Below are 262,532 nucleotides of genomic sequence, written 5' to 3'. Positions count from 1 at the left end.
AGCAGCGTTTTCACCCACTCCGTTAGGAGGAATGATTATGGAGATACTCGATTCTGACCAAGTGGGATTTATCGGAGTCAGCCTGCTGCTGTTCATGAGCAATGGAGAAAAATTATGTGCTGTGCTGGGAGAGGAATTTGCAAACCCCACTACAAAATGAGTAATAAGGGTAAATCAATTGGAGATGCACCGTGCTTTTTCTGGGAACAGCAGAGTGAGCAGCACAGCGTTTAGTTCAATTGGGAGTGTTAGATAAAATGCTGCATTTCATATGTAGGCATTTCCTGGTATTTCTTTATTTTTAGAAATACTCTTGGCTTTTGTAATCACACTTCACTTAGGTATTGCAGCAGTGTTATTGGGAAGAGAAATAGCAGTGTAGATGCTGGGTTTCTTCTGGAGTGCTGTCCCCATGTTTCTCCAGGTCTTGGGGGGACATGGGGCCAAAGACCTGCCCAGTTTACTGCAGCCTGGTTGGGTTACTCAGGGACGAGGTATCTGCATGCAGAGTTCCTTGCCACTGCTGCTCCCATGGCAGGAGCCTGCCCCATGTGCCTTTGAGCAGTCACTTTAGGGACATGCCCCTCTTACCACGTGAGGCCCCAGTCCTCTGCTTCCTGTGGGGAAGGCTCAGGTTTGTCTTTTTCCCAAACCTGGCTCTGCAGCTTCAGTGCGTAATTTCTCCCTGTGGCTCCTGCAACAAGCCCAGAAGTGTCAGAGCCCTCTCACAAACATGCCTCACTCGGAGCTGTGCAACCAGCAGGTGCTGGCAGGAACACGGGGAGCTTTCTCCAAGCAGGACAACCTCTCCAGTGCTATATTGTGACTGCAGGTTGGAAAAGTTGAGCCTTCCACTTCTCTTGGAGCCACTGGTGTCCTCTCTCCCACTGACCCTCGGCCTTGGTCACCACGGTACAGAAAGGAGACTTAACAGGGAAGATGGTCTTCTTTTCCCACGCTTTGTGGGAGATGAACTAAAATGATCCTTGCTTCTCCCCCACCTCCCCCCCCAACCTGTACAGAACTGTAATTAAATGTCTTTTTCCTTAATGTCTCCTGTGGTAATTTGAGACAACTTATTAAAGGCTCAAAGGCTGTTACTGCTGCAGAGCGCTGCCGCCTCCTGCCCAGCACCCCAAGCAAGGTCAGGGGTCTGTTGTGTGAGATGCTGCACTAATACACAGCGAGATGTGACTCCTGCTTTAATGACCTACTTCGCAGTAGGTAGCTGGGACCTGTGAACCCCCAAAGGAGGCCTTTATTTTATTTTTATTTTTAGAGATGTTCCCTGAAATATAGGAATGAGATGAATACCGTATTTCTCTGTGATTGCTTGTAAAGAGCAAGGGTAAACCACTGAAAATATTACTTATGCCTTTTCCAATCCATGCTCAGGCATGCAGATGGGATGGACCAAAAGAGAAGCAGCTTTGTTCAGTGAAACAGTGTTGCTCAGTAGGAAATTTCCTATAGGAAAATCTCCCCAAGTAAAGGCAGCAGCACAGAGATTGTGTCAACATGAAGCTTCAGCTGTGCAAAGGAAAATATATTACAGCTGTGAGGAGAAAATGAGAAGAAATTCAGCATGCTTTAACATGCATACTCTGCTAGTACTTCCACTACTCAATCAGACTTCCTATGCTTTGAAAAAATAAAAAACTGCAGTCAATTAAAAATCAAACTGTCCCATGTGTATGAGTTCAAGTGACTAAGGCTGTTTTTTAAAAATGTTTACTTCGTGTTCTTACACTAATTGAAATGCTAGTTATACTGAGTGAGTCTTTAAAAATGCCCTGGCCTCACTATATCCCAGCAAATGTCACAGGGAAAAGCATACATAATTATAGCCTGCTTCAGGAAAAAAAAAAATAAAATCAAGATTAAATTAATACTAATGTCTGTTTGAAAAATATAATAAATGTTAGGCTAGGTGAGGAAGCATGAACAATCGGCTGCAGCTTTGCAGGATACTGCTTTTGCAAATTCATGGAAAATTAAAACCCATCAGCATCCTGAGTCCTTTGCAGAGGAATTTTAGCAGAAGTTGTAGCTGTTCTCCTGCCCTGCTGGCAATGCCCTGGGTGGCTTGTGCATGCTGCACTCTCCAGTCAGTGCCTGCCCTGGGCTTGGTGAGCTGGAGCTTCCTCGCAAGGGAACTCCTGGCCAGGTGGAAGGAAGCTCAGCTGCAGTGCAGTTGTCCTCCACTGGGAAGCTACACGTGGAAGCTTGGTGGAGCTGTGGTGAAAAGGTGGGTGCTGGGCTGCGACTTGGGGCAGCATTACCAAGTGGGTGTGGGAGAGGGAATGCAGGGGGGTTTGAACCTCAGCGTGAGGTGAGGCTGCAGGTTATCTGTGGCTCTTGGCCATCAGGAACAGAAATTTGTTCCCTTCACAAGCACTGAAGCAATAAAACTCACGGAAAGAGCCATCCCAGAATGCCTGCCAGCCTTCCGATGAGTTTGTACAGGAGCTGATGTGTAGCCAAAGTGGGAGGACTTCTACTGCCATTAGCAGATGTTGGTGGCTGCCACTCTAAAAATGAGCTCTGCTGTAAATCAGCTTTTCTACCTCTGCAGGATTATTTTTTTTCTTTCTATAGTTTTCACTGTGCTCAGAGCAGCATTGAATTCTTCTCCATCACGCTCTCCCTCCTCCATCCTTCTTGTGCCTCTGCCAAGAACGTCAAAGCCTGCAGCAGACCCTGAAGTCACAGTGCCCTGGACACAGAGAAGCTGCTGGAGATCCAGAGGGGCTGCAGCTCCAGCAGCAGCTGCTCATCCCCTGGGCGTTGCTGGCCCCTGTGGGACCAACCTGCTCCCCACTCCAGGCAGCTCAGCCACCATGGAGGTACAGCCACACCTCGGGTGGAGGGCTCCAGCTGTTGGTTACAGTTTATTCACACAGGCAGTAGGTGTAGGTAGGTGGAGGGGAGGCAGTTGCCTGGTTGGAGTAATGACTTGGATGCATCTTAGTGTATGAGATAAATTAAAAAAAATCTTCCTGCCAGCTGAAGAAAAGGCATCATCTGCTTGTCCCTGGCTGCAGACTCTTACTGTTCCCAAAACTGCTCTGGCTGGGTTGTTCTGGGACACTGCAGTTCAGCCCCACTGTCTGGAAAGAAGAAAGGACAGACTTGCATAGCACTGAACAAGCAATTCAGTGGGGCTTGATTGTGCCTGGCATTGGACTTCTAACTCTTGTGCACCCCAAATGTCCCTATGCTGACCCCTAAGTCCCCTTCCAGGTCCAATGAGCCCGGCCAGCCTCCCTCTGCAACTTGGAGAACCAGAGCTGCCATCTCCCTTTCCCCTGGATGAACCTGATGAAGGGTTTCCTGTTTCTCTTATAGGTCTTGTCCCCTCTAGTAATCCCTCTGGAGGCACGAGGAGGGTGGAATTGCCTCCCAGCAAACAGAATAACACCTCATTACACATTTGTATGCCAGGCTGGGACAGTAGGCATTGCTTCCCAAGAGGTAGATAAGCTGGAGAACCCAGACTGAGCCAAATCACTTTGGGCTCAGTGGATTTTATTCACAATAATTCCCCCTCCCCCCCCCGGAACACTTTAACTCGTAATAGACAAGCTGTGGTCTGTTATCTGTTGTTTCCATAGTTGTTATGCTGTGACTGGCAGATAGACTTTTAGACACATTGTTACTGGTTTGTAATATTTAATTAGGCTATTTTGGGATTCTAAGAACAATGATCCAAAATCAATATATATATATTTTCCCAGCATAAGCAGGCCTGTGCCAGCCTTGGCCTGTGAATCTGGCTTCCTTCAGTATGTTCAGAAACACTAGCTTGGAGGTTTTTTTATTCTGTCTCTTTTTCATTTTACTTTAGAGGTGTCTCTCTCTGCATTGCCTTCACCTACTACTGGGAATTGGGCTTTTATTTTGCTTTTGTTCCCTTCTTTAATTCTGCTTCTCTTTATTTTTTTCCCTGCAAGCTCCTGTACTACAAATTTTCCTTCAGTTAGGTAAGATGAATCCCACCCTGGTTTCCGATGATGGTGACCAACCAGCTCATGTGTAGATACCTGTGTTGTAAAGCCCCTCTTTTTAGCTGATGGAGAAAAACACCCCTTTCTAGGATGCAGCTCATCTCCTTCTAAGCTGGTTCTCTAAACCAGCTGAGCTGAACTGCATCCCAGAGGTGTCTGTTTTCCCCTTAACCCATAAGGGACCCTGGACAGTCACTGCAGACTCAGGTTTCCATCCAAGCTGAGGAGTGTGAGTCCAAGTGCTGAAGCTTAAGATGCTTTCAGCTCTGGGATGGAAACGTGTTACTTGAAAGAAACTGTTCAATATTTTGTTTTCCTCAGACATGTAGCTTGCCTCTCTCCATGACAGAAATGATTTTCCCACTGTGCTAGCTGAGGTCAGCAATGAACCCGATTACATTTTCTTTCCAACCCTGTTATTGAACCTCTCTCTCCCCACTCACAGAAGTGCTCAGTTTGTAGGAGACCCTCACACTGACACTCATGTTTCACCTGCTGAGTGCCTTGACTTCTTGAGAGATCCCTGTGAAAGGTTCCCCTCCTCATCTCTGTACCGAGGCCCCATGGGGATGGACCTTTGGGGTTTCTCTCAAGGTGTGTTTCTGTGGGTCCTCACCGTGTTCTTGTCACTGCAGTGGAGCTGCAGAAGCCCACGAATTACTTCCACACTGGATGGGAAAGCTTTTCTGCAAAGGCACTGGGCTTTGCAAATCTTTTCCTGGGTCTTGCAATCCTGGCTCTGCATCAGCACTTCCTGGGGCTGGGATGTGCTCGCTCAGTCCACAATGGTTTTCTGGCCAGGATTTGCAGCTGTGATCTACAGTAATGGTGAATCCTCACCGGGCTTTTTTGGCAGGATCTTTTCAAGTTTTGCATGTCTGACAGCCCTTATAGCCCTTATAACCTAACCTTAAATAAGGCATTTCACCAAACTGAGTTTGATGTATATCTCCCATCTTAGACCTCAGAAGTTTCTGTCTTTATATGAAAGCAATTGCCCTCCAATGTTTTTGTAAGATTGCAGTGTTGTTCTCTTTCTTTTCTGGTGTCACCTAATTACTAGCTCTTCCTACTTAGCTGTAGACTATTGAGCAAGACTAATCTTTTTGACTGTGAAAAATTATATTTGTTTTAGAGCCATGCTTTGCTTGTCTTCCTTTTGAGCGTGTCTTCATAAAAATAAAACCTTGCATGAGCCTTTATTAATGGTATTTCTGGTGCTAGGCACATTTCTGTCTCTTATTTTCCAAATTCTCACAGGCAAGAGACAAGTGTTATAATCCATTATTTAATTTCATATCTCATTTCTCTTTTACTCCTGTCAGTTTTATCCAGTTGATGCTCTGTGCTCTCAAATCTCCATGAGTCCGTGGGAAACTTCCCTGTGGCAAAGGCAAGAAATTACTTTTTTTGAGGAAAAGCAGTGATTTTAGTAAATCCCATTGCCTTGATCTTGCCTAGAGCATTGAGCTTTGCAGCCATATTACATCAGAGATGCAAATCCTGCCTGCATGTCTAGTGTGGATTTCCCATGTCTGGACCCACCCTTGCAGCACAGGACTAACAAATTCATCACCACCTCTGGGAAAGGAGGTGAGGCTGTGGCATCCTGAGATATTTGGCTGCTGGAGAAGACCAGAAGATCGCTCTTGACTCAAGAGCCTCAGACCCAATTCTTCATTTCCAGGAAAACAGGCACGGTGCTGTTTTGAAACACCCATTCTTACCTGGCCTGCTGAAAACAATAAACCCCTTGGTGCTGGTATACACTCTTCCTCCTGCATGATTGCTGTGAGCTGCCTGGATGGGAATACAGTGATTCAAGCTTGCAGCTGGATCTTCTGGTACACACAATCCTGAAATGAAAAATGAAGCTTTCGGAAACAGGTACAGTGTAATTCCAGAGCTGCTACGGAGCATTTTGTGTACACGCTGTTCTCCTGCCTGATTGCCCATCGCGGGTTATGATGCTTTTTCTTCCCCTCCCCTACTACGTGCAGTGAAAAAATGGATTATTCTGAGCATTTGAACAGAGAGTTGCAGCCCTCCTAATCCATGGGAAAGGGAGGCTGTAATATTTATTAGTCTGTCAATAAGGATGCCTGGAGAGGAAAAAAAGGAGGTCTGAAATACAAACACAGAAAACAAACAAACATTTATATAGCTGATATATATTCCTCACAGACGAGCAAAGAGGAAGCAAACCGGTGTGTTCATGGTGTAGAAATGGGCTGCTTCAGTAAAAGCAAGAGGAACCTTATCACCTAAACCCTCACAAAAACAGCAAATCAACATTTTCTCAACTGAGCCGCTATAAAAGGGGCACCTCTGCATTCCATTTCTAAATTAATTTATATAAAAGCAAAAAACCCCAACCAAGCCCAACCCACACATGCCAAAATCCTGACAAATATCCAGCCAGCTCCTGTTCCTGTTGCAGTGGAGATCATTGCTGATTTTTCTGTAGGATGACTTGGTGCCAGACTGCTATCCTGATGATTTTTACTTGGGTTAAAAGTGTCTTGGAGCTCCTTTCTTCCCCTCTCTGGGAGTGAGAAAGAGCACTTCCCCCCAACTCCCACCCCCCTCCCCACCCCCATCATTGATTGTTTCACATCCTGGAAAATGGAAGAGAAGATGTCAGGTAAGGGGAAAACAGCAATTCCTTGTGATGCCAGAGACAAGGTCACAGATGCATCAGCAGCTGAGAGCATTTCTTCATGTTTATTAGCAACAAATTTGAGTGTTGGTGGCTGCGTGTCAGATTAATGCCAAGTCCTGTGTGTCATAGCAGCATGGATAAGGTGAGGGGGTTTCTAGTGAGCACTTAATGAAAGAAATTCTTGCACTAAACTAAATCTGAAGAGTATTTGCTCCCTGTGGCATGGTGAAACTCTGGGAATAAAGGGTATAGGTACCCCTAAGCCAATTGCTGTGAATGCCAGTTGAGCAAGCTTTGACTTTGAGCAAGTGCTGGAAGCAGAGGATGGAGTGACAACGTGAGCAGAGATGCTGGTTTGGGAGGGGAGAGCTGGGAGGTCCAAACACGGCTGGACAGAGGGACAGCCCGTGCCTTTATGCACCCACAAGGGACTTGTGGGTTTGGCATCAAAGCTCAGGCATCCACAGTCCTCTGCTCTCCTGATCCAGCCAAACACTGTCCTCTGCCACCATGGACATCTGCTTGTGGTTTCCAAACTCAACCTCACCCAGACAGCTCGGTGACTCTGGGGACTGCTGAGGAAAAAACTGTGTGGGGAGATGGAGGTGCAGAGATTAGGGAGCCGTCTTGGTGGTGAAACTGATAATTCTTGCCTGACAGAAAGCACAGCTTAGTTCGGAGTCAGGGGCTGCAAATGTCAGAGGTTGAACCCCCTGAGCTCTGGTGGGAACCAAAGGTGGGTTTATTATCAAGGAGAGAAGAGGAAGAAGACAGCAGGAAAAGGTAAAGGAGGAATGAAAGTGATAAAAGTAGAAAACACAGAATAGAGAGCAAAGCAGAAGGAAGATCCTCTCTGCTACCCCTGACACAGTCCCTCTGGTGCAGTTCTTCCCCTGGCTGTGTGGCCACACTCTCCAACCTGGCTTGTCAGAGTGGATGTGGCTGCTGAGCTGCCTTTGCTTGGTGGTGACAGCTGGGTGCAGTTGGTCACGTTGGTCACATGAGAAAACACAGAGTTTCTCAGTGGTAAAACAGAAAAAGAGAACGTTGCATGGGGTATTGTTTTTTTTGGAATGGAGTTTCAGCCCCAGCCTGGAGACCTTGGGGCTGGCAGGTGGCTGGCTCCTCATGACATGACAGTGTTGTGCTCAGAAGAGCATCTCAGGCTCCTGCAAGCACAGACCTCAGGGTCTACCTCAGTAAATTGACCCATTACTTGGAATTTGAACATCTGAAGTGGAGATCCCCTTAGGCAGAAAATTCCCTACTGCTACCTGGAACACCATTCAGGAGCCAGACAGCTGACCAGTGGCATTAGCCTCCACCCTGCCTGGTTGCCCTTTGCAAAGGCAGCCACAGAGGTTGTAGAAAACAACCCCAGCCAAGAGGCTTTTGGCTGTAACTTGTGTTGGTCACTTGTCAAAGAGAGCGACTTCATGACCTTGGCTAAGAGGTGCCTGCTTCATGAGGGAGAGTGGTGCACAGTGGCCCACAGGTCCTGAGCACATGAGGTTAGCCAGAAGCACTGAGGTCTCCCATCTTGAGCTCCTGGACAGCTTGGCAGCCTGCAGGTAAGTCTCATGTCACACAGTGATCTACAGGTTGTTGCAATGCACACAGTACAGAGAGCTATTGCCTGGATCTGGCCTTCACAGGCAATGAAAAATGGGTATTTTAAAGGAGCTTCTCCACAAATTTCCTCCAGCAGACTTTTGGGTGCAGGTAATGAGCGTAACCTGTTCTGCCAATAGAATAGATAGAGTTCTATAGGTAGAGCTATAGCAGGTGTACCTATTCTAGTGAAGAGGGGTGTGGAGCAGAGTCTCTGGCTTGTTTTACAAGGGCGTGATGTCAGTTTTAGACAATAAAGGCAATTGGGTGCAAATAGCAAGTGCCACCACTCCATCTGCAGTGGCACATTGTCAGGTGCTCTTTGCTTATTTGGTTTCTTCAAACACTCCCTGCAGCAGGAGAGGATGCAGAGAGTAGGTAGGAAAGGAAAATGAGATTCTTATTATCTGTGAGCCTGAAATGCATAGTAAGGATACTGGGTTCCCCTCCCTCCTCATACCTATACACAATTTCAGCTAAGCCACTGTTTATTTTTGTGCATCTGTAGAGTACCTGTGACTTCTGGAGTGCTCTTTCCCTCTGCATGTGGAACAGAAGTCGTAAGTGATTTTAAGCGAGGTGGCCCGTGAGTGAAATGCTAAAACATTGCTCGATCTGACTACATTTCATTTGGGTGTCTTTCGCTTCTCAGTTCTGGACCAGCAGCCAACTGTGACTCGGGTTCCAGATAAGCAGCTACAGACAACAAGCCATGGCAGGCAGCATCTCCTGCCTGCCTGCTGCAGCTCTCAGAGCAGATGGTCCCAACAAACACATTTAATAACTTTACATGTTTAGGGTGCAGTGATCCAAGGCACTCTCTCTTTGGGGCCAGGCAGGAATCCCTTGTCTTCTATTACTGTCTGAGAGCCTGGAGGTGACTGAAGACATTTTTAACCTGGATGGCTGTGTTGCTGCACTGTGTGTGATGCCACATAACTCACAAGCAGGAATCAACCTGAGCAACCTAACTCATTAGCTGAGGTCGTTAAAGTTTCCCCAGTTTTTAAACTACTGTGCTGAGAGCTTTTAGAGGGAAGTTTCAATTCTGCTCTAGCTAACCAGGCAAGGCTTCATTTTGTTCATCCTAAGGTTGGGGGATGATTTTTTTTTTTCTCACATAAGATTTATCTCCTCATTTTTAGGCACAGTAACAGGAAATTAAAAAAAAAAAAAAAGTCAGAAAAAGAGCATAGCAAAAGGTGGCAGACCTGTTTTCCACTGAGATTTAGGTAGTTCTGGAAAGTAATGAGGGATGGAGATACCAAAAAAGGCAGTGACAGGGGTGAGGGTGAGGAGGCCATGGAGTGGTGGGACAGAGCTAGGAAGTGGCCTGGGCAGGAGGAGGTGGCAGAAGAGGAATGTGACATGTTCTAAGGGCCAGTAGTCATGCAATATTTAGAAAGTAAAGGATGTATTGAAGCAGCTCCCAGGACAAAAAGGAGGAAGGTAAAGCTGCATGATGACAGAAAAACAGCTGGTAAAGCTGCCTGAGGAAAAAATAAACAGCCATTCCACTCCCCTACTTTTGAGAAAAGGGAACAATGCATGTGCTGAAGCCCTGCAGGCTGAAAAGGCAACATGTTGTATTTAAGACCAGAGGTAACTTCATTAGAGCTGTTATATTTAGTCTGTCCTATAAAGACTCTTATTTCTATGGAATATTACATAGAAACTGTTACTATGTACAACACAGTAGAAAAATGTGGTTTCTGTCCCACAGAGCTCAAAATTTGCCTCTGCAAATTAACTTTGGCAACAAAGGTTAAATGGCAAAAGGTAGAATATTTGACTCTGTGAATTATCAAATACGTGGATGGTGAGCTCAGAGGGGGGGAGTTGGTCTAGCTGAGAGACTGTCTCCTGTCCTAACGTGATGGTCCCTCTGAGGTGGCGCAGACTCCCAGGGAGCAGAGCTGGACAGAGGCCAGGCAGAGGGTGACAGTTTTACACAGAAAGGGAGGAGACTTGGGGTAAGGATGAGGGTGACCAGCTCTGCTCAGCTTCGATGACATTTTCAGATGTTGACTGAGATTAAATCCCAGCCTGCCTGGATGTTATAGATGTTACCAGTGGTCAAACACAGGAATAGGGCACCCAGGGAGGATTTAGCCTCTCTGCCCACGGAGATACACAAAGCCTGATCGAGCAATCTGCTCTGCCTAGCCCTGCCCTGGTCCAGGGCATGCAGGGAGGTCAGAGGGTTAATTGTGAGAAGCATGTGCCTTTGAAACTGGCACTGAAACTTGTCTCTCAGCTCTCTGCTCCCTAGGGAAGGTGTGCAGCTGCTGCTTCCCCTCACACCCCTGCCCTGCACCCCAGGGATGCCCCAGAGCCCCCTCCCACCTGCCCAGCCTCCACCCAAACATCAGGTCATCTCTTCCCAAAGATGGTCTGAAAGCATTGGAAGGATGAGCTCCAAGCCCAGACTGGGGTAGAGCCAGCCCTCAGTGAGCTGCCCTGCAGGAGCTGGGCATCCTTGAGGAGGTGGGGGCACTGAACCATCCATCCATCCATCCACCCACCCATCCATCCATCCACCAATCCATCCTTCTAAACAGGTGGGAAACAGAGGGAAGAGGCTGATGGAGGTAACTGCCCTCTCACACTCTCTCCACCCAGAGAAAGGACTCTGTACACCGTGTGCAGGAGCAGTGCTCTGGGGAGGGCCCATGTGCAGGGCTCAGGGAGCCACTTTCCACCCGCTGGTGCTTTGGGACCATGAAGTGCCTCTGGGCTTCATGCAGAAAACCAGTGCTGGGGAAACCACCTGTGGTGGGACTTGGCTGTGGGTGGCTTGCTTTTAGAAAGCAAGCAAGCATCACCTGGAGGAGTGCCAGGCAGCTGTGAGCTGAAGCAGCACTCTGGTCTGCTCAATGGAGGAAGACTGGGTGTGTTAGCAATCTTCCTCACATCCCCTGGGAGCTGCACCAGGGTCCCACCAGACCCAGTGCAGGGGGTGCTGTGGTGTTTCTTAAGGGGGGGCTTTTGGGAAGTCCTCAGCATTGATAGCATCGGGGAGAGAGATGTACAACTCTAAGACTGATTGCTGGGAACAAGGGGCCATGCCTTAGGTAGGCAAAAGTTGCTCCCATCACTCAGCTGAGACAGAGACATCACTGCTGCTTTGGCAGCACGTTGCTGCTCGGTCCAGGCAGTGGGTGGGCAGGAGCCATTCAAGGTGTCAGATGACGGCAAGGAAATAAGAAAAACTGCAGGGAAATTATTAGGCTTGGCTATAAATACTCTGTTAAATTGCTATAAAACTGCGTGCAGTGGTAGCTTAAGATGATGCAAACAAATGGTCACTCATTCAACTACTGAGCAGGGCTCCTAAACCACAATTAACATAAAAATGCTGTACTTCACAAAGCCAGAGTTCTGTCCTATCGTTTTCTGCTCAGAGCAATATTACAATGCTGGAATGTGTCTCAGCAGCTTTTTAGCCTTTGCCCATAAAAAAGAACAAGTGTTTTCAGCCTGTGATAGACAGAGTGGCTGCCTGGTTGTGTGTCCCCAGCAGAATCTGAATGTTGGGGAGGGAAGCTCCTCCACCAGCAGCATACCTATCCATGAGGGCGTTTCAGACTTGCTGAAAGGAAGAGGTTTGGAGAATTGGTTGCGCTTTGTTTTTCATCTGGGTCATCATGATACTGCAAACCTAATGAGAGATGAGCCAGAGGAGGAAAGCCAGTTAGGAGAGGCTCAGGGCTTTATTCCTTGTGGGAGTGGAGCCGCACATTAAGCTGCCACTAGTGGTATGTGTATCCAGCAGCAGGCAATGCCAGGGACTCCTTAGTTGGTAACCTCATGTCTGGATGGCTGGTTTTGCTACCCCTCTCAAAAATCTGTTGTTTTTTTGTTTTTCCAAGTCTCCCATAAAATCACCGATACCTGGAACATGCTACAGACCAGTACAATTCTCTACTTGCTTTAGCTTAATACTTCAAGTTTTCTATTTCCCTGCTGTAGACTGTGGTCACCTACACAGTAATTAGAAGGTGGATCTTCAAAGCATGGATGTCAAACAGAAGCCTCTTCAGACTCAGATTCCTACTGTGTATTTATCGTCTACAACTAGTTTTGCCCACAGTGAGTAGGGCACCTGCTTGGCATATTTTGTATCAAGAAGTACCTTTACTGAGAGGAGCCTTCTTCCATTGATTTCCAGCAAGTATCTGAGGGCACCCAGATTTGAGGAGGCTTTGATTTATGTGTGTCAATGCTTGGTTAGCTGGCAGCTTCAGGCTCTGTGTGGAGAAGCACCTCATCCTGAAAATGATTGTTTTAATTTCATTCTAAAGGTAGAGGATATTAGAACCCGAAGTCTTAATGGCTCACGATAAAATATGGAATAGCAACTACCCATTACATTTGTTATTGTCTCTTTCTTCTGTAAATCAATATAATTGAATTTCTCCTAACTTCCCCAGTATTGCATGCAGCCGTGTGTGATCACAGGGGACATTGCACGGAGATGAATAAGCACAACGCTGTTCTAAATGAGCAAAGCACCCAGTAGCCTCTCAGAGAGATTTGTTTTGCAGCACACTCACGTTCTTCTGAGCCGGCCTGGCGCTGTCCTGGGGGGAAAGACTCCTTTCCCTGCAGCAGCTGGGACTTTCTGCAATATTTAGAAGCAGCAGCACTGCCAGGAGTGTCCCAGTCTCAGGAGCGGATGAGACCCTCTGCTGAAGAGGCTTTTCAGTGTCAATGAACTGAGTCCCAACTGAAGCTTTTCTCTGCCTCAGTTTCCCCAGCTATGTGACTTTGCCAGCCACCCAGTTTCTCACCTGAATTTCTTAATTTCTTTTCCTTTAGCCAGGATTCCTTGGTTTTTTAAACAGAATGTCGTGGAAAAAAAAAACCAAAAAACCGAGGACTAAGGTCCTTTCTGCTGTTCCTGCTACATAGCTGACACATCTACCTGCCCCCAACCCCCTGCCTCTCCCCAGGGCAGCAGCCAGGCAGTGGCACTAGCAGTGCTTTCCCTCCCTACCGGTCAGAGGGCTCACCAGAAGGGTGGCTGCTAACCCACTTTACAGAGAGGCAAACTGAGGCATGGAGCCAGGCATCTTGTACAGGATCATCAAGAGGCAAAGAGAGCACCGGAAGTAGAGAGTGTGTTTCCTGAACTGTAGATCTGTGCTCTCAGCTCTGCTGCTTCTTGCTCGGGTGCCTTTTACCCTCATTAGTGCTGGGCTGGAGGCAGGGGAGGTGCAGGAGCTCAGAGTGAGCACGGCTCCTCCAGGCTGCTGGAAAACCTTGCTGCAGAGCCAGGCTTCCTCCTCTATCCCAGGGAGAAGCCAGGTTTTGTGCTTCACCACATGCATTTGTAATTGCCCTAAGGCTCCTGAGGGACCCCAAGAGAAAGGAAACAGCATCTTGAATGCTGGAAATTCCCCAAAGGGGTCCAAAGCTATGAGCTAAAATGCTGGGGTTTTGCTTTCCACACTGTCTTCACTGCAAGGCTGATGGTCCTTGCCTGTCCCTCCTGATCCTGCTCACAGTGGCTGCAAATAGCCAGCTCAGTTCTTCCTATCTGGACAACACATCTCCTTAAACAGCAGCAGTTTGAGACTGAACCAGCTTTCCATCCTGAGCTAGTCTGTACTGAGGTACAGGGCAAATCTGCTTGGAATTGGAGCATCTGCCTGTACTCAAGCACCGTAAACCCTTTAGACCAGCTCTGACATGCAGTCTGTCACTGAGCCTCATTTTTAATCGCAGCAGTGACAGAGGAGGGACCTCTGCACTTGGCAAATGTGGCTGGGGCCTGCAGGAACCCACCCCAGGCACCTGCCCCAGGCAGGGGCAGAGCGCTCCTGTGAGGTCCAGCTGTCCCTCTGGCAGCCGGGTCAGCCTCACGGGGAGTGAGGGATGCTGCGCTGCAGGAGAGGCGGCATTTCCAGCAGGACAAGGCAGTTAAACCTCAGCTTGGCAGAGCATTGGTGGAGAATCCAGCCCTGCATTTCGCTGGGCTGCAGTCACAGCAGCTTTTTGAGGGTGTTAACTACGCTCCCAGAGCGTGCGCCTGAGCCAGCCTCCTGCGTGCGTGGCCGGTGATCCCACTGCCTCCCGATATTGCTGCATATTGAAACGGGCATATCCTCCAGCTAGGATGGATTATAGCCAGTCCCTGCAAAGAGGGCTTCCTGGCAACCCGCTCCCCACCCCGTGCAGAAAGGCTTTACTCACTCACCAGCCCAGTTTGAGAGCACAGACTCTATTCTGGCTCGCTGCGAAGCAGCCTAGTACACTTATCAGTCATTAAGCTCCTCCCACATCTTCAAGAAACCCCCTAAAAATCCCAAACCACCATAAAAATGTGCTGGCAGAATAGGAGCGAGTCATGCAGTGCTATTTGGAAAACATGATCTTGTTTTCAAAATAGATTAATGATGGATTTGGTGCCGGGGAGTCTGCCCTCCCCAACCCCCCCTTAGAAAAGCATTGCAGACAGGTCTGCAGTCCAGCAGTAGAACTTCTTAAAAAATAAATACAAGAATAGCTAATAATAACAGTGCCACTACTAGTAGTGCTAATAGTGTGCTTCTGGCTGGCAAGGTCTCTGCCTCTACAGGCTGCTCTGAATGAAAGGAGCCAGGGATGGGGAGGTGGCAATTAATTGAGATCCACCCAGTGGATTGGCAGGGGCAATGGTGTAACCTGATGGAAGCTTAATGGTGATATTAAACGGCTGCCCCACAGATCCTAACACAGTCTGTGCTGCTCTGAGCAGGACCTAATTTGTCAGTTTTTGAGGCTTTTTCCTTGTGCCTTACTGGAGACCAGGCTCTGGTGACTCCCTCAGAGCCGCACCAGGTGGAAGTGTGATGGGATCCAGAGGGTGCTTGAGAGAATAGTGATGGAAAAAGCCCCTTGGATATGCCCTGAACAGTCTTTACCCTACTAGGACTGTTTTGGGGTAAGGGAAGCAGAGACATTTATCTGGCAGAAATTCACTTTTGCAGATGGCCAATGACTGCACTCAGACCACTTTGCCTGGGGATAGTCTGGTCTAGTTGTTCTGGCAAAACCCCACCTGTGCAGCTCTAGCCCATACCCAAGCCATAGAATCATAGAGCGGTTTGGGTTGGAAGTGACCTTAAAGATCATCTAGTTCCAACAACCCTGCATGGGCCAGGACAACTTCCACTAGACCAGGTTGCTCAGAGCCCTGTCCAGCTTGGCCTTGAACACCTCCAGGAATTGGGCATCCACAGTTTCTCTGGGCAATGTGTGCACAATCTGCCTGGTCCAAGCACAAGCGCTGCTCGGAAGGACTGATGCTGCGTCTTGCCACAGAGGATTTCAGTGGCGGCTCCTGGGGACGCAGGTCCGAGCAGGGCTGGCGGCAGTCCGGGGCCAGGGGATTGCAGTCACATGCTGCTACTGCAGGGCTGGAGGAGAATTAGTAAAATTTGCTGCAGGATTCCCACACCCTTGCAGCAGAGACTGGCGCTGCATCCCGAGGGCCTCTGATTCAGCTCTTTCTCCCCTTGGTGTCGATTGATAGCACCGTGTTTTTTATCAGATTCTATGGACTATAAAGTGATTTTCCTAAAAGCCACTTTTCAGAGCAATTTCCCCCCACCCAATGCTATTATTTAATGAAATCAATACACAGTGTTGTTACATGTTACGTTGTTTGTAGGCTATAAGCTTTCAAGCTAGGAATTGGAACAGCATTATTCAAAGCCTTTTCAATTTGCCGTGCCTGCCAACTTATATGTTGATTGTGGTATTTTGGCCAAATAGCATCAACTTGCTAAACCGTAGCAAGAAATTTAGGGACGTTAACAAGAAGGATTAGAGTCTGTCCTCTGGATTTACATGCATGCCAGCAGAAATGCAGCTTCACAGATTTTTGGTTTTCCTACCTGTTCCTCAGTTTGCTTGCATGCATGTGTAGCTATGGCACAGGCTCCTTCCCGGCACTGTCAGACTGCACCATGCGCTGATTGTTAAAATGAGAGCCAAGGTGCGAGCCTGCAGAGGCTCTGGAAGTTGCATCCAAGGCTGTGACGGGTCTCCCTGAGCTCTTCGCTCTGCCAAAGCATCGTGATCGAAGCTGTAACGCTGTCAGCTTGTCCTCGCCCAGGGGAACCCACCTGGGTCACTGCAGCAAGGCTGGACTACGGCTGCTGCTGAAACAGCCCCTCAGCTTCCCCTTTCTGAGCTTTTTTTAAGCTGTAATTTTACAGGTGCATTAGCGTGCAGCTCGGAATTGAACTTCGCTCCTTTTTCACAGGAGGGAGGTGGGAGGGCAAACGCTACTGACGGAACAGCCTCAACGCCCCCGCCAAGTTCGCCGCTCGTTTTTAAAGCCGCGGGGTTGCAGCCACGCCGCTCGGTGTTCGCTCCTTTCGGCAGTGCCCCACAGACCAAGCGACAGCACTGCAGCTCTCGCTGCCAACACGATGTATCTTTCCCAGCACAGGGATCATTCAAAGCTTTTCCCTTTGAAAGCAAGGCTTTGTGGTGAGCTGATATGAGGGAGTCAACGAGGTGATGAGTGACTGAGTGAATGAATGGATTTGCAGCATAGGGTTCACTTCTCCCAGGTCCTTTGGAGTTGTTTACACGAGGCATTTTGGCTTTATCCACATGGGAAGATAGCAGTACATCCCTCCCCTTTCCTGGGCACACCCCGAACAGTGTGTGTAAGTTACAGTGGAAGGAAAGTGGGGCCAGGGAAGGGGGACAGAGGAGATAGATGCTATCAGGGATGCAACAAGCCTGTGCTTCTCTTTTGCCAGCGTGGTTGTGTTGCTTGAAACAGTGGGTTTTCACCCTTCTCTTGCCAAAAAAATAGCTGTGCTGGCAAATGTCCTAGTGCTGATGCAGTCGTATCACTTGAAAAGGACTTTGCTGGCACTGTTTGCTATCTCTTAAGAGCCAGTCTGAGATACTCCAGCTGAAGGAAGTTGCAATATGCTGCGTTTCCTCAAGGGTGTTTGCTGGGGGATGTGACCTGTATCTTGAGAAGGTGGGAATAGTCAGGAAGTAAAAGATATCCTTATGAAAACATGAATCAACCAACCACTTGCAAATTCATATGCTTTTCTGTTACCGAAACAAAATGAAGAAACAAACCCTAGGTTTTTGGGGTACTCCTCTGCATGCTTTTTGAACCTCTGCAGTTACTCTAAGAGCCAGAAAACTGAAAGCAGTGAAGGGGGAGTAGTTTTATGTAATTCATGAAAAAACTAAGTCACAGAGACCAAGGGCTTTGTCAGAAGAGCTCCAGAAGATCCTGTGGTAGTGGTTTGAAGCCTGAATGTCTCTATCTGACTACCCCAGCCTTTGCTGGATGTTACTACTTTTGTAGCAGTGAATGGGAGTCCCTGTCAGGGTTGTGAATGGTCCCCCTGGTGTTATTGGGTCAGCAGGAAAAAAATAGAGATGGATACATGCCCACGTAGAGGTGTCCCATTTGAGGTCTGTGACACACACATATTTGCTGTGCTGTGCTCTTGTTCAGCACATGCAAAAATTTCCATTCTTCCCAGAAGAAGGTCTGGGTGGCACATGTCCTGCTGTCCTGCCCTCAGTTCCCACAGAGGACTGGGGAGCTGCAGGAAAGGGGTTTGTGAGTTAGGCTAAATTGCTATTATGCAAGTGACACTATGTGCTCATATTATCACTCTGTTCTCTTCAGATTTTTAACTTACTTTACCAAATAAGACATAATTTCAGGGACCTTCGAAGCATCAAGCTCCTTCAGTTCCATGAAGTTACCTCTCCTAGGATAGGAAAATAGCAACAACTCATCTTTCCCTGGTTATCTGGGAAGAATCCAGCCTCACCTTTAAGATGTTGTTTGTAGAAAACAAAACTGTATTTATTTTGCTGTACACAGTATTACTTGTTCCTTTGACTTATTGAACTTCTTTGTTTTACTGTATGAAGACCCCAAGCAGGGCTCCATGACACTGGGACTTTGGGATTATTTAAAGCCCAAGGCAGGATAGCCTTTCCATCTGTGCTGTAGCTTGTCATGGCACGGTATTGGGGAGGCAAGAGATGAATGTGGGAGCAGCTGCTCTTCATCTGTCCCCTATGGACAAGTCTTTCAGGAGAGCCTGTAGTGTAGCCTGGAGATGCTGAGCAGCACTGATGGCCTGCAACATGAACAATCAGGTGATACAGACCGAGAGAGCTCTGGCATTCAGCAGGGTTGTTTTTGCTGCCTGTGCCAAAACCCAGTGCAGTGACTTTCAGAGAGACCGGGGCCTGAACCTGACCTGGACCTGCCGGTTTGTTCGGTGGGTAAGTCTGCTCAGCAGAAAGGTAACAACAACCTGGTTATGCCTGGGGTAGACCCTCACAAAGACAAATTTGGATGATGATGGGTTGGTAGATGTGGCGGTTAGAAATGGGGGCGATGACGGACTGTAACTTCCTTCTCGAATTTCAGGAGGACGGTGGGTGAGGGAGCTTGAGGCACAACTCATGGCAAGATACCAGAATACCTCAGGATTGTGCTCAAAGCCTGAGTTTGTGCTGCTGGTGTAAACTAGTGTGGGGGTTGACACAGTTTTGCCGGTGCTGATGGTGCTTAGCAGGTATTTCAGGGCTGTGATGTGAAAGCGAGGCAGGGCAGCGTGGACCGAGTCTCTCACAGACACGTGTACTTCTGGCACGGAGTGGACGTGCCTCTGGGGCTTACAGGGCTGGCACGAGTGTGACAGGATCAGCTGGTTACTGAATCACAGGGACCAGGGCTGGGAATGGATTTTTGAAATCCATCTGCCTGAAATCAGTGACACCAACAGTGCTATAATACAGCACTAGCAGCAGTGCTGTAGGATAGTCCTTTCTTCATGACCAGATGATCACAGTGTCCCAAATCCCTCTGTCACTGGCATCATGACAAAAAGTCTGTGCCAAACTCTCTGCATTCTGAGGTCTCTACAGACGTTGGGTCCTATTTCTGATCCAGCTCAGCCATCAATATGTAGCACCTGGGAAGTGCTTCCATTCGGAGAAAAGTCTGAGCTCCATGAGCTGGAATGGTCCAGAGCATGATGAGTGGGCTGTAACTGTGTGTACCTGAGTGCTCTGATGCAGACTGTGAAGATATAACTCACTGCTCTCTTTGCTTCGTGATACAGAGAAAGGAGAGAGTGGCCAAGCTCATGATGTTGAGTCATATCATGGAGTCATAAAATGGTTTGGGTTGGAAGGGACCTTGAAGTCCTCGGGATCCTGAAGGAATTGCTTGGTAGATGAGCAATGGATGAGGTACTCAAATGGGAGCACAATCTCTGAGCTCCTGGCAACAGGAAGAAGGGGAGGGAGAAGTGTGGAGCTCTTCCCCCAGGGAACCAAAGGGAAGGGCTCACCCTGAGGATGAGCAGTCCCCTAGGCATAGGGGCATTACTGCACCACAGGGCTTCACCAGAGCAAAAGGGATTATTTCCTTTTCAGGTACTGAAATTAAGAAAAAATAAACATATAAAAAAAATTAAGGTTTTTTTCTACATAGGGACTTTAAGGTAAGAAAAAAACCCCACAATTCAAAAAACAAATCCAGGCACAAACCCCAAACTGTTTTGTGGGTTTTTTGCCTTTAGTAACATTCAGTGGCAGAATTCCCTTTACTGCAGCATAATGTCACAGCACACAGTGCATTGGAACAAATGACATAGTTCAGACAGAAATAAAACTTGTCATTTGAATGTTTTTTAAAGTCATTCATTGCTTTTGTGACAGGGATTTTCTAATTTTTTGTGTCGTCTCCTGTTTTCCATAAAAGAAGTGGAAAAAAAAAATCAGCTCGATGACAGGGCTGTATATAATTGCATTAAATGAGAAAACCCCTTTACACACAGATAACACTGACCCCCAGCACAGACTGGCAGCCTTTGCTAATGCTGAAAGGATGCTACCAATTTCAGCATCACAACAACTTTTACTCAAAATAATTAAAATGTCTCTATTTTTCTTGTGTGTTCAGTGGATAAACTTGAAGATATCCTCTGTATAATTGCTTTTGCTGCTACTTTCATGTAAAATAAGCTGTTTTGTTTCCCTTGTAGCTATGGGCTCTTTTCTAGAATAAAAAGGAAGCTCAAAAGGAAACTGCAATTATATGTCCAGAAAAGCATTCAGTAGAGAGAAAAGGGTCAGGTGTAGCACATGAAATTGTCTGTACTTTCTACCACTTTCCCAACACCAGCCAGAAAATATCCCATGAAATTCACAAGCATCTTAAAATATAAAAAACAAAACAAAACAAACAAACATACAAAAAACCCACACAACAAAACACCAAACCCACAATATGAAGATTTTCTTGCCTTTGTTCAGACTCCTGTCAGGTCAGAGAACAGCATATTCATGCTATTCATGCTAATTATTTCCCCTGAAACAAAACCCACACAAAACAATGTTGAAAATTATTTCTTTCTTTGGGATGGCTTTTGTGGTGAGCTTCGTGTTTGCCTTTACAGCACATTTTTCCATTTGTTTTCATGGACTTTCGTAACTCCTACAAAAAAACCCAAAAAAAACCAAATCCAAACTTTTGAAGAATAACTTAGCACAAAACCCTACTTACTTCAACAGTATTTTTCATGGTACAAGTAATATGCTCAGCTCATCACTGGTGCAGTCCTGTGGCTCAGAAGGTGTTTGCTGCATTATCTCACTTAGATAATTATGTAGGCACTGGTGAACATCACTTTGGAACAGTCAATAAAGTAAGGTGAAAACCTGAATTATCTTTGTTTTCACACATTTTGGAATGTTGACAGAAAACTCAAGTAGCAGCACCAAGAGAAGCATTGTACGTGCATTTTTAGCTTTGAGGAGTCGCCTCAGTTCAGCTCCATGGAGCCGCAGGAGTGGTTACGAGACCAGGTGTTTTTCTCATTAAACGGCACTGGCCAGGATGGAATTCCGTACAGGAAAATGCTGGGATTGATGTGTAGAAACGAGACCCCTTTGTGATATGAGCTCTTATTCCTGGTCCTGCTGTGTGCATGTGTTGCAGGGCTGCAGAGGCAGACCCGGGGGGGAAGGGATGGAGTGTGAGCTGGAAAGAAACCCCAAAGCCAAGAGGTACAACTGCACATACCTGTCAGCCCCCAGGAGAAGGGGCGAATTCCTGGCCCCACTGAAGTTGGTAGGAGTTTTCTCATCAACTCCAGTGTGTTTTACTCTGCCTGTCTGGCTCCAAAACACACACTTTTAACTCTTGAGCAAAAAGAGAGTTCCTGCAGCTGTTGGTAGTAATAAGTCTCTTCAAGTCAGTCACCGGGGAACAACTTCACTCATTTGTACACACAAAGTAACACAGGGATGTCAGAAAGCGACCACAGCCAGCACCTGCAGAGAGACTGAAAAAAGTCAATTCAGGCTGACTTTGGAGCAGCAGTTCTGTATTGACTTCCAAGGAGTTTTCCCTGCATGCAAATGGTGGGGTTTAGCCTGGAAAATGCTAGAGCCAGCTAAAGCAAAGTACAGTTACAGCTGCTGATTGTGGATCACGAGTGCCTTTCGGGATCCCCCTTCCTTCCCTCTCCACCCTAGAGGAGTTGCTTAGACTGGAAAGCAACCAGCATGTGGAGTAGGACATAACTTTGTGTCTTTAAAAGGTGGCCAGTTGTAACACTTCAGAGAGATGCCACAAAATCTGTTCTTTTATTTATTTTTTTTCTTCAAAAGTGAACTTTGTTTTCCTTGGAACAATTGAGAATAGTGGCTTTTTAGGGAAATTAAACCCAGATTTGTTTTCTCTGCATTTTTGAATGGTAACTAAACTAATGTTGCTGGCAGTGAGAGGGCTGCTACTGAGTCGAAGAATAGCAAAGATTCCTGTGCTTGCCAGCAAGCTCCCTCTGGGCTGAGTCTGGCTTGGCAAAGAGAGTTCCTTATGGTCCTATATATCTATACGTATGCATGTGTATATCAATAGATACATATGTGTGTGTATCTATATGTAGACAGGAGTTTTTAAAACCAGAAAGCTAAACTCAAGGAAATGAACCACTTATCAGATTCCCATGGGCTCCGCTCATTCAAAAATATTTTAATTTTTAAATGTTATCTGATTTTAAAAAAAAATATTTCCCATGAGGTCAAGATTCAGAAGGATTCTCTCAATAGACTGTATTTTTAGGAGTGTGAAGGGGATGGAAGGTGAGGTTAAGTTATCAAATACATCAACAACACTCTACGTGAGCATCACAGCAAGTATTTCAAGAGTGGATTGAATTTGATGCTGAGTTCATGGCTTGGTGAAAGGTTTTCACTGGGTGCTGTGATGAAAACCTGCCCCTCTGTCCATATTTTGAGTGTGAGACAGAAAGTGCTCTATGAGCATTTCTTGTCAATGAGGATGAATTCTGGTCTGTGAACAGGGAATTTTTCCTAACATGTGATGTACGAGGGAAGAGGTGATTAGTTTACTAGCTTTGTGCACTTTGGCCCTTTTACACACACTAATTAAAGTGGTTTGATGGTAGTTTGAGGATAGTATCAGGATCATCTGTTAGTCAGACTTCTAGTTAATTAACCAGCCAACCCGCTCACATTGGAAGGGGTTCGTGTATGAGTCACCCACTTGGGTAACTGATATTTGTTTATTTTTAGGCAGACTATGAGGCACCCAGACACTATGGCAATGGGTTCCAGATCAGTACTTTAAATATATGAAATATACTGGTGATTTGGACCTTGCAGATGAGAGGAGTGTCTGCTTGCTCACAACCTCTCCCTTTGTAGAAGATGAGGTCAGGCTCATCACATGAAGACAAATTCCGTATCCTAAGTATAGTTAAGGCTCATTCCTGAAATATACAGAAAGCATTATTTTGGGATGGATCTGTATGTACTCTTGCAGCCCTTGATAGGCCCTATATTTCTGAGTGAAAGAGTTGGTTTTATCCGTGTAAGAGTATAGATACATATGGCACTAAATTAATAGCATCCAAATTTGTTTTGTGCCTCAGTCCTTTATTCTTGAAACCTGGTGCTGAAAGCACGGGTCCATGAAAAGTGTGAGAGGTTGGCAAAAGCGAGGAGCAGAAAGCACAGTGGGATTTGGGAACAGTGGTGGGGGTCTCTGAGACTGCTGAAACAAGTTGCCTGTCTTGGCAGATGATTGCACTATATAATCCCTTTAATGAATGCATCAAGCTCCTTTTCATGCTTAATTAAGCTCTTGTCCTTTACCACCCCAGAACCACCCTTCTTGCTGCCACCTTAAACACGTTCGAGGCCAGCTCAGACCCATTTGTACTTGTGCCAGTGCTGACTTTCCTTCTGTTGCTTTTGTTGTAGGGCATGTCCCAATTTCTTTTGTCAAGATCAGGAGGAAAACTTTTCTTGTCCGCGTTTCTGTGTGATGAATTTGGAAACAGAAGGAAGACTTTGTCTAACTAGGAATTTTCCAGGGACCAGTGCCTCGTCCTCAAGAGCAGTAAGTACTTTTCTTCTTTTCCCTTTCCTTTCCTCAGTTTTTGCCTCCTCCATCCTTTTCTTTACCACATTTCTCCCACTGGCCTCCTGTGGCACCCGGTGTTTGCATTCCTCGTCTTTTCTGTCCCCATTTTACTCTCTTTACTCTCTGACATTTCTTTGGCATCTAGGTTTCCTAGAGACTGACCTCTTTGCCTGCAGTGTTTTGGGTTCTCTTTCCACTCAGATTGGGCTCCCTCACCTCCCAGCCAGGCACAGCTTTGCAGTGGTGGCTGAGGACTTCAAGTGCTGATAGCTCAGGCCAGAGTTCAACCCTCAATAGAGGCGAGGTGTCACCTGTCATGACTGCTCAACTTCTTTTCAGTAACCCCATGGTGCATGGAGTCCTCAGCTCACCACTGGTTTCTCTCTTCAGGGTCTCCCCTGATGCTGTCATGGTGCAAAGATACCAGTGCCCACATGGTTCTCCAGCTCAGATGTGGACCTTTGCTGTGGGTGGGAGAGGGGGCTCAGACACAAACCCTGCTGCCCATCTTCCCTGTGTGGAAGGGCAGCAGCAGAGAGAAAGCTGACACAGTTTTCATTGTATGTTATTTGCTTTTATTTTGGGGGAAAGCATGGTGTGTGGGGGACATAAGAGTCACCAATTCCCCTGCAGAAGTGGCTTTGGACCATGGAGAATGATAGAAAGAAAGATAGCTGCAGTGAAATGGAGACCTGGCAGCTTGTTCATACTTCTAGATGTCTTGAGTCCCACACATTTATCTGTGAATGTGAGATATGGAGCATTACTTAAACTGTGTAAACAATCATTTATTCATTCTCACTCTGTGGCCTGGTAGAGAGGTAAAAAAAATGCTGGGAATAAGGTATCTTTCTGGGAAAGTGTCATTTTTATAAGAATTGCGTTAAGCAAAGAGTTGACTTAATTTAGAATTTCCCTCTCGTGTATTTATGTCTTAATATTGTATTTTTAACGTTGCTTTTTTTTTTTTGGTGTATTTTGTGTAAGCACTCAATTTGTAATGACTTTATTTAACTGTAACAATTTTCATATTTTCTGGTATTTGTTTTAGCATTGTAACTACATAAGCACAGTCTTCCTTTCTTCAGTTTCCAGATGGAAACCCCTGCATTTTCATTTTCCTGAAATGGGAATTTTAAGATCTTTCCTTGAAATTGTGTTGCTATATACATTTCATGTTTGGTCACTTGTACAATGAAATTTAATGAGCTTTCCTTATAGTAGTTTCCAATATGATAGTACTGCAGCATGAGTCCTGTGATTCCGGTAAATGCAGTGAGGAGAGAAGATTTTTACATGAATTCTTTCTATATTGTGGTTGCAATAGGATTTGGAAGACAAATTTTGACAATTATGGTAAAATAAGGAGACATACTTTATGCATGAGTTCTGACCCGTAGACAACTTCTCGCAGTGGTTTCATCCCAGTTGGTGATGGTCATGGAATCACATCAAGGAGATTTAGTACGGGGTGATTGGAAAGGGATTTTCTGCGAGCCATGGAGGCCTGGGAACATCAGTGTGATGGGGAAGTTCTTCTGCCTGCCTTCTGGCTCTTGGCTCAAACCAATGGCACAGATCTCATGCTACTACAAACACTCAATTAAATCAGCACTGTATTTAATAAACAACTTAAAAATATCAGCCGCAGCAAAGCAAACACGGAGATGACAGACTCAGTTTTGTTTTTAGAGGTGGCGGAGAACAGAACGTCCTTTTCTTGGAAACACTACACGTCCAGGAGGAAAGCGGCTCCTTCGCAGTGCATGTCTCAGCTTCTCCAGACACTGCTTGCAGTCTCAGGCAGCACTGGCCCTTGGAAACACGAGTGCCAATGCTTGTAGAAGCATGGGCTCCCCAGCTGTCTCGGGGATGCGCATTCTGTCCGTCACCTAAATAAAATCCCTCTTTCTTGCATATAAGGGCTAAAATGATTTGGTAAGAACGCAGGAAATAAGTCATCTGGAGAGAGAAAAGTAAGTGCCTTTAGTGACCTAAAAACAGGTGTCCATTTTGAAAGGTGGGGGCAAAAATCATGCCTGGGCCTTGTCTCATAATCTGATATTTTAAGCTAACGACCAAGAAGTAGGTGGATGCTGTGCTTTCCACCCAGACAACTGCAGCTGTGGGCTGGATTTGGCTGCTGATTTGTGAGGAGGGACCAATTCAGGTCTCAGGTTGTGTTGATGCTTGAGTAGTTTGAAAACATACTAATGACATCTTATTTAATAAAGGAGCGGATCAACCCTCACCGCAAAATCTTGATAATTTGAAATACAGCACAATATTAAATCATATCTCCAAAGTAACCTTCTGAAGTTAAGATGCAGATGAGTGCTCCCTTGTGTCAGTGTTCTGCTATGCCTGAAGTTCTCAAAGAGTTGCCTGATTTCAGTTCTCTTTGGACTGACATTTCTGAGCAGGCTTGGAGCCTTTCATGAAGGTTGCCCTCTTGAACACATTTCATGATCAGCTACCAGGTCTTGAGGAGACACTGTGCCACTGTCTGTCCCCGTTTGTTGCTGTGCTGGTAGAAATGCTAGTGTAAGGTGAGAAGCTTGCAGCTGAGATCCAGAGGGTTCATTTAGCATGCAGCATGGATGCAGCCACTCTGAAAAGCTGGTTTAATTTGCATGGGGGCTGTATCCCCAGTGGGTGTTGCAAAGGCTATGCAAATTCGCTGTGTTTGCTTTTGCTCCTTATTCTTTCTATATGTGGCTTTAGCACTTTGGGGTACAGTTCTTCTCTGCTCCAGTCATCCTCCAGGGAAGCTTTCCAATCCTCTCACCCTGGATTAGCAACTAAATGTCTTGCAGTCCGGGAGAGTCCTGAGGTGTGTACATCTGTAAGGTAGAACTGATCCTCCTGAATGGACTAGATAACCAGGTAGATTAGATGACCTCTTAAGGGACCTTCACTTCCTTTCTTCTGTTATCACACTCCTCAAAGAATTCCTCCAAGTGCTGGGAATGGAATGACTGCCTGCCTGAGGGGTAAGAAGCAAAGAGACTTAAAGTGGGTATTTTCATGGAAAAGCAAGAAATGACCCTGAGGAGTAAAATGGGCTGGTGTCTTTCTGTGAGTGTTTGCCATTGAACTCCTATTATCACAGGTCATCTCTGAGGTCCTTGGGAGAATCTAGAGAGACCACTACATTTTAGCCTCCAGATAGTTCTCATTCAGTTCTTGGACTCTATACTTTGAAAAAAAAAAAAAAAGGCATTAAAAACTATTAAGATTAGGTTCCCTTCCAGTAATGGTTTAATTTTTCAAGGACTACTGGTTTCATTCTTGGGCTGGTGTGCTCTTTGCCTACCTGTGCTCCTCAGCTTTAACAGTCCTTCATCTCTGAGGTCTCTCTTGAAGCAATGATCAGGTTGTTCAGAAAAATGATGGTCCCAAAGCAAAAGCAAAGATCCAACCAACTTGCCTTATGAAAGTTTACAGGGAGTGAGGGCAAATATCTGTTTGGTTCTGGTAATTTGTTGGCACAAAGTTAAGATGTATCAAATATCCTGGGGGATGTCAGTCCTTCAGGTGAATTCACACAGGTGAGTCACTGAGTGACGCAGAAAGCCTGTCTGGCTTTCTTTGCTCCTGTCCCTTCTCCCCCATCAGACCCCGTAGCACCCTCAGTTGTCAGATCCCTGCCTGGACACTGGGACTGGGGCTGAACAGGACCTCCCTGCCCACTCCGGGTGGGGGTGTGTTTTAATCCTCCTTCCTTCCCAGAGAAGAGGCAAGAACAGAATAAAAATCAGATCTCTTCACTGGGGCCTGGGCAAATAATCGACTCTTCATTGTCTGCAAGTTATTTTTGTTTAATAAAATGCAGCATAGGAGGCTTTCTCAGGAGACTCTCTTTGCTTAACTCTGTACTGCAAGGCCAATATCTTAACAACTTATTTTTCCTCGCATTTGTGCTGGCAGGGCCGAGGTGGGACTGACCCCATTAAAATGAAGGGAGAGAGGAGTCAGCAGCTGTGACCTTCAGCCTGCAGTACAACACTACAAACAAAATGCTCCAAACACAGCTTCCAGCCATGGGCTGTGGGGGCTTCCTCAGGTGCTGCTGCACCCACTGTGCAGAGAGAGAACAGGGGCAGTGAAGGGCAGATCCATACCCAGGTAAGGGGAAGACCACAATCCCAGAAATCCCTCTGTAGCTAAACCCTAACTCAAAGAAGCACCTTGGGTTTTGGAATTAAAGTTTCCTGGATGCCTAAAGAGTGTATCTGTGTGTGTGTGTGTGTGTGTCTGTGTGTGTGTGTTTGTGTAGGCACTCCAGCCCTAAAGCCAAAAGGGTGATGCTAAACCCATGCCCACACATCTCCCCTCAGGGACAGCAAACTGCAGGACCCAACCCACCTCCAGTGTATCATCAGTAGCTGTGCTCCCTTGCAAATCATAGTGAGGGGAACTCCTCGTTCTGCCACATTTACCCTGTCTCCCTGGTGCTGGACCAAGGCTCTGCTCTGGCACTGCCACAACAGCCTTGCAAGCAGCCCCATGGCAGTAGGAGGCTTCCTGGGGCTGGGAGAGACAGGGCTGGATTCTCTCCTGTGTTAGTGCCTGGACCACTGTGCTGCAGGACACGCTGTGGCTCCCTGCCTGAGCCCCTCCAAGAGCACGGAAACAGGACACAGGCAGCACTTGATCCCCTCCCAGCACCATCCATGTGTGCTCGGCCACAGCCCAGCCTGGCACAAGGAGAGCTTGTCCTACAAGAGGTGACCACTCTCTGGGAAACCTGCACACTTTGCAGCAGATTAGAGTGTGATGGATGAATCAGCTTCCCAGCAGCAGTGTACCCACCCTCCCCAGCATCCCTACATCAGGGATGGGAGCTGAGGATGTGCAGGAGCTCCTGAACTCCGGCAGTTGTGACAGTCCACCACGTTAAATTATAGCAGGACTAACTGTGGTTTAATAGAGCGGGCTGAAAATGTGAAAATCAACATATTTAAGGTATTTGGGTTACCCAGGGTTGAACTCAGTCCCTCACACAAGATTTTTTTAAAAATAAAAGTGATGCAAGTATTAAAAAAACACATAACTGATTGCAGCAAAAGTCCTATTGTCATGGACTCAGGGTTCTATTAGATTCGCATGGCAAACTTAAAGGTCACTAGAAAAAGACTAAAATGATGAGTGAGTGGGGTTTCTGCCCATTTTGGGTCTGCAGTGGGCACTGGGTGAAACAAATAGATTTCTGAGGAAATCAGGTCTGCACTGCCCAGTAATTTCTCAAATCCCAGAATCCACTAACTTATACTAAGATGGGTATATTCTACCTGATCTCAGAAAAATTATGCAGTCAGGGAAATTGAAGGAAAGGGTTCAGCCCATATCTTAGTTTCCATATGGTTTGGCTTCAGTTTCTTATTTTCTTTCTTCACTTTCCCTCTTTTCTCTTCTCTGTCTGCTCATGCCCCTATTTCAAAGTCTGTATTAGGCAGCAGAGACTGCATTTCTGTTAGAATACTGTGAAGTTGCTCAGGAAGGCTGAGCAGTGCCCTGACCAGCCCAGTGCTGGTACAAATCATCTCAGAGGAAATGATAAGAGCTTGTGCTGTGCTCTTTCTTTCACAGTGAGATGGAGAGGAAGAATCAGCTCCACAACAGCCGCTGTCTTTTCTGTCTCTGCGGCTCTTCCCTCTTGCTCTCCATTTGTGTGCACTTGACTTTTTTATTTTCAAAAAAATAGGAACAAAAGAAAACAACAGCTGCTCTGTCCCATTTAAAATAACCTTTTCCCTTTTTGCCAAAATGGACAGTTGTTGTCACCTCTAGCACCTTACAAGAGCCAGACAGAGAGTGGCTTTCCCTGAGAGTAGGTCATTCTGTAAGCAGGAAAAATAATGAAGCCTGTTTCTCTGCAGATCTATGTTCCTATCACGTAAAGGGCAATATTGACTTCTAAGTTAATTATACTCAAATCTACTGTTATCTCTGCATAAAGCATAAAGCATATCGTGCCCTGTGACTTCCATGTTCTTCAGACACTCTGCCTCCCTCGCCTCCTCATGGCTGCTCTGCTGCTTTCAGCCTTTCCTCCTCCTTTCCATCTTCTCTGCACATTACAGCTTCCGTGTTTTTCTGCTGCTCCAGGCTTCTCTTGAGATTGTCTTGTCATTTCCTCCTCCTTTTTAACCCATCCCTTCCCTTGACGTGATCGTTCTTCTCTTTGCAAGGCTGTGTGAGCTGCTGTTTTCAGCATAAATAACAGGAGGGCTGTGGTCAAGCAGTAACAACTCCCAGTAGAGGGGAAGCTCCAGGGGAAATGAGGGGCTACCTCACACGCCCTCCCCTTGCTGGTGGTCTCTCAAGGTCTTTCTCATCCCCACTAACAACAACAGACTCCAGAACTAGCTGTGCTCCTGAGATGGGACCCATCAACCCTCTCCTCCACTGTTGACCACGGAACACAAGCCAGCTAGAGAATCTCCTTTTCCTGCTGCCTGCCATTGCACAGCTCTTTCACACAGCTCTAGACAGCACAGGGCTCACCCCAGCTCTTGGCATGGGGGTGGGACGGTAGCTTAACACCAGTACCAGGGCCTACACGACACAGCAATTTAAAGGTGAAAGAACTGAGCCACAGCTACTCCCTGGTATTCAATCAGCCCTTTGCACTGAGCAGTGCACTTCCTCAGTGGCTGCTATCTCTTATTATACATTTTTAATTGATTAATTTTTCATCCTTATCTTAAGGTCGCACGTTCATGGCAGTCATTGTCATCACCCCATGTTCATTTCATGTAAAGTTATATTTAGAAATTTCCTGGATGACATATCTCTAATGTACAATATCCTTTTACAGCTCATATTAAGTCAGACGTCAGACCTTTAGACTAGGACTGGGTTAGTCCTTGCCTGGACCATAAGGCATGCTTTCAGGAGAAGCTTGTCAGTCCCACTGGTGTGATTGCAGTTACAGGGCTACAACAGGTTTCATGGTTTTTCACACTTTTTGGCATTGCATTAGCTTGCCCTCTTCCCTTCTTTGCCTGGACCATTGCCCATTGCTCGAGGGTGGCTGTGAGGGCTCCTGTCTTTTGACCTTTCCCACAGTGGCACCGTAGTGGCTGTTTCAGACAACCATTCAGCGTTAGTTAATGCACCACATGTACTCACCACGGCACTTCACTTCCCCTTTCTTTTCCCTTACAACATTCCACACATAATCCACCTCAGCCACTCATCAAGTATTTTAAAGCCAAGTGATATTCTAGAAATTGGGTGACAGGAGCAAAATCATCAGAGGTCAATTTGCAAAAGTCCACACCACGCTCTCTGTTTCCTGGATACTGTTTTTATAAATCCCATAAGAATTTAATTAAGTCTGAAGGACTTTACTTTCTATTAAGTGCTGTTGGGATTGGCTAATGGGCGAAAGAAGATTGAGGGGGGAGAGATGTGCATTGCCCAGATGAAGTCATAAGCTTCATTTCTATAAGAAATTGGTATAAAATGGGAAAGGGAATAAGTCGCGTTAAAATAACAGCTGCACTCAAGCCTTCACATATCTGATGCTTTCAATATTTCTTCCTTCTTTCAATACATTAGGGGGGGATACACAGGGCTGAGATGCTCTGTCTGAAGCCTCGGACTTCATTTGCCAAGCTGAAGTTGAGTTAGCACTTCTGAGCCTCTGGGGCTGTGTCTTGCATCAGAAACAACACAGCTCGTTATCATCCCCGAACCCTGCCCCTATCAGTCGCTGCGCTACGTGATGGTAGGTGACACGTGGAGGAAAGCAGGATCTCTTCCAGAATACGTGAAAAGGTAGGTTTGACATAAGATTAAATCAATAACAGGAAGATGGATGAGCATTCATTACCTGTATTATCGAGGAGATTGTTTTAAGAGAAGGAAAAGTTTACCTTAGGACATTTGTTCCCCTCCCGTTTTGTTGTACAGCTGCTTGTCAGTCAGCTCGTTGGCTGCCACAGTTGGGAGCATGTGTTTCAAGGTGAACTGTTGCTTATTTCAGTTTGCCTTAAAATGTTGCTTGGCAAACCGAGGTAGTTCAGGAGATGATTGATGAGCAATGAGACAAGCACGCAGCAGGGACAGGCTGGACAGCTGGGATGACTTCAGCCACAGCCCAGAGCCGATTCTATCATTTAAAGGGCAGGATTGGGTCAAAAGGAAAAGGGATGCTAAAGGAGAACTGATAAACAAGAGAGAGAAAGACAGTTTCAAAGACTAGGAGACAGGCTGTGATACAGTAGTCACCATAGTGATGATGAGGGAGGCAGGGAGGCAGAGGACAGGGTAGAAACAAAGTCAGTCAATAGTAAAAACATTCGAGATTTAAAAGGCAGCCTGCTGGCTTTGTGCATGTCTGGGGATCCTAAAGACTGGGCAGGCACCATCTGGCATCTCCAAGCCTTTCTACTGCTATGGGGGTTTGTGTTGTTAAAGGTTCATTTCAAGTTATTATTTGGACCATTATGTAACAGTTACAATTAGTTTTAGCTAAAAATATTTTCTTTTGATATAAGTGACTTGGCTGAGCTTGACTAACTTTGTGGTGAGATCGGTATGGGGAAAAGTTCCTTGTGGCCTCCTTCCTGTCTTTTACTGGTGCCTTTGAGTTGTTAGCACATTTATTTGTTGTGAAGGGTGGATTTCCCTGCTGGTGGGGTAGTCAGAACACAGCTGCACACCAGCCACAAGAGGATCTGCAAATCTGTGGTAGACCCCTTGGCCCCCCAGTGCACAGACATGGCAAGGTAACAGCAGAAGAGGATCCCAAAAAATACTGTACTGAAATGCCAGTTATTGAAAATAGTCCAAAGGAGGAACCAAAAAGAGGAGACATCCTTGGATATACACTACCACTTTAGAAGAGGCTGCAGCAATTTAGGACAATTCTAAGCAATTTAAGCTGAAGTCCCTTCAGCTGTTTGAGCTGGCCATGCCTCTGCCTGAGGTTACCCTTATCACACCACAACAGTTCACCTGAGCACTCCTCACCTGCTCCAGGAAACATCTGACTGATTCAGAGGAGAGAAGTTATGTCACAAGCAACTCTGCCAGCCCTGCTACGGGAAAGCAACAGTTTTCAACCCAGTTGTAGCTGAAGGACAAGGGCAGTCCTTACACTGCCACAGCTATATTTGCAGCAGGCCATCTGACCAAAGCTTTAAATCCATCCCTTCCCATGGCACAGACATCTGACTGCATGCCACCAGGCAGTGCCTGCCTCCTTTCAGAGTTCAAACTGGGGCTTGATGCCTGAAACTTTGCCTTATTGTGTTAGTTGTTGTTGTTTTTGTTGTTTCAATGTCAGCTGCTGGAGATGACACAAGAGGCAGGGGTTAGAGCATTGACAAAGAGATCCATTCACCTCCTGTCGATCAGCAGAGCACTGAGGCAGAGCTGGAACTATGCTAGAAGACCCTGCAGACCGTTTGAAGCTTTTCTCTGTTTCATGAAATAATTTGAGACTCTTGAGGGAGGAGAAAAGCGAAGAATAACTGTTCCAGATATTACAGCACCTATCTCTGAGTCTCAGCATCCCTATTCATTTAGCTGGTCATGCCTACTCTTGTTCTGTCTTTGTTTCCTCAAAACTTCATTCCAGACAGCAGGGTTTCTCTGAACTGTGGGAAAAGAGACATGCAAGCTTAGAGACAAAAATCAGTCTTATTCCAGTTATTACTGAAATACTCCAAGGTCATAAAAATTTGACACTGGTTATTGAGTGTGTTATTGCTATCCCTTTGAATGGATATGTTGCATTTACTTTGACCCTTTTACTTGCACCTGTGTCTCCTCTTAACCCTTCATGGTAAAATCATCTGGTGCTTTTTTTCCTTTCTTTCTTCAGAAATCAGGTGAATTTTAGATTTTCAAACCTGTTTTCCTTGACATACTTCAATGAGAAATGGCCTTTGACTATGCCATGAGAAGTTTAGGGATTCTGTGACTTTTGCCTAATTTTAAAGGGTATAGAATGAACTGAGTGTGGATTTACTTCTTGTTCAATAAACATCCTCACCAGAATTTTCCCATTCCATTTGAGTCGTAAAACCTACTCTAGCCCCCCAGGAAAAAAGTGTGTCAAGCCCAGTTAGCACCCTTCCGTTGGTCTCTTAAGCAGACCAGAGCACGTTAATTTTCTTGATTCTTGAACCCTGCAGTTCTAGACACATTTCAGGCTTCCTGAGCCCTCCTATAACTATTTTAAAATTTGCAGGTTCTGTGAAGTGTACTGCGTGATGGACAATGAAACTGTGAACCTGAATTACAGACAAACTGTACTGCCCCTTACTCCTGCATGTATTTTTATGAAAGTATTTCAATACTTCGTGGTGTTCACACACCAACAAGAGTTCATATTGCAGCATGGCTGCCTTCAAAAACCTGCCTCTGGGTGTTTATTTTGGCAAAGGCATTACAACAGTAGCCTGGTGTGGGGCACAAGCCTAGAGGTGAGAGGGAGAGAAAGGGAAAGGGAAATTGCATAAGCAAAAGGGAGAAGAAATAGAAATTAACATGATTGAAAGATGGTTGGTCTTTGGTGTCAAGGCACTGACAGTGTAGAAAGAGAACAGCAGTTGGATGGAAAATCCAGAGTTGCCTGGATTGGAGTTGGGGAGTTGGAGGTTATAGTGATACCACCAGAGAGACTGCAGTGAGGGTGGGATCCCTGAGAAATGAAGTTAAAACAATGGGAGAAATGAACAGCATGACAGGAAGCAGAGATGTGACAAAGTCTGAAACACAGAAAGGTCCATTTTAGGGAATGCCCACCAAGGTGGGCGACATCCCTCCTCAGGGCATGGAAAGGCATTCAGGCTGCTGAAAAGCCTCACTGCTCTGCTGTGGTGAAAAGCAGTGATGCTGTGATGGCAGGAGAGCAGCTCTTCCTTCAGAGCACATGGCATTGCAGTATCATGAGAAGCTACCCTGTTAGGTCAGTCAGTAGAAGTCTGTGGAGTGGATGAGTCTCCTCTGTCTGAGCATGAGAATATGAATGATTCCAGATGACACATTTAAAGAAAAATAAGTCGTCACTCTCCTTACCCTCAACCCAAAATAGAAATCTACAAGTACAAGTGACAATGAGGTTGAAGTTCAGGTGATTCAGAAATTCAGATGACTCAGAAAAATGACAGAATAAAGACTGGGATACTATTCTTTCCAAAGGACTTGAATTTCTTTGGTACACAGGAGGGACAGAGAATCCCTTAGTCATTTTGTTTTATCTTCAGTATTTAATGTGTGGTGCCCTGTGTATTTCATGTGTGTTATCCAGGCTTGTTTAAAAAGTCATCTGTTTCCTCCTAAGTAAGGATGCCATATATTTGTTTTTCTCTGGTACATACTTCTTTTCTGCCCTTTGAATCCCATCTGGATGATCCTCTTAGGCAGTAAACAGAATTTTAAAAGAGAGTTTGAGGGATAAGTGCTCTTAGTTTTGGAGGATTTGACAGTTACCATTTAAGACCTCTACTCCTCTTACTTTTTGTCAGTGATATGCTAGCTCAAATCCTAAAATTTTCTCTCTACTACTCATCACTGCTGCTCTTGAGGGCTTCACAAACACTCAATTGATCTTCATATGGTTGGCAAGGGTTTAATTTTGTTCTGTTATTTTTGGGAAAATTTAGGTGGGATTTTAGAAATAAATTTCATTATCCATCTTTCAACTTCGATTATAGGGTGCATTTGTCCAAGCAAAGACCTTGCCAACAGTGTGCTGGTGGCATAATGGATAACACCTTCTAAATATGAATGAGATGACTCCTGGATAGTGTTTCTTTTGCAGGCCTTTTTCCTTCTCATTCAAGGTGTTTGAAGCATAGCATGTTAAACTCTTTGCAATCATCTTGGATTCCTCACCAGCTGACTGTGTAAATACCCCCTTTTCAACTATTTTCTAGGGGGCTTGGTTTGCACAGCTCCAAGATCTTCTTTAAGGTGAAGGTGAAATAGAGATCTGGAATGAGGAATCCCTCTTGCTGAGTGCTTCACATCTAAACCCCAACAGAACGATCTGTTACTCAGAGAGGCAGCAGATCCTGCGGAAAAAATGTGATCACATCATTAAAGGCTTCAGAACACACTTTCAGAAGCAGGGCAGAAGGGATATCAGACAAACTGAGGTTGCACACACAGGCTCAATATTAGTACTTCCTCAATCCCCAAGTCACATTGCTCTTACTAGATTTTGATATAAGTGCTGGAAATAGAAATGGAATGACAAATACTCTTAACAGAACTTATATCACTTCGCTGCAAACTGTATTAGTAGTGACCAATAAAGTCAGATTATTTCACTGGATTTACCCTAGTGTAACCCAGAACAGAGTGTGGTCCAATGGGTATGAAAAAACTTACACTTTAAAGAAATAAATCTCACCTATTTCAAGTTTTATTAGCTTCTATTTCTGTTGCGCCTTTCAATTTTTACATTTGTCATATACTGGAGCTTGGCTGGATAAAAGCTTTAGTCTTCATTGTGTTACAGAGCTTTTGTAAAGAGTAGATGATGTTTTTAAAAAGCCAAGAATAGACAATACATGTAATTGTTTATAGTGAACTTACTCTTGGCTCACTTTAGCCTTTAGCGTGACAAGGAATTTTATCCAAGAGCCTAGTGAATCTATATGGTATTGCCAAACTGAATCATTTAAAAATAATGAGTCAGATCTTTAAAAAAAATATTATGACAGGGACTTCTAATTCTAATGTTTAGGAGTGAATATATGTTCAATTCATTTTGCTTTGCCTTTTGATTCCTGAGCCTTTGCAGTGTGCTCAGCTTATATTTTTAAGCTATCTACAATCATCAGAGCAGGAAAATTACTACTTTTTGTTTAAATGAAAGAAAAATGAGAGTTTTTTACATAATCACATCATTCCAGGAGCTGGTACTTTGAGGAAAAAGCCTCAAATATCACAAAACTTATGATAGAGATTGTAAGAATTGGCAATTTGTAGCTCCTCAGATGTATCTGAGGTTTAGAAATGCCCTTCTTACAAATAAAGAACTTCCTGAGGTCTATAAAAGATGTAAAGCTATATGTTAGCAGCAGTACCATTAGAAATTACTTCTCCTCTGCAGGGAAAGATGCAGATTGCCACCTTCTCTCCACAGCTGCTGAAATGGGAGGCCCAGCTAATGAAAAAAAGGTTGATCTCAGCTGAGTCGACAGTCTGTTACCACAATATGGATTAGGAGTAACTCCAACAAAGTGAATACAAATACCACAGCTTTCCACTTTGGATCTAAGATCAGAATGTTTCCTGATACCTCAGGGAAACTGGAGGGGGAAGGGATACTGGCTTTTTGGTTTTATGACTGTCTATTACCTCAAACAACCCAGGAGAGCTTTGGAGTCTCTTTCTGCTCTGGATTATGTTGGTCTCATTTTGCAGCAATTGCACAAAGACAAATTAGCATTCCTCAGGTAAGACTGAAGCCAAAGAAGAATTTAGGTTTTTTTGACTTTTAGTTCAGTGCAAAGAGGACATAAGATTTTGTGCATTTTAACTCGCATCTGTTAACAGAAGAGCATTTAATTCAGGATGTGAAAGCACTTTTCTTAGCAGATACTGAGGACTGAATTCAGGAAAGTGGCACAGGGTCAGAAAAAGGCTCTTATCTCTCTGGGATATAAAGCAGAAAGGATGAAAAAGTAAAGGACCTAGGAACTGCTATGGCGTGACCTAGTGAGGGGTGAAGTCCCATTGTCTCAGCTCCCTAGGAATTCTGAGAGTTCAGCTATTCCATTTGAGGCCAAACACAGCAGCCCCTTGTCCTCAAACCCACTGACGACATTTGTCTGCCATTATTAAAGCGAGAGGGTTGTCCTCAGAATACTCTGGTGCTCCTTTGGCTACATCTGCTAAAATTACAGGAGTGCCTGGGCTTGCCTGCAGTTTGACAACAGGTTCTGTTTTATTATCATCTGTTCTTATGAACAAATAAATGCAAATTTCTTTTTGCTTTGCAAAGAATCCTTGTTTTCTACACTGGGAGCAGATTACTAAGTGTGTCCTATAAGCTGACCTCTCCTTACATCTTCTGTTGCCCCAAGGGTTCTTTACAGATTTGCAGCCTGAGCAGAGCATCTCTTCTGAGTTTCAAGGAGCTTTTTTTTTCGTGTGTGTGTATGTGTGTGTGTTGTTGTTTTTTTTTTTTCCCTGAGGGCATCTGCAGCAAAGTGTTACCACCCTCTGTCCATTTTTCTGCAGGGAGATAGCTGTGACTGATACAACATCCCATGTCCACAGCAGATGACCACTGCTGACAGAAATAGCTTATGCATTTACTGTAGAAAATCTTCAAGCCAGTTTTGTCAGGCACACTCCTTTCCTATTACTGGAAAGCTCCAAAGGAATTTTTCTAATACTTCTAGCTCAGACCTTTGCAGTACCTTAGCTAATATCTCACCACTTCCACAACAGGTCTTTCAGCATTCAGAAGAGCAGGAGGGGCTTCTTCTCTGGTAGACATGGCTCTTGGGTGGATTGCTGCCAAGAGAACTTGTCTGTTATCCCCCAACTATCAAAACAGCAGTCTCTACAGTGGAATCGTTGATATAATCCAATAATTGAAGACACAATGTCCCACAGGTCTATATGGCTTCCTTTTGCTGCCTGGGCTTTGGTGGGGTCTGTACCAGAGATCTGAATAGTCCTTCCTGATTAAGAAACTTTAAGTAGTTGCTGTAGCAAGGTAGCTCTCTTCCAAATGCCATACAAGAAAGACCCACAGGTGTCTGGCAGCTGACTGGCACTGGCCTTCCTCAGACCAGGAGGCCTTTTCCTTCCTCGTCCCTGCATTAGCAGTTCTGCCATCCTACATCTCCCAGGTTCACTGGAAGCTTTATGCTGGATAGCCAACTTGTCTTCTTCCTTCTCAGTTTGTGTGCTCTTGAGTCATTGCTGCCTTATGCTAATCACTGGAACTGGGTTCTTTCAAGCTCTCGTTAATTACTGTCTAGCTTATGTATAACCCCCTCCTACTGCAATCACAGAGATAGTAAAGATTATGCAAATGCTGATTAGGGTGTAATGTGGCTTGCAGAGCATTCATCATAACTGTTGAGAAGGGAAGCTTGATTCTTAGGGGCTAGACTGAAATTGTCCTGAGAGCATTTAGATTTTACATTTTTCACTTGAAAACCGAACATATTTGATACAGAGAATACTGAAACCCGACAAGGAAAATATTTGAATATAATCATGCTTCCCTGAAGATACATTTAAAAATAGATACCTGCTCTTGGGTTTTAACTATGCAATATGTTGGGGTTGCTAAGACAGCCAGTTGTTTGCATCCCAAGACAGCCACTCTCTTCCTGATACCACCTGGAGCCCTTTTAGTAGTTTTCTTCAAATGCACAGGGCAGAAACCTCCTCAACCCCCGTGATAAAAAATTATGGGTGAAAGTGAAATTATTCTAAATATCAGCCCATGAATATGCTGATGACTCCTAACTCTGAAGTCCCAGGTGGATAAGTTGAATCCAGCTAAGAGGTATCTTCAGACAAACAGCTGGGTAACTATTTTTTCTCTAGAGTTACCTCATTTTATGCATACCATCATGAGACAGAATGAATGGTACCTGGGAAACTGTAAATCTGAATTACCATTTTGCTATACAAGGTGAGAAAATTGCTAACAATAGCGGAAAAAATGTTGAGTCACAAGAGACAGACCAGCAAGGGACTACAAGCTTTATGGTAAAGGACAGACGGAAAAACTTTATGCTGTCATACAGATGCGCACGTCTTGGATCCAACATTTGTGGGTCCACTAGACAGCTGGATGTATGTTAAGACAAAGGCTGCTCTGGAGTTGCTAATGCCACGAAGGAAGTCCCAAAACTGCATCTGTAAGAACTAGATCCAGAATAAGACATCCTTTAGTAGCACAACAGTGTCTCTGACACATTTGCAGGGCAAGATCCATGTGACTTAACAGAGGGAATCCAGGTCAGCTCTATCAACTACAGCTCCCAAGCGAACAGTGTTGACAAGAGAAGTGTTTTTCTTTAGACTTCTAGAACAACTATTCTTCAGATGATGATTGCTACTGACTGGATTCTCTCCAGGAATCTGCTGGAGCAGCAAACACAGAGGTTTCATCCCGTGGTAATCCCTTCAGTACTGAAGCCTGGTTAGTCTGTCTGAGTCAGGGTGCATGTGAAGTCAGGACAGATTATTTCAGGGTTTGGAAATGCATTTTTATGGACAGTTTACTTGTAACAAAAGAACATCCAGAGGCTCAAACAACCTTCAAGAATACTCTGAAATCTCCCTCTAGAAGTAGCCAGATCAGTGTCAATAAGAGGGATGGGGGTGTGAAAAAACCTCTCAGATCTGTTCTGATGCTCTGATGGCACTGGGGATAAGGCAGAGAGCTAAACTGGAAGGCAGGGAAGTGATGAGGCTCAGAGACCACTTCCCAGTCACCTCAAATGCTCAAATTGTTCCTAAGCCTGATTCTCACAGGTTGGTTTGTGTTCCCATGACTACATGCAGAAAAGGTGAAAGTAAAAGTAGTTACATCACTCTGAAGAAACAGCTATTATTGATTTCTACAATAATGAACAACTGTCAGCATTGAAAGTATACACATCTGGCGTTTCTGACAATATTAGATAAGACTTTTTCTCCTACATTATTAGATTCTGAGATTCTTGATGGAGAAAAGATCCTAAGAATATCAGGATATCCTAAGGATGTGTCATCCAAAAAATGAGGGCATCTGGATAAATCAATACAGCTGTTATATTCATGTCAGCCTTTTACTTTGCCAGGTCTTCAACAGAATCCTTGCAGTTGCTAGTTACAAACTAGTGTAATAACTGATGGTTTATGTCTGGGGAAATCTTTTGGACCAAATCCTTGTTCCTGATAAAGCTTCTTTGTGCTGCTCTAAAGGCACAAAACAGCCTTTAAGATGCTTTTACCAGTTATATTCAGATTCAGCTGTCACAGGGAAATCTCCATATGGTGGAGAGCTGATCTTGCTGAGTCTGCATTCTTCCCATCACAGCTCTGATTTTGCAGCCATACCGAGAGGCAGACATATAGCTGAAGCATTGCTGTGCTCTAGTAATTCCCTGCTGTGGAGCTGTATCTTGTCTCTTTTTCCAGGCACAGCTTAGAATTCACACGAACCACTTTACAGGCCTCTTCGGGAATCCGCTGACATGCACTCAAAAATTTCATTTGACTCCAAAGTCAATTTGGCAGGGGCACAATGGCAGTCTTGATGATAGGGGAGCCTGGGGACCTCAATATATTTCTAATAGTCTCAACAAGAGAGTAAGAAGGCCCTAAGATTACTGAGACGCAGTTGTGTTATGCCATACTAATATTTCTTTTTAATTGTGAAGTAGATATATAAGTTGACTTGGGAATTAAAATTGACTTGAAAGAAAGGAAAAATGTTACATAGCATACACACAAAGGCATATATAACTTACTTCTGGAAGAGTTGGGGAATGTTTCACCTCAAATGCTTGTCATTTGGAAAACCATCACTTTTTAGGAAATTAAAGTAGAAAATCATAGCTTGGGCATGGGAATTGTTTTTTCCTTAAACAAGTGGGCTATCACATTAGACATTATTGCCTAGCAGTGGTTGAAATAAACCCCGAGGAATCTTTATCTCATGTATAGGATGCAATAAATGAATGTGTATTCCCACGAGACAGGTCCTCTTGGGCAGCGCTTCAGCAGTAAAAAGGAATATAAATGTAATGATTTTATTATTCTGTTAATAAGCATCTTCAATCTGAAGCATAGGATGAGGAAGCTGCAAGTCAAGAAATTGCTACAGTGCCAGAAATGTAGAAACTGGCTCCTGCTAAGTCTTGCTCAGATCCACAATAGGTATTGATTAGGAACAAAACATAACCACTTCTTGCAGAAGCTGTGGAGAGGCCATGTGAACCACACAAACCACAATGCTTAGAGTTAGCATTCCATACAGAAGCAGTGCCAAACTGCACCTGAAAACAGCAGGGCTAATAAGGATGTACTGTACCACTCCCAATTACAAATATTCAGCTGAAAGACTGCTAATTGCAATAAGCAAATTCACACAGGAGAAAATGGTTTGCTGCCCTCTCTCTCTCTCTCTCCCTCTCTCAGGTTTACTTCCAGTATTAAAAATAACCTGTTGATGCTGCTTTTGGGAAGATAGGATTGGAAATGATCCCCCTCTCCAACCACACAATGGTCATTTTGTTTAGAAGGCCTCAGAGCAATAACTTCTCTGGAGCCCCCACTGACCCAGGGTCACCAAACACTTTTTGGTATCAGGTAATAAACTTAAGGGCTGCAGTAAAAGGCCAAACCTCTCAAGCACAGTATCAGAGAAGACTATAACCAGTACCTATGCAACAAGATATTTACAAAATAAATCTCCCAGAAGATTCCGAGAAGGTGGCAGAGGGAATGCAAAACAGTGCTTTGCCAGGTGCACCTGAGGGAAAAGGTTCTGTGGTGACACAAATCTGACAATCAATTCAACTGTATGCCTGTGAGCAAGATGTACCACAAACCACCTGATGATTTAATGTCACCAGCCCTTTCTACATCCTGTCTCTGACTAATTTCCAGTGCCTCAGAGGCAGTTGACAAAAACCTCATCAGCCAAATGTAGATGGGGCAGGGGACCAGAAGCAGGCCTGGAGCTCAGGAATGATTAAAACCAATGTCAAAGCTCAGCAGCTCAATGTCCTTTAAATTCCCTTTGGACACACCAGAGTATCATACCCCAATTTAAAATCATACAGGTGCTTGTGCCTGGAGTACTGTTTGTTTGCTCCTGGAATAGTTAGAAAGCTTTTCAATCTAAGTATACTCATGACAAATTTGTGCCCATACATCCCTGTGCTAGCATAATTCTTTAACTTAAATAGTACTTCTTCCTTGATATTTACTGTTTGAATGTATTTATGGTGAATCACATTGTTTTGGCTTCATTTGGCTAGTGAAGGAAGCCAAGCTTGCTTACTTGCAGCTCCCGTTCAAGAATACGGATACTCTGCTCCCTCACCACCCCAGTGTTCCTCTTCTGCACCTGTGGCAACCTGAGTCAATCTTTTCTGACTGTAAGTCACCAGAACTGGACACAATTTCCCAAACAAGGGTCCTTAGCTATACTGTGTAAAGTCACATTAATACTTCCCTCTGTCTACTAAAAATACCCTGCTTTGTGCATCACGGACTCACGTAAGCCTTTTCCATAGCTATTCCACTGGCAGCTCACAGTCATTTTCTCATGGAGGAATGCACCCACATAGTAAGGTCAGAGCACTAGGCCCAAGGCTACCAACATCACCACCTTCCTCCTTTCACTACAGAGTGGTTTGGGTGCAGGGTACTGCTTCTAACCTTGAACAAATCCTTTCTTTGGCAATTGTTATCTGCTGTTTCTTCCAATATCTCTGAGTGAAAAACATTTTGATTCATCCGTCATGTCACTTTCTCCATTTCTCGAGGTTTGCTGTTCTGCAATCCCAAATCTTAGACAAATATCTGCATTTGTCCCTCTTGCAGTTTAACTTAAGCTGGATTAGTTCGCGATCACTCAGTTCAAGATTAGTTTCAACACTATGGCCTTCTACAAGGTCCTTGCTGCTTATTAATACCAGGCCTAAAATAGCATTCTCTCTCACGGACTGTTTGCTTGAGAAATCGAGTTTCTACGACACTCGAGAACATTTAAGCCCTACCATTTCCCAGTGGTACCTTCCAGTCTGTAGCTGAGAAATTAGTTTCCCATAATCACATGCTCTTCTGTATTTTCCCCATAGTTTTTGGAGATAACTATCCCTGTCCAAGCTTGCAAGGGATTACTACCCTTCTCTCAGGAGACCTTTTCTTTTTAAAAAAAAATTCGTTGCTCTCATGTGATTTTCCAATGTAATGCCCTATTATTTTACATTTTCAAACCATTTTACTAAAATATAGAGTTACTACATGGTCTTTACTATTATTTCTGTTCTTCTAAGGAGCAACGCCTCCAATGACTATATTCTAAACACTACTGCCAAGCAGAGGTGTGCGGCATGTCACAGCAGCCTTGAGGCACAGCATTGCTTATAACATGAAATTACAAACCAATTAAAAATGAAACACTGGTGACATATCTTGCTGTAATAATTGTATTAGAAATATTTAAAATTTTGCAGTCATGATATGGAAAAAGAAAAAAAAACAACAAAGCAATTGAAATGGTAGATATTTCATTAGATCCACACTTAATCCCTTTAGCTACAGACATTTTCTAATGTGGAAAGGCTTCTGACATCTTTAAATGGTATAAGAATTTGTTTTCTCTTTTTGGGGAAGACTGCATTATTATAGCTGCTGGAGCTACAGGCACTAGAATCCTACTATTTTTTTTTTTTTTTTTTTTTTAGTGCAAAACAAGAGGACACACATACAACAGCAAAAAGAGTGGCAAAGGAGGAAATTGCAGGTTTGTCTCTGATAGAAACTTATTTGCAGCCCTGCCGCTGGAGAAAACCAGGCTCGATGCACATTCCTTTCTGCTAGTCGAGAGCTAAGCAATCTTGAACAAGTGATGGGAACATTTAAAGGCATCTGTCTGAGATTGTCTTTCTGATCGCAGGTTCGTGGCATCGTTTCAAAAGCCGCAGTTGTCTTGACAGCTAAGCCAGCCTTTGACTGGGGACAGCAGCAAAGGCGGGAGAGAGGGGGGAAGAGAGAAAGCAGAGAAGTGGGATGAAGAGAAAAACAGCATACAGGAGGGAATTAGCAGTGCGGCCGAGCTTCGTGATTAAGGGGCTGGTGAGGACATAGCCGAGCTAGAGATGTTTGGGTTTGCAGGGCAGGTTGGCGTGGGCGTTACAGAAAGCCGGGGGATGAAGATCGAGGAGGGTCAGGATGGATTTCGGCACGCGTGGAGATGCTGTAAGCGGCAACTATGACGCAAAGCTTGTTCGTTCAGGATCACGCATCCAACTGTTCCTCCCTAGTGATCCCTCGATAAACAACGTCCAAAAAGGACGGTGACCTCATCCCACTGAAATTAGCCAAACACCACACATTTCTCCGTGTTCAGCTCCGCACATTCCTTACAGCTCCGGCTCTCCCGGCTGCCAACCACATCGCTGCACCCGGGGCTCCGAGGGCCCCTGTGCGGCAATTCCTCCAGTCCACCCCGGACCTCGGCTCCGGCTGAGCTCCCCACCCGCCTCGGCTCCGGCTGAGCCCCCATCCCCGACTCCGGCTGGGCATCTCCGGCTCCGGCTGAGCCCTCATCCCCGCCTCCGGCTGGGCACCCCCGGCTTCAGCTGAGCCCCCATCCCCGGCTCCGGCTGGGCACCTCCGGCTCCGACTGAACCCCCGCGCCGCTTCTGCGCCAGAGCCGGCTCTACCCCTCCCTCCTTCCCTCCCCGCATCCCGGTGAGGCGGCGGGGACATGACAAGCCACCCAGAGATGCCCCCGTGTCAATGCGGGACCGCCAGTACCGGCCGGGCATCTCCCCGTGTCCCCGGTCGGGACACGCCGCGATATGAGCGGAGCCCGACACGGGCGTTTATTTCACCTGCCCGCCCGGAGCCACACGTTCCTTTTGGCCGCCGGGGGGGACTCCTGCGGAGGGGTCGCGGGTGCTCTAGCACCTCCGGGGCGCCGGGCAGGGCACACAACCTCCGCTCGCCCGCCCGCCGGGACTCGGGGTTGGCACCTACGGCCGGCTGCTCCCAGGATCAGCCTCTCCGGCGGACAAGCAGCTCTGCCTCGCTGCTCTTTCCCGTTCTCTTCCAGACTCTTCTCCCCGCTCCCCACCGCTGTTTTCCCTCCCTCCCGTGTTTCCCAGTGGCACGTTCTTTGTTTAATGAAGGCTGTTGTGTTGGAAGCGCACCTTCGAGCGGGGGCTGCTGCACCTCCCCGGAGGCGAGCAGGGGCAGCGGGCGGCTCCGCGCCGCGCCGATCCCGCTCTCCCGGCTCCCCGCGTCCCGGCGCCATCCCCGGCGACCTTCCTTCCCCCAGTGCCCCAACACAGCGCCCGCCCTCCGGCCGAGCCCCCGCGGCTCCACCGGCACCTCCCCGCACCCGGGACGAGACGCTCTGTACCCCCCCCGCCCGCCCCGCTCCGCTCCGCTCCCCCTTCGTCGGGCGCGGCCGGCGGGGCCGCTTTCCCCGGGTCGTGCCCGCGGCGGGAGGGGGGGTGGTGAAAGGCATCAGGTGCAGCCGGGGCCAGCAGCCAGGGCAAGCCCGGCCCCCGGCTGCCGCCTGCGCGCTGAGCGGCTGTGCCGGGCCCGCCCCTCGGTGTGTGGGGAGGAGCCGGGAGAGCAGCGGGCTTTGCCGGGGATTTCCAGCCCGAGCGGGCGGGAGAGGAAGTGCGGGGCGGGGGGAGACGGCGTACAGCGGTCGGGACTTTCCGCTGGGCTGGCGGTCGCCTTCGCCCGGCTCCAGCTGCCGCCCGCCGCCCCGCTCCCCGCACACGCTCGCAGGTAGGGCGGCCGCGGGGCTCGGCTCGGCGGGGCTCGGCTCGGCTGTGTGGCGGAGGAGGGGAGGGCGGGAGCCGCTCTGCCGCCGTGGCGGCGGCTCCCGCGCGGGGCTCCGGCACCGGCCGCGCTCGCCTGCCCGCGCTCGGGCGCTGCGGGCAGGGGGACGGGGCCGGGCGGGCGGCGGGGGCCGGGGGCGCTCCGGCGGGGGCGCGGCGCTGACCGAGGCATCTGCTGCCAGGCAGGGGCCGAGCGCGCTGCACCCGCAGCCCGTGCCGGGACCTCGGCGGCGCCTGGTGCCCGGGGATAGATCAGATCAGCCTGCGGCGGGGCGGCGCGGACTCCTCTCCTGCCCGGACGCACTCGCACTCCAGGGCTGTTTGCAGGTGCCCCTTTTCACTTACTTATTCCTGCCTCCCCCTTTCCCTTCCCCGCGCCTCTCGCTGTTTGCCGCGCTCCCCGCGGTGCGTGTGCCTGAGCGGGGAGGGGAGGGCAGGGAGGCGAGGCCGGAGCGGGGAGCCGGGAGCCGCGGCGGCGCTTGCGGCGTTTGATGCGGCGTTTGATGTGTCGTTTGAATGCAGAAGGCTCGCTCGCTCCTGGCTCCCTCCATATGCAGTGCTGGGGGCGGGCCGACGGCCTTTAAAGGGGCACTGCCGGCAGCGCCGCGCCTGGCGCGGAGCGCGGTGCCGGCTGCGCCCCCCCGGCTGCCGCTGCGGCGGAGCCCCCGCCGCTGCCCGGCCATGGGGCCGCGCCCGCCCCGCCGCCGGAGCTGCCCCTCACCGCCGCGGGAGGAGTTGTGTTGTCACCGAGCCCGCCTGCCCGCACCGGCGCTGCGCTGTGCCCGCCCGCCTGCCTGCCTTGCCTGCCGTGAGCGGAAAGGGGAAAAAAAGTGTTTTGTTTTCACGCCATTCATTTCGTGCGCTGATTCGCGACGCCGCGTTTTAGCGCGTTGAATGAATCGCCGTGTTGTAGGTCAGGGAAAAATAACGAATGTTTAAAAGTTTATACTGAGTCATTCCTCTGCAGATGAACCTATGACTGACTCATAATCTGAGAACTGCAGTGGCTTGTAAAATAGGAAGGTAAGGCATTTACGTCTTGATTTATTTGTATCTTTGAGTGCCTGAGATCTGATTTGTCTGCAGAAAACAAGAGAAACTCTGTTAATATTAAGAGGCATAATCTCATGTTCTGCCGATCAGAGCTTGTGTGTGACGTGACAGACTGTATGTGCTCCTCTGCATGGATCTTTACCACTCATTAGGGCACCTTTCATCTCTTTCTGTTTCTATAGTAGTAAAATGTGGGAAGTTCCAATGATACAATTTGAAATATGCCATCTCCTTGGGTCCCAGAGTTGTCTGGCTTGTTGAGATCTAACCGAGCCTTGTATATTGTAATTTGTGCGATTTTTATTTCTTCAGTAGAACTGTGTGGTTTTCCTTTCAGGTTTGTCCCATAGGATGCATGTACCATCACTGAGCACTAATCTGAACTTGCACTCATAGACCAAAAAGGAGCTTATTGAACGATGTGAAGGTGTACTTCAGTGTTTAGCTTAGAGAAATGAAATAGTGTATTTTGAAATTGTAAAAATCTGTATTTGAAATAGCTGTTGACCTGCCTAGAAGCCTAGATTTAAAGGCTACATTGATGGTTGGTTAGAACTAAAGAATTTATAGCATGTACCACGTCTGGTCCTTTAAAATGAACCACTGGCTCATGCCATGTATGGATTAATGTAGATCTTAGTGTTATTTTTGGTGATTAGGGAGAGGGCTCTTAACATTTAAGATGAGAAACACTTGATCCTTTGGACAGAATCAGAATTTTTTATGTCTGAACTGGGAAACCCCTTGTAAAGCTTGATAACGGAAACACTGATGTATCATGAGCTTGGGCATTGCAAGCAGGCGGCACTACGAGGTTATAAAAGTTGTGTTGTTCCAACACGAGAATGGTAGGTGTTTTACTGAAGTATGACTTGATGAGAAGCTTCTAATAATAGCTGGACCTAGAAAATAGAATCGTAAAGTTCATTCAGTAGCAATGCAAATTAATTCTAATCAAAAGAGGGTGCTAAATGACTCAGTCTTTAGGCTTTCCTGAAGTCCTTCTGCGTTTTAAGTTTAATGATACCAATTTTGAAAAGCCATTCTTGTATGGATTCAGAGAATTTGATCATTGTGTAACCATATTTACTGTTGATACCTTGGAAAACTCTAACATGGCAATAGTTAGCATCAGTGACAAAAGATTCTTTAGGAAGTCTTACCAGTCCATGCTAATACGGTTTGTCTTTTAAATTATTTTAAGATCTTGTTGTGTTGTAGAACTTTACATTGCTCTTGTCCATAATGAAGACTTAGAAGATGGATGTGTTTTGGTTTTTTTTTTAGTACCAAAGTCCAACTGTTCTATTAATAGATATGGCATTGCTGAAAATACGAAAAGCCAAAAATCTTAATTTGTAACTTGTGTTGTTAAACAACAGATGATGTAGTAACTGGATTTCTTTAGGTTCTTTTATTGTAATAATGTTTCTTAGTTGAAGGTGCTGCATCTTATGATGTCTGAAGACTGCTCATTACACATTGGTTTCAGGTATCTGTTCACTTATGCACAGTTCCTTTAAAGAATTGCCAAGGCTTAAGTTTGGTTTGGTTTGGTTTTGTTTGTTTGTTGAGCTTTGGGCACTTTGAATGTGATGCTTGTATTTGAAACCTCGTGGCATTTTTGGTGTATGGCTCAGGAATATCAGAAGTGGTAGAAGAAATTGGAGATTTCAAGATGTGATATGGGGGAAAGAAGCCAAGGGAGGAAGAGTTGTGTGTTTTTGTGCAGCAGAATAAAGGTGTGATTGTAGCACAAGAGAGAGTGCTGCAGTTACACTAGGTTTTATCTTACACTTTTTAACCTATGGTGATGTAGAAACTTCAGTAGTGAGGGGCTAGCAGAGAGAATATAACTGGTCTCCCAGCTGTGCCTGCTGAAAGCTCATGCTCTCATAAACTGGTAGTTTAAAGTCAGTATATTTTGTTCTGACAAATCACAAACACTTCATTTTCTTCTATGCCTTTTTTCTTTCTATGGTAGAAAGAGAAAGGACTAGAGAATTGGGACGAAAAGGGAGTCAACTTGAATGAAAGATCTTTAGGTACCTGCAATGTAGGAAGAGGTGTTCTCTTGTAATGGGAAAGAAGAGAAAAGGAAATAAAGACAAAAAATCCATCAGGAAATCTGTAAGGAAAGTATACAGTGGAAACATCTTAGAACCTAGAGAGAAAATAAGGCAAGAGATTATTTGGTATTGAGAAGTGTGTGTGTGAGGGAGGGAGATTTATTTAGTCTTTGAGGGAGTGTTTTTCTTCCTGGAGATCTCTTCTTCTGGATCACTGACAGCAAAATATCGTTGCCACTGTGACTTCAGTTGCTACTGACTGTTGGCTTTGTAACTAGGTTAACAGGGCGAATGTCTCTAAAATTACATACAACAACTGTAGGTCACTAATCCTCTCCACCCCCCAAGAAATGTTAAGCCTTTGATTTCCGTGTCGTCGTTCTTCCCTGCTGCTTCACTGTGCATGTATAAAATGTGTTTTTAGTGGAATTTCAAGTTCTGCTGTTCATCTAGTCAAGGCAGCATGGGAAGCAAAGTTTCAACACGTTATTGTGTGCAGAAGTTCAGTTTTGGACATGTGTGATGGCTTCCATCCCTGCCTCACTCCTTGTACTGAAAACTGGGGTGTTGTGTACTTTGACATCAAGATTGAATTTTTGCAAATTGTAGGTGTTAGAACCTCAGTGGGCATAGCAGTTGGAATGCTGGAATGTGTTGTTGTTCCAGTATTATTACATAGAAATGTTGATTTATGAAATAGGTTTCTTTGATCTATAGAGGAAACATTATTTACAATGATAGAAGTTGCTAATAGTTCTGTAGTATAATTTAAATGCTCTGAAATGAATATATCCTTTCACATACAATATATAGAGCAAATGCTTCAGTCAAAAATATAAGTGAAAGAAGTCATGAATCTTCCATTTTACGTGTTTTAATGATGACTGATGGAAGATCCTAATTAGAAAAGTTTTAACATTCGGAGTAATGTTACTGAGTAATTCGGAGTTTTGTGGTTTCTGCATTAAATATGTAAAACATCTTTTTATAAATAAAGATATGCACACTTAAGCTCAAAATACCGTGAGTCTTTACAGCTTTCTTGGGTGTCTAGCAAAAAGAGTTATTTGGATTTGGTCTGTCTTGAAAAGCATGTTGCAGATGCTACTGCAAGATACGAAGTGCCTTCCTGGCTGCCACTTTGTTCCTACAAGCTTGGACATCTATCAAGAAAAGAAAGAGGAGATGGTTCATTGCAGATACCAGTGTAAAATCTAAGAGACATGGAGTTTGGGTTTTGGTTTTTTCCCATTCCTGTAGATGTGTGTACTATAAGTCATTCAGTTAGGGCAAAAATGACAGGGGTCTTCCATGTTGCACTGCTGAGAGATGTGACATCATGTCTGAGTCCCAGGAGCAGAAGGGGGATTCCAATCCAAGTTTCCTACTTCCCTGAGCAGGAGTCTCATCATCAAGCCACAGGACAGTCAAGAGCAGTGTCACTTCCTTCTCTTTAAACTTTTTGCCATGCAAAGGAAAAATCAAAATTCAGTGTGCCAAAGAAACGGAGCAAGAGGAAGCATGATGTCTCAGTCAAGTGATTAAAACTTTTTTTAGGATTACCAGGATGAGTAAAGACTAGGAATCTGCTGATGCTTTATCCACTGTTATGTTTATTGTTTTTTCGTGCATTGGAACTCAATGTTGAGGTGCTTCTTGAGGTGATTAGCCTTGCGAAGATGGTTTCTTAAGCGTGGAAGCTGTGCTGGGAAAGTAGAGGTGCTTGGGTGTCACTCAGGTTTGGTGGTAGCTGACCAGGAGTTCTGAAAATAACTTTCATGCAGCTAGTGGCTTATTTGTGTATGGCTTCCTGCTCCATATACAGACAATTTTCCTGGTCTGTAATAACATAGGAATAGTGGTACTTTCCTATGATCTGAGGACATAAAAATGATGAGGTGCTGAGACCCAGCAGGGCAGTACAAGCGTCATCTGTTGATAAATGGAGTGAATTACAAGTGTCAGTGTAGAGGCATCCAGTCCTGCCTCTTCTGCAGTGCTGTGCCATCCCAGCATTGTGGGACAGGAAGCAGCATTTGCTTCACCTTTCCACTGATACCCACAGCAAACATGCAGTGCTATATGAAGCTGAGTGTACATGACAGAATTTGTCAGTGGTTGCTGTTCTGGTGCTTGTAGTTGTTCTTGGCTTTTTCCTTTGGGTGTTCTAGAGAAGTAACTTTTTTTTTTTATTATTATTTTGTGGAACCAGCTTACATGATAATTGTGCTTAAAATAACTTTGTAAAGCCCAGCTCATAAACCAGATTTTGGCAATATGAATGGATTTAGTTTTGTAAGCTCATCCATGTACATGAGAGAGGGGGATAATTAGAACAATTATTAGAGGTTTTTATACTGAAGATCTTGTGTACTGTACCAGTTTGACTGTGCCCTCTCTCTGTCTTTCCAGAGAGAGGAACCTTCTGAGAGTAGGTTGCTTTGAGTGTTGTGCCTTGTAAATTAATGACTCGCAGATGTAAGTCTTGATTTTTTTCGTAGGAAGTACAACTTTATAATTTTCATTTAACTTGTTCTTGGTTTAATCTCCTTTAAACCATCCCAAGTGACTCCTCTTTCTGCATTTTATGCTCTTCAGTTACTAATGGAATGCTTTTGTCCATGCTGTGCTTCTCTTCCAAGTTGTTTGGCCGAACAGTATAAATGCTCTTAATTTCTCAAGCTGGTTCTTCTGATTCTTAGAAGTGGCTTATTTTGACCTGCTTTCAGTCAGATCTCTTGTAATTTTAGGGCTGTTAAGGGATGACTTTTATTCTAAGGTTTATTTATTCACCCTTGCACTTGGACAAAGTAACTGCATTTGCCCTTTTACTTCCATTTATATCACTTTTTTCCCCTCTTGAAATACCCATTTCCATGATTGTACTTACTTTCTGGGTAATAGTTTTTATCTGCAAATCTACTTTTCTTTGACCTCTCTGTAGCTACCTGCTTCTTTGATTCCTTCCCTGCCCCATCTCCCACTCCAGGTGAATTAATCAGGGTCTTCTCTTCCAGGTCACCAAGGATGCATTACAGTGTACCCTATTATCTGAAGTACATGTCTTTAAATCTACACTTGCTCTCACTCCATCTTTTCTACTGTCCTACTTTCTGTTCAGCACAACATCTTTGAGAGAAGCATTGTGCTTTTGCCTGGGAATGTTTCTGTTATGACTGCTGTGGTTGAACTTGATTAGGATACCAGTTCTACATTCAATAGGCACTAAAGTGCCTATTGTTGTAAAGTGACATGTCCTCAAAATGCTAACATTTGGCTGTCAATTTGAGCAGAAAGAAGTTGGATACCTAAATAAATGAAGACCTCTGAGTTGCATGTGTGCATCTCTAGCAGTTTTGGAACCCTTTGATGCAGTAGTATTTTCATTGCCTTCTAAAATTCAGCCTTTTAGGGGAGGGGGAATAAAGGGTTTGTGCTAACTGTGTTTGAAGCTAATAACATGCAGTATCACTTGCAGTCAGCAATATCCTCTCTGTTTTCTGTCAGGAGTTGAATCATGTTTCTATCTACAGAACCTGAGCATGCTGTATTTCATATTAGCAAATATGTCTCACTACTCACCAGTGGTGTCAATATGTGATGGGAATGCCAATGGATCCTGTGCTGTAGTTCAGCTAGTAGATGTTGCTGTTGTGTTGCTCATACTGTTTGGTGGGTGGTTTTTGTAGCTGTGTTATGGCAAGGTATTTTGACACTCTTTCTTGGGCATAGACAGAAGAATGCTATTGCAATCTCTAGGAAGATAAAACAAGTTTATTGTTATTTGTGTATTGAATTTCATCAGCTATTTTTTGGTAACTGGGACCATAAATTTCCCCTATTCCTCTTTCCTTTTTGCAAATTCCTGAGAACTTCACTTTCATTTTGAACAGATTGTTTAGGCATGCAAGTTTCAGTATATAATCCAGCAAGATTTTGAGGGAATTTTGGGGGATTTACTCTGCTGGTAGTTTGTGTGGCTTGGCTAGTGGTTTTGTTTGTTTTTTTGAGGTGAGGGGAGTTTGTTTTGGTTTGACTTTGTGTGTGCTTTTATTTGCTTTTTAAAGAAAGATTTTCGGACAAGCACATAAATATCTACCCCTTTCATTATGTATTTTTGTTCCGAGGAGACACTCTCAAAATAAATGAGAAAGAGGTTTGTAATTGCTCTGTTTGTGTAAAAACTCTCCATGTATTAGTTGACCATTCTGAGATGAGCTGGGGTAAATAGAATTTGAAAGTCCTCTCAGATATACATAAAAAGGCAGTTATTCTAGAACAAGTGTCCATATGCTGAACTAATTGGAAAAGTTCAAAATAGTTGAACCTTTGCTTACCATATTGTGAACAAACAAGGAGAACAAAAGGCAGTGAAGAAAAAAACCTCAACTCCTTATAGATCCAGTTTATACATAAGTTCTGTCATGTCTCTTTAAAGGAGATAAATGGTGGAAGTTGACAACAGTCATCATGCTACACACGTTATTGATGCCTGCAATAAATTTCTGCCTCTGCCCCATATTATATTTTGTAGCAGAATTGCAACCTGAAGATGTCTGAGGATGCTTAACTTCATTTTAAGCAGATGTAGGTAGTGACTTCTGTTGCTACAGTTAATGTCGAGGTTTGTCCATGTTCTGTGCACTTTCGAGGTACTGACATCTGTTTTGCTTTCAGAGGGCAAGTCGAGACGTGCCTAAAGTAGCTGTATTTTTAAGCTGACACTGCTGCTTCAGTGTTTTGGCTTTTTTTAAAATAAAATCTTCCTAAAATCTTATCTCCTGATTAAACAAATGTCCTGTTGTACTTAATAAATTTGTATAGGAGTGTAATGTGTGTGTGTGGGGAAAAGGACTGTAACTGTCTGTGGAGAAATGGTTTGGCTTCTCTTGTAGCTAATCAGGTTTTATAGAGTATTAAATAGGCCATGTGCTAAAGTATCAGTTGTTAACACCTCCAAACTAAAATGTTTATCATGTTAAAGAAGGGGAAAGATTGGTGAGCTCTCCATTAGGTGGTGCTACTGGGATTGAAATATTTATGTACCTAATGGAAGCAGGCTTCTGCCTAGAACCGTTTCCATGTCTTTTTTTTTTTTTTTTTTTTTTCAGGACTTATCTTTATTAAAATACTTTCCAAAGGCAGGGATACTTGCTAAGGTGTTGGCCTTTTTTTCAGTTTGAAATGAATAGATAAGGTACTAAAAAGACAGCCTGTCTTCATGGGAAGGAGGTATGGAAGAGATCAATCGTACGCTTTTTGTGTGGGTGATTTAGATTTTAGGAGCTGCCTCTGTTGTAACTCTCAGCTATTCAGGTATTGGCTCTGATATGTTCATGTCCTGCTGCCATGTAGTCAGGGATACTGTAGCATTAAAGAAATTCAGTGACAAGAAATACTTGATTTAAAAATCCAGAAATCAGTTAGACTGACCATTACAGCTGAAACACCCTGATGAATCTTTTATTTGAGTTCCTGTATGCTTTTTGACCCTGGCCACTAGCATTTCTTTTTAAAGACCCGTGTTGTCACTTAAACACATAATGATGGTATTTTTTTATCCGAGCCCTGACTAAGTAATGATTTTAGAAAAACTTAAGGGAACAAAGATGGTGCCTGCACACAGAGGCACTGAGTACCGTCTTAAATAGTGATGGTCTGAAGTTGATGCTTGAAAAGTGTGTGATCTTCCATATGGCCCAACTCTTTATCTACCAGTTCTACACGAGTGGGATATTTTAGGGCATCTAAAGTTGTGCTAAACCCCTGGAATTAGACACCTGGCTCTCTCTGCAGAAGTTAGAGTTGAGATGTATATTACATTTTTTAAAAGTGCAGTGGCAAGTGAATTTAAGTACTCTTTGCTGTTAGGATTCCTTCAAAAACAGAAGGGTGAGGTTGCTGAGATCTTTGAATTCTCCTGCACCACAGTGTATCAAAAAAAGTACCAAAAAACCCCCCAAACCCTAATTTTTTTAGAAATGGTGTTGACCAAGAACAATAGTCAGTCATGCTGGGTTCTCTTCTCATTACAGGTAGAAGTATTTTTATATGATTTACAGAATCAAGGTAATTGTGGCCAGCTAGCAAAAAAAGTTTAGTAGCATTAAATAGCACTGAGCAAGAAATGCAAGAGATGCATTTTTTTCTTAAGAAACTGAGACTAATTTTTTTTTCTTTTGAAGATGATGTAGCTTAGGAAGAATCCACTTCTTGGAGTTAGAAAGTTTAAATAATTTCAGATCCAGCAGTGGGAAGCCTAGCTTAACACATCTGACCTGAGTTTAACAGCTGTTGAAGTTGTATGGGATAGCCAGTGGATGTCACATGTAACTTTCTGTTTTCAAGGAAAGAAATTGAGAGGTTTTGCAAAAAATCTTTTGTGACTTTCTAACCTTGGCCAGGGTTAAAATGTGTGACTGTCAGATGCTGTTAGTTCCTCAAAATATAGCAGATTGAAGTAACAGGCAGGGTGATGATTCTCCTTGGTCTGTGGGAATAGCTCAAATGGGGAAACTTATCAGTTATGTGATAACTGGAGAAATGGACAAGCTGTTGTGTGAGAGAACTTGGCCATTAGTGTTTTATCAGTTTGCTAATAATAACTTGCAGCTTGCTAATAATAACCCTCAAAGGGGCAATTAAAAGATAGCGGCTGTGATGTCATCCAGCCATACGACTTCGTATCAAATGTGAACTTGTCATTCCTTGGTTACGTGATTGGCTTCTTGAGTGAGGCCAAAGCCAAAGGTGGGAATGAATCAGGCAGAGAGAAAGTTGTGCTTGGTCACCTTGAATAGAATGATTCTAACATTGCCTTAGGATGGTGTACAGACAGAAGGGTGATAGTATTCTACACTCCCTAAATAGATCTTTAAATACTAACAAAACCTAGCCTTGCTTCTTCCCTCCTACCTTGACTTTCTACTCGTTAAGAGACTACCTCTGTGTTTACAGGCTGAACTTGGCAATTAACAGAATTTGTTGTTGCATTTTGCTGTGCTTAGATTCCAGATCGAGGAATAACTGTTGTTCCTACAGCCAAAATGGCATCAACAGCATGTCCCAAAGGCATGTTGATCAGAGAGGGCATAGTAAGGATAGTCAGGGAAGAAGTGACAACATCTTGTAGTGTATTAAGATTGTGTCTTTATTTTCAGGTGAAGAAGGTAATGAGGGGAGGCCTAGGGAGCGATAAGAGCAGTACTGTGACACTCCCACCTGAAAGCGAGTGGAGTGGTGAAATATATTTCTGTTTTTAAAAAAAGTAGTAAATAAACAAATGATCAAACATGAGATTTGGCATAAATGATGGATTTTATTTGCAGAAGTATCATTTGTGAAAGATTTGTGGGACATGCACTTCTGTGTAAGAATTGATTGACATACAGGAAAGCTCTTGATAATAAATATGGATGCCTGTCTTGAGTTATTAAATGAAATGCTTGAACCTGATATTAAGACTAGATGTGATGTGTCAGTCTCAGTGCTGTTACCAGCAGTGAAATGGAATAGTGCATCTCCTTCACTCTTAGAGTAGACCCAGAGCTGCAGAGTGCTGGAACTCACTTTGTACCTTGAGTAGAGTTTAAGTCATCACTGAACACGAGTTTTATATTGTACGATGTTGTGAAGTGAACTGTAAAAACCAAGGAGTCATGATTTTGGATTTATTTTTTTTTGTTATTGCCACAAGCATAGTAAATTCCAAGGAAGAGATGGGGAGGCCAAATAAAGATGTACCAATATCTCAATGCTGCAGTTAGTCACCAGGGCTCAGGCATCAGAGCCTATTGCCAAGTATTACATACAATAAGTAAAATAGAAAGAAGAGCTTTTATTGTTTTAATAACATTTCTATCTGGCCTTATTCCCCGTTAGGACTCCCTGAGCCTGTATGATACACTCCGTAAACTGAAGTTGTTTCTCTCTGCTCTTCTGGTCTCCACTTACTTTCCCGTAAATAGAAACGTTTTTAAGAAAGCTTTAATATTTGCATACAAGTGACTTCTGAGATGCCATTTCCCTACCACAGCCTTACGTGTCCAGATTTTCACTGCAGGAATAAAGAGGCCAATGTATAAGGGCTGAATATTGGTACAGAAGAGTTCAACTCCCACTGTTCTAAGCTGGTGTAGAGTATTTACCTGTTTTCACTAATTAGAATGAGACTGGGGTCATTGTTTCTGCAGGTACTCAGTATGGTCATTAGGTCCTCTTTGACAGTATTTCAGCTTTGCTGTGACTGTGGCAGAACTAGTTAGACAGTCCAAACTAGCTAACTTTGTAAAAGCAGGAGGATGAGAATTGATATTACGCTGATGACTTTTCAGCATTGTGTTTACTGATAAAACAGATCCACTACCAGTATGGAACAAGGGAGAAATTCATAGGGGAAATAGATGTTGGGATGTGACACATTTTAAATCAGTAACCAACTGGCTGCAATTTGCCCAAATGTAATTGTTTCTGGTGGTTGTCTGAACATAGAAGGCTTCAGGGTTGTCTCCAGTCTGTGCTCTGACTCGTGGATAGTTAGACTGGAGGAGTAAAGTCTGGGAGCCAATATATGACACGGGGCTTTGTCTTCTTATGCCTGCAGGCAGAGCACTGTAGAAGGACACAAGTCTCCTTTACAGAAATAGGAGTCTTTCAGGTGTGTAGTGGTGTTCTGCCTGCTTTCATCCTCTCCTTTTCCTCATGCACCAAAGATCTAGGACTATAGGCTGGAACACAGCTGTTGGTTACTGCTGCTGGAAGGATTTATTTTTCTAATCCATCCTTTGCCCCTGGTCAGGTTTTTTTTAATTATTATTTTATTTCTTGTTTGATTTGTTTTTTGTTTTGTTTTTAATTTACATTGTGAGTTTGGTGTTTTGGATTACTGTACTGAGATTCTTCCCTGAACCACGTGGAGATAGTGTCAGGCAGGACCTGCTGAGGCCTCTTTGCCATTATGTTCTTATCTGAATTGAGGCAATGGGTTTTATGGTGTGACCTTAGCTCACAACAGTAGCTCCAAGGGTTCTGAGCTCTGTAGGGCTGTCTTGCAAAGCAGCAGATTAGGCTTGCTCCAGCATGATTTCCAGATGCCTGACACTCTAGGAAGAGCTGTGCTTCCTCTTGAGATTTGAAGTCCAGCAATTGCCTTAGGTGGAAAACCTGAGGCAGGCCACAAAGCCAGTATTCTTCTGGCTGTGGTTGTTTTGATAAAGCATACAGGGAGTGCAGCCTGCCAGCTCATGGAGGGTGAGAGCTGATACTCCGCGTGTGGATAAAGATGGTGAAGTCCACGTTAAGTACAGCATAGTCAAGACTGATCAGAAAAGTCTAGTGGCAGGTGAGTGGAAGTGTTTAGCTATCCCAGGGAACTTAGAGCTGTGCTACTGTTTGCTTTCCCTGTGAACTGGTGGACGCTTTGGGAACTACTGTCCTGAGGACCCAAGAGGTTGCTTTTCCCGTTACAGCTTTTTACTCGAGCAGTGCAGCCATATCGCTTGTCTCGGTCTGTGTGCTCCAGGGGGAGAATTTGGGCCTTCAGAAGAATGAGTGCATCAGCAGCTAAAAGAAAGAAACATGTTTTTTGTTTTCTGTTTTGTGTGCACTCTTTTCTTTCTCCATAATTACAGGTTGGTTCTGTTGTGCAGCGGAGGCAGCTGCCACTAGGTTTCAGTTTAAAAAGAAGCATATACATATTAGAGTCTGAAGACGATTCACATTTGTTCTTCTGTTGCCATCAACGTGACTTTTCCTGGCAAATACATAGAAAAAGTAATTTGTCTACGAGAAGGGAAGTGAGATGGGATGCCTTGATGTACTGTGGGGAGATGAGAATGTTTCAGTAGGACAGAATGCTTTATAAAGGATTTACATCACCAAAAGTAGAATAAAAAAAGTAAGGACCACAGAAACCGTTGGTCATATGTTGCGTTTTATGGAGCCTCAGCACCAGGGGTTGGCAAAAGATGCACTTAACTCTGTGAATTTGAGCTTCTAATGATACGTGACCCCCAAATACTTTGTGGCCTGCTAGGAAAGTTTTATTGCACTGTCATGGTGAGAGAATTATACTTCTTCAGTACTAAAACAAATGCGGTCTCTGCGCTTTTGAGACTTTACATAGTAGGCTTTAGTTTACGATCAGCTGTGTAATTTAAAGTCTCTTTTAAAACTCTAATTCTAATAATTGTGCATTTGTGATCCATGACATTCATTCAAAATATTTATTCAGCTTCCAACTTTCAGAAAGTTGTATAATGAAAATACTTACTCTTAAGTAGCACTGAAAGTATTTTAAAAGCAGCAACTAAAACATAATCTGCATTTTTAAATTTTAAATAATTTTTAGGAGAAAAAGAGGAAAAATATGATCTGTGAGATGTTCTGAATCTACTCTTTGATTTTGACATGTAACCCTTAGGCTGTTATCACCCCTCTGAAAACTGAGCAAAGATTCCTTCATTGAAGCTACTTTACTTTGTATGAGTGAACTGGATTTTATGCTGTAGTTGTATTGCAGCATATTTTCATTGCTAGAAAAAGCAAAGAACGCATTTCAGTTCATTACTGGCTGACTGCAGGGATTCTTGGCTCTCTTGTTAGCTTTTAAAGGTAAAGTGAAAATGGAAGAAATAAGATGGTATCGTGCTTTCTTGTAAATCCATTCTGACTGTTTCACTAGTACATTCACTAGCATATTTCACTACACATTCACTAGTAATTTTCAACAGGAATAAAACTGGTTGTTTAAACGTCTTCAGTTCTTAGTGCCACCGTTCAGAAATGGCAGTGATGGGCTGGCCAAAATTTTATGTTGGCTAATAGGTTTTAATACCATTTGATGGTAGTCTAAAAACCCCCTCTGCTTTCAGTGTTGGCATTTCCATTCTTTAATATCGGAATGTAAACTGTTTCTGTGCTGAAAAGGTTGAAGTACAGTAGCCAGTAAATTTAGACCCGTGTTGTGAAATGGAGCATGCATCTCAGATAGTTTCTTTTCTTGGTTTTGGTTTAGGTTAACAGAAGTATCTTTACATCTGCAGTTTCTGGAAATTTTAGAACACTCTGAACCTCTGGCCAATAAAAATTTTCCCATTATGTAAAACATTCTTGTAGATTAGCTTGACTCACTAAGTGGTGGTAATGGTGACTTCCTCCATGAGGTAAATAGGCTTCTGCAATTTTCTAGTGAACTAGTAAATCTCAGTGCAGCTTTTTGATTTGCTATAGTTTGTTATGGTTTGATGCAACCTTAACCTACTATTTCACTTTTCTGCCTTCAGGCTTTTGAGAATTGTTTTTGTATGTTAATAGGAGATGCTTGAAACCGACTTGACTTGTTTGTTTCCCAGCAGGAAAGCCTGAGTGCTTAGGCTTTAACTGAATCAAGACCAGCTCTCAGCAGTGGGAAACAATATATTAATCTATTGGAAGCACAGACTGCAGTCTTGTGTGTCACTGGGGTTTGTGTTGTGACTTTTTTTCATGTAAACAGGTAGGTAGGAACAATTCTTCTGCTGTATATATTTTTAATATGTACATTTAGAAACCTCATGATAGTTGTGTGAGTTGGGGTTTTTTGTTGGGGTTTTCTTTTTTTTTTTCTTTTTTGGAAGTATTTGTATCATTGCATGAAACTGTAAAGTACCTTGCTCTCCTTTGTGTTTTGATATCTTTAAGTTGATGGTATTAATTTTACAAATCGTCTTCAGTGCCTGGACTTGTTTTAGTTATGAATGGGGGTTATACCTCAAAAGTCAAAACAAGTTTCATTCTCATTTCTGTAAGTAAACCCTCTTTTAGCCTTGTTCTTTCTTGTTCTGTGTCTTCCACACAATCAGAATGGACTATTTAGCAAGTTCTTCATTCTCTGCCTGATGGACTTAAGTTGCATGATAGTATATGGAGGCTTGTTTTTTATAAATACTTTGTTTGTTTAATCAGTTGTATTTGCAAGGAAGGTAAGCAAATTATTATCTCCATTTCCTCCCCTGCCAAAAAAAAAAAAAATATTTCCTTCAGATTTTTGATTTCAAATAGACTAAAAATATGATTTGAACTCATAGGTGGTAGCCAGTTACCTCAGTCAGCCAAACCTAATTTGGAAAACTACATTATACCTTAGTTGCAAGAGGAGAAAACATCTCAAATCTTCTAACCAGTACATTAAATATGCTTGGGGTTGTGCTTTCCTTCCTTGTTCCACTCTGCTTTTTCTGGAGTTTGAAAGGAAATGATGCCTCTACAAAAAAAAAAAAAAAGTTAGTCCTGTTTGCCTTCAGTTTAAGCTTTAAATTAGGAATGGATAAAAGAAGTGAAACGTGCCCCTTTCAACTTCTTGACATGAACGAAATTCATCAATCCTTCAGGTGAGTGATGGGGGTTGTGTCTTTGGAGAGTAGCAGCAGGTGATTCTCTGGGTCTACTCCGTGGCCTGTTGCTCAGAACAGGTGCAACTTTATAAAGCTGGAAGGTAGAGAGGCTCTTTTGTGTGGAAATGGACAAAAATAAGCTTTTTAGTATGCTAATACTGGACAATGTGTTAAGCACTGTGACTAAGAACTTCTTGTCAGTAATAAATTATGTGAATTAGTGATGCTGTTCATATACAGAAGTTCATGTTTCTGTCACAATAAGTTCTTTTTGTAGATTCACATAACAGTATGACAAGTCCTTTCTAGGTTGTGATTTAGATGTAGCATCTGAAGAGTGCAGGAAGAGGAAACAGTCTGCTGGAATGACTGGATACTCTGTTGGCCTTTTCTCTTTCTCACCTTTCCACTCTGCACTGTGAACCATTTTTGAAGCAGACTTGATATCTTTGTGCAAGATTTTTTAGCTTGGCCATGTCTTCTAACCTACTGCTAGGTGTTTGGCATTTTTTTTTCCTGAGAAGTGCAGTGTGCACACCAGTTCCTGGTGTGTGAATGCCAGCCAGAAAGCAAATAGACTGTCTTCAAATAATTCTCACTGTCCTGAAGCAGGATAGGTTAAGAAGTGTTAAGATGCTAGTCTTAGACTAACTGCAGAAACCACAAAATAATTAGAGATCTTATTTTATCATTTAAGTTTGGTTTTTAGGGGAAAGGGATGTTTTTGGTCCTCCTTCTTCCCAGCTTTATCAAGCTACAATTATGTTTGTGTATTCCTTATTTTTAGTTATTTTTTTCACTTTTGGCAGTTCCCAGCTTAAGACTGGAGTCCTATTGTACAAGGTAATCCATGTACAAGTATGTGAAGAGATGGGAACTTGGTAGGCATCCAGGTAAGATCGGAGAAAGGGGATCTGCTCCTCACTGAGGGAGAACAGAAATATACAGAAGTGCTCTAAGTCATGCAGAAAGTCTGATAGCTTTGCTGATGGTTTTGGTTTTTTTCTTCTGTTTCAAAGCCAACAGGTCTTTTCCCTTTTTCAAATCCGTGATCATATTTTTAAAATGTGGTGCGTGATGTGGTCCGCAAACCAGGGAAGATACCTGAAGCTGCATATGACCTTTAGTGATAAATTATTTTCAACAGAGACAAGTTTAAAATAAAACTAATTAAAACTTTGTTTAGGAGCCTAAACTGAGTATATATTGTCAATTACAGGAATTTCAGTGTTAACTAAGCCATGTTAGAAGAAAAATTGTAAAACTACTGTTTTAGTGAATGGAAATTCGGGAACCCCTGTGAAGAATAAGCAAAGGACTTGTGCATAGCAGTGAGAAATTAATCTTCCTCCCATCTGTTAGTGGGGGAGTGGGTGGTAGTTATGTTCATTGTGTCTTTGAGTCTGCATCTATGTTGCCCATTATGTTGGCCTTTTAAAGAAAAGGTAAACCTTGTGAAAACACGGCACTAAAACCAGCCAGCCTTTGCAATGCTTTGGGTCAAATCCCCAAAGGAGGCATCTACCTCTAAATTCTCTCATTTCCTTTCTGCTTATCCCCATATACCATGCTCTGATTGCTGGCTACTGCCCCTCTCCTGGGGGCTGCAGCAGAAGGTGGGGAGGTGCCAAAGAGCTGCTGGAGGTTTCTGAGCTTTCCATGTCGTTGTCAGCGTGTTTTCAGCCCTGCCTAATGCTCCTGTGAGGCCCAACTAGAGAAGATTGGGCAAGATCCTCCCCAAAGAAGGACCTGGATCTCCAGGAATAATAGATTGCTAATGGTAGGCAGCTGGGCTGCGATGAGCTAAAAGATCTGGCCTTGAGCCTGGCTCTGCAGGATGCAGAGGGAAGGAGGGGTGGAAAGCAGTGATGAGCCTATTATTTCAAATGAGCCAACAACTGGCTGATTGACACTGAGGGCTCATTGTTGCTCCCTTTCCTCTTAAACACAGCTGTGGAGAATGAAGAAGTTGGGGCGCAGGGGGAGAGAGAAAAAAAAAAAAGGTTACTCAAATTATAAATTAGACTCTTAGTGTCCAGAGAGGCAATGGGCATTAATTAAAAAAAAAAAAAAATCTGTCTGAATACAAGAAAAACTTTTGCCTGGGGGTGTTCAAACACTGCAACAGGCTGCCCTGAGTGGTAGTAGAGTCATTCTCTGTGCAAGTACTCGAGACCCAACGGGTCACTGTGCTGAGCAGCTGCCTCTGTCTGACCCTGCTTGAGCAGAGGGGTTGGACTGGATGGTCTCCAGATGTCCCTTCCAACCACTGCCCTTCTGTGAAAGCTTCTTTAATATTTAGATGTAGTCTTTAGCTGCTGTTGTGGAACACTTGGGAAATAATTACAAATGCCCCTGCTGGGCACTTGTCCCACAAATGCTGCTGCCGTGTAATCACAGCAGTTTTAATTGTATAGGGAAAGCATCCAAGTGCTAAGTAGTTAATTGACTAAACTCCTTGATTTAGGCAGCAAAGGCAAAAAAAAATCCACCAGCATCACTCCCCCTCCCTGAACCTAGAAAATCCCCAAACACCCTAAACCTTAAAAGACTTTTTAAAAAATTCCTTAAAATGTTATGGTTATGAGAATAAAAGGTAGCTTTAATGTAACGTAAAGAAACAAAATTATTTATTATCTTCCACCAATTCCTTGCAGTTTTGCCTACTATCCCCAAATTATCCTATGAAAAATGAAGTAAAAAATAGTCAGGAGCGTGAGAGGAGGAACAGCAGAGAGAAGGCAAAGAGAACCCACCAAACTCTGCAGTTCCTTCCTTTCAACCCACAACTAGAAAGACATGAGATGATTTGAGTGAACTTTCCTGTAGCTGTATTTCTTTCCTGGGCTCTTTCAGCCCTCCCCCGTTTGCATTTTACACAGCCCTCAGAAAGACTGCAGTGCAGTGGTTGGCAAGAAAGGAATTACTAGGAGGGAAAATCAAGCTATGGTGGCTCCTCTTACAGTGTTGGTGTTGCTGAGATCTGCATTTTTGGAGGAGGTAATGAAAGGCTGCCTTTGGGTTTCCAGTTCGGAAATCTGAATGCTTGCAAAAAAGGATGTGGATAAGATTTCATTAAACGTCCCTAGAGTGTGCATGGCATGCTGGACAGCCACTAAGTTCACTGATGCAGTGGTTTGGGTTTTTTTCTTGACAAAACACCTGCAGTTTCTGCCTAATACTTTTGTTTTTAATCCTCTGTGCTCAGAGAGTGGAGAATAAGGTAAGGTGCTTTTTGTTGCCTAACATATAAAGGATAATGGAAGTAATTTCTGCATGTTGTAGCATGCAACAATAACTGTGTTTGTTGGATAGTAAAAGTTTTGATTACCTTTTTTATTGCTTGTAACTCATTGAAATTCTTTGTAATAAATTCCGTGAATTATCTAGTATATTAAAGCTAAGAAACAGTTATTTGTACTTCATATGTTTTAAAAGATTTTTTTTTAGTCAGTTTTCATTCTGGTTATCCAATATAATAAGGAATTATTTTCAAGAACAATGTTCTGGGAATGTTCCTCTTTTTATGTTAATCTTAAGAGCTAAAAACCTGATCCTTTCTCTGCCTTATCGATATCTTTGGGGTTTTTTTAATAACAGAATTTTAAGGGTATAGCGCTGTCATAATGCTGCTGTTCAGCTGTGGAGTGCACTTGTTCAGGAAGAGTGAAACTTTGGAGGCGCCTGAATTCTCTGTGATTTGGAAGGGGTTGGTTGGTGCATTGGGAGGAAAAGGAGAGGCTGAACGTGCAAAACTCCCTGTGCTAAATTCAGATTTATAGCTAAGAATTCAAATGAATTAGCCGACATAATTGGTGTCTGAACTCGGGATGGGAGCTTACAAGTTTTGGAACTTCGGTGTCTTGCTGATGTACTGTATAAATGTTTAGTACAGAAATTTTACTTCAGTTGTGACATCTATAGGAATTATGGGCTGATTTGTAATTTATATACTGTTCTGGTGGGGAAAGTGTTGTACAGTTGCAGATCTCCTTTTTGTATGAGTAAGCACTTATTCCTGTCGTTTTCGATAAATCTCACTGCTGGGCTATTTTTCCGTCTACTGTGTTTCTAGAATGAGCCAGATTGGGCTTTCCTTGGCCAGCGTTTCTTTTGCCAGAATCTGTAACCAGTCGTTAGCATGTTACTTAATATAATTACGGAAAATAGGATGTCTGCTACTTTTAGTAGCATTAGCCTTTCCTTTCTACCTCCTGAGGACCAAAGGTGAATTGTAGCATGTGACTAAGATTAAAAAAAAAGAAAAAAAATCAGAAACCCACACAAAATTACTCATTTATAGCTGTGGAAGTTCATGGCATTTCTCCTGACTAGATAAATGTTATCTTGGTCTCATGTTACAAAGTTCCCATGCTTTAGCTGTGGCAACGTGAATGAAAGCCCAGCGCGTTGAGTGGCAGGTAAGCCTTTCTGTGACTGACTGACCTTCCGTAACCAGCTCTGTGTAACTGCTGAGGCTGACCCATCTTCGCAGCATTCTGTGCAGGATGACAGCTGGGAGCATGCTGCCGAGCTGGGCCCTTGGTGCTGGTCTGCTTAGAGTCACCTGGGAACATCACCTCTGCCCTGGCACCACGGAATAGCTGCTCACATCTGTCAGAGTTCACTGACGCTGTGGCACTCTGTGGTAGGTGGATGCAAACTTTGTTGGCAAGAGCTGAGAAACTGAAATTCTTGTAAAACGTGGTTTGAGTGTATATTGTAAATGGCCAGGTGAGGTTACTGCTGCGTGGTTACAAAATATTGGCCTTGATGTGTAAATATGAGAGAGACTGCAGGGACTTCGATGGTGTGGGCACTGTCGTGGTATTTGTTGCATCTGAACTTTACTATCACATTTAGGAATGCACATTGATAGACACTGATAAAGATTTGTATTATGCTTTCAGACTATTTTCTTCTTTTTCTCTGTGCCTGTGAAAGTTCCAGGATCAAACAACCTTTCCCAAATCAAGTTGCTTCCTTCTAATGATCTCTTGGAATATTGTCATAGGGTGGGTTTTTTTTAAGAAACACTCTGCAGAACAGTTAATTATTTTCCCAGAATTGTGCTGATGTTTTCAAATGGAATTTGTCAGACTGTTTCCAAGAAAATGGCACTGCTTTGAAGACTTTATACAGTCTGTAATGATACACAGTGTATCTGGGTGGAAAGGTTTGTGTGTGTGTGAAACCAGAAACAGCTGTGATTTTTACTTTGTGCATGTCCTTCTTTAATGCTGTTTTGTTGAAAGTCCTTTGTGAATAATGGTGGAAGAGAAGAAAACAATGGTTTAAAACTCATGTTGATAAGTTACGTGTAATGATCTCTGTTATTTATCTTAGATTATTTTTTAAATTTATCATAAGAATTAGTTTGATACTTCTTCAGTTTCATTAGAACCAACCAACCCAGCTTAACAAATGCTGGGAAGCCTGTTACAGGGTTTTTGAATGAAGGTAATATAACTCAAACTTTTTCTTTCTTCAGGGCAAAGAAAGAAACCAGGCAGACTGTAGCAAAGCTCCCCTTATTGGCACGAGTAAAGAGAACCCTAACAGAGCATTGAGAAAGCCTATTCTTCTTTCTCCTCAAGCTGCGGATCAAATGAGATTCAAATAAAACAAAGGAAATGTAAGCAATCAGAGAGTCTTCCAAATCTGGGGGAAGGGAGGAGTATTAGTGTGGGAAGAAAAGAAGTATAGAGGTTTTGATCAAGAAAGCTGTTGCACAAACTTTGGAAATCAAGAGCTTTTTAAAGCTAACAATTCTCCTTTTAATGTTAGACTCTCTTCAGTTGCCTGTGAAGGAAAATTGTTATGTGAGAAGGAGCATATAATTTTCAAACTGATAGAAAGTTTACCTGTTAGCAGATAGTGAGTGAAGAGGTTAGAAAAAGCAGTAATAACAAAGGTTGGGCAAGAACTGTCAAGGTTTTCAGCCTTTATGCCGTCCTGGCAGCAACTGTGATACCGATGAGGTATTTGAATTGAAAGTGGTATTGTAACCTGTTCTTAAGGTGAACCTTTTCTAAAGAGTAGATTCTAAGAAAATACATCTGTTTTATGGGATCGTGTTGCTGCTAGTTGTTTGGACACTCACCTTTAATCTTTTAATGCTTGTAACCGGTGGGTTGCTTGAAACCACGTTCCCATATATGGCGTATTCTGTGGTGGCACTGCCACTGCTTTGTGTGACCGTGATCCGGTAAAATTCCTGCTTTTGTTTTTAATGTAAGGTTTTTTTGGCAGCTGGGAAAAATCCCAGATTTGTCAAGCGTGAAAATTCTGATAGCATTGGATAAACTTTGAAGGAGATTTATTTGGAATTACAGCTTGATATACTTTCTCTCGTAGGTTTCTTTTGCCTTCAGTTTGGGCGCATGGCTGAACTGAGCTGTACTCAATCCAGACTTCATGAGCTTGCTAGCTAAGGGTTAGGAGACATATTGCTGCTACATTTATTAAGGAGTTTGTGATTATTTTCTGTTAATTTATTTTTTTCCTCCTAAAGCATGAATATTTGGATAGAAAAGAACATTTTGCCTGAGCGGTCTTTTTACTGCATTTTGAAGTAGATTCTTAGGATTCAAGCAGAATATTTTTCTACTTACATCCCATCTCAGAGTTTACTGGAAATCTCCATTTTGCTTTGTTTTTAATTCATTGTCTAGTTATACACATAATATTTCCTCCTTACATCAAAAATGTAATACAGCCTTTTGTGAGGATGAACATTTATTTTGATGACCTTGATCTCAATTTTTGTGTGCAATCCATTCAGCATTTCACTGCTGCTATGACAAAAGATAGATGCCAGGAATATATATTGTAAAAATCTCTGTTGGTAATTTTTGTGCTGTGCATCAAGATAAAACCTGAATGTGGTAGTGGAGGGCTTGATTGAAACTACTGGTCAAAGCTCAACAGATGAGAGAAGAAAAGGGGCAGTATAAGGATGACTCATATATACTCATATAAGCATATGAGTACAAAATTTTGTATTAAGAGGTGAACTCTTATGTGCTTATTATATTCGACTTATATCTGGAGATTGTTTTAAAAAACTGGGTAATGACATATCAATAAAGATTTAAAATTTTCTTGTCCTCTTTCAGCTGATCTTAAAATACTGTGGATTTGCCTTAATTACATCTGTTGTTGGCCCTCTATCTTCTGTAAGCACGCTAATGAAATCTCTTACTTCAGTGAGACACAGAAGCTGTTGGGATTGATAACATATCCTTGTTCCAAAATGGAATAGCCTTCACTTTTACTAATCACAGCTATCTCCAGCACAGCTGTCAGCAAATAAGTATAACTCTGGTGCAGTCAATACCCAGGAGAATAAATTAGTGAAACTATATGAAGAAAAAAATGCAGTGTGAGTTTACATATACCTAGTTTAATAATTTTTTTTCCCCATGAATAACTGTCCCAAATAGTGGAAAATCGTTAGAAAAGAACAAAACCAACCAAAACCCAAGTTTTGACACTATATGATTAACCTGCAGAACTCACTGATCTGTGATAACAGTAAGAATTTTCTGCTCTTGGCCTCAAAATAATTGCTTGTAAGGCTAGCAGCTATATAGAGGAAATGGGAATCACCCTTAACAGATGCTTTGGAGCTACACTTTTTCCCTTTTTTTTCCCTCTTGCCTATCCACTAATGTGTTGTAGGTGCTGTATAATGATGGAAAAGAAACCCAGGAACTGGTTTGTGCCTGGCTTCATGGATCCACATTACAGCATTTTATGTGTATTTTGGGACTTTATGTAGAAAGTGCATTTATATATGTTCTGAACTGAATTAAATTTGACACTTTTCTGGGGGCTTTTCTAAAGGCAGCAGTAGAAGAACTTCCAAAACAGTGTGCAGCAGATAGAAGAAAGGATTCTTCAGAGAAGCATTTACAGTGTTAAGGTGGCAGTTCTCCTTATAGAGAGAGATATGGGTGTGTTGACCTCTCTAGCTGTTTGTCTATAATATCATGCCTAATGTTTTAGGATCCTGAAATTGCTTCATAAGATCATAAGGCATTGGAGGGTTCAGTTTAGTTGGAAAGCATCATGAGAAAAAATCTCTTATGAAACTAAGAAGGGTGGGCAGGTGATTTCTTCTTATCCAGACTTCTAGGAGGATTTAGAGTGGTGACAAATCTCACTTAGAAGAGTCTAAAAATAATACTTCCTACTGATGTAGAATACTTCAGGCCAGGGATGCTATAAAAGGTAGGCAATGCTTTGCTTATTTTACAGTTTAATGGGAAATGAAGTGGTAAAGTCTTAAAATCGTGTAGCCATTCAGTAGAATTTGGGGAAAAAAATCCAGACCACTGCTGTAATACTGGAAGCTTCATTGCCTAGATACAGGTTATTTACAAAAAGTGGGGAATCAGCGCTGTTTCCTTTGAAATGTCATTAGCAGTACAACATCCTATAAGCTCTAATCTTAGAACTTAAGCCCCTTGCTCTAACAGTGGGTGTCTTCTGCATACTTTTAAAACTGGCATTTGCTCCAGTTGGAAATTATTCTTTGCATTCTGCATATCTAGACTGTGCCTATGTGAATGTTTATAATGCAAACAGATAGTCTGATAGTCTTTATGAGCGTAAATTCTCCAAGGAATCTCTCAGTATTCTCATTTAGTTTCTAGTGTAACACCTGGAGGCTTTCAGGTTTGAATTTTCAAAAATAAAAATGCATGTTTAAATGTTAGATTGCCATTAATACATTAAACAAAATTGCTGTATTCAGTATTTATTTGGTAGAGGTGAACATGATTTCATTAATATTAACTAGAGAAGCCCTCAGGCGTTAAGCATGCAAAAAGAATTTTCAGCTAAAAGTGTCAACTTCATATTCCAAATCTGAAGACATAAGTCTCTTTAAGCCTTGTGGATGGTGTGGAAAGCACCAGTTTTAACATGTCTCTGAAGCAGCAACAATGCTGTAACAGTTATACCAGAAGTTTCTTGGAAAGGTTGCTATCACTTCTGTTAACTTTTTTGGCTGTGTAGCAGTCAAACAGCACTGGTTTTTAGGTGGTGATGTGAAATTCAGTCAGAAAAGTGTACAAGTTACTCTTAAAATCTTCACATTAAGTATATTGTAGAAGGATAACATTGTCATCGATTTTTGTTAATTCTCTTAAGCCAGTGCAAGAGAAACCTTCAAAAGGACCTGGGGTTTTTTTAAACCTTAATAGTATCCAGTCTGAGCCAGTGCTGTAGAGATGGCTTGTTCTCAGGATGTCAGTGGTATCAATTGATCTGAAACCTCCAGATCAGCAGTTGATATAAACCTGCAGGCATCAAATACAAGATTTAAGGTTGGCAAGACAAAATAATAAAGTAGTTTGTTATCTGGGAAAGTAATCACAAAGAAAAGAGAAACTAAAAGAAACTGGGAGAGAAACTAGGAAATTGCAAGCAGGTTCCAGACATTGGTCGTAGAAATAGGATATAAACAGTGAAGTATAAAGTGCAGACACTGAAATCACTGAAGTTAAGCTTGCTGTCATTTCTGAGTTAAGTGGACAATGTTTTTATCTTCCCTCACATTCTGATAAATAATAAAATGTAGGCAAATGACAAGAGTTACTCTTAATCTCTTTTTTCCTTTTCCTTCCTGAATAAGAAGTAATGGCTTCAGACGAAGGTAAAGACATCATGTAGAGTGGTGGAAAAATTCACTTAAGATTAGTGAGAGGTTGTGCATGAATGAGTGTCTTCCAGGCAGTTCAGTGTTAAATATTCTGGTGATGTCACTTGCTGTTGTTAATTTCTAGAGTTTGATTAGTATTTAGGGCAGTGTGAAAAAGTATTTCTTTCTTACCTGTGTTCATAATGTGCTGTAGTCACTGGGATAAAATGGGAGAGCAGAAAATGTTTTATGTGGGTGAGTTAATTTCCTTAGAAGACAGGATAGATAGATTTTTTTGAGCTTTGGATGTAGGCTTAGAAAACATACTTTGGTTAGAGTGGAAAGAATTTCATGTGGAAGTGAGATGCTGTGCTCTCAGTTTTCTGGTATGGTCATTTTTAGTTCTACAGTTCTTGGTTTCAGTGTTGAATTCAAAAAGTTCAGAGCCATATTTCAAGTTGCATTCTGTTTCATTTACCAGCTTCCTCTGAACTCTCCTGTGTTCAGAATTTCCTGGGAGGATTATTTTTGTTAAAGATGAGCTGCATTTTAAAATTAATTAAGTAATATTTTGTGGGGATTCTTGAGAAGGCAGTTTAGCTGTAATTATTCTTAATAAGCCTCTTGTGAAGTGCTTTGGGTTTTTTTCTTTTTGTTTGCTCGTCTCTGACACCTTTGCCTTCACATACTTTCATCTAATAATTTTAGAAGATGAGGTAAAAAATTTTAAGACAGGTAGTACCTCTGCTGAGATTTCAAGGCTGGATTCATTAAGAGACAGCACAGATGCGCTCTGTCAGGAACTGGCAATGCAGAAAGTATTCTTCAGGCACTTGGCAGACAGCAGAGTAGATAGATAGACTCTGATTTGAAGAATGTGTTGCTATTCTGATAGACTTCTGAAATTTTGTTAGATTTGAAGCTGAAGATCTCTTTGATAAAGTGGAAAAGAATAACATCGATCGATAGGTCTTGGTTTAAAAAAAAAAAAACAAAACCAAAACCAAAAAGGTTGAAAATAACTTTAAAAGATAGCAAGGATTTCTTGATTCCTACTTGGTAGTTTCAGAAATAAAGAGACTTTGGGGTCTGAAGTTGCTATAATTTATAAGCGACTTGTTTCTGATAATCATGCAGCTGATTTTTCTTGAAGGCAAACCTTGGGAGGAAAAGGGGACTGGACTGGATCACTAGAGGGTGACACATCTTTTTCTAGGACTGTATGCTTGAGCCAGAACGACTTGGATGTGCCATCAGCCTTAACCCTTGTTGATCCTTGTTAGGATTTGTCATGACTGGTTCAAAGTTACTGTTGCCCAGTCATAGAAGTCAGAAGTGGGAAACATAGTGAGTGACTTCTCTTTTGAGTGTCTGTGATTTGTCATTGCCACTTGTAACATGTGAACCAGGGAGTTCTATGCCATGCAATAAAAGCAAAGGAAGCACCAGGCTTGCTGTAAAACAAGAAGTGGAGGAAATCTGGACTGAGGGAAATAGCTTTCCATAAAAACAGAGTATTCAGAATGCAAATATAAGCTGTTTCTTTCCTATTTTTCTCTTCAAAGGACATATAAACCCATCTTGTAAGAGGATTCTACCTTTAATTTCAAATATGATTTTCATGGTGTTTCCCAGAATATTCTATCTAGATATTTTTCTTCTGTGGTAGATAGAACTTTTCTTTTGTAAACAGAGCCACAAGTTTAAAAAAACCCAACTCATAGTGTTTATCCACTTCCTCCACAAAGGACTGTCATATGTATCTCCATCATGGACTTCCCCTGATCAGCAGAGGAAGAGATTAAAGTACACTTTTTTCTGTGATCATCTGATCATCTTTTGATCTTTCATATTCATTATCTGCTTCTACTAAAAGCCTTGCATAGAAATACAGATCCCAGCTGGGGCTTACCTTCATAGGTGAAATGCAATAGCCTTGTCTGTGGGTGCAGGAGAGAAAAGAGAAGCGGAATTGGAATTCAAAATGCAGAAGAATACTCGCAGTGAGCTTGGACAGCATTTCTCTTACTTGTTGTCTTGTGACCCAGGCTTTCAAAGCTTAAGATGTCTTTTGATTTCTAAAAGATGCTTTTGATTTCTTGCACTTCAAATGACTTTATACTGTATTTTGGTAGCCCACTGAGGTTACAAAGTAATTACTGAGAGCTGTAGATAGCAAGCATAAGTCAAAATACAAACACTTTGTTTTTCATACTGCCTCAGGCTGAATCTTAAAGCTGTTTGTCCAACCAATTTGTCATGATTCAAAGGAATGCTGTTAACTTTCAAAAAAATAATAGCTGAACATAGTGTCACATAAAACCCATCTTCCCTTAATTGCACTGACTTTTCTGCTGTCTTTTTTTTATAGATAAAAATTATTTCCTTTTAAAGTTGTGGGGTTTTCTTTCTCCCATCCTGTGCAGTATGTGTTAGACTAAATGTTAACTCTACAACATAATATTAGATAATTACTAAGAGTGTAAGTCCCTGGGCTCTTGGGCACTCTGAATTACATTAATACTATGTTGTTATTTATAAATATTTTTATTCTCATCTCCTAATGTTGATTTAATTACTTTCCCCATCTATCCTCTATTTAGAATCTAGAAATTTGTCACACTGAGCAGGAGGGAGCATATGTTAGAACTGTTTTCATGAAAGCATAGTCCAGCAGGCTTGCTAAATTGAGTCCCCTTGTATACTGGCATGCTGTTTTGTTTAATCCTTTAAGACGCTTCTCATGAAAGTGTAGACTCGTTATTGAAAGAAACAGAGCCAAGGAAAGTGGTAAGTTAAATTAATAAAACAACATGAGCCGTAGCTTACCATTCCTTTTCATCTCTTCAGTCATCTTGCAAACTAGAGCATGGGAATTACGCAATGCTTGCGATTCGAGTGACATGCACGGTTCTTCCTTTGCAAGAGTATCAAGATAGCATCTTTTGATTACACTTCCAGTTTTCTAGGTCAGATAGGAAAAGGAGGAATAGCGCATACCTTCCAAGCCGAAAACAGTTTTGCACTTAGTTCGGTAACTTCTACAGTCTTAGAGCTCTTGGAGATTGTGGTGGAATCTGGTTTAGTTGCTTGAGAACGTAGCAGTTCATGTGTCAGAACAGCCCTTTTTCCTACCTGAGAATATCACACCATAATTGCTACAGTAAAACTCCTCACAGAGTTAAGTGCTGGGAGAGGTTGCTTGGAGAGGTTGCTGTATCCTCACCCTATTAGGGTTTGAAAGCTCAGCTGTGAACAATCTGACCTGACTTTGAAGCTGGCCTTACTCTGAACAGGAGGTTGGGCTAGATGACCTCTGGACCTACCTTCCAACCTCAGCAGCTGGGATACTGCACTGATAAGTGGCTGTGGAGAGCTTGCAAAGGGCAGATGCTTCTTGTGTGGAGAATACTAAGCGTGTGTCTTCTGTGTGTTTTCAAATGTTTGTCCTATCTGCTTATATCCAGGCACTGATTTTTTTTTTCCTGTTGATCTTCATCTGTTCTATTGTGTGAATGATCTCAAGGTCTTAGGAAGTCATGGGGCAACGTTTAAAGTAGTCAAAATACCCAATTTATTTTAACACAAGGAAAAATAAACTTTAAATATCAATGCTACTTTTATTTCTGTACAGGAATTACTTAGTATTTGAATTTATATATATGAAAGAAGATGAGGAGTGGTCTCATATTTTTTACTGTGTAAAGTTTTATTAGTGTTGGTGACTAGCAACCCTTCCCTGTCCTTCCCTACTCCCTCAGAATATTCTCTTAAAGCATATGCTGGGAATACCTAAACCTCTGGTTAGTTGGTCCTATATATGCTCTACAGAAATAGTGAATTGAACTTAAAGCATGAAAAATGCATGGAGGTAAAAATAAATAAATCAGTAGTTCTTCCCGTACAAACAAGAGGAGTGAAAGTGCCAGGACTTCTGACCTCACACAAAACAAATTTGATGGATGACTGTCTGCTTTCAAACCTGCCAGTCCAGTGCTGCCTCTGTGACAGCCTAAGTGTTTTTGTGGAGTGATTCGAGCCATTTGCATTTTATTTATCAGTTGTTCAGTGCCCCTGTCAAAACCCAAGGGTGGAGGTTTTGCCCCAGAAGGCCAGGCTGAGGTGTGGGGGTGTTGTGAGAATGGCCTTCTGCAGTTAAGACCTTTATGCTTGAGAGCTCTGGAGTCGAGATTCCCATGGCAGCCTCCCTGCCATGAGGTGTGTGCACTGGGTAAGTTGATGATATGTTGTCACCAATATACTGCTTTCAGCTTGCATTGTTGTTTTAACAAGTCATCAAGGTGTGACAGTATATGTTGCATATTATAATTGCACTCAGAAGCAGAACCAAGTCAGAAGACTTGTCTAAAAGACAGTGAAAGAAAGATGGACGTTCTTTTCAGTAAGTATGTGCTAGGAATTTATTAGAAGCTATAAAATGCTGAAATATAAGACAAAGGAAAAGTTCAGATTGTTTTAATAATTTAATTTTAAGATAAAGATTTCTGTGGGCTAACTTGAAGCAATAATTCCTGATGATGGAAAGCATGTGAGCTGGAAAGACTGAAGAGCTGAAAATACCACTGCAAGTACCTGGTTATCTGGCTCTCTGAGGATATCCTGTAGAGTACAGAAGAAAATTCTTTGAAGAGCAGTGAAACTCATGAAATCTGGTTTCCTACTAATCTGGGCTCAACATCCCTTTTCTTTTTTTTTTTTACTCCTACTGCCCCCTCCTCAAAAAAAAAACCAACAAACCAGCAAAACCCCCAAACCAACCAACCAACCAACCAAAATTAAAACCAAAACAAAAAAGCAAAACCATCCCAAAACATTCAGCCCAGCCCTGCCATTATGATATAGGAGGAGACTAAGACCATGAAGTTTGCTGGGACAGGAGGGAGCAGGTGTTGTTGGCTCATTTGGATCTAACTTTGTACTGGCTGACTGACTGATTGACCCCACAGAGGAGGTGCACTTTTGTAGCCTCTTGCTCACTGGGGCACTGCATTAAGTTTCTCTTTCTGTTCCACACATAGCTGTGCATTTTCATGAAACCTCTCTCTCCAGTTGGTTCCCAAGAGTTTTTGAGAGGCTGGGAGGAGACACAGGTGCAATCACAAGCCCTTATTCATTAAAAGCTAGACCGAAAAAAACACACTCCAGGCTACCAAAAAATGACCTAGTTAGGATGAGGTGCTGAAGTTTGTGTTGTTTTACACTTTTTAGATACTAAATATTTTGAAGAGGAAAGGTTAAATCATCTCATTGGTCACTTTTCTGCTGTGATCTTCAAGCTCCCTGTCCCACTTCAGGTTTTTCTTTCGGAGCTTAATTTAGATATTGTGCATGCAGTGCTGTTCTGTTTGAGGAACTTCTGTTTTCAGTGCAAATTGTAATTTGATCAAAAAGCTTTGCTGTCCTACAGTAATAACCAAATTAAATTGTATCATCCATTATCCTCTTCTAAGGTACTGTAATGAAAACATCTATTTCTAATAGCTTTTTGCCCTTTTTGAATTTTAAAACTTTGGCAGAAGCTTATTATTGTCAATATACTGAAACTGTCTTGCTAGGTGCCAGATCCCATGGTGCCTGTTGCAATCAAGTTTTTGGGGGTGTTTTCGATTATATAAGAGGTAATTTTTTTCTGTTTTCTTTAAGATGCAAATTTATTTTGAATTTTTATGGAAACTTAATTGCATTTCTAGGTCACAAATTGGTTTTATTCTCAAAGAGCAAATCGTAAATATAGGAGGTAATACAGAATACTCATGCAGATTTCTGGGATGTTTGCCCCATCCACAGTAAGAACAACATCCTTGCTTAAACAAGGAAAGAGCAAAATGCACTTTTGTTTGGGAACCCCCATGCTTTCTAATTCCTGGAATATCTTGGTCGGTAAACTGACTTTTGCTTCCAGTTTCTAACCCTCTGTACTAATGTTAGTATGAGTTAAGCACCAGCAAGTTGTTCTAACCTTTATTGCAGTATACACAGCCTGAAATATTAACTGAGGTCCAGCCTCAGTTCCTTGAATACCACTTGTACTGAGCAAGAGTAGTGACCAAACTGGAGCTCAGTGAGACCAGACTAGAGCAAGCAGTGTCACACATCTGATGGCCAGAACAATCCATTTCTGTTACTCTGCAGGAGGGTACTGGCATATGCTGGCTGCAGGAGAGGGGGGCTGAAAGAATGTAATCAACAGTAGACAGAACCAGCCTTTGGTGGCTGTGCCTCTTTTGATGTGCTTATCTGTCCTGAAGAGTGATTGTCCAAGACTTAGCAGTTTAAAAAGAAATGTAAAAGTCACATTCTTCCACTGCAATGACTTTTCCCAGGGATAAGAAACTGGAGCATAAGAAATATCTAGTGATTAATTAGGCATTAAGATTTAGCTTGCTGAACAAGAACTTGGAGACAAGCTTGATGGCAGCTTGCCATGCCTTTAGGAATCAGAGGCCCCTACCAGAACTGGCCTATCTTGAGTGTTCTAGCCAGGCTTCTCTCCCTGCTCCCTGGAAGTTTGTTATCTTCACTGCCGTAAGTGCACAGTGTCTTACTGAGGTGTGACTTCAAAATTGCTTCTTGTTGGCAGTTTAAAACATGATTATGGGGGTATAATCTGAGCCCTGCTGTTAAAGGTTCCTGAAAAGGAAAAGAAGCCATTGCAGATGATACCCTGTAGTGGTATGGAAACCATAACAGAAAGCTGTTTGCCGAAGGGTGGCAGCTGAAATGTTTGTACTGTCTACGCTTGTGTTTACCACTGATCCCGCATACAGATGTAAGAGCGCGTAACTCATATGCATGAGGGCACAGCTCTGTGCATACAAATCCCTGTGTGCAGTTTGTCACTTCTCCCCACCCCCTTGTGAAATGCAGCTGCTTCATTGTAATAAGGCTGTGATGTTTTTTTAAGCCCAGTTCTCTGTTGTATTTTATGAAAGTACTTAATGAATGGCTTCCTAGTTTTGCTGCATAGGAAAATCTTGGCATTCAGGGTATTGTGGAAGAGCATTCTTCACCAGGCTGGCTACTCTGGTGCTGCACTTGTTCAGCTTTTCTGATCTGACAGAATTATTCATAAAATAAATATAAAACCCAAGGCAGACAAATCTGACTGTTAGGCATATTGCATAGTGCATTTTATTTGTCAGTGTGCTTTCTGGCTGTTCTCTGTGACAAGATATCCAATATGTCAATTCCAAAAGCGGAGTCCTGTGGAGCCCTGTGCAGTTTATTTTGGTATGAAATCTCTCTTGACAGCTGACAGTCCAGCCCCGAGCAGTTTCGTATGTCTGTGAAACTCTCACCTGCTGCTCATTTGGCATTCAGTACTCTTTCTCTGTTGCATATTCTCCTGTCACCCGTGCCTGCCTCCTTGTGACTAATTATTCCATTTCCTTGAAGAAGTCATGCTTTTGGAAGACTTCACATCTCTAATGGTCTTTAGCTTCTTTATGTTTGGAAGAAACTTAATGGGGAAGCAGACATTCAGTAGTTGTGTGACTTAGGAGTTCCTTTGAGGAACTTTGTGCTCTCTTGACTTGCCAGTTCTCCTGTCAGCATCTCTTTTAGTACCTCTTTTTCTGTATTTTTTTGTGGGTCAGAAGCAGGCCATGTCTTGTTTTATTCTGTCATTTTAAGGAAAGTAAAATGTGCTGTTCTTACCAGTCAACATGTTTGAAGTTGGCTTTTGACTTCAAGAGTTGACAGAATGGTGGAGGCCTTGAATATGATTAAAAAAAGATGGAGTTGCAGGGGGGAAAGGGGCATTAGTATCTGTCTACAAATTATAAACTGGGGAACTGAAACCTTTAGAGATTCCTAAACGGCAAGTGCCAAACGAAGCTTTTCCCACAGTCGTGCACAAGAAGCAAAGTCCATGGGAAGTCCGCTCTGTTTCACTGTCACCAGTCTGGATGTTTATGGAGTTGTACTTTTTTCCCCCTCCCTTTCTAATCTCCTTTTCTCTTAGAACTTCAGCAGAGGTTCAAAGCTCATGACTGTGTTCCCTCATGTCCAGCCGTGGATGTTCAGCAGCATCGGTCATGCCTTGGGCGGTCTCTAAAACTGGACTGTTAGCTGCTTTCCTTTCTCATTCATGGTACTTCTCTTAACCTCCATGTCTCTGCCTTGTGTTCTCAACATCAATCTCATTGCTTGTGTGCTGGTTACAATCTTGAGTTGCCTCTTCAGTGTCATCATTATTTGTTGGCTTTTTTTATGCTTGCTGCTGAAACTAGCTCAGGCTTTGCTTATTTCCCTGGTCTGAAATAAGCTGAATTTCCTCATTAATGAGAAGTGTGACGTACTTGCAGTTCAGCACTGATGTTTCAGTTCTTTCAGGTATTGTTCTGTCAAGACATAAGTCTCTGTGGTCTTTGAAGAGCAGACAAGGAACAGAATAACATTCTGAATAAATTCAAATTATGGATCAGAATTTATAGTGGCCTTTCAATTAACACAGAACCTGTTTTTGAGGGGGTTTGGGGAATTGTTTTGGTGGTTTTGAATAAGACTCAGTCATTGGATCTGTGTGCTGAGTTATGAGGATGGTTTTCTTGGGCTCTCTCTGTGTTTGATGGACATACAGAGAGGCTTTCCCTGGGTTGGGGGCAATAAAGTGAGAATTCTTCACTCAACGCCTCTACCCTTGCTCAACTGGTGTTGTAAAAACATGAAATGGTCTCAGGAATGAGTCACAATGATTTTGTCTTTTGTTTCCTGTAAATAACAGCACCAGAAATCAAAGAAACTTCCTTGTCTGTTTGGTGTGCATGGAGAATTCTGTACCAAAAGTTGCATTCTGTACCAGTGCAGAAGTGATCTGCAGGAAAATACATTTTGTTAGAAGTGCATGGTTTTGGGCTTAACAGGGGAAGATAAGAGATCAGAAAAACCGTATGTAAGAGGGTTTGTGTATTTGGAATGTGAGACATTTGACTCCCTTTGCAGTATTGGTGGATATACTTTGGTAATTGGAAAGCGAACTGTGACTCATGTCTTCATTCTGCTTCTTAAAGCTGAATTATAACTGTAGCAGTTGAGGCAACTGTAGAGCAGTGGAATAGGTTTATATCTCAAGTATCAGGTAACATGGAGGCAGAGTTTGCCTTTCTCTTGTAGAGAACCAGGCATTTCTTATACATAAATTGGTGTTGTATCCTCCAACTGTGCTTTCTCCTCCATATGATGAGGTTTATTTAAGAGCACTTGCGCTTGTTTGATTATAAGATCAGCTAGGAAATTATTGAAAACACATTTTAAAACTTCATCTGGGGTATTATTCCTCTGTTGCTGTGCTAATGTTTTGCATGCTGACCTAGATGAAACATCGTCCAAGATAATAAGTACTGTAATTTACTCTTCAACTGGATTAATTATTTCCTCAGCTACCTGTCAGTTGTGCTTAGTCCTGGTAAATTAATCAAATGGCCATGGTATGTATGCTTTTCTCTGCTGTCAGTTAGACTTTCATGACCTGTTCTCTCCATGTGGGGATGTGCAATGAAAAGGTGGGAGCGTGTCTAATAAGTAAAAGCCTGTTGTATTGTTCTATAACAGACTTAAAAGCAGCGTGTCTTACACTCTGTTATTGCATGGGACAGACAGGAAGAGTTGTCAGTGGAGCCTGTATAGGACACTGATGGCTGTGTGCTTTTACAGTACCATTTGAGCAGTATCATGTGTGGTCCCGTACCAGTGCACCTCCTTCACTACACCCCTTGCTGCTTCCTCTCATGATAAAACTTCAGTCTTAAGAAGTACTTTTCAGAGAGAGAAAAAGATGGGGGAAAATCCCTTATTTATTCCTAAAGTGATTCCCATAATTAATGAACACTTTGCTTTCAGGAACAGGTTTTAATTCTTTACCTTCTAGAGCCTTTGAAAACACGTGGAGTGTCATTTGCTATGCTGAATATACTTAGGCAGTTTGTATGTATGTATTATGCTCACATGTGTGGACATGTTCTTAATGCTTTCTGGTTTTATGTAGTCTCTCAGATGCTGTATTTGTTGTATTTAAATGGCAAAGGAGGTCTTCATTTCTCAGTTTTTCTCGCTTTTCATTCACAGAAACTATCTTAGAGCATGGACACCAGTAAGAAATCAGAACCCCCTTTATCTGTAGAAATGGTACAACAAAGGGCCAATCCTGACCGCAGTCCTTCAGCGTCGATTTATGTTCCAGAGCAAGGTGGCTACAAAGAGAAATTTGTAAATGCCGTGGAAGATAAGTATAAATGTGAAAAATGTCGCCTCATCTTATGCAACCCTAAACAGACTGAATGCGGACACAGATTCTGTGAAACCTGCATGAATGCCTTGCTAAGGTATGTTTTTTGTTGTGATGGAACATATTGATACCTTTAAGTGTTGTGAACTACTGAAATTAGTGTGAACACCGTTGTGGCTTTAGGAATATGTTAAACTAACACAGGCTGCTCAAAGCAGCCTCCCGATGTTGCTCACTTGATTATTTGTTATCCATGTCCTGGTGCAAACGTTTATGCTCTGCCCTGGCTTAGGATAAGACAACTAAGCTTTCCATCAATATTGTTTAAACAGTTGTTAAAGGGGTTTAATCCTGCGTAGGATGTGTTTGGTAAGAATTTCATTCTCTGTGGAGGCTAAACAGAGTGGCTATTTCACAAGACTTCGAACATGTTTAGTTTGGTGTTGAATACACGTAGTAAATTGTGTCTTTGTGGAGAAGTGAGCTTGCAGAGGTTCCTTAGTGATGAGACCTAACATGGCTGTGGACCCAGCCTTAGAGTTGGGTGGTGGGACCCCTTGGATAAATGTAACTGCTTGTGGAGCAGTTCCCTCATAACCCTTCCAGCTGTTTGTCCTGGGACTTGTCTGTTTTGTGGATTGCAGGAAGGTCAGAAAGCCTGGCTTCTCTATTACTGAGATGCTTGGGCCAGAGTGCAAAGTGAATGATGTAGAAATGAATGCTGAGAGGTGCAGTCTTTCCCAGTCTAGGTAGAAGTGCAATCATTCAACGAGTATCTAGCTTTTAAGAAGTATTTGTGCATCAGTAGAAGTATATTTCTTTGCCTCTGAACTTTGATGCATTGCTACTGAATGTATTCATCGGTGTGATTTCAAAACCTGGTGTAATGTTTGAAGGCCATTCTGCAAACTTTAATCTCCTGGGGTAAATAAGCAGTGAATATTTTCATTTAGTACTGGGAAAGCAGAAGTACAGAAGAGGTTGGCTCAATGGATGTTGCATACTGGACTGCTAACAGAGAGAAGATTTGACTTTCGGAGTTTTGGTGGTCTCCTGTTTACTTTTTGTGACACTAGGTATTGGTTTATATGTCACTTGGAAATAATGTAATCTGATATCTAATACTTAGACATTCAAGTCAAGACTCCATGCAGCCTGGTGAAAGACTATGAAAGATATTAACAGTATTCTGTCTCTTGATAAAGAGTAGTCTCTGTACTGGGCAAATACAAGGGTCCATAGCTCACCAATCCACTCCTGCAGGTTTTGTGCTACAGCATGTCAAATTTAAAACAAGAACAACCAAAACAAAACAACAACAACAACAAAAACACAAACAAACAAAAACACAAAAAACCACACACACACAAACACCAACCCCCCCCCCCTCAAACAACAAAAAAAATCCCACCAAATCCCACCAACTTTTCTTTTGATACCCAGTGTTAGGTGAGGTGTAATTTGTGTGTAGGAAGTGCAGTTATTTTTTTTCTCAATACGTATTTTTGGAAGACTCTTACATGGTTAATAACAGTGACTGCAAAAAACCCAAATGCCTGCCATGCTTGGATGTGCACAGGTGGACAGAGCAGATCCTTGACAATCTAAGCAGTAACAATTCTGGCATGGCTATAATCTGGGCAATTTTCCTTCCCTGCTGTGAGACATGCACATGTGTTTATTACAGTGCATCAAGAATATGTGCAATTTTACTTTCCTGACTTTCCAACCAGTCTGTTATTGAAAAGGACACGTTCATAAGACCATTGAGTTATTTCATGATAATTTCAGTGCTTGTTGCAAACAAATCCTTTATTAAAATAAAATTTACGTTTCCTTTTTGGGGGGGAAATAAAAAGTATGCCATAAAACTGAAAGCAAAATTGGTTTATGTTTCTGTATTTGGTGCAAAATTTTATTATTCACTGTTGATAGGCTGCTGCACACACGAACACACTGATTATATGCTAGCAGCTTCTGTTCCAGGGTTGTTTGAGGACAAGGAATTGGGAGTTAGTGTGGATAAAGCAGTAAAGATGTCTGCTCAGTATGCAACAGTAGTTTGAAAAAGCAAGTGGGATGCTTGAGTGAATTCAGTAAGAGCAAGGAAAGCATGACATTGTATTAAACACTATATGCCCTCAAGTAGATTAGTTTCCCCTTAACTTGAGCAAAGTATTACAGATATTGAAGCTGCAAGGTAGTTAAGATGCTCAGAAATATGATGAGACACAGAATGGTCAGTTGAAGGAGCAGAAGCCAGCAAGATGATTTGAAATAACCGTACTGATTATAAAAACGTAATTGAACTTTTTCGGCCTTTTACATTGATTTGCACTGCTGCTAGCAGCCATAACTTAGTTAGCCTGTCAATGAGTTGCTTTATGAAAGAATTCACCAAGTTTTTACCTAGTGCTTTTCGTCTCGGTGCTTTTAATGGGAGATCAATCTGACCATCCCCATTTTACATGGGGAAAAGGAGCTATAATGAAACGTAGCAACCTGGCCTAATGAAAGGTGTTCCTGCCCATGGCAAGGGAGTGAAACTAAATGATCTACAGGTTCTTCTCCAACCCAATCCATTCTATGATTCTAGGGGCAACACCTGGCAGGTCAGAGCCAGAAACAGCTGTAGGACTGGATAATTGAACAGAAAGTATTTTGCCTGTTTGCACGGACTGAGAAGTGATGACAGTTGTGGATCAGATGCAGGCTGAAAAAGAGGGCATGAATTTTACCACCTTGAAGAAAACCACTCCACAGTTGGCTGGAGACACTGTGGTGCTCTTATTTCTTTGGGAGTGGCAGATAATGCCCACTGAAAACTCAAGTATTCAAATTTATTGAAATAACATCATGTTTTGTCATTATAACGAACTATGTCCACTTTTAATGATTTTAAAATACATTGAATAATCATAACTAAGTGCCTCGTAAATGGAAATTTTTGTACTACAAAAATTCAGACGAGCTAAAATATTTTTCCTGTTTTCTTTTCAGTTCTTCTAGCCCAAAATGTACAGCATGTCAAGAAAGCATAGCAAAAGATAAGGTATTGTTGAAACTGTTTCTTATTCAAGAGTGTTGAATTGTGTGGCGTATATAAGATGCTATTGCTTTGTGGTAATTAATTATTTCATAAGCCTGATAAACTACCTGAGGAAGACAGCTTTGTTATAAAACCTAAACTATGTATTTTATATTTTGTTATATATTTTTACATATTCCTGTTAACCACATGGTAGAAAACAACAGGTCAGGCTCATTCCAGAAGGTCCAGACAGGTGTCACATACCGTATTCATAGTTGGGAGCTGCAGCAACACATTGCAGTTGTCTTCCCATCAACCAAGAGGATGATAAGAAATATTCCATCTCCTGTAGATGCATAGATGTGACAGGTCTAGATGAACACTGCTCCTGATTTGGCCCCAGATCAGTGTCTACTCTTTGAACTCATCTCTTTTACAGTGTGGTGTTCAATGAACCACACTGGAATTAGGACAGTGTAGAGCTACAGTTAAGGTAATAGAATCAGGTTCTTTTTGTATGAATAAGTCATTTCAATGATATTCTCTTCTCTTTTTCACAGCAAAACTTTCTGTTGCCTTTGAAAGGTTAAGGGTAGAGAAAATTTTTCTTGGCTTAGACATGGTTTATGGGGCTTTACAATATTGAAGTGCTTAGTAAGTTCTCTGTGTTAGTAGCCTTTCTTGCCCATATGAATACTTGTATTAGTAACCATTTTCAAGAAGAGGTTAGTGGGTACATTAATCTCTCCTTGTCTTAACTCAGAATAGCTCTTTAAATAGTACTCATCGTAATTCGGTTTTGACACGGACGGACTCTCCAGGAGCTCAGACCAACAATCATGATGCCTGCTTTATTTGTTCTTTTAAGTCTGACTTTTTAGCTCTCAATATACATAAATATGTATTTTTTTATGAAACTTCAAATATCTCCATAACAGCAGGAGGACAAGGCTAGTGTATGCTAAATACCTGTTAGACTAACTGTGCAAGTCATTGTTTTTCAGACCGGAAACTTTTCCCATAGAATGCTGAAGTCCAAAATCACTGAAAAACTTTGAAAGTTGTCTTCTTAACTTCAGTCAGCGAAACTGTGCATACTAACCCTGTGAATTGCTTTGGAAAAAATTATTGCAGTATAGGCAATTGATTACTTAGATTTGTTGATTCATTAAGCTTCCTATACACATCCGAAAAGTAAACAGAAATCAGTGACCTGTGTCAGATGAGATCAGATGAGAATGACTGCAGTGTTTCCTTATTCTCTGATACTGGGGATAGATTCATAGTCACTGTGGACAAATCTGATCATCATTCTTGGTTAAATGTTAGCATGCAGAACCTTTCTATAATTACAGTAGTGCTGCAGTGTGAAAAGTATCACAGAACTCTGTTTGTCAGAGCAGTCATAGGTTGGGCTTGATTCTTAATGGTATTTTTAATGACTATAAGAGCAGTTGAAAAATAACCAGAAGTTTGTATCTCTTTGGTTTTGGACTTTAAATAGTAGTAATGGTCTTCAGTCCCTCTCTCTCTCTAGTTCCTGCCCTTAGCAATGGGGCTTCTTGGGAGTGTAATTATTGTGTCTTTTATGGGGTGTCACCCATAAAAGGTGTAAAATCCAAACCCCAAAATATTTATTTGTAACTTTGTTTAATTGTAGGCAAAAAATGCTGAAAGTGCTTAGAAACATTAAAATTGAGAGATAGTTAAAGCCTGCTTAGCTGTGAAATAATAAACCTCCTCCAGTCCAAGACCTTAGAAAACATCTGTAATTATGTGTTACTAATGAAGTGTAAGCAAGTGTTCCAGCTAAACACTCTAGTCATTTTAGGGCCACCTTCCCTGAAATCCTTGCCCTCTGAACCACTGGGCTTTGAGTCCCTTTTGCTTTATGGAATTGTGCCTAATACAACAGCTTCCCAAACAATGTAGAGAGTTCTACCTTATGCAGGCCTGTTATTGGCAAGCAAATAGCAACAAATTTAGTCCTTTCCCTTTATTGCATTTACAATAAAACTGAAAGAGTAGTAGAGTATCTGTCCAAATAGTCTGTTTCACTGGGCTGCTTCATAGCAGGGGAACCTCACTGTTGTGCACATTCAAGAAAAACTGAATGGCAGGATCTTATTTCTGGCACATAAAGCTGGAATTAAATGACACTGCTGTAGTTGAATTGCATGGCCTTCACTTTATTTGAACTTGTGTATCCTTGAGTGGTTCTCAATTTCTAAAATAAACCGATTTTTGATTTTTCAGGTATTTAAAGATAATTGTTGCAGGAGAGAACTACTTGCCCTTCAGATATACTGCAGAAATGAAAACAAGGGCTGTAAGGAACAACTGTCTTTGGGTCAATTACTGGTAAGTTAATCTAAGAGTCGTAAGCTTCCTTTTGAATTAAAGAATAAGGGGAAAAACCTTGCAAATTAAAACTCCAGTCAGTTTGTTGACTCGCTCACACTAAGTGGTGAATTTAATTTATAAATGTCATGATAGAATTAAACTGTTTTGAAACTTGGTTTTTTGATGAGCTGTGAGGAATTGTAAAAAATTATGGGATTGCATGACTTTGAGGCTTGGAAATGTAAATGAGAACTGGAGGGAGAACTAAAATCGTGAAGGATCTTAATGTGTACTTTACAAATCTGAGAAATATGATTTCTGTTTTGGTGTGGTTTTATTTTTATTTACTAGTCTTAATCCTCTCATGGAAGTAGTGGTTTGTTTATGTGTGAAATTAAACCTTTGGCTTCTCCACACTTGGGCAGAGTAACTGGTAGCTTTTTTCTGTGAAGGCGTGACAGAGCAGTAATCCAGTAATTTAACAGGTGTAAGGTATGGCTACATGGCAGTTTGCAGGGATATGTGTAGGTTCTTCCTTTGAGCAAGCTAAGGTGCCTAAATCACTTAAAGCAGCATCTGTGTTTATGTGGAATAATATATCTTTAAAAAGAATGCTTACCTTTTTGTTTTTTAATAGCCTGTGTGGAATTTTGGACTGTGTTAGGATGCTTTTAGTGTAGAAGTAGCTCATGTACATCTATAATACAGTGAAATCTGCTAAATAAAGGGACTGTACAGTCAGAAATTATTCCTGAGTGGATTTGTTTGTTTGCTCTTGTGTGATACAATGCACGGAATAACTTCACTTACTTTGGTTCTGAAATTATATAATGTTGGATATCTTTAAAGGATAGACATGTACAAAACTTAGTTGGATTGACATTTTTTTTAAAATCTTTCAGATGCATTTGAGAACTGATTGTCAGTTTGAAGAACTCCCGTGTCCTCGTGCTGATTGCAAAGAAAAAATACTGAGAAAAGACTTGCCAGACCATGTAGAGAAGACCTGTAAATATCGGGAGACAACCTGTAAATACTGTAAAAGCCAAGTCCCAATGATTATGTTGCAGGTGCAGTATTTTCTTGTGTATATAGATCAAGATTCCCTACATTAATGTGGAATAATAACACTTCTTGTCCCTCTCTGTAGCTGCTGAAACAACTTTGGCCTCTCAGCCAGGATTAATAAGTTAAAAAAGAAAATAGACTGACTTTTAAAATACATTTTTTCCCTGTGGAAAAACCCTGCATTGACTAGGAAACACTTTCTTTATTCTGATGTTAAGATACTGCATTTAAAAAAATCAGATCTTCTGCCTAATATTGATACTGAAGTCAATGTTGCTATGCATTTTAGTTTTTTTTTAATTAGATACAAAATGCAACTACCATGATAACAATCAGATGTTGTGCAGGAAAAGCGTAAGCGTTGCAACTGACTGGAGAAATAGCATCTTTCTACCTAATCCTTCTTGGGTACTGTATGATCTGTTATGAGAGGAAGGGAAGAAACAATGTGAAAACAAATTGTGTCTTGGCATAATCAGCAGCTGTACATGGCAGGCCTAGGACGAGTTGCTGCTGTTCTTGGCATCAGAGTAGTCTGCCTGATAAGCAGCATATTGTGAGTCAGAGTTATAGAGCAGAGGCTGAGAAAGTCATGCTTACTTTACACATAGAATTGTAACTTGACTGTGTTTGTGGCATTTCACATTGAAAGGTATTATGCTGAATCTATCTTGCTATAATTTTAGCACTTCTTCAGAATTCTGCTACATAGTTTCTGCAGTTTGATGGTGTTGGATCTCAGACCTTCTCAGTGTAGTAAGATGATGAAAATTTTGTTTTTGTTCTTGTGTACTGTTCATTAGGTGAAGTCTCACGATGAGAAGTGTTCTTTGCTCAGAGATGTTGTTACAAAAAGGTATAGGTAGAATCTCGCCAAGTTCTGATTTAGCTTTGGCTTTCAGTTATTTGAGTGCATACTTACAGGTGCTTATACTTTAATAATTGTGCACTACCTAGAATAGGGTGCCTGAGATGTGAAAATACACAGAAAAAATTAAATTTGCACTGTGTTTATTCTTGCACATTCTGATACCGATGTGAAAGTGTATTTAGTTAGATCATGGATGTTGTTCTTCCAGAATTATCATTAGGCTTGGGAATTGATGTGAGGCAGAGAGTGATATTAAAAATGTGTAGTGTTGTAACAGACAAAATCAGTGAGTATTGAATATGTTTGCAAAGTGGTTTTCCATATCTAAGCAACATGCTCACAGGTTTCTTGTAGGCAGTTTCTTTTTATAGGAGTAATGTAATTAAATTTTTGAGAGTCTGAAATCCTTATACTTTGAGGAACATAGAACTTTTAGTTTAAGAGCTTTCCCTTTAATCAGATGTTGATGGATGTAACACTTACAGAATCTTTGAACTAGTTATAGCTTTCAAGATACTGAGAGGTTGAGGCAAGTTTTAGGTTGTAAGACTTTTAATTCACAGAGAAACAGACATTCATATTGGAAACAAGAATGGCATATTACTCCAGAGTATAGAAAAGAGTGTTTGTAAATAAAGTAATTGTTCTCCAAAACCTTAAGTGGAATTCTGAGCTGCTTTAAGAGGTAATAGGACTGGTTTATGCAGAAAGCCAAAGAGGTTTGCTAACAATGTCGTTTGATGTTGAGATGTCACTCTGTTTATTGTATTTAATTTGGTACCACCATTCACCTACCCTTAAAATTTCTAAACAAATATACATTTGTAAATCAGAACATTTCCAAGCAGTGCTACATGTTCACGTTGGCTTATATGGTACTGTGCATAAAAGGAGGACAGTTTTGCTTCTGTGTTGCTTTAAGGGTGCAGAAAACTCTGCAATTAGATGAATAACAATTGGCTGCTATTTTTGATTGTTTTGCCTAGATTTTTAGAAGTTCACTCATTATAGAAATGCAGATGGGTTTATTTGCTGGGGCCTGATAAAATGTTACCTTGTACTTTAGTAATAAGAAGCAGAAGCTTAATGAAACTGTACATTTGAATCTTACAATCGCATAATGGCTTGGGTTGGGAGGGACTTGAAAGATCATGTAGTTCCAACCCCCTGCCATGGGCAGGGACACCTTATATTAGACCATGTTGCTCAAAACCCCATCCAGCGTGGCCTTGGACAGTTTTAGGGATTGAGCATTCACAACTTATGTGGAAATCTGCTCCATTGCCTCACCAGACTCCCGGTCTAGACCTTCTTCCTAATATCTAATTTACACTTGCCCTCTTTCTGCTTAAAGCCCTTCCCCATGCCCTATCAATACATGGCCTTGTAAAAAGTCCCTCTTTGGCTTTCTGTAGGCCCCTTTAGGTACTGGAAGGCTTCTTCTGACTTCTCATTTGAGTTTCGTCACCTAGTTGACAAAACTGGATTTTTAGAGATGAGCTTGAGTTCATGTCTAGCATTTGTAGCCCAAAATTTTCTCTACTGTAATAATGACTGAAGCTGGCCTCGGTGACTTGAACTGAAAATGGAGATAGAGAAAAAAGGTATGCAAATGGAAACAAAATAATTTTACTGGAGAACGTGTGGTTCATGTCTTCATAGAATCCCATGACCCATGGGGTAGGAAATCCCCATTGTTGGAGGCAGACTCCAGCAAGTTAACAGTGTTACTAGAACTTTCTTAGATTGCATTTGTCTTGCCTGCACGGTCACTCAGTTAAGAGTTAGCTTCTTAACGTCTTTTGTTTTAAACCATCTAAAAGGTGGAGGGCTTTTTTATCACAAACCTGCCTTTTCCATCCTACAACTCCTGACAGATGAATTGGCACATTGTTAAAATGGAAATCAGTAGCTTGAAAGGTGTCTGGATTACTATACTTTTCTGCGTATGATCCACAAAACTACTTGGAAGTGCTTCTCCTGTAAAATTGATACTTAGGCAGTAGTAGCATGATATGGATGTGGAAGGATAGCACTGCTTAGTGCCTCGGCTCCTCGCTGCCAGGCTGGCCACAAAATAGCTGTCCCAGGCAGACCCTGCCAAGGCAATCTGGATTCAGCTCAGTGGCCTGAAATACAGCCTTGCCCACTGGGACAGCCACATGACATTGTCATCTTGCTCCCTTGTCACTGCTCTGGAGCCAGATGTGTTTCTGATGCGGCACTGACTTTTCGGCAAACCCACGACACCTTGATCTGGCATTTGGTTTTATGTGCTTGACTGGGTGAATTTAGCTGGTCAGTAAGGGAGAAGATTCTGCCACTGGACTGAGATTACTCTGGTATATCCTGAAATCATTGGAAAGGCTTCCCTTAGTTTCAGTGAGATGAAACTGGGATGTGGGGTAAAGAGAACTGGAGAGAACGCTGAGAAGTAGCATGAACCAAGAATTAATGTCATAGCTTTTGTCGGTTAGTTTGGGTAGGTTAAAGAAGGGAGTTAGGGAATTAATGTTAGAAGGGAGTATTGCTTTTCTGCTTTTGTAGTTGATAAATCATTGAAGAAGCTTGCAGGGCAGTAGGCTCTTAGAGCCACATGGTTCTGTGTGCTGTCTCCCTTCAGCACAGTTAGGGATGTGTTCAGAACGAGGAGGCCAAGTCCAGCTCTTGACCCTGAGCAGGAGTGGGTCCTTTGGGCCTCTGCTCATCAGAAGAGTACCACTGTCACCCTGACAGAGGGTGTTCTGAGGAGAGGCACTGGCATCACTCCTGGCTGGGTATCCTAGTGGGGAGGGAATGAAGGTAGCTCCTCATCCCCATGCTTTGGGAGGCTTTGGACTACGGAGCAGCTGAGGGTTCCTTGCTCTCTGTCACTGTGATTGTCTGCATGTGCTACACACAGTGAGTGAGTGCGGATGGGGAGGATGGCAGGACAGACTTGTGTCAGAACAGCAGCCTGATGTTCTGTTTTAAAAGCTAGGAGGTAGTATTTTCAAATACTGGCAGACTTATGCCAGAGTTCTGAACCAAGGCCTTTCACATCTCAGAGCTTAGATCTCCTTTATTATCTTGGTTTTGTTTTTTTATTTTTTTACTGGGCAAAAAGGGCATGCAATTTGTTCTTCCTTTTCTACCAGGGTTATAAATCTAGACCTTTGTTTCCTTTGCTGTTCTTAGGTACCAGAAATGAAACGCTGTGTTTCAAGTTGAATGGGATGTGTCACTTGACGAGAAACGAATTTTTCATTTTGTTGAGAAAACTGAGAGGAAATGTAAATTGTTATCTGGGGCCTGACTTTCATCCCTCCCTGTGACGATAGAGTTTGACAACTATGCTGAAGTATCTGTCATCATCTGGGTTCAGATTAAAATACCTGCCCAGAATCATCATAAAATTTCAACATCTCTTTGAACTTCAGGTGTAAAGTAGTGAGGCTTAGTATCAGGTGTTTGGGAATCAAAATTAGAAAAGAATGGGAAGAGGAATACCCATACATAGGCAAGAGATTCTCTGAGAGTGGGCAATACATGTTTCTGAAGAGCTTTTCCATGTGCTGTATACTCTTACTAAAAAGGACACCTATAGTGGTTCTGCTTGCTCTTAAAGATGCCCATTTTAATGAGTAACTCTTGGGGAAGAAAACCTGACTCTTATTACTGTTTCATTGTGCAAAATAAAACCAATAAAATTGTAAGCGAATAGATTTGCTTTGCATGGTAAAACACAAGGAAACCCTTGTTTCCACTTCAGGATATCAACACCTCTGTCGAAAGTATAAACTGATGTTTGAGCGATTGCAGTTCTGTCTAGCCCACTTGGGATAAACACAGAAAAGAATATTGTGGGGTATTTTTAATTATTGTAGAATGCTTTTCTTTGTGGGTAAGTCCTCTCTTAATTAAACAGTAAAAGCTGATTTGTGGTTTGTTTGCTTTCTCCTTTGTAGAAACACGAAGATACAGACTGCCCATGTGTCATGGTTTCATGTCCCCATAAATGTAGTGTTAAAACACTCATGAGGAGCGAGGTAAGAAGTCATGCCCAGTGTTGTGCTGAAAAATTAAATAATTTTTTTAGTAAGATCTCGCAAGAATTTTGCCAGAAGCCATTTCCTTATTAAAATGTGAGATCTAAAGAAAAGCTTTTTCTACCACACAGTTAAGTGTGATAACACTCAAATGATTTTAATGATTTCTTGAAAAACTATTTAAAAATAAACAGTTTCTTAGTTTTGAGTCATTATTACACTTGGCTTGCCCAAGATTAGCGCATGTCTTTCCTGCTTTCATTTTTACTAGCTCTCCCCCTGCCCTTCCCTCATTTTAGCACCGTAGAGCAGCATCTTGGGGTAGTTAGCTTAAAATAAAATAAAAACAGAGAACTAAAATTCAGTGGACATTGACAAGAGTTAGTAAAAACTAGAAAAATCATAGAAATGTGTAATTTCATGGGAAAACTTAAATTATGTTTAAATCTGTTAAATCTGGGGGAAAAAACAGTAACTGATACTTAAAGAAACAGTGTAAGATACTGTTGGAGTTCAATACTCCAAGAGCAGATGCAACAATGCATAAAAATTTCTAATTTATAGAAGCTTGCAATAGTATGTAGACCAGATTAAAAAAATTTAAAACATGGCTTGTTTGAAGAGATCCATGTTCTTGCACGTGAAAAACTAGAAGCAGCATTTGTCAAAATCAATGTACTTAATTTTTTTCCTAAAAGTAGAACAAACTTATCAAAGATAGGGAAGACCTTATTGAAGTCTTCATCACTCTGTAAGGCTCACTTAAGGAAAATAAGGTTTCTGATCTGAGGATGAGCTTTTCTCTTTTTTCTACTACTTACTTCCTGAGTTGGATTCATACCGTTTTTTCAGTGGCACTTGTAAATTATTAATCATGGCATAGTGCACAAGGCACATACGGCTCCTGCCAAAGTCAGATACAGTCTTCTCGTCCGAGATAATGAAATACAAAATATATGACAGATACTGTATTTATTAAGAGAAATGGAACCTCTAAAAAAAAAGAGAAAATATGCATACTGACCAGCCCTCCTAGTGCTTACTTCCAAGTTTAGATCCTGGTTCTGGAGCACTTTAGCGTATTCTTAAACCTTGACTTCAGCAGTTACTTTGAGAAGAAGTGTATCTGAGTGCTTGTAAGAACCAACCCACTAAAGCCTGGGTTGTTACACACACAGTTAGAATTGGGTTCTGAAGCTGTAGGTAGAAACAGAGCTTTAAACAGCTATTTGTGCTGCATCACCTGTTGCTGTATGTTGCTTAATTTTTTTCTGATACTGTGAAAATGTATATGTTACTTAACTGCATGGTTAGGGACAATGAATCTAATGCAGAAAATGGGAAAATGCCTGCCTAACAGTTTGAGAAAATTTTGTAGTGTACAAGCAAATATCTTACTGTAGAATAAAAGATCTTTTTCATGTTTAATTCACAACTCTTTGGCAGACTTACAGTTTTGAGAAGCTGGAAAATGTGGCATTCTTGCAAAACCTGTTAGACCACACATTTCTTTCTTTTTGTTCTTTTTTTTTTTTTTTAACTACATATCTTTTGAAACTATAGTGTGAATTTCTATGGATAGTGTTTAGAAGATAACAGGTGTATATCAGAGATGAGTGACTGTCTTGGCATCAGATTTTAAAGACTATCCTGTCTGTTCCAGAGCTACATGTTCAGAGCAGTGTTGATTCACCACTTCTTCCCAGGGAGGTGGATGAGCTGAGTCATGTGGGGCTTAAGGTGTGGGAATTTCAAATGAGATTTTGAAACCCAAAACAGTGATGCCAGCTGAGGAGCAAGGCTCTAGCTCCTGTCTCCTTTGTGGGAAATACAAACTGCAGACCCTGTTTTTGAAGAGAGAGTGTCTGTTGCACTGTCCTTTCCAAAAATGTCTCTCTGCTCCAACTTTTAGGCAGTTTGCATCCAGCTGCTGCCCTCTGTGCTGCAATGGCTGCTGTCTGTATATATGTATATGCTTCTGTGAATTGGTTTATTTTTAAATGAAAAGTGGTCTGTGCTCATAATAATCCAAGATATTGGACTAAATCTCAATCTGTGAAAAATGCAGGCATTTTACTAATCAGTTTTAATCCCCTGTACTGCATTTTCTAAAAGTTACTTAACTGTACCTATTCTAAAACTCTTTGTCTGTTTCATGCAGTACTTGTTTAGTCTTTTTTTGTGTAATTTAACTGTTAAATTTAGGCACCAAGAATTGCATGTTATGTTTTGAAAAGTTGGTTCCTCATGAAATTAGGATTAGAAAAAAAAAATGTACTTTCCTACAGTGAAACTGATCTTAAGACTTGCTCAGAGCACCAGCAAAGAAAAAAAAAAAAAAAAAAGGAAAAAAATCATGTTGAGAAAAGATTAGTCAAATGAAATCAAATAATTGTAGTGTGTTCTTTTTGTTTGGGTTTTTTTTTCTAATTGGGTTGCCTGTTGAAATAGTCTTTAGCAGAAGTTTCACTGTATTTTAAATGTATCACACTGTATACTGTATTGGCATGTGCGTGTGGTTTACATATGTGTATAGAGAGAATTTGCATTTGAGATCAGACTGGAGAAAATATACACATGTGTACTGTATGTTCTGCAAATGGCACACAATACAAACCTGATAACCTCTGCCCTTTATGTTTTGAGCATTATCATGCAAAAGTCTTTTTGCCAAAACTCACATTTTTTTCCTATTGCAGTTGAATGCACATTTGTCAGAATGTATTAATGCCCCAAGTACCTGTAGTTTTAAGCGTTATGGCTGCACTTTTCAGGTCAGTATATAACAATTATACTTCCCAATTGATGAAAGTCTGCAAATAGAACCTAATTATTTGACATGCAAGTTCTGGACTTCTCTAGTTTTGCTTAAGAAAAAGTCATCCAGTTGCACCAAGTGATTATACAGCAGATGTTTGGTGTTGCATTTTAAAAATAAACAACATGAAAAGCCCACATATTCCTGCAGTGGTTTTTGGAGTTCAGTTATTAGGTATATCTTGTTGATATAGGAAGATGATGCATTTGAAGAACTTGTTAACTTAGCATAAGAGGAAACTCTCTTTAGTTCTTCAGAAGATAGACTAATAATTTCAGTTGTTTCTATGAAAGCATTTTCTTGAGATAAGTATGTTTATATTTTCTCTCATTTGTGTGTCTTAATATTTTTATTAAGGTTAATCATAGGTTAGCACACTTAAAACATGTATTTTTATGTGCATTAATATGTCTGTGTGCACATAGGTGTATAATCAAAGCATGAAATTTATTTTAAAAAAAGTTTTAGATTTTAATCCTGGCAATCCCTGCAATATTAAAAAAAAAAAAAAAGCCAAACCTCAGAGTTTAGTTTCGGTATTATTATTCCAGTCTCTTCCAATATTCTGCTTCCCTAACCATATATCTTGGGGAATTTGGATGCTTATATAACAAAAGAGATTAGTCAGGACATTTCAGAAACCGCTGACAGGAAAAAATGGAGTTTATCTGATAGTGTGATTAATTTCTTAGCCCACGACAATTTAAAGGGACAAGAGCTGTAAGGAGCAACACTTCTCAATAGACTACTTCCTGCAGGTATTTCCAGGTTCTTAAATAATGAGCATTCATCTTTCTAAGTGTTAACAGTAATGCTCTTAGTGGTAGAGCCTAACCCTGCCCACTGTTATGTCGTATGTATTGCCATTCATTTTATGTATGTATATGTGTGCATATATGTACATATATCCACATATATATTTTTAGTATTTTATATAGAGTACATACCTTGAGGATCATTGAAACCCTTTCAGTTGCTTTGCTGCGTATCTACCGTCAAAGCTAATATACTCTTGCCGTGCAAAGCACTTACCGAAGTAGGTGTAATGCAACACGACACAAATGAAGTGATATATGGTCTGCATCTTATGTACTCTGTATATAATCTATGTGTGTTCTGTAAACCTTTTTATATAGTGGTTATTTGTAACAGCATTTATAGGTTGTGCAGAGGCAGCACATCTGAATATCTTAGAACAATCTTGGTAACATCTTAAGATGACAAATTAAGCATTGTAATAACTTTCAGCATAGTTTATAAAGCTGGCAGTTTCCAGTGATGATAATTTTATCTTAAATATTTGTCTTTAATACTCATTTGAGGGGAAAATGTAGCGCTGATGAAGCTGTTCATGAAATAGAACAGAAGTTTTAAATTACATTAAATGGAATTGGACGTTTTAGGTTTTGTATGACTCAGGGGTTTTATTGTGCTTTATTTAGTTCAAAGCTACACAGAAGACTCTAAAATACAATTCATTTTGTAAGTCTCATTCATCTTTATTGTCTCTGAGTTATCAAGCACACTGGATGGAAATACATGGCAGTTGTATAAAACATTTGCTATATGAAATGTATTCCTGACTTTTGTAAGTTCCCAAGTAGATTTCCCTTCTCTCTACAGTTCTGCAACATGCACCAGTGAACCAAAGTATGTAGTGTTGGTTCGATGTCTTGATATACTCTTTCTTTGTAGGTTTAAAAGAACTGGAATTGGCTAAAATGTATAAATTCTTTGTTGTCACAGGGAACAAACCAACAAATTAAAGCACATGAAGCCAGCTCAGCAGTGCAGCATGTTAACTTATTGAAAGAGTGGAGCAATGCTCTAGAAAATAAGGTATATCTTCTACTCACTTCTAATTTTCATTGACTTCTTTGAATCATATAAAAGTACTGGAAGAAGGGCTTTTTTTCTGTTTAACAGCTGTTCAGCAGTACAGCTAAAGCATTAGTAGGCTCCAAAAGCTATCAAGCCATTTGGCATCTGGTACCTTTGTTATATAATAATATGCTGTGAGAAACTTGGCTTCGCAACTCCATGTACGATTTTCCTCATTGGTAACTTAATTAAAACTCTTTCTTTGCATTGATAAACAGTCCAGTATTAAATTTCCTCTCTGTGCTGCTTTCTTACAAAATGGAGTCCAGAAAGCTATGGCAGCACTATGAGCTGTATTTTTGCTACCTCAGCATCTTTTCACAGATAACATTATTAGCAGTACATAATAAACTGGTTATTTATTTCATTTATTTTTGTTCTTGCTCTCCAAACTTAATGACCTGCAAAGGTGAATTAAACATATTGTATCTCATGGGCATGATGATGTCTGCTTTAGTGCTAGACCAGAATGAAGTTCATGTTGCAGTACTTCCTTGGGACTCCTGGTTTTAAATTGTTTGGGATTTGGGAGATGCTGGGAGTCATATCAGTCAGTCTCAGCTACGATCTTGTGAATAATCTGGATGACTTATCCACCTGTTCTGCAAATAAAATTCAAGGCTTTGACTTCAAAATATAAAACTTCAGAACAAATAACGGGTTTCTTAAATCTTTTTGCAGAAGTTGTACATAGACATTAAAATAATGTGTCTGTATTTTTTTTGGGGGGGTGGGAGCGGGGGGGGGGGAAGATCCCAGAATTATCAAACCATTTTACAAATGCAGGCAGAAGAGTCAGGAGCCCCTTCAGATTTTCTGGAATGAGTTGAATAATTAGCAATTCCAGTGTAAGCTGAGTGGCAGTTAGGATAGGCTTGAGAACCTCTGTCATCTCACGGCAGACCACCAGCTGGAGTTCAGCAAACTCTTGTCTAGAAAGCTTATTGCCTTCTTGGGCTACAGTGATCTCTCTGTGTGGGTCTCCAGCAAGGTCCTGCCACCACAGGAAGTGTAGTTTTAAAGCAGGAGTTAACTGGAACAGCATAATACATGTTTTTGTCCCCAACACATTTGTCCCTGAACTGCTTGTTTTTCAACTTGAAGGAACTTGAACTCTTTAGGAAACCACTGAACCTGGGAGAGGTCTGATGTAGGGTTTTTTTAGACAGAATTTTTCTACATGTGTAGGTAGGTCTTAGTTTGACAATCCATAACATTATTTAACTTTGCCTTTACATGTGAAACTTTGTTAATGTAGGAACTGTACATTTTTCGGTTTTAACAGATACAGACTCATATCCTTAGTTCGTTTTTCATTAGTCTGATTAAAATTATACAATTTATTTTACATCATAGGAAAAAACCCACGTTCCCTGTGACTTCCAGAATAGATCATGTTCTGCCTTTTGTCAGTGTCCTGAGAGGTGCTTTGTCATTTAAAAAATGCCCAGCGGTTGTGTTCGTCTCTTACAGAGCAAAGAGAATATACACTTTAATACTCTTTTATGTTCAACTTTTTTTAAACTTTCATTTAGGACATAACTGCTTATCATTGTGTGTCCATTTTTTATTTTTTTTTTTCTTTTCACTTCCTGCTTTGTAGACTTCTTCCTATTCATAATAAAGAGTTGAATCACTGGAAATCCCAAGACAGTGCCAAGTTACCAGAATAGTTAACCACATGTCATATGTCAGTGACTTTATTGTAGGGTAGGGTAACAAAATGATTTGTAACTGCGTTGCTGTGCTCTTCTTTGAGGAAAAAATTAATCAGTGCACTGAAGAACAGCAGTGCAAAGTTAACTTAGCTGATGAGTACCTCAGAAATCTTAGCCCTGCTGAAGTCAGTGGAAGTCTTGTTGGGTTCTGTAGGATCAAGATTTCATTTGAGGTATTCTGTGATACGTATGGAGGGGAAAGGAGAAGTTGCCTTCTCCCAGTCACCTTGTTCTTTAGAACAGTGCAAGTGGAGTATGTAAACTGAAATTCTTCAGAGCTGCAAAGCTTGTGCTAGGTCAGGAGTTTGGTATTGAGTGGTGCTGTTGGCAAAGAGTAGTAAGAGAAGGTCAGATGTTAAATCTTGAATCAAAACTTTGTGGGGCAAATTAAAATTTGGTGCTTTGTTCACTCTGTGATGGGGTAGGCTTGCAGACTGAAGTCCCACGGTCTTGTGATGTTGGAAATAATCAGTTGAACGTAATTTCGTGGCTTCATCACATTCTTAATGAAAACTAGTATAAACTGTTTTTTAATATGAGGCTTTAATATGGGACCAGCTTTAGTATCGTTCCTAGTGGCATAAGGTTTCTTCCATTCTTCTTTAGTAGGCAGTGATAAGCAACAGCTTAATTTGAAAACTATGGAATAACAGCACTTTATCTTAGGAATATTTTAAATATGACAAAGAAGTAAAGGAAGCTGATGCAGTTTGTAAATAGATGCTGTGTTTCATTTACCCTTTTTTTAACTGAAGTTCCACAGACTTATGCCAAAGTTCTAGTTACGAAACTATTTAGTGTTAAATATTTTTTATTCACAAATTACCACCAAACTACAATTGCTGACTTAGCAATGACAGTTCTGTATGATTAAGGACTGCAGGACATAATTCTACTTTTCTGTGTTCTGTAAAACTGTGTGGAAAATCTCAGTACAAGACAGGCCCACATTTTATAACTTATACAAAAATGGAAATGTAATGCTTAGTGACCTAGAGTGTAACTGCCTTGTGATTGGGAGGCTTGGGCAGGAAAGAGTAAGAAAAGGGGGATGTAAAGATCACAATTAACTAAAGAACTCTGATTCATTAAGGAAATGGAGGATGCAAAAAAATGAAGTGTCTACCCAGCAGATCTGAAATACCTGGGAGGCAGAGGTACTAGTTTAAAATTAAACTCGTTCTTGAAAATTTTCTCTAGTACCTAGGCATGCATTCCTTCAGCCTCAGTATGGCTTCTCTTTCTGCACGGCAAAATTAGCCTTGTCTCATTTCTGTTGAGTTTCTTCTGCCAGTTTTTCCATATATAAAATGCAGAACCGATGTGTGTATGTGCACACATACTATATTATACTGCAAAGTAGATACCCACACATATATTATGGTATCTCTGTGTTTTTGGGCCCGTGTTTGATGAACCTCCTGAATGCCTGTGGACTTTGACAGTCTGTTGTCTAGTTCATGCTAGTTTAGAGATGTAATTACTTACCTCTTCAAACAGGCTAGATTCTGCTAGGAATGCAGTGACACATAAGGGATTTGATGGCCATATCTGATTAGAGGGTAGAGTGATGGAATTCTGCAGTGGCAACCACTTCAGAGGTAAAGATGGCTTGACCTCAAACTAGCACCTCTGTCGGGGGCCATGGTGTAGATCTTTTTGAGAACATGAAGGATCCAAGTAATTGGTCTTAATGTGAAATGCTGATCCAGAGTTTCCTGGTCTAAAATGGTGCTGCTTCGTATCCAAATAAAGATCTGTCTGTGGAACTATCTGTGTGGAACTAGTCAGGGTGTGTCCAAAATCACCTTGTGCCAAGTGTTTTGTCTTCTACGCTTTTGCTGCTGAATAATCTTGCCTGGGGACAAATTAGATTTTTTTCAAAAAAGCAACCCCCCACCACAAAGCAGCCCCCTTCTCCAAACCACATTAGTGAACAAGCACTAAGTAGTGGGACGGAAAATATTTACTGTATTACTTTCATCCCCAAAGAGATATATTATATGATATTCCTTTAATGAGGCTCATGTTTTAAAAACAGAATGAGTCACTAATGAATAAATTCATAAAATGTCAATACAGAGAGAGAATATAATTTGCATCCTGTAGTTCTTTGGTCTTTTCTAACTAGTAGGCACCATTGGATTTTCCTTCAAATGCATGGATCCCTTCTGTATTCACTCATTTTGAGAGTTTTCATCACCATCACACTCTTTTAAGCCAAGCCAATCCTATGCAGATGAGGTTTTTCCTTAAATTTGCTGTAAATCAGGATAGATGGCAATAGGTTGGAAGATTAATGTTCCCTACCCAACTACCTTTTCAGGTGCTCAGCTTCTCTCTGGTGTCCCTTCTGTACAGGGCTCGAGTTCTTAACACTGATCTAGAGCGAATTAGGTTGTTCCTTCCAAACTCCAAGCAACTCCCAAGTCAGTTGGTAGAAACCAGGAAACCAAGCCATTAAATAATAAGTGAATAAAGAAAATTATTTAGACACAAGTTCTTCTACTGTTTTTATGTCCCATCCGCACTTTTATAAGCCGAAGTTGTACCAATACCATACTGTGGAAGTGCAAAAGTAGCTACCAAGAAGGTTGGGTTTTATTTATTTATTTGCAAGACATGGAGAGAGACTGTATTAGGATCTCATCCCTTTCATGTGTTTAAGATAGTTTTAAACTAATGAAGTTATAGGTATTTTAATAAACTTTGGCAGGAGTAATTGTAGAATTTTTTCCAGGTGGCCTTGCTCCAGAATGAAAGTTTGGAAAAGAACAAGAGTATACAAACTTTACATAATCAGATTTGTAGCTTTGAAATAGAAATTGAAAGACAGAAGGAAATGCTGCGGAATAATGAATCTAAAATACTTCATTTACAGGTAAGAAATTTAGAATCTCCCCATTAAACAGAAATGGTAGTAGCTTCTGTTCTATGCCTTTATACTTGTAAAGTGAGGTGGTCTAATTAAAAAGGGGGGGAGAGAGTCTACTTGATTACAAAGCCATTCTGATTTATTTTTTTTTCTGGTTCGTTGTGTTTAATGGAGCAAGATACTTCACTAAAACACTGCAATTACCTAGCCTGTTAAAACAAAGAACCGTGTTTAAAAAGTGAAAAGACTGAAAACAGAAATTTTCTCTGAAGAATTATTATTTTAACTTCTAAAAAAAAGCCTGCTTGAGGAACTACTGTCAAACTGGAGGACAAGATTAGCACCTTAAAACTGTCATGGATAATGTATCTTTCTTTTCTACTTGCTTGTATTTTTAAAAAAGTACAAAGCATGAGTGAGATCAGTCTGGTGTGGATTTAATTCAAATGTAACATAATGCATTTGAATACACTTTTTAAAAATCCACGTTTCTGTTGTCCTTCTGAGGAAAATGTATCTAATTATTCCTTTGCCAGTAGGTCTGAGTTTCTTATTCTGTGGTCTGAATGATCTGACCACAAGCCAGCATCAGACTAGAAACCCTCTGGATGCTCTGCCATTGGTGCTCAGCCCAAGCTGAAATTCTTTGCTCAGTAGAGCAGACTTGGAATGTGGGTGCTGGGAATTTGTGTTAGCTTGCATGATACTAACCACAATTAGGGAAACCTCAGGAGATATTCAGCAAGCAGCTGTGGAGGTATCATTTACACATTACTGTAGTATGTCTGCTGCTAGAAAACATGGCTAAAATTCAAAGGGGGTAGCACATTCAGGAGCTCAGAGCCTGGAGACCCTCAATGATGATTTATAAGGAAACTTTCAATTTTGGCAACTGCAACGTTTCTCCTCACAGTACAATATTTCTTTCCATGACCTGCCCACATAGGAACCAGTTTAGCCTGCCTTAGTCATTGTTACTTATCCATTGATGGGATATGGGTTACAGTATTGCATTCTGACACTGGCAAGCCAATCCTTTTATGTACTGATATTGCTGATTGAATCTACCAGGAGGTAAGTTAATTTGTAAGCCTGGAGTTTTTACACATGCTGTCTCAATGGCCAGCGATGAGAGTAGAAATGGAAAAAAACATAGAGCAGAGTTTTTCATTATTGTCTTAAATAACAGACTGCAGTATCTTTGATTTCCTCGAGTTGTAGGTGTTAGCAAAATCAATTTTGAAATGGTTTGTTTACAGAAAAAAAACCAAACAAACTAAAAAACCCCCACTACAAAGCAGCACATTCCAACTGGTGGCTTTTTGGTGGTAATAAGAACTGGAGAGGATGTGTTTTGCTCTTTTTTTTCTCTTTTTTTTCTTTTTTTTCCCCTCCTCTCCTTTACTTCCTTTTGCCAGCTCTTTCAATTCAGTTATTTTAAGCCAAACTGTATTTCAAGGCTGTTTCAACCTGATTCCTTCCACTTAGTGGAATTTCCCGGTTCAGTCAGGCCTGTTAAGGGCATTTTGGAAACACACCCCGATTTGTTTTTTCCTGGACAAAACAATTAGCCTCCTTCTGCTTCCTACCAGGAGTGGAGGGAATTAGTTACCTGTTGTGAGCCATTCTTTTCCTGGGTTGCATTGAGCAGCCATGGTTACACAGGAGCCCCAGACACTGAACTAACCAGTTCAGGTCTGGGCAAGGCATATTTGCTTAGTCCCCCAAGACCTATGCATGCTAGGAGTTTTCTAGTACAGTTTCAGTATTAGCTGTCATGTAGCCTGGGGAGCAGCGGTGTCACTGAGCTCAGCTGGAACCACCTGCACTGTGAGGCGTCTGACACCACCAGTGTTAATGCATCGAGGGTGTCTGGTCACTGGCAGGAACCTCAGCCTTGATGTTTTGTTTTCAGATTAATTTTCTATAAGCTGATCTGTAGGGAAAGTGTTTTTATCAAGGGTATGTGATACTTTTACGACTGCTGTCATGTGGAAAGGAAGCTTCACTTGTAATACTGAGTGTATGGAAGCATATTAGTAAGCCAAGTCTTAAGCTGTGTGTGGACATAAGGTACTGAATGACAAAAGAAACAGTGACCTTATGAACATGAAATGATTTGATCAGTAATATGTTCCTTCAAAGGAGAAGGACATATGATTTGTTTCCTAGGTCAAGTAGCACCTTTTCTAGTCTGTTTTTTAGCTTTACAGTTTTGCTCCATCAATTGCAATGGAAAGGTCCATTAGGAGGAAGAGAACTGCAAATATAACTCTTCAGTTCCTCATGACATTTTCTAAGTTTTTTTAGTAATAATAGTGCTAAAATTCTGGAAGTTGTTAATTAGAAATACCAAACAACACCTAGATGAAAATCAACATCAAGAGGAGCCCTTGATGGTTTGCTAGGCATGTAACTCAGGATTGATGATCTGGAGAGGTCAGTTGCTAGAATAAAAAGTGCATGCAGAAAATTGATATCTACTTGAAAATTTATGAGTACAGTGCGAGACATCTGTGTGCTTTCTAATGGAATAATTAGAGTGAAAATCTCCACTGCTGCATTAAATTCAGATTTAGTACATCAGTATCTCCCAGCATGGGGGAGGTTGACTCCCTGTAGGGTAAAAAGATAGAGATCCCAGTGCTTTTTAAAAATAAAATAGAAGTCTTATATCTGATTATTTTGTATCTCTTGAATTCTCATTCAAGGTACAGGAGATAAAATACTACACATCTGCCAGTATGAAGTAGAAGCAGCTTAACCAGAATTGGTTTTGCATGTACAAAGGTAGAACGTTGCACACAGATGAATGGAGAGAAGTTGATCCCTAATAACAACTTTTAGTAAACTTCTCCCAACAGAAGGATAGCTTACAGTTCCTCTGCATGTTTAGCACTTTACCAGTTCCTGTGAGAATGTGTTTACTCATTTTGTTTGATGCTGTGCTAGTGCACAGAGGTCCCAGCTGGAAATTAGAACATCTCTGCGTGAGGCAGTGTACAAACCCACAGCCGTGTTATTGTTCTTGCCTTGGGGAGAGGGGAAAGACCAGCCTTGGGCATATTTTGAGTTTATGTTTGAATGTTAACTGTGAACTAAGGGCCAAATCTTTTGGCTCTGCTCTTACAACATGCATTCAGGCCATTCAGAGGTGTGTTTCCTTTTGTATATATAGCTAATAGCCCTTGCCTGCTTTATTGTCTGATTATCGTCAGCCCCAGTGAGAGGGTGTGCCTGTGTTGGTAGGTGGTGAGTAGTATGTCCAGGCAAGCTGCTTCATCTATTTACTGGACCCATACCCCTGCATTTATGGCTCAGTGCACAGTTTTCCTTCACAAAGTCATAATTCTGTAAGTGAGATATCTAACTTGTTTTAAAACACCTACAATAGAAATAAGTAGTTAATCTCGAAATATGTTAGATTACTCAGCGGTTTTGAGACACAACAAAATAAGACTCCTAGAGCCGGGTTTTGCTAGCTGCCTCATCAAATTGACAGCCTTCAATTAATCGCCATGGACTTTCAGTGTAACTGAAACCACGTGATTAAAAGCAAATGGCTAAAAGGGGAAATGAAGGTGGCATGAGGCAGAAGGGTTTTCCCCGTCAGTGGGGAACATTGAATCCACATGGCTAACCAGAAGGCAAATGCAAAATAACTTAATTTTCTTGTTTTGTTCTCAACGGCCACTTAATTTTTTTTTAAGAACTGAAAAATCATTTTAACACATATTGGCACTATATGATGAAAAACTATAAAGTTAGGTTTGGAATTTAACTGTAGGTGGTAGCAAAAGTAGTTTCTTGTCTCAAATATTTGTGTTATCATTTGAACTTCACAAGTGATTTTGAGGTTCTGGCTAAAATTCCTGCTAGTCCAAATTAGCTGTGATAATGTGAAGTGCTATGTATTTCTTGCATCAGCTTTGAGGTAGACTGGGAAATATGTTCTTTATATTTGTAATATACTAAGGTGCTTGCAATATCCCTCTTTCAGAGAGATCTGGCCTTTCTGTATATTTTTTCTTGAGTATTGTATTTTATGCCTTTCCAAAACCAACTGGTCTTTTCCCCTTTGTTTTCTTAAAAAAACTCAACCAGCAAGCACCTTCAGGATGCATGGCTTATTCAATTTAGGAAGTAAGGGTGGGAATTTTAAAAGTGCTTTTTGGGGGCAGAAGTGGTCTAGTTGTGTTTAAACTCTCGAGGGCTTCTGCTATGGTTATGGGCACTTCACTTAACTTAGGCTTTGATGACTGATTTATGTGAGCTTGGAGCTTGCACATGTATGTACTCGTGCTCCATGTGTGCCAGAGTAATGATGTTTTCCTGGAGGAGTAAGTTATTTTGCTCACTCACAATGATTAATGTGTGCACATGAGCAGCCACTTGATTCACACCACGGTATGTTGTGCCCATACTTTGTTGCTTGAATACTCTCAAAGGAAACCCAGCAAGTATCAGCCCATAATATCGATCTGGAGACATTCAGAATACTGTTCTTACATTGAAAGGTTTAAAAAAAACCAAAACCACCTACCTTGGACAAGAGCACACTAACATTTCCCCTTTTTTAAAATAAGTCTGTTGTTAATTCTAATAGTGCTCTAATATTAATACCTGTGCAGCACTAAGTATTTTTTAAGTGTTTTATAAATACCTGGGCTATTCCTTTAAATTTTCAAGGTTTGTGTTATTAAAATGTTTTACATAAGCAAAACTTGCTTATATTGGGATTGAATCTTATTATCAGCGTATAATCCTTTTTTAATTTGCATAAATTAATGTCTTTGCATTATTTTAACTCGTGCACTATTATTTTATAAAGCGAGTGATCGACAGCCAAGCAGAGAAACTCAAAGAACTGGACAAAGAAATCCGTCCCTTCCGACAGAACTGGGAGGAGGCCGACAGCATGAAGAGCAGTGTGGAATCCCTCCAGAATAGAGTGACTGAGCTGGAAAGTGTTGATAAAACTGCAGGGCAAGGAGCTCGGAATACAAGTGAGTGCAAGCACAGTGGACTAAAGTACTCAGCAGTGCTGTTGAGAGAAAAATGGTGTCCTTTGAATGGCACTCCCATTGTGGCTTTTATATGGAAACATCAATAATACTGATTCTTCTGATTTTTGAGTAGGAGACTGTATTTCCTTTGTTGATAGTGTGGCATTGCTTCCATGCTGTTTCTTAGGTTTGATTCTTGTTTTTTTTTATTTTGTTTTATTGACCGTTCTCTTGATTACACTGTTAGTTCATTATAAACAGTTTCTCAATCGATCTTTGACAGGTAATAGCTTTCAGCAGCTTCTTTAAATATGGTCTTGGTGTATTGACATCCTGTTTTACTACTCTTCTCCCCCATGAATGGATCAACAGTATGGTTATCCACGTGAAACCACCCATCCTGGTAGCTGCTACAGAGGGGGGTTTGGTCCTAGGAGAACTGTGAGATCTGCTTAAGAAGAAGGTTATTGTTGTGCTTGCTGAATAAAGTAAAAACTGGAGTTTAGCAAGATAGTGTAGATCATATGTAAGTGTTTAAATGACTTTAAGTGACAAAGAACTTAAAAAAACCTGCCTTATGAATTCATCTGCTTCTCAGTATTGTATGTTCGCCAGTTTTACCAGCGTGCAAAGATGAAGACTAACATTTTCACATAGGGGAAAGGGAAAACAGAAAACAGCCCTCCCTATAAACTAAATAAATTGCCATATAATACAGAGCTGAGTTTGAATTTTTTGCTCTTTTATGCTGAACTTTAGGCATGGTAACAGCTCTGCACTTCTAAGACAAGTAGTGCCTGAAAAGAATGTTTTGAGTGATCAGGGGTGCTTCTGAATTTCAGAGGGATTATGTAGGCTGTGTGACTGCTTCCAAGGTCTTCACTGATAAATATCAATATGCAGATAATGCTACTAAGTCTCCTCTCAAAAAATGGAAGCCTCAGTAGTTATATTGTTCAGTGACCAGAAAAAATTTGTTAGGTGTTTGATTATTTGACTTTTGCTGCATGTATGAGTTACGCCCACATTTGTAAAAATCCCAGTTAACCTAGATGCCAGCCAGCAAACTATTGCCTGTGGAGATGGCTTCATCAGTGGCCAAGTGCACTTTGGTTCTTGAGGAGGAAAGTGTTTTCATATACAATAGCAGCACTGGCAGTTTGATTTTTACAGTCTTTAGAAAACAGTGCTTTTCTCACCCCCATCCTTTCTTCTTTCTAACAGGCCTGCTAGAGACACAGCTGAGCAGACACGATCAGATGCTGAGCGTTCATGATATCCGGCTGGCTGACATGGACCTCCGATTCCAAGTTCTAGAAACCGCGAGTTACAACGGAGTGCTGATCTGGAAAATTCGAGATTATAAACGTCGGAAGCAAGAGGCAGTCATGGGGAAGACTCTGTCCTTGTACAGCCAACCCTTTTATACTGGGTACTTTGGCTACAAGATGTGTGCCAGAGTTTACCTTAACGGAGATGGCATGGGAAAGGGGACGCACTTGTCTCTGTTCTTTGTCATAATGCGTGGTGAATACGATGCTTTGCTTCCTTGGCCGTTCAAACAGAAAGTGACTCTCATGCTAATGGATCAGGGACCGTCTCGGCGCCACTTAGGAGATGCTTTCAAGCCAGATCCAAACAGCAGCAGTTTCAAGAAGCCGACTGGAGAAATGAACATTGCGTCTGGCTGCCCGGTCTTTGTGGCTCAAACTGTTCTAGAGAATGGAACGTATATTAAAGATGATACTATTTTTATTAAAGTCATAGTGGATACATCGGATCTACCAGACCCCTGACATACAATGGGGGAGGCAGATTATACAGAAGGCAACTCCGTTTGGGGGTTTTGTATCAGTTTGTCTTCAATCAGAGGTCCTAAAAGCTCACAGAACCACCTTGTGGAACAGACGGAAGAGTTTGAAGGCATAACTGCATAGGGTCCAATTGCGAAAGTAGCAACACATTAAGAAATCATACCATGGTATATTTTTTAATAGAACTAGCAACACTTGAGCTCTGAAGAATCACTTATCCCTCATGAGGATAATGATTATGGTCAGAGAGGATTTTTTTTAACTTATTAACGATCTAGTCAATTGGAGGTGAAAAGACATATACAGTATGTGCTGAATCAGTTACTGACTTTTATTTCTTTTAAGCTAGAATACAAAAAAAACCTTCACACGTGGGCTAGCTGGAAATTGTCAGCATGTTAAAAGAAGAAATGATGAAGTAATGTTGCAATTATGATATTCTTTGAAAAACTGAGGTGCAATCTTGTCTGAAATATAGTATATTGTCTTTTTAAGGCCTCATCTGGTCTCTGTTTTAATAATTACTTTGTCAGAAGATCTTGGAAAAGTATCCATGTCTTCTCAAAAGTATCTGAATCAAAATCATATTTTTATTTAAAGTTCTATTGTTACAGAAAACATTTTATTTTAAAACTGTTGATAGACTGATATTTCTTGGAAGAAAAATAGAAGATATCAAACACTGGTTATCACTTGTGATAGGAAAAAAAAACTATTCAATTCTGTTATTTCTCTTTAGAAATGTAAACCTACAATATATGTCGTAGTTAATGACACTATTTCAAAATTAAGGAAAAATCACTCATGGATGCTGTGCATCATTATCAGATTTATAATTGTTTTCACCCTAAAATAGGGCATTTGTTGAACTTTGGAGTTCTAAACGGAATCCTGTACATTTTTTAAAGTTCTGCCCCATGCTTTCCAATCAAGCTATATATGTTGCACATTATGCTGTCAGCAGTATATAGTATTTTCAGTATTGGGGAGGAGGATTAGTGCTGAAAAAAGCCTCTGTGTTCGTTCTGTACTAGCAACCATTGCTTCAAGACAAACCAGCGATGTCTTAATACAGTGATGGTGGCTTGCATGCATACATGTGCCTTAGATGTGCTGTGCTGCTTATAAACCATAGCTTTTTATTCAGATTAATTCTGATATCTGAAATGGTAGTTTAATTGGACTTCAGGCATAATGTTTAGCCTTGTCTTCAGAGCCCTTAGGTACCCTGTGATGTACAAAACGGAAGCCAAAGCCCGTTCCTTTGGCTTCTGGAGCTTCTATGACTTGGCCATGGTGGAATCCATCTTATTCAGGTGCCAAAACGTTATGCTCAGTGCTCCTATGGAGCTTGGACTAGACAGTCTCCACGGCCACTGTGAAGGCAGGCGACATTTTTCCTCTAATGCCTGTGGTTGTAAGGTGGCATCACTTGAAATGAACCCATCTGAGAACTCTGGGGCTGTGAACATCGATGCTCGTGACAGCTTCTCATAGCAGACAAGCATCCTAATGGGGAACGCACGGGCTTCCTTTGTGTAACAGCCTGAACTGTAGTGGAAAGCATTTGCTTGCCCTGAAACATGCTGATTGCAACCTGCTGTGTTCATCTGCTTCTATTTAATAGCCTGTGACAAGCGAGTCTAGAGACACAGCCTGACTGTGGTGCTCTTTAAAACCCACAAACTGCTTAAGCAGAGTGGACTTGCACCACCATGTTTTCAGCCTTCATGGGCTTAGACGAAAACATTGCATCTCAGCCTCTACTGTGTCAGGTTGTATCAGTTTTCTGCTTTATTGAGGCATAGTCGCAATTTTTGTCTAAGGTGCAGAGTTGAATTCATGCCTTTGTATTTCAGCTTGTCTTTGCCGTTGTCTTTTTTGGCTGTGCCTTCACACACAGTGCCTGCAAGAAGTATTTATGGATATACAATGCATGCTAAGTGGTCTTCATGGGTTTTCCAGGCACCTGCTAGAATACTGCCTGCTGCTGACCGTCCAGGCTGTCAGCAGCAACTCGTCTTCCTTTTCTTGCCTTCCATTGTCCGGGTACTGTACTCCCTTTATGGTACGTAGCTGTCAACAGGTGCAAGCTCAAATATGGAGGCACGTGCTGGCGTTTCATTTCTAGCACGGAAGGAAGGAGGATGTTCTGCACAAGAGATAAATATCTATAGATATACCCACATCTATATCTCTAGATATAATTGTATGGCACTTGCAGTTTTATGCAGGCTGCATAAGCAAACCCATCACTTACGCTTTAGGGCGAAGGTTCGCTCAACTTGTGTCATTTTAATAATTGTGAATGTAGGCAGCTGAGCTTTTGTGTTTGTGCATCACAGAATTTTACTGAAAACAGGATTCCCAAGTGGAAATGTCCAAAGGACTCTCCTCCCATTGCTAATGCATGTCTTGTAAACTTAAATGAAACCGTTTGGCCATCTCAAAACAGTTTATATCCTGTTTCGATCTGGGACTTGGAGGAGATTTCTAGTATAAGCAGGGCCCAGAATATTCTGCAGATTTGTGACTACAGTTTCCAACTCCTGTGACAGAATTGCGCTTCTAAATCCAGGCTCTTTTAAAAGAGGAGGAAAAAAGCGTTTCCAGCCTTGGTGATTGAAAGAGGACTTTGAAACATGCGAATGTGTAAACCAGTAGGGAAGTCTTCCTGAGTCTGCACACAGCCTAAACTAGTAGCTTTAAGAGATCTGAATATCTCGTCTTGGTGGGATATTGACTCAGAAACTTCATAGAGAAGTTTAAATACGAACACTGCTAACTATCTTAATGCCGATCACTGTAGCAGAAACATCAGTCACTGTTGTATTTCACAGATCTCTATGCTGCTTTCCACATCTCCCAAGTGCCAAAAGCACCAGCTGCCAGAATCTTCAGCTTCACTTGGGCAGCTTTTATAATGCAGTAATGTGCTATCGATACAAAAATATTTTTGCATATATGCTTTTTATCACAGTTAATAAAATGGAGGCCTACTGCACTTATTTTTTAAAACTACATGAAGCTGCCAGAGAATTTCCAGTTTGCCAACCCTGCGTACTGTGAAATCCAGGATCTTGCTACACAAATGTAGACACCGCCTGCTGTGGAATACCTGAAGCCTTGACTGTAACACCCCTTTCTCCGCAGAACTCGTGGGCCATCTCTGTAGAGTTCTTACTGTGTACATAGAAATCGGTTTCCTCTGCTTTCCAGCAAGGAGTATGTAGCATTTTGTGAAAACAAGGCCACTGTATATTCTCTAAGTTGAAAGGAAAAGATATCTGGTGCTTTATTCAACACTTTAAATTATTTAACTGTTTCCCTCATTGCTGAAATGCCCTTTTATCCTTTTCCTCTTTGTTCTTGACTAAGGTATCCAAAGTTTTCTAGGGGCTGTCTGTTTAAAGTGATTCTTGGGGCAACAGCCTGTCCCCATGTATACTCTTGAATCCTGGCTAACTCCTGGAGTGTGCCATTATTGCAAGGGGGTCCCAGAGTATTTGCATTACTTTGAACAGAGTTTCTTCAATGGAACCCTTTTGTCCTCTGCTTAGTAATTCTTAGCAGCACACAACTGAAGTCTCTTGCTGGTATTCTTTCTCCACGATGATGCTCGAAGTTACATTCTCTAGGGAGATTGCAGTGTGTGACAATCTGGATGTTGCCCTTTTTGTACACTCTTCAGCACAGGGTGAGTGCATCTGTTACCTAGAAAGTCTTGAATTCTAAACAGGATGAAACTATTTGGGTGTTTAAAGACCAACCTGCGATTATGATGCAGGACCATGCCTGCATTACTTCTCTGAACTAATTAATTGGGGTCTTGTTTCAGTTACTGTCTACATGGTACACCTTCAACTGCTGACTTACAATATGCAATGTTGATTTCAGCCTTGTACTGTAAATGTTGTTCTTCACAAAGAGAATGTGCAATAGGAGAAGGGAATGGTGGGTGGCATAATTTCGATGGAAAAAACATGCTAGCTTTCTTAAAATTATGAAAAAAACATGAAATGCAGCTTATTTCCTTTTCCTGTGGTGTTTTCTACTTGGAAAAGGAAAGATGAAGATATGTGCCTGTTTCTGTGCCTGGTGAACTTCTCAAATGCAAAGGTAATAGAGATTTGTGTTAGCTGGAATTTAAGTGCTGAACCCATCTTAGGTTGTGATTGTATTGCTCCTGTTTCCTCAGCTGGCCACAATTATGGCTTGTTGAGGTGGGAGCTTAAAAGCTACCACCTATTTGTATCTATGTTCCATCACCTGGGATAGGCATTTCACCAATAGTGCAGGGTTTCTGTTGATATTTTGTTTAGTTTTTAAAACACTGGTGCTGTTTAGTCCAAGACAGAGAAGCGTGTAGGGAGTGACAGAAATGTTGCCTGCACTGTAGAAGAGTGAAAAACGTGAGTGCAGTATTGATGCCTTGATATAACTATGCAAATATACAAATAGGTGAAGGGGGGGAAATTCTTGGGTTGCATACCTAATCTCTTAGTTTTTGCTCTGTAAATTACTTGTGTGTGTGTAGGTACATGCATAAACACACGGACATGCACGCACATGTATATGCAAAGTCTTTTCTTTATGTAGAAGTGATGAAACAAAACCCTTTCCTCCAAGTTTTACTTGGTCACTTGGTGCAAATATAACTTGCTGCTGCTAAGGGAGGATCTTGGCTAATGGCAAACTTTGGTTTCTTATCTTTCAGGTTTGAAGACCTGTATGTAGCAAAAACTGTTTAGCCTTTCTGAAGACCTTGAAATATAATTAAGGATGTATGTTCTTCCTCATGCTCCGATAATTTGGAGATTCCTGTATTTTAAACAACCATAGTGATGGGCAACTTTTTAATTGCAAATTCTTTTCTTTAATTTAGAAACAAAAGATGATAAAAAGCAGCTGGACCTCTTCCTGGAATTCCTATCCCGTTCAGTCAATACCTTGATATTCTGGTTGACCTAGAAGTCATAGCTGCTGCAATAAAAATGATTGGTTTGGCAATTTAATCTGTCTGAGAATAGTTTTTAATACTGTGTACAGTGTATAGCAAGTGCTACTTGTCTTTTCTGGAAAAAAGGAAATCAAGCATGAGATGTGAAGTGACTTGTCCAGAGTCACAAAAGGAATCTCCTGGAGCCGGGACTGAATGAGAGGTTCCAGTTCCCTAGTGTTATCTCCAAATCACTAGGGTTTACTTTTTTGATACATTTCTCCCTTAAAGGAACCGAAAAACAAGTTAACATACACTGAAGACCCACATCAGGACAGTAAGGGCTAGAATTAAACATACAAGCTGTCATGATTTGGGGTTGTGCATGTGTGGTGGCCCAGACAAGGGTTGCTCCTTAGGCAGTGCTTTGACAGCCTGCAGAGTGGAAGGCCAGCACAGCATATCAGTGTGAATAATAGCAGCAAATGTGTGTCCTACTCTGTTTGTTCAGAATCACCTAACAAAACAAGTCTTGTTTGATGCTCCTCTTAACTGAGGAGGGAGAATACCATTTTACAGTGAAGTGGGTTCATCTTTGTTCTACCAGTCAGTGTGACTGACCATTTCTTTCTTGTGGGGCTTTCTCCCTTTTTCTGTAAACCAAAATCTAGAGGGCTTAATTGTTCTTTCCTGCCTCTTAATCCAGGCCTTTGCTGAGAAGCACCAGATGGGAAGGTGATGGAAAACTTGGGACTGTTGATTCAGGGACATCCTCTTAAGATTTAGAAGAGTAGAGATATACAACACATAAGGGATCTGACTATTCCTGTTTCTCTTCTAATTTATGGTCAAGACTGCAGCTTCTGTCTTCCATTTCATGATGTCAGTGTAGATACTAGGCTGTGTTTTTTCAGTTTTTTTCCCTCCAAGTTAGGATTAGTTCCTTAGGGTTCAAATAAGTTCTAAATTTCACAGAGAAGCACCTGAACCAAAACCTTGGATCCAAACATCCCAGACTTTACGTGGAATTCAAATCTGGATCCCAACTCTGTGGCTTACTAACCTACCCGTTTGGGGAAGGGTTTGTTGTCTCTATGTGGTGTTCGTGTTCTTGGTCCTTTGGAACTAAGCTTTTAATTTGGTTGCCAGTTCTGCAAGGACTTTTTAACTTCTTAGGAATGCCGGTGTTCACACGCTCCATTGCTGGCAGTGTGATGCGTAGTGATAAAATTTGACTCTGTCTAAGGGTTACTGAGATAAACCAGCATTATCATTCGTAAGGGTCATTTTCTTGCGTAGTGTTCCGAGCTTTGTATTTGAATATAGCTCGCACCTGAAAGGACACGTGTTCCAACTATGACCTGCATCACTGGCAGAGAGTTGTGTAATCTGTACTTGTGGAATGGGAAGGTACAAGCTTCCATCGTTGCTGATGCATCGTGTAATCCACCTGTTTTGTTTTTCTTATAGCTGTTGTTTGGTTCGGTTTGTTTGTGGGTTTTTTTTCAGTTTTATAGAAACAAATATGGGGACGTTCAGGATTTTTTCTACAAAGTATAAAACTCCAATGAATTAGTGGTGACTAGAGAGCTGTGAAAAATACCCTATTAGGAGATGATGGGCTAAATGTAGGTCCGTTTCTCTTAGACAAGTAGGATAACCATTAAGATGCATGGAACAATATAATAATCAGGAAAACTAAAGCTGAAATTTGTTTCCAAGAAATTCTGTAAGAACTATCTATGGAAAAGACATCAGTGATTGAGAATAATGTACAAATTAATGTGTTTGAAACTTGTGTATCCATTTCTTTAATCTCATACTCTTCAGTGAACGGTACACTTGTGTTCAGTTTTATGATCAAAAACAAAGACCAAAGAAGGCCAGCCTCATTTGATTGTGTATATTCTGCCTGTCTTAATTATCAATAGCTGTAAGGATACAGTGCAAGTGATCTGGTAACCAGTGGTTCTCGTCCTTTTCTTTTAGGGGGGAAAACAACTTTAAAATGTATAATTTATTGCTCAGCAATAACCATGTTGTTAAAATAATAAAAAAAAAAGGAATTAGCAACATGTCTTAATTTCCCAATAGCATTATTATATGTTGTATTTCAGTTTACTGTATATTGTGTTTTTGTATTTATTTGTGTTTGGAGGTCTTGCTATGTCTTTTTGTGTTTAAATGCTAATAAACAAGGACAGTGTGTAAGAGTGTAGAATGCCGAACTCTGAAATGCTAAACTGTGTTATTAAAGGAAAAATAAATAAGTAGGAAATCATATTTTTTAAAAAAAAACCTGGTGTGTTGAATTTGAATGACTGCTGTGGACTTGCAGATGGCCAAGGCACATCCTTTCTCCTCTGTGAGCCCGCTGTGCGTTGGCTGTTCCGTGCTTTGTGCTTACGCACCCAACAGACCTTTTCTGTGGCATTTCCTGTGCTCTGTACAGGTAACTTGCCATAACTTCTATCAGAGTCCTATTTTCCAGGTGCTAACTCTGCTAGAATAAACTAGGTGCTGGTGTTCATCCTAACATCAGTGTCAAGTGCAAATAGAGTAGAAATAATTGAAATGGCTTTTCATGCATCTGTGGTACACTGGTTTCCCAAAGAGGCGTGGGAGAGTCGAAGCATGTCTTGAATATCTGAAGATATAGATTTATTATTTTTTCTTTTCCAGTATCATTAGTGACTCCTCTCAACTCAGAAGTGCATTTCAGGGGTGTGTTTGAAATCACAGAACATGATGCAGTCTGTAAAAACAACACACTGTTCTGAAATGAGTGGAGCAACAAAATATTTCCATCATGTTTCAGATTCAGCCTAGTGATGAAAACCCTGAGCCCCAGGGGTGGCGAATGAAGCATAACACTTCTACTGAGCGCCACACTGTCCTTCTGTTTCTTCTTCCCTACTGTCCCTCCCACCCCTTTCTTACGGAAATTTCAATTTCCCATCTTTTACGTTACTGCAGGAGTAATACTGGGTTCAGCAATGCAGGAATGTCCTGTCTTTGCTCAGAGACAAGACTGCAGTATCCTGGCGAAAGCTGCTGCTGTGCTGCAGGCACCCAAATGTGAGTATGACCTGGCCAGCCCATACTGGTGCTTGCAGCAGGTAGTCTGAAAGTGCTGGGTGGCCACGTGCCCTTCCTTGATAAAATGGAGATGCCAGAGAAAAGACAAATGCAGGAAGGTGGGCATGGCGAGAGGAGAAGGTGGCACGCCATCCTCACTGTGTGCAGGATGTGCTGAGGTGGATGTTCCTTTCTGCTACTAAGAGCAGTCACTACATGACTTTCGGGATGCTCTGGCATCTGCTGCCCTGCTCATGACACTTTCCACTCCTCCTCCCACGGTTGGCACTCCAGGCTGTGCTGCCTGAAGCTCTTCACATCTCCTTCCTGTGGAGCGTGAAGGGGCGGTAGAATTCCTTGTTGTCTTAATAAAGTGGGTTACCTTCCAGCAGAGTTCTCTTGAGGAAGAGCATCCTGTGCTATCCCCAGGGCTGCTCCTCCTCCCAAACTGGGGAGCGTGATGCTGCTCAGACATGACATTTTTGTCATTACATCACTGCAGCAGGATATGCAGGGAGGAAACAAATTGCTTTGAACATGAAGGCAAACACCAAAATTGTCTCCTCGCCTCCCTGCTCCTCCTTCCCCAGCAAAGAATCATAATTGAAATGACACATTGAGACCCTTCCAGGTCCCAACAAGTCTTTATGAAGTCTTTATGACTGTCAGCTTTGTGGTGTGCTTTTCCCTCGTGGGCAACATGGTATTTATGGTGACAGGAGCAGAGCGCCAGCTCTGGGAGTGCCAGTGCGAGCAGCCAGGAGAGTGGGGTGAGCAGCACTCCTGGGATACAGAAAGTGTTGGCAGAAACAAACACTGCCTGAGCCTGGACCTGCTGCTGGGGCCATCTTTTGCAAGAACTGCAGGAGTGAAGTTAGAAATTTTTGAGGAAGTTTTCCAGAGTTCAAGCCTTTGGTTTGCTTGCTGTCCAGTAAGAAGAAGTCAGAGGTTTTGAAAATGCTCAGTCCTGCATATGGACCTATGTCCTGCTTTCTGCCTGCTTCAATGTGACCAAGTCCTGGGTTCAGTGATAAAAACGAGTGGTGAAAGAGATGATTTCCCCCATCCTTCCCCAAAGCCAGTTTTCCATGAGTCAGTTGTGTGGTTCCTTCCTGCGTGCCTGGATTGAGCCCTGGAGGCTGTCACTGTCTAGTAATGCATCTGGCTTGCCCTTGTTTGGCCCAAAGAGGTGATAACCTGAGTGTCTTCCTTTGACCTCCTTGGAAAATGTGTCACCTGGGGAGGCTGAGCCCACTCACATATTTGCTCCTTTGGGTTAGGTTCTGGCAGCGAACGTTGGATCTCAGTGCATGCTCTTGTGTGTCTTGTAGGCTCCCAAGAATGGGGAATGGCCCACACTGGGAGCTGAATTCCCACTGTCTGGCTGGTAAACACAGAAGAGACCTCAGGAACTGACTTCCACCCCACAGGCTGCACCTTGGCTTAAGCGATGTTTGAGCACAGCTGGCGGTGCCGGTTGCAGCGGGTGGAAATGTGTGTTTTGGCAGCACCGCAGTGTGACTGGAGGCAGGAGCTCTTTGCAGACTGGATTTCTACCAGATATTTCTACCTGGCTGGTGGAAATGGCCTCAGCCTCAGCATACCCTTCACCATCAGGTGAGGCATGAACCTGTGCCCAGTCCTGATGCTTTTAGCAGGTGTCCCTGGGGTAGGTAGTGATGGCTGATAAGAGGCATTCGAGGATAAAAACAAATCTCCACAAGCACACGGTTGGATGGAATGGGCTGGTTCCAGTGTGCAGTGTGGTGTGGGCTCAGGGCTGTGAGCTGCTTGCTCACATCCCTCCATCTGCACAGATCTCACTCCATAGCTGCTCCTCGAGGCCACCCCTAGCAGAAAGCTCTTGTTTCCCTGCTTCATGCTACACGATAAGAAGTGAGTCAGTGTGATAGTTCTGAGATCAAATGTGATCCCCTCCAGTGACTTCTCCTGCCTTGCTGCCCCGAGGGGAAGGTGACTGTGTGGCTGCTGGAGGCCTCTAAGCACTGGCGTGGAGCTCCAAAGAGAGTTTAACAACTCCACAGACTGACTCTTCAGCTCCCGTGATCAGCCCTGAAGTGAGGCCGTGCCTCTCCTGGCAGCACACACAGCTCCTCTGGCATTGGTTCTGGCAGTATAGACTGTGCTGTTGCACACGAAACTTTATCATTTATTTTTTTAAAATTAAAGGAAATCCCACAGGGGGATTTTCACTGATTGCTGCCAAAGCACTGCCTGCTTTGAGGGCAGCCATGAGATACAACAGCTAGAAGGGCTGTCACCTGCCAGGACACTTCTCCCCTTTTATTTCAGATTAGCTTCATGTTCAAACCTTAAGCAATGTCATACTGTGCCAAGGAAACTGGCAAACACTGTGTGCCTGGGTACAGCCCAGCCCCTGTAGGGGAGGTACCTTTGGCACCTGGGGTTTAGAGCCAGTTTTTGGTGTGCCTGTCCTCTCCCCTCTGAGCCACAGCCTGTAATATGGTTATTCACCATGCAATAATTTTCCCATGCACTTAATGACATTCTGGGGATGGTGCCATTGCTGCCTGGCTGTTTGGAGGGCTGCAGGTAGCATGTGTGTGTGGTGGGTGATCACCCACCTTGGGGACTGGTGCTCAAAGCCATTGCTGCTTCATGCTCAGCCCTGGGCTCTCTTTCCAGATGCAAAGTGCCAAGGCTGAGGGCTCATATCTTGTGTTGCAAGCTACAGATGTTTTAAGTAGTAAGAAGAGATGCAGCTGTGCAAGAGGGAAGTTCCAAGAGGTGCTGGATGTCCCTGACGGGCTTTAGAAGGTGGCTTTGCAGTCTGGCTGTGGGGAACAGCGTTTCTGACTTTGATACTCAGTGCTGGGAAGGTCAAGCATCCACTGTATGCTGTTTCCCCTCTGTGGTGGCAATGTGCTCACCCCAGGGGCATTGCAGGCATCCAGCACCAGAGAGCAGAAGGACAGGTGGGCAGCAAGGAGTAAAATGTGCTGATCTCTGCATTAGGGCAGCTGGTTTGATTTCTGGGGACTGCTTTCTCCTTCTTTTCTTTCATCTTTGTTTCACTCTGCCTGTAACTGCCTGATGCAAACCTCACTCCTGTGCAGCCTTCAGTTGTGCCTGCCTGGTCCTGAGGCACAGCAGCAGCATCTTGGGATGGCTGCAGTGACAAAAGCTGGGATGGAGAGGAGTGTGCTGTGGCCTTGGGGAGAGACCTGCAGCAAGGGCTGGGTTATTCTGTCCTCTTGCTCACAGCAGTAATGCTGCAGTGAGCAGCTGGCTCCTGTAATACAAGTTTTGCTGGGATTTCTGTCATTGCCCTGCCCTGTCCTATCCTAATGCTGGAGCAGGGGGAGCAGGGACTGTCCATCCTCGAGCAGGATTTCACAAGCCCTTGGATGAATTAATGGCAAATTGGGGATTTTATACCTCTGCCTCCTTGTCAGATGAATCCTGGCTCACTGAAAATCAAGTATCAGCTTTGCTGGGACCTGAGCTGCCGAACAAGCAGCGTGGAGAAGCAGCAGCTGCAGGGTACAAAAAGTAAAACTAAGGGCGTGGAGCACCCTGGGTTTCAGGGGCTGTGGCACCGCTCTCTGCAAAGGGTCCCCTGAGAGATTGCTCCCCTTTTGCCCAACCTGGCCATGCTGAAGGATGCTGAGGCCATGGACAAGCATGCACCTGGCCCTCTGCACACTCCAGTCCTTTCTTCAAGCTGTTGCTGCTGAGTAGCCATGATTTATATTTTTCCCTTCTCTATTAAAATACAGGGCATCTCACCGCAGCCAGCATTCACCCCGAGAGTCCCCTGGGAGAGATTTGTGAGTGGTAATTAGAGTGCAGGAGCCTTTCACCTCGAGGACATCTCTCAGTATTGAGCTCCCTGAACAGAAAGTGCTGACTGTGTTTTGGCTGATGCCCAGGCTTAGAGCTGCTGCTCAGGAGTTTTTTCTCTTGGCAGTTCGTGGTCCACACTTGTGACTCCAGTGGGGACACAGCTTTGGACAAGGGCACCTCCACGTTCCTTCACAGGGCACGGTGCATCATCTGGGACTGCACTGGGACCTCCTGGGGACAGGAGCCCCATGGCTCTTCTCACTCCTGTGCTTGCAGCAGAGCTGGGAATCAAGTGGGTGAAGGTTTTGGGAGATGGGAGATTATCCAGGAGTGATGGCTTCCTGGTCTCCACTCTCCTCCAGTCTGCTGAGTTGGAAGCTAGGAATCATGGGGAGCATGAAGGGTTGGATGGGGATGGTTTGCTTCCCCCTCCTGCACTCCTAAATCCTTGCTGGTGTCAGGTCAGAGCTTCTTGTGGTTTGTGACACCTCCACTGATGTCCCTTCCAAACACTTCTCCAGTCTCCTCCTCAGCCTCCAATAAACCCTTGCAGTCCCAAATCTTCTGCCCTCCTCCTGCTGGTGCCAGTGTTGGCTGAAGGGCTGCTGAGGCCTCCAGCTCACCCCTGGGCGTGGGCCTCTGTCATCAACCTTATGCTGTCCCCTTCCCAGGATGTCAGTGCTCTCCCCCCATCCTTTCCAGCTCCTAACACAACCTTGGTAAGGATGTGGGCCTGGCATGCAGCACTGCTCTGTGCTGGGGCGGAGGACAGGGATAGTGAAGTCCTTGCTCTTCCTCCTGCATCCACACTCACCGGTGCCACAGCCAGCAGCCCGTTCACCCCGGCAGCCTCCTCAGGAGCAAAGTGGGGCTGTGCTGGCACTGCCTCCTGCGCTGGGTAATGAGAAAATCAGCTGGTGGCCAAAGTACAATTACATGTCGTGGCTGGGAGCTGCTCCCTTCCAAGACAGCTAATTGAAAAGCATTGAGACCATTATTAATAATTACAAGGTAGCCGTTGTTCAACAGGGGAGAGAGGCGTGGGATGGGCACGCAGGGTGTTCACCCTCGCCACCACTTAGCTGGACCTGCAAGGGTGCGGGGAGTGTGAATGGCGAGGTCTGATGAGCCAATCTGGGAGAATCTCCACTATTGCCTTCCCAACTCCTCCCTCAGTCTTTCCTAGGCTCCCCATGGATGCCAAGGAAACGGGGAAACTGGGAAAGGAGCTGAGTGCAAACCAGCTTCTGGGGCAGAGCAAGGTGAAGGGGTAAACCTGCCTCCCACACTGTTTAACTCCCTTCTCCCTGCAGCCTCCTGCGGGCTGAGCCCATCACGTGCCCTCGGGAAGGGTGCAAGGTCCAGCCGGGCAGGGTCCGCCGAGGCGAGGGATGGCAAAATGAGGCGCCTGTTCTTCCTCCTGGGTGTCCTGCAGCTCCTTGGTGAGTGCGCCCAGGGCTCGGCCACCGCGGTCAGCAGGGGTGACCGCCGGGTGACTTCCCCGCTCCGGGTGGGCTCTTGGCAGTCGTGTTTTGGGTTTTGCAGTCGTGTTTTAAGTGACAAGAGTTGCGGGCTCTTATCACTTAAAAGCGTTATCTGTAAGGGAAACGTGAAAAGGCATTTCCAGCCGGACGGAGCTGAATGAATGAGGCAGGGGAATGAGGCTGGGATAGCCGTATGCTGCCTGCTGTTCCCCTCATTTGAAGTCAGCAGCGCTGCGCCGCAGGACACGCTCCCTGTTGAATATGTATGTCGCTTTGATGTTCAAGGACTGCGCTTCCCGGGAGACAGGGCTGATTAAATAGCAGACTGATATTTCCAGGGCTGGGGAGGGTGCAGGAATGCATCAGAGCTGCTGCATGGGGGCAAAAGGCTTTGCACCAGGAGATTAACCTTCGGCCGAAGGGGATGCCGCGGCAGCCAGGTGGGATGCAGGGCCACCTCCACGGTGTGAGCTCTCTCGACACAGCGACCTGCGGCTGCGGGACGTGAGGCGTGTGTGCCATGGGGCTGGCTGAGCCTTTTGGCTGGAGCCTTAATCTCTCCATTCCTTCGCTTCCCGAGGCGGGAGGCTTGTGAGTCAGTCCCAGCAGGGAAGAACAACGTGCCCTCACCATGTAGGTGCTTTCTCCTTTTTTTTTTTTTTTTTTGTCTCTGAGCCAGCAAGGTGTTTGTGCCCACAACACTGCAAGCAGCTGCTTGGCTCCTGTTCTTACTGCTGTTCGTGCCTTTTCCCCTCTCGGTGGGTTTTAAGGAGGATACGGCAGGGATGTGTTTGGTCTGCCTGAGGGATCCTTCAGGCAGCTAAAGCCGTGGCCACAAACGGGTGTGAGCCTTGCACCTGGGCTCCAGCCCCTTTTCCTCCATTAGGACTTTTATTCTGGTTAAAAATACATTGTTTCTTGTTCATCTGGAGATGGCTGCCTACAGCAAATGGTCTCAGCAGAGCCCCTGGCAGAATTAGTGCAAATTACACCCCAAGGCGATCGTTGTGTGCTAATAAAGCCTCTCCAGCCACATCCCTCCCCATCATTTCTTAATCTTGAGTCACAGAATATTCTCAGTTGGAAGGGACACATTTGGAGTAGCCGGGCCCAGGCTTTCTGCAGGGCACCTCCCTCCATCAGCTAGAGTCATCCAGAACACCCCTCCTTCCCCAGGCCGGGGTGGGGCATCCCTGTAACCCCTCTCCACCCCCTCTCTAGTGCCCCAGTCCTCTCCACCACTGGCTTTTTACATATTTTTTAGTTTAGTGGGTCTCTCTCCTACAGAAAATATGATCTATAATAAAGGTAAAGGATTTTTTTTGTTTTGTTTTGGTTTGTTATTTTTTTCCCTCAGTTTCATAACTCACTTGCCTGAAGCCATTTAATTCAGCCTGCTGGAGATTTATCTCCAGCTGAATGTGCATCCTCCAGCCAAGCCTGGGCAATGTCAGGTTGTGAGGCTGCTCTGCCGTGCTTGTGCCAAACAGGGCAGGTCATAGTGAAAACCCCCTCTGCTGGGTCCTGTCCTTGGCCAGCAGGTTAATCCCTGATACCCATGGGCAGGGCCACCATCCCAGCAAATGCCATGGGAAATGACCCTGTTTTCCAACCTCTCGATGCCTCAGGCTGCAAGACACCACTGAATCCAACCCCCCAGCCCCAAACATCTGGTTTTTTGTTACATGTCCCATAGCAAATGTCATTTCTCCTCTTGTCCTCGTGGTCCTGCCAGTCCTGTGTGCCCACTTGGTACCTACTGGAAAAGACAGGCTGAGGAATCTCTACTTAATTAGTCTGACTGACAGCAAAACCCACTGCAAGTATTGCTTAACTACCAGGTGTATGTTATTCTTGCTCTTTGCCTGCAGGACACTTTACTGCCTTCCCTCTGCCTGCCAAGTATTTGTCCCTCTTCCTATCTGGGTGGGTAAAAACCATCACCCAGCCAAAAAAAAAAAATCCCCTACGAAGAGAAGGGCTGTGACTGCTCAGCTGGGAAAGCGCAGAAAGTGATGTTGGGTGGAAAATTCCCAAATCTGGCCCAAACAGGCCAAGCCATCCTAAAGCACATCCCAGAGAGGGCTCCCAGTGACTCCCGTGGACTGGATTACACTGATTTCTCTGCTCTTCCCAGCTGCTGCTGCTGCCGTGTACAAGCAGTGGATCCCCAACACCAATTTCGAAACCGCCTCCAACTGGGATAAAGGCAGAGTCCCCTGTGCCAGAGACGTGGTTCACTTTGAGAAGGACAAGGTATTGGGCATTTTTGATTTGTTTTATTTTTTGCAAAACATCATTGGGCATTGGAAAAGCACTTTACCTGACAGGGCAAAGCACCCTTTTATTTTTGCTTTTCTTACAGGTCGTCTCGGTCTTCGTTGGGTCTCCCTATGCGCTGACGGACATGGTAAGGCAGCGTGCAGGGGTACCAGAGGGTGGGTGAAGGCAGGGCCAGTGCTGGAGCTCTGCCAGCTGGTGGCACATTCCCCTCTCCCTCTCTCCATAGAATCACAGAATTATTTGGGTTGGAAGGGACCTTCAGGATCATCCATTTCCAACCCCACTGCCACGGGCAGGAACAACTTCCACTAGACCTGGTTGCTCAAAGCCTCATCTACTTCCTCGTGAGGGGAAGAGGAGGGGCAGACACTGATCTCTGCTCTGTGACACGGCCCGAGGGAATGGCCTGAAGTTGTGTCAGGGGAGGTTTAGGTTGGATATTAGTAAAAGGTGCTTCACCCAGAGGGTGGTTGGGCACTGGAACAGGCTCCCCAGGGAAGTGGTCACAGCACCAAGCCTCACAGAGTTCAAGAAAAACTTCCATGGATGGAGCATCCACAACTTCTCTGGGCAACCTGTTCCAGTGCCTCATCACCCTCACATTAAAGAATTTCTAATATTGAATCTAAACCTGCCCTCTTTCAGTTTAAAGTCATTCTGTGGACTTTGACATTTTGCTCTGTGGTCCAGCCAGACCAAGATGCCTCAGCCAGTCCCACATCAGCCTGGGTTTCTCTGTACCATGGAGCCAAAGCCTGCTTCTGGGCTTTTTTGTGTGTTGTTGTTTGTTTTTTTAATTAGGGGAGAAGTGGGAGAGCACCCCAACTCTCCATTTCATTTGAAAGAAATTAATTTTTCTTCCCCAAAGAAGGGGTAAAACCCCCTCCATGGGATGGAGACCTTGGCATTAGTTGGCTGAGGAGCACCAGCCCACCTCATTGCTGACACAGAGCAGGCACTAGCCCCAGGCAGAGGCTAAGTGAAGCTGACACCAAAATATCTTGAAATGAAAACAAACTGTTCTGGGAAATCCCAAAATGTTGCTTGAGAAATTTTCTTTCAAGTGCCATTGGGTCTTATATTTTTCTGCAGCATTATTAGCCTGGCTGTGGCAGGACGGGTGCGACACCCTGCTGAAATATATGTGTTGAGTGAGGTAAGACGGGGGGGAGTCTCACCTCAGAGGGGTTTTTAGCAACCTGGCTTCCCCCCAGAAGAGGAGCCCTGCCCAGAGCAGGCTGACAGGCAGACATGAAAGCACAGAGTCTCAGTCTCCATGGTTTGAAAGGTAAAATTTAACAGGGAGGAATTAAAGGAAAAAGCAAACTCACTGCCCCAGTACATCAGTGGGGGATGTGTCACCAGTGAGTCCTCCCCCAGTGCTGGGACAGCAAGAGATGGGCTGGATCCTGTTTGAAAAACCTCCTTCCCTGGACAGCATGAGCTTGTGGACGAGTTTTCTCTCTCAGTTTCAGGACAGCTTTGCTCTTTTATCGGCCATTAAATCCGAAGAAGCCCTTGAAATTTATGTGGTGTAATTTGTTCAGGCTGTCTACGCCACTAATAGTTTTGATGCTTTAATAACGCCATGTGCCACGTTTAATGCCTCAACAAATATTTGGAGGAGATACTTTATTTATATGGCATTTTAAATATGAATTTTTGAAGGAAAGGATATACTGGGGAAATACGTACAAATATAATGTAATAAATGATGTGGAATTTACCCAGAGACGAAAAGAGCAAAATACCACTCCAGTAGATTTTATTTTACTTACAGATGAATGTATAATATTTCTAAAGTACTTTCATCAGAGCCCTGCAAAGTGCATAATTGCAGAGCAGCGTTAGTCATTATGGCTGAACCTTCCACAGCCAACAAGCTGGAGAGCGGAGCTGAGCAGCCCCACAGCTTCCCAAGGAGAGGAACAACACAAAATGACACCCATGGCTGTGCTGACTGTCCGCTGGCTGCTCAGGTGGATGGTTCCCATCACGACTGAGTGACGCGTCAGGCTTGGAGTGACTCCCAACTCATCCCAATCAAAGGATCCACAAAGCTTGTGGGAGCCCCTGGGGACCCTCTGCTGCCCTGGGATTTCTCTGGGCCCCTGCTGCTGGCAGGCAGCTGCACAGGCTCCAGGGTTCCAATAAATTTTATAATCCCACTGCTGTGCAGGTGGAGAGGACTGCTGGGGAATCCATGAGGGAGTAAAACAGGGCACAGGCTGTGTGGATACCATTCCCCTCCTGTACTAAATTGGTGAGCAGCCAAGCTTGTTCCCAGCTATAATGTGTACTGCAGCTCACACTTTCCTTCTGAGCATCACCACCCCAGCGATTCCCTGTGAACTGTCCCTGCATGTTTCTTAGTGCAGTGGTTAATATTTCTTTTTAATTTCAGCTCAGGCACTTCCCTCCCATGCACTGCTGTGCTCTGCTGTCACCAGGTGATACAGGGACTGCCAAGGATGAAAAAGGGATGAAACCCAGCACCTGAGCAGGGCTGCCACTCATGCGGATGGCACAAAATTTGGCAACCAGCTGGTTAGAAAATGAATTGGTCATGAGGCTTTTTGCAGGGAGGCTGGGCTGCACCTGTTCGGCTGCCGGCCACGCGCGCTGGAGCATTAATCACTTAAATCAGCAAGAATACATTAAGCTTTAGAGTCACCATGGAGATGCTATACAGCCTTTGGCCAAAAAAAAAAAAACAAAAAAAAAAGGGAGAATGTTGTTTGCTATAGTAGCACAGGAGGAAATTCACGGCTGAAGAGGGACTGGGCTCTCATTGACTTTCATGAGGACAGTGCCTGCTGTGGCAAATGTAGGGGAGGGTGCTTGGTGCTGGTGCCCTGCCAGTGGAGGGGCAGCATGAGATCTCCCATCTCAACTCCCCAGCTGAGCCGAGTGAGATCTAGAGTGCTGGGGGGTCCTCATGTGCCACCATCACTCCCCTCCTAGACATTCATGTGAAAGCTCACCTCTGTACAGTGAGCCCTCCAGCTCTCCTCCCCATCCATCCCATGTGGGCAGCAGCTGAGTGCTGGGAGATGCTTTCTTGAGAGAAGGCCAGGCTGTTGGGGCATGGAGCCCACTTCCTTGCTCAGACCCATTGATTGCCCAGTTCAGTGGTTATCTGAAGTTTCAAGTGGGTCCCTAATTCAGCCACACACTAAATCCAAACCCAGCTTAAGCGTAAGTGGCTTTGGAGCACAACCGTTGTGATTAGGCTGGATTTTCTATGGTAGTTAGCTGCCTAAAGATGCAGATCAGTATTTAGCCAGTTTTTAGAGGTGCCTGCGAGTAAATGTGCAAAAACAATGGACGTGGAGGTGGTGGCGCCTGACATGGGTGCTCCAGGGCTAGGCAGGCTTTGGCTTTGCTTGTCTCCCTAACATGGGAGAAGGGGTCCTGTGAGGGGTTTGGACCCTCTGGCTATGACTGTGCTTCCAAAGGGAGCCAGGCCAGGGCATGGCTGCAGCTGTGGGCCTGGTGTTTGCCCCAGTAACACCAGCCCTGGTGCAGTTTGTGCCCAAGCCAGCCAGCACTGAAGTGCAGGCCAGGGGTGGATGATGCTGCTTCTATTTTTGGGGCGGCAGGAGTCGGGTTTAGTCACGTGGCAGAACAGTCTTGCTCAGTCCATATGGTGCCAGGGTCAGGGCACTTGCTGGGGTTATTCAGCAGTGCTGACATCACCTTTCCAGCTCTGCCCCATCCCTGAGCTCTGCTGTGGGGTGGCAGCTGCCCATTCCCCCTCCTTGCCCACCTGGCAAGGGGCTGCAAGCCTGGGTGAGGGTTGGGGATGTGCGGGGCATTGGGGTCTGACCAGGGACTCCTCCCCCAGCCTTTATATTTTTAGCTGCCTAATTGTGAGAGCAGAATGTACTCGGCTTTGCTGCAGGATGCTCCTGCTCGGTTCCTGGCAGAGATTGATCTTGAAATGCCAATTGCTCTCCAGGGGCACTGGCTCTAATGAATTGCCACAGTTTGCGCTCATCCCAGGCACCGGCGCTCCCTCCCCCATCGCTTCCCAGACAGCAGGGTAATGAGACACCCTGGAAAGGCATTATTTTTCCTTCTCCTGAGATGAAGGTAAAATATTTCAGGGCAGTGCACGTGTGTGTGCGTATGCGCCAGCCCATAATTCCAAGCCTGAATCCTGCAGTCTTTCCTCCGTCAGCATTCACGCTGAAGGTGTGCCCTAGGAAAGGAGTGTGGTGAAACACTCTTTTACAGTCATCTCCACGAGTTTATTTGCTCCTTCTAGGCTGGCTTGCAGCAGGTGAAGTTATTAAAGTCTATGATGAGTGGAGCAGCTTGCCGGTATTCCGGGCTGTAGCGGATGCTGGAGCAGGGTCTGGCTGGGCAGCTGCTCCATGGACTGTCTGCCCTCCCTTCACTGCTGGGCATGGCTCCCCTGCCCACACCTCAAGCCTTGCTGGGGTCAGAGGAGGTCTGGTGGGCATTGCCCACCACCGCTGATGGGTCTCACAAAGAGGAACACCAGCTCCTGTGCTCTGGTCTGGGCTGCACCAGCCTGATTGAGCAGGGGCTTCATGGGCATACAGACTGCATTTCTTGCCTGGCTTCTTTGGGATGCTAAAGCCTCATTTCTCATGGGACCATGTGCCTGTGCAGGGAGATCTTTGGGCAGTGAGATGCTAGTCCAGCAGCAGGGTCTTGGGATGGCCAGAGATCATCCTGTCTTGCTGACCCTTCTTGCAGGGGGTTACCTGGTGTTGGGACTGGGGACCATGGAAGGGCCAGGCTGGCTCTGGGGACATGGGGTGGCATGTGTGGCTGGGAGGAAGAACAGCATCCTGAGGATGCAGGTGGAAAAGCTTCATGTGGGCAAGAAAGCAAACAAATGAACCCTCAGTAATAAACCCAGGAAATGCTGCTGCCAGCAAGCCCCTGGCAATGCTCCAGAAATGTCAAAGGGATTCACCTGTGGGTTGTTCTGGCTCTGTGCCTTTCCAGGGCCGTCATCCAGCAGCTGGGATACTACTCAGGCACCACCACCAGCTGTGCTGAGGCCCCCAGCCCCAGTGGGAATTGGGAAAATCCCTGCTATTCCCACCTGTGGGCAGCATGGCAGGGCCTGCCTGTCTGTTGCCTCAGCTGCCTGCTGCCGCCCATGGGCTGCTGCTGCCCTAGCAGAGCTGGACTGGGAAAGATGATATGGAAATAATTTCCCTGGTGCATTATTGCCTTTGCTGGGCTATGGTGCTCCATGTTGGAGCAATAACCCACTTGCAAGGAATTAAAATGCACTGATGCTGCAAATCAGGGCAAGGCTGGGGGAAGAACTGGCTGCAGTCATGAACGTCACTCGCCCAGGTTCAGAACAAGTGCTGCATTTTTCCTGTGCTGATGACTGTGACATGCCAGTCACAGTGCTGCTGCCAGTCACCTCAGTCCAATACTTGTGACTTGAGTGGAGCCAGGATGTGCTGGAGGCTGGTTCAAGGCCACCTACTTGAAAAGCCATCTCTCAGGCCTTTGCTATCTTTTTCTTTCACGTTTCAGAGGTTAGTTTCATTTTCCCTTATGCATTGGGGCAGCAAATTCCTTCTCAGTGGTGCAATCCTGGGGCTGGGCCAAGAGCCACAAAGGGTCTTTCTTTTTTTTTTTTTTTTTTTTTTCCCCCTGAATTTGATAAGAAAAATGATGTCTGTGTTTCAGTTGTCATTACACTTGATAACGATGACCAGGGAGATAAGTGATTTACCAGTATCAGGGATGGGAAATGACTAATGGGACTCTAAGCACTTGCTGTATTAATGGCCCTGGAGTACAGGTTGGCAGGAGGAAGGGAAAGCAGATGAAACTACCAGCTTTTTGGCCTCGGTCCATTGGTACCTGTCATTGCTCAGTTCAAAATGTACTTGGAAAGTGGCCCAACCTATATACAATTTCTACACTAAACTCCCAAAGGTAGAAAGCCGCTGCCCAACCAGAGTCTCCATTTGTCCTCTGCAGTGAGCCGAGATGCTTAACTTATGGTAGGAAAAGAGAAAAGGCAAATTATTTACAAAGCAGCGTTGGACGATGGAGCCACTTCTGAAATGCTGCCCGGTGGTGTGAATCTCAGGGAGGGCCAGTGGTGGAGGAGCAGCACAGCTGCCTCGCTGGGCACAGAGCCATAGCTGTGGGGACAAGCCCCAGAAATTCCTGTGACAAACCAGTACGGGGCTCTTACTGCACTTTATCTTTGTGGAAATGTGGTGACTCCATCCTGTCTCGCATTGTGTTGTGTTGCATCTTAATTCCAGGGTCGGTGCTTGTAGTGTTTGGCCACTCTCTGAGTGCAGAGGGACACTGTGTGTGCTCACTGTTATTTCCCTGCCACGCTCACAGTCAAGTGGACAGCTTCCTCTGGGCTTGGGATGTCCAGTCAGCCTGGGGTTTTGTCCTCAGGGGTGGAGGGTGATCTCCAGGGGTAACTGGAGAAGCTGCATCTTCTCCTGAGAGCCTGGAGGCCAATGTCTCCAGAGCAGAGGTGCAGCAGGTGTGGGGCAGTTTTGGCACGAGGTGTTTTCTCCCCGTGGGCAGGACTGTTGCCATGTGCTGCTGGCCCCGTGTCTGCCATCACCCCAGCCAGACCCACTTGCCCTCCCAAGCACATGCAGAGGGGGAGCACCTCGGTTGATCATGACCAGTGTTGTGCATATGTGTGTGCACACGTGTGCATCCCTAACTGAGCAAGTCCACCTCATCTCTTTTCTTGCCCCACTGAACTCAGCCCTGCCATGTGAATCCTTGATGTGTTTCCCTCACCCCTGTTCAGTTTGGGAAGATCTAAATGAACAACCCCGTGAAACCAAGAGCTCATTGTGGCCCATCTGACCACCACAGGGCATTTGGTAAGCTCTGACTGCACAGCCATAGTCAAAGTGTTTGGTAACTACAGGGAAGAGAGCTGTCAGGCAGGCAGGAGTGAGAGTAGGGACTTCCCAAGCCAGCAGTCTTGATCCAGCCACAACACTCACAGATGCCAACTTCTGCAGCTTGGGAAAGCAAGAGGAGGCCAGTCACGGTCCTGCTGTGTGACCATCTTCTTCACCAGCAGCTGCTTCCTGATTTTGCTTCTTCCACCCAGAGGTTCCTGCAGCTTTGGAACTGAGTGCCCAGAGCTGACTGCTGTGAAGAGCTGGTGCCCTGCACTGGTGAAAGGATCCACTGCATCCCATCCAAAACCCCTCTCTGAGCAGCTCAGATGGACCCCAGCAGCCAGCTGGCCACTCCTCATGCTCGGCCCGTCATGCACAGCAGGGTACCAGGCTGCAAACTGGGCAAAGGGCAGTGGTGAGGGCTCCAGTCTGAAATGGCCCAGGGAGTCTGGGAGGAGGGACTTGGCTGGCAGGGCTGCTGGTACTGCCCTGGGTGTAGATGTCAGCTGACTGCTCCAAAGTCTCCCACCACCCAGTCCTGTGTGGGCTCACAAGAAAACAAGCCAGTTGAAGTACAGCATCTTGTGACAGAAACTGGTAGCATTGCCCTCACCCAGCTCAAAGCAGGCCAAGTCCTGAGCCTCAGAACTTCACTAGACGTGGCTTCTGTATCTGCAGCTAGAGGCCATGTTGCCATTCATATCCTGGCAGACCTTTCAGCCTGTTTCAGTGCTTTAGTTTTGGAAAAATTTGCTTTACTCAAGAGTAACAGAAATTCAGACAACATGATGGCAGAACATGTGCTATGGCCTGATGGGGCAGTGTCCATAGGCAAAGGCTTCTTCCTGGCCGGTGGGGAGACCCTGCACCCCTGGGGCAGATGTTGCCCAGACCTCAGCTATTCACAGTGCCATCCCCTCTTGTCCAGCCCAACATCCTGTTGCTGGGTTTGAAGCAGACAGTGCAGAGGAGCACTTCAGGGCTCTCGGTGGCAGCCACCCTCTGCTCTCTATCCTAGCTTCTCGTGGTTCCTGAGCCAAGAGGGGGACCTGGGCTATGGCCTTCAAAACACCACACCACCAAGGAACTAAACTTCTAAAGACCTGCCTACAGTTTGGGGGTGAGGAGCTTTTTGCCATGTCTACCTCCCCTACTCCTTCCCTGTGGTGGTCCCTGAGTGGGACAGAGCATCTTCAGGCAAGACTGCCCCAAGGACAGAGAGCTAGCTATCACAGCCACCCACAGCAGTCAGTCATAAGTCTTGCATTCTCTAACCTACATACATATTTAAAGACCAATTAAGTAGATGAAACCTTAAAATCCCATTTAACGTGTTTCTGCCTGAGCACAGGACCCAGTACTTCGGCATAATGCAGTCCTGGAGGGCTTCCAGCTGCTGTCTGGGGAGTGATGCTTAAACCCTGGATTGACTGAGTTTGAGAAGAAAGCCTTGAACATCACTCACTCAAAAATATTGGGGGAAAGAAAGCATGACTTTCTCTCTGGTGATTTCTGTGTGTAAAATAAAATGGGTGGGCTGAATAACCTGTGTGCTGTGAATGAGTCACCTGACTTGATCATTTGCCAGGCCTGTCCTGGAGTTGGCAGTGCTGGCTGGTGACCCAGGTGGCCACAGTTGCTTGCCAAAAAGGCTCTCATGGCAGAGGTGTGCCTGCTGAGGTTTGTCTGTGGCCAGGCCAGTATCATGATCCTGACTACTTGCTGGTGATGTCCTACCCAACAAGAAGAGGGTATAGCTAAGGCAAGCTGCTCCAAATGCTGGTGTGTGCTTGCTTTAGCTTGTGCTGACTTTAGCTTGTGCTTTCAGGTCACTAGCTGACCTGGCAACAAGCACAGCTTGGGCCCCTGAGTTATGTTTTGTGGGTCAAGCACAGCCTCTGGAGGTGGGAACCTGTTAAGTGAGGGGACCTCTGGTACTTACAGAGTAAGGTTGAGTTTTTCATGGCGTACCAATGTATAAATCCAATTCCTGAGCTGCTGGGAGTGTGTGCAAGCGGAGGAAGAAACTGTTAAAAGACTTTGTTTTGCTTTTTCCTTGTTCTTGCTTCACTGAACGCTTCATGCTTTTCTGTGTTGTGGAAGATAATGTCAAACTGCCTCTCCCCATCACAGCGTCCCCATCTGTAAAACCGGGAACTGATACTTTCCCATTTACCTGGGGCAGGGCCAGGGTGGCTCCTGATGACTGTAAAGTGCCTCAGAGACTGCGGGTGTAATAGGCAGCCTAATAATTATCACTGTTATTTGATTACAAGCCTGGGTGTCTGGCAGTGGGACCGCACAGTAACGCTCTGAATCCCTCCCTCCAGTACCTGCCCCTGAACGGAGAATTCGTGCTGGCAGCTGGTGCAGGATTCACAGCTTTCGATGGCAGCTGGGATCCAGGATGTGACTCAGGTATTTTGTGCCCAGACCAGGCACCCCATCAGCCTGTGATTAATCATGCAAATTCAGCCCCAACACTTCTACAAAGGTCTTTGCTGTCCCACCTCAGAGCATAGTGAATCACTCCTCTTCAATACTTTTACCTTTTCTTTGATGACCTCCTCACATCAGATCTTTTTTTCCGGCTAGATCACCTGTCTTCTAAAAAAGTAATTATTGTAGGGAAGCCTTTGAAGTCGTAGCAGAGAGGCAAATATTGTTTGTATTTTACCTTGCCTATTAGGCATGTAGCCACATCAAAGTCCTTATTTTCTTCACCACAGTGTTTCCAAAGAAAACTGGTTAGGAGTTACACACTGGTGAGCCAAGCCACAGCCATCGCAGTGAGCTGGCCTTTGGCCCCACACACACAGGCCCTTTGGTGCAAGCACATCCTTCTCTCACCTCTCAGCCTCCAGCCCATGGCTAAGACAGCACATTTGTGTCACTGGTGCCCGTTATTAGTCTGAAAGCTGTTTTATGGGGAGATGTATTTTGGGTATTTAAGAGCTACCTCATGCTTTCAGGGGCAACTAACTTTTTAGTTCCCCTGCAGGAAAGGTGGAGTCCAAGCAGAGACACTATGCCTGCACTCTGACTGGCAAAAAAAAAAAAGAAAAAAAAGAAGAGAAAAAGCCCAAATGGGTCTTCCCAGAGGAAGGACTGTAGCATAAGACTGGAGCCACTCTGAAATCCTTCATCCCTCTCATTTTTCTGTTTGTCCCACAGCAGGGATGCTCTGGCAGCTATGCCTTGCACTGACTGGGCTTTTCCTGCTGACCATGTGCTGCTCCCCTGAAATCAGCAGGCGTTTCTGGGGCAACTTTCACAAATGGACTTTTTTAAAGCTTGATTTCAAAATGAATGCAAATAATTCAGTCACTAAGCCCCTGCATGCTGGCTGAATTGGCAAAGGTTCAGCTGCTGGAAAGGGTGAGAAGGAAGCAGGGCACTGCATGATGAGACTAACCAGCAGGGAAATGGTTAATGATCAAATAATTAATGGTTAAATGGGGCATTTGCTTTAGGGTTGCCTGCTGCAGGGAACAGGGCTTGTCATGTTTCTCTAGGCCTGCCAGGCTGCTGGGAAATTGGGACATGAATTATCATACCCATTTTTATCAGGTTTTAGCTGTTACTCAGCATTCAGGCAGCTGCTCTCCTCCTTAACCAGAAGGGTGAGCTTTAAAGAAGGGGGGAAAGAATGTCCTGTGGTGTCTGGGGCTGGAGGCCTGCAGCCAGATGGGGGGTTTGGGCTGAGACCCCAGCCCTGAGGGCTGGGAAGTTTTGCCGAGCTCCAGGAAGTACCTGTAGAGGCTGCCCATGAGGGTCATGCCAGGGCCAGCCCTCGGCTCCCTGCCCATAGGGTGAGATCCTCTGCTTCGGGCCAGACAGTGCCTGGTTTTACCAGCCCAGGTGCATCTGTGTGGGCTTGGGCTTTGGGTTTGGGTCGTGCTCAACCTTTCCCATCGCTTTGCCAGGTGGAACAGTGAGGTTTGCTGACGCCGAGCAGCACTCATGGTTCGACCCCACGCTGTGGCAGGATGTGTTTCCCAGCGGGGAGCTCAAGCCAAGTGGGCGCGTGTTTTCCGTGGATGAGGAGCGTGTCCCGTGCCGCTACGATGATGTTATCTTCCCGGCCGAAACCTCCTTCCGCGTAAACACCGACTCATCGCAGCAAGTGATTCACCTCCGCAGCATCTCCATCATGGGCCAGGTAAGGCGGGGTGATGAGAAACTGGCCCGACGCCTTCTCACCACAGCCCCAAAGTAGGTCAGGAGAGGAGGGACCAGGAGGGATGGAGGAGCAGCACTGCGTGGGGAGATGGGGCACTCCCACGGGGATGCAGCTTCACGGGCTGCTGCTGCTGCTGTGGATGGCCTCAGTGGCTTTTCTCCTTGACTGGTTTGTTATCGCCTCCCTCCCTGCAGTGTGGGAGCACAGGCTGTCTTACTGTTCATATTAAAAACCAGGGCCAATGTGCACGGGTCAAACCACCAGCAAATGGCATCTTCTCTGGCTCCCGGGGACTGCTCCCTTCCCAGGCACGTGTCTGCAGCCGTGCTGCTCAGGGACCCTCTGGGGACACCTCCCTCCTGCCCCCGACCTTAACGTGGCCCGTGGCCCAGCGATCATCTCCCAGCTTTACTTCAGCACTGCTCTTTAATTGATTGGAGGGATAATTATAGAAGCACTGGCAGCTTGCTGTGTCTCAGCCCGGGAATCAGGCTCACGACAAAACGCCGTCCCTCGCTGGTCAGAGGAGCAGAAGATCACAGGCGCTGCAGCAGTAAACACAGGCTCCTTCCAGGAGTGGGAGATGCGTCAGGCATTTCATAAGTTATTTATTATTTCTACTGCTGTGCTGGCTGGGATCTGCCATTTCAGGGCCAAGCATTAGGGAACTGCTTTTTGGCTAATAGACTCGGTGCCAGGCAGGTGCAGGCAAGTCTGAACAAGGCAGCACCCCAGCCGAGCTCACCTCAGGCACACATAGCCCCAGGGATGCAGAGGTGGATGCTCTTGGGTGCTCAGAATGATGCTGGTCCTGCTGATGCCTGGGGAATACCCCACAGCACATCATACCCCCAGGGACCACTGCCGGCTGTCCCTTGGGGCAGAGGCTGCTGCTGAGCGATGAGATGGAAGGAGAAGGTGCTTTTTTTTTCCTAAAAACTAACCTTTTAAGCTTATATCCCTTTGTATCCCGCCCACTCTGTGCTCTGTGTTGACTATTTTCACCCCAGGGCCTGAGAAGTCTGCCTGTTGTGCTAGGGCATGGATATGCTTCCTGTGGAAGAGAGTGGGTGAGGGAATTACCAGTGGCTTGGAAGGGTGAGGCTGGTCAGTCCAGCTCAGCCTTTACTAATGCAAAGCCCATGGAATTGTTTCTCAGATGAAAGGAAAACAGCTCAGATCCAACCCCTTCCTCCCAGTAGTGAAAAGCTGGTAACTTGAATTCTCCGGGCCAGCAGAAAGATGAAAACCAAAAGGAAAAAAAGGTCCAGCCATCTCATCGTCCTTTTTTTCTGTTTGTTTTAGAGAGAGCTTTTCTGTTGGTCCAGTGGAAAATCTGGAACGGGTGTGTTAGCAGGGTTTTCCTGCTGCATCACTGCCTGCAGTGGGGTTGCCCAATGATGGCCATCAGATACGACACCAGGTGTCCCAGGAGCACGTGGGGACAGCACTGGGACCTGCCCTGGGATACTCACCTGCTTTGCTGCTCTTCCCTGCACAGGCGCTGAGCACCCCAGAGTCCTGGGCTGGGTACCTGCAGAGCCTCTCCGCCCCGCTGCAGTTTCATGGCAATGGCACTCTGCAGGTGACAGGGACTGGCTGTCCCGACAAGTCCGGCTGTGCCTGCGGGAATGCCCCGGTGAGTCTTCCCTTCTCCGTTTTGGGCGATAGCAGTGCCATTTGTGGGGTGGGGACTGACGCTGCCCCACTCTCCTCTAGGATGGCCCCCGCATCTGCGCAGCCCTGCTCAGGGCATCGGGGAAGCAGTGCCCAGTGCCAGTGTGCCAGCGCCCTTTGCAGCCCCTTGGTCACTGCTGTGGGGTCTGTGGTGAGTGGGGGACATGGCCCTATTCCTCCTCCCTGCCAGCTGCCCCAGCCCCCTTACCCTGGTTCCGTGGGGGAGAGTTGGGTGCAGGGGGTGCTGCTGGTCACAGGCTGTATTGCTGCTCCCAAGGGTCCCATCTGCAGGTCCCATCGTGCCACCCTCCCAGAATATCTCTCTGAAGCATCATCCTGGCTTTTTGGAGCCTGTTCTGAGGCACAGGCCTTTGTCCCTGCCTCTGGTTTATCCTGCCAGGATGTCACAGCTCGTCAAGCTAATAGGGCTCTGCTGAGTTTATGCAGCAGAAAGCACTCAGAGGAAATGCAGCCTTTTCCACTCTAATGTCAGCTTCCCAACAGCCAGCCTGTTTCATTTCATTTAAAATAAAAACATGCAGATTGGCAGTGTTCTCTCTGCAATGGGCGCTCCTTCATTAATCCATGTGAAAGGTTGCTAAGGGGAATTTTTCATGCACAGTTGTACCTGGATACTTGGTATCTCATATTTGGTATGTCATACCAAATTCATTAAAATGGCACCATATGTTTCTCCAACACTCTCCTAAAAGCAGAGCCCCTTACAGCCTTTGGGAAAATTTCATATTTCAACAGATGTTTACTTGCATTTTTTCCCAAGGAAAATATTTTTCTCCATGACCTGCAGTGCAGTGGTACAGGGAGCACAGATGTTCCATCCTCTGAGCCTTCCCTCCAAAGGGCAGTGCTGCTGAATCACAGTCTTGTGGCCCCAAAACCAGGTACATGCAGAGCTTCCCAGAGGGATATATGGGAGAAAGCTTTCCAGGGAAATCTCTTCAGAATACGATGGAAGCCAAAAGACTTTCATGAAAGTCAGTTGACAAAAATACCAGCAAGGGAAGGAGAGGTTTCTTTCTGAGCCCAACCAGACCATTTGCACAGAGATGCTGGGGGGTCTCAGTGTCTCTCGTGGCAGCCAGAGCTGTGCTGCCCATCACAGCTCCCTGCCCAGACTTGGTGACAATCTGATGTCTGTCTGTTTTTGGGCTGCAGGGGCCACTATCAACCTGGATTTCACTCCTGATTTCGACCTGCAGAAGTACCAGGACAGATTGGTCCAAGAGTTGCTGAGCCAGGTACATCAGCCTGCTGGATCAGGAGGGGCTAATGAAACTACAAGTCACTGGCCACATCTTCCAGTGATAGTGGGACTCTCTGGGGGGTGGCATGTGGTCCCAGCGATGTCAGGGGTTCAGGCTCACTCCCCACCACCCTGCAGGGCCCACAGCCCACATTTGACCTCTGGGATATGCCAGCTGTGGGGGCTGGGTCTTTTCTCCCCACCACAGCCGCACTGCCCTGCTCACTGCAGGGCAGGAACAGCTGCCAGCATGCAGATGTGGAAGGATGCAGGGGGGCTTGCTGGAAACCCTGCCCTAGAAAACACAGGTCCAGTCTTGATAACATGGGAGGTCAGTGCGTGCAGCTGGGATCATGCAAACCTGCAGTAGGGCATCCCGTGGCAAGTAGGCAAGCACTGGGTGGGTAACTGGCACTGGTCAGCACTCAGATGCTCTACAAGGCATCACTCCTTGCTGCTGCTTGTCAGACATAACATGACATCCCTCCTCCTTGCCAGGGGCTGCCAGGGGAGGGGTTGTGCTCCGAGTTGCACTGGGAGGATCGATACCAGAGTATTGCTCTATTGATCCACAGCTGAAAGCCGGCTGCCTGCCCTCCTTACAGCCACACATGTCTTAATACAGTTTTTAATGGGTGTGATACACGAAATTGGTTTCTCAGCGTGCTCGCCTCCGCTGAGGCACACTGCATGCTGGTCACAGCTTGGGAGAGAGGGACATAGGAGCCTCTCATTTGGGAAACGCGATGGCACCCCAGTAACAGGATGGCAGCTCTGGGATGAGGCTCACACGAAGGTTGAGGTGGGCCTTGCAGCTGCATCCTTAGTGGCTGCCTGGAGAGGTGACTAATTCCTGCCTCCACTCTCATGGGCTGCACATCTCCTTGTGTTTCGAAAAGCCCAAGTACGCCGGAGTGCAGATGGCCATATCCAAGGTGCACAAAGCGCAGACCTTCCTGGGCATCGTGTCCCGGAGCTCCACTCCTCTCATCCAGATCGTGCTGATTGATGACAGGGCGGGAGCAGAGACCGGCACCGCTGCGGAGCAGCTGGCAGCAGACGTCATGGAGGACGTGGCACAGCACGGTAAGCCCCCTGTCCTCCTTGGCAGGTGCATCCCTAGAGACATTCAAATCCCACTGGACATGTGGGCTGCTGGCAGGGAATAAGAAGCTCTGGAGAGCCGTGGGTCAGGATGCATTCTACATCTCCAGGCAACCTGTCTTCACAAAGGACCACCTTTGCAGTAAAACGGTTATTTCTTATATTTAAGTGAAATGTCCTGTATTTCAGTATCTGTCCGTTGCCCCTTGTCCTGATGTCACTGGGCACCTCTGGGTAGAGCCTGGCTCAGTGCTCTGGCTGTGTCTCGCCCGGGCAGAGCAGAGTGGAAGGGTCACCTCCCTTGGCCTGCTGTCAGCTCCTCTCATGCAGCCTGGGATACCACTATGCTTCCCTGCCATGTCCGACCATGACCAGCTTGGTGCCTGCCTGGACCCCCAGGTCCCCTCAGCCAGAATGCTGCATGTGGAGGCAGCCATGGAAGCTGACAGATGCTGATGGGCATGTAGGTCACAGCCAGGGGACCTGGTGGTCGATGTGTGGGCTTGTTCCTGTTGAGTCCATCCACCTGTGTATCCCATCCCCAACCCCAGAGAAAGGTGATCAGCCAGGAGAGCAGTGCCAGACCCAACTGATGGCTCCTTCTGCCCTGGATGGGAGTGGGTGGGGGGATGTGTTGCCCTGTACAGTCTTCACTCCTATTTCTTCTTGCCCTTTCCCAGGTGAAGCACTTGGCATTTCAGGTGGCAAAATGGAAGTGGCCACTGGCAGCACTTTGAGCAGGCAAAGGGGAAGCCACACACTGAGCAGGATCACAGCAGGGACGGTCATGGGGCTGCTCTTCGGTCTCATGTTCCTTGGAGGGATCCTCTTTCTCTACAGAAAGGGAAAACTAAGGTAGGGATGGGGATTCTGCTAGGAGCATATAGTCAGGCTGCCTCTGCTTGAGGCAGCTGTCAGCCCAGGCTGTCCTTCCAGCTGGTCTGGCACACGGGCACACAGTGCTGCCCAGAGCTCCCACAGTGATGGGCATGGCCAGGCAGTCTGCTACACCCATCATTACTGGTTCATAGAATTACAGCATGGTTTGGGTTGGAAGGGACCTTAAAGATCATCTAGTTCCCACACCCCTGCCATGGGCATAGACACCTTCTACTAGACCAGGTTGTTCAAAGCACCTTGAGGTGTTGAACACCTCCATTGGCAATATCCCTGGGCAGCCTGTTCCAGTGCCTCACCACCCTCACAGCAAAGAATTTCTTCCTAATATCTAATTTAAACTGCCCCCTGTCAGTTTGGAACTGTTGTCCTTGTTCCTTGTGGTTTACTGGAGGAGAGGTGACTGAAAGGCACTTCTGCACTCTTGGGCAGGTACTTCAGCCTCCTCTGTGTCTGGGAAGAATTGCTTCTTGGCATGGTAGGGTGTGCCCTGGTGACAGCAGGGCTGCTGCAGCTCAGATGGAGCTCTGCTAGTCATGGTGCCTAGTGACATCTTCTGTTTCTTGGCACCATTATTTTGCAGCCCTGCTAGGGTGTGGAGGACTGAAACTGCCAGCTGCTAAATAGAAATGCATCAAAATGATGCAAAGCACTTGTCCCACAGCTTCATAACCGTGAAAGGGGGTGACGGCATCCAAAAGCAAATGCAGCTTCTGGTGCATTAGTTGTTCACACAGCATGGAGCCCCAGGGGAGGGGTGGTGGGTGCACAGCACCTGACTGCACTACAACTGGAAGCCAGTCAGAAATACCCCTTATCCGCCACCTTTTTCCCCTCATAGCTTGAAAATGGGCTCTGGCAGTGATCAGGGCATCCCAGAATTGGCCATGGCAGTTGCTGGAGTGCCCGCCTCTGCTCCTCCTCCTTTGTGCACTCACCTTCACCTGGTGGGTTTTGCAGGGTTTATTATCTGCCTGCTGAGCCACTGGGGCTTGTCTCACTTACCCACCTGTGGGCAAGTGGGGTTGACCTTATACATAATTACCAGGGGACAGGAATTGCTGAAATTTGCATGTGCAAAGTGCACCTCTGTCTGCCAGGGGATGCTGAGTTCCCCAGTGCTGGGGTTGGCCATGTTACAGAGTCACAAGTCAGGTTGTTTCTTTGCTCTTGGTTCCTCCACTGGGATTTTCTCACCATGCAGCAGTGGCCCTGGCCAGGGAGCTCGCCCTGCCACTTGGCACGTGCTGACATGATATTTCCTAGCAGTAAACCCGCGCCTTCATCTAATTTCTAAATAAAACTCCCAGACCCATAAATGCTACTTGATGATTTATCTTTCACTGACACTTCTTTGGACGGTGGACAGGCCTTTGAAACCAGCACTGTCAGCAGAAGGAGGGAAGTTCTTGTAGCTACAGGAGACAGAGCTGAACCTGAGCCCAGGGAATGTCCCCGGCCAGCCCACTCCTGGTGTGTGTCACTGGGTGGCTCCAGGGCAGGGCGCTTTTGGGTAGTGTTGTCAAAAGCATCGTGGAGGCATCTGACACCAGCAGGGATGCTGCAAATTAGTCATGAGTCTCTGGGAGCCTGCAAGCAGAGTCTGCCTCCATGCAGTGGAAGCTGTCCTGACCACCAGGGAAACGGGGAATTCAGTTTGTTTCCAATAAAAAGGGCCTGGCAGAGCTTCCCTGCAGGTAGCACAGCTCCTGAGGTGCTGTGTGTGGACCTGCTGCTGAGCCCACCTGCAGGAGGTGCCCAGTGCAGGGGAGGATGCTCGGTGTCTGGGACCCTTAGGATAAGAGTAGTGAAGAAAATAACACAAGTAGTGATGGTGATTAAGATGATGAAATGATAAAGTGATAAAAGCAGTGATAATTAGCACTTGATGAGATTGCAGTGGGAACAGGTGTCAGCTCTGTGGCAATTCATTTTAGGCCATGGGGAGGGAGTGATGGCTCCAGAGGGAAGCCTGTGCTAGAGTTGTCTGCCTCTGCAAACTCTTCTGTCCAGAATGCTGGTCCCAGACCTCTAAGCTTAAAGATTTCTGCTGGATATGGCAGCTTTTCCCTGGAAAGGGTACAAACATCCCATTTCAGAGACAGCCTGACACTTTGCCCCTGTATTTTCCCACCCAGCTCTTGAAGATGCAGGGTTTCAGCTGGGGGAGCTGCTGGGTTGGGAGGGATGTGGATGAGTAACGCCCAGGCCTCTCCCCAGGTTGCCTGCCCTGCGTGTCCCCCAGCCCTGGGACAGATTGGAGGACCCGGTGTCCCCTGCACCAGCCAGTGACAAAGGCTTTGACAACCCCATGTTCAACGTGGTGAGTCACCACTGCCAGAGACACTGGGATACTGGGGGCCATGGGCAGGATTGGTGTGGGGCCCCAGCCAGGACACTCTCGAGTGCCAGTTGGGGTTCACCTGGCAGGGGTCCTCCTTTCCCCAGGCCAGGAGGGTTTTGTGGGATGTTCCCCCAGCTCACCAGCCTCTCAACTGCTGCAGGAACTCAGCACTGGGTGGGTTTTGCCAAGGGTTTTGCTTCCCTTCCCCATGGGTTGTTTTTCCCTCCCTTGTTGTTGCAGGAGCCCCCAAGTGCTGACCCTGGAGAGGAGACACCCAAAGACCTCCAGGTCTTCTACCTCAACCCTCTGTATGACGCAAGCGAGACGGAGACCTGACGGTGGAGACTCATGCTGGGAGCAGGCACCACTTCCTTGGGGACACCACCACCTCTCCAGTCCTCACAGCCCCTCTCATAGCTCCTGGTAGGATCTAAGCCAGAAGCAGATCCCACCTGAATAAAAGTGTCCATGCAGTGAAGGAAAACATAGCAAACCTTCGCCGCTGGGGCTCTGGCATGTGGACGTGGTCTCCCTGGTGTTACTTCTGGCTTTTAAACTGTATTTTTTGAGGTATCAGTTCTTTTTAGACAGTTTAACATTGAGATTTGGGTCTCAGGTGGTATCCAGGAGAATTGGGGTCTAGCTGAGTCTCCTGTGCTTTAGCCAGCACTGTGCTGGATTTCTCAGGCTGCACAGCAGGTTGAAGGAAGCATCCCTGGATGCATGACAGAAATTCAGTGCTCAAACACATTTCAAAATACGTCCTGGAGCCTTCATGGCTTGGATCCATTAGCTGGATGGTTCTTTTACTTTCCAGCAGTGTACTCAGTTCCCATTCCTTCCCTCACTCTTGTCCCCTGGGCGCTGGTGAGGTTTAGTCGTGAGTAAACAATTCCCTCCCCATCCCCTGTCCCGAGCTGCTGGAGTTTGCTCCTTCCCTCTGTGCCTGGGCTGACAGGTATGAAACCTCTTGGACCTATGTGCAGATTTATCACTTTACTCCCTGAGGTGAGAAAGTGTGTCTCTTCATGGTACAAAGGGAAAGAGGCTTGGTGCCAGGGGTCCCCCAGGAGGCAGGCAAGTAGGCAGGCAGGCACCTGAAAGCTGGGGACAGTCACATCAGTCCGTCTCTGACAAGGGTTGGGGCAGTGGCACTGAGGGGCCTCGTTAGTGCTGGCATGTGTCAAACACCCTCAGCTGCCCACAGTGTCAGGCAGCACTTCATTATGGAGCAGGTCTGATGGGTGAGGCTGAAATTATGGATATGTATGCAAATGTATGCAAATTCACACTACTGGGTTTTCAGTAGGGCTTGTTGGCATATTCCATAAGGAAGCAGCTATTTTAAGTTTATTGTATTTTGTTCTAGTCTCTGGAAGACATAATCCCTTCTCAAAGGCCTGGGAATTCATCATTAGGTGCAACAGAGCCCTGATGAAGGGCAACAAGGCAGCGTGTGGTGGTTGAGACCAGCCCTGCTGCCCCCCTGCCCACAGAGAGACCTCTGGAAACAGGCAGTACGAGCAGGCGGGACAAAAACATGAGCCAGGCAGCGAATGAGGCTGTCTCTGTGCTCCTGGTTGCTGCCCTGACTTCACAAGCAGGGCAGAGCCAGGGCTGGGAGGAGGTCTGTGCTCAGGGCACACCCTTAGGATTTCACCATGCACGCCTCTCCCGACGGTGCCCCTCCGGCAGCACTGGGATGGAAAGCAACTTGCCTGTGTAGGAGTTTCTGCTCCGTCTGTCTCAGGCACTTGGTGCTGGATGAAATGGTCACTGGGCACGTCAAAAAGCAGAGGAAGCCATCGGCTGCTGCAGGCGGCGACTGACAGTGGCAGGTTAGGAATAAGCAAGTCCCACCGTCCCGTGGTCCTACTAGAAGTGCATCCCTGTGGGGAGCAGTGACCCAGGGACGGGACCCAAAAAGCTCACCCATCCAGTCACTCCTTTGACGTGAACCCAAGGGAGGCGCCCCCAGCCCGAGCCCTCACACAGACCTCAGGAGGGCGGACAACACCCGGTGCCCGGGGGCTCGGTGCGGCCGCGGTGCAGCTCGCTCATCCCGAGCGCTGCTCGCTGGCACCGAGATGTTTCCATGGTGCCTGTGCGAGCAGCCGCAGCGTCCGCCGGCCCCGCACCGCGGCTGGGTCTCGCTACGCGAGGGTGAGGCAGTCACATCCCTACTTTCTGCCTGCGAGAGCCTTCTTGTCTTCCTTTCCCCTTTCACATCAGTTCATTGCAGGTGACTGTGTCTCCTCCAGCTCTCAAGCCTTTAAGCACACATATACACGGGTTATGTTTCCAGGGCTGGGCCGACGCAGCGCTGCAGGCTGGAGGCCGCTGCACCAGGCAGCCCATCACACCGGCGCTGCCCCGTGCAAAGAAGGGGCTCAGGGCCATCCCCCAGGGAATCCCTTGCTGCTCACCCCGGAGTGAATTGCTTCCCTCCCTGACTACATTTGGGCTCCTCACTCCAGAATTGTGAGGCCTCGCGGTGGTTGCATCCCTGCGACGTGTGCTGAAGGGGAAGAGGTAAGAGCATCCTGCGGCCACATGCTGGGGGAGCGGAAAGACATTGGCAACAGGGACCATTGCACAGGATGGTGGCAGGATGCTGTCCTTCCCCTGCAAGCAGCCAAGGACATCAGCTCTGCGTCCCACCCGGGCACACTGGGATTTCGGGGTGAGCCACGGTCAGGCGTGTGGCAGTGCAGTAGGACAGGCTCCTGGGACACCTCACCGACCGCTCAGCCGGCACGGAGGGAGGCAGCCCACCCTGTGTGTGGCACGGATCACCGCCTGGTCACCCCTCCGCGCTGGGGTGTATGGACTGGCTGTTGGCGAAGCTTCATTTTTAAAATGCATTAGCAGCTCGAGGTCACTTACAATAGAGGTTTTAATTAAAGTAGAGATCAATTTTTGTCAGCGCGCGGGCAGAGCACAGTCTGTACTTTTCCTTCAGGAGCCACGTCCGCTCGCTCGTACAGAACGCCCCGCGGGGAGGGGGGAGCTCTGCAGAAAAAAAAAAACCCGAAGCACCAGAGTCAGCTTGCGATGCCGGGGACCAACAGTTGCCGAGGAAAAACAGCTGTATCCATGATCGCTACTCTGCGCACCGACGCACGCAGACTGCCCGCGGTGCAGGCAGGGCAAGGCACAGGGGTTTGGTACGTAAGAGTGTCTCCTGGGATCCTGCCTAAACAAGGAGTTTAATTCGCAGACATCTTTGGTAAGCAGCACATTAGATGGGCGGTTGCCGAGACTGTGCGTGGCGCGGCACCTGATGGCTTTGTTTTGCTCTTGGTCCTGAGAGTCAGGGGTCCCCCGCTGTGACAGACTAATTCAAAATGCATTAGTGTCAGTGGCAAGACCTCAGGAACCATTGCTTCCCTGGGTCTTAAAAGAAAAAGCAGCCTGCACACTATTAATGGACACCAACTCGTATCACGAAACAGCAGCTCACAGAAGTTGTGCAAACCCAGATTCAGACCGGCACAGTGCTCAAAATACCGCCAAGACTAAAGACAGACTTGGTCCAATGAATTTCTTTTTAAAAATCGTTTTAGCAGGAGGTATCAGCAGCGGAAAGGAGGGCATTTGGCAAGGACTGGTCTCACCGGAGTGCAGGATCCGGCCAAGGTGCTGGGGGCTGACAGCTGAGCCTTGGCCATCTCCTTCATCAGCACACAAGGAAGGCTCTGCACTGCCCGTCCTCACGGGACCGCAGGGACTGCGTAAGAAACGGGAAAGCAGGCGATGCTGAAAAAAATCTGAGGGTTTTATCTATGAGAAAGCAGCCAATAAAGCTGCATGAACCTGTGCAGTCAGATGACAAAAGAGTGCTGCAGCTTACTGGGGAGCAGGGAAAACATTTGCTGCAAGGACAGGGAAGGGGCTCATTCCTGAGTCCATGTTCCTCCTCTGGCTGGAGCACAGCACTGCAGCTTCCGCTGGCTGAGCACGTCCTGCTGCCTTCTGCTCCTGTCCTCAGCTAACCCCGCCGGCAACGCTGGCCGGAGCATCAGGCACCGGCTGGGACATGCTCTGCCACCGTTTGGCTTTCCCAGGCGTCCCGCACCAGCCCTGCAGCTGGTGCCCGGTCTCATCGTCGCCCGCTGTCCCCAGAAACGTGTTTAGGAGGCTTTGCAAGGGAGCCAGCCCTGCGATCTGCAAGGCAGCACCGAGATCGCGTGGCTCCAACCACCGTGCTTTCTGTCCTGGCCGCAGGGAGCAGCTCTCGCTCCATAGCAAGGGGCTGCCCTGAATCGAGAGAGAGTGGCAGCACGCACAGCCTCGGCACACAAGCTGTGAGGAGCCCCAAGGCTGGTACGGGGAAATTGAGAGGGGAGACACATTTTCAGGGGTGCAAACGGACAGAAGGCAGCCCAGACCTGCTGCCACAGTAATGGAAGGCAAGGGGTGGGCAGGTGATTGCTACTTTTTGAATTGTCCTCCTCCTTTCTGACTGCAGGAGCTGCTTCACACAGAGTAGACAGGGTGCAAACTGGAACATGAGATGCTCGAGTAGCCTGGCATGCAAGAACTACCATGTCTCTTTTTTTTCATTTTTTCTTTTAAAATAAGATAGACAAGGTTTTTGGTCATGATGCATGCAACACCTTCCTTTGACTAATACTTTGCTTAACTGCACCTCAAGGTGCAGTGCAGTTCCCACAGTCATCTCTTCCCTCACTTTCCTGCTTCTCAAGTGCTTTAGGCTTACTCTTACGGTTTTTACACATCTGCTCTCTCCCAGGGATGCCCAATCTGGCGCTGTGCAGAACAAGGGTGCCTGCACCTCCAGCATTTCCATGCTGAGCCCTCTCCCTGTGACTTACCTGAGGTTAAACACTTACCCTGCAAAGATGGAGTGTTTACACACCCCCCTCCAGCAGATTGCACTTATTTAAGCAGCTGTTGATTCTGAGCACATCTGTTCTGTAGACAGAGGTGGTGGCAGATGAGTTTAGTTCTAGGATAGCAAGAACACCATGATGCATTCCAAAATCCTCAGCTTTGAGGAGACGGTCTGCGCTAGAAGTGACCATCACCCCCCAGCTTTGGGACCTGATGTAATGCCTCTGTGAAAGTGGAATGAGCAAAGGAACTGGCAGAGACCAAATTATCCTCATTCCTTGCATAGCTCAATTCCTCACTTTCGATCCCAGACTGGCGGCCTCCAGGGATAAGAAAGCGCATTGTCAGAGGATCATTTCACATCCTGAATTTCTGCATTTCTGAAAGTTCTCCTGAGGGCTCAAGAGGATTCTTTAGGTAACCAGAATCAGAATCTCAATGGAACAGATGATTTGCAAAGGCCTGGGGTGGAGGACTTGGGGAGGAACTCTGCTTGGCCAGACTTGAGGGAAGAAAAAAATGAAAGAAAAGAATAATGTATTCATATGAGCAATTAATTTATTTTTCTAGAAATGTTCTCTTGCTTAAATTATAACCAAGCCCTGGCACTGCTGAGTGCTATGATTTAATACCCCCATAATTAAAGACTTTGTTGTCATCCTAAGTCCTCACTGTGCGGAGAAAAATCAGCTCAAGAGCAGGAGAAATGTTTTTTAAAAGTCAAAGGCTGATTAGCATGAATACTTGTGAGAAGGCTTCCGGCACACAGCCTCAAACCTCCTGTCAGCTATCGCCCCATCCCCAGGATGGGATGGGTGCACTCTCCCAAGCAACCTGCCCTAGTCTGCCCAGGTAGGTTTGGTCAGGCAAGGAACAGCAGGGTCCAAAACATCCACTTAGGCCTTCCCTGTAAGGGTGAGCCAAACCAAGAAGTACTTCAGGCACTTCATTATGGGTGAGGGATGCTTACCCAGAACATACTAGAGAAGATATTGGCTCTGCTCTAGATACTGTGAGCTCTGTGGTGCTCAAATACCAGAGCATGAGGGGAGCTTTAAAAAAAATCCGCTATATGAAGGGCGGCACCATTCACACACCAACCCTTGAAATGTTCCTAAGCCTTTCTTTGGGACTACTGCTTTGATAGAACAAGTCAAAAATATTTACTGTTTTATCACATTTAAGATGCCTGAATAGATCCTGCAGCCTCCTTACCGTGCTTCAGCCCTAAGGAAGTAGTCACATAAATCAATTAAAAAGGAACTAATAGGGCCAGTGACTCAACGAAATGACAACTAACACAAACTGAGGGCACAGCATTTTAGCACTGTATTCCACCAGAAGGACTTCTGTCTCTCCTGAACATTCATTTACCTGCAGCAACTTGCACCTTTCTCGTAGTGTTCGGGTACAGAGCTTCCAAGTATCTTTCAGTTTATATTAAACATCCGTGTGAACAAAGTGAATTTACCATGAGACTAAAGCAAGTGTCAGTGGTAGATTGTTTTCAGATGTCAAGACAGACGACTATGAACTTTAAAACCTCCCTCTTCTGCTTTATTGACAGGTAAATTGTTCAAAAATGTTCTCACAATTCAATAATTACAAAGACTTAGACTTACATTAAAAAAGTAAAAACCAGAAAACCCCCAAAGCAGTAGTGTCCAGCTCTAACTGAGCCCCTTTATCAAGAATCTGAGAAAAAGAGCAAGTACTGTCGAACACTTAACGTAACAGGATTAAATGTTGACTAGAACACTCAGTTTAAACTAAAGATAAGTGCACGTCCTATACAGTGTTTCAGAAAAGAACATTAGCCATTGGCATATCATTAGCCCATTTAAACCGAATTTTAAATAAGTGACATCCAACTGTCATAAAATTGGCACAGAAGGCACACTAGTGTGACAATGACAAACTGGATATGCCAGCCACTGAATTAATTACAAGCTTTTAATGAAACATGGTCACAAATCCTTGATTACTAAATGTATAATACATGGAAGCATGAGATTAAATATACACGCAAAACATCACTGCACGTGGGCCATCGCAAAATATACAGGAGTGTGTTGTGCATTTTTCTACATGATCAATACTTGATTAATAATCATGGGGTCTTCATGCAGGTGAGGATACAATTAATGAGAAAAGCAGCACCCCCAGTTACACGTCCTTCACGTTCCACTTTGGTGTAGCCAATAAAGCAGACTGATGTTTTAGTGCGATACAGTCCCTTAGGTCGGGCAGACTTCGAGGGCAATGTGTCCACGATCAGGCTTGCTAGCTAAACAGCGTAGTGTGTCCTTACACCAAAAAACCCAGGAGAAACAACTTCTCAGGAGGAGATAGGCAGGAACTAGGAGTAATTTTTTTTTTTTTTTCACAGCAGTAATTACCAGTATTTTAAAAGCCCTGACTAATGACTGACTGATTGATGAGGACTAAAAAGCAGGGAATGGGTAAAGAGATAACTGGCAGTAGTCCTATGTACAAGACTAAAAAGTTGGTAGAAAGACAGACAGTTATGCAGCTGTATATGTAATGGCTAAATGATTTAAAAGGCCACAAAACTATAACCAGCTTTTATTTGACTTCCTGGTGATGTTGGAAACGACCTACAGCTTCCTAGCATTCTCCTTAAGACTTAGGAAACAAACAGTTATGGGAAGAAGGGAAAAGTGTATTCATCTGAGGATGTAACTAGACCTGCTCACATTTCCTATTTAGAGGTCCAAATTCTGTCTAAAAGGATTTCCTGCTAATCAGACATTACATCATTCTATAGAAAAATAATATTCCTGATATTGTAGCAACATTATCAGTATCTCTCTCTATTTCTCTTTCACCATAAGAATAAGACTATTTACTGGTGGCCTTAAATGCTCCTATGCAATAAAACCATGTCACAGCTGTGCAGAAAGGAGTCAACCATAGCTGAGCAGCGAACAATTCTGCATAAAAAGCTTGATCGCTATTAGTAAAGAATTTTCTTCATTTCAATAGTTTATATCTACAATCTGGATATATAATTATTCTTGTACAACACTAGAGAGTCTGTGTCAGTCTTGGCACTAGCATCTGAGCCAGCTCTGCCCTGCTCTTGAATACCCTGGAGTAGTGGATGACCGGAGCTGGAATGGTGAGAGCGGTAGTGTTATGCGTCACAGGTTGACTGGTCCAGTCCGTCTAGCGTAAGCTGATTCCTATGAGGAGAGTTGGGACTTGGGGGACCGCTTGGATTTGAGCTGTTAGATGGAGTAGAGTGTTTGGTGGAGTCTGAATCAGGCTGTTAACGAGAAACATTAAAAAAATTATGTTTACTTCAAGTGAATTCTTTACACTCAAGAGCTTTCAAAGGCACTCAAAAATTAGGGTGAGCAACACCTATGAGGCAGTGTGCATTACATTAATTTCATAGTTAAACATTCATGCAAGTACTTCCATTATCATCAACAGGCTGTAGTGTACTCCCAAAGGTGACCTTCTGACGTAACAGGAATTATGGTAAAGTATGTGGAAATTGCTACATCTCCAGCTCCTCTCTGTTAGCCACTGCAAAACTTCCCTGATGGAATGCATCTATCTGTTCACTGTTGTTCAGAACTTACCAGCCTGCAATTTCTAGGCAATTTTTACAGCCCAGAAGGAGGTTTATCTATCCATGTAAACAATTACAGTCAAATCATCTTCAGTTTGGTGAGAAGGAAGGAAACAAGCATGTGAACTGTCTACAAAAAGCATGTGAAGTGCCTGACAAAAGAGTGAAGGTTGCCAAGAATCAGGCTGCAGATCTGTAAACAGAACAGACTTACTGGATACATCCTACGTCAATATCTAATAAAGACTATCCACAGTTATTTCCCCAGTGTTAGATTAGTTGTTGGATATTTGCCTTCACAGCCTGGTCTCACTTCAACAGGATGGCTGGCAAGATTCCCACTATTTTGGTGAGTTACAGCTCTGAGCACTGCACACATTCACAGCAACTGAAACACTGCACAGGAAAAACCTGTACCATTGCAGCAAGCTATTTTCAAGAAAGGGAAATGTATATTTAGCAAATAGATTGAAAGGTAACATCCTTCAAGAATGCTGTTCACAAGATTTTGCATGGCTTGAACAATAATAAGATCATCTATAACAAGATTATCCTAACATGATCCAGTTCATGCTGCGATAAAGCCAAAAGCCATGGGGAAAAAAGTATAAAGCCAAAAGGTGTTATTAGAGCCTCTTTCCAGTTGCACACTACAATTTTTTTAAAATTTAGAAAGTCACAAGAAATTGTAAGATATATCAAAAGAGAAAAGATTGTAAAAAAACCTCTTTAGAATCTATCGTTTGTGCCTACAAACAGCAAGTATTGCTACAGCATGGAATATAATGGAATTTGGGAAGGATGTGCAGAATAACTAAGTGAATTAACGTAGCCCATCATCATCACCTTTGAAAATAAAGACTGTTTCAAAAATAGGTGTGTTCAGAGATCGCCATTTTCATGTGCTTTTAATGGCTTACTGAAGATGACAAAGGAAGTCAGAACATGACTGTAATCAGAACTCTGGACTTGGGGCATACTAAGGCATCCTGCAAAGGTCTGGTTTCAGGGAAATATGCTTAAAAATCCAGAATATTACATGGGCTTGCAGTTGGGTATCAAAAAGCACTAAAAAAGATCTTGGTCTAAGAGTTTGTCTCCCAGGACACTAACCCTTTCTTTCCTAACACTTTCATTGCACAGACAGTCCTTCAGGAAAGCCTGGAAGAAGCTACACACGTGATAAATCAAGGAAACAAAAATCATACATCTTCTCTACCTAGATTCAGGAACACCAGTTTTGTACAGCCAGGACACTTTCAGTCTGGTGACTCCTGGCACCTACTCTTCCTAAAAGCAAGTCTGTGTATTTTAAAATATGATTCCTTCTCAAGTTATGTGACAAAAAGTCTTCCTTAAGGCAGCACAGAAAATTACTTAACGAGTCATATTACTTTGCTATTCTATGCTAATAGCCCAGAGAACAATTTTAGGAGCTTTGAGGACATTTCATCAATTAGTCAAATTTGCCTTGCCTATAAAGCTTAATCCAAGACATAATACTTCTTAAAATATCACCATAAAAAGATCTTTTCACAGCTTTGCTTTTGTGCTGACATATCTAACTTGCAAACACATATTACAGCCTGGAAAAAAACATCTGTGGAAGGAAAACATCTCCATAAACATCTCTATGAAATATTTCCTAGTAAATGTAATTTATTGGAAAAAGAAAACAACCTACGTCAACAGGATATCGCCGGTCTCCATTTAACAAAAGCTATTTTACCTCTTTGTCAAACTCCTGGTCAGGGTCAGACATGCTTCGGGAAGGCATGGCTGCTCCCACATCACTGCCACCTGGAGGGAATAAAGGAAAAAAGGCAGGTTCACACCTCTTGTTGATGCCATAGATTACAGCTCAGGACTGACAAGCTTCCTTCCAGCCTTACTTGATGAGGGCCACGAGATGTAGGTTTTGTTTCGCTGCTGCTGCTGCCGTGAGAGGTTTGCTGCAGACGGACAGGTTTTTTCATCCTGTGCAGGAGGTAGGACACTCTACAGTTGAGATGAAACACCTTGTTAGCCAGCAACAAAAGCTATCCAACGAGAAGTTGTTACTCATGAAAACTTTACTGTGCTTTTGAAGCTATTACAACCCAGTGTTGGTAGAAAAACTGAACTTACTTGACCACATCCACATATTTTCAGTAACAGACACAAACCCTGAGAAAGACAGAGAAAGAACTAAGCCCCATAGCAGCCACTAGAACCTGTCAGCCAGCAAACCCTATTATGATGGGGGAAGGGACTGTACCCACATCTCTGCTTTCCTTCCTCCTCCTGCTGAAAGAACAAATGCCTTACCCACATGTGGGCTATCTGAGAAAGACAAGAGAAAGCCTGACTAACAGCTATGAAACGGAGGGTACATACAGAGAATGTCGAAGTGTACCTTCATGTCTTCCCCTTGTGGACTTAACACTAAAATAGCTCACAAAATGATGTATTAGTTAAATACAAAATAAAATTAATGCTAGAAAGCACTGCAACTCACATGCATTTTAGTTACCTCCACAGCATTAGTTTCTTCCCCCTTTTTATTGCTCTAGAATTGGCAAAGTGCCACAAGCATACCATTCCAGTTCCTAACAGTTTGTAGCTACTCCTACCCTTGCTAGGGAAGCAGAGGAGGGACAGGAAGAGGAAGAAAGCAGAGGGGAGCCTTGCAGTGAGGAATGGTCACTCTGGAGAGAGAATTCAGCAGAGATAGGGCTCATGTGATAGATGTGCTCAAAGCCTGTTGGAGGTGATATCAAGAGCAGAATGTTGAGAGGATGAGGGGAAAGGAAATTCATTCTGTTATTTTAAGAAGACAAACAAGAAAAAGGAAGGAGGAGAGACTGATTATTTACAAAACTACTAACAAGCTCCTGGCAGTGATATCTGTTTCATTCAGTGTCTCATTCATAAGCTAGCTAACAGTATTTCCTTGCACAGGATTTAGAAGCATTACACAGCAGGAAGGTTCACCTTTCTCAAAAGGCTTTAAAGAAGAATTTGGTACAGAGATAATATTTGAAGCCCATACAGCTCATCTTCACAGCTTTTGTGATCAAGAACAAATGCACATATATCTCTCTCCTTTTAAATGTATTTTACCAGTGGGAGGTCCATGAGAACCTGCATTCCATCTCCTGGTCCCATATGAGCCACGTGGTTGAAATTCGTTGGGTTAGAAATCATCTTTGACCTTAGCTCAGGGTCTCTAAGCATTTCCCTAAAAGAACAGAGTGATTTGGTTTTTTATAAGCATTCCCAGTCTCTGCATGTCATCGTACATATTAAGTTATGTGCCACAATTAAATTCTTACCGCCTTTGCTGTAATCGCTCTTCCTCGGGAACCTTAAATACAAATCTTCTTTTGCTCCTGGTTCGAAGCATTTGCTTCTTGCTGTTGTCAGATGTTTCTGGTACACTGAGGCCAGCTCCTGCTGTAAAACCACAATGCAATTTCACATACACAGGTACACACTGACCCAGATGCATCCAACACAAACTTCATCCCATGCAAAGGTAATAACGTGGTTAAATTTACCCAGTTAGCTTCACATCAGTTCTCCATTTCTCCCCTTGCTCTTTACTCACCTGCAAACTTGTTCTTGAAGTATATTAGTCTTGTTGGCTCCCAGTTTAGGAGGTTCAGTGTGCCCTCCATGTTTAATGGTCTGATCTGTTTTGAGGAAGGAGACAGAGAATTAACTCAAGCCCAGCATACACCATGAAGAAACATCTCATTTGAAATTAGTCCAATGAAGTTCAATATTCAAGGAAAATTACTTACCCTTCGCAGGCCAATAGTCTGGACCCATTCCATGGTGTTAACATCAAATACATCAACACCATACTCGCTATACACTGTTACATAAGAAGAATTACAACCTGCACAGATTAAAAACAAACAGAAAACCCTAATGTCATTTCAGTAGTCCAGATCTCACATATATTTGAGCAAATTTCAATACTTACAAGTTTTCCACTCTGTGTGAGATACATTTTAAAACACTTTTTCAAAGCCCCAGTTTCAAAACAGAATTTTTTGTGATAATAGACTTGCTAATGACAACTACCAGCATCACGGAAAGATTTAAACTTGACCCTTCCAGTATTTTTAAAACTTCACACTGCCATTTCATGAAACTGCAAAATGGCATCTGAAGCTTTCAGATGCATACAAATTTGCTAGGTGGTAGGAACTGAGCAGCTAGCTTTTCTGTGGATTACTTCATTTCGGAAGCAGCAAACTAACGATACATCTGCTGTGTGCAGAGAGATGAGAGGGCCACCATCTGTGAGCTGGGTCATGAACTCATGATGCAGATCTGTTCTCAATTTCCTTCCTCTTTTGCTAACAATTATCTAGCTTTAGATATTCATGTATGAGTGCTTTCATCAGGTTAACATAAAAATGTCACAATTCTTAAAGCCCATAACTCATTTTCTTTTCAACTTTTTTTTTTTAAAGCATAAAAGGCATCAGCAGACAACTTTATTTTAGGCCAAACGAAAAGCGGAGATCTCTAGAGCTTTGTATCAACATGCTTCTGCTCATGTAAAGACTGTATTCTGATGTAAAGAGCAGTTACTAGAATCTTATGGGATTTAATAAAGAGATACTTCAATAAGCAAAATGAAAATAACACAATAGGACACTAAACACATCACAAAATCTTCTTAGAAATAACTGAAGTGAGGTGTGGTGCTAGCATTAAATTCATTCACATAAAGCCTTGGACAGCTACCAGAAATACGTATCACAAAAGTGATTTATGGTCAAGTATTTATTACATGGGGTCACGGTTGGCTTGGATGTTCAAATCAAGGGAGGGAACAGAGCATGAGGTAGAAACACCAACTGCCTCTGCCTGACCAGCTTGTAGCCAAGGCTGGCACTTTCCAGTCAGAGCTGATGAGCTAGACTAGATCTCGACTGGTTCCCAGTGAGACATGCCAGTGTCTGCCCTGGGCCTGCCCAGGCTACAGCCTTGAGACCTGCTGGCTCCAGGGCTTTGCACCAGGCTGCACTTGAGCCAAGCAGCCCCACGACACCTGCACTGACTCAGCACAGAACCAGGCTGGTGTAGCAGCAACCCACACAGGCCACCCTGGATAACAGCTGTGTGAGGGCAGACCCTGCCCTCTCCCAGTGTGAGGGCACCAAATGCCCCAGAGCAAATTCTCTGCTGTTCCCTAAAACCTCTGTACAACATGGTGCTTTACCACAGTAGAAACCATAACAGGGAGGATCATTTCCATGATCTCTCCTATGAAGGCAGATTGAGAGAGTTGGGGTCGTTCAGCCTGGGGAAGAGAAGGCCCCAGGGAGACCTTATAGCACCTTTCAGTACCTACAGGGACTACAAGCAAGCTGGAGAGGGACTTTTTTCACAGGTATGGGGTAATAGGATATAGATAATGGCTTTAGACTGAAAGAGATTTGGTTTAGATTGGATATTGGGAAAAAATTCTTTACTGTGAGGCACTCAAATAGCTTGCTCAGAGAAGCTGTGGAAGAAGCTGCTCCATCCCTGGAAGTGCTGAAGGCCAGGCTGGATGGGGCTTTGAGAAACTTGGTTTAGTAGAAGGTGTCTCTGTCCATGGCTGGAAGGTTTGGAACTAGATGATCTTAAAGATTCCTTCTAACTCAAACCATTCCGTAATTTTATGACCTCTTGATGGGATAGTTAAAAAAAGCCACCATCACTAGTGACAGACACCAGGACTGAGGAGGGAGGACAAGCCTAATGAAAAGGGAAGTAATCCAGCTTCCTTTGGCAGTGAAAAATGTTGCTCCTTCTACAAAAACAACCCTAGGCCAGTGCCACTCAGGACTGCACATACAAGAAGGTTATAAAAAAGTTTACAGTAAGAACACTTCTAATAATAACAGACAAGACCATTAACTAGCAAGTCTAGTTTGTTGAAATGCAAAAAACTGTAAAGCTGATTAAGGAAAAGGAAACATTAGTTTTAGCTAATGGTGTTTTTAAAGTAAATTTGCCACTACATTGTTTCCTTGGGCCTTTCCTTCAGACTTCTGAACAAAACTAGGTCAGAGTAAAGCAAGCAAACAATTTCAGTCCAAGACAATTAAAATTAAACAAACTGCTATTAGGGCCTGGCCTGATCAAACCAACATGCACCTAACTCTTTGCTGCACTGTTTAAACAAAAAGCTATTTCTTGCCTTCAATCATTCAAAATTTTTTAATTGCTATTTGAGCTCCAAATAGAAATCTCAGCTTTATCATCAACTGACTGACTACTGAATACTGAAAAATGCTCTGCATGTACCTCTGTCCTACCTAGCTGATAAATCAACGCTCCTGAAACAAGAAGAGTAGTTGAAAAATTACCCTCCACCTATATTATTTTTGGAAATTCTCCTCCTAAAAAATAAAGCCAAAAGGAACAAAAGTACTACCATTTCTGCCAAAATTAGTCTTTTTACCTCTTGTTATCTTCATGAACCTTTAGAGTTGCAGTTACATTTCTTCTTCAACTTTCTACTGTACTTTGAGTACAGGACACAGAAGACATCCTACAGACAACTAGACATTTACACTCTCTAGGGGAACAAAAATCTTTATAGAATCTAACAGACAGGTAGTCTTGCACTGTCCTGCATCCAGGACTACTCTCTGTAGAAGTTATTTTGCATTCTGCTATTCATTCTTCTGTGTCCTGTAACAAGGCAGAGCTTTTCTTGCAGCATCCAGGATCTCCACAACCAACACTACCATCAGGAAGAACTTACGTGTCTGTTAACTCATCAAAACTTAAACTGTGGATATTCAAAGGCAATTTGAAGCAAAATCGAATACAATGTTGACTATTTTTAGACAAGTAAAGCAGCAACAGGGATATGGCAACAGAAAAACATATACATACTACAGGCAACAGGAGTTGCAGGCCACATTAGTTCCTGCATGCGTGACCTTCGACCTTGCGAATCGACGTATACTCCCATATGGCTGAAGCAAAGCAGGTATTCCTCATTACTGAGCTCCACAGCACAAAGGGCATCAAAAGACTGCTGTGAGAGGAAGATAAGCGAGGGGTCATTAGGATTTACCAGGTTTATAGATTGTCCATCTCCCTGGATGGTCAACAGAGAGAACCCAGACTGGTAGCCAACACAGAGCTTGTCCTTGAACACTGCCATCCACTGTACAACTCCTGGAGCCTGAATTTCGCTGAATTTTTTGTGGAAAGGTTTAGTTCTGTGAATTTCGTAGCAAAAAACCTGTCGCTTGACAGCCACAAACAAACAAGTAGAAGAACTCTTCTTTAGTGTTCCAGTTGTAATCAATTGGCAGCCTTTAGTTTCTGCAAGCTTAATGTCAAAGTTCCCTTCTGACCCATCCAGAGAGGCCCAGGGGTAAAGGTGGACATGATGGTTCCGACCACAGATGAGGATGATAATTTTCTCTTTGGGAGCAAGCTCTATCTGGTACACCTTCTTGCAGTCAGCAGCTCGGACTATCACTGCAAAGGAAACAAAGAGCTGCTGTAAGTTAAACAGGAAAAACCATCAGGCCAGGAAACACTGCAGTATTACACAGTGATGTCTGAAAATTAATCTAAACACAGACGTGTACCAGGTGAGGAAGAGCGCTTATTACACGTGTTCAATCTCTGATATTAATTCTCAGAGCAAACAATGAAGCAAAGCATTCCTTTATCATTTATTGATAAAAAGTCTCAACAACACTTTGTGGGAAAAGGATGCTTAAAGTGTGGGATAAATGGAGAAAATTTTTTTTTATATAATAATATCTGTACTATCTGTACAGTGTCAGATACCACATCTTCTGAAATGGGTCCCACTTCAGGAAAACATCGGCATCTTCGGTAAATTTTGGAGAAAGACCAAATTAGCAGAATATAATGATAAGAAATATCAAGTATTTAATGCTGATAACTGAGGAAACAAAATGCAGGCAGATCTCTCAGCCAGATAAAAAAGCAGTACAGTAAGTGGGTGTAAACACCTATATGGAAAGGCAAAAATATTGTGATGGGGAAAAGATAAGAAGGAATGGGCTTCAGGAAGAGAGGTTTAGGACAGGAAAAGCTACCCCACAGCAAGGACTAGTTAGGCGACCAATGGCAGCTGGGGAATTTCACTGTTTGAAGCATTTTTTTAAAGCTGGGTTAGAGGCAGCTAAGGGGGTTAGGTACAATGTGTTCTTCTTTTGGGATTGTGGCTGTACAAGCACTTTCAAGAATGCAGTGAGTATTTCCTGGAGTACAAACAGAAGAGAAATTCTAAGACAGGAAACGTAATAATCCTAAACCAACTGTATCGAATTATAACTTCAATTTTCTGTTAGCTGAATGCATTGAAATTATTTGTGAATGACAATTAAAAAAAAAAAAAAAAAAAGAAGAAAGATTAACTGGAAATTATATGCCTTTTTTCAGTAATAGTTGAGTAACGTAGCCAAGTTACCAAATTCTGTAAACTCGGTAACAAGACTTTGGCTGTTTAGATCACAAAGCCAAGTGCTTTTGTGGCATCCTCCCACTTGCACAAACAGATGATATGTCTGAAGAAATGTTCTATGAAATAACCAGCTGCTGAAACTTTGCCACAGAGAAAAGATTTTTTTTCTAGCTCCAACTCCAGCTTATTTGTCAAAAATTAAGTAGTCTTCTGACCAAAGACCTTTGATATAAACATCTGGCAGTTAATTAACACTGAAAATTACAACTGCCATAAAATGAAAAAGAGATTACAATTCATAAGAATGCTATTATCACACAGAACTGGCCTTAGAAAACTCCTGCTAAACATCATTTACCTTTAATCCAAAATTGACATTTCATTTTCACATTTACACATGACATGGTGATGCAGATAATTGTTCCTTTATGAAATAACCTTTCAAATTACATGTATAATTTTCTTTTACGCAGGAAATTGTACTGGAATCTCTGGAATTATCTGCATCTCAAGTTATGTTTATATCTAACTACTCAGAGAATGGTGACCACTGGAAGCTTACTCAAAGGAATGGCATTCATTACTCCTAAAAAGAATTTCAAATATGTGCTGTCTCCATGTATAAAGCAGTTTCTCCTGCGTTTGGGCAATGTCTTATTCTAAACAAGACGAAGCAATAACATTTTGCTTTTGGACTCAAAACGACATCCCTGATGTAATTTAATTTTGGAAGCCAAAGGAATTAAAAACCTGTATTCATTGGTTTAATTTTACATTGAAATGCAAGTTTTAGCATGACTAATCCCACTTTCAAATAGCCATATACTAAATTACATGGAAAAAGGAAATCAAGGAAATCACTGACAAGACCAGCCCTCAGGAATCTCTGACCCAGAAGACATGGGAAAAGGAATGGTGGGAGGAAGACTTTTCCTTGGTAGAGGAGGATTGGGTTAGAGATCACCTAGGCAGACCTGACGTCTGCAAGTCCATGGGCCCTGAGGAGATGCATCCATGAGCACTGGGGGAGCTGGCAGACACTACAGCAGGGCCACTCATAATTACTGTTGAAAGGTCTCATGGTGATCAGGAGCAGCTGCCAAGGACTGGAAGTAAGGAAATGTCACCCCTCTCTTCGAAAAGGGCAAGAAAGAGGACCCAGGGAACAACAAGCCAGTCAGCCTCACCTCAATCCTTGGAAAGATGATGGAGCGCCTCATTCTGCAGGCCATTTCTAAGCATATGGAAGAGAAGGCTTTTCAGATTCTGCCCCTCTACTCAGCCCCAGTGAGGCTCCATCTGGAATACTACGTTCAGTTCTGGGCTCCCCTCTTCAAGAAAGACATAAAGCTCTTGGACCAGGTCCAGCAGAGAGCTGCAAAGATGATGAGGGGACTGGAGCATCTCTCTTATATGAGAAAGGCTGAGGGAGCTGGGCCTGTTCAGCCTCGAGAAGAGAGAACTGAGAGGGGACCTCATCATGTCTATCAGGATCGGAAGGGAGGGTGCCAGAAGGACGGATGGGCTCTACTCAGTGGTGCTGAGCAATAGGACAAGTGGCTATGGGCAGCAACTGATGCCCAGGAACAGACTGACCACAGAGGGTGAGCACTGTCCCTCACTGGAGATACTCAAGAACCGACTGGACGAAATCCTGTGTCATGTGCTCTGGAATGATCTGGCTTGAGCAGGGACATTGGACCAGATGACCCCTCTGGTGGTCCCTTCCAACCTTATCCATTTTGTGATTCTGTGAAATTCAAATTCTTCCATCAGTGGTAAATTTAAAGAAATATCTTTTTGGAAATTTAAATGACAAATACTAAAAACAAGCAAAGGGATATTTCAGGAGCATCTCAAGTGATTTTTCCGAACTTGGAAAAGGTACCTTTTAAACTTACAAATCTGTATTACTATCCTCAATTCTCAGGTAGTTCAAGACATCAGAAGAACCTAAGATCAGAATTTATAAATATAAGTGAAGAAAGCATTAATTATTTTTTTAGAAATTATCAGAGAGCTCTTAGCTCTCACACTACCAAAAGTATGGACTTAGAGTGTTCTCTAAATTCAGAATGCTTTAATAGTTATAAGAAAGGATGGATTTTTCACAAGGTATGTTTGGTGCTTTTAAAGTCTGAACTAAACTACAAGAAAGCTGGAGAGGGACTTTTCACAAGGGCATACAGAGATACGACAAGGGGGAATGGCTTCAAACTGAGAGAGGGTTGATTTAGGTTAGATATTAGGAAGAAATTCTTCACTGTGAAGGTGGTGGGAGACTGAAACAGACTGCCCAAAGAAGCTGTGGATGATCCATTCCTGGACGTGTTCAGGGCCAGGTTGGATGCAGTTTTGAGAAACCTGATCTAGTTAGTGGAAGGTGTCCCTGACCATGGCAGGGGGGCTGGAACTGGATGATATTTAAGGTCCCTTCCAACCCAGACCATTCTATGATTCTATGAATATTTCCTACAGTAATTTGGAAAAGGATAAAACAGTAGTAGATTGTTGTATTTTAAAGACAATAACTGCAATATAAGTACACTAGTTGGTTCTCAGACATGTATTACTTAGCTTCCATAAACTCACAGAATTCAGTTTAACTCAACCAGTTCATCTTGTTCATCCGTTTGTTCAAAATAAGAATATCTCATTTTGTAAGCAAACTGCAAAATTAACCAGACTCATTCTTTGCTTTTCCATATTTCATAGGGACTGACCCCAAATGATCCCCATGTTCATGTTCTAGTAATCCTTCTGGCCTCCGTTTTTTCCCTACCATACCAACGCATGTCTCCCGTTTTTATTTGTGCTAGCGCTCAGTATATCCAGTTAAAGAGAAAAATGCTTCTCTTATTCCCCAGCTGTGATGCCTAATAATTCAATGACAGAGGGATATGCCTGTGCTGCCCAGTGACTATGCAGCATATGCTTTGCTGTGGTAGCCAGAGCACTGAATTTATGGAATGGACACTGTGAATCTTCAGAAAGAACAGACTACATCCCATTTTTCCCTAAGCCGAGGGCAAAGTGCACTAAGAACAGGAAGGAAAAAACAGGTTCAGGATGAAGCATGGATTTAAGGAAACAGATGATGGAAAGGAGCAAGGAAGCACTTGCTTTGGCCAAGAAAGAGAATGTGAGTGGTTGTCAAATTTCTGGAAGAAACAAACAATAAGACACGGAGGCTTTGATGGAAACTCTGTGTGTGCTGTGCATGCTCTGGGTTCTTAAACATTTTGCTGCCTCCTGTGGGAACACAGTTAAGGTGAGAATGTGTCAGAATATGCCCAGTAACTCATCCCTTTAACTTAAGTCAGTCAACTGAAAGTAATGATAATGACCAAATTAGTGCTTATATCTCACATTCACTTTTCCTTCTCATCAATTAAGTGAGTGCATAATACTTATTACACATGAAAGGCTGTTGAGCAACCTATATTACAGCAGCACTAAAAGTGATGGAGCTCATTATTCTGTATGTAATTACTGCATGCATTATGGCCTAACTTACCATCACGGGTCACCTCTATCACATACAGTCCTTCTTCTGAACCAATTGCTATTCTATCTCGATCTAAACCAAGAGAAAAGACAAGGCTATTAATTCAGCTACACTTAATCTTGTCTTTAAAACATACTGTTTGATTTGAACACTCGAAAAAATTTCTGGACAAACAAGATTTTCAGCAGCAAATCAATTTTGATTAAGGTCACGCAGTCTGTCAAAAGCATGCTATATACCATATTGCTAAAACAACCTGCTAAACAACAAAACAGTATTATTTACCCTAAGTGGATGAAGAAATCTGAATATCAATGCAAGATTAACATTTTCCCCCACTGTTAAATTCCTATGAAGGAGTTCAGCTGAGGAATTTATTTCAAAGTGTCAGTGCTCTCATTATGAAGCATAAAAGCTCCATCCAAAAGCTTCAACAACCCTCACACACTGATAAAAGTTAAAACAAACATACCTACAATAGCAGCAGCTAAACTTCCTTTAATAAGAGGCAGTGTACTATCATAGGCTTCTTGTGGAATATGCACAACCTGGTTCCTTAGTCTGTTTTTGTGCAGGATAGACTGCAACCCTTCTAGGATTCCAACCCACTTCCTCTTCTCGTTCTCATTTTCCGTCAGGATCAGCAAAGAACAAGACTTTGAAGGCAAACCTAAGAGAGAAGCTGTAACCTTTTAAAAGAGAGAGTGAAATTAGCTAGAGTAATAAAAGCCCTTTTTGTCATGCAGAATTGTGAAAATAAAATACACTTTGTCATAACAATGCAACGATGTACCTGGGGGCACACACAACACAGCTAATATGGCCACAGTGCTTCAAAGAAACAAATTAAAAACAACCACTGCACAAGACACAGTGGTTTCGTTGAAAAGTACTCAGTCTTGCTTAATCATTCTGGATCCTAAAATATGGACAAGGAATGCTGCATTTCTTTCCTGCAATAATCAATACATGACAGTTAAAGGCTCCTTCCTGCCCTGAACTGGAATTGCAGAAGCATACCATAGTTCGTCCTGATCCCTCCTACCTACCATATTTTAATTAACTTATCGAAAGTGACACACATGCCTTCTGAGCCACACGCATTTAAAACCCAAAGGCATTGCTACGATCAGCTCCAGATTTTGATTTTGCTACTTAATTTTCAAAATATTTGTCTGGGGGAGGAGTTCATCGTATCTGCATTCAAAGCTTTGGTGGAAAGCAATGTTTGAGACTGAAGTCTGCCTTCTCCTACATGCCCATTTTAAAAGAAAATCACAATGGTTTCATTTAATTTTCAGGTAAAACATCCTATAGATCTCAAATCAGAACGCATTCTAAACAGAAAAACTATCCAGGAACTTCTGTTGCCTGAAGTATGCACTTACTAATTCTTAATATTAGTTCTCTGTCCTGCATGAAGAGCTTGAAGGGTTTGTGAGATCATAGGAACTATGCTTTCAGTCACAAAAAAAAGTAACAAAAGGTGCAAAAGGGCAAATCTGAAGGCTGTAACATAGATTAACAGACCTTCAGCCTATATGCCTTTGTAAGAGAATCATCATAAAGGTGGATAATGTGGTTATGCAACACACATATTTCCTGAAAAGAGAAAACTGAACAGTAACACTCATCTCAAAGATAAAATATATCTGAAAATAAACCTGGGACAACAGGATTTCAAAAACAAACTCCAGAAGTAAGATGAAGGTGAAGGGAGGTAGAAAAAAACCCAAGTAGCTTGCAATTGTTCCTAGCTCTTATTACTTTGCATAGAGTTTTTTCATGTCTAAACTGTAAGTAAGCATTATTATTTTAAAGACAGATGGAGGCATAATGGATAATATTTTTAAGTTAGAAAACAAAACCAAAACAGACTCCAGCTAAGGTTTTCCCTTTGAAGTCCCACTATGTATTAGTCCTCAAAGTCTTTTGAAGGTGGCATCTTACATATAGTCAAATGCAGGAAAAAATGTGAGAAGTCATAATATACCTTGCATTATTCATCATACAAAAATCCAGCATTTGCTAGGAAACTCAAGATTTCTTAACTCCAACTGCTAAACTGTGGAAACACTCCACTACAGACAATCCTAGACTATCATTAAAAATGTATATTGATGAAAGCACTTAGACTGAAGTATCTAAATGGCAGAACAGCCTAACATCCAGCTTTAAAAACTGGTTGCCAAAGAGAAACGTTGGAGTCTGAGACAAGTTCTTCCTCTTCTTGAATTCATGGGGGGGTCAGTGGTGGTCAGAGGTCATTTTAGTGTCTGGCAACATTCTGGTATTGCTTTCTGCTGGTGGAAGATCCAGAAGAAATGAAAATCTGTCTTTGGTGGGCTGCCAATATCATCATGTGTTATATGACACATATGAAAGAAGGACTATATTTTTACACAGATTACATGAACTAACAGTTTTAACGGCTATGTAGAAGCTACTCTGTGTCATTATGTCAGCAAGAAGCAAATCTAGAATTAAATGAAATTGAGAAAAGAGACTCTTGCACCAGATATTAATGGTTTCCAGTTTTAGAAATTTCTTCTTTTGAAGGAGGACATAAAACTAAGAAAAAGAGGTGGACTTTGGCAGCAACTCCTCTGGTCTCTGGTATCTAAATGGATTTACTCACACACCAGGCTTCCAGTTAATTCATCAGATCTCTTTAGCAGCAGATAATCTGATCAAACCATGGAGCTATTTTGTAATGTCTATCTCTACAAGTATTCTTACATGAGAATGACAGACATTTTCTTTTTTTCTTAGATACTCTTTCAGTTAAAAACTGCAGGCAGAAATTACAGCAGCAAGTCAGGCAGGCTAAACGGTATGGATGCCTTGTTCTTAAGTGAATGAGCCACCATTCTGCATAGCATATTTTCTCTCAGAAGCCCTTTCCCACAGTATTCCATGTTTGCTAATTTAAGAAGAGAGTAGGCAGATGGGAATTAAAAAAACCAAACAACAAAAACCAGAACAGAAACATGTAAGAGGAAAATTAAGGTAAAGGTATTAGTAAACTAAAGCATAAAATTCCACTACAGAAAATATTTCTAGAAAAAAGCAGAAAAGCAAAGACACAGAGGCAGTCAGGTAGAAAGACATTTCCTAAGTAAAACCCTAAAGGACCAAATGATAGAGACTGCAAGTGACTGTCAGCTCTTTGCTTTACATGTTTCACTGACTTGATTCTAAATGACTGAGGATCAGAGATGCTGAAAACAGTGAGTTTCTGTATTCCAATGCAAAGGATTATAGATACTGGCTACTAATGTCTCTGCTCTAAATTTTAAAATTCCAGATTAAATGTAATTCACATAAAACCTAGGAAAGAACTTCCTGTTGTTAAAAACTAAATGCAGCATTCAGATAGAACATAAATCAGAGGATATTTTAACTCAGTTAATTATTTTCTCTTATTTTATTTTTTTCTACTGTACTTAAATATGTAATTAAAGGAGCTGAAATTTCAAATGTGTTTCTTAAATACAAGATAATACACGGCAGACTAGAATCAGTGAGCACAACCCAGCTTCAGACTATTCTATTACAGCATCAGTTCCTAAAGCAGGAGTCCAAAGCTAAGCAAGAAAAACCAAAATCTGGTAATACCAACGCAAGAAGAGACAAAATATCCTGAATTATAACCAAGAAAATAAAAAGCCAAACTTTTTATACAAGGAAGCAGTGAAAGAAGGAGAACTTTTTCCTTTACAGTTCAGATATGAACTGTATATTGTTCCTCTATGCAGCAGCCCTTGTAAGCTCTTGCACTTCTGCATAACTCAATCAACATTAAATATGGATAACGTATGCCATTCTCAAAACAAAACACTGGTATTCAGCTTGTGTTTTCTTCATGAGTAAATTGGTTGCCATACCCTGAATATACAAGGGATGTCTTTACGAGTTGCGTGTATTACATCCGATGCTAGGACAGAGCTCACACAAAAATCTTCATCTCTAGTGAGAAAGAGAGCAAGAGAATTACATACAAGCACACACTGACATTATTCAGCATCATCTAATTGGTATCACCACTGTTTCAATAGGCTGACACCTCCTAACACCGCACAGAGGTCACAACTGCCATCACTGCTTTGTTATGCTCTAACCATCCTTGACCCAAACAACTCACAAGCTTCAGTTATGTTTCTACAGCAGTCGGTAGCTCAGTCCACCTGAAGTTAAGTGGGGTGGCTTTGTGTAGTTTTGGTGTACCAACCACACCTATTCTACAATTAGAAGCAAGAATATTGCTCTTCCAGCCCAGCAGACACATTAGAAATGAATAATTCATACCTCAATGTGTAGCAAGAGAGGGGCCTTTGGAAAAAAAGAAAAATCACATAAAAAGCTCTTGGCAACATAATTATAGTTTGTGGGATTCAAATAAGGGTTTTCAAAACAGCTAGATTTTATTCTCTATTACAGTAAAATAAACAGACATCAGAACAACTTTTGCATTTCAGAGTGCTCCACCCCAGAGGGCTTGTCTACACAAGCCTTTATAAACTGAATTTGACCAAGTTGATCACCATAATTGCCAATTTTAGTGCAAAGATGACACTAATGTCTGAAACTTGCCCATGATAAAATTCATAGCTGTGGTGGTTAACATCTATTAAAAACATCTAAGAATCCTCAGAAGACAGCCTCAAAGACGTAGCTACAATAAGCAGATAAAGGATGGGGCAGTTGGTATAATATCTGGCTGAGTTGCTTCAAGCAATGTACTGATGTGAATGCTGCTATTTGCAATACTTCCACGTTTCTGCTCCCGCTGCCAGCATGTCAGAGAGCTGACACTGACAGTTCTCAGTGACTGTGAGAACAGCACAGCACTACTGGTGCAACCCCACGGTACCTACTGTCTGGAAAAAATATAAATCAAGGTGCCTGTGAATGCAAACTTTATATTCAACAGAGATACAAAGGTGCTGTAACATTAAAAGGTATTACACTTTCTTGATATTTCCATAAATTTTAATAAAAAACCCTCTTGGTTACTCTGATCACTGTAAGTCTCAGATCTTTTGTAGACAGTGTTCAGTGGTTCAAATGATTCCCCATGAAATAATAACTCCTGTGAGACGGCAGGGTCAGAGCCATTTGCAGTGTAAATTAGTTGGTGCTCTTCTGTAGGCTACTTCAGTTTTTCTAATATTCGTGAAATTATTTGCTATGGGATGATCTGTGACTCAACACTGAGGTCAGAGTGCACGGGAAAAGCAATCTACCAAAGTACATTTGCTTCCCACAGATGCATATGGAAGTCTAGCAAGAAGCATGCTAATACTGTAAATTGGTGACTGTAGTTTAAGCAACTACAGAGTCACTTAAGTGACTTCTTGCTGAGCCCAATCTATCAGCCTAAACTTTGCTGCAGTCCATATACAGAACACACATACCTTCTTAGACCAGAGCTGTCTTAATGTTATAGCTTCTTGTGTACTATAAATAAATACCACTGTCAAGAAAAAGAGGATTTCTGCTCTGTCATAATAATACAAACCTGAGATCCAAGACTTGACTTGCCACAACTCCAGGCTGAGTGGATTTTCCTTCAGGCACATCATATAAGAAGAGTTTACAGTCACAGACAACTGCATAAGCCCTCTGCCACCCCTTCTTAACTCCTGTAGGCTTTGGGACCTGTGTATAAATAACTGATTGTTTATTAAATCTAAGCACATGTAGTAGACACAGAAAGCAAGACATTTAGGAAAGATTATACTAAGATCAGTGGAATTAGACCACATTCTACTTTGCCCTTCAAAATAGTATGAAAAGTGTCAAGTAATCAAGCAATCATTTCTCCTCTCTTAAGTTCAACCATTCCTTGTTACAGTTTAATAAATATATTCAGGCTTGTATAAAAGTATTAGGCTTGTATACTGCACAAATGCCAAAATGGTAGGACAGTTTACCTTTTATATTGTGTTTACATCAACAATGACAGAAATTCTTTCTTAAACCATTCTTCTTTTTCCCTGGCTGCTTGTGAACACTGTAACTACTAATCTGCTGACCTTCAGCTCCTGTAGTAAAACCAAGTGTTTCTCCCACATCTAAAGCAACGAATGTTAAATAAGTTACATAAGATGGCACACAAAGCCTTAGGGTTTTAGCACTGTTTAAGTGGTCTGTTTAAACATACTTAGAGGTTCCAAGCTGCATAGCTGTAAGTGAAGTTTAGTATTCTTCTCTTGTCCAAGAACAAAAGACTGTTACCTTGACATAACCTTTATAGGCGGTTCCTATTCCTCTTTGTACATCTACTCCAAGAGGCCTTTTGGCTTGCTCAGGGGGTATAGGGCAGACCTGAGGTGCACTATCCTTGCAGGAAACATGGCATGCAAATGAACACACTAAGTACAAAAGAGAAAATTCACAGTGAAATGCATGTATGAGTCAATCATAACAGGTGATTAATGTAGTCTACACTCAGCAAATTAATTAATCACACTGAAACTGGCAAATAGCTCACTATGCTGACGGAGTGAACACACCTAGATATTGTGTGAGACTCTCCAAAGCTCTTTTATTTCCTCATTTTAGCCTATTATATCCACAAAAGGCAGGAACTGAGTTCACATTTCAAGGAAATGGAGTCGGGCAGCCTCACTGATGTTGAGCACCAACTAACTCAGTGACAGAAGTGAAACAGTATTAGTAAAGGAGGAATAAAAATTACAAGATAGTGATAATAGGTGTTTAATTTGATCCAAGTATGCAAGGATACTGCAAAGACAAAGTAAAACTAAATCAACCAAAAAGACAGAAAGGCTTAAACTATTAAACACAAGATACAGACTTGAAAGCATAAATGAAATAGAAACAATGGACAAGGACTGAAATACTGCATGATGAAAACGGCATATATATATATTGCCCAGAGGCCAAATAAGTTCAAATAAGCAGTAAACATCTATATTAGTCATTGCATGCTTTCTTACCATTTGCACCACTTTGTACCACTTTGTGCTGCACCAGCAAGGGACAAAGGTCTCTATGTCTCTTGCCTAGAGAGCACTTCACACAGAAGCAGTACTCAGAAAAAAGCTCATATTATATGCCATTTTACATGAGACAGACTACAGGAACTGCAGAATGAGTTAATGTGTGATACTGAGGCATTCATCCCACAGTTTATGGGCCAGATCTTTCCACAGAGATTCTGCTTAGTTTGTCCCAGCTACCCTGTTTCTACCAGTAGGCTTGGGAAGGCAGCAGAAGGGCACAACACTCTGATCTATTCTGTGTATTTTTCTAACCATGTTCTCAGAAGTGGGAATCTGGCAGCTATCCTAGGTACATCCAGTCCTGTAATTATGAAGTGTCAAAGGATTCCAAAAAGCCTGGAAACAGCCTGCTTCTGCTAAAGCCATAGACTGGGCAACAAACCTCCTCCTCTTGATGCCTGAGGGAAGAGACAGCAGAGAGGACAGCCCTGAGCAGGCTGCCTGGCTTCTTCTTTGAGCTACTGTCTGCTCCCAAGAAGGCAAGGGTTACCAAAAAGTCATACATGCAAAGTCCTGTAGGTGCTCCCCAAGACCAGGTAATAAATTCAGTTCTTTGAGGAGGTATCATAACTATTTGGGACTGTGCATGTCAAGGCACACCAGCTGTGAAATAGGGAAAATCCACAGGATATAGTCAGTTTTACAGGTCTCTGGAAGTGTAGCAGTATTTTACTGTAGTCTCCAACATTGAAAAGAGGAGGAAGTGGGAAAAGCAAGTGATTAGGAGTGGAACATGGCGAAGTTTTGTTTTACTGGAGTCATCTCTATTCTTATGTGAATGTGATTCTAGTTTTTTCTGTAGCTATCAAATCTGCTGTGGAATAGCCAAGCTGGAAAACTAATGATGCAGAGCTTAATCAAAATACATGAGACAAAAAGAAGAGTGAAGCTCATAGCTACACTAAGGGAAAAAGACAGTTTCAAGCTTGCAGGAAGAGATGCAAAACAAAAGTTCAGAACTGTCAGCAACAGGAGACAAAAGGCAGCCCCAGGGCAAGTGCTGGCAGAATCATAGGTCCTCTTGGGGAAGAACTGCCACCAGAAGATCTGCCAGGAAAAAAAAGCCCTGAAGGGCAGATGAGGCAATCTAAATGTGATACTGAGGGTGTCAGTGGAGAGGGTGTCACTAGCAAGAACTAAGCTGGGCACAGAAATAAGGTTATTTATACTGTAGTGTCTTCATCGGATTTGTGACCTGTTTAACTGAGTTCACGTGTCCAATCAAGATACAGTGAATATTTAAAAAAAAAAAAAACAAAACCTCCCTATACTGAAACACAGCATTCAATAGTGACACATGCATCAGAGAAAGCATTTTAAATAAAACTGACAGACAGCAAGACAAGCTACAGACGAAATAATCCAGCAAATGGTCCTCCCAACATTCAGGGTTTATGATTAGGATAGCACAAAATAGACATAATCAGATCATTACCCTAGTCTTCTACAGCAACAGAAACCAGTCCTGCCTTCCCCACCCCCTCCCTCACACTGTAACAGCACTAATGGCAGTAGAATTAATTAGCAATACAAAATTATACACCATCATCATACTTCTAAAGGGATGCAAAAGAAAGAAGAACCATTCAGTGGCAGCCACTCCTTTCTTTCGTTCCCTCCCCAAAGACATTGTTGCCTTAAAATACATTAGTGTTTTGGGATGCTTTTTGAGGGACTTGCTGAAAATACAGAAAGTTTCACTGACTCACCGTCACAGGCATAACCTTGTCGAACTAATCCCACCATAAGAGAGGTGCAATGACTACACTGAGTAGGGCTTGTGAATGACTTGATATTGAGCTGGTGAGCTTTAGGCTGAAAAATACATTTAGGATAAAAAATAACTTCATTTTCTGGACTTAAAAAAATGCAAGCGCCTCCCTTCACCACCCTCCAGTATATCAGGGTGTACATTATGAAACCTGGGCTTCTTTTATGTAAGTGCAGCTTGTAAAAGGTGCTGCAAGACAACAGTGACAGTTTTATTTCCAACTGCAAAAGACACTCAAACCCAAACTTACAGCTATTTTTGGTCATCCCCCACAATAAAACAAAACCCATCCATATGCATTTGGAAACATTTGATTAAAAACACAGACCTAACAAACACACACATGACAAACCCAAACAGGACAAGAACAAACACAGAGGGCTAATTTATAGATTATACTTTTTTCCTTAGTTCTTTAGAATAAGGTTAGCACAGTCCCCCTACCTTTGGTACAGCTAGAGAAATGGACTGAATGGTGGGGGAAGGAGCAGCAGGCATCCTCTGAAGCCGAATTGGTTCCTGAATCACAAGAAACTGTAGTTGAGCAAAATAAGGCTTCAAGAATTTGTTTCAAGATTGGGGTAGCAAAGCTTATTGGTTTTGATTTTTTTTTTCTTTTTTTGAATACGATCAGAAATTTAATTGTCGTAAACATCACCATTCTGATTTAATAGAAACAGATCGTGTTTTAAAGCACTCACAGGAAAGCCTGCACACTAACAAATAAGCAGCAATACAGAAAACATGAAAATGAGGTACATCAACATACAGAAAGGCAGCGAAAAGGTTTCATTTGCAACTGTCTTCAAAGCAGGTGAAATTAACACTGAGACATTGCAAATAAGCAGCATTCAATCCTGTTTCTTCATGATGAATGCTGCAATGCGTATTTATCGAGAACAAGACAGAGAGACTTTCTGGGGAATTACTCTTCAGGGCAAAATAACAGTTTTCTTACTTCTTGTTGTTGCTCTGCAGTTACAACTGAAGTAGATGGTGAAACTTCTGACTTGGGACCCTGCATTTCCTGCTCACTAATAGAGCTGGTCTGCAAAAGCGACAGTGAACATGTTAGATTAGATACCACATATCTGAATGAAGCGTTCTCACATCAACAGAATGGAAACAAAACCCAGTGTTGGTTTCTAGATGAAATACACAAACATCTAACAACCTTCCACAAACATCTAACAGCCTTCCACTCTGAGAAAAGATCTTTCCTCAAAACAAACCCTGCCACCTGATGGAAAAGCTGGAAGTACTGAAATGCAAAATCTCATAGCAGGCAGCTACAATGCTGCAACAGTCATCATCTCCCAGCAAGGCTGTGTCTAATCTCTTGCATGCAGGTATGGAATGATGTTTGAGAAGCCTGGCAATCATCCCTAAAATAGCTGATTTCTCATGTTAGCTTATTATACTAGGATTTTTCCAGCACACAGCGGCCAGCAAGTCTGCTACAAGAAAAATTCTTAAAGTAGTAATAATCAATCTTCAAAAAAGTTGTTTAAAAATGTCTCCTTAATCACAGTGTCTTATATTTCACTAAAATTTAAGACTAGCATCCATTACAAGCCATCTATTAATTTCACACTTAAATTAGCAACTACTAATTGCCAGCACAAGGGGGAAGTATGCTACAATTCCAGAGCTAAAGCAGCTGGGTGTGGAAGTAGGATTCTGCATGTACTCTGAGGAAATCATAAAAACCATGATTAACAAACATCAGATTAGACTTCACATCAATGATGTAATTAGCACTAAAGGCAACAAGTAATGAATCACTCACTTCCCAGCCAGTTTAGACAGGAAGAAGCTTCGCTCAAGTTCAGTTAGCTCACTAAATATGTTCGGATACTTGTTATTTTTGTTTTGTTATGAACTGATTGGTAGGGCTGGGCCATTTAAGATCAAATTGTACCATTATGTAATATGAACAATTTCAAAATGCTAAGTGTGATTCAGCTTTAGCCATATAGATAGTCAAACTATAAAACAAGTAAGCCTCTAAAGAGATTTAGTGGATTAAGTTACAGAGAAATTAAGGAAGCACAATATCTAGTTTTAGAGGGCCATTTTTACTATGACAGGTCACAACAAAATAAGGACACAAAACTACTAACAAAAACTTACTTCTTCCCAAAAGGCTAGCAGAGAAGATGTAGATGAAGAAGAAACAGAATCCTTTGTTGTAACAGATATGAGGGATAAAAACGATTGCTTATCACCCACAGGAAAACTTCAGATAGAATATTAGTTGGTTAACTAAATAAAATGTTTTATATGGCCAAATGATATTTAGTCCAACTAGATTAAATCCCAGCATAGATGATATAACCTATCTTTATAATTACAAAAAATTGTCAATGTAAGCCATTAAGTACAGTATCAGCAATTTTAATGTAATTAATCAGAAAATGCCACCTGCATTTTCACAGAGACTATGTACTTATTTCAGGATCTGTAGAATGGAATCTTGTTTAGTTATGGGCTTGATATTCTACATGTTACTGTTTTAAGTATATTGGTACTTTTTAAAGCAATGCTCCCAAATATCAAGGTCAGTAGATAGAAGTTATTATTGAGATAGCAGCATATATCATGTTTCTCTCTCTTCCCTCCACCTCATCCATGTAACACATCTTGCTGCTTCAGCAAGGAAGTCAGCATGGACATTCTGTGGCTGGGAACAGCATATACACACAAACTGTGTGCAAATATCACTGCATGCCCATAGGCTTTTTTTTTTTAACAGTGACAATTCAAAAAAAAAAAAAAAAAAAAAAGAGTATACACACCTCAAATATAAAATCTAACCAGACTGACAAGGTTTTAACCTGAACCCCCTTAACTCCGCTTCATAAACAAATTATTCTCTCCAGTTCAAGCTCTTGGTTTTATCCTTAACTGCCTATGCTTTGCAAAATAACATTAAAAAAAAAAAAAACTCCCAGAAAAATCTCCACGGATCAAGAGTTCATGAAGTAAGGAAATGTGATTCAATGTTGCATTTAACAGCTGCTTCCTCAGGGAATGCACAAATCATTTAAAATGAAACGCCTACTTGGAGCTGTGATTTGTATGACTAGTTTTCTAAGGATCACAGGGTGTGTCACGATAAACTTATTATACAAACATCTGTGGGTCCTCTGATTCTCTTCCCAGTTCCTTCTACTCTAACCACTCCATTAAGATCTGGAGCCAACAATTTTACATATCTGTTTAAACACTCCTTGAACTGTGTGAACACTTTTCCTTGTAATAATCAGCATCTTCCAACTGCAAAGCATTTAATCCCTTATTTGTAACAGGGTGTGCCAGCATTTCCAAAAGACCCTGAATATATTTCATTTAGTCAAATGTTTGATATTAACCTAAACAAAGAAGCTAGAATAGGAAATAATTAATGTGAACTTCTGAGAATATTTCCCAAAGGTGCCAGCTTCTCTACAAAATGCCAAGCAATCTGACATCTACTGGGCATCCAATTCTGTGCCACGCTTATTTGGCTAATATGCCAGATCCAAATGTGCCACACAGTGCCTAAGAGTTAATTTAACATAACAAAAATATAATTTGGTTATCACATTTTTATAGTTATTTTATGTAATAACTCACTCTGAAAGTCAAATCACGTGTAAGAGGAGAGGTGTTGAAATAGTCAAAAATGGAATCTTGAAAATCTGGAAGTTTGAGACCTAAAACCAAAAGCAGAACAGGCTTAGCTAAAAGGCAACATCACAGGTGGTGTTAGAACTCTGTTAAAACACAGTAACTTTAATTACCTGAATCTGTTCTGTATTTTTCTTCCAGTTTTTTCTTCAAACCTTCCATCTCTTCCAACAGTTCTCTATTTTTTGCTTCTGATTCCTTTAATTTACTAAAGTAACACAATACGATCAAAATGCAATCTGAAATGTCTCAAAAGCAGGAATGCCAGTGCACAAGAGTTTCGGATAATGACTTTTTTATTTTTTTGAGGAGCATGGGGTTTTTTTAAGAGATTATTTTAAGGTTGATTAATTTTACTTTTCCCATGACTAGGCACCTCACTACTTAACTAGATATTTAAAACTGTAGATATTTAAAACTTGAAACTTCTGCTATCATTGCAGATATGTGCTATTATTCTAATAGCAATTTGATTCTTAATTCCCAAGGACATGCCTCTCTAGTTAGTCTAATAAATGGTAGTGAATTTGCCTTGAATTTGCTCTTATGCTTTTTTTCCTCAGATACCCAAGATTTATATCTCAGTATAGCAGTGAAATGTTTACTTGAAGAAATTTTTACAGTTCTCATTTGACTATGGAAGAAATGTGTAGACTGTAGAATGGGATCTTTCTGGCAAAGTCCAATATCCCAGGCACAAGGGGCCATTTTAAGAAAGTTGCTACTATTCTAATCAGCAGTTTAGATCAGTGTATTAAAACCCAAACAGAACCAAAGGTCTGATTACCTTTCAAAAGATATGTTTGCATCTTTAACTTTTCGCAACTCTTCCTGAACCAGTTGTTTGGCACGAATTTCTGCATCAAGGGCAGACTGTAATTCCAGCCTGGCTGACATATCCAACTTCTGACTGCGTCGCACTTTCCAAAGTGGATCCTGTTGCATAAGTTACTGAATATTAGTATCACCTGTCTAAGGATATTTCTGTTCTTGTCCAAAGACATCAATCAGCTTTCACATTGGTTCAGAGAAGGCTCTTCTAATTAGTAATGGACAGGATACCTGCTGCATGAAAATCAGTCAATAGCCGGACTTCATTACACAAAAAATGAAGTAATGAGCTATTTTAATAGCAGTTAGACCATTAACACAATATGCCTGAAACCAAAATGCTAGATCACTAAGCATGGAAGTCAAACCAAGAGAACCCATCGAAAATGGTTAGTTTTCCCTGTCCAATCTAGAAGAGAGTGTAAAACTTGCACGGTGACATAATGGACTTTTAGACATGAGATAAACATCAATATTTAATGTAAAACATGCTAATATAAAGCATAGCAAGAGTAGCAAAACCATAAGGAAAGAAAAAAAGAGAATGAATCCGGGTCTTGAGATACCCAAGATACCTGTAATGTTTGCCTAAGCAATTCTTATGCTTGCTAAAAGTAGCATATGCCACACTTTTGCAATTTACACCACGCAATTCCACCCTACTACCCCCAAAAGATAAAATTCTGAGCTTTTCCAGGCATTTTTCAGTATGGACTACATTTCTGATATTCCCTAATGAATACTTCTCCAGTCACACATGAACTTGCAAATAACAGTCACGAAAAATGAGAGGCATTTTTTATGTTGAGAAATAATTGCCTTAGATCAGGTTCTGCAACAGTTACAAAACCAGCTGTAATAAGAGCAGACAGCATCCTTTGTTCTGGCAGTAGCTAAGATGAAAATGCCAACTGCATTTGATCCGATCTTTCTTCCTAATAAACCTCTCAATATTGTAATCACCTCTCGATGATGTAAGCAAATGTTAGCTCATAGAAGTAATAATTTTCTCTTCTTCTCTGGTATTCATAGGTTTGGAAGGGTGCGTAACTTCTTAAATGTACAAACCAGCAGCAGATGGACTCTGCATGGCAGCCCGTGCTGACTGGCATTGCTAGGGATGTGGGATTCCATGCCAAGTTGCAAATGACTCTCCCTCTCCTTCTGTGGGTGTTTTTCTCTTTGAAACCCTACTCCTTTATGAGAGCTCCTCTAATTTGCAGATTATTTTTGAGAATTCATGTTACTGCTATATGGGTAAACTATAGAATAAGGTCTCACTGTTCTGCAAATAAATAAAGCTACATGCTTTCAGCGTGTCCCTAGTTTGTGCCAGTATCAATCAGTTTGTACTTTTCACTAAGGAAAACTTACTTTGTTGTCTCACTGTAACAGTAGTTAAAATTATTCGGTTGCATCTAACATGGTGAGGTACATTTCTGTACGCCTGTAATGGTTTAAGCTATTGTTTCTTCTCTCCTCTGTACTGTTTAAAGCAGTTTGTGATGGCAGATATTAGTATGAAACAGCTACCCCCTGTAATTATCAAATTCTGATCAGATTACCTAATTGGATTTTGCAAGCAATAACTAAAAAACAGAAAGCAGAGTAGGGGATTTATTAGAAAAAAATTCTGATTACGTACAGGTAGCCAAAACTAAAAATGTAGCTTCTCAGACATCCCCAGAACAACCTGAATGCTTTCTATTTTCTTACCAGTGTTCGTGACCCCAGACTGGAACTTCTCAATGATTCTAGTTCTTCTGTCATCTTGGAAGCTAACGCCTGGAGATAGCCACGAGCATCCTTCTCATCACTTACCCTGTTGTGCAATTACAAAAACCTGTAACTTAGCAGTTTCATGGTTCATAGCACCAAATACTGTACCACCAAATTATCAGAGTCACTGGATTTAGGGATATAACAGAAATGGACAGAGCAGGGAAAACTCTCCCAGCAACAGAAAACTGAATACATCTTAGATTGCCTACTTTAGATTTTTCTTTTATCTGATTTTCTTGATTGTGGCAGTTGCTAGGGAAACTTAAGTTTCCCTTTCGCCATCAGCAAGAGTTCTGCAGAGATTCACTGTTATAGTTTGGAACATGATCTGCATATTACTGTTCAGTTTTTATAAGGGCTACCTTCCAGTCCTTTTGTTTTGCATGCTGAAATACTTGCACACAGATTGCTAAAACAGTGAATTAGAGAGGGAAGAACAGACCTAGGAAGTAAGTCCAAGTGTACAGCTAGTGAGGTTTTATATGCTAACATGGACCTTTAAAATCATGACCATCTTCCTGACTTAATTTATCAAAATTGGATGATTTAATAATCACTTTAGAGATGACACCAAAACTTTCTCCTTTGTACATGTTGCAGTGGCATCTGACAATGTCAATAAAATCAACACCATGCTTTTGTTCATCTCAGACACAGAGAGAGGGCCTAGCTATACATTTAAAAAAAAAAAAAACAAAACACAAAACAGAAGCCAATCAATATTTCAGAAGTTGAAAATGGCCATATCTGGATCTCTAAACAGCACATACCATTGAATAATTTCTGCAATCTGAGCTTCCCAGTGAGCAACAGACTCCTTCTTTGCTGCTAGATCTTGAAGCTCATCTTCCAGCTGTCTGTTCTGTGCTGTTAGTTTGTCCACAAAGGAGCAGAGCTGAAACAAGAGATTAGTTTCACTTGTGACTTACGTCAGTTCCAGACTTTTTATATATGTGTATGTCTACACAGCTATAGAATCTGAGCAAACAAGACCACCTTGGGCTATCTGGGAGCTCTAATACAGAGCAAAGGACTGGAAGGTGTTCTTTATTGTGGAACTGCCAGTTCACACAAAATAATCTAAAACAAAGGAAAAGAAAATGCAAGTGTAGAGGTCAGAGAGGAACGAGGTTTAACTGTAAGCCATCAGGAAGGCGGGCAGTCTGTCAATGCTTCCCTCTCTGAGCAGCCTTCATGAAGAAATCAGTGGATGGTGTAATCTGAACTGTGGGAATCAATTCCACAAAGAGCAGTACTAAGATGCTAAAGTTACTATGTAGCCAAATCTCTGACATTTATATGGTGAAAATGACATTTGTTTTATTCAGATAGTGCCTGAATGTTCATAGATCCTGTTCTGATCAGTGAGTAGACTACTTCAACACCAGAGACTAATGATGTAAGAATTAAATTTTGCTTAAAAATGTTTCCTAAAATAATTACCCTCTCATTTTCTGTTGTTAGCTTTTTGTTATCTTCCAAGAGCATAGATCTTTCACGCTCATATTTCTCTTTCATTGTTCCTACTGCTTCCTCCATTTCACTGTGCCTAAGGAGAAGGACAAGAAATAGAAACAGTTTAACACTGCTAAACCTGTGGGATTTTTGAAAGGGAATAAACAGAGTTCAGGTGAAATAGCAGCCTGCAAAGGTACCTTTGCAATGCAATATGCACACAACAAAAAGAAATCCATAGTTAAGAAATCATGTCCAAAAGCCTACCTCTCTCTCTTTGTTTTCTCTAGTTTATCCTTCAGTATCATGATCTCTTTCTGCAGTGCAAGCTGATGGCTCTCTGAATCATGTACTTCCTTTTTCACATTTTTTACTTCTAAAACATGTGATGCTTCTCGTCGGACCAACTCCTCTTCATAAAATAAGATTTTCTTTTCCAGCTCAGACTTAATTTTGGAAAGTTCCTGCTGATGTTCTAGTGTGGCACCAGCTGCCCGGCCTCCCTGCTTCAGCTGCAGAAGAAGAGGAGAAACCATCAGGAAGAGGCCATGACCTTTTTATTTTGGGAATATTCTTTAAAGTCAGAATTGTCCAACTGTGGCAATTTTGAAAAATTTTTATTTGGGCACCAAGTGATTTAAAAGGTACCTGTCTCCAAGTATTAAGCCCCAAGAAACTGCTCTGCTTACATGACCCTAATAAGGGGTTGAAATGGGTTGCAGAGATAATAAATGGACCACGTTCTGTTATCTGATTAGAATTTATATAAACTGGGCATTTTCAAGACATTAGTGTCCAATGACTGAAGTCTTTCAAGCAAAAAAGGCAAATAAATCTGGACAGGTTAGGTCAGGTTTCTAGTAATGCTGTAGTTTTCAAGTCTCCCACTGCTATCAACAATTGAGTAAGCAAAACTACTGCAGCTCCTGGGCCATGAGTAAATATTTGTCAAAAAACATGTAACCTTTAGAGCTTCCAGTTCATTTTCCAGTTGTTTGGAGAAAACCTCACTGTGCTCACGAAGCTTGCGTTCTTTTGATGCTTCTGCTACAACTTCTTCAAGTTGGGCTTCCAGCTGTAACAAGTAATTTTAAGTCATTTCAACCCAGGATAGCACTATCTGTATCATTCATTTCCTTTCCTCCATATGGACTAGTAGCAAGTTTTATTTATTTCTATTTTAAGTTACACCACTATAACAATCATCTCAGAATGTCATGATAATTGTTTTGCCTTCAGTGATTCAGGCATCCATCTGTCTCATGCAGCAAAACTATTATTTTATGACTCTTTGTACTGATATGAACTACATCAAACTCATTCAGGGATAACTGCACAGCTTCCATTAAAGCAAAGAGAAGGAAATGGCACTAGGACGTCACTGCAGTTGTGAAAGAAGAAAGTCTTCCACATTTACAGGTCAGCTCTATGCCTCAGTATCTAGTAAGGCAGCTTAAAAATCTCAACCTTTGACACAAATTACTGCAAAATACTTCAAATATGAACACTGAACATCTTTGCCTTGCAATTATGGAACAAATAAGCTTGATCATCCATTTATTGACTTCAGAAAGCTTATCAGAAAGACAATTTAGATTTAGCAGCAACTAAGGCAACTTGCATTTCAAACAATAGTGACACAGTTTCAAAACCTGACAGGAAGAGTAAAAATTGGTTTTCTGTGTTCAAATTAAACTAGCAAAGTTGTTTTTAAAAGGGTTGTACTTGGAACTGTGGGACAAGATAATGAACTTCTAGACTATGTTTTGAATAGAAGATTGATCTATTATGAAAGGGAGTATAGAGGAATTTTTAAGAACAAAGGAGATTTTAAAGCTCTGCATGGAAGCATTTAACTGAATAAAGAACAACACCTGAATGCCTGCTGCACTCTGCTCTGGAGACAACATGCCAGAGCTCTTTTCCAGTTCCCAGTTATCTACCACTTCTTGTTCATGGATAAAAGCCTGAGAAACTTCATCTTTTATTACACTTTCATAGACTGCCCCTCAATTTACTAGAAGTTTTCTAGTAATGTTTATAAAGTTCTTGAATTTGTCTTCTACACTTCACTCAGAGAATACATAAAACATGATGACTTTTCAGTGATTAAAACACTCTGGATTAACCACAGTAGCTTTTTCTTATGCCCTTTTCTGTTTATCCACTTCATCTTATGTAAAACTATAAATTGCCTTGAATAATAATTGGAAATTAATTTGTTTAAAGATATTACAGATATTCTTACAATGACTAACTACAGAGGAAGGAAAATCACATATCTGTATCACTATTCCTCTCTTCAGCTCAGAAGAGAAACATTCAGTTAAAAAAACCAGTGAACTTAGAATACTACAACCTCAAAGCACATGAAGGAGTCATTGAGTTTTCTAGGTTTCAAGCTGACTCTGAGTCTACAAGAATCAAAACACAAGAACTAATAACCTGGGCATGTATTAAAAACAGCTTCCTCCAGATTTAAATCAGTCTGAATACAAACAAACAAACAAAAAAATCCCCAAGAAAACCCAGAAGACACTCCCAGTTTTTCAATACAATCGGATAGGAGATCCTGATAAGCAGCAGCTGAACATGTTACTGCGGGTTGTTTTATCAAGCTACCTCTTTCCTTATCTTCTCGGATTTACGGACGTCCTGTCGCAGAGCATCAATTTTCTGCATGCTCACTTCCAACTCCTCCTCTTTGTCGCGAAGTTGCCGGGACAGCTTCTGCTTTTGAGACCGCAGGTCTCCCATCCTCTCACTGAGCTCGGAGAACTCCTGCACAGCCAACTTTCTCTGCTGGTGGGCATCCCTCAATTCTTTGGACTGCGCCTTTAATCTCTCTGAAGCTTCTACAAGTTGCTGGTTTAAATAAAAAATGTAATAAAAAGAGTAATTTGAACTCCATGTATTCTTTCCAAGAAGAAAGAAACCGGACCTACATAAGCATGACTTGAAAGCTCAACCACCTCACATAACTTCTAAATATTATTTCTAATCCTTAATTTACACAATTGTTTGGGATTTTTTTCTGGCTAAGCAGCTGCAGTGACATGCCAAGACAGCCATTACTCTGTTTCTAGTGTGGCAGCTCCAAGACTACCTTTGGTGTAGCCTTTTCTGCTACTCATACATTCTGGTTAACAGACAGAAGAGAGACTGTTAAATTCTAAGGTACAAACAGCCCAGAGATTTTGGCCCATGGATTACTTCTGGATTCATATGAATGCCCACGAACAATATGGCTGATAGGTTTTTCCAAAACTAGTGATTCCCATAGAGATAGAATTTTTTCAATATTATTGAAAGTGGTATGTAGTATATACAACTCCCTATTTACTTTACTGCAAAACATTTTGCTGATTTAAACTAAAAACTGCTAAATTTTAGGAAGCAAACAAAGGTATAATTTACACAGCAGCAAACAAACTCAGCAATTTCGTAAAAATCATCATCAGTCTTAAGCAGTAATTAACCTTTTGGTCTAACAAAGAGTAAGTGGGCTCAAGCTGGAGCAGTGACTTAGCTCTATTAACTCTTTGATATAAATATAAAAATATGGACACATATATATATGTGTGTGTGTATATATAGATACACACATATATATATGAGTTTAACTCCTGTGTATGTTATCATAGAATCATAGTATAATTTAAGCTGGAGAAGACCTTTAAGATCACTGAGTCCAACTGTTAACCCAGCATTGCTCAGCCCACCACTAAACCATGTCCCTAAGTGCCACATCTCCATATCTTTCAAATACCTCCAGGGATAGTAACTCCACCACTTCCCTGGGCAGCCTGTTCCAATGTTTGACAATTCTTTCAGTGAAGAAATTTTTCCTAATATCCAATCTAAATCTTCCCTGGTTCAACTTGAGGCTATTTCCTCTCATCCTGTCATTTGTTACTTGGGAGAAGAGACCTACCCTCACTTTACTTCAACCTCCTTTCAGGCAGTCGAGCAATGTCTTCCCTGAGCCTCCTTTTCTCCAGACAAAACAATCACAGCTCCCTCAGCTGCCCAAGGCCTCATAGGACTTGCGCTCCAGACCCTTCAGCTTCTTTGTCGCCCTTCCCTGGACTCATTCCAGAACCTCAGTGTCTCTCTTACAGCGAGGGGCTCAGAACTGGACACTACTCAAGGTGTAGCCTCACCAATGTCAAGTAAAGAGCAACAGCCATTGCCCTGGTCCTGCTGGCCACACTATTGCTGACACAGGCCAGGATGCCATTGGCCTTCTTGGCCATCTGGGCACACTGCTGGTTCATGTTCAGCCACTGCTGACAGGACCTCCAGGGCCTTTTCTGCAGGGCAGATTTTCAGATGCTTTGCCCCAAGCCTGGGCACTGCAAGGGGTTGTCACTACCTAAGCGCAGGACCCAGCTCTTGACCTGGTTGAATCTGTTACAAGTTTGCTATTTATCCCACCCCCTCTTTGGGGAGAGAAGTAGTAATTCCTATGTGACTCAACATGTCATCCCAGTGCTCTGAAGTCTCTCTTGATTGCTCTCAGATTTCTATTGAAACAGTTAAGAATAATTAAACAGTTTAATTAAAACCATTCTTTAGCTGTTGGTCTATCCAGCAGAACACATCTGAAATAAGAAGCCCATCAACTTCCAAAAGAGAATGAGTGATACTTTGAGAATCTACTGTACTGCAGAACAGGTTCCCTAACATCTCAGTACAGTTCTAAAAACCAGCATTTAAAACACTAACATCGCCAATCACAACATAACTATTCTATATCTACTTTATATGATCATTTTTAAAAGTATCTGTCTTTGGATCAATACCTTATGAAGGTCCTCCTTCTCTTGCCGCAGTACTCTGCACTGTTTTTCTAGTCCTTTCAACTTGTGTATGGAGTCCTCATGTTCCTGTCGAAAAGCCACTGCATCTGCAAGCTGTGCTTCCAGTTTACTTACATCTGTAGATGAATACATATTAAAGGTAACTGGTCCCAAATTAACACCAATAAAACAAGCAATATCACTCATACAAATTGGCATCACTTTGCCCGGAAAATCAACTTCCTTGCATTTTAGACTGTGTGAGGTCATTTTGGGGCATTGATACCTCAAAACAATTTGATTTCCTTCCCCCCCTTAAAGAAGTTCTCCCAAAGATTGTGATCTCTAAGTGAAAAAGCCTTAGCACAGGGTTTGGTTTTGCTTTTGAGGAATGCAACTTCTAGCCCTTGAAAACATTAAAATAAATTAGAGTTGTTCCAATTCTAGTTCTAGTAATGTGTTTCCTAAATAGTTTTCCCTATGTGACAAGAAAGGCTACAGTCAGTCATTAGTGCATTCAGCCAGACAGGCAAGGACTATTTATTTTCTAGACTAGATAAGAAGTAATAGTCTGGGAATGAAAAACTATCCTGGATGAGGTAAGCTGGAGACTGTATTGCCCATATTGCTGGCATTTTGTTCTCTCTTTACTATCAAAGAAAAATGAACAAATTTGACTTGAAATTAACGCTTTTAAGTGCAAAAAAACCCCCAAGCCACTAGTCACCTCTATATATATTTCTGCTCAGTCTTAGAACTGGAAAGAAAATGAACCACCATTCTCCATTTGGTTTTAACTACTAAACAAATAAATAAGAAATTGCACAGGGAATAACTGTCTCCCTCAAGTTTCACTGATGTCTGTGGCAGAACACGAAACTGGACCCATGTATTCAGGAATCCCAAGCACTGCTGGAAGCTTGAAGCATTATTCCTTTCCTCACTCCTGCACAAACTTCCTCCCACCCTACATGAACCAATGCTACTTCTTTTTAAATCAGGACATACTGCTAGAATTTATATTTAACATTGGTTGAAGAGCTAGATAAACCTCAACCATTTGCAGAAGTAGCACCTTAATCTAACTATTGTTAGATTCAAATCTAATTTCAGAATACACAAGAATAGCTTTTTTTGGAAGTATAATCTGTGTAGGAGATCTGAACTGATTTCTGCAATGCTTACACCTACAAAAGTGGTATATTGCCAAACTAAGGGGGGAAAAAAATTAAAAAAAAAAATCAGCATCAGCAACTCTGCATCTGAACTCACATATGCTATACTACAGGCCCCTATAAAACTCTCAGCCAAATCATTAGGATTCAAAACTAACATTTTGTTTATCACTGATTCCCACTTAAAAATTAGGTGCTAACAGGAGGCTTGTATGGATAAACTAATAGCATTGTCAAGCAACAGATTTTCAGTGATATGGATGAGTCAGTCTTCCCTCAGGACAGATGCCAGTATTTGTTTTTCTGCAATGCTCAGTGATTCCTAATTAATGCATCACCAAACAGAAACACAAAGGGAGCAGGAGCTCAGAAATATTTAAATGTGAACTATTATTACACATCCCCCTATCTATTCCCTAATGTTACTAAAGAGCAACCAGACTTCTCTCTCCCCTGTCTGTTACACCTACCTCCAAGTAAAACTCCTCCAAAACAGTGTTCCCCTCAAAAAGGAGGAGTAAAAGAACATAATCTCCTGAGATTTTTAAGGAAACAAACATCACACAAAATATTTAACTGAATCCATCCACACAATTTACTGTACTCTAGACTTCCCATTCTAGTATATGCTATCAGGCCAAGCAAGTGGAAGAAGTAGTTAAGCACTCACCTGGAAAAACTGAAATGCCACTTAATATTGAAGGAGGATTAAAAAAACTCTTTTAAGTACCTCAAGAACATTAATTCTACTTATTGCAAAAACACAGCACATCACGTTACTAGGAGTAGCAAAATAAACTGCATTTCTATAATTACCATGCCAGAGGCTTACCTGTTAATTTGTTCTTCAACCGTTCAATTTCTTCATTTAATTTTTTAATCTCCTTATCTCGGCTTGTATTTACTGTAATACACATTGGACCTTGGAGGTTCTGCACTGTCTGTGTAGATTCTTAAAATCAGAAAAGAAAGGGAAATATTTTCAATAAAATACATTCCAATGACCAGAACTAAGAATCCAAACAAATATAAACCACTAACCTTGCAGTTTTCTGTTCAAATCCTGCTTTTCTTGCTCTAATTTCCGTATTTTCTTTTCATAGCCTTCTATTTGTGAAGTGTTCTTTAAGTCACGTTGTACATCTGCATCTTTGGTTACAGTGTCAGACTGCATCACACTCTTTAAAGTGCCTCTATCAGATAAAGAGCTGAAAAAAATTACATAAGTTAGAACATTTTAATAAATACGCACAGCAGTCTATAGCAGTGACATGCTGGGATTCCACCAAATGGGCACCTTAAATTTACAAGAACAATTAATGCAGTAATTGTTACTGTAGAGACAACTGCCAGAGTAAAGTTACTATTCCCTAGCTACTGTCCATGCTGCTGTAGAATTAAGATAACTGCATGCAGGAATTCGGTAATGCAGAAGCACAATTCACTTTACAAACTACCTACATGACTGGAAATGTTAACTCTCCCGTGCCAAAGGTTACTATTACCTGGCAGAGAAGAAAGCCGGTAAGTGTACCTGCACTGAGATAGCTGAGGGACAAACCTCAAAGTTTAGTTTAAAGCATGACAAAGATGGATTTCAGTGAAGGCAGATGATCTCACTCTGAAAAGGATGAGATGTGTATTTTGGGTTTACAGCGTAACAAACCCCAGCAAAGAGAAATAATAAAGTAACAAACAGCGCAAAATACCTTAAGATCAGAGACAAAAACATGTTTGAGAGATCTCAGGGAGATCTCTCTACACGGAGGCCATTTCAAAGATGTGCAAAGTGAGACACTCTGTCCATGCTCAGAATCCTCTGTGTTAACTTGGTCTACCAGCAGGACATCGGAACAATGAGATAATCCTAAACAGTTCCTCCTGGAAGATGTCCAGCGGGGACAGTACTTGCTCTGAGCCTCACAAATGCAAGGACAGCAAGTTTATATCCAACTGCAATTGACACATCTCGTCCCTTAACTTTCTTTCATTTCAAATAGATAAAATAGTAAATACAAAAGCGTCTAATCTTGGCAAGCATAATCAAAATATGTTCAGACATTTAAAGGGGGGAAAAAAAAAAAGATACAGTTTTATCCAGAGGTATACCTGTGGACATCAACCTTTCTACATATTTATAAAAATGAGAATTTCCCAGAATTAGTTGCATTTGGGAAACAAGTTTAAGGAAGAACAAATCCTTTGCTTACCTATCAGTTGTGTATGTAAACCCAACGAACGGTAAATGCAATCCAGAAAAGCCTGTATGAGAACTTGGTGGCACCACTTCCTGCATGAAAACAACATGCATGAAAAACCAAAGGAGAACCCATACAGAGTGAAAGGCATTTGACTAAGCCTCAACAGCTACAAGACAGACAGCTAGTGGAAATCCTTTTCTTAGTACACCTACTGACAATTGGCAGTTATGCTCCATTGTCCCTGAACAAGCTTTATTTCAGATCAGGTCACTTAATATAATGACCTGAATTTAGGAGCCTCTTGATCTGGCACTTGAAAGGGCAGCATTTCAACAAGTTGAAAGCACAATCCACCCACTAAAAGAAAACCCAAAATATCAAGTTCCTAATTAAAAGTGACCTGGCACCAAAATGCATGCTGTTAGTTTTAGCATTCTAGTTGCTGTCGGACATGTAATCAAAAAACGTTCCAACAGCTCTTTATTTCTTGGAATACAAGCTGATGAACAAATTACCACAAAAGCTCTCTGCTCTTCCTGACACATTTGCGAACTATGGCACAACAGAAATGGAGGAGCAGAACTCCAATGCTCCCTACTCCAAAAACCAACCTCCCGGTTCCTAAGTGAGTGGAGTAGCAGTGTGAGTCCTCTCACCTGGACAGCCGTGATTGCAAGCTGCGTGGAGAATGTATGTGCATTTCTAAAGACAGATAGTTTTTCACCTTTGAAAAGGAATAAACTCAAATACTAAGCTCCTTGTAAAGGTAAACTGAAAGGGCAACTAAGGGGTTTTTTTCCCCACCTAAATATGTTTTAATTTTGACTGACCATGTAACAACAGTACATATTGGCAAGTGCTACCACCTACAAAAGCAGCTCATGACTTCTGATAACCCAAAACATCAAAGAGATGAAAAAACCTGAATTTTCACATTTGAAGTGACTTATTTTTCATCTCTCACATTATTTATTTTGAAATAATTTCTCACTACTACCTTACAGTGCAGCAAGGTTGCACACTTCCATTAGTAATATTTAAAAACAAAGACTCACTGGATTTCTTAGTACATCATCATCTACATCGAAGTTTGAGGTGTCAGAAGGACTGCTAACTTCTGGAATGTAAGGTGCTTCTAGGTTTCGGATGTTATCCCAATTAAGTCCTTCAAAAAATGCATGAGACTTAAAATCCTCTATTCCATTCTGTCCCAGTCTACGCTCCCTGCTGCAGATAAGTCGCTGAATAAGATCTTTTGCTTCTTCAGATACATCTGTAACATGGGATGGAAACTGAAATCGTTCCTACAAAAAAAAACAAAACAACCACAAACAAAACAAACAAGTAAGAGAAGTTTTTAGAGAAGGAATCTATTCTGTAACTTCCAACAGTAGTTTCAAAAAGAACATGCTAGTAAAACTGGAAATGAATAGTCAAATTCTGTTCTAGTTCCAGCGAGCAGTGACAGAGCACAATTCAATACATTCAGTGATAGACTTTTTGTATTAAAATGGATTTTGAGGACAAGAAATCATTTTTCAATTTCTTTAATACAGATATGTTTTAAATTAACTGTGGTTACAGTAACTCTGTTGGGAAAAGTGAACTTTTTTTTAAGACATACCAGAATCTTAACACACTACAATATAATAAAGACTATACAATAAAGACAGGTCCCCACCGGTATTCTTAGTCAGAGGTTCATTGATCTCTTGAAGATGTATTTTTTGAGATTTAATTAATTTCAGCCCTTAAAACCCCATGATGGTAGTTAATTCTTTACCAAATGTTGTTATATTTAAGGATGTATTTTTCTAATTTGTAGGTTAAACACCTGTTTTTCTTACCAAAATTAAATCTACATTCAGAAAATATTTATATTATCATAAACAAACATAAGATCTAAAAATTGCAATTACCACTAACAACTAAAAGTACTCTAGATAGAAAAAATTGGGAAACCTTTATTTGTATTTTAGCTTGCTACTACTACCACCACTGTACTGTCAATAAGGGCTTTTTGATGTTTGTATAGTTGGTTGGTTTGTTTGTTTTCCAGTAAAAGAAAATAGCATATTTATACATATAGAATCATAGAATGGTTTGGGTTGGAAGGGACCTTAAAGTTTCAGCTTTATTCTAGTTTCGACTCCCCTTTCATGGGCAGGGATGCCAGCCAATAGATCAGGTTGCTGACAGATATATATACAAGTACATATTTATAATACAACTTTTCAAGTTTAAAAATGAGATCATTAAGGACCAAACCAGCATAAATGAAATTAAACTTAAAAACCTCCAATGGAAAACATACAATCATATTGACTGTGTGTCCAAGTGAGATTAAAATATTAAGTTTGCAGGACAGCAGCTTCAAATTTCCTCCCAAGTAGTTTAAGAGCCAGGTAGCCACAGTTCACACTGGTTACATTTGCAGTCAGTTCACGCATTGAAGGAATTAAAGCAAGAGAGATATTAATATTCATCACAGCAAGGGTGTCAGCTCTGGCAAGGATTTCATGTCTTATCCATCACTGCCTCGCTGTGAGAGTCAGCACTGTAAACCCCAGTAAAGTACACTCACTCTGGGGAGAAGAAAATGCAGTAGTAACCCTATTGCAACAGCTTCTGGCTACCTGGAATGAGTTTGCACATAAACATATCCTTCTAATACAGCTCTTGAAAGGACTCTATGAACTGTTTTATTCTCACTCTGTAACGTTCAAAATGCACCAACAAGTTCCAGCTCTTCTTTACTGTTCTGACCCTGGGCAAACACCTGACCTCAGGTTCTTCATGCAGCTCATGTCTACAATGATTGACTTGCCTGTTGACTTTTTGGTACTGTTATCAGTGTGACAGAGAATGTGCACAGCTGTGTAAATAATGCATTACTTCATTTCTCCTGCACAGTCCAGAGGAAACTTGCATTGGGCCTAATACAAGAGCAGCTTTTAATTTTGACTTTGTGATGACTGCGTAGATTTTCCAAAAAGCACAACATCAGCATTTAGAGAAAAATTTCGATTTGTCAAAGAATTAAATTTCTGCAGTTCAGAGAACCAAACATTCATAAAACTTGAACCAACAAACCTACATAACATGACTCTAAAACACTGTGAAAAAGAACTACTATCACTTCAACATCTTCAAGTGATAAGTTTCTCTGTAAACACTATAAACTCTGTGAAAATGCAAGAGATGTAATATAGCTCTTACTTCATGGTTCATAATCTTCCCATAGGTTTCCACTAGTGACTCTGCATAGAAGGGTGTTTCCCCATACAGCATTTCATACATGCAGACACCCAGTGACCACCAGTCACATTCAGGCCCGTATTTCCCCATTCCATCCTCCATTGCTTGCAGGATCTCAGGAGAGATGTAGTCAGGTGTACCCACTGCTACTGATGACTGTACCTTGAATATAAGGCAAACATAATTCTCATAAGTTTTCAGGTTCTTGCAGCAACTTTTTTAACTCACACCCTACTATTTCAGACAAACAGAGACAGCAAGACATGATTCTGGAGATGGAAGGGATTTATAAATTCCTAGCAACGTAACAAAGAAAATATGAAGAAAGTAACAAAGACTGCAAAGATTAAGTTCCAGTCTACTGCTACATAAAATCAGTTGATATGTTTTATTCTGAAGACAGTAGAAACCCAATATAATCACAGCTATTGTGAAAGCAGAAAGACAAAATATGTTTGTGTCTGTTTATACTTCAAAATTGCAACTGGCTGCCAGAAGTTGAAATGAAAAATGGATAAGTAGGGAAATCAAGTCCTACCCCTAAATTTTACAGTTTCATTTGAAGATCACAAAACAAGTTCCTTGGGTAAGTTTTATTATGTCAGAAATCAGCCAAATGTTTACTGCCTATGTGTAAGTGGATACAATACAGGGGTAAGGTGGGGAATGGCCCTGTGCCCAAGCAGTGGGGAAGCCGTGACCATCAGGGCAGTGGCAGAGCAGCTCTGATCTCTAGGAATATGTTCTCAATTCCAGTGGCTCCTTCATTTTGCAATTTAATATGGTAAAGCCTTGGCAGGCATTTTATAACTAGAGAACATCGCCAAGATGTGCGTTGGTGCCAAAATCAGGGAATGATGCTGCATGGTATACTTTGGCAGATCTGGCAGCCCTGGAAGTGCCCTAAATTAGGGAAAACAAACAAAAACATCGTGCATAATTTAGCTTTTAGAGGTATATCCAATCTGGTGCACAAGATGGCCAATTACCAGCATGTTGCTGTTCCATTTGCCAAAGGCATATAAACCAAACTGCTTATTAATTATAGAATCAGACAATCATTTAGGTTAGAAAGAACCTCAAAGATCATCATGTCCAACTGTTAACTGAGCACTGCCAAGTCCACCTAAATCATCTCCCTATGTGCCACATCTACACATCTTTTCAATACTCCAGGGTTGGTGACCCCACATTTGTGTGTGTCTAAGTGGTGTAGCAGGTCACTGACCGTTCCCCTTTGGATTGCAAGGACTTCATTTCTGCTCTCCCTTCCCATCTTCCAGCCCATGGGGGTTGTTACCCAGAGAGTAACTGGTCTTACTATTAAAGACTGAGGCAAAGAAGACATTAAGTACCTCAGCCTTTTCCTCATTCTTTGTCACCATATTTCCACTCATATCCAATAAAGGATGGAGATTCTCCTTAACTCTCCTTTTGTTGTTAATGCATTTATGGAGACATTTTTGGTTTTTACAGCAGTAGCCAGGTTAAGTTCTAATTAGGCTTAGTTATGTCCTCACTTGGGATGACTTATACTTAAGTCTGTCATGGCTTTTAAGGTTCTTGGTCACATGTGATTCCAACACATATATAATCAAATTTCTGTCCTTTTTAAATAAAAAGGTCTTTGGATAGTTCATAAAAATCTCATGAAAACTCCAATGGTCAGTAGGAGAAAAAGTGGAATCAGAAAAATATAGCAAATTATAACTTTAAAAGTTTAGCAGCCCGTAAAATGAGGAAATGAAGACATCAGAAATGTGTTTAAGTACGTTAAGTTACACTCTTCCCTCAATTTTTAGCATATCAGAAAGTCTACAATATACCACATCCCTGATGCACGTTTATGATGCCTAATCTCCAGCAACGCACTTAAAAAGTCCCACTACCAGCAACCCAATTAAGTTTTGCTTCATACATACTGTGCCATCTTCACTCATTTTCAGACAGGACCCGAAGTCTGCCAGTCGTATGTGGCCGTTCATGTCCAAAAGAACATTATCAGGCTTTATGTCCCTGTTAGAATAGAAAGAAAAGATTTAAGCATATAGTATTAGCTCTGACTGTAAAGACTCATCTTGCATAAGAATAACACAGAATTTTAGGTTGGATACCCACTGATGGAAACTCTTTTAATTGCACTATTTAATACCCTCTCCTCCTGCTCTCTCCTTCAAATTTTGCACACAATGTTGAAGACGTAGACTATATCAGATTTTTAAGCTCAAAGTTGAACTCTCAGTTTTCAAATAACCAGGTAGACCAATGACAGTGAGTCTACTAACTGTGACAGATATGCAGTTTACACCATCAACATAATTTCAAGATTATATGCATCATAATATATTGTTTAGAGGCAAGAAAAATAAAAGAGAAAAGACAATCTTTTAATCAAATGTTGGGGTTTTTTTTGTCAAGACTTATAACTGACTTCTTATCTAGAACAATTTTTTACTGCAGGGAATTTAGTTCAGTATTTCTGTTCACCAGTATTTTTTATTTGCTATTCAAGTCTTTCTATACAATACTGCACAGCACATTTGCTTCTAGGAATACCTAAGGATCTTTTCATCCTCTGTACAGGCAGCAGTTGCCCTACAAGCCATTGAATTCATCCAGTTCTGGGCTCAGGGCAATACTATTTCAACAGGATACAGTAACATTAGAAAGTCTCCAATGTCAATCTGCATCTTTCCTGTTCTTACATAGATAAAGCTGGGTATAAAATTATATACAGCACAATAAGGCTACTAAATTACACAAACTAACATTCCTGTTTAATTCTAGCTTATTGCTTGATATTCTTTTTAATATCAGGAAGGTAACCGAAAAGGATTTACTGAAAAGCATATTTATTTAATTTTGTCCATCAATTAATGACATTTTATTTCATCACTTTGCACTCAAATTCATATGAAGTGAAGTATCAGCAAAAGATCAGTCGTTCAGACATTCAGTTGTTGTTTGTTTGTTTGGTGTTTTTTGGTTGGTTGGTTAGCTTGGTTTTGGTTCTTTGTTTAGTTCTTGTTTGGCTTTGTGGTTATTGTTGTTGTTTGGTTGGGTGTGGATTTTTTTAATTAATAGCCTTAAAATATCCTAAATTATTTAAGAGCACCTAGTCAATATGTTGGGAAGTTGGTAAGAAAGGAAGAAAAGAAACAGGTGCAGAAAGCAAAACCAACTCACTTATCTACCAACCCTACAGGTTAAAAAGGAGAAAATCCATGTGTTCCAAGGTAACATATACCAGTCTCCTCTCTTCCTTTAGACAACAATACCCAGGATCAGCTTCCAACATGCCAGCACACTATAATGCCATTTTGAAATATTATTTTTGATCAGAGCTAGCCAAGAAAAAGATAATCAACCCAATAAATGTGTTCTTTTGGGTGGGGGAGTTTTTTGATATTATGTTAATTCAAATAATACTATCTACTAGTAATAAATAAAATCACATGTGCTTTACCTTAAACCTTTCAAAAGTGAATTTCCAAATGCCACTACATGTGCCCAAAACTTTAAATACTGTACAATACCTTCAGCTTAATCTTTGAGGAGGAGACTAGAATTACTAGGAGTAAAAAACACATCATGCTCTAATACACCTTCCACCTACACAGATGTGGAAACTCACAATGTTTGATTTTTAAGGTGATGAATTCCAGTTTCACACTTGAGGAGACTTGTAAGAAGAACTGTGATAGGTTTAACAAAAGGTCCTCATATGTGTAAAAATCCTGCCAACCTGATACATTTTTATTCAACACAAACTTACATTAACCTTTTTTAACCAAAGGTTAATGCTCTGCAATTAATTGATGAAATGTCACTAACACTGCTGCTCGTTAGCAATTAATACAAAATAATAAATGCTAATCTATGCCTGTCAACATAAATTTAAATGCATTATTTATTTGTGATAATACAGAAAAATATGTGCTGATGAAATTAGACTATGTCACTATGCTTTCCCAATAAATTCATTAGCCATTTTGTACTTTTAAACTTATTCTATACATTTCAGTTCCGGATATTGTCAACATTCTGATACAGTCCCATAACCACAAGTCAAGCTCAATATTTGCAGGGGACCATGAAAGCTAATATACAACTATACATTCATTTGTTTGTTTTCTAAAGAACACTGCTCACAGTGCCATTTGCAGCATGAGCCAATCTCATGCAACACTTCTCTGCTTCACACTCAGATCTCACTTGCCTCAGGGACCATTACTGCTGTTCAGAAAGGCTTAATGCCTCATCTCTGAGCTCCACTGTTTCCTATCTACAGCTAACAGGTCGTATAAGCCTTTAAAGGGTCCTTCAAACCCCTCTCCAGAGCAATCATGCTCCCTCCTAATCCATTCCAGTTGCCAAGCAGTAATTTCTTGGGCATTCATACATCTCCTATTCAAAGCATATGTTTTGACCTCAGAGTCATCCATTCCTATTGCCACAACAGATATTCACTCAGTCCCATGAAAAGATGTAGCTGGTCAGTTAGTCAGGCCACCTTCTTCAGAAATGGACGCAAGGTGCCTCTGGTAAACTTCTCGGAGGCTGTAACATCTAAAAATCCCCACATATTGTCCGCTTTTACTCACAGGAGTTTTACAGAGTTTATATATCTTTTCTAATTTTTCAAAACAGCAAAGCCTGAACAGAAGAGTTCAAAGCATTACAGTTTGAGAACTCCCTGTGCTTTTTAAACATTAATTGTATCGTTACAAACCACAACCTAAGTTTACACAATGATAGTCACTGATTCAGAATACACATCCTGTGTACAAAAAGAATTAGACTGGTACATGCCCACTGATTACAAAAACTGTTTGAGATGACCTCAGGTAATCAGATGCACTGATGTTATCATATCTGTGCATAAAGTTTGCAGAATGTCTAAACGTCTGTATAAAGTTCAAACTGTTACAAACTGCTTCAAACTTCTAGGTTGGCTTGGACAAAAGCAGATAAATATTCATTAAGTGAACTGAGAATAAGTCAAGAACCCTGATTAAAAATAGAAGCTTCAGTAAAAGGTTAGTCAGATAAATGTCACTGCTTCAAATATCAATCCATCAACACTTGATATTTAAAATGTAATAGCTTATACAGCTATTATAGAGTATACAGTAAGCATGTACCCACAGCAGCTTGCCTGTGGCTACTGTGATCATTTGTGTATGTAGCAGTATCTTTAGGATTAACTCCATATAACTGCACATATATTTCTTGCCAAATAAGATGGTATTTTACCTGTGCACATAATGCAGTTCATGTATGGAATGTATAGCAAGCACCATTTCACCAATGTAGAACCTAGCCATATCTTCTGGAAGCTTGTCTTCAAACTTACTGAGAAGTGTCAGCAAGTCACCACCAACATAGTAGTCCATCACTAGATACTGAAAATGGAGAAATAAAGCAGTCAAGTACTGAGAGACACTTGGGAAGAGGAAAGCCTGAAAGTTCATCACTTAACCCCCCCAAAAAAACTTTCACTGCTTTTTTTCTGTGCCTGTGGAAAGCAGTCAAAATTGGTGATCTTCCATTTTAGTTTTATTTGCTTATTTAGTATAAAAGATACCATATTCCTTTAATAATCACAGTAAGAATGACACATCAGCATTTAGTTATTACCATAAAAAACCTCCAAACAAGACATGGTAACAACAAACAAGTAAATCAGAGTTTATTTCTATCTTAACTAATATCACTCAAAGAAAATGATCTAATATCACCACAACTAATGCTGGTTATCAACTCTTTAAATGAGAGATGATGGAAGAAAAACCCAAGTATAGTGAAAACCACTATTTGATGCAGCTTAGTCTAAAATAAACATTTCATTACTTACTACTTTTAGTTTTGGATATAATTTCAGTACTACTAGTTGTTCCAAAAGTGGCATTTATCACATCAACATCTTCAAATACTCATCTTGGCACATTCCACATCATGGATGCATAACATAGCTGACAGGAGCTTGATGACACTATACATTACAGATGCCCATGACAAGCCAAAAGCACTGTCAAGCCAGAGGTCACCAAAGTGGGAAATTTAAAAATCAAAGATCTTTTGAATATATTTCAATGAAAAAGTAAAGAGCCTCCTAGGCCAAACAGCCATTACCCTATCTAGGGAAAGGACCAATACTGAAAGGGTAACATGAAAGAAAAGGACTCAGGTGTGCTATTTGTTTTTCATACCACAAAATAAGGATTATGGTTTAGTTATCTCCTAGCAACAGCCACCTAAATGCAGACCATCACTTCAAGTATTATATCTAGTACTACCAGTCTTGAGCCATTTTGTTCCATGTTTCCCAAAGTGATTCAATATGTGGGTTTAGGAGTAACTTTGCTTATTCTGGAGTTAAGTTTCCAAAGCAGTCATGTTATCTTTCTCCTCAAAGTAAAGCAACCCAGAATCCACTGTCCCTGCTACAGATTCATCTACCATAAGGGAAGGAAATTAAAGATAGGAACGCAAAGGAACATAAAGTGCAATACTAACCATTTCCTTACTATCTTTTAGCTTAAACAAGCGACTCTGAAAGGTGTAGGCTTTGATATTTTTCTCTATCTTATTCAAAGTACAGCTTAATCTGATACGCAAATTTCATCACTTTGATCAAAATCAATCTGCATGTATTGCACCAACGAACTTCAAACGTGATGAACACTGTACACATGTAACTTTTAAGTTTGAAAACGAAATGCCACAGACAGGAACCATCGATCTTCTAAAAGGGGTATTGTCTTAAAGTATTTTCCTTCAAATTCAAGGCAAAGAGATCTTACAGAGCCTTCTGTGGGAAGTGAAATATCCTGCCTGTCAGATAAAAGGTAATGCACTTCCCTCAGCACCCAAAGTATTTATAACTCAACAAGAACTCAGTTGGCCCATGAAGCAAGGAACTTGGATCAGAGAAAGATGGAGAGACCTCTTCTATAAGAAAGTCAAATTTTATTCACCTTTCAATTCAGAACAATCTACTTGCCAGGAGGTGCTTCTCCATTCCTATGGGGTTAAAATAAAGGCTATTCTGATGCTGAAATCTAGAGGCATTGCATTTCCTCGAGGGAATTGACTACATCAAACAGGGTGAGAGTAGTTAGAAATCAAAGGAAAAAAGGATATCAAAATACTCTTATGAGTACTCACAAGCCTTTAAGGGGCTGACAGCAGAAAAACATACATGCCCCTTCATCACAACTGAGACTGGGAAAGAAAACTAACAGATTTTAATCTGGAAGAGATGGAGAACTTCAGGTCCCATACAAGTTTCTAATTTTCATGGACTGTGTTTCACCTACATCATATCTGCCTCAGCAAAATCACCAAAGACTTACTTAATCCATCTTGACTCAAGATATCTCTATAAGAGCTTTCTAAGAACTAGAAGAAAAAGTCACGCTAGCATTCTCATGTATTGTCACATTTAAGAGCTGCCTGTTTAGAAAACAGTAATGTATGATGTATTTGCTTCAAAGGTTTTAAAACAACAGAAGCAGAACCAGAAAATGAACTCCAGAATATGTATTTTGTAGAATTTTGTATTTCTTGCTTAAATATAAGTTCTGCATTATCAAATGCTCTATTAATATTAAATAGAGCCTATAAAACCCCAGTTACTTTAGACTCTTCAAAGGCAGGTACTATTTTTCTACTTTAACATCTTACCTTCTCTTTGTCTCACTCTAAACCCTTTGTCATGCAGCCAGAGGAGGCAAAGCCCGAGGTGTGGGAAGATACCAAGGCTCTCTCCCTGCTTCAGGTTTGGTTTAGGTAGTTTGGTATTTAAGAATCTCTAGCTATAAAGCACAAATATCACTGTGAGGAGATACTGGAATCTCCAGCTTTCTCTTTCAGAGGGCCAGGTTGGAAAACCTGAGCTCTGTTGTCTGTTGTTCTGTTCTCAGCTTTGTATTCCATTCCACAAGGATCACAGATGAACAGCACAGATAAAAAGTAAACCAGATCTGCCCAGGTTCTGTAACAAGGCAGCAGTCTCCGGGATGAGCAAAAATGTGGCTACAAACTTCAAGCTCAGAAGAGAATCGAACAGAGATCTTTCAGCTCCTGGACAAGCATTAGGCGGGATGCAAGAGAACTTTCTGCCCAGGTTTTTGGATGAATTTGTTTCCTAATGTGTTTCACCTTCTCTTCATGCATCATTTACAACAGTGACTGAGATGCAGATCCACTCCATCTGTGAGCACCACACATTTACAGGAGATAGATGCTGAGTAACAGACCAAATTGGAAGGCAGCACAAGCAGAACCAGACCTCAGGCAAGCTGCGAATCTGTTGACTTTGGCTGCTGGGCAGAGCTGTTGCTTTCTCAGATACTGGATCTTAAACTACATGCTAGATGTCTATATTCTGCTGTCAAGTGAAACTTCAACATCTAAGTGTTTCTGGGAACTTCAGGAAAACAATTGTATTTATATTGATATGTCTTGCTTGGAACTGATTTGTGTAAGATGGTATTAGATCCCCTATTGCTGTCATTACTATCACTTGCTATCTTGTACAGCTAACAATTTTTCTGGATTAGCTCTGTTCTTACAAGCTACTTGGAAATACAAACAGGATGCTTTACGTTATTTTTATGCAAGTCTGCAGGCTGTTTGGTTCTGTGGGAATTTGAAATTATAAGCTACCTACACAAGGCAGTGCCAGAGATAACCAAACTGTGAGACATTGAAAATCTGCATCTATCACAAACCATTCAATGGAAATAGCCTGTAAAGGAGGGCCTAAGACATGACTACTTATTTTCTTACAATGTGCTTGTTATTCTAAAAATACTTTAAACTTGATAAAGTAATGTGTTTTGGTTTAGTATTTGTGGAAATGAACATGTGTTTTCTAACTCTTGCTTAGCTCCTGAACTCTTTGGCAGCCTTTTATCAACACATTTTTCCTTATTTATATTCATGACTTGCTACTGTGGTACTATCTAAAAAGTGTTAAGAAGGTGAAAACTTTTACACTACAACTATGTCAGTTGTTACAGAACCTGCAGGTTTGCAAATCCGGCCTCAAGTAGCCACATGGAAGCTGTATGGTTCAGCATGTTGCAGAATGTGTCTTTGCTCCTAACCAGTACTACTCTCCTGTATTCTGTGACTAACGTCAACACAGTTTATGTTACAGTTCTAGTAACCCATCATTAAAAGATGTCATAAGAGTATGGACTTTCTTTATAAACGGTTGCTAAAGTCTCTCAATCTACTGAGATGACCCATCTGCTGATTTAAAAACATACTTTATAAATACTTGTAAGAAATGGGGCTTTTTTTCCCCCTAGGGCTTTTAAAATACCAACATTTTAAATTACTTTTGCCAGTTTAAAACTGCTTCAAAAGACATTCTGAAAGTTTAAAGTAAAATAAAAATATTTCTCACTTTCACAAGAGTTAACACCTCTCAAATTATTTAATTGCAACCTTATCCAAAATATTAAACTTGAAAATGTTATTTTTTATGCAAAGGTAGATTATTTTATTTAAAATGCTTAACTAAAGCTCTACATACTACATTACTACACAACTTTCTCACTCTCCTGGAGTTACAGTTAGTCCCTTTGAAGTTTTTCTTCAAGGAGAAAACAAGAATGTTGAAACACTGCTGTGAGGCATGAGGTGGACTGATCTAATGCACTAATATCCTTAAAATATACCAAAAAAATAAAGTTCTTTCACAACCCAAAGCTTTTATTAGATGATGAATCAAACATACCAAATAGTTCTCATCTTGAAAGGCATAGTGCAACGTAGTAATCCACTGACAATCTCCATTCACCAAGACATTTCTCTCCTCTCGGAAGCAAGCTGTCTAAAGGAAGAGAGGGGGGAAAAAGCCATTGTCAACATCAACAAGCAGTTTTCACAAGATGAATATATATGGATGTTTTATGGGATTATTTCAAATTACTGAACAGAGGTCTCTATTCATTGGAATTCAGTCTGCACAAGTGACAAGCCAAGGAATCTCTGCAGGCTTTAGTGAGGCATTCAGTCACTCTAATCCTGACTGCAACTTTAAAAAAAAAACCAACAAACCAAACCCAAAAAACTCCACATCAACACACAACACCCCTGCAAACACCAAAAAGGCCACATGCCAATTCAAGTCAACACTAAATCTTTGTTTCATAAAGTATTTTTAATGCCAGAAAATGACAACTTGTCACTGCCATCTGTAGCAGAAAGATAATGGCTCTAGGGAAGTAAGTCTGGTTCTTCTGATAAAGACCTTTATAAAAACAGTTTCATGTATACTTTTATTACATTGCAGTCCCAGTTCCAGACACTGCTAACACATTATAGGAAATAAGCAGATTTTACTATTACTGTCTTATCTTTGTCCAGTATAATACATTTTCATTTTCAATAATCTTTCCTCTACTTCAAACAGCACACTGCAACACTTCAAGAGAAGCAAGCTCTGTGTAACAGGTTTTCTCAGCATCTTTACATAAACCCGGTTTTCATAAACTTCAAGTGAGTGCTCCTTAATAAAAATATATTAATGTTTTTATTGGATCAAAACCATCAAGACACAGACCTTGGGACTCTTCCACTACTTTCAGTTCAGAGAGGCATTACAGTAGATTCAAGTGTTAGGGTTCTAGACAAGAACTGACTTTTTTTTTGTCATTGCAATTTGTTCAGATGTCTTAGAAAAAATATAATGGAAATGTGCCTGGGGAGACCTAGCCTTACCATAAATGATTGCACCTTATAAAGGTATCCTGACCGTTTTTCCCCTCGAAGGAAGTAAAATTCCATTTACATTTCTACTGAAGAAGACCATGCTGTGGTCACATTGTAAAGCTAGTAATCACTGGTGCAAAGAGAAATAAATTGTAATTAAATGCTGAGTGGTTTAACGGTTTATGAATGCAAGGCCAAAGGAACGCTCAACAGAAAAGTTTGGCAGCTACAGCAGTTCCAAGTAATCCTATTCCCTTCCCGCAGCACCAGAGCACAGCCCTTCTCAGATCTTCTGGCACCACGATGTGAGGAGGTTGCCAACACAGAAAACTAGTTTGTTTATTTTCAAAGACATCAGTTCCTTGATCCTGTTCACTTTGCAACCTCAAATTGTGAGGGAACGTTATGAACACTAAAAACCCAGCAATGCTGCTGTACACTGTGCATCGTGAATTCAGAGTATAAAACTCTCTTTCTCTGCTTACGCTAGCTTAAAAGGCCTTGAGACGTGACTTGAAAAAGCATGACAGGTTACCTAATAACCCAGTCAGGACTTATTTGGAACTGTCAACAGTAATACACTAATGACTATGTATTTCGCTGTCAAAACAATAAATACAAATTGTCCTTATCAACACAGATGGCATGCCAATTTTGCTTGTAACCCATTTATCAGGTGATGTCAGGTGATATTCACTAACCTTTCCTGTATTTTAGTGGTTTCCAACCATGTGGGACTTTTTTTTTCTTGCAGCTAGTACATGAATAAGCAGTATTTAGATAACTTCTTGCTATGTTTAGTAAGTCATACACAACAAACATAAACCAGTAAAACAGCATGCTTCTCAGACCGCTCATACAGTGGATAATAAAACACCTGAAATCTGCTTTTCAGTGGAACTGCCCATTTAAGAAGCTGCTGTATTCTTGCAGGTTTCATTTTAAAAATAACAAGTTTTACCACACTTGGGAAATTTTAACACCCAGATGTTGTATGAACTTGATGTGCAGGTTATAAAGTCTTGCTTACCCAGAAACTGAATAAGCAAACTGAACAGGAAAAGACAAAGAGGCCAAGCAGAGAAGACAGTTCCTTTATTGCCCTTTGTAGATGTGAAAAATGAGCAGAAAGAGAACTTTTTTGGACTGTTATTTAAGTGTGTATTGGGAAAACCTATTGCTTATATATTTTTCTTCGTGGTCAAACCTCTTCCACCTCATGCCTATCTGAGAAGGTAAGAGTTGCATGATTTGAAGACAGTTTGTAAATAGCTGTCTTCTCAGGACATCTCTACGTGCAAAAGCTGCAGCTATTTAGACTGGCCATTTAATGAAGCCACTTAAAAAATTTTTAAAGTAAGCCACCATAGCTGTATTTCCATGAGAGTTTGGGAAATTCCTGCAAACATTTCTGTTCAAAATAATTCTATACTGACCAATGAATGAACACAGTTGAAACCTGCATAGAAAGGGCTCCAAATTTCCCTCATACAGGGAAAGGCTTAATGTAGAACCGCTGATGCAGCACAGCCTAGAGTGTGAAATCTCCTGACAGCTCAAAGGAAAGCTGGGCTGCTGCTGCCTATAAAGAAGTGCATGGATGGACGGAGTGTGACTAAATCAGGCAAAGGCAGTGATGAAGAGGGGCTTAACAGGAGGGAGGAGATTTTTATCACAGGAAAAGAGCTGGCACTGACTCACTGAAAGGAAGGGAGGCACTAGGAAGGGCAGGTTGTGGGGGGAGGAGGTGTCAGGAAGGCGATAGAAGAATGGAACAGGGAAGGGTCAGCAAGCTCGGTCCTCAGCAAAGCAGCTAGTGCTCACCCCTTCATAGAACTCCTGCAAGTACTGATGCACTACATGTAATTTCTCCTCAAATCTATTGCTGTTAACTTATATAATATTACATTTGCCATAAGGTTTTCCTCTACTGTGCAAGCGTAGGTATCCTAGGAATATCTATCCTACAAAGCTGCTTCCCACTGTGTATTCTTTGTAGGTCTTTTCCGCATCTGTGAAGTACCCACTCCCATTTACACAATTTGTTGTGACAATGTACATCTCCTTTCACAAAAAAACCCCTTCTTAGACAAATTTACCTTCTTAACGTTTTGTTTTACAATCTGAATCTCTGATTCGAAAACATTTAGTTACAGTTTCACTAGTTATACAAATCCTTTTACAAACTGTGGGATGCAAAGCTCCTTAATGTATGCTTTCTGAATGGAAGAGAAAAAAGACCTTTTCATAATGTTTTTGTATACAGCTGTGAATGTCACAGTAGCACCAATCTCAGCTTTCATGTAGTCTTTAACTTGCCTTTACTGTAAACAAAAATCTGGCCAATAAATTCAGGGTAAGAACTAGGGCAGACTGTCTGGTAAACGAATACAGAGTAATGCTGAGAACAACAGATGCCTGGAAGGGACTGTCAGACTTGATTGCATTAAAACAGCTTAAGGAAAAAAAAAGAAAAAAAAGAATGAAGCTCCTATGCTCATGAAATAATTCTTCCTAATCTGGAAGAGCTTCAATGTAATCTTCCTAATGTAATTTTAAAAATTCTCTGCATTAAAAAAAAACATATTACTTACCTCTGCCCTTTTAAGCATTTCCCATTTATTTAGAATTTTCATTGCATAAATGCGCTCTGTACACTTCATTTTAACAACCGCAACCTGAAATAATAAGATATTTTTATTTAACAGAAGCATGGTCAGAAAAATACAGTTTTCAAACAGCTTAATGTTCACAAATCAACAAAATAAGTTACTCATGAGTAATCAATTGACACATTGATAAACCCCAGCTTGAGTCTTTGCTCCTTCTATATTTCTCCTACATTAATACTCTGTGCTTGATGCACCATGTGTGGTCAAGTGCTCGTGATGAAGTACATGGGGGATGATACAGGAGGAGCACGAAGCTTTTCATATGAAGATGTGTAGTAGAGCTGCATTGTTTCCCAAGAACAAGCAGGGCTTGTAGCCAGGCCTGCAGCCAATGGGACAACATTTAAAAGGGCAGCCTGGGAAAACAAGAAAGGCTGCTGTCCATAGAAATACACTACATTTGACTAATTTGTTTTCACATTTCAGGTCTCAGAAACTTGAAAGATATTTGCAAATTAGAATGCTTTTGTGTACTGTATGCAGATACTTTAAAAGAAAAAAATAATCATTTATTTATTCACCATTTTGCTTGTAGAATTCTACTCTGCATCCTGTGCACTAGATTTGCTTACACTTATCTATTATGAACAGCAGCTGTGCACATAGCTGTAACAGTGGAAGAAAAAACAGAAGACTACAAAAACTTCAAGGCTTAAGAATGCAAAGACTTTATTTTGACCAACACTTGTATTCTCCCAAGACCAAAACTAATTCTTCTTGTGGTAAAGCCATCCTTTCCACAAAATTCTTCCAGCTGGCAAAAAAAACAAAACCAAAAAACAGGCATCATGACTAAGACAGCAACATTTTCACAGGACTATACATGGACTGCTTGAATATTTCTACTGCTTGTCAGCTCATCTTTACTTCAGAAGCAGAAAACCAACCAGCTTCCAACAGAGCTCTGAATAGCCGTGTGAAAAGTAACAGGAATGACATCAGCTTGCCTCTTCTGTTGCTTAAAAACCCTTATCTACAAAGGATTCAGGAACTGCAGCAGCTTTAAGATGATGCTGACTACAAAAAAAGGCTGGAATAGTGCATCAAGCAGAGCAACACTATACAAAGCCTTAAGTCTTGAGGAGGGAAGAAGGAAATGTAATACCTCCCTGCACCTTAGCAGTAAAGAAGCTTCAGATGAGGGGCAGGGGGATTACTGCTTCTCCAGTAACACAAGAACGGGATATTCACATTTAGACAGACACCTCACCCTGCAGGTGAATATCTAAAGCCTTCCAGCCATCAGTGAGTGAAACTCCACTCACTGGGTCACATAATGGACGACACCTTGTACACACCTTCACAGAGTCATGTAATGGAAACACAGCTCTGAGAAAGGTCTCACAGGTCCCCACTGCAGGAAAGACATGGGAATCTGGCCCTAAGCACGGCTGGGAAAGGCACGGCACTAAGAAGCAGCTTTTATAAGTGATATAGAATATCCACAGCTACATTACAACCCCAGTGCCTCCTGGCCTACCAGCACCTCCCGCAGACACTGCTTATGCTGCAGGGGAAGGATGAGCAAGACAGGAGTGTTTCAACCAAACAAACATTGGTTCCTTGGCACATATGAAAACCCTTCAACACTGACCTTCAGCAATGGCTTAAAATGTAAACAGCCTTGCTCCTTGCCTCATCACAGCTAAAAGTCATTGTTAACAGCCTCTCTCCGTACACTTAATTGGGTCATTACCCTGATCCAGCTGAAGGCACGCTGTAAGTCAAACAGCACGTTAAAAGCTTTGAAAACCTGCAAGATGCTGACTACACTTCTTCAACTATTCCAGGCAGAACAGGTCGACTCAGGAAAAGCCCCCCCTCCAGAGCAAGGACAGAACAGCACAGAATGCTGTTACCTGCTGCAGAGGAACAAAGGAAGGAACCCTCTGGGGCAGATGCAGTTTGCAAGTGCAGCTCTGCGAGCCCTGGAGTAGCAACACTCAAGTTTCACTACAGCACAGCACTAGAACTGCTCAGCTATTTAATTACAAATACAGTGCATGAATCCGAACCCAGACAGGCATCTACTGCACTTCATCTAAGGCCACCACTGTCCGAAAGCACTGCAGGATGGTGCAAGTTTGCAGCGTGCTCAATTGGTGAGGAAGGATGGAAGCCTGGAGTGCGGGAGGACAGGCACAGCTGAGGAGCTTTGCAAATGTTAGAACAAAGTAGGAAATGAAACAGGCCTGAAAAAAAGAAAAGAAGAAAGGATGCCAAATCCGTAGGACCAATTTGGCGATTCCCCAGTTGCTAACTATATATTAGTGTTATTTATTTTCAACTGAAAGGACTGCTTAAAAAAGACCAATTTAAACTTTCTGGAGGAAGGTAATTGTCTTCTGTGGAAGAAAAAGTAGAATTCATAAAAAGAAAGTTGAGTCATATTTTCATAATTAAGTGGTTATCAAGTTATGACACCAGTAAACACCCTCTGCTTTAGCTGTAAGGGGAACAGTGTGGCAGCTTCTTGTGTCAACAGAAAAATTAACTGAACCATACAGCAAATTAGGTAATTCCCCAAGAATTTTATCCCTGAAAAGAAGTCTGAGGGAAGATACCTCACAGAAGTGACAAAATTTCTGCCTGACTAGACATGACTCCTCAACCAATTCCAAATCATTAGGGTTTTTTTTAAGGAAAACAAACAGAACAGTGTAATCCAAACCTCCTTGATGTCTGAACTGAAACAGGGAAACATAAGTAAATTATGCCCTGATAAACTCATTACTATTCATCATCATGGCTAGGCTTCGTGAACGAAGATTTGAGAAGGGCTCTACCCACGCTTGCTACAAGCGCGCTGATGGCTAAAAAGGCTGATGCAAGATAGACAAGTCCGGTTGCAGAAGGCACAGCAGAAAGACTCTCCAGGTGATATCGACGAGACGCGATTCTTTCTGCATTGTCTTTTCACCTCGAATTATATGCAAGAGTACTTACAATAATGAAAAAAATCCTTTCTTCTATAAAACACCTCAGCATTTCCTTTGAGTTACATTTTTTTTACTTTCTTCATCAGGTGGCAGTATTTCTAAGTTTACTATTGGCACTTACTTTGTCTGCTTCTGAGATGGTGCAGTGTTGTTGTTTCTTCTTAGTTTTGTATTAATTCCTCTTTCTCTGGAGTACCTCAAATTCAATCACAATAACCACACTGACCACTTTGTGAGATGAGAGACCTCTTTTACTGCAAATGTACTAACCATGCAAGAGATCTGGTTTTAAATATGCTGATTCACCACATAAATATACTGATCCACCACATCTACTAAAGTTGGTGTTCAGAGATATTCCAAAGGACACAGATTTGTAAACTGCTACAAATGCCTACTTTAAGAACAAAAGCATCGCTTCTATCTTCAGAGCTTAAAAGTCTACTGGCTTAACGAGTGCCCATGTTATGCACAGACCAGGATTTAATTTTGGTGCTCATTCTTCATTTCCAAGGCTAGTACAACTTACACTGTAACAGAACTTAAAAAAAAAAGTATGTTGAGAATAATGAAAGGGAAAAAAAAATGTACAAGCAGAGGTATAATAAAAGAAGAAGAATCTTCTGAAGAAGAAGATTTAATAACCTAAAATATTCCAGGCCTGAAAGAGATAACAGCTATGATGGATATATAAAACCATGAAGAAGATGAACAGAGAACAATAATTTGCTGTTTCTCATAACACAGAAATTGAAAAGCACCAAATAAAATAAAAAACTAATAAGATTAAGGAAGTATTATTGTCACACAACAGTTCTGGAACTCAGCCACAGGCTGCTGTGGACACCTAGCTATTCAGAAAGTATTTAAGTACGTACATGCTTAATACCTGAGTAACACACACAGCAGTGAGGGTCTCAGTGACTACTGACTGCTGGGTTAGGGAGTCCCTGAACCCTCAGCTGCTGGAAACTGGGAAGGTTCAGCTCTGCTCTGTCCTTGGATTTTGTTTCCTACACCTCTGTACCTGACCAAAGGGATGGGATATGGGCTAACACTTTTGACCCGGAACAACTAACTCTGACACTTGTCTCAAACCAAGAAAATTAAAACTTAGCCACCTTGCATTTCATAATGCCAGGCTGGAATGCAGCATCAGGGGTTCCGAATAAACAACAATCACAGAGAGGTTTGGTAGAGAGATTTATGTGATTCTGTTTGACTAAGTCTTGAAACACTGGTGAGGAAAACTTGTAGATGCAAGGGTTGCCCCACCACTGCAATCCCTCCCCCCTTCCAGGCACGTCTGTATGGGTTTACTGTCTGAGTCATTACTATCTGTTGCGATTAGCATCACCGTAACTCTCAGGCAACAGGAACACTGCAATAAAGATCAAGTATGTTTCCTCGAGGACCTCAGAAAGTCTAATGAATCCTAGTGCCTACAATTCAATCAACTTCAGACATATTTATGTCAAAAAATATTTGAGCATTGGTGTTCAAGTGCAAGTGAGATCCAGCTATGGTTACTACAGGCCACAACACCCAATCAGATTTGTATTACTTCTGCCACCTGTTTTATTACCGCACTTTGTGCCTCAAAGCTCTGTTTCACTTGTACTGCAATAAAACAAAATAAAGAACCAATATAGCTAAAGTAACTTTTCTAGACATTGGCAAGAGTTAGTATTTTCCTTCTTGAATTGTTTTATAGAAGTATTTTGTTATGTTTTGATCTTCAAAACCCACTGAATACTGACACTTAGGGCTGCACTGTGCAAAAGTCATCCCAGGCCAATTTCCACCTTTCCTCATGCCCAAGTGAAACCTACAGGGTGGGAATCTGAGCCAAATCAGCCTCTACAAACATGACAGAACTTCCCACCGCTGTACTTTGCCCCCCGAGTGACATGATCAGCATTAGTAAGCAGCATCAAGTTACAAATTTTCTTTTATGTAAGTGGTAAGTATGGCACAATAAAGTGCAGAAATAATTTAAATGTTAAGACTGGCTTTCCAGAAAACAATTAAGATAGTTAACAAAAAGACTTCTTGGAAACCATGCTGGCATTGGTTTCTAAGCAAAGATAAAAAAAGCTCACTAGGGCAGTACTCATGCTCATGGCACTTAAATTTTCTGGTAAAACTTATCCTCAAGGACTGGACTTTAGTAACAAGCTGAAACTCAAGTACAAAATGTTCTCAGCTGAAAAGAAGAGGAACACAGACATATAGGTGATAATACTCATGCAAACAGCTCATAATAGTAAGTGGTTAAGAAAAAAGGCAAACTTGATTTTGGAATTCACAGGCAGATAGATACACACCACTAGGGATGGGTAAACATTACTGCCTTGTAATACAAACTCACTGGAAACCCCACATACAGCCACACCTCAGAAAAATAAACTTTATCTGGAGCAGGTGTGAAAGAGGACTATTGAGATGATCAAGGAAATAAAGAGCCTCTCATACTATTGTGGGAAGAGAGGAAGCTTTACTTGTTAAAAAAAAAAAAAAAGGTAGATGTTATTGTTATCTACAAATAAAATTGGGAGGAAGGACATCAGTAATGTGGGTGATAAAAGATCTGCTTAGGCTAATGGACAATAAAATTACACGGATAAAAACAGTGTAAAATACCATGAATTAACCTTTGGCAGGAACTTGGAATGGCTTTAGACATTTGAGCAGAGATTTTAGTCAAGACTTTCAACTGGGAGAAGAGACAAAATGTCATTTCAGATGTAAACAATTTAGCTGTAATGTCATATTACCAGATTCATAATTGAATATTACAGTCATTTCCCTCAGCTAAAGCCTGTGTATGCCACTTTTACTCTACTATTTCTGTCTCACGCTATTGATACTGTGGACACCAGCTACTGCAAAAACACTGCAGGAACTGCTTTATCCTCACAATACTCTTGGATATGAAAAGTCTTTGATATAGAGCTCATTAGTTAAAAGTTTTAATACTGCATCTTGGAGGAAAAACTGGTCTGGGCTGCTCTATCAGGGTTTTTTATGTTTATTTTACATATAAAATTAACAATCAGAGTGTCTTTTGATAGAGTTCATGTGCCATGCTGCGTATTTCCAAAGCAAAATCGAGTTTTTTTGAACATGCAGTGTATATTTTCATGTTGTGCAAATAAGAAATCCCTCACAAGTGCCAGCCAGAAAGATTCTGCAAAGTAAGAATAAAGGCCCCGAATAGCACCTAAGCTGCTCCTCAGCAGTCAGGGGGTTTGCAGAGACAAATGGCTGGTCTCCCAGCAGCATTACAATGAACTACGTCTCTCCAGCTCCTTGCAACCTGCCTGTCTCCATAGTTACTTGGTGCTGCCACACAAACACACACGGATCTGGGGAGAACTAAGATAGCAACCAGCTCTTTTGAAGCATTTTCAAAACAAAGCAGCTTCTTTCTTCATCCATTTCCACAGCAGAAAATAGCTTGCTTTGATTTAATTTTTTTTTTTTTTTTGTGATGAGCATACTGAAGAAAAGCAGAGCTAATTAAATACTTCCACATCATATTCTGAATGCTTTGACTCTTTGAATAGTTCAACGAAAAGTGTCGTATGTTGTGTACAGCACTTAGGAATTCTGTTAATCTACGATGTAGGAAGGCATAGTCCCTGCTGGGCACCTAACACCAACCACCAAAGCTTCTGAATAGGTGAGACAGCCTTAATTGCAGTCTGTAGCTCACTGTGCCCCAGGTTAATTTCTAGAAGTACATCAAAACATTGAACTCAGTACCCTACAGCTGTGATTATAAGGTGGAAAGGGCACAAGCAGCTCTGCCTCTCGCTGCCAAGCACAGCTGACCACAGGAAGCTTAGGTTTTACATATTCACTTTTGACTCTCACTGCCACCTTATAGCCAGTATCTCTCTCATTAGGAACCACGTAACTGCTCAGAACCTGTGGTACACAGAGGATCAGTCTTATTCTCTCAACCTTTATTTATTCTCTTCTGGAAACACATTTCTATGTCTGCTGATTCCAGCTGAGACTGACTAAGCCTCCCGAGTCGAGGTGACATGTACTATTACTAAACACTACACAGATCAAGTCTGTACAGAACAGCACTTACATGAAAAGGTATTTCTAATCCATTCAGAGCAGTAATACTTAGGTGGGGCACATTAAGAGTTTTAGTTATTTTTGTGCTAAGCAAGACCAAGCAGTTCCACCCTTCCGCTGGAACCACAGTAAGCATTGCTCATTCAAGAAATCCTTGCTAACAAACAAGGGAAGGAAAACAATTGTTTCAGTCCCACACTGCTGCATTTCCAGGAGGTGTCAGCCACGTTATACAATCCAAGTTCTCAAATAAGGTACATCTTGACACATGCTTCTTTCAACAACTGCTCTTCAATTGCTCTGAAATTGCAGGCAGCAATGTGCCTGAAGTGGTCTTCTACACAAAATGAGGACAACAGGACCTTAAAGACTTACAAGTACATTTCAAGAGGTCAGACAAACCTTGCAAAGGAGCACATGCAAGTATTTAGAACCACAGTCCCCATACACAGTGTCCTCCTCCTGTCCCTCTCACCATACTGTAAGCAGGAATACTCGCAGTTCCCATGCTACAAGAACTTTCATTCAGGTAGGTTTTGCATTGGGTTTTGTTCTCATATTGTTGGAAAAAATGCAGAGAACCAAGCTGAGTTCTGCTGGTTTGCAAAGGAGTAAGAAAAAGGTAGTGACATGCCAGTACAGATAGGTACTGGTGATTATATCAATCTGCCTTAAATTAGATACTGATTTTGCAGCTGTGGTCACAGGGATAAGCTCACATGTGGTCTCAATCCTCACTCTGGCCAAATACCACGTTTCCTTGGCTTATGTGCTGTCTGGCAAAAATTGACCACCAATCCTGACTAATAACTAATATCATGCTTTTATTTTGTTTAAGCTGTATTTCTTCAAAGCTACTGATTAATGCTAAAGGTCTTATGTAGGAATAAAGCTGCTGGCATTCTCCAAAAAGTCCAAAGGAGCTCAGCTGAGAAGAATGGAATGTAATTTTCATCCTTTTTGAAGTCTATCTTGTGTAGCTGTTCAGTGTTTAAATTAAACTCCTTAGTTCTAACAGGGATATGCTTAGTTTAATTCTGATTAATTTCTTTATACATTTAAACACATACTGTATAGGTATTTAAAAAATTTACTTCCAGCAGATAAATCCCCTCAACTAATTTCTAACACAGTTCCCATGTATGAATGAATGTACTATGGAAAATTTACTCACAGCCCCTCCATTCAATTTTACCAAGTGTTATTTTATACAAGTAAAATGTCAAAAGTTCCTCTCAAAAGACTATATTTAATTTTCTTATTATGGAATGTCAGCCTTTAAATAATTACTATTTTATAATGCCTATAATATTTGGCAGTTATAGCAGTGTAGTAGACACAAGGGCCAAAGGATGCTTTCATAAGCAAAAAAGCACAAAATACTCTGTGGCAAGAGTGATTAAAGATCAGTGAACTTAAAATCAGTTATTCCTGCATAATGTAAACTGATAAAAGGTTTCACACTGCTGCAACTATAAACTAAAACTTTCCTAGAGAAGAGATGAACAAGATGTGATATTGACAGATAACTAACACCACTGACTCTGTGAGCACTCACAGCTCTACCAGAAGGATGAAATTAAGATACTTTCTCATTTCACTTCTGTGAAATTTCATTTCCACTGGGGGGGGGGAGGAGATGGGATGTTTGAATTGCTTTAGTTAAGTTCCATGCTTTTCCAAAAGAAAGAATATGAAACACATTGTTGATTCAGGCACTCCAAACACTATTAATACAACTTTCCATCCAGAATTTGTATCTTCTATACACCTTTAGACTTTTGATCCAAAGCTAAGAAAGGTCATTCTAAAGCCCCATGGCAAATATAAACAGAAGTTTCTGGAAGTGCATATAAATATTTCATTCTGCTGTTGTACTGAGATTTCCAGTTGGTCAATTCCTTAAGTGGAGAAGAGCATCTTTTGAAAAAGAACAGAACAACTATTATGGAAAACATCCCTTCCTTAAAGTTATACTGTCAGAAGGCAATCCCAACAGTGACTCCATCTGCAAGTCACTATACAGGGTTCCCATTTTTGATAGCTACAGCATTCACAAGTCTAGCTCTGAAAAGATCCAGAAACCCTTTCTAATCTTGCCAAAAGACAAACTGCCAAAATACTAATCTAAAATTCTTTAGATATCAGTGGTCACAGCCACTATAGCAAGTAATTCAGCACAGCAAGACCAGCACATCAAAGAATGTGCTGAGCCTTCCCATCTATACTGTATGCAGTTCAGAATTTTGTTTCAGACTGTATCTAACCTGGTTTCCTGGACCAAACATGCTTTGAAGCTGTTAGGAGAGTCAAACTCAGTGATTGATTCTTAGGTACTCCCTGGGCCCAGAAGTGCATTCAGCACACACCTGGAACGGAGGTACTGGTTAGTGTCCTCCAAAAGAAATCCGGCTCATGCTTAGTAAAATCATTCTGCAGTGAGTGGGGACAATGTCTTCAAAACAGTGCCACTGCTTTGAACCAAAACCCCAAGAGAGAGGTAGATACTTACCTACTACTGTCTTGATTCTCCAGGCCTTTTATCTACTTCTAAACCTCTCTGCTCAGACCTCTTTCCTGGACTAAATGTGTAGGGTTTTTTCAGTCTTTCCTGAGACTCAGCAAATCTTTTCCAATTTTTGCTTTTCCTGCCAAACTCTTCACAGTAACTTTTTACTCTAAAAGTCATGTTCAAATAATACACACCAGCTAAAAAGAAACACTAAAGTAAAGTAACTGATTTCCATGCAGTATTTCCACTGTCCTAAGATTCCACATTCCCTTTTTTGTAACAAATGAAGTTCAACATCCACTAGAAAGTGAACTTTTGCTTACAGGTCAAGATGTTACTGTTTATCTGCACATTTTACTTAAAATGCTCCAGTTCCTTCAGAGGCTGTATTCACAATAATTACATCTGAACTATATATTACCTCATCGTACTAGATGATTGCACAGATGAAGAGGTATTCTTGAAACACTAATTTCTGTCTTCTAATTTCTGTCTTCTTCTATTACTTCACCCACTGCAGAGTGCATATGTACACATAAACCTTATTACTTTCTGAACCCAGTCCAGCAGGGTCCTGGAATTTCTGGTATTTCTCCAGCTTAGTTTCTGGTTGGCCTGTGATAGCCCTGTCCCACAACCAAGCCCTACGTGGAAGAGTTTGAGGTGTCCAGGGCACACCTCCCTTGGAAGGAAAGGCCTGCATGGCACACAGTCCTGCTCTCTGTGGAGACAACAGGAGATGGAGATCAGAAAGCTTATCCTTAGCCACCAGCAGCAGAAGTTGCAACCAAGTGCTAATGGGCTGAAGTGAGCCACTAATGACAGTGTCTAAATTTCACTTTAGTGTGGCACTACTTAAAAGAAGTTTCCTGGAAGAAATCTACAGGGTTTTTTACTTCTAGAAATTCTCTAGTTAATAACCTCTCTTGCTGACAGCTATGACTTTAGTTACCTGTACTTAAATGCTGAAGGGTTGTCTTTTGAGGTTCACCAGAAGTTTCTGGTATCCTATGCCTGCTGGAGGGGACATGCTCACAAATGCTTTTGCCAGTGGCAAGCCCTACCAGTACCAGACTTGTGTGACTGATGAGACTTTCATGAAGCATATTAAGCAGTAAAGCTTCAGTCCAGGGTCCTGGGACTGGCGAGTCCTCAAAACACAAGGCGTTCCTATCATCCCAGCATGATTCAACTTGCTGTCCAAAAAACAGATCCAGCAGCCTTTGATCTTCAAAGATGACAGGGAGCAGTCTTTGAGGCAGCCAAATGCGTCTTTCTGCATTACCAGATTGCTACAGAGACAGGCAGATGGGTGGAGCAACCTCCACGCTCCTGCCATGGAAGCAGCCCAGTTCTGTGTTAAATTAGAGCAGCACCCAGCAGTACATATGGCAAGTGGGAGAAGAGATCCCAAATTCAGCTGTGCAGCTTCTAGGTGGGACCAGACCACCCTGTTCATAAACACATTGAAGAGACACTCGTTTTGCTACACTGAGGTCAGAATGCGCCAGTCACAGAAATGGCAGAACTGGGCACTAAATTACCTGCTTCAAAGGAACCTGGCAGTAGTACCTAGCTTCATCCCACATTTGGAAGTATTTTAACATATCTGTGTGAATCTTTTGTCTTTAGGACAAGTACAGGTCAACTATAGCAAAAAATCAGATTCACAAAGGATGAAAGTTATATTAGTACAACTGTGAGTAAAAATCTCTTACCTCTCCAAATGCACCTCTTCCGATCACTTTTATAATTTCAAAGTCATCTCGGTGGAGTTGCATTTCCTTTACCAATTTTGTAAATGGTTTTGCTGTTTAAGAAAAAAAAAATTCAATTACAAAGAGAAACATTGCAAGCCAAAATAATCCATAAACCAAAGGTCAAAATTACTAGTTGCATACCCAGAGCAACAGTAAATTTTCAACTATTAGAACTATAGAAGGAAAAAAAAGTTAATTACACTATTTAATTAACACTTAAAAGTTTTTTAAAAAGTTCAATCATATGAACGGCTCTGCCTTGCTGGTAATGAGTAAAGTGGTCTTTCAGAAGGATTCCCCCCTGCTTTCTTTTACGGCTTTGTGAATCAGTAAAGGACCATGTGAAAGGGAGAGAGCTCATTCATTATTGGTAAACCCTAGAGACAATCTGTCCTACCCTTCAGCCACTAGATTAATTCTCTTCTTAAGCAGAGTGCAGCTTTACTCTTTATTATTTCAGCTAGTACCAGCTAAAGCTTTAACATCCGACTCTCAAGAGAGAGCTGTCTCTACTCAACAGCAATGAAACCATTTCCCACAAGATCTGTGGCTAATTTAGGATTTTTACTTTGAACTATCTTTTCTGTTAAGCAACATTGACCAGATCTCAATTAGACCAAGTACTGAAGGGCTCCAGCCTAAAAGATGTCCAGTGATTAACTAACCTACACTTACTTTATTCTGTGGTCCCACTGGGTTCATGACATTTCTCAAAATATTTGGTTGATAAATTCTACTGCACCTGCAGCTCCATCAATTTTTTCCTCTACAGATCACAGCACAGGGATCACTATTTAGATACAACATTGGTTACAATTCACTATTCTGATTATGAAGGTCAAATCAATAAGGAAAAGCAAGCAGTGGTGCAAGTACAAGACAAACTGCACAAGGGCAAGTAGGCACAAGCAAAGCAGCAGCTCACTCTTCAACCTAAGCACAAAAAGATCGCTGCTCTTCACTTCACCACACACATTATTAGACTAAAAAGAATGAAGTTTTTCAACCCATGTATTTTTCCCATCTGCAACTGAATAAAATATCACAGAACTACTACTTGTAATTCAGCCCAGGCTCCTGTTTTACCTCACCTTACACTATGATCAAGCTAATGAGTTACAAGCCAAACAGAATTCCTAGAAGAGGGGTCATTGCCTTGATGGTGTATTTCAGATGATAACACAAACAAACGTACCCTTACAACCACACAGACAGAAGTTTGAAAGGGAGACTGCAGATTTCAATATAAAGTCTAACCAAGAAAGTGTGAAAACCTCTCAGCAAAAAATCATCAGAGCTAAAAAAAAAAATAAAAAAAGAAGAAACAGCTGTACTGAAGAACAGCCATGCTGTTTCCTTGTACTTAGGAAAGGTGTTACTAAAACAGTTTCCTCCAGAATTAATACCCCTTTCACTGCATGTTTCTTGTCTACCCAAAGTATGAAATTTAAGAATGAGACTCTACCAGCTTTTCTGCTAGACTCCCTATTTCAGCTGGACAGAAATGCCTACCACAGTCTCTCCCTCATCACAAGGCCAATGAGACTATCACTCCAAACCCCCAAATTGTTTATTAACACCACCTCAAACCAGTTAGAGACCTATACCAGTCCAATCAGACACCTGTGCAAGTAAATACCACTGCTGATGCCTGTGATATATGTCAATTATTCTGCAAAGTTCTCTCACCTCCTTCCCAGCAAACCAAGACAGAAGAAACACAACTGCAAACAAGAAATAAATGTGATAGTTCCATTATTAAGTAGGAGACTGCTAAGACTAATGGCACTACAGAATGTGGGTCTTTGGACTAATTTTGAAGAACATCAGCTCCTGTTATTAAAATTCAAGGAGAGGGGAAATGAAATTTAGTAATTATGTTTCTGGGGTCACTAACCCAATAATAATTTTTGTTTTAAATAAATTAAAAATTTTAGCAATAGTTCTGGTAAGCAAACAGAACATCAAAATCATAGAATCATAGAATGATTTAGGTTGGAAGGGATTATCCAGTTCCAATGCTCTTGCCATGGGCAGGGACACTTTCCACTAGACCAGGTTGCTCAGAGTCCCATCCAGCCTGGCCTTGAACACTTCCAGCAACAGAACATCCACAACTTCTCTGGGCAATAATTGGTTTAAGTATAAAAAACCCTGTTACTGTAAATTGACCACAAGTAACTTTCAAAGCAGGAAGACACAACCTATCAAAGTCTAAGCTGTCTTGTACACTTCAAAAAAACCCTAAACCCTTATATTTCTGTCGACTGGTGACAAACTATTTTGTCTACAAACTTCCTTGCTTTGAAGTGTATCTAACTTCCCATCACTAAAACTGGGATTCAGTTTAGAAATGTGTAGAGTTGTATAAAAGCAAGTAAATTTGATTAGTTTTGTATTTCAAAAGATAATAAATATTATCTATCAAGCAGAGCACATACTTTAATTTCAGTAAACAGAAGAAATAGTGTCTGCAGGTAAGGGCATGAACACCATCTCTCTAGGAATTGTACTCTTGAAGAAGGAAGGATGAGCAGCCCTCATTCTCCTGACCACCATTTCAATTGTAAAACTACATGAGTCTTAGTTGATCCTGCTTTTTCATTTCAATTGGTCAACTGAAGTATTACTTTTTAAATTAATGATTTTAATATATGTAAATGAAAAAAGTATTCTCTCCTAAAAGGAAATGACTATTTTTACAAGCCATTTGAGCACTTAACTAATGTTTGCTTTTAGTATTTAGCAGGTGTCAGTGTTCAGAAACACAGCAGCTTCAGTGGCCTCTCTCTTGGAAAGCATGAATACTTGAATGTAAAGAAATATTTTAAGTTGGACAAGACTTCTCTTGAAATAGAACAATTCGAGTCTTAAAGTAAAATCTAATATCCACAGAATCTGACCAGCACAGAGACTACAACAAAAGTTACACATCAAGTCAGAGCTCAAAGGAGGCAACAGACCAGTAATGCATTTATTATCACTTTGAAGTAGAACCTTGTTTACACCAGGATGTGTCCTGCTGCATTTAAGTACTGGATTTCACAATTTCTCTCTCTTAGTAAGTTGAATCAAAAAATATTTCCAATTTGCTTTCCTACTCTCCTCCCAGGAGGCTGCTGTTCCTTAATCCACAAATATCCAGATCAGTAGCATGCACAGAACTGGCAAAACTGAGTAAGCAGAAACTTCCACCAAAAAGTAGCAGAGACAGGCTGTGTTTCCTGTGCTTGCCAGAACAATGCCAAGTGATTTATCACTATCTAACTGGTAAAAAGCTTCAGCTTCTCCTTTTACATATCACTATTTCATAAATAGGGAACTCGAGACAAACTTATCTCCATATACTGGAATGAATAATTACACTTTACTGATTAGTTTTCGTCCTAATTTTGAAGGCAGAACTTATGATTTAGAGTTGATTTAATACTTAATGAAAGTATTTCATCCTGGCAAACAGAAGCATTAGCTGTGCTGGGGGTTTTGTTGGCAGTGATTACTGAATTTTGTTATATATACACACTGTTGTCAGGGTAACATTAGCTGAGAGTAATTGCAAGAGTTTGTTTATTCATGACTGTGAGGATGTAATCAGAATTTGGGATAGACATTCTACATGCAAATATTTGTATGCATCACTGCCTTTTCTCTCAAGCTCATTTTCCATTATTGTACTTATCCTTATTTGGAAGAAGGGTGTTCTCCATAAGGCCAGACAACAAAAAAACCCAGCAAAACCCCCAATAACTCATTTTAAGGAGCCAAGTAATGTATGCTCTCAAGAATATAATACAAAACAGTAACAGTTGATGTTTTGATTCATAATGGGAAGTGAAATGCCAACCTTTATTTCTTCACTGAAAAGCAGGGTACATATGAAAGACATAATTTTCCAGGTGCAATTTCTATTCTGATCATATTCTCCTCTTCCACTGATAGCTGGGATTAGAATATTTTATTTACACAAAAAGAAAACATCAATTTGGATAATTTGAAAATAAAATTTAGAGCACAGTCACAGGTAAATAGGTTTATGATTTAGGTTTGAGAGCTGGTGCACCTACACTGCAGTCAATCTATATTATGCTACCTGATAGAAAATATTTGAAGGCTGTTTCAGAATGACTAAAAGCTGCAGGAAACACCACTGGAGATGATATGACATAGCAGACTGGGCACTCTGCACTGCTACCCCAGGAATGGGTGCACACTAGCCTCTCTCAAGGTCAGAAGCATTTGCCAGATTTCCTCTCATTTCTGAAGGCAGGTCAGGAAAGGCAGTATTGTCAACATCACCCTCAAAAAATAAAAGGTTAACTCTTCCCACCTAGAATGCTGTTAAAAACGAGAAGTGTCAAGGTGTATTTTAAATTTTTACTTTCTGTTCCAATTCTGAATCATTCAATTTATGTCAATAATTTACCATCTGGAATCACACCAGCCAGCACCTTTACATCACTGGGCAAAAGACTACCCACTGGGTTTATGATAACTACTGCTTCAGTGGTGGAATTATCCCATGCCTGTAATTTGAGGACTCCTCCATATTTTGTTAGGCAGTGCAAGTTTCCAGAAATTCAAAAAAATCACTCAGCTGAAGCTGCCAAATGTTCAAGAACATCTGATGTTTTGTATCATTGGCAGCTCCAAGTTTTAAATAAATGTGACAACTGCAAGCAAACAATACACAGACTCACAATTCAGGTTGAAAGGGACTAGCTGGTCTTTAATCCAACCTCCTATTCAAATCACCGTCAATACTGATTTCTGACCAGGTTATTCAGAGTTCTGCCTGGTTAGGTTTCAAAAACTTCCACGTGTGGAGAACTCCATGGGCTCTTGGAGAACCTTGCTCATACTGCACTGCCCTAACCCAGATAGTTTCACAGTTTGGAACCAATCCTGTAAGTGATTTGGGGTTCAAGTCATTACATATCATAACAACATCACTGAGGTAGATCTACCCCGAAGGTATGTCCAAACCGTCTGGTCAGACAGAAATTCATCTGCCACCACAGTCCCTTTATCTACTCATTCCCTTTACAAAACACTGTGGTAGGAAACTATGTGAATTGCAAAAGATTAATGTCAGGGAAACAAGAAAATTACGCAGATAACTGTCTGTGGAGCCACACTCCCATCAGGCAGATACAGTATTTTATTTAAGATGTTTTCTTTGGAGGAAGAACACGAAAGAACAGCAAGTTTTACCATTTCCCTCAACCATCCCTCTTAACTTACATTCTAGAAGTCAAGTAACTTGTTTGCCCTCTGTGCACCCTTTTCAAAGAAACAGCATTCCTATGATATTGCTACTAAAACAGAAGGCTGGCAGGTTTAACAAGTTAGTGCTTGTATACACATCTTGGGAGATACCCACACCCAGGTAGCCCCAACCTGCTCACTAAGGTGATAAATACCTGTTACAACCCACACTTGAGTTTTAAAGAAGTACAATCCCCTTGCTACCCAATTGTGAAATTTTCCCTGTATTTTAAAAATGTAAATTTTTTTATTCTTCCATCTTTTGCTGACTACAGTTTTAATTTTTCCAAATATAGATCCTTGCCTCCCTTTTCCTGTGCTGCCTGTTTCCTCTTACTGTCAACCCATGTGAAAGCTTTCTTTCAGTCTCATTTCCTAAGGAAATAAGGTATGTGTGATCACACTGCTGGGCAGTCTGAGGCCATTCCTCCCACCCGGTATCTTTTGATCCCACTGAACACCCTTCATATGCACTTTATCAAATTTCACCAGAGTCATCCGAAGATACCAAGATGCTACAAGTTTTATTTAAAAAAAGGCAGTGGCTAGAAGACACCCATAGTGTCACCTCCACTAAGGGAAAGGCTGCATCAGCAATGCAGCAGTCACTTGGCAGCCAGCACACACCAAGGTGCAAAGCATCCATGGTCATGCAGGGACAGGGGAGCAATACTACACAGCAAGGGAAGAAAGGAAGAGCGCAGCAGAAAAGGGAAGGCAGTAAGGTGGGAAGGGCAGGGGGTTATTCCACTGAGCCTAGTAAAGGAGGTAGATACAAAGTCTACAGGAAGACAAACTTCACCAAAGTTCTGCTGTTTACAAGCCAAAGGTGACACATTCTGTGTTCTCTGACCCATTTTCTGCTTGCCCTCCCTCCTGTTTTTATGACATACACACACTTCCCTTACTCTGTCTTCCTCTTGCTCAAGGATCCGATTTTTTGTCATTCATCAACAACTCATTAGACCAGTGCAGTGGTGCAAGACTTTGGTTAGCACTGGAGTGACAAACTCCACAACCTGGTTACCTCTTACCAAGTGCCTACAGCCCTGGCAGAACAGCCTCCTGATATCACACTGCTTCACACACTGTCAGAGTTCTCTTTATTCCCCGAGCAAGGGGCCATCCAGTTTTACAGTGCCTGGATGCCCAGTACTTACTAATTTTAAGATGTTCTCTTCTAACAGCATTTATCTGAACTAAAATGACAGTAGAAACAGACATTAACACAACAGCAAGGAAGTCTGAGTCGTCTTGAGGCTGATTTTTCAAGACATTAAGTGGTAACTAATTATTAAATATCATATTGTTGGGGGGGGTTTTGTATCCAAATACTTTAAAAAAAAACAAATGCTTAAGCTCTTCTGAAGATCTGTTGCACAGAGGTATCCATTTGCAACCATGATTATGATTTGGTTATTTTATAAAAGCTTTCTGGAGTATGTAAAAGAGTGTCTGACCACTTTCAGTCAGATACCTTGCTGACACTTAACAGAACTATGAACTGGGACAAGATTTGGATTAGATAATTACATACAAACCCCTCAAAAATGTAAAAGGATAAAAAGATAATTAGCTTTAGGCATAAACCAAGAGTGAGTGCTCATAGCTTCCGCATTTTGCTCTGTAAGTGGCTTTATCAATTACAGAAGAACTGACTGTGGTATTTAGAATTTGTACACTAGTCTGTGATAACTGCATGAAAAATTTATCGCCAAGCTAAAGGGTAATGGCATTGGGAAACACTTGGAAGAAAAATATTGAGTAGTAGTTCTGATGTTGATCCTATTAGTGCTGCTAAATTTGCCAGCAGAAGAGCAAGGCATTTACCTTGAAACATCATCTGTGTTCACTGTTACTCTTTTTGTGTGGCAAGCCCCAATTGCAAGAGCCACACAGAAGGACTCAATCAGCAGCAACATGCCAGCTCGCTGATGAATGTTACCACAAACACTTAATAGCTGGCTATCTGCCTGACTAGCCTAGCCCATTCACTGCTTTTCATGCTTACAATGAAAGGACACCAAAGATAATATGCAAGGTTTGAACAGACTAGAAGAGAGGAACACACAGATGGTTCCCAATAGTCCAAGCGACAAAACACGTTGCCAGTTTAACTCTCATCAAAGCAACCGCACGTCTTTGAGAACTAAACAGCAACAGTGTTCTATTGGTGAGAGGAAGTAAGTGCTGGCTTACATATCCAACAAAACCACCAAGTGACTATTTGGTGTACTCATATATATGCAACACCTTAGTTTACCAAAAGAAAAATAATGGTCAGGTAAAATAAAAACCACATGCCAATCAGACCTAAAGGTAATGGCATATGCTAATGCTACAGGGGATGCAAGTACAAGAAGCAGCAGCTTATATCGAACAGAGGGCGAAGCTCACTGACCAATTTCTCACCTTACTCCTGTGTTAATGGCATGGAATGATCCAAATTTAGGAAAGTATAACTTGGTCTCTGTAACCAATTCAGGCAGGATTTGTATTTTCTTCTCTTCCCTCCCTCCCCCCTTTTCCCCCTCCAAATATTGGAGTTGCTCTTGGAAGATGGAACTATTAGTACTAATACTGAAGAAAAATATGACTGTGAATAGCATTTTGTTTGGGAAAGCCAGAAGCGACTTATTATCCACACAAACCCGGTGAAGCTTCACAACATGTAACATTTCAGATACAGTAGGAAAAAAGACTGAACACTGAACAAGAAAGCACCTTTGGGAGTGCTCATCAGGGCATTTCAGAAAACACTCAGCAGCTTGAAATGAAGTTCTAGCCCAGCTTTCATGGGAGAATGAAGAAAGCTCCCAGAGAAATTGTGTTCCTGACTGCGCTCTGTAGCCCAGCTTTTCATACCTCTTTCCAACTTCGCACATTTGTTTGGGAGATGGAAAGGTGATATGCCTTTCTAACCTTTCCCTAGGGTTTCCATCTCCTTCAGCAGACTACGCACCAACCATGGATTCATCAGCCTCTTCAGTTTCAGAGCCTTCACTGACTAATCTACTGAGCAGAAGCTCAGACTCTGCAAGTTGTCACTTTCTGAAGAGACTGAACAAACATATCTTGCTTCTACTCAAATTCTGTAAGATTTACAAAGGTGGTACTTTCCTTCCTCTTAAGCCTTGCTAAAAAATGCAAAGAAAAGATTACTATTCCATAATAAAGAAACTTTCCCACTCTTACATAACTGTTGATACCCAATGCCTTCATAGGCTTCATCTTCAGTCCTTTTATTTTCCTCAATACGATCATATCCAGTCCAGAAGATGCAAGTACATCAAGTCCTATACAGGCTCTTTGAATTACAGATTTTCCTTGGAACTGTCTGGCATCCCAGACATTTGAGACAACTGAATAGGGAGCTACATGACCACTTTAATTCATAAAGGAAATTCATTCTGCTGCCAAAAGAGTCTCTTTATTCCTTACCACCATACTCCACTCTATTGTTTGGATCGACATTATCATTCACGTGTAGGTCAAACCAGAAAACACTTCCAGGCAAAAGCTGACATGTCTGTCCCATTCCGCCCTATCCCACAAAACCATTCACCCAGTGTGACCCAGATACAGCTGCAACGTTGGTGCCCCAGCCCAAAGCAGGGAGAAGAATAAGACTGGAGAAGGGCAAAATGGCTTTTGGAATTGATGTGAATCTGACTTGGACTGCAGCGAGCATGGAAATGCTACACCAGAGCCTGTTTCTAGTCAACATGTACCAAATTAGCACAGAATCTTCCAAGATACATGTCAAAACACTGTAAGAAATGGATGTGACACACCACAGAATGCAACCTCTGTTAAATATAGCTTTATTCGTGCCTCTGTTTTTCTGTACTCCTAGTTCAGGGCCAGATTTTGCAGGTGTTGGAGAGGCCATTTAAGCCACAGCAAATGGCAATCCCATGTTGAAGCACATCAGTAATGGAAAAATTTTTTCAGGGTTTTACATGAATCACTAGTTCCAAACAGTAAAATTTCAATGATCCCATTTCTTTTATTCCATAACAACATCGTAAATATTGATAAAACCCACTTATTTTACTGCCTGATGAATAATCTTAAAAACATAGTTTATTTTTTTGTAGAACAGTTTGAGAATTATGACTGCTCAGAAAAAGAACTTTGATATCATCACTTATTTTTCAGATGGTTTCAAAGCAGAGATTAGGAAAATCTCAAATTTAAGCTCCCCCAAATTTCAACAACACAGGATGAAACAATTTCATCAGAGCCAGCACCTCTTGCACACCCTGCTAAGAAATAAAAGAATTCCAATCTGATGATCACACTGCTGATATAAGCTTACATACACTTACATTAATTAAGGCACCACTTACATCATCAATGTATGAGCAAAGTTCTAGTTCCTGATTGCATGCTTTATTTCACCTTAGAAGTAGAACTTAGCAAGGAAGCAGCATCAATTACCTACAGTGAATGCACCTTTTTTTTTTTTGCTCCAGATATATGCAAGATGTTCTCTCAAGTTTCTATAAACTTAATACATGCATAATGTAACTGAACAATTTATACTTTACACTGGTGCTGTATTTACCACATGCCACCTCCTTTATTTTAGAGGTTAGAGGTTTCTATTAAGTTCTTCTAGCCAAAGCACCCTACACAAATGCACTTAAGAGTGACAGGAGTGAAATCCACATAATGAGGTATCCCTTTTAGTTTAATGACACAACCATAGTGGATCGCTGCAACCAGAGGGGCAGTTCCAGAGGTCGCTCTCTTCCTTGTACCAGCTCCAGCAAACCCAACTGGTCTCACCTCACTGACCTGATTCTACTCACTGAACCAGCGGGATCCCGAGACACAGAACACAACTATCACCCTGTAGTTTAACAAATTGAATCATCATCGCTGAAGGGTCGGGAGAGGCTGCTGTGCCAGCACAAGCAAGAAGGGTAAAGGAGCGCAGCTGTTCTTTAGAGGCCACTGTCCCAGGCAGCACAGGGTGTGATGAACTGCCCACACATCAGCCTTCGCTGCTGTCCAGCTGCTGCAGAGGTGGCCTGCCTTGGTGCTAACACCCGTGGAAAGCTGGATGAGGGACCAGAGACAAACAACAATTACCTTTTTCCTGATACTTCAGTGCCCAAACAGATCAACACCATAAGCTAGGAAACATAAGACTAAGGATCAGCTTGCAGTGCTACAGAACTGCACCTGATTTTTATTCTTTTGATGGCTCAAGGCTGCAACACTACACATATAAACACCTGAGCTGTTTTTCAATTTCAAGAGTCAAAGTAGCAGCAGCAGCTACTGTAAGTACAGGTGTGGCACATCTTTCTCTTCACTTCCTTCTAAATGGCAATGTACAGGAGGACATTTTCTCAGACGTTACTCATACTGTTTCAAAACTTGCCTGGAGCTTGAGATCTAATTAAAAGGTCACTGAAAGTCATATTTTTGCCATAGGAAAAGGCCACAAAGACATGCGACAACAATTACTGTAACCAGGCATTGGAATATTTGGAGTAGCTCAAGTTACTCAGCAGGAGGGAAGAGGAGGATTGTCTTTAAATCTGCAGAGAATACTAACAAGTCCCCTGCTAAGATTTGCTACACATTACAGTGGATGGCACAGAGTGGCTTTTTTAATATTATAAATACTCTCACTCAGTTCCCTCTCTAGACCAGGGAATCTAGAGCCAAGGCCATTCTGTCTCGGCCTACTAATTCCAATGTCACCAGCTGGGAGCAAGGAAGTGAAGACCATTTACAGAGGCACTGTTTTCATGCACTCCAGGTGCTAAAGGTCACTACCAACAAAACACAGGGCAAACATCAGGAACATGGCCAGCCACCTGTAACAGCAAAATCACTGGAGTTTGGGGCCATTCAGAAGGTAAGCATATCCCCAGAGGGCATGTGAGGATGTTTCCTAACACTTACTTGCTCAGAAGACGTAAAAAGGAAAGAGAAATACATCTCTCAGCCTTCCAAGATGCGATGAAAACTTTATCCAGATAAGGTAACGTGCTTCTAATTTCACTTTGCAACTTTTCCCTAATGTCTGACACTGATACAGCATATGTCACAATTTGTCTATATCTAGCCCCAGGCTTTTCATATACTACAGTTAACATTTAAAATGGATAAGTAAGGTCTGAATTTTTAACAGGGGCAGGAAGGGGAGAATCTATTGGAAAACTGTGAGGGCATCCTAAACTTGGCCTTAGATACAGATTTCTAAAAATGGAGTCAAATCGTATGGTACATAGATCATTCCCTGTACAGAATTTTTTGTAAGTGGTCATGGCTCAAAAATAAACAAACAAAGCCCCAAACAAACAAAACAAACAAAAACCAAAACAAAAACACACATCACCCCCAAATAAAAAATTCCCAAAATGTCATTCTTAGGAAATAAACCAAAAAGCCTGCAGAATGCTGTTTTAGAATATTGCCCATTCCAGTTAACAGTTTGCTAGCATCAACTAATTAGACTGAAGTTTCAGACTGACCAAGATCATAACACCTGCTATTAAATTAATAAAAAAAAGCCATTTAAATCTTGTCTGGAAGCAGGGTTTGGTTTTTTAACACACATTGAATAGCCCTGAAAGAAAACATTTTTGATAAATGATAATTTAGAATATTAGATACATGCCAGTTTATACATGTTTGAATTTTTAAACTTTGCTTTAAATCAAAAAGTCGTCCTTAGGGAAGTCAAATCCTGGAACAGTTAGGAGTGAATTTTTAAAATCTAACTGATTTACAGCATGACTAAAGAGCTTTAACATCACATATATATATATATGCAAAGCATACGGAAAAAGAATCTAAAAATAGAACACCATGCCTTTCCTAGAGACATTTCCAAGTCTCCAAGCATTATAAATTCAGTTTTCTCTAGTACAGGCAGGATGAAGTTCTTCCTTCTTCTCTCCCCCTCATTCTGTATTTTTATCATGCTTTCCTATCCAAATTTTTGCTAATTTATGTACAGTATACTGAATAAGCTCTTTCCCCTTATCTCAGTATTTTGTGTATCAAAGAACAGTTTTGATTTTGATTTTGTTTAGTATTTATAGCCCATCTTTTCCTAACATCTTTGCTGTGATACCTTTTAAATTCTCAAATCCAGTTTCTGGATGGTGGTTTTAGAAAAGCTCTGAACAGACTGCCAGCCCACGTGACATGCTGTTTAAGGGACATGCTTCTAGGCATTCCCAAACCTCTTGTAGGCTCCTGGAAGCTCGTATCCTCCACACCAGCATTCCAGTGCAGAACATACATCCCATTACTGCACACTGCAGCATGATCAGCAGCAGTCCAGGATTGCTGGGTTCTAGCTTCTCCCTCCTTCTTGCATATTCTTAAAGCCAGTAAGAAACAAAACTCTGTTCAATCACTACCCTCACAGTTGTAGATGTCACGTCTCACCTTTACAAGGTAGGCATATCAAGTGAGGATCTTCCCAACAGGTTTTTATATCAGATGCAGTATCAGATAGAACATTCTGCTTTTAAGCTTGTCATTTTAAACCAAACTTTTCAGTTTTGTACACTCCTCTTTACTTAAATTTAGGTGTAAGATTATCCACATGCCATCTGTGTTTAATAAGCCCCACATCCATAATCCTTTTGCCCCAAGATTTATTTCCACACATTTAGGTGGACAGTTTCTTTTCTTTACTCATCCACAGCCCATCTAGACAGGTGTGTTGATTTCAACACAGAAATTCAATTACTAGGGCATTCAGAACGAGCTTGTAGTACCCTGGAAATCTCAAATCTCCGGCTCCATTCTCTTGGCTTCCAACCTTTTTCTTTACTCATTCTTGGAAATAACAACCAAACATTTGGAAGCTCCAATGCAACACCAGGGTGAGCAGCTGCATGGCCAGTACAGATGTGTTTTTACAGCTTTTCATTTCCAGAATAGGAACCAGTGAAGATGCACTAACTTCCTTCCACAAATCTTCTGACATAGTACCTAGCCTCTGAGGAGACCACAAGAAGAAGAGGTGACCACAAGCAGAAGAACAAGGAATTTCAGTTAATCCTCAAAATACTTCAACCTACTTCAATGCAACTGCAAACTCTGCAAAGTAGTATAGACACCGAGTCAATATTTACACAGAGAAAAGCCAAATGGTTGCCCTTCTACCTCCTTATGCATCATTTTAGCGATATCCCATTCCCTTCCTTTTACCCCACATAGAATTTAATATTTTCCTTTACTGATTTGTCTCCAGTGTCATCTAAGTAAACCTTGGCTACTTTGCCCATTCCATTATTCTTTTAGCTCTTAAGTAATATTTTCCAATTGCATTGACTCACTTAAAAAAAAAAAAACAAACAGTCCCAAACCACAATTTACAAAGACTGTCAAACTTTTCATCCTTGATAATGCAGTTCAGACAAGCTAGTTTCTTTTTTGATGCTAGTATTGTTGAGTTGAGGCTATGTAATTCTTTTCTTCCATAAACTTCTTTGGAATTCTCTAACAGAAAAGTCTGGAAGAGATGCAATCTTAAATTTTTTGCTTTACTTTATAATCCCTTAAAATACTCAATATATATGCCTCTCGGGTTATCTTTTTTTTTTTTTTTTAACATCATGAAAAGGCTGCTCAGGACTGCTTGTTAAATAAGACATCATTCCACCTTCAGGTTGCCACTGTGAATCCAGCAAGGACATGAGCATTACCAAAAATATTTTTAATCTCTTGGTAATTCCATGGTCTTTGAAGTAACATATAAGTTTCAATCTGGTCCTTATGGGCAGGTACACACACAACACAAGTTGGTGGCATTGGTCTGCAAGACAGAGATACCACACAGCACTGAGGAGAAAGAAGGATATGCTTATAAACTTGTATTTTTGTTGATCACATTGTCTGTAATGAAGTTTAAGTCTTGAAGGCTATTTTTCTGGCAACTGTCCTAATGCTTATACCTTAACAGCAACAAAATTTCACTTTAATAACAATTTCAGGAAGCTTAACTCTTGTTTCTTATGTAATTTGAATTTTAAAGCCAAGTCCATAGCAGCATCATTAAAAAAAAAATAATTTAGGACCATAAAGTCTTTAAAAAGAAGTATCAGGAACAGTCATCTCTTAAACTATTCCACTTTATTATCTGCATGAGCAGCAAATGTCATTTTGTCACTGTTTCTATTACTGTGCTCAGACTGTACAAAAATGCACCTAATTATTTTAAGAAATTTTACAATTGCAGAGTAGTTTGTGCAACTGCTGGCAAAAGTTTGTCCCTCACTGATTGTTCAGCTGCATTTTAAAGGAAGGAAAGAAGCCAGAAGCATTCACAGCTGTATTATATGAAACCAAAAACTTAAAAATTATTCTTTTCTAAAGACCCACTCTATGAGAAAGGCATTTTCAGAGAACCAAGAAGTCAAATTGGATCTCATCTTTCTTACATGAACATATTTGAACAGATCAAGACACCCAAGTCTAGTATGAATCTTTGTTATCTCATATGAAAAGGGTTTTTTTGAGTGCCATCAGTTCCATCACTCCTTCAAATTCTTCCTTTACAGACATTTTAGTAAATAAGCTCAACTTAAAAGTTTTCCTTAAAGTACAAGAACTTCTCGAAGCACAGGTAAAGACATCTGGCCTGACAAATGTTTGTAGTATTGATCAATATTTAGGACTTAAAATGATATCTTTCCCACTCCTTTCTAATTCATGTACCTGCTTCTTTTTTATTCCAATACTACAAGTTTTAAAACAAGTACTATGAATCCTCAACAATCTATTTCTGGATAAGTGTTAAAAGACTACAAGCTGACAGTGTTGATTTCCTCTTCCATGAATTGTTATGCACACCTAAAATTATTTCCTTGCCAATAATTTTTTTTTATTTTATTTTTTTAAACACAGAAGTGATAACTAGCAGTCTCCACCCAAGTCTCTCAGAAAATGGAGAGCACGGGTTCTTAAGTGTTATATGGGACATGAAGGGGGAGGAAGAGATGAGGGCAAGGAGATTGAAGTAAGAAGTAGGTCTTGCCCATGCTTTCCTCTTGCAGAAAGATAATCCATTATCTTTCACCAGCTGTCACCCATTTCAGAGCTCCCCACAGACCTCTGAAGGTAAATTACTGGAGCACATTTTCAAGTAAAGTCTCTGTATGATTTACTCTGCAGCTATCAAGCATACACTTGAACAAAGAGCTATCATTACCAATGTGCACAACGACATATTACAGCCATTGACACAAAAGATCATTGCTGCAATGTGTGCACAAGCGTGCATTGCTGTTTTAAAGACATCACTGCAAAGTGCCTTCTCTAAATACAAGTAGGAAATGAGAAGTGAAGAGTTTGAACTAAATGAAAGAGGAAATTAAGGACATGAGAGGAGGGGAATGATATTTCTCAGCATTTCTCAGCATATTTTAACCAGCAAGACTCAGTCCAAAAAAAAAAGAAGTTATTGCCATTATTTTACTATCTGCTTTTTCTTCCAAGGTACCTGCAAGTGTGCATGTACCAGAGCATCTGAAACAACTACAAAGCACCTTGAAAAAAGTTTCTTCTGAAAAACTAACACACATTATAAACTGCTCCCAGACACAGTCCTTGCCCCAGAAGGGCAGTAGAGCATTACATTATATAGTACTGTAAATTAATGCCTTCATGACATAGCTGACAGTATATGTTCTCCGAGAAGAATGTCTACCAGACTTCCAGGCATTTAGGAATGTAAGAATTTTGAAGAATCTTATCATTTTCCAAGGAGTTTTTGGGAAGCAACACACTCAAAGACATAGATATAAATTCATTGTATGGAAAGTCAAGTGGCACTTAGGATACCCTATAGACACAACACACAACTAACAAAGGATTTAGTTCTTGGGTTTTGCCCCATTTATACATTGTTATCCTCATCACTGATAGCACTTCCTGTGCTATTTTCCATACATCAATATGATTTTGAAACACTGAATTTGTTGTGTGCTTTGGTTAGCTGAGTGTACTATCATCAGTAAAGAACATCAGCATTAAAACCATGTTGCAAGTCCAACTTCGTGTAGGTCATAAAGCTCTTATTTTACAGAGGAAGCAAAAACCCCAGCTACTATCTCCCATTAGATCTTTAGAACTATGAGGAAGATTTGTTTCATTCACCCTGTTGTTAGCAACCGCTCAGCCAGACTCATTGTAATGTCAGATATAAGGATATTAGGAACCCTCCTAGATAGGGATCCCTTTGTGATATGGGAACATATATCTAGTAGAACAGCTAGACCTGTATTTTTCATAAAGAATGATTCAGGCTCGCAGTCATGCAGGGATTTCAGGCTCTTCTGACACCTCCATGGAACAATGCTTTAAAATACTTCAACTGCTATCAAGGCTAACAACCAGACATAAGGAAACCACACTTGAGAAAAAGCACTAGACATAAAACATAGGTTCAAAGTTCTTAAAACCTGTTCTGGCAATTCTCTGCCAGGAACAAGGAAACTGGTGCTTTCTTTAAATATATGGCACAACAACCTGAAAAAAATTTAGTTTCCCTTCATTTACAAGCCCAGTTACAAGTCTGTCGATACTTATATTCAGACTGTGGCAACCACCTAAGATTATCAAAAATTAATAGTAAATTTACACAAGTTGTGTGAACTTCTTTACTACAACAAGAAGATTCTATTTCACATATTTCTTTCCATTCTGAGAAGTACGAAGAACAATTGTTTTCTATTAGAGCAGCCATGAAGTAAAATGCATTTGCGAACACAGGAAAAAATATTATACTGAACCACAGAGTAAATTTAGGTTGGAAGGGACCTCTGGAGATCGGAGTCCACCCTCCTATTCAAAGCTGAGATAACATCAAAATTCAATCAGGTGGCACAAGGCCTGTCCAGCTGAGGTTTGTCCCTTAGGATGCAGAGACTATCACCTTTCTGGGAGACTCTTCCAGTGCCAGACACCCTCACAAGGAGTACTTTATATCCCCATGACTGTTTCAATAGTCAGAGTCCTCCTTGCCATAGTCTGTGTCCACTGTATCTCCTTTCTGGTAGTGCATCCAGGAAGCATCTGCCTGTGTGTCCTCCCTAACCACACATCTGGCAGTTGAGGATCGTGATCAGCCCCCCTTCTCCAGGCTGACCAGCCCCAGATATCTCAGGCCTTTCTTGCATATCTTGTATTTCAGGCCTCCAACCACATTAGTGGTTTACTGCCAGACTCTCTTCAGTTTCCCAGTGGTTTTTCTGTACTGGGAAGCCCAGAAGTAGACAAAGTACCCCAGAAATGGCCTCAGAAGTGGTGCAAAGAGACAAATAACCACTTCCCTCAGCCTGCTGTCTGCAGTCTCACAGATGCAGCCCTCTACACAGGCAGCTACTGTTTCTACAATGGTGCACCACTGACTTGTCCATATAATTGTTTACCAGGATTCCCAAATGTTTTTCTGCAAGGCTGTTTTCTAGTTTGTCATTCCCCAGCTTTTACAGCAAGACTTCACACTTGTCATGCTGAACTCTGTGAGGAGTGTGAAGGAAGTATAATGCTGGTATGCAAAAGGTTGAAGGACAGAATGTAAGGTCTGCCATCCCCACCCTCAACAAGCACCCAAAACTGTAAACATAATCTCTACGACATTTAATACTACCCACAAGAACAGGAAGGTTATATCTAGACAACCTATAGCTCTGATTCTTTCGTGACCAACTGGGGCACTTCTGCTCCTGGTCCAAGCCACTCAAATCCATGCATACCTTTAAAGTTGAGGAAGATTACTGAAAGCCCTTTCCTAAGGGCAGTAAAAGCTTCTCCATTACATAATTTTTTCCAATTAAACTTCTCCCCCTTCCCTCCTTCTCAAAATGCTAAGTCTTTCATCTTTACAATTCACATCAGACAAAGTCAACTTCGAGATTCACAAGGATTGATTATTTCTAGCCACAGATGTAGACCTGCCTGGGTCAAGCCTGACCAGTATAGCCCTGTTCATAGGGCACTACATCCAATCCAGTAAATCCTGCTGGCCCACAATAACAAACACAGTGATACCCACAGTTCAGTTGCCTTAAAACCAGTAAATATTTCTAAGGGCAAGATAAGGACAGTGCATGGGCCTGATACAGCCTCCAGTTAGGCATCCCCACTGTATGTTGTCCTGTGTTATCTGGAGCACAAGGCCAACAGGACCACAGTTTAAAAACAACTGTGTGTATATTGTCATTATTCCCAACTTAAATATAAACTGTTCAGGAAACCAAAGGATGAACTTACTGGTAATGGAAATCTTTAGTTACATAACAAAGTAATTTAACACAGTCAAATTTAACTCCTCTCTGCAGCACTGCATTGCCACACGACTAAGGTATTTCACTACAACTAGTTAAAGCTGGTCTGGAAAGAAAATGTTTGTGCTTCTTCCCTGTGACACAACTAATCTGGAACTTCTCAGAAAGTCTGCTCTGAAAGATGAAGTGTTGAGAGTTCAGGAAAAATACCATATTACCCTTAAAAGGCAGAAAGATTGAATACCACAGACTCCAGCCTTCACTCTGCACTATAACCCAACATGTAGCAATTACCAGCTCCATTAGGACATTCAGATCACTTTTAGCCTCTTGTACATGCAAAACTTTTCTTCTCACAGCCTCCTGTAGGAAGTCACATAGGGTGAAGTTCTGAATCATAAAAATGTAGTTTCCTTTAGGGTAACTTGAGAGCATTGCAGGGCAATGAAGCCACCCTAAAAGGAACCACTGATTGCAAGAGCACAGCAAGATCCCCTCCTTTGCTTAAAGAACATACCAACTAAAAAGAAAGAAACTGTGGTCAGATATTACATTGCTGTTTCTCACAGACATAATGCAAACCCTCAGACACAGAAACCTAATTTAAATTTTTAATGTATTAATATAATTAACAATAATATTTTATATATATTATGATTAATAATTTAAAATTTAAAATCCTTAATTTAAAATTTTCAATAGAAACTTCTTACTTAAGTACACCTATAGCTATAGGAAAAACACATTGGGTACTCTCCTTTGGATCCACAGTCCAAGAATGGACAGAAGCCTGCAGAACAAAGCCTGCAGTGCCTGCACACTGAGCATTCATCATCTCTCAGGGCTAACAAGAGACAAGGAAAGCCCAGCCATGCAGCCATTATACACAGAAATGGGGGTGGAGGGAACAACACAGGATAACCTAACTAATCCTATCAGAAAAAAGAGTTAAATTTAAAGACTAAACATGCATCTTAAAAAGCAAACCTTTGGGAGCATATTTCAAAATGATATAATAGGATCTTCATGCCTGAAGTCACCCTCCTGCTGTTTCTACTCTGCCTTAATTACAGTAAAATAGAAAGACACTCAGAACACTCACAGCCTTCCTCATTGATAATCCAAGTCACACGGGCAGCAATAAAGCCAACAGCCACACAGAAAAGCTTCATGAAGAAGCCAACTTTTGAGGAAGGATGTGCAAAATGAAGATCATAAAAGTTATAATTGCAGCAGAAATCCAAAGGTGTGCAAGGCAATGGAAACAACCACCCCATCCACCCCCAAGGTAGACAAGGATCTCTGGAAGAGGCAGAGGGGGAACCAGGGACAGAGGAATTCCTCAAGAGTGGGAAAAGGGTTTCAGACACCTCACCAGTATTACCATGCAATTACTGGAAAACTTGTCCTTCCTCAGATGAGGACAGAGATTTCATCTATCCAGGGAAGGCACACAGTTTAACTCTTAGGCTAAGGGACGGACCATTATTAGCAGGGAATCGTAAAGTACAAAGCCCCCATACTTCTATAGAGGTTGCTATGTTTTGGGTAAAGTTATATCACCTGTAAAAAGAATTAATCCACATCCCACAACCTATACAAACATCCCCAAAACATAGTCCCAAATAAAGGACAATATTACCAGAAAAAGAGTGGTTTAAGACTCCTTTAAGACCGACTTTCACATATCTGACTTTAAAACATGTGTCATCTTACTTGTAATTTTATCTTTCACTTAATGAGATAATGGCAATTAAAACAATATAACCCAGGTTTAAGATGAATTAAAAATCCAGACAGAATTTTGTACGGACTTTTCTAAAACCCTAAACATGCACATCTTGCTAAACTGGCACAAACACATTTCAAGCAGGACTTCACAAAGAAATTATCCATGTTTATTTTTATGGTGGAGAACAATTATAGATGGTGAAAAGAATTTGGAATTGGTGCTGCTTCTCACCTTTTCTCTTCTTGACCTTCTGTAGAAAGGCAGCTATACATACTCAGCCCTCAATGGCACTGCACTTAAGGAAATTAAGAACTATATCTCAGCTTTCATTAGTGCACATCTGATTAATAAATTCCATTAATTTTCAATGATTCAGTATTTGGTGAAGATACCCCACCAGTTTCTGAAGCTCAGACTCCTTTACAGAGGTCTCAGGTTGGGTGTCCAAAGATACTAATCACATGTGAAGCTTTAGGCCACGGTTAAGTAATAACAGGTTTCAGTGTTAAGACCCTGATGACATGAATGATAGAAATTAAGCTCTCAGGCACTTCAGGATGCCTAGGGCCTCAGCTGGAAATGATGGATGCACACACTTAATCTGAATGCACTCTAAGTGTATCTACAGACATGATTACTGAGGCCTATGCAAAATCAGGGCTTAAGAAAACAGTGTGTAGTTTCCTATTGAAGAAAGCTACATTCATTATAGTGAACAAGATCTTTATAAATGAAAGCTTGCATTCTGGCAATCTGCATACGCTGATGAGAAAAATAGGGTAGAAGATTTTAGTGTCAGGAGGATAGCTAAAATGAACAGATCACAGTGAACCACAGAGCAAATGTACATAAAAATCCTTAGACCTGGAGAAGCTTTTCAAAATTAAATCCCTTTTCTTAAAAAAAATTTAAAAAACCCGAAACCACCACAAAACCTAGAGCTTCACTGATATATTATGAAGCATGATACAAGCCCTTTGGTAACTACATCAAGAATACAGTGGAATTCTCAAGTGTACTTTATGAAAGACCTAGGAAATTAATCTCAGCTCTGTTTAAAGCATTATCAAAGGCAACAATACAGCAAAAAGATTTAACAAGCCCCTTCTATTTTTCTAAAAAGTTGGTTTATGGTCCATCATCCTACTAATCTTTTCAGACTTGGGTAATGAAAAAGATGAATCCATAAAACTTTCCCTAATCCTATTCTGTTAAAGGCTCAGATAAATTTGCAATTGTTAAGGTAAGTATTATAATTCTTCCTTTTTGTAATAACCATCTAAAAACAGCTGCATGAATTGCTTCAAATTACATGCAAGGGATAAAATATAATTTTTATAAATTTAAAGAACCTGTATTTAATGTTCCCAACTAATCTCAACTACAGATCAATATTTTTTAAATCTGAAACATTAATACAGAACCATAAAGTAAAACAACTTGCTAAAAATAGCTAACGAAAGAAGTCTCCTCAGTTCTGATTCATGCAGTTAAAATCATTTGTTCTAGTAGGTGTGGAAAAAAGTGACTCACTCCCACACGTGAATTGTTTGCAAAAATAGGTTAGTTCAACTTAATTTGATTTTAAAAGTTCATTGTACTGGATCTGACTTCCAAGACATTTCACTGGTAATGCATAACTCTGCCAACCATGGAAGTTTTAAGGATGTAAATTAATTAAGTTTTTTTGCAAAATATTGTATCTTAATATATGTGAAAAATCAATATGAAAATAATTTAGATTTACAAGTGAAACAAGTCAGAAAAACCATTAGATTTATGGATGCTTATGAAACCTTATTTCTGCATTCTATACCTTATCCTGTACCATCACTGAGAAACTCCTAGCTGCACACATTTTTTCCTATATGAAGACAAATTTATCAATGACTTACTTATCCTTTTCTGAGTTTTTATAAACAAAATTTAAATGCAAAATATAGATCACAGTCTTTAACATACCACATAATTCCTCAAGCACTCACTAAAGACCTCTGCTATTTATTAGCACCTTTATCCACCCAAAAGAGATACTGACTCCTTTTATGGGACAAAAGATAAGCTTCACCCAGGAGTCTGTCACATTGACAGCACATGCCTATGGATCTCTCATCTTCCAGATCACTACTAAAATATGACTGCACCATTCAGTATGATGTTTCACTGCAAAAAGTTCTACAGAAGAAGTCTTTAAAAGATATTGCCTCGTTCTAAAAATAACAGATTAAAACAGATGTCCTGTAAAGAGTCCATCATCACACAGCAGCAGAAGGTTTGAACCTCATGCCCTCAGGTCATTAGCCCAGCCTACAATGCTGTCAAAGATAACATGGCAGCTTGGGCTACTTCATCATGAAGTAACATACGTTTTTGAAAAGAACAAAACCAGTTTAAAAAGCAGAGAATGCAGGGAACTGGGATTTGGTGGCCATGCTCACACTAAGACTTCATTAGCAAAGGTGATCCAAGCTATGGTGGGCCATATCTGACCACAGGAAAGCCTTCAGGACCAGAAAAGGGTTCCAGCTGCATCCACACTGCACAAATAAACTTTAGTGATCAACACCACTTGCCTTCCCAGGACCTCTGAAAGGCACCTGCAGCTGGACGCTGCCCTAATGCACCCTCAATCCACACCCTCCTGCTGGTGGCTCTAGTATAAGAGATCATAACAGGCTTTGGTGGATAGAGGATGGAAGTAAAAGAAATTTAGCCAAAATCTGAAATTCAGTTGTCTTGTTCATCAGCTGTCTTCATTATCTAACCACAGTCATTTCACACTCATGCCCAACAGGCTTATCACTCACTGCACAGCTTTTGCCTGCACAGAGAAGGACATTATACAAGCTGGCAGAGCCTGAGGTCCCTTCCTGGCTTTTTATGTGTATTTCTGCAAGCAGGAGATGGGGGAAGGAGTGCCAAAGGGAAAGAAAAGAGGAATTTAAGCCCTCAAGTCAAGAGATATAACATGTTATCAAGTGACAGTTTTTCCTGGTGTAACCCCGAAAGGCCAAAAAAAGAAGATCCTCATAAGCAACACTCAAAGTTCGACAACTCCAAGGTCATCTCAAAAATACTTAAGGATAGTTTCTGTCTCCTAAATCAGCAGCACACTCCCTCACACATCATGCCCCTGCCCTTACCTACCACTTTTTCTAGTACATCAGTAACTGTAGAAGTCAGAGAACTACATCTACCCTGCAGCTCATTTTTAAGATGCTCTAATGCAGGCTGGGAAGATCTTTTCTCAAGGCCACATCTACACTTCCAAACACAACTTCTTTTAGGCTGAGAGCAGGCTCTACACTTTTCTGACAGAAAGGCCACCCTGCAAGATTCTCCCTTCCCTCATTAGGTATTCTTTTATTTGAAAGGTTAAGGTGCCTTTTTAAGTAGAATTGGAAGGAGGAGAAAGAAGGCCTGCAAATCAACTTGCAAAGTTCACAAAGCCCCTCCAAGCAGCAAGATCCAAACTTGAAGCACCAGTCCTGACAGCGACCCAAAGCTGTGAATCACTTCACCAGCACAACAGCAGCCCTTCCTGGTAAATGTTCTGTGCGTGATTTTTTCCATCTATGGTCCAGCCTCAAGTGTAACAGAGATATACCCAAAAGTGGCAGCTCAGGGCTAGTCTAGAGGTTGCTTTGAGCACTGTACATGTACATTTTGCTCTCCTCTAGTCCACACTGGGAGCACACTGCTGTTACTACAACAGCATCCACTGTCTATTATGCCAGACTGTCTTCAGGAGCTCAGCAGCAGGTGCCCAGCTGGCCTACTTGTGCTAATCATCCGCAATCTTCCTTTTCCCCCACAGCTTCAGCCCCCTTAAAGTTCCTTTCAGGAAAAAATAAAAACAAACACGCAGACAAAAAAACCTCATTGCCACCTTCCAAAAGCAGAACACCACTCCAGCTGAGTAGCAGACCTTGCACAAACTGAGAACACAGAAGGTAGGTCAGCATACAAACAGACAGCTCATAACACATCAGGAGAAATGGTCCACAAAAGAATCTCATGCACCTGCTTCAAGCAAAAACCAAACACATTTCAGATCAGTCTAAACCACTCTGACATAATTTTTGAGGTGTTCTCACAAAGAGAACCAGCCAGTACATAGTCCACGAGTGAGACAACACCAACTGAAGTGTATGGGGGACATGTGCCACCTTGCCCTCTGCAGCAGGCCAGCAGTATGACACAGGGTCAGAGGAAACAAAGGCTGGAGCAAGAGAGGCTGTGCAGCACCAAGATAATTTTTAGTACAAATGAAGCCCGTTCCTTTGTGACTTTCCTCTGAACATGCTTGCCTACTGGCTGCAAACTGTGCCAAGTAGCTGTCCAAAAATGGAGCAGCCGGTTGCACCAGTCCCTGCTGACTGGAAGTAAGGGGCAGTGAGCATCAGCCACAGCCAACTAAGATAACTCCTGAAAAACAAGGTGATGTCAGACCAGCACAAAACTGGTGCCAGCCAGCAAGGTGCCCTGGCAGCAGCCACTCTAGCACAGGATTATGCAAGACTCAGATGCCTCAGTATGACAGAACAGGAGGCTCCATAGGGAGGAACACGCTGTACCCGAAAGCTAAAGGACAGGTGGTCCTCGGACACCTGAGCTGCAGCAGTGCTGCTCCAACACTCTTGTACTTCTCTCCTTGTCAGGTTAAACAAGGGACAGCACACATTTTTTGCAGGAAGAGTCCCTCAGGAGGTCTCTCTGCACTGCATGGACAATACCACCCCACAGCACCAAGGTACTGGTGTGCACCACAGTCCATCAGGTAAGTCCAAAGGACATGCAGCCTCCTCTGTGCTTGCTGATAGCTTTAGGTAGTCTCACTTTCAGAGAAGAACGAGCAAAACCAACTAGAATAAAGTGGACTCTTAACTGTTAGGATTCCTACTTATTTCTCACTCCAGGAGCAGCAGATGCAGCAACAGTTCAAGACATTAAGAACAGATTTGGGAAATTCTTCTGAACATACAGACATGGGTCTGTATCTAGCAGATTTGGATTCAACTCCCACTGAGAATATTGAGTATTATTTCAGTATCTATTATATAAACAATATATTGATAATCAACTGGGTGGGATCTTATTCAACATAAGTTATAAATAAAAATAACAAGAAGAAAAGGACTTTGGACTCCTCACTTGCAGCTCAGCTAGCTCTTCTCCAAAGACATCTGGCATAAAGATATGTGTATTATAATACATCCACTATAGGGAAAAAACAGTCTGAAAGCTCTGTTCACCATGGGAAAGCTGTAACTGCCAAGGTTAAAATGGCAGATTCTTACAACATTTGTAAAGCAATGGAAGCCACAAGCTGCCTCAAGGCAAATGGCCACACCCTACACTCTTCTATGGTTAGCAAATAGGAAGAAGATTTTGAAGAAATAAGCCCGTGGCAGGTCCGCCAGGAAGCAGCAGTGGGATTTACAGGACAGAAGCAATGGGATCCACCATTTGGAGCTCAGCAGCCTCTGCAGGTAAGGTGTGAGGCTTCCACAGACATTGAGTAGGGACAAGTTGGCCCAAGTATCACAGGATAAACGTGGGGCTTAAATTTTTGGACTCCCCATTTCTCTTCTCCAGCAACCAAGCGCCAGCTCCAGAATATGCTGCTGTCAGAGAGCAGAGATATCCACATCCAGACACTGCACCACACAACTCTTCATCTCCTCTGCACCACAAAGCCAGAAAAAGCCCTGCCTCAACTACCACGCCTGAACTCTCTTTTCTCTCAGCAATTAAGAATGAGAGCAAGTCCATTACCCATGCTGAATCATTTCAAGGGAATTTTACATGTGTGATACCTCACGCCTAGTTTTAAATCCAAAATTTTAAAGAAATGCTTGTTACATAGCTCAGTTTAATGCAAATTTAGAACCTGTGCAGCTTATTTCCATTGCCAGTGATAAGTCTCCATTTTGTCAAAAGGAAATTCTGTCTGCAGTTGATAAAAGAAACACTGCTCTTCAAAGTATATCCCAAATATTTAACTACACTCTCATACTTCCACAGACACATAGCAGCACAGAATACTTGTGCACATCAATCCAGAATATCTTCTAACAGAGAATCAGGCTGTAATTAAGACATATCATGACATAAGGAAGATTAGCATGTTTGGCATGATATTTTCCTTATTAGCTGGAGGCAGAAACAAGTTCCTTGTCAGTGGAAACATACTGTGAGGGCATTAGGACACAGATAAAAGGTGTCTCGCTGGCGTTTATTTGTTTTTAACAGCTTGAAGGAAAGGGAGGAGCACAGGGTATCAACTGTAATTGGTTTTAAGGGTATCCCTTGTTGATGGAACACAAATATACAGCAGTTCAGACTTAGGCCCACCCCCTTACCATCAAGAGCCTGGATTATAAACTTTTATCCCCACTCTGCAGCACCAGATGGTAGCTCACATACATTTCAATTATTTATTGAATAGGCACTTTGTTATACCAGGGTAATCCCACACTGCAGTAAGAACTACACACTGTTTTTATTGCAAGCTATACTTTTCATCAAGTCAGTAACCTTTTCACATTCAGTGAACACAATAAATAGAATTAAAAGAAGTGATTTTATAAACAATTGGATAATCGGCCTCTCGATCACACAGAAAATGACAACGCAGGGATCAATCAGTGAGACACAACCACCAGCAGTGCTATAGAAAAAGCACATCATTCTCTGGCCTGCCCCAAATCCTTTCCTCATCTTCAGTGCTCAAAGTACCTTTGCAGTCTGATCTATCACACTTAACAGTTTGCTGGTGCTCACCCGTTCAAGCCATCAGCTTGAAAACAAAACACCCTGAATGCACTTTGCAGAAGATGTACAAAGCTCCCACGACACAACAAATAATCAATGTTCCCCGGGCTGCAGCCTTGCGGGGCAGATGTGATAAAGTGGTTAATTATTCAGTTGGCAATCGCATTACTGACGTCAATAGAAGAGTCCAGGAAGTGAATCCTCTTAGTTTGTTAGTGTATGACAAAGAGTGGTGGTCCCCACAGAAATTCAGGAGAACCAGCTGTCCCTTCATGGTAGTGCTCTGGTCTGTAGTGCTGAAGGCCCACATTTGCATCTACTGAAGTAAATCTGCCCCTCCCTCTCCCTTAGGAAATCCTTTGTTTTGTTGGTTGTTTTTTTTTGTTCTGTTTTTGGTTTTTGTTTTTTTTTTTTTTTAAGAGTGCTCTTTTAAAGCCTAATTAACTGTACATGCATGAAACAGCTGATAAACGGGACAATGTACTCGTGAGCAATGATCTCTCCTCCCTCCCCTTCAATTCTCATTTCCATGGAGAAGTTAAGTCACCTTCATCATGCATTATTATTCATAACTTACTCAGCTGAATAAACCAGTCAGCCACCATGGCCGTTTTAACATAAATTCATTTAGACATGCAGCAGGGAAGGATCTCTGCTCTCCACATACCTGTAGTCAATAGTCTTTACCTAAACAATACTAGGATAGGAAACTTTTATCCTAAGTGTTACCAAAAGTATCCACATCTTCTTTTGTCAGCACTCTCCGGACTACTGGAGGTCTTTCATTATCAGGCTGCTTAGGAGTAGGAAACCATTAAACAAAGGTTTTATAAAGGCCGCCTAGGAACGCTCTGTCCTTCGGGGGCATACCCAAATCACAAAAAAAGACTGCATGATGAACGGGAGCTGTTGTTTCTTCAAGACACACACACACGCCCTCTCAAAAGCAACGACCCGGCACCAGAGCAGCGCTTCAAAGCCCGAGCCCGCTGCTCTCCCTTCCTCCCCTCCCCCAGGTAGGAAACCCTCCGAGGAGCGCCGGATTAGCCTGACATTTCGGGCTAAGCCGAGCAGGGTTTCAGGCCAAGGACACTCCGGTGCTCTTCCTGCCGCCGGCTGCCAAGCGGTTCGCCCGGGACCGAGGGAGGAGACCCGCGGGGTCAAGGCCCGGCTGGCGGCGGGGGTGTTCCCCAGGGAGGCGCCGCATCCAGGGGCGGCGTCTCCGGACGCTGCCGGGAGCACCGTGCGGGGCCGGGCCGCCTCCGGCCCCTCGCCCGCCGCCCCTCGCAGCCCCCACCCGCAGGCCCCGGCCCCCCGGGCTCACCCCACTCGAGGAAGTCGGACACGTATCGGTCCCGGCGGAGCGGCGAGTCGCGGCTGCACTCGGCGTAGACGCCGACCAGGAGGTCGAGCAGGGTCTCCACGCTCAGCACGCTGTCGTGCCGCTGCGGCCCATCCAGCACCAGCTGCTCCAGCCGCTTCAGCCGCACCTTGGCCGACATGGTGCCGCGGGGGCGGCGGGCGCGGGGCGCGGGCGGGACGGCGCTGGGGCCGAGGCCCCGGGGCTCAGCCGCGCTCGGCCGCCCCGCAGCCGCCGAGCGGCTCCTTCCGCGGGCTCCGCCTCAGGCGCGGACGGTCCATGGGCCGGGCCCGGCCACCCCCCGCCCCGCCGCGCTGCGGCCTCGCCCCGGCGGCGGCAGCGAAGGGAAGGGAAGGGCCGATCCCGATGCCGCTCCCGATCCCGCTCCCGATCCCGCTGCTCCTCCCCCGGAGCGGCCCCGGCCACGCCCCCCGCGCGGCGCCCGCGCGCTCCGACGTGGGCAGGGCCCCGCGGGGCCGCGCAGGAATGTTGGGCCGAGCGGGGACCCGTAGCGGCAGATTCGCCGCGGAGCGGGCGGGGGCGGCGCGTCCGCAGGGGCACTTTCGTGTGTCTGTCTGTGTGAGACTGAGAGGTCTTCTTCGGCAGGGCCTCTGGTGTGACATGCGGCTGTACTTTCGAGCCTGAGGAAGGAGACCTGACCAGTGGAACAGCACCCCTCACTCAAGGACATGGGCTGGGCTCATGGATGAGTTTTAGGGATGCAGTAAATCGAGATGCTGGCGTATGTCTGTGTTTCCAGAACCACAGGATGGGTCAGGTTGGAAGGGACTGCAGTGCATCATTTGCTCCAACCTCCCTTGCTCAAGCAGGGTCATCCCAGAGGATGTGGCACAGAGCTGCGTCCAGATGGTTCTTGAATATCACCAGTGAGGGGGACTCCACACCCTCTCTGGGCAACCTCTGCCAGGGCTCGGTCACTGCACAGTGAAGAAGTTCTTCCTCGTGTTCAGGTGGAGCTTCCTGTGCATCAGTTTCTGCTCGTTGCCTCTTGTCCTATTGCTCAGCACCACTGAGCAGAGCCCAGCTCCGTCCTCTTGGCACCCGCCCTCCAAATGCTTACAGATGTTGATGAGGTCCTCTCTTGGCTGTCTCTTCTCAAGGCTGAACAGCCCCAGCTCCTTGAGCCTTTCTCATAAAAGAGATGCACCAGTCCCTCAATAATCTTTGTTGCCCTCCACTGGGCCCACTGGAGCTCCATGTCTCTCTGTACATTGCTAACTTGGCAAAATACTCAAGGTCCATGTATCTGACAGCTGAACTATCTTAATTATAGTACTAAAAATCACACCTACATGTCAAAAAGACCCCTGCCCAGGTGAAGACCCTTCCTCTGAACATGCACAGAAGGTAGCTGAGCTTACTTAACTTGTATGGAAATTACTGACCAATCCTAACAGAGGGGTTGTATTTGGAAAATTACTAACTCTGAATTTCTGTGTATAAATAATAGGCCGACAGTCTGGTGGCAGGTGCCTGATTTGTGGAATACCACTGAGCACCCGGGCTTGTGCAGTTCTGAAATAATCAATGTCTCCCCTGAGTGTGTGTAATTATTGGCTTGCTGCACACCAGGTGACAAATCCCATTTTCTGGACAACGTGTGTGTCCCAGCCTGACTCTGTGTGTGTGTGTGTGTGTGTGTGTGTCTGTGGCTGGGCTTGCCTTGGTGGCAACAAGCATGGGGCTGGCAGGGTAGGCATGGCCTCACACAGCAGGACGTGTTGTCTGGAAGCTGTGGCTTCCTATGCCTTTCAGAACCTCCCTAGTGATAGGGCTTTATTTCCCAGCAGCAGCAGCTTGCCTGGGCAAAGAGAGCCTCGTGTAGTAAGTTCCCTACTTACTACAAGGGACCTGAGTGTAAGGCACTCAAAACTTTCTGCAGCGCTGCTTTTTTTTCTTTCTCATCACAGCTTATTCTGAGAACTGTTCTCTGTGGAGGCTGCAGCACCTCAAGGCAAGATGCTGAGTAGCTTGGGATGGGAGTTTATTTCTGTAGGAATGCAGCCAGTCAGGTCCTGATGCAAAGCTGAACTGGCAAGGATGCAGTTTCCTTGCTTGTCTCCCCCCGGCGAGGAGTGCTGTGTGCTGAAAACCATCACACCGGAAAGAGAGGCAGCCGAGTGCTGGGTCTGTCAGGGCTGGGAACACCCTGCCTCTGGCAGCAGGAGCTGGATGGGGGTTTGCACCATGGTGGCTGCAGTTGTTGGGGCTCCTTCGTGGTCAGATGTGACATGTCAGTCATTGCTGAAAGACCTGAACGTTCTCATCCATCACCTTCAGGGCCAGCGGCAAGGCCAAACCCAACCAGCTGCCCTTTTCAAAGGGTCAGGAGCATAACCAGGCAGAGCTAGATGGATTATTGTGTAGCAGAAAGTGTTGCTTCCAGTGTGACAGAGAGGTCCAGCTGATAATTACAGAAATACTTGTTATCAGGCATGTTTGATAGCTCTTTGACACCAAATACCTGAGAGCTATTCAGTTCATAATAATACTGTGCTGTGTATTTGGAGCCAGTACCTGGGTCAAGAAGATACAGGCATGTTGGGACTTGCTAATTCTAAAAAATGCAAGTCTATAGAAGATCCTGTGAATCATATTTTTATACTGAGAACCTGTAATTTTAAAACAAAGAAAACCCACAGTGGACTAAAATAGTTTTGTTTTTCCTGAATAACTTCTATCTCTTGGTACTTCCTTCTGAAAACATCCACTTGAAAAAAAAAAAAACCCACAAAAACCCATTTCACATCAGATCTCAAAGTTTTCGTTGTTCTTTTGCTGTGTTCCTCCTTGGTTACAATTGTTTCACCTGACCTCAAACCTGGTACCTGACCTGATATCACAGATACATTCATTTGCAGGATCCTTGGCATTTTTAACAGTCACAATTGTTTTTCTAGTGCTGTTCCTTTATTTAAAAGGAGACCTTAACATTTTCTGCTTCTTACCACTTTGGAGGCTCATTTTCCGGTAGTTGATCAGAGTAATGGCTGGGGAGAACAAAGTTTTGAAGATCCTGTTACAATATCTCCCTTTCCCCTTCTTATCTGTTCCTGCAGGTGTTGATTATCATCACCTCCCTCAGCAAGGAAGAGATAAAGGAGGCGGCAGCTGGGTGAAGAAATAGCCATTCCTGCCCACCAATTGCTCTATTGTTTCCAGTCTTCTCAGTCTGTTTTACATTAGTAGAATTCAGGGGTTTTCAGGAGCTGTTCCTGACTTACACCAGTCCCAGGGAAGAGCCGGGTCCAGTGCTGGGAAAACGACAGATGGGTGACAGATGATGTTGAAGCCGGCTTTAACAGCTACGGAAGGTTTAGTACATCAGATCAGCACGTGCAGGATTATTTATGAGCAAAACTGTAGGTATTCCAGAATGAATGAGTTGAAATTTCATTTAAAAAAACCCTTGCAAAGAGTTAAAAGCCTTGTGTATTGTAAATAATGCCGGGTGCTCACAGCAAGGGTTTCAACTACAAAAAAAACCTAGCGACCTGAAAAGTGGCATTCGGTATTCCAACTGGGAAATATATGCAAGTTTGGAAATGTAGCTGAAGATATTCTGCTTCTGTTACTCATCTGTGCCAATTCCATAGGCTAAAAATAAATGTAATCTGGCTAAAATGAACTAAATGATCCATCTTACCTGTTCCTTTTTCCTGTGGCATAGTGGAAATTTTTTTATTATTATTATTATTTTTAATTTTCTATTTTTTAATGAGTGAATGGGTTCTCACTTATCTCACTTATCTGGAATTATTATAGATCTGCAGAACTGAATGCACGAAGTCCATATGGCTACCAAAAAGTTATTTTGGATCCAACCAACTTAGGTCTTTTTATTATTTATTTCTTTTTTGTTGTTGTTTTGGCTGTACTCCAAGTAACTTAGTAACTAGAAGAGGGAGAAATTCTGTTGTAGAATTTTGATGGCAACAGGAAATAGCTGTGTCACCACTTTATGACTTCAGGAAAATCCACCCACAGATCATTTTGGAATTGAGGAGAATGAAGAAATGTAAAAAGTATGGACAGAAATTGCAAACACAGCTCATTAATAAGGAAGACCCCATGCTGAAAATAAATAGGAAAAAAAAAATGACGATGTTGCAAATATTTCCTTTGTCCAGCAGATAATTCTAGAAAAAGAGAAAAAAAACCATCAAGTTGCAATATTTTATTTGCTTTTTGTTTTAATTGTTTTTACATTCGTGAGCAAAGGGGAAACCTTAAAGAGTTAGAAAACCTAGCTAGAAGACTGAAATATATTCTACTAATTAACAAAATTAGATGAAAATTTTAACTGAGAGAGAAGATGACTAATGTGCGGCAAGGGAGGAGTTTTTCAAGGATCCAGAATGCAAAATATAATTAAACTGAAATCAGAGAAAGCTCATAGTAATAAGTTCCAAAGGTAGAATATAACAAAGAGTTAAATATGCCTTAAAACAACATGACTGTTTTGTTATCATGGACTTTCCTTCCTGGAATTATTTTTTAGGAAACTATCACCTTTGCAGCTCTGTTTGTATTTGGCAATGTTCTAAAAAATTCTTGCTTGCCAAAAGCAGTGTAAATCTACAGCTGTCATCCGTACTGGGAGCCAAAAATAATCCATCAGTGGGGGCTGTCTTTGGTGACGTTGCATCATGTAAGCCTCAACATTGAGCCAATGTACTCAATATTGAAAACAACAGCTAAGTCACCACTGGGATGATATTAGCCATGGTGGGAAGTACATGGAAAATTTCTCAAAGTCTCTGCTCTTTTGGTGATGAATGCTGGAACTCTGCTTCACCTTCCAGGGAGCTCTGTCTGCTTCAGCTCACTGGTAATGCAGTAGCTGAGCAAGGGAGTTTCACAAATGCTCTTGTCTTCGCACATGATGATGAGTGAAGTGGGAGGAAAGAAAGGGCAGTTGTTCATGGGAAAGTGCTGGGAAGGGCTAAGAGTCTGGTCATGTTCAATTTTCAGTAAAATGCTTTCTCATAACAATAATTAAAAAAAAAAAAAAAAAAGAAAAGAAGCAAAGCCATTTGGCAGGCTACCTCCTGTTAAGTGCATTCTACCATTATGTGCATTTGTTAGCAGGGCTTCTGTTTTGCTTTTGTAAGCATCTAGATTTTAGTGATGGTGTAACCCAACATTTTGAACTGAAGGTGAAGCAAACTGTGATATGAAAAGTTTTTTACTTGGTGCATGCTTTCCTAAAGAGAACAAAAAATAAAGAAGCAAAATACCATTAGGTGTATTAATAGAGACTTTTAAAAATCCTATCACTTGTGATTGGTTTGCTTTGCAGGATTTAGGGAACAGAGTGCTATAATAGGCAAAGAAACCTTCCTTCTTCCAGTCTAGATGCAGCAGGTTCCCAAACACATACTTTTATCCCTCAGTATTTTTTCTTGTTCATATAGTTGTCTTACTTGAAAATTTCTTCCTATATCTCTACCTGAAAGAAGGGAACTTGCCTCCCTGCTGCTGTTTCAGGAAATCGTCAGTCCTATTGATCTGTATGTTTCCTGATTACAGGCAGTTTAATAGAAGGACCCTGAAATGGATCCCATCAAATTAACAGGCTTCCCATTCCATTCACACTTTGAGAGCAGCATTAACTGAAGTGGGCAGCTGCTTTCATCAAAATCATTATGAGATCACTTGTTCTTGCTTTCTTCTTTTTTTTCTTTTTCTTCTCCCTCACCCCCACCCCAGGATTTGTCTGAAAATGACTGAAGTGTAGGGAACTAGGGGTTTAGATGAGGTCATTGTCATGGACATCTGGAACAGAATGTCATCACCACATTTAGGCAAGACAACAGCTCATTTTTATTTCAGTTCTGATTTCAAGTCCACAGTATCCTAAGAAAAACATTGGCTCAGTGATTCTGTCTGTTTAGGCACATGGCAGTATTGAAAGGCTGACAAAACAAAACACAACACAACACCCTCCTTAGAGTTCAGATCTCTGCTTCTTCAGGGATCTTCCGAGAAGGTGGAGGCAGTGGTACAGAGATGATGTTAAAAAACCCAAATACTCATCGCCAGTTATGACACCTTACAAGTCACAACACCGTGTCTTGCTCTCTGTGCAGCTGCCATTTTGTCATTTAATAGTGTTGTGTTACTGCAACTTCACATCTGCTAGACTCGGTCAGATCAATCTCTGTACGAAGTGTGAAAAGCATGGTGTTGCTAGAGGCGATTTCTTGCGCCCGGGTTGATGCTAGACTAAGATTATCTGATTTTGTTTTGTGGGCTTTTTATTTTTTGCTATATACTCTGGCACTGTGGTTCAGCCAAGCTGACAGTCACACTGTTGCAGAGAATAAGAGGAGTTTTAGATGATCCGTACAAAAAATAGGTAGGAAATGTGTTCCTTTTTCTTGGCTAATCTGTAGGATTAGTTCTCCTGGGTTGCTGAGAGTAGCAGTGTTATTCGTACTGCATTTTAAATTAATACTAATTAATACATTTTATTTTTTTATGCCTTGAGAGGAATGACTGAAAAATGAAACTTCTCCAGTCTTCTCTCTTGAACCTTTAAAAATCTGTCACTGACTTTAATAGTAGTGTTCCCATGGAGATAAGCACAACTAAGTCTATCTAAAAGGAAAATAAGTAATCTGCTTTGAATGAAATATTTTTGCATTTTAAGTAATGTTACTTTAATACACACTACTTTCTTCTCTAACAAAGTGCTCTTTGATTTTTCAGAAAATGTGTAATCAAAATAAAGACCAAGATCTATTGTATTTTCTTACCTGGTTCCCTCTCCACAATGGACAATCCATAGATAATAATTCTGTGGTAATGAGAAGTTGAAATCAGAAAATATTCCAGTCTTTTTCTAAGATACAGGCAGAGCATAAATAGCATTCAGGCAAAATGCAGTTGTACACTGCCCTAAAAGCAGCAGGAGATATTGTACAGAAAAATGCTTTTACTTCTTCAGTAATGATGACCTGGCAAACCATTCCCAGCTGATGGTTCTTTATTATAAATTTCTGAGCACTATTCAGAAAGGCAGAGGTGGGACCAAAATGGCTTCAATTCACGGTATCCTGGGACAGTGAAAAAATAACTGTACCAGCTTCAGCATCACATATCCTGAAAGGCTGCTCCTGATAATTCTCACTTTTCCATCCTATAAATCCACTTCCAAAAACAAAGTGATTTTTTCTGACAATGTGCAAAAAAGACATTTTGCTCCTATTCATTTGCTCTGAACGAAGGTTTCAGCCAACCTTCAGGCTGATCTTGAATGCACCATTACACATCCAGAGCCACTCAGTCTGGATTTACAGACTTACCCCGCCTCAGCACAGAGCTGCACCAAAGCCCTCGTCTCACACGTTAGCAATTACAAAGATTTGTAACAACACTGACAGCAATTCAGAAGAGACTTGAACTTCACAGCACTGCAGGGAAGTGTGAATGATACCCCTACCTGACTCCCCTTCTCAAAGCCACCGCCAGTCCCCCACCCACTGGAAATATTTGATCCCCCACTTCCCACCTCCCTGCTGGGGGCTGGCTCCTTGCCATGCCCATGTCAATCCCCTACTCTTCTGGACTAGCAATGAGCTACTCATCTGTCAGTAGCAGATGCTGCAGGAGTGGGTGGGGGCACACAACTAGACTTTTCAGAGGTCATGCTTTTCGGACGTCAGATAGCAGGTCATGCTCTCTGCAGGAATCAAGGGGAAGGACAGACAAAAAGCCAGAAAGGATCCTGGAGAGCTGGACATGCACCTGCTAATTTGGGGATGGGGGCTGTATGGTGGCTGGCAATGCCCCTGGTAGTGGATTAACCTCCCTTGCAAGGAGTAGCAGCAAGGCTTGCTTTCCAGCTTCAGTCAAGAAGGAAAGGATAATGCTAGTTCCACACAGGTCTCCAGCTAGCTCTATAGTTGCTAGGCCTCAACCACTCCTAGCATTTAATATTATCTGCAGCTCCTGCTCTTTTATCTTGTTATCTTTTTAGCTTTGTGTAGTCTCCCTATTATGTTGAAATGATGCATGCATTTTAGAGCAACCTGAGGCTCTGAAAATTGGATCTATGATAAGCTGCCTCAGTTGGATTTTCAACTTCAGAGACAAACACCATGTTGCAGGTGTGTGTGCAATTCCTAATACCATGGGGGTAGAGACTGCATCTGCTAGTGTGTGTGACAGTGTCAAACAGACATTTTTATGGCATCACACATGTCCTATCAAAGCTCTGTTTTCAGAGACAAAAGACCAGGCAGTGATCACCACGTGTGCTAAGAGCCCATAGTCCCAGGCAAGGAGGTCTTGCAAACAGCAAGCACCATGGGAGGAGCAGCAAGGAAGGAATCCCCAAGTAGCCTTCTGTGTGAGAGCTGCTTCCCTGCTGGGAGATGTAAGAGCAGATGTATAGTGTACGAGGAGGAAGCTGCTGTGGTTACCATTTTTTCTGAGTCTGTTAGCTGTGGTGGGGAAACGGGAACTTTCCTGAATGCAAAACTGAAGGCTCTGCAGTGACCATTGTCACAGGCCAAGGGCTCGGGGTGGACAACCCGGGAGAGCAAAAAGTTGTGATTGCTCTTTCTGAGAGGATCTTCTTGTAGACTCTGTGTGGCTCTGGCCCCAACAATTTAGGAAAGATGTGAGGTCCTTGAGTGCATCCAGAGGAGGGCAACAAAGCTGGCAAAAGGGTTGGATGGAATGGCCAATGAGGAGTGGCTAAGGACTTTTGCTTGTCTAGTTTGGATAAAAGGAGGCTGAGGCATGACCTCATTACCTCTTACAGCTTCCTGAGAAGGGAGGGTAGACAGGGAGGCGCTGGTCTCTTCTCCCTGGGATCCAGTGACAGATCACATGGGAATGGTTCAAAGCTACATCAGGGAGATTTAGACTGCATATTAGGAAGCATTTCTTTACTGAGAAGGTGATCAAACACTGGAACAGCTTCCTTGAGAGATTACTGATGCCTCAATCATGTCAAAGTTTAGTTGGACTGAATGATCACTGTAGGTCCCTTCCTAATAGACTGAAATAGTTTATGCTATTCTATTCTATTCTATTCCAAATGGATATTGCTCCTGTTCCTGATATAAAGTGGGGGCGGGGAGTAGGTCCTCAGCTACAGTAAATTGCCATGACTTCATTTGAGTCAATAGCAAATTGCAGAGTCTCACTATGTCAATAACTAAACTCCCCAGGGCTGATAGAATCGGTCATAACTTCATTGAAATCCACTGATGTCCATCTGACTCTGAGGTTTTGGTATTGATTATGCTGGGAGTAGGACAAGACCTAAATTGAATTTTGTGATGGTCCAGGAACAGGATACATTGTTTCAAAGCATTCGTCATTACTGCAGTTAATTGAGGCCTGTGCTGGACAAGGCTGTCTCTTTCAATTATTAAAATGCTGCTTGCCAATCTATCATTTGCCCTGCAGATGTGAAAATCTGAACTGACATAATATATGTAAAGCAGAAGGGGTTTGACTATTTCAGGTTTCATTTAGGTATGTAGCCTATAGTTGCCTCAGGTAACACTGAGGTACTACTTAATCATGATAACATGATTAAGATGCAAATCCACATGCCTAATTTAAATACATTTGTTCTCTGAACCATCCACCTGGGTGTAGTTTCTAAGAGTAAATGCAAAGTACTCACAGCAGGCTTCAACTCAAGCAGAATCTCAGGGACAGCTTCCAAATGTAATCACTCATTGTCATGGTAGAAAGTTGAGGTCACCTTTTTTAAAAGTCCAGGTGTTACACTGATCCTCACTGTACTACAGAATAACAGATCATAGAGTGGATGAAATTGGAAGGGATCTCTGGAGGTCACCTGGTCCCACTCCCTCTGCTCAAGCAGGGCCGTCTAGAGCCAGTTGCCCAGGGCTGTGGGCAGTATCTATAGGGATGAGAGAATATTTCTTGGAGTGGAGATTTCATGACCTCCCTGGGCAACCTGTGCTGATGCTTGGTCATCCTCAGAGAGGAAAAGTGCTTCTTCATGTTCACATGGAAAGTCCCAGGTTTCCTTTGGTGCCCTCTGCTTCTTGTCCTGTCACTGGGCACCACTGAGCCTGGCTCCATTCTCTTTACGCTCTCCTTTCAGGTGTTTATACACATTCAGAAGGTGCCCTCAAGCATTCTCTTTTCCATGCTGAACAGGCCCAGCTTTCTAAGCCTTTCATCATAAGAGAGATGATCCAGTTCCTTAATCACCTTAGTGTCTCTTCACTGGACATCTGCCTTGTACTGAGGAGCCCAGAACTGGACACAGTGCTCCAGGCAGGGCCTCACCAGGGCTGAGTAGAGGGGAAGGATATCCTCCCTCAACCTGCTGGCAGCATTCCTCCTAACATAGCCCAGGAAACCTGTGGCTTTCTTTCTCACAAGGACACATTGCTGATTCATGTAACTGCCATTTTTTTTCTGGGGGAAATGGGCTTTGTGCAGGAGTGAGAGGATATCACCCCTGGAGCCAAGCCTCACAGTTAGAGAACCTGCAGAGAGACTGCTCAGCAGAGCTGACATGGTCTCTGCTCTGAACATAACAAAGAGAGCCCTAATCTAACCAATGGATTTACCTCTTCAGGTCTTCCCTAGTCACATCCACCCATCTGTCTTGCCCTAACACTACCTGGTGTGTTACTACTGAGAAAGCCTCCTCAAAGGGCAGCCACCACTGAGCAAGCTGATGTGCAGTTCCCATTTTGGATCCTGCTGGACCCCTAGCAAAGGATGGTATTGACTGGAGATACATACAGGAATATGGGGCAACAACCCAAGGTGTGAGCCATGTCTGGCTGGACACCTATCCCAGGATTTTGTCCCTGACAACTTGTAGGCAAACTCATTATCTAATGATTATCATATCTGTAGCAAACCATGAGTGGTGAGACACAGCCTGGTCAGAGTGGCCATCTCCCCTCTGGCTGTGAGTAGCTGTCTTGCCTGTGTGGGGCAGGCCATGATACTGGTGGTGGATCTGGCAGTGTTACGTTTACAGGTGCACTTGATGATCTGAAGATCTTTTCCAACCTTAATCCTTCTATGATTTTAGTGCAGTTGACATGCAGTCTCCAGTCTGCAGCTCAGGTTAAACCCAGATGTGCTGCAAGTTTACAGCTTGTCCTGTTCTGCCTGCACTTCCTCCTGCCTGCTGCATTTCCCCTTGAGAATAATTCCTGAGGCTCCAGTCAAGGTTTACTTCATTTTCACTACCCTAAGGCAGGGCTATGGGCCTCATTCATACAAAGTATGAGCTCTAATGGTGTTTTAATGGCCCTTCCTAGCTAGTGTATGACCCTGCAGAAGGGCTTTAGTATTCCCATGGGCACACAGCTAATCCTCCAGTAGTTTTGCTTGCAGGTTCCTTCCCCCACCATGCTGAAGGAGAGTGTCCAGGTGAAGAAGCCTGGTCCTTTAGACTGCAGGCTGGGCGTGTGTTGAACATTCCTCCTATAAAAGCCCTGATTTATATGAAATTCAAATACACTTTTGGAAATCACCAAGAAAAATGTGTGCAAGTGAAACTTGGAATGTGAGGTGTTTTGATCCTATGCAGTTCAGGCCACCCCCAAAACATGACATTGCAACCAGAGGAATATCACAGCCATGCAAAAGTTGAGAGAGCTGGAAAACACTCACTTAAAAATGCACAAACCCACTGTTTTGTAGCAGAAGCAAGCTGGCCAGATATGCAGCGTGAGCATGTATTATGATGAGCCTGGGTTATTAGCAGTCACCAGTTTGGAAGCCCTCAGTGAATAAATTTGCTGTTTCAGGATAAAAAAGGGAGCACGGTGTCTGCTTCGTCAGTAATCACCGCAGAAGCGAATAATGAAATAACAGGAACAGTCCATGACGAACTGTGCGGATACATGCTGGGTTTCTCGAGTTTGTCATAAGAAACAGGCGAGAGAACTACAGTGCTAAAATAGAAGAAGAAGCTAATCACATGTTAAAAGAGTCCTTGGGCTGTGAACAGTTACAAGGGAATGAGATCGGACACACTTAAAGATACGATGCAGAGATCAGGTCACTGTTAATCAGGTCACTGTTAATCATGTCAATCAGTTTGTCAGCAGTGATCCAGGATGGAGAGTGTTCATGAGCTGCAGATCTAAGGAACCTTTTTCCATTGGATCTGTGCCCTTACACTAATGATCACTAATGAACTCTACTCATCCTCTCTGTCATTTCCTCATCAGCATCCTCAGAACTGTTCCACATCCAGCACCACAGTCCTGTACCTGCCTTTCCCACCCATGCTTCCTGTGCCTCCATGCTCCAGCCCTTCAAAGCATTTATTTACCACTTCCTTCTGGCTAGTGTCAGTGTTTCCAGTTCCCTTCTTGTTTTCCACCTACCTCTTGTGGGCTCTCAATCAAGTGTCACAAGCACCCTAGCTTTGCTTCTTGCCACACCTCGTAGGTGAGGGCTGGAGACAGTCTTGCCTTTCTCTCTGAGAGGGTAAAACCTCAACTTCTCTCTCTTCTATTAAATCACCCATTTGCACAGAACATTCAGGAAGATAAGATCTTTGCTATTTCTTTGCTTTTGACAGATTTGGTAGAAATCAGGTTCCACAAGTACTGGTGCAGGGAGAACAGCAGACACAACCAGAAGACAGTTGCTAAGGAAATCAGAAAAACAAAACACAAGGCTCCTGAGGAGCTCTGACCATGACTTGTAGGAATGCTGATAGCAGAAATACCTGCATGATGGAGAAGTAGATGAAGAACAGCCATAGAAATACCCCAGAGGCTTTGAGAAACCGAAGTCTAGAAAGGGACATTACAGAAATGCTGATTTTGAGGTTTTGACTGAGTGTTGTATGAGAGTTGTGAAAGATGTTGGTACCTCCAGGATACACCCAGCACAGGAAGGATGACACAAAAGCAGCTGAGGATTAATGTGCAGTGTGACTGATTGTTTGCATTCAAAACACAACTCAGTCTCTTGCAGAGGCATATGATATTGCTGCAAGTGGGCACAAAAAGCTGAGAGAATGAAGCAAAAGATACTTCTTTTGTGGCTTTCCAGACATGATGGGTCAGAGTAGGAGTCCTAACAGCATGTGAGCATTTTACAAAAGTGGCAGTGAAGGGAAGATAGCAAGTGGGAGTGAATCCTATAAAGAAGAAAAATGGAAGCTTTTAGTTCTAAAGAATTCAACTGCAGAAAGGCAGAGGAACACTTTAATGAGGTCCTTAACAGAGAGGTGGGCAAAGGTGAAGAGTAAGTGGCCATTTACCACACAGCTGAGCTGTTTGCAGAAGGATTTTTGAAAAAAAAAGATGCAAAAGACGCTTGGGAGGCTCAGGACCAACAATGGAGAAGGGCACAGAGCGTTCCTGCTGATTTACTAAAAAATGGGTGGTAGAGATAACATGAAAACATTTATAAGCTATTTTTACTGGCTTGGGGGTTTAAAAAAATAATAGAAGGGTTGACTGTGATCTAAATTGCATGCCCAGTTTGGAGAAAGGAGTAAAACAAGAGCCTGGGAACATCAGAAACTGCTCTTCAAGGCTTGTAAAATGTAATGGTGATGCTCTGGAGAGGCAGACCCCTCAAGCCAGGGAGCTAGTCAGGCTTTCCTGAACACAGGACTCAAGAGTGTCCAAGTCAGTTTTGCTGCCTACATCCCAGGAGTCTTTTCAGTCAGTGCCTCGATGTGAATGAGCAGCTCTCTGGATTCAGGCTGGACAGACACATGGACACAGAAGCCCTGAACTCTCCTCTCAACTGCTGCGGCTGTGCTTCTAATATATCTTCTTGTGTCTGTTTCTGGATGACCTGGGAGTTTCTTCTGTATCTCTCAACCCTTGTCACTCAGCCTCAAACACTACCCAGACAAAACCACGCTACCCAGAACAGCTGAATTCCTGAGCAGCCTCCCCTATATGAATCATATGTTTACTGCCTCTTAAAGATTCCTTAAATGGAAGAGCAGCATAGAAACCTACCATAGCTCATCAGATTTAATCCAGTCCTAAAGCAGCATTTGTGTAACTACTGTGTTTGTTCTGTGCTGTAATCACAGCAAAATGCACCTACCACAGGCCATATGGCACAGATTCTGCATTCTGTACCCCCAGCAACAGTGTTATTTCTCCCAGTTTTATTGCAGTGACATACAATGCTGATGAGCTCAAAACTTTTCTGAATAGGACTTCCAAATACTTGGCAGTGTATTGCATGACAGTGCTATTTGCAGCTTGGCACTTCTCCGTGATTTATTGTTTCACATTAGTCATCAACAGTAAAACCCATCTCTCCTTTATTGGCTTCGGGTCAGCGACTGATGCCCTGATTCACTTTGAGAAGCACCCAACTCTACAAATATTCCCACTGATGTTCACTGATCTCCTGTTCAGTTTGCAGAGCAGGTGGTTATGAAACTATCATTTGCTTTTACATGAAATACAACCATGTAAAAAAAACCTCCAGTATATAATTTTCACAGTCACCTTTCAGATCAGAGCTCTGTTGCACACATACCAGCTCCCTTCCTGCTTATTAAATCCGACTGTTGTTTTAACCTGCAAATTTTGGTAACTAATATTTCATATCCCAACCTAGTCATTTAAACATACAAGACATTACACATAATTAAAGTCTTAAAATCAAACGCTTGCTGGTTTGTTCATGTCCTAGCCTCCCCTTGTAAGCTGTTTTTGAGCCAGTTGTCTATCTAACTCAATGCTTTAGTGCATTATCATACCACAGCCAATAGTCAATTAATCTCTTTATGAAGTGCTTTTTAAAAATCTTGGCACAAAATATCCTCTCTATTTTCTCTTACTGTCATCCCACTAACAGCTCTGAAACATTGCAGCGAATTAGCTATGCAAGACTTCTTATCATTTCACATCATCTGTCTCATCATTGCAAAGAAGGCACTGAAGCACTGATTTACCAAGACCTGCCTCAAACAGATTACTGCATCCTTCAGAAAGAACAGTGTTTTCTTCCCAATACAGTTTATGATGGGTTTCCCCCACCCCTGTGTTGTTTGACTGCATTTTCTTTTGGGAACATTGTCTTGCTGTGACAGGAATGGTTCAGTTTTTGAACCCTGCAAATTCTACGCTGACTCGCCTTTTGTTGCCTCTGTCTTTCGCCTTTTTGCTGGGCTGGATGGCAAGTTCAACCAGCTCCTCATTCCCAACACAGAGAAAAACCAACAGATTCTGCATCTTCTCTGATCATTCCCCTTAGAAGAGCTGCTGAAAGGCTGAGGAACACTAGCCTTCATCCTGGCAGCATATCATTGCTTAAGCACACTTCATAGGTACTTCAACTGCTAGGACATATGGTGCAAAATACGCGCCGGCAAATCATTTCCAACTGTCGTGGTCTTTAAGGCCCCCAGATACCTCGTTTGGCAGCCTAGGCTGTGGCAAGCACATCACTGCATCCTGTGGCATCCTCCTTCTCCCTGACTTACATCCACTTGAGCAGAAGGAAAACAGTAGCAGCAGATTGATTGCAGAATAGTTACCACTTTTCAACCCAGAAGGCTTTATTTTAAAATTACATTTACACTTTATCTTGTATCTTGCTTGTACTTGTCATGTCTATAGTTACCAGGTAGGGAGAGGAAAGAAATGCAACCCCAGATAACCCAGCTAACAAACATGTGATGGGCTAATATTTACTGAGGGAGTTTTTCCACTTTGCAGTGATTCAGCAGCAGCTGCCATAAAATCTTTGAACATTTTAGTATAAATTTTTTAATGATAGTGGCATAAATAACAAGTTATTAATGCTCAGGATAAAAAAGCAAACCAAAACCCAGAGATTTTCTTCAGCTTGCTAATAAACCTGGCACTTTGCTGTTCCAACAAAAGCAATATATCTAGGAAAGCAGCAACTACAATTTATTCACACTTGACCTGACGTGAATATCCAAGGACACAGAATGATCTGAGTTGCAAGGCAAAAGCAACTTAATTCCTGCTTTTAGAACACTACAAAGAGAATGAAGTATCCTGGAATGGCTTTCACAGACAGGACACAGCAGGCCTGCCCAGCAGCCGCCCATGGCACTTGGCAGGTGGGCAGTGCTTGAGCTTATCCTTTGGTGCGAGTGCTCCCACTTAGTTCCTTCAAAGCTGGACAGGCTCCACTGTAGCTGGTAGACTGGCAAACCCTTTCTCTCCAGGACTCTGCCACAGTGTGCCACATGGCACAGTGCTGGCAGACAGCACTTTTGGAATGCATGGCTGGCATAGTGTGCCAATATGCAGAGGTGGGCTGCAGCCCACTGCATGACTGGCTGAGTCTGGACTAGCCTACCCACCAGAGCCTCTCCTGCCGCTGAAGGAGGCTTCTAGTCCTGCTTCAGAGAAACCTCTCCGAGCATGAGCAAGAGATGCTAGCCCAGCTCCTCATCAAGAGATGCTCCTCATCACTTGCTGCACTGCAGTAGCAGTTTTGGTGCTCCAGGTAACTCCTGAGCCCTGGAGAGCCCAGGGTCATACCCTCAGTGGTGCAGTCTAGTACTGCCTCCCTCCCTGCCCCATGCCTTCTACACAGGTGTCTTTTATTTCAGCTTGAAGAGATCAGCAAAGGAAACCAGAGCCAGTACAAGCCCCCGTAAGGGAGAGAGGGTGGATTCAGGTCTCTGTAATACTGAGAGTGCTGCAGCCAGCAAGGGCAGTGCTCACAGCTCTGTTCCTTCCTAGAGAAGACTACTGAGAGCTGGCATGGTCACATGAGCTCATGGCTCCAGCCCAGTGGGATGCTTGAGGGCCAGGGTGTAACTCAGCAGGCAGTATAGGTAATTTTTTCCAGTCTAAGGTAAGATGGGCATCTGTGGAGAAGGGAGATGGGATGATCCAAGTCAACTCATGGCCAACTCACCTTGGAAGGTGCCTGTGCACGGGAAGAGACAATGGCTGGTGGCTGTAGAAATGGAGGAGTCAAGGAAACTGTGCCTGGTGAGGCCTGGGTTTAAGACCCAGCTGCAGCCTCAGTCTCCTGAAAGTTTCTCTGCTTGCCAGAGAGGGACAGGCTCCTCTGGGGCTCAGTAAGAGCAGAAATCCAGTTTGGATGATCAGATGTGCCCTCTGCTCTCCTCCTGTGTGGGCATGGAGAAATCCTGCAATACATGCATGTGTATGTGTGTGACATGGACAAGCCAGTCTCAATAGATGCTCAGGAACATTTGAAACATGAATCTGAGCAGTCAAAATCTGGAAGTAGACACAGAAACTCATAGAACACCACCCCCAGAAATACACAGTAAATAGCTAGTCAAGAAAGCTGCACATGGGAATAGTTTTGAATTAAATACCACCTAAATTGTGATGGTTACTCTAACCACAAAGAGGACGTAATTTGGGCTTACATTGTGACAGTCACAGTGTCCAAGCACATGAGAGACGCTGGGAGCGAGCACATATGATGCAGCTGAGTCACAGTGGGGAAAAAGAGAGAGAAATATAGAAAGGTGGGCTAAACCCTCAGGTTGTAGTTAAACTGTACCAGACCCCCAGACCAGTGAGACCTCATCCTGCTGCTCTCTCCTGTGTGGGGCTGAGTGCACAGTGCTCTGTCTCTGCACTGCTGCTAGCAATATTATTTGTAGCTCCTCCATCCATTTCATGGTAAGACCAGGCAGGGACAGGAGTGGAGAAACCACTGTTGTGCCTCAGGGCCACGCAAGAAGCAAACAGGGGCAGAGAGGTACCTGTAAAAGCACCACTGCTGAGGCAATGTGTCCTGCAACCTCAGGCTTGGTAGGACAGTTTCATAGAGAGGTGAGGCCCAAGGTGCTGGAAAATATCTGTGTTTTCTCCCCCTGGGTGACAGAGAACATTTTGGGATTAAACTGAAAGAATTCTATCATTGCCATTGGAGTGACAATTAGTGACAATAGCAGGCAGCTGCTGTACTGTGACCGCGGGTTATTAAGCTA

At 42.3% G+C, this 262,532-nt stretch overlaps 3 protein-coding genes across 22 annotated transcripts; 2 read left to right on the top strand and 1 right to left on the bottom strand.

Moving 5' to 3' along the window:
- The first annotated feature begins 46,062 nt into the window (after positions 1–46,062).
- TRAF3 (TNF receptor associated factor 3) lies at positions 46,063–116,264 on the top strand. Of its 15 annotated transcripts, none has more exons than XR_007631446.1 (16): positions 46,071–46,210; positions 46,446–46,590; positions 47,231–47,286; positions 60,737–66,771; positions 67,248–67,391; positions 81,492–81,748; positions 84,652–84,703; positions 86,939–87,043; positions 87,928–88,095; positions 92,912–92,992; positions 95,692–95,766; positions 97,557–97,649; positions 102,150–102,290; positions 107,116–107,290; positions 108,515–112,801; positions 113,822–116,264. XR_007631446.1 is itself a non-coding variant. In XM_050335434.1 (16 exons), the coding sequence occupies exons 7-16, from the start codon at positions 81,507–81,509 to the stop codon at positions 109,084–109,086; spliced, it is 1,704 nt and encodes a 567-aa protein (XP_050191391.1). In that variant the 5' UTR covers positions 46,071–46,210; positions 46,446–46,590; positions 47,231–47,286; positions 60,737–66,404; positions 66,701–66,771; positions 67,248–67,391; positions 81,492–81,506; the 3' UTR covers positions 109,087–116,264. The 15 variants fall into 15 exon arrangements, 14 of the variants coding, with proteins under 14 accessions (XP_050191388.1, XP_050191391.1, XP_050191387.1 ...); XM_050335434.1 differs by having other exon boundaries at positions 60,737–66,404; positions 66,701–66,771; positions 108,515–116,264; XM_050335430.1 differs by having other exon boundaries at positions 60,737–66,404; positions 66,667–66,771; positions 108,515–116,264.
- A 5,969-nt stretch (positions 116,265–122,233) lies between these two features.
- Positions 122,234–143,591, top strand: AMN (amnion associated transmembrane protein). The gene is made up of 12 exons (XM_050335445.1): positions 122,234–122,391; positions 124,571–124,689; positions 124,799–124,843; positions 133,943–134,030; positions 135,539–135,774; positions 137,297–137,434; positions 137,515–137,623; positions 138,649–138,731; positions 139,636–139,822; positions 140,521–140,695; positions 142,958–143,060; positions 143,322–143,591. Exons 1-12 carry the CDS (start codon positions 122,349–122,351, stop codon positions 143,415–143,417), a joined length of 1,422 nt encoding a protein of 473 aa, XP_050191402.1. The 5' UTR covers positions 122,234–122,348; the 3' UTR covers positions 143,418–143,591.
- Positions 143,592–149,470: 5,879 nt separating this feature from the next.
- CDC42BPB (CDC42 binding protein kinase beta) lies at positions 149,471–244,792 on the bottom strand. 6 transcript variants are annotated; one of them, XM_050335421.1, is made up of 38 exons: positions 244,556–244,792; positions 216,142–216,233; positions 204,800–204,883; positions 201,229–201,324; positions 196,731–196,879; positions 193,397–193,490; positions 191,436–191,636; positions 189,272–189,520; positions 188,226–188,305; positions 187,057–187,223; positions 186,848–186,967; positions 184,844–184,977; positions 182,661–182,903; positions 181,003–181,113; positions 180,306–180,550; positions 180,027–180,132; positions 179,354–179,478; positions 178,518–178,623; positions 176,758–176,906; positions 176,084–176,178; positions 175,917–175,996; positions 173,257–173,346; positions 172,743–172,817; positions 172,237–172,342; positions 169,737–169,873; positions 169,018–169,157; positions 167,384–167,465; positions 163,969–164,185; positions 163,506–163,568; positions 158,431–159,027; positions 155,325–155,422; positions 155,129–155,213; positions 154,854–154,971; positions 154,642–154,759; positions 153,667–153,705; positions 153,432–153,537; positions 153,269–153,339; positions 149,471–151,227 (listed from the first exon to the last, which is right to left on the bottom strand). In XM_050335421.1, the coding sequence occupies exons 1-38, from the start codon at positions 244,731–244,733 to the stop codon at positions 151,096–151,098; spliced, it is 5,178 nt and encodes a 1,725-aa protein (XP_050191378.1). In that variant the 5' UTR covers positions 244,734–244,792; the 3' UTR covers positions 149,471–151,095. The 6 variants fall into 6 exon arrangements, with proteins under 6 accessions (XP_050191378.1, XP_050191377.1, XP_050191380.1 ...); XM_050335420.1 differs by having other exon boundaries at positions 154,854–154,974; positions 244,556–244,791; XM_050335423.1 differs by lacking the exon at positions 153,667–153,705 and having other exon boundaries at positions 244,556–244,791.
- Positions 244,793–262,532: the final 17,740 nt, after the last annotated feature.

Source organism: Myiozetetes cayanensis, unplaced genomic scaffold (genome assembly GCF_022539395.1).
Source record: "Myiozetetes cayanensis isolate MyiCay16 unplaced genomic scaffold, myiCay2020 scf6-25, whole genome shotgun sequence".
Taxonomy (NCBI): Eukaryota; Metazoa; Chordata; class Aves; order Passeriformes; family Tyrannidae; genus Myiozetetes; species Myiozetetes cayanensis.
This window is presented reverse-complemented; position numbering and strand designations above follow the sequence as displayed.

What these genes read in the sequence shown, in the direction of transcription:
- TRAF3 (XM_050335431.1), top strand. Translation starts at nt 81,507, where the DNA reads ATGGACACCAGTAAGAAATCAGAACCCCCTTTATCTGTAGAAATGGTA. An exon ending in CTAAAATACTTCATTTACAG is followed by an intron (nt 102,291 to 107,115) that starts GTAAGAAATTTA and finishes TATTTTATAAAG; the next exon opens with CGAGTGATCGACAGCCAAGC. An exon ending in GCAAGGAGCTCGGAATACAA is followed by an intron (nt 107,291 to 108,514) that starts GTGAGTGCAAGC and finishes TCTTTCTAACAG; the next exon opens with GCCTGCTAGAGACACAGCTG.
- AMN (XM_050335445.1), top strand. Translation starts at nt 122,349, where the DNA reads ATGAGGCGCCTGTTCTTCCTCCTGGGTGTCCTGCAGCTCCTTG. An exon ending in CCTATGCGCTGACGGACATG is followed by an intron (nt 124,844 to 133,942) that starts GTAAGGCAGCGT and finishes CCCTCCCTCCAG; the next exon opens with TACCTGCCCCTGAACGGAGA. An exon ending in GGAGGACGTGGCACAGCACG is followed by an intron (nt 139,823 to 140,520) that starts GTAAGCCCCCTG and finishes GCCCTTTCCCAG; the next exon opens with GTGAAGCACTTGGCATTTCA.
- CDC42BPB (XM_050335420.1), bottom strand. Translation starts at nt 244,733, where the DNA reads ATGTCGGCCAAGGTGCGGCTGAAGCGGCTGGAGCAGCTGGTGCTGGAT. An exon ending in GTCCGACTTCCTCGAGTGGG is followed by an intron (nt 216,234 to 244,555) that starts GTGAGCCCGGGG and finishes TTTCTTAAACAG; the next exon opens with CAAAACCATTTACAAAATTG. An exon ending in GAGAAAACAAAGAGAGAGAG is followed by an intron (nt 180,133 to 180,305) that starts GTAGGCTTTTGG and finishes CCTTCTCCTTAG; the next exon opens with GCACAGTGAAATGGAGGAAG.